General features: G+C 40.6%; 7 protein-coding genes, 3 long non-coding RNA genes and 1 other non-coding gene across 24 annotated transcripts; 6 read left to right on the top strand and 5 right to left on the bottom strand.

Moving 5' to 3' along the window:
* Positions 1-3,728: 3,728 nt before the first annotated feature.
* FRRS1L (ferric chelate reductase 1 like) lies at positions 3,729-32,876 on the top strand. The gene is made up of 5 exons (XM_023629854.2): positions 3,729-4,082; positions 16,594-16,678; positions 18,759-18,897; positions 22,011-22,257; positions 27,363-32,876. Exons 1-5 carry the CDS (start codon positions 3,845-3,847, stop codon positions 27,533-27,535), a joined length of 882 nt encoding a protein of 293 aa, XP_023485622.2. The 5' UTR covers positions 3,729-3,844; the 3' UTR covers positions 27,536-32,876.
* Positions 32,877-36,392: 3,516 nt separating this feature from the next.
* LOC138920776 (uncharacterized) lies at positions 36,393-38,441 on the bottom strand. The gene is made up of 2 exons (XR_011432556.1): positions 38,340-38,441; positions 36,393-36,554 (listed from the first exon to the last, which is right to left on the bottom strand). It is a non-coding gene; the product is annotated as an uncharacterized lncRNA (long non-coding RNA).
* A 1,170-nt stretch (positions 38,442-39,611) lies between these two features.
* TMEM245 (transmembrane protein 245) lies at positions 39,612-131,249 on the top strand. 4 transcript variants are annotated; one of them, XM_023629850.2, is made up of 18 exons: positions 39,612-40,267; positions 50,004-50,121; positions 51,689-51,790; positions 61,020-61,136; positions 63,688-63,906; positions 66,303-66,472; positions 69,358-69,381; positions 74,008-74,112; positions 82,842-82,924; positions 88,430-88,520; positions 95,346-95,444; positions 97,655-97,786; positions 101,547-101,669; positions 101,798-101,943; positions 111,923-112,023; positions 113,664-113,838; positions 116,351-116,545; positions 126,205-131,249. In XM_023629850.2, exons 1-18 carry the CDS (start codon positions 39,668-39,670, stop codon positions 126,248-126,250), a joined length of 2,646 nt encoding a protein of 881 aa, XP_023485618.2. In that variant the 5' UTR covers positions 39,612-39,667; the 3' UTR covers positions 126,251-131,249. The 4 variants fall into 4 exon arrangements, 2 of the variants coding, with proteins under 2 accessions (XP_023485618.2, XP_023485619.2); XM_023629851.2 differs by lacking the exon at positions 69,358-69,381; XR_011432553.1 differs by lacking the exon at positions 111,923-112,023 and having other exon boundaries at positions 39,628-40,267.
* LOC138920775 (uncharacterized) lies at positions 40,261-40,962 on the bottom strand. Its single transcript, XR_011432555.1, has 3 exons — positions 40,773-40,962; positions 40,590-40,661; positions 40,261-40,457 (listed from the first exon to the last, which is right to left on the bottom strand). It is a non-coding gene; the product is annotated as an uncharacterized lncRNA (long non-coding RNA).
* MIR32 (microRNA mir-32) lies at positions 105,575-105,644 on the top strand. The gene has a single exon (NR_033052.1). It is a non-coding gene; the product is annotated as a microRNA mir-32 (primary transcript).
* A 1,868-nt stretch (positions 131,250-133,117) lies between the features above and the next one.
* On the top strand, positions 133,118-192,091 carry CTNNAL1 (catenin alpha like 1). The gene is made up of 19 exons (XM_023629849.2): positions 133,118-133,388; positions 150,053-150,242; positions 156,168-156,355; positions 157,951-158,070; positions 160,485-160,574; positions 161,604-161,774; positions 164,708-164,908; positions 167,308-167,394; positions 170,558-170,716; positions 173,840-173,932; positions 176,796-176,946; positions 182,295-182,332; positions 184,430-184,480; positions 184,574-184,728; positions 187,775-187,823; positions 190,622-190,678; positions 190,820-190,933; positions 191,612-191,695; positions 191,834-192,091. The coding sequence occupies exons 1-19, from the start codon at positions 133,248-133,250 to the stop codon at positions 191,897-191,899; spliced, it is 2,205 nt and encodes a 734-aa protein (XP_023485617.2). The 5' UTR covers positions 133,118-133,247; the 3' UTR covers positions 191,900-192,091.
* LOC138920774 (uncharacterized) lies at positions 186,228-187,115 on the bottom strand. The gene is made up of 2 exons (XR_011432552.1): positions 186,986-187,115; positions 186,228-186,334 (listed from the first exon to the last, which is right to left on the bottom strand). It is a non-coding gene; the product is annotated as an uncharacterized lncRNA (long non-coding RNA).
* A 1,406-nt stretch (positions 192,092-193,497) lies between the features above and the next one.
* Positions 193,498-199,715, bottom strand: ABITRAM (actin binding transcription modulator). Its single transcript, XM_001492457.5, has 6 exons — positions 199,412-199,715; positions 198,248-198,299; positions 197,106-197,235; positions 195,055-195,131; positions 194,906-194,975; positions 193,498-194,809 (listed from the first exon to the last, which is right to left on the bottom strand). Exons 1-6 carry the CDS (start codon positions 199,488-199,490, stop codon positions 194,672-194,674), a joined length of 546 nt encoding a protein of 181 aa, XP_001492507.1. The 5' UTR covers positions 199,491-199,715; the 3' UTR covers positions 193,498-194,671.
* A 33-nt stretch (positions 199,716-199,748) lies between these two features.
* ELP1 (elongator acetyltransferase complex subunit 1) lies at positions 199,749-252,015 on the top strand. 11 transcript variants are annotated; one of them, XR_011432547.1, is made up of 38 exons: positions 199,822-199,960; positions 203,149-203,311; positions 204,134-204,264; positions 204,477-204,558; positions 205,298-205,378; positions 208,717-208,802; positions 210,238-210,334; positions 210,672-210,762; positions 212,108-212,231; positions 213,222-213,315; positions 215,759-215,989; positions 217,321-217,491; positions 218,295-218,394; positions 220,131-220,313; positions 222,387-222,493; positions 222,821-222,924; positions 224,087-224,140; positions 224,225-224,330; positions 225,410-225,525; positions 225,882-225,955; positions 226,704-226,782; positions 226,878-226,957; positions 228,152-228,289; positions 228,399-228,484; positions 228,795-228,943; positions 230,634-230,757; positions 231,677-231,774; positions 233,278-233,479; positions 235,553-235,614; positions 241,051-241,113; positions 241,698-241,758; positions 243,155-243,268; positions 243,791-243,902; positions 245,022-245,149; positions 245,615-245,769; positions 246,788-246,878; positions 247,324-247,399; positions 250,364-252,015. XR_011432547.1 is itself a non-coding variant. In XM_023629846.2 (37 exons), exons 2-37 carry the CDS (start codon positions 203,162-203,164, stop codon positions 250,429-250,431), a joined length of 3,999 nt encoding a protein of 1,332 aa, XP_023485614.1. In that variant the 5' UTR covers positions 199,749-199,960; positions 203,149-203,161; the 3' UTR covers positions 250,432-252,015. The 11 variants fall into 11 exon arrangements, 4 of the variants coding, with proteins under 4 accessions (XP_023485614.1, XP_014591431.2, XP_023485616.1 ...); XR_011432550.1 differs by having other exon boundaries at positions 204,112-204,264; positions 243,155-243,258; XR_011432545.1 differs by having other exon boundaries at positions 204,112-204,264.
* A 4,229-nt stretch (positions 252,016-256,244) lies between these two features.
* Positions 256,245-257,721, bottom strand: ACTL7A (actin like 7A). Its single transcript, XM_001916296.5, has one exon. The coding sequence runs from the start codon at positions 257,719-257,721 to the stop codon at positions 256,375-256,377; it is 1,347 nt and encodes a 448-aa protein (XP_001916331.2). The 3' UTR covers positions 256,245-256,374.
* A 4,994-nt stretch (positions 257,722-262,715) lies between these two features.
* Positions 262,716-264,066, top strand: ACTL7B (actin like 7B). Its single transcript, XM_005605685.4, has one exon. The coding sequence runs from the start codon at positions 262,716-262,718 to the stop codon at positions 263,967-263,969; it is 1,254 nt and encodes a 417-aa protein (XP_005605742.1). The 3' UTR covers positions 263,970-264,066.
* Positions 264,067-272,025: the final 7,959 nt, after the last annotated feature.

The following is a 272,025-nucleotide window of genomic DNA, read 5'->3' as shown; positions in this document are numbered from 1 at the left end:
TGTTCGAAGAGGTTAAAAACTAGGTCCTGGAGCATTCAGCAGATCCCAGCTGAATGCACTCGAAATTTTACATGCCCAAAATAGCATAGGAATGTTCCGATATCATCTTTATCTTTCCTTCACCATCTCAAAGATCATAACTTTTAAGGCAATTGAAATAAAATTCACGTTTTTAATCATTTTAAAGTGTACAATTAAGCGGTTTTTAGTATATTCATAATATTGTGCAAACATCACCACTATCTGATCCCCGAACATTTCCATCATTCCAGAAAGAAACTCCACAGTTACAGTCACTACTGAGCCTCCCCTCCCAGTATCCCCTAGCAACCCCTAATTTACTTTCTGTTTCTGGCTTTTTGTCTATGGATTTGCCTATTCTGGACTTTTCATATAAATGGAATCAGACAATATGTGGTCCTTTGTGACTGGCTTCTTTCACTTAACACAATGTTTTCAAGGTTCATCCGTGTTGTATTATATATCAGCACTTCATTCTTTTTTATGGCTGAATAACAAACAATTGTATGGATATACCGCATTTTGTTTATCCATTCATCAGTTGATAGACATTTGGGTTGCTTCCACTTTGGGGCTATTATGTATAATATGAACATTCGTGTACAAATTTCTGTGTGAACAAATGTTTTCAGTTCTCTTGGGAGCTGGGAATAGCTGGGTCATGTGGCAACTCTAGGTTTAACTTTTTTAAGAGCCGCCAAGATCACAGGTTTTATTTCTTAAGTAATCAAAAGTGAAAAACCACACACACTAGCCAGTTGGAAGCGGGGGCAAATCTGTTACTGGTCAGATATGGAGATCCATCACTGATTCGGGGGAGTTTTTTATAAACAGTAAAAAGTTGTTTAGAGAAATGGTTTTGATGAGAAGAGAAAATAAAAGTGCTGTCTTTCTCTTAAAAATGAAAATGAAATTAAACTCAGGTTCATTTCTAAGTTCTTGTTTGAATAGCCAGCTCTTCTTCAGCCAGTGGTCTCAGAATGTTCAGGGAAAATTCCTCCCCTAAAAATGTACACGAAAGAGGAAACCACAGTATTTCTTGGCCGCTCTGTGTATTCACATCGCTGGGGAGCCGAGGGTGTCTGCAAAACCTGTGATGCAACATAGAGGGAGATATGTGCTGAGGGGGGAACAGGTCTCTCTCTAGGGCTCAAATCTGGTGAGAAAACACAAAGAATACGAAAATCCCAAAAGGTAACTTAAATGGCTGGGAGAGAACCCCATGAAAGGAAGCAGCCAAGTCAGTAGGGAATTGGAAACCAGAGAAGGCTCAGAGGCCCTGGGGAGGCATGCAGACTTTGAGTGACCCAGGAAAGCTGTGGGTATTCTCCCTAGAAAAATCCATGCAACACAACATTATTCCAACACTCACATAGGATCCTCACACCATCCCTGAAGCCCACTATGGCCCCCTTTCAGTCTATGGACCCCAGATCCCTGATCATGGGTAGATCATAGAAATCCACAGATTACCTGCAAGCCTCATTTAGGCTGTGGTTGCAAACCCTCCTCCAACAACCCCGTCCCCCCACACTCCTCTCACATCCTCTGCAGAGGAAAAAAAGCCCACATGGTTTTCTCAGACCAATTTACCTGGGGAAGAATGACTTGGTTTTCCTTTGCCTTCTATTTGGCACCATCACCGTTAATTGTAGTAATTGAAGTGGGAATAAAAAATAAATAGGTGACAGCTTGGATTCCCAAAGCAGAGAATCAACTGAAGTCTGAAGTCCCATGCTTCTCTTTTTTGTCTAAACGTTGGTCCATTTAAAACTGACCATACCTTTCCTGGTGAAGAGGAAGAGAAGAAAAGAATTTAATTTTTAAGAATAAGTGTTTTTTTGTTGAAGGATTACACTATAATCAATCAATTGGCTTTTTGGTATTTTAGAATTTTATGCATTGCAAAGCTATGTTTTTTGGGGCAGAAGTGTCTTTGTTTTTATTTTTAAGTAATTATAGTTCATTTTACCTTCTTCAAGCAATAAATCTGATCTATTTCTTGCAACAACTGGTATATCAGGAGACCTAGTGAAGCCCAAGGTTTTCATGAATTACACTTGATTCAGCTGTCAGGATAAACATGTGTTTTTTTTTTTTTTGAGGAAGATTAGCCCTGAGCTAACATCTGCTGTCAATCCTCCTCTTTTTGCTGAGGAAGACTGGCCCTGAGCTAACATCTGTGCCCATCTTCCTCTACTTTATGTGTGGCCTACCACAGCATGGCTTGCCAAGCGGTGCCATGTCTGCACCTGGGATCCAAACTGGTGAACCCTGGGCCTCTTAAGCTGAATGTGCTAATTTAACTGCTGTACCCTGGCTGGCCCCAAGGATAAACATGTTTAAACTCCAATTGGACAACCCATCATGGGGGTCAGTTGGTACCCAATAGCAAACACGTGACCTCTGGCTGGCACAACACTACTCACTATATGGACAGCAGTATCCTCTCTCATCACCCTGGGCCAAACAGGGTTGAGATACTAGTTTCCTTTTGAATATTTGTATTACATAATCTTATGCATATTCATTCATGACTTTATAGCATTGAACGCTATGGATCCTTCCCTCTATCGTGTTACCTAATTTTCACTGCCATCAGGAAGGTTACTGGTCACCACAATACGCAGTCTGACTTCTGGGCCTGCATTTGGAACCTCTATGCTTTTCTGCCTCTATAATTAATTTTCTTTGTTTATGCAATAAAACAAAATAAAAAGAAATAAAAGAAGGAGGCTAAAATGCTGGCTCTGCAAATCCAGCATAAACAGAATTGTGTCCATGTTTTCTAGTAGCAAACAGCTTAGCAGTTTGAATGTGTTATCACTCCAAAACCGTCATTAGAAAAGAACTACGGGGCCTGGCATGTAGTAAGTGTTTGTTGTGACTAAATGGATGGCTGAGTAAACAACCAAAAGCGAACCGCAAGTGACAGGAATGAATGTGAGAAAGCTGAGGATTCAGCATGGCCATCAGACACGGTCCCGGCCTGCCGAGGCCTGCTGCGTGCTGGCTGTGGGGAAGCAGGGAACCGGTTGCCTGGTTTTGAAGAGGGCGGGTTATGCAAGGGCACTGGCAGCCGCTGCCGATTGCACACTCCAAAAGTCTGGAGAGGAAGCAGATGAATCGAGTCCAAAGAGCTGCGTTCTAGTTTCCCGCTGGCTCTAGGCATCTCAGTTTACCTATCTATATAGTGGGGATCTTGCTATTTCAACTTCCTTCTGTGATGATCCCAAAAAATAACGGGTATAGTAAGTGCTTCCAAAAAGTGCTGGCACAAGGCAGGGGAAGGCAGCAATTCTAACAGGGTGTGTGCAAGGTAAACCCTCCAGGACAGCACTTCTTCAATTTGAACGTGTATTGGGTCTCCCAGGGATCTGGGTAAAATGCAGATCCTGATTTATGTGTCTGCCTGGAGTCCTGAGATTAGTGATGCTAAGAAGCTCTCAGCGGAGGTCGACGCTGCTGGTCCGCGGACCACGTTCTGAGTAGCAAGAGTCTAGGAGAGCCAAAGCTGGGTCTGTCCGAGACTCCAGGAGGGAGGGGGGAGAAATGGGAGAAAGGATGGAGGAAGGGAAGCGGCTCAGAAGGAGAGTCGGGGCCAGGAGGAGAAGATGCTAGGAGGAAGGGGGAGACTTCGGGCCGCAGCGAGGATGCGCAGAGCCAGGCGGGGAGGCGGCGGGCGCGGCGGCTGCGCGGCTGCGCGGGCTGCGGGCGGGGGACCGGCGGGCGCGTGCTGGCGGCGGCGGCGCAGTCCCGGCCCCGCGCCCGCGGCGCCCCCGCTGCGGCCCGAGCGGCCTGGCTGCGGGATCGGTGCGCAGCGATGGCGGGGCCGCCCCGGCAGCGCCCGGGGACCTGGGCGGCGTTGCTCTGCCTGCTGCTGGCCGGGCCCGCCGCCTGCACAGCCAGCCCCGCGGACGACGGCGCGGGCCCGGGGGGCCGGGGACCCCGGGGCCGCGCGCGGGGGGACGCGGCTGCCGACGAGGCGGTGCCGCGCCACGACTCCTCCTACGGCACCTTCGCCGGGGAGTTCTACGACCTGCGCTACCTGTCGGAGGAGGGTGAGGCTGCGGGAGCGGAGACCCGGGTGGGGGACCGAGGCGGCGGCAGGAGCGGGGGCGGGGCGTGGGGAGTCGGTCAGGATGCGAATGGAGGCAACTCTGGCACAGCCGAGGCCGAGGCCGAGACGGACAGCGCCCGGCTCAGACCTCCATCCACCTGGAGAAGGGGCCCGAAGAATTGTCAGCGCCTCCCACCCGCCGCCCGCTTTACAGGTGGGGAGACTGAGGCCAAGTCCGGCGAAACTGCGGACAGATGAGGCTGAGCCTGGGCTCCCCCAGTTTTCAGCATCTGGCTTCCCGTCTCCCGGTCAGCGGTTGGAGTAGGGGGTGGTAGGGGAGGAGGCCGCCATCTGGCCTGGGGTGTGTGAAATCAGAGCGGCTGGTGGGAAGCAGACATCCCAACTTAAAGAGAGATGTTGCCTTATTTCCTCGCTGTCGGACTGACCTAAATTTTCAGTGACTGGCACCCCAGCCTCTTAGCACTTTGCTCTTGCTCTTGCCCTGCCTTCAGAGCTGGATCACGTCTCCCTCCCCGCTTCCGTCCCTCTTCTTTTCTGTTATCACACATGTGATGGTCCCCCACTGTTGTTGGGGCCTGCTGGGCCCAGAGACTGGGGCTTTGTCAGCCGCAGACCTCCCTGTAGGGCTGCTTCAGTGAGCACAAAAGCCAAGCTGGTTCTGTTCAGAAAGAATGGAAACTGGCCTCTTACTTCTACAATTTGGAAAGTAGTGGTTTTCCTTTTCTTCTGCTAAGAGTAATATCCAAGAATCAAATTGGGGTTTGAAATGTTTTGTGTCACAGCAGCTGATGTGATGCTGAGTGTACCTGAATTTAGGATTAAGTTTAGCTGCCTACGACAACCAAACATTAGTAGCTTAAGTAAGATAGAAATTTCTCTGTCATGTAAAGAAATGTAGAAGAAGGTAGGCCAGAACTGGTCATCAGAGACACTGGATCCTGGTCTTCTCCTTCTTCACAATTCTTAGCATGTAACTTTGTGCTCCAAAATGGCTGCATGATCTCCAGCCATTACATTTACTTTCCAAACAGTGGGAAAGAAGTGGGAAGAAGAAGGTCACGGACTACTTTATATGGAGATTACTCAGAAGTCCTATATAACAGTTCCACTTACACTTCATTAGCCACAACCTAGTCACGTGGTCACACATAGGTCCAAAGGATGCTGGAAAATGTAGCCTTTTAGCTGAGAAGTAGTATGCCTAATTAAAAAATTGGAATTATTGTGTAAAGGAAAAACGAGAGAATGGATTTGGGGAAATATGTTAGTTGGGTAGAGGCTTAACTGCTGAAACAGAAACCCTAGCATATAGTGCTTAAATAAGATGGTTTATTTTTCTCCCACATGAGTCTGGCTGGTCTGGGCTGGTAGGACAGCTTTGTTCCACAGGGTCATTTAGGGGATGAGGTTCCTTCCGTCTTATTGCTCCACCATCCCCTAAGGCTTTGTCCTCATCTCTGTGGAAGCTGGTTGCTTGCTTGTCCTTGTTCAAGCTTGAGAAAAGGACAAAGAGAGGAAGTTCCAGACAAGCACCTTTTAGGCTTGTTGTACAGATCGCTGCTGCTCATGTTTCTTTGGCAAGAACAGAATTACATGACCTAGCTGCAAGGGAGGCTAGGAAATGTAGTCTTCTAGCTGAGTGGCCCTGCGGCCCGGGAGAAGGAGAGATTGGGGAGTGAGAGGACAACAAGCAGAAGTAGAATCTGTCACTCTGGAAAAGAATAAATATCCCAAAGCCTGTCTGCTTCTGAAAGCGTCTAATATGTGTTTATTCTGTTCGTAGTCAGCCTAGCACATGGCCAGGTGACTCAGACATGGCACATGAGAGCCTATGTTCTCGCTGGGCACATGGACCTAACAGTTGGAGAAGAAGGGCAGGTTCTGTATGTCTGTCTGTATGCACAGAGAGAATGAAGTTAGTTGTGCAGTCCAGACAGTTTCATGAACATGGACATCGGGTGGGCAGAAGCCATAGGGAGACTCTATAGAGGTGGGGTGGGAAGGATGAAAGACTTTGATGAGACAGAAGACGGGGGCCATTTAGGAGAGGTGACCCCACGGGGGCAGCAGGACATGCGATGTGTGTACAGATCCCTAGTTTATCTGCTCACCACTCTCACCCGTTCTGCACATACAGCCTGAAGCCCGGCTCGCACCCTCAGAAATCTGTGATGGTTCCAACCTGCTCTCTGGATGAAGCTGCAACTCCTTCATCTGGAATTTTCTCTCTTGCCCACCTTCCTTTTACAACCACCTCTCACTCCTCCTCTTCCCTCCCTCTGAGCCTTCCCTGTCCATCCTTTTCGTCTTCTCTGGGACCGTTCACTTGTCTTCAAATGCCGACCCTGGTGCATCTGGTGGGTGCTAGTGGGGGTGTTTGTGGGGTGAGCATCTCAGGGGCAGCGCCTCTGCTAGATCACCCAGGGCCTGGGCCTTAGCTCTGTGGGTCCTCAATGGAGACTTGGCCAAGTTCCTTAGAAATAACCAGTGACGCTGCCTTAAAAGGATCCTGCCAGGGAGGAAGAAGCAGAAGCAGGCAATGTCCCAGAAGGGTCTCCCACTCAGAAGGCGGAGGAGAAGAGGGTGTCAGGAAGTATTGTACCGCCCCGTGGTGAGGCCCCATAGCGTGAAGACTCAGACAGTGGTGGACTGAGGACATGAGAGGTAATGGGTGGGTTTTCTTGGGATGAATTCGGCGGAGAAGGACGGAGGGAGCCTGAATGATTTTGAAGGAAGGAGCAAGTGAAGAGGGGGAAATAGTTCCTTTCAGCTCTTCTTTCTTTCTGTTGGTACAAGCTGGGTTGTCTTTTTCTAGTGGTTGGGCTTCTTGTTTCCTCTATGCAGGGTACTCCCTTCTTCTGGTAGAAGGGAGCCAACAAACTGAATTTCTCACAAAAAGGTGCCTAGTGGTATGAAATCAGAAAAAGGGAAATAGAAATATGGGGGTGGGGATGGAGAATTCGCTTAAACTGTGGGAAACCCCGCTGACCATTCCCCACCCTGTCCAGAGACCGTTTCTCCAGTGTCCAGAAAGCCCACAATCCCCGAAGCCAGAGGCTGGACACTGGCTGATTTGGTGTTTCTAATCACCCCCTAATGTGTTCATTTTTTAAATTTAAATTGTGTTTTTGCTTAATGATGCTAGTTTTCAGAATTTTTGGGAGTTCCCACTGTCTTAGCCTATACTGCTCAGCCTTTCAGTCCCAGCTCAAATGCCACCTCTTTCAGGGAGCCTTCCCTGATTTTCTCCTTCTCCCGTCCTCTGCTGCTGGGCAAGAATATTCTGTCACAGCACACTGTCTAACCTTGCCTTGACCCTTTTTGCTCTCTACCATCAAGAGTTTGGATAGGGTCTTAGTGTCTGAATCCTAACCACTCAGACCTTTTCCCCGTGAGGTTCTCAACCCAGAATGTCTCCAGTCAGAACAACAGTAGAATGTAAGACTGATTACAACATGATTATGGGCAAATGTCCTATTCTGAGGGTTCTCTGGAAAAACCGAGTTGGGTGATGTTGGCTTAGGGTTAAGTTCCAAGTGGAGCGTTCTGCTTCCTGCCGCCAGGATCCGCAGACCCTGAGTCTTACCAGCCAGCCACACGCATGGTGGTCACTGACGTGCCCTTGGGGCCATACCCGGCCTTGCAAGGAAAAGAGGAAACACCATTCCTGCTTGCTTGTCTATAAGGCATAGTGATTTGACCACTTGTAAAGCATGGTCCAGTCAATGGGTGTCTCACTATCGCGCAATTTTCCCTATTTGGGAAAGGACAGGAGAGAGAAGGGCAGAAGTTCCTTCATCTGCCTGTATTCTCTCTACATCTATCACGTATTGTGTGTGGATACATAACTCATCACCCTCCCCATCTGGAAGTTCTTTAAAGATAAATAATCTACATCTAATTTATCTATGTATCCTCCATGGGTCTAGCCCGGTAATGACACTAATTGGAGCTAACTTTTAATAAGCGCTTACTGTGTACCAGGCACTGTTCTAAGCACCTTATTCATATGAACTGTAATCCTTCCAGCAACCTTCTGGCTTAGATGCTACTCTTTAGAGTTAAGGAAACTGACCCACAGAGAATTGAAATATCTTAGCTAAAGCCACACAGCTAGGAGGTGGCAGAGGACTGTGTCAATTGGTTGACTGACTTTATGGATAAGATGGTGCAAGGTGTCCAGCCCGCCTGGGGTGGAGGGTCCCTGTGGACGTGCACTAGGAATGCAGTGGGCCAGGCGGAATGGGGTATTTTTATGGGCGAACTGAGAAGAGGGGTTTGGAGCTGATGGAGTAGGCAGGTGGGAACTGCAGATTCCTCAGCGGGGGAGGGCCACGGTGCAAGCTTTGCTAAACGGGCACGCGCGTGTGTGTGGAGCTTTCCATTTTACCAAGTCGCCTGATGCTTTTACTGCATTCTGTAATTCTGATGAGCAGAAATGATTCAGGCGGTCCAGAAAGAGAAAGGGGCGGATGCGCTAGTTCTCAGAGATTTGAGCCGATGGTTTCTGGCTAAAACTTCAAGGAATCAAGTACTAAATTAATACCTGAGGGCTGCGATCCAAGCAGTTAATTAGGAGCAATAAATAGCAAAGCAGAAGCCATTAACCACTCGGTGGAGTATGGCAAAACAGGCTCAAGGGATTGCAAAAAGGAACAGATAATGTCCGTGAATTAGATGAGAATGGAGACCGCAAAACGATCTTGAGAAGCCAGAATGTCAGCCAAGAAAATAAGTACGTCTTGTGTTACAGGAATATCTGAAGGGAGAAAAAACGGCTTTAATCATTCTCCCGAACAGAACAGAATTGGAAGGGTTTTCAGAGCACATGTGAGAAGAAGGAAAGACAAGGAGGGAGAAAAAAAAAACATTTTTTGGCCCCCAAACCAATATATTTAGTCTCAAGCCAAGTTTTTATTTTAGAGAAAAAGAGAAAAAATAGCACCAAAATGGAAAGCGGAGGGAAAGGAACAAGCCAAACAAAACAAAACATTATGAAAACTGGAGGAATGGACAAGGCTAAGAGCAGAAGCAGAAGCTGGCCGTGTCTTGCTGAGAGTTTAGAGGGGTATTTATACATTTATCAGAAAGTAAAAAAGAGGGAAAACAAATGAGCGAAGCATTCCACTCAAAATGGAAACAAAAAAGGAGAAGATAGTACAGGTCTGGATAGGAATAAATGCGATGGAAAACACACAACTGTGGATGATTCCCCAGACCAAAAGCTGGCTCTTTGGAAGTGTCTTACGCAAATTTCTGGCAAGACTAATCAAGGGAAAGGGTGAAGGTGCAAATAAAATAAATACAGAATAAAGAAGGGGAAATTGGGTAGGGGTGGTGGATGGCTCCCTCAGCGTCTCTCCCAGCCTCTGGTGTGCCTGCCCATCCCACAGAGATTGGAGTGCTACCTTGAATCCTGAATATGGTTTTGATTCCATCAAACAGATGCACGACATGTAAATTTAGAACTGGGTTAAGTGGAGCAAGGGAGTGGTATGCAAGACGTCTATTGTTTTTCTTTTTTTGCACCAGCTTTATTAAGATATAATTCATATACCATACAACTCACCCATTTAAAGTATACAATTCATTGGTTTTTAGTATATTCACAGGGTTGTGCGACTATCACCACAATCAATTTTAGAACATTTTTATTCTCCTAAAACAGATCCTATACCCTTTAGCTGTTACCCTGCAGTCCCCTCTCCCCGTTTCCCCATCCCCCAGCCCCAGGCCACCGCTGATCTTTGTCTCAGCGTTTGCCCATTCTGGACAATTCATATAAATGGGATCATACAACATATGATCTTTTGTGACTCTTTTCTTTCAGTTAGCAAAATGATTTTGAGGTTCATCTATGTTGTAGCAGCTATCAGTACTTTATTCTTTTTTGTGGCTGAATAATAATCCAAATATGGATATGCCATGTTTTGTTAATTCACTCATCGGTTGATGGACATTTGGGTTATTCCCATTTTTGGCTGTTATGAATAATGCTACCATGAACATCTGTGTACAAGTTTTTGTGTGAACGTGTGTTTTTATCTCTTGATATGAGTATTTGCGTAGAAAACCGAAAAGAACCAATAAACAGATATAATTAGGAGAAGGTGGTAAGGTTGCCATAAACGAGATCAGCATATGTAAACCAAAAGCTCTTTTCTTTCTTCTTCTTTTTTTTTTAAAGATTGGCCCTGAGCTATCATCTCTTGCCAATCTTCTTTTTCTTCTTCTCTCCAAAGCCCCCCAGTACATAGTTGTATATTCTAGTTGTGGGTCCTTCTAGTTGTGGCATGTGGGTCGCCACCTCAGCATGGCCTGAGGAGTGGTGCTGAGTCCGCGCCCAGGAGTGAACTGGTGAAACCCTGAGCTCCCGAAGTGGAGTGCGCAAACTTAACCCCTGGTCATGGGGCAGCCCCCAAAAGCTCTTTTCTGCTCTGGCAACAGTAAGCTATAGAATGTAAAAGAAAGCAAGATATAGTTTAAAGTAGCATCAAAAATGTATAGTATCTGGATTTACCTAACAAAGAAGGCACTGGTTTTGTGTAGAGAAAAATTTTAAACTATTAAGGGATATAAAAGATAAGAGTAAGTGAGAGATATACCATGATCTTGGAAGGAAAAACTTGGTCTTATAAACATGTCTGTTCTCTCCCAATTCATCCATAGATTTAATGCAGTTCCAGACAAGAGCCCAGCAGCATTTTGGGAGAGAACTTGACAAATTAGGATCTATACTTTACATGGAAAAATCAAGTTTGATGAATTGCTGATAGATATTAAGATACGGGTTGCAAAACCTAGTAATTAAAATAGTATGGTCGTGGCTCAGGAACAGTCAGATAAATCAAAGCACAAAACAGAAAATCCATAAATAGACCTACGTTTATATGAGAACTAGTAAATTATTGAGGTGTCTTCATAGATCAGTAAGGAAAAAATGAATTATTTAGTCAATGTTGTTGGGAAGAATTGATTCAGTGTATGAAGAAAAATAAAACTGATTTCTTCACACCATGTAAAAAATCAATTCCAAGTGGTTTAGATCTAAATATGAAAGGTAACACTACAAAGTTAATAAACAAACATGTAAAGAAATATCTTCATGTCCTCAGAATAGAGGGTAATCTCTTAGACAAGACTCTAGAATCACGAACCAAAAGAAGAAAAATTATATCCTTGACTACATCAAATTTAAAGATTTTGGTCCAAGAAAGAGCATCATAGAAAAGAGTAAGATTGGTGGCAGAATAGGGGAACAAATTTGCAACATCTAAAACCAAGAGCGGGGCTGGCCCCGTGGCCGAGTGGTTAAGTTCGCGCGCTCCGCTGCAGGCGGCCCAGTGTTTCGTTGGTTTGAATCCTGGGCGTGGACATGACACTGCTCATCAGACCACACTGAGGCAGCGTCCCACATGCCACAACTAGAAGGACCCACAACGAAGAATATACAACTATGTACCCGGGGGGCTTTGGGGAGAAAAAGGAAAAAAAAAATAAAATCTTTAAAACCAAGAGCGAATTTATATCTGGAATATACACAAACTCCCGTGAAAAAGACTGAGAACCAAGTAATCAAAGGAGCAATCGAAAGGAAACCCGGGGGTCAATAGAGATAGGAAGAGATGTTTACCCCGCTAGTACTTAGGGAAATCCAAATGAAAACAATTAGAATGTCAGATATCAGTACAGGAGAGGGTGTGGGGAAACAAGGACCCTCCGACAACACTGATGGATTTTAAACTGGTGTGTTGTTCTGAATGCTAATCTCATCGAGCTTTGAGGGATTAAAGATGTGACCCAGCCATTGCTCTCTGGGGTTTATTAAAACAAAAACCTCTTGCATACATCTACGAGAAACATATGGAAGGATGTTCAGCTCTTCATTATTTGAGAACGCAGACATTGGAGGCAATTTAAGTGTCTAAACCTGGGAGGATATTGTAGGAAATGTGGTTGCACGCACATCATGGAATACTATTCAGTCAGCAGTAATAAGAGGTCTCACATTTACATTTATGGATAGATTTCCAAAGGAAAATAATAAACAGAAGGAGATTTACTGCACAGTGTCATTTATGCAGATTAAAAACATACACAAACAATATGTTTTTCAAGAGCACACACCTATGAAAATAACATGGATGGGGATGGTAAGTTGGGTGGGCCCTCGCTGTCTGCTCTGCTCAGGAGCTTCCAGATCTTGTGTGTGGCTGTGGAATGGCCAGTGCAGTGCAGCTGCGAACAGCGTGGCAAGGCAGCACTGTTGATATAGTGAGAAGTTGTGCCTGGAACCTAACTTTGGATCCAGGTTCTGCTGAAGGCACTTTTTTTTGAGGAAGATTAGCCCTGAGCTAACATCTGCTGCCCGTCCTCCTCTTTTTGCTGAGGAAGACTGGGCCCGAGCTAACATCCATGCCCATTTTCCTCTACTTTATATGTGGGACACCTACCACAGCATGGCTTGCCAAGCAGTACCATGTCCGCACCCAGAATCTGAACCGGCCAGCGAAGCAGAATGTGCGAACTTAACCACTGCGCCACCAGGCCGGCCCCTGAAGGCACTTTTGATGATTATCATATAAGATAATCATGCAAGAGTTTCAGGATGGTGTTCTTGGGAATATGGAAGCTTTTTGCAACAAGGCAGGACCTTGCCCTGGACAGACAAAGTTCCATGCTCCATGAGGAGCTAGTGGAGATGAGAAGCTTACCCCACAACCCCATGTTGTCTGATATCCATTATTACTAATGTGTCCTTTCAGTTTATCATGGTAAAATACTGCTTTTCTAAGATGTATGTGTCAGTGTGCTCATTTTTGTTAAAACCTCCTTCCTTTTCAGAAGAATTTACATGAAATACGCTAGACCAAGTATCTAAAATGATGGGGAGGAAAATGGAGTTAGGGATGAATCAGGGAAAAATATAAATGAGCTTTGCATAGACTGATGTGAAAGTCCCATAAACCAAGAATTATCATCAATTTAATTCTATACACCTGGGGTACTTAAAAATTAAAATTCTACAATCAATAATTTTCCAATAAAATGTACAATTGTACATATAACACAGATCCTATTAAATATCATTATTCTCTTCAAAATGATAACTGCTAATAAACCAGTCTTTATAAATACATTGTATCAATATTTAAGATTTAATCCATTTAGTCTGTATCCATCAAGGTCCAGTCAGAAAGATAGAAATTGTTTTTTAAACTTTTTTTTTGGTGAGGAAGATTGGTGCTGAGCTAACATCTGTTGCCAATCTTCCTCTTTTTGCTTGAGAAAGATTGTCCTTGAGCTACCATCTGTGCCAGTCTTCCTATATATTGTATGTGGGATGCCACCTCGGCATGGCTTGATGAGCGGTGTGTAGGTCTGCACCTGGGATCTGAACCTGTGAACCCTGGGCCACCGAAGCAGATCTTGTGATTAAGCAGAACTTAATCACGACACCACTGGGCTGGCCCCATTTAAGGTTTTTTTTTTTTTAACAGGGTGATCAGCCCAGGGAGCTGTCTAAGTAGGTGTTGGGGACTGGAGCAGCAAAAAGGGAGCACAAAGTAATTGCGAGAGGCAGCCACCGCCCCTGGGATTGGGGGAGCAAAAAGAAGGGCTTGAGGTTGTGAGAACCTAGAAGCTCAGACAAGAAACCCCCCACAGCCCATCCTCTGAGAATAAGGGCCCTCTGGCCAGCTGCTGCTGGTTCCTTTGAGTGAGTGATGAGGCTGTTTCTGGGAGTCTAGAAAAAAGCTAGAAACTTGAACCAGCTGCCACTGCAAAGATAGAGTTGCTGAGGACTTGCTTATTGGACAGCAATCAAACAGGAAGGAATGGTCTTCTTTCCCTCCTCCTGCCTCCCAACCTCCCTCCAATGTTTCCTTGGGTGGAGCCTAGCCAACTCGCAAAGGAGAAATGTGGTTTGCAGTGTATTCAGCCCATCATGGAGCTGGCTATAGAAGGCTGGGTTATAGCTGAGAGACAAGAGCTCCAATACTGGCACGTGGTCCAAACTTATTTTATGCCAAATAGATCATTTAAATTCAGGGGGAAAATTGTCATATTGCTCTGCTTATATTCTGATGCCCACCCCAACTAGTATACTGAAATTCCTTTCTGGCACTAATGACCTGCAGTTAGCACAGACCCCGCAAGTTAAAGGGCATGGTCCACAACAAGACTGCCCTCACTTCAGACCAACTGGCTCCAAATCCAGGGGCTACCCACAACCCCCTCAGCTTCTGTAATTCACTAGAGTGTCTCGCAGAAGTCAAGAAAGTGCTACACTTACAGTTTTATTATAAAGGATACAGCCAATAGAGACACACAATAGGGCGAGGTCCGGAGGGCTCCGGAAGGCAGAGTTTCATGCCCTCTCCTCATGGGATCAGGGTGTGTCACTCTCCCCAGTGTTATCAGTGTGTTCACCAACTGGGATGCTGCACTGGGCTTCAGTGTCCAGAGTTTCTATTGGGGTTTCATTACATAGGCACGATTGATTTAACTGAACTCAATTTCCAGCCCTCCACCCCCTTCCTGGAGGTGAGGCTAGCTCAGAGCCCCAAACCTCTAAACAAATGGTTGGTCTTTCTAGTGATCAGCCCCCATCCTGAGCCATCTTATCTCTTAGTGTAAACTCAGGTGTGATCCCGAGGGGCTTATGAATAACAAAGACAGTTCTATTGGGAAATTCCAAAGATTTAGAGTCTTGTCTCCCAGGAACCAGGGACAAAAATCAATCAAATTCTTTATTAAACAACATCTTACAAAACAAGAGAAAAATGTATTATTTTAAAATGGATGCCCAAATGCATTTGACAGCACAAGTTCTCATTTGAAGTTTTAGAAGCATATAAGGTAGTAGGAAATAGTGCTAGAAAAGCCCTGAGAAGTAACCCATTTGCCAACATTAATAAACTGGTTTGGTACATTATAAGTGAGCTTTGTTCCAAACTTTCTCTTACTTGGAGCTTGGAAACCCATTTTTCTTCTAGAAACGATCTTATCCAATGGTTATTAGTTCTCAGTCCAGTTTACAAAATTTAATAGTAATAATCCAACAGTAATAATAACTGGTATTTATTGAGCTGGAAATCTGCTGTATGCCCATGTATTATTCTAGATTCGAGGAAGCAGTAAGGATAATGAAAGAAGATGGGGAGGCTGAATTACAAAAGATTATCTTTTTCAGTCATCTGTAGAATCTTAAAATGTAGTCAGTCATTCCTGAATAAATATTCTGAGCAAAAAGGGCCTCAGCATTGTGATGAGAAATGAGAAAGAACATATATGAAGATGCTTTATATAGTTTGTAGCATTGAGCAGTTGTTCAATAAATATTAAGAGAAAATCAACTCATCCAAGGCAGGACTCAGTCTACAGTACCAATGTGGATTTAGGACTTAGCAAAAAACTCGAAAAAGTAATGCGTTTGGCCCAATTACTTGAAAGGTGGTGAAAAGATAGGACTGTATTTTAGCATATGATCAAGATCTAAGGCAGGAGATGTGAATAGTCCGAAGTGCACAGATGTGTGCCAGGAATGCGTGGCCTGGTGGCTTTTTTTTTTTTTAAGTATAATCTAATGGAACAAAGTAAACAAGACCTCATTTAAAAAACATTGCAAATCACAAAGAAAAGACTTCAAAATAATGAGAAAAGAAAAACTAATAATTTTTAAAGTTGATATTGACATTGTCTTATATCTATGGGTGATTTTATTTATTCATTTGACGATCATTTATTCAGTGTCCAGTGCCAAGCACTATGCTGGGCAGAGAATACAAGATGAATCACACGTGGTTCCTGTGTGCATGGAGTAAGCCTGAGAGAAAAGTATTTCTGTCACAAACTGGAAGCGTAATGCAGGCTTACCCTTCAGTGTACGGTTTAATGCATTATGATGTTAAGTAATCTTACAAGAAACATACACAGCCGTTGGAAACGATGTGTTTAAAGAATTTAGTGAGATATGAAAATGTTCTATACAGCTTCATGAAAAGTGGAAGTTCAGGGAAATGAAAAAGTCCTATTGTTGTGTATAGATATGGAAAACCTCTACTATCAAATATATAAATGTTCTGTTGTTAATTCTTTTCTCTTAGAGCATGCATATTGCATTAAAACTGTGATTTTAAGACTCCCAGGGGACAGTGATGAGCCAGTGATTATGTGAAACGAGGCCACCTCTCAGTGCCTCAGGTTCCTTGTCTGTAAAATGAGGAAAAAGTCACATATTCTCAGTTACCTTGTAAAGCTGGGTTCAAAGATGTGTACCCTACACCCTCCCCTCATGAAGAGGGTGGTTGGGCTGAAACGAGCCCTTTTCTGAACATTTCTAGATGTGTGTGATGGAAAATGGTCAACACAGTAAAAAGAAAAATTTCTCACGTGTGTGATAAAAAATGGTCAACATAGTAAAAAGAAAAATTTCTCATAGGAAACTTTGTTGCTGGGTTTTCTAACCATTATTTATTTTCCCCACCCAGGTTACCCTTTCCCTACTGCTCCTCCTGTGGATCCGTTTGCCAGAATCAAAGTGGATGACTGTGGAAAAACAAAAGGATGCTTTAGGTTGGTAGATCTGCGGGTTGGATAACGTTAAGGCGAAGTCATTGATTACTTCTCAAGGTAGCATTTAAATTGCATGCAGTTCATTCTAATCAGGGGTCTGTACCCCTTCATGACTTCAGCAGAGAGATGACTTGTTTGTAATAGCCTCCCCAGTGTTCAGACTTAAAGGCCTTAAGCTCTAGCACACCCCTTGGCACCGGAACATTCTTCCCTGGTTCTTCATTTATGACTGACCGCCATTGGCCCAGGTGCCTACTCCTAACCAGCGGGCCATATAAAGATGAATCACGTGACACAGACTGCGTCTGTGCTTATTTAGCAGGAGCTGTGGGTGGGACAGGCCGTGATGGACACGTCTAAGACCCAATTCCTTTTCAAGTAAATAGTCGTGACTTATGGATATCTGTGTGATACTAACTACGTAGACATTAAGCATTGATTATGGTAGCTAGCTTGTTAGCTCAGGTGCAGGGAGCCCCTGCATGATTATGAGCACTATTCTATCAAGACTTGATGGGCTGGAGCTAGAAAACAGTCGTGTAGACAGTGAGCCTCCCCTCTAGACAGCTCTGCTCTGTTGGGAAAGCCTCCTTCTCTCTGAATCCTTTATTTCCTGAAACAAATTGTCCTTGAGTAAAGACTTGGATGGTCACTGCGCTGAAAGTTCTGAGGGTTTTTTTTTTGATTCAGTGCTCAAGGTCTGAGAAAAAAATGAATACAGGGGTTTTGAGTTTTCTTTGGATTACAAGGGTATTTCTAAGGAATTTTTTAAAAATCTAATAATACTATTATTGAGGAAGATGGCCAGCAGTGTATAATTCTGGTGATTGGGGATGTTTTTGAGAAAGGAAGGAATTTTAGTAGCCTGTTGACTCAGGGTGTCTTGTTTTCTGGCCCAGTCACTCCTCTTCTAGCTTTCTTTACTCTTTTTCAACTTTTTCAACTTTTTGACCCCAATTCCATGTTTATTCTTGGCTGCTCAGGGTATCTACCAGCATAGCAGCTCATTCCTTGCCTCCCGCCTCAGTCAATACTTAGCAGCCTTGTGTCTTGTTCTTTCAGGTACCTTCCATCTGACCTTAGATTGTCTCACCTGTTGCTATAATGTTCTGTCATTCTGAAAATGATGTAAAACAGTCTTCCTCAAACTAGAGCTTGCCGATTCTTAAAGGATCCGCAAGTCCTTTGTAAGAAAATTTAAATTTGTGTTTTCATTTCAATGATGCTCCTTAAAAAGATTGATGTATGCATAATCTGATTATCTGGATAACCACCTTATACTGCTCTGTACTTTAGTGTCTGAATTTGTAATTGTATTGGCCCCAAGTAGTAGAACAAAGGCGAATTTTATAAGTAAATGATGCATTCATGTTCAGTGAATACCAGATGAGGTATTCATTTGGTGCATTGTATGTATCAGGGTTTTGCAGCAGTTCAAGTGGATAAAAGTGGAGGAGAGTGGAGTCATGTTTAGTCTAAGAACACGCTCAATCAAAAGACCTTGTATGGTATAGTCACAGCACATGCAGGTAAACAAATTTACTTTCAGTAAAACAATATCATCCATCACATGAGCTGTGAAGTTAAACGTTCCTGGTTTTGTAGTTTAATTTATCTTTAATTTGTAAATTTTTGTGAGTTTACTTGTATGAAAATTTGTCAGTAAAAAGAATTGGCATACATGTAATTAACAAAAACAATTTAAATTATAACTCAGAGAATTTTTTGCTGCCAAAAGGGATTCAGAAATAATTCAGTAATAACTGATATTTGAGAAACTTGAATGTAATATAGAGAACACTGGCTGGGAGCCGAGGCCTGGATTCAAATCCTCTTGCAGCTACGCACTCACTCTGCCAGCACCTTCTCAGCTCTGGACCTCAGTTCATGTGTAAACAGGAGCAGACCATCTCCAGGGGCTCTCCTGAGTGCAGCCGTGGTCTTGAGATCCCAGGTAGCAAAGATCTCATTTATTTTAATAATATTGCTTAGTGTCCTGCCCGATACAGAGATGCTCTCTTAAAGTATGTTGAATAAGTAGCTGAAGAAGCAATAATGTCTGTCTTGATATGTCCTGTAGATATGGCAAACCAGGCTGTAATGCAGAGACCTGTGACTACTTCCTTAGCTACCGGATGATAGGGGCCGATGTGGAATTTGAGCTGAGCGCAGACACTGATGGCTGGGTAGCAGTCGGATTCTCTTCCGACAAGAAAATGGTAAGACGCAAATCATGCGAGAAGCTGATTTTTCTCTTTAATTCGCGGTGCTGTTTTAGAGTTTAGAGAATGGGCATGGGTATGTTTCTCTAAGCTACCATGCCGCTTTTAAATGTGAGAAGTGAATTTCTGGAGTTTGATCTTCTTTTTCAAAACAATGCAAAGATATGGATCAAAGCAGTATAACAATTATGTTAGTTATGGCTCTCTGATTGCAGGTTAAAAAAAAAAAATTCCAGCTAGCTTCAATGGAGAAGGAAGGGTTGGTTATGAGAAAACCAAGTGTCTCGTGGTCCCTATATTCAGTAGTTGTTTCCACAGTGATGCTGCAAGAAGAGCCTCTAAAACTCCATGGCTTATGGCAGTAGGCGTTCATTTCTCACTCACATGTGTGGCTTGGCTGAGGCTCAGCTGGGCTTGGCTCCAGTCCATGGGTTGGATTCAGGTTTTCTGTAATCATTCGGGAACCAGCAGCTACCAAGGCATGTTCTTTTCATGGCAGAGGCAGAAGTACAAGAGCCATCTAAGCTTATTTCAAACCTCTGCTCACATTCTCCCTGCTAACATTCCATGCCATTGCCCAAAGTCAGTAAGCCAGACAAGCTCAGAACGAAGAGGCAGGGAAGTACACCCCACCACCACCACCAACTAAGGGGCTCTGTGAAGGTGTGGATGGGTCCAACGATTCAGTCTTCCACAGTACACCGGAGCACGAACACATCTAGACTTTAGAAGGGACCGTGACCAAGAACAAGTGCGGCATCAGGAACCCAGGCAGCTGGCCATCTCTTACTTCTGCTTCTCTCTGTGCTTCTGCTGCATTCTTTCCTCTTTTCTCTGTAGCCCCATCATTTGCCACTTCACTGTGCCAGGATGCTTCCTAAACAGCCAGACTTTCTCAGGCCTCCGTACCTTTGCACATACTGCTGCTCTGTCTAGAGCACCCTTCTTCTCTTCACCTGGCCTGTTTTGAGGCTCTTGCAATAAGAGGAGGGCAGCTCAGAGCAAGGTTACAGCAGTAGGAGTGGGGAGAAGTGCTCAGACTTCGGATATGTTTTGAAGGTAACGCTAACAGACTTCACTAGTGGGTTGGACTTGGGTTGTGGGTGGGTAGTAAGAAGAGACTGGGGGATCGAGCTAAGCAGTCAAAGCTCCAGTGGCTTAGTTCGTGGAGAGGTCACCAGAAGAGTGAGCTTTCACGAATTCCCAGTCCAGGCAGCAAGAAGATGGGTCCAGCTGGTAAGACCGCATGGGTATGAATCTGCGTCACTTACCTCCAACTGTAGGGCCAGGAGGAGAAACTGCAGGTGTGTACCATCCCAGAAGCTGGCTTGCAATGCAGTTGCCCATTTCCTTCCCTGGAATGCATTTGCATCCCTCATGCAGCTGTTAAGATGAGGGGCTCAGAGGAGGGAGGTTGAGTGAGGAGCGTCCAAATTTTGTTTGACATTTTCCTATCGAAAGGCCGTCAAAATATAGGTCTCTCTTTTCTGCTCCTATTATTTCCAGAAGAAGTACAGATTAAAATTTTTTCAGAACCTGATGCATAGGGAAAGCAATTGGAACCCCTTTTAAATAGCCTTTAACTTTTTTTGAAATGATGCATTGTTGTTGTTTTTAATTAGGCTTTATTTTTTAGAGCAGTTTTAGGTTCACAGCAAAATTGAGTAGAAAATACAGAAAATTTCCATACATCCCCTCACCCCACACATACATAGCCTCCCCCATTATCAGCATCTCCTAGAGAGTGGTACATTTGCTACTGATGAACGCCTTTAACTTTTTTGACTTGTTTTGAAAAAATTTTAAACCTACAGACAAGGTGTAAGGATAGCACAATGAACTCCTGTATATATGTTTCACCTAGATTCACCAAATAACTCTTTTTATTGTGGCAAAATGTATGCAACATAAAGTTTACCATTTTAGGGGCTGGCCCCGTGGCCGAGTGGTTAAGTTCGCGCACTCCGCTGCAGGTGGCCCAGTGTTTCGTTGGTTCAAATCCTGGGCGCGGACATGGCACTGCTCATCAAACCACGCTGAGGCAGCGTCCCACATGCCACAACTAGAAGGACCCACAACGAAGAATATACAACTATGTACCGGGGGGCTTTGGGGAGAAAAAGGAAAAAATAAAATCTTTAAAAAAAAAAGTTTACCATTTTAACCATTTTAAAGTGTATAATTTTGTGGCATCAATTGCATTCACAGTGTGCAACCATCACCACCATCTAGTTCCAGAACTTTTTCACAAACACTAACGTTTTGCCACACTTGCTTTCTCTCTCTACCACTGTTGCTGCTGCTGCTGACACTACTACTCTGAGTGCTATTACTTATTACTATTTTTATTATATTCTGGAAACCTTGGAGATTAAATGAAAGATATCAGGACCCTTTGACACTAAATGTTTAAGTGGGTGTGTCTTAAAATCAAGGACATTCTCTGTCCTTATACAATTTATTAAAGTCAGGAAATTTAACATAGATACAATAGTATTAGCAAATATACTGTCCATTTTCAAATGTTGCCAGTTGTCCAAATACTGTCTTTTATAGAGATTTTTATTCTATGACCCAGGATTCTGTCTAGGGACACCATTAGTTGTCAGGTGTCTGTAGTCTTCCTTATTTTGAAATAGTTGCTTAGCCTTTTTCTTTTTTTTTTCCTCTTACATGACATTGACCCTTTTGAAGATTACAGGCCAGTTTTTTTGTAGAATGACCTTCAATTTGGGTTTGTCTGATTGTTTCCTTATGATTAGGTTTGTTGTTGTGTTTTTGGCAGGAATTCTAGGTGGCTGCTGGCATAGTCTTCTCTGAACATCACATCAGGAGACGCTTGATGTCAGCTATTGTGACGCTAACTTTGATCATTTGGTTAAAGTAGCATTTAAAATATGGCATTTTAAATAATTAAAATATTTAATTTATATATTAAATATATATTTAAATATTAAATAACTTTTTAATGGCATTTAAAATAATTCTTTGGGTGGGATTTCAAATTACAGAGGTAATGGAATGTATGTTTCTGAGTGAAATTTCTTTGTAGCAGAAAAGTTTGCAGAAGACGCACCTTTGACATTTTTCTTCATCATTTTTCATGTTAGGGCGGTGACGATGTCATGGCCTGCGTCCACGATGACAATGGCAGGGTCCGCATACAGCACTTCTATAATGTAGGCCAGTGGGCAAAAGAGATTCAGAGAAATCCTGCCAGAGATGAAGAAGGAGTTTTTGAGAACAATCGGGTCACCTGCAGATTTAAACGCCCAGTCAACGTTCCCAGAGATGAAACAATTGTTGATCTGCATTTGAGTTGGTATTATCTCTTTGCTTGGGGTCCAGCCATTCAGGGTAAGCTGACCTTTTGGCATCTAGATTAAACACCAGACACCGTGTGCTTGTGTTCATTATTTATTGGGCAAGAGAGTGAGTGATAAGCACTTCAGATAATATAAAAGAATAAGGAGATATGATCCTGCCTTCAGAAGGTTATGATAGACTTATTATACACACAGACATACAAAGGGACAGGTTATACACATGCATGGCTAGATCAGTACAAGATTGTATGTGATGAGCTGTGCGCTTAATGGAACAGGTCATATTTCTGCTATATGTGGGGTATGGGCTCTAATTCTCACAACGTTCTCATTTACTCCTCACCCACCCTTGAGAGTTATAGGAGTTGTCATCCTCATTTTAGAGAGATTAAGGAACATGTCAAGGCTATACAACTAATTAATGGAAGAACTAAAATTCAATCCTAGATCTGTCTGACTCCAAAGTCTGTGAGTACTCCTAACTCCTATGCTCTAAATATAAAAATACTCAGCAGGAAAGGTCTTCTGGAGACTTCCCTGGAGATTGATGCCAAGCGTGTCATTAGTGCTCACTTTATGACTATTCTGGTGGTCACAAATCTACCAAATTATCCTACAGTTTAGCCCATCACTCCTCAGATTTTAACATGTGTAGGAATTGCCTGGCTGCATTGTTCAAGTGAGGTTTTCAGTGGATCTGCGCTGAGGTCTGAGATTCTGCGTGTCTAACAAGCTGCCCAGTGACCCTGGTCCATTGATGACCTCATTTTGGGTGTCAAGGCTCTTCAGCGTTTCCCTAATACCTGAGGATATCATGAGACCTTTTAGAGGCCACTAAAATCAAGTTACACTCTGTCTTCACCATCCTCCTGGTTGATCAGTCTAAGGGCCTGGCCAAGGATGGAAGTGAGTTGTTTGCAGTCCTTGTATGAAAATTTGTTCTGGCTCCTGGGAGCTGCATCTTTCTTTATTCTGTGCTCATCAACTCTCTGTTGCCTAATGTTTCTGTTGGGTTTTTTTCTTCAAATTGCTTCCATTGATCAGTCTGGAGATTTCATACCTTTTTTTGCCTGTTTCTGATTGGGAAACCATTTGGATGCCTCCAGATTTGCGACACCTTTCCCACTTGCTTATTTCCCAGGTTACCAACAATGGATCTGCAATTGTATCTTCAAGTACTTTCAGTACCCTGGGAAATAAATTATACCTCAGGCTGGAGAAATAAACTTTTTTTTGTAAGGCAGAATTTAAATTTTTTTTGTGGAAGTATAATTGACATATAACATTAAAGTCGTGTCCCACATAATGACGTTTCAGTCAACAATGGACCGCATATATGACGGTCCCATAAGATTAGCACCATATAGCCTAGGTGTGTACTAGGTTATACCATCTAGGTTTGTGTAAGTGCGCTCTATGATGTTCACACAACAATGAAATCACCTAACCAATGCATTTCTTAGAACATCCCTGTTGTTAAGCGACACATAATTGTATATTAGTTTCAGGTGTAGAAGGTAATGATTTGATATTTGTATACATTGCAAAATGATCACCACAATAAGTCTAGTTACCATCTGTCACCATACAGAGTTACAAATGTTTTTTTCCTTGTGAAGAGAACTTTCAAGATCTACTCTCTTAGCAACTTTCAAACATGCAATACAATATTATTGACTATAGTTACTATGCTATACATTACATTCCCATGACTTACTTATTTTATAACTGGAAATTTGTACCTCTTGATCCCTTTCACTCTTTTTGCCCACTCTCCAACCTCCCTCATCTCTAGCAACCATCAATCTGTTCTCTGTATCTATGAGTTTTGTTTTGTTCATTTGTTTTGTTTTTTATATTCCACATATAAAGGAGATCATACAGTATTTGTCTTTCTCTGTCTGACTTATTTCACTTACCGTGATACCCTCGAGTCCATCCATGTTGTCACAAATGGCAAGATTTTATTCTTTTTTATGGCTGAGTAGTATTCCATATTATATATATGATATATATACATAATATATATGGATATATATAAAATATGGATACCATGTCTAATATACCACATATAATATATATATACCATGTCTTCTTATGCTTTTATATATAGAAAACCCTAAAGACTCCACCAAAATACTGTTAGAACTAATAAATAAATTCAGTAAAGTTTCTGGGTAAAAAATCAATGTACAAAAATCTGTTGCATTTTTTACACTAACAATGAACTATTAAAGAAATTAAGAAGACAGTCACTTTTACAGATGCATCAAAAAGCATAAAATACCTAGGAATAAATGTAACCAAGGAGGTGAAAGACCTGTACACTGAAAACTATAAGATATTGATGAAAGAAATTGGTGAAGACACAAATAAATGGATTGCTCATGGATTGGAAGAATTGATATTGTTAAAATGTCCATATTACCCAAAGCAATCTACAGATTCAATGCAACCCCTATCAAAATTACAATGGCATTGAACAAGCAATCCTAAAATTTGTGTGGAACTGCAAAAGACCCAAAATAGCCAAAACAGTCTTGGGAAAGAACAAAGCTGGAGGCATCATGCTCCCTGATTTCAAACTATGTTACAAAGCTATAGTAATCAAACAGTATGATATTGGCATAAAAACAGATGTGCAGATCAATGAAACAGAATAAAAAGCCCAGAAATAAACTGATGCATATAAGGTCATTTAATTTATGACAAAGAGGACAGTAATATACAATGAGGAATGGACAGTCTCTTCAATAAATGGCGTTGGGAAAACTGGACGGCCACATGCAAAAGAATGAACCTGCTCCACTCTCTTTCATCATACACAAAATCAACTCAAAATGGATTAAAGACTTGAATGTAAGACCTGAAATCATAAAACTCCTAGAAGAAAACATAGGCAGTAAGCTCCTTGGCATTGGTCTTAGTGATCATTTTTTTGGACCTGAGTCCGAAGGTAAGGGCAACAAAAACAAAAATGGGACTACATCAAACTAAAAAGCTTCTGTACAGCGAAGGAAATCATCAACACAATGAAAAGGCAACCTACTGAATAGGAGAAGATATCTGCAAATCATATATCCGATAAGGTGTTAATATCCAAAATGTATAAAGAACTCATGCAACTCAATAACGAAAAAAAATCCAATTAAAAAATGGGCAGAGGATCTGAATAGACATTTTACCCAAGAAGACATACAGATGGGCAACAGACGTGAAGAGATGCTCAGTATCACTAATCGTCAGGGAAATGCAGATCAAAACCACGATGAGATATCACCTCACACCTTTCAGAATGACTATTATCAAAAAGATAAGAAAGAACAATTGTTGGCAAGGATGTGGAGAAAAGGAAACCCTTGTCTGTTGGTGGGAATGTAAGTTGGTGCAGCCACTATGGAAAACTGTATGGAGGTTCCTCAAAAAATTAAAAATAGAGCTTTACCATATGATCCAGCGATTCTACTTCTACTTGCTTATCTGAAGAAAACACTACTTTGAAAAGAAATATGCACCCCTATGTTCATAGCAGCATTATTTATAATAGCCAAGATATGGAAACAACCTCAGTGTCCGTCGATGGATAAATAGATGAACTCATTGTACTTGAAGGAATTTGGAGTCTAAAACTTTGGGTTTGAGTGTTGGTTCTGCCCCTTGGTAGCTGTATCTAGCCTTTATCTAAATTCTGAGCTCCAATTTCTATATATCTAAAATGGGGGTAATAATAATACCAACTTCATAGGGTTATTGTAAGGATTAAATGCAAACAAGCATTGAAATTGCTTTACAAGTTGGAAAGTGCTGTACATCAGAAGGTCATCTTCTTAGATATAGGGCATAATAGGCTAACATTACCAGCCCTCCCCGAGTCTGATCCCGCTTTGCCTGATAAGCCCTCAGGACTTCTGTTGTTCTGCTCACTATCTCCAAAGAAAACAGGCACATTCCTACCCCATATACAGGCTCGTACTTTTCCTGTTTCTTGAACGCTATTCTAATGCCTCTCTATTGATCAAATCCTCTCCATCCTCTTAAAGTCTCTCAAAGGGGATAAACTTTGAGCTAACGCTTGAAGGAGGGTATGGAATTAGATTTCCCTCAAGGGAGGCATGAAATGGAGGTGCATAGCTCAGCCTAGGAGTTCATGTACATGATCAATGAGCGAGGTTAGGTAGGAGAGGTAAGTGGCATCTGTTGAGAGAAAAACTGAGTGTCAACCTGAGAGTTTGTTTTGTGCTAATAGCAGCCAGCATGTCCACTGGAGCAGGGCCTTGACATGTCAAGTTCGGCCTGACTTCCCCAGCAGATGGTACCCTAAAAACCCTCACTCAGAGCCCTGTTTCCAAGGACAACTTTGCTCTGAACTCATATGCCTCAGTCTCCCTAACCCAAGTTTCATATGGATTATTCAGAAGGTCAGGCACTTCTAATCAACTTCAGCTTATTAACCATCCTTTACACATAGCCTTTCCCTCTTTCCTAACCAGGTCAAAAAGTTTCCTGTCCGAAGACTTGTTTGGTATCTTAATCCTCCTACCTTCTGTATTATTGCACACCACTCAGCCAAACAGACATACTGACACACATAACACACTATACCCTCTCTGGACTGGCCTGGGCAGCACTACCACTTTAAATGCCAGAGACAATGAAAGAGGCTTCTGTAAGGGAGTCTAGTGTGGTCAGGAGTTGTCAATGATCCATGTATAAAAGATATATTTGAGGGAAAAAAATGAGTAGCTCTTGCTCTTCGAAATCAAAATATAGTTTTACATTTGGTATCAATAAGATAAAACTCATTAGAGACCTTAAAAGTAGGCCTTTATACAATACTAAGGAGAAATCTTAAAACTGTGCCATGGAAAGACCACTAGCATTGTTCTGGTAGAGGGTGTGCAGATTCATGAGAACCAGTCTTTTTGGATAAATTTAGCTAATTTTTGTGTTCTTCATTATATGTACAAATATAGAGAATGCTGATGATAATTCTAATATCTGGTTCCCGATCTTGATAATCATTGCTTATGTATTCAACACTAGAGACTTTTGTTTAGTTTTTCTGTTGTTTGCATATATCATTTTAAATCTGTGCCCTTTCTCGATTGCCCCTGCCTTTTCCTTTCTTTCTTCAAGGCTCTATCACCCGCCATGATATAGACTCTCCACCGACTTCAGAGCGTGTTGTCAGTATTTACAAGTATGAAGATATTTTTATGCCCTCAGCTGCCTATCAGACCTTCTCTTCTCCGTTTTGTTTGCTTCTCATTGTTGCCCTGACCTTCTACCTATTGATGGGAACCCCTTAACCACAGCTGCAAAGCCAACAGAGTAAATGGATTAGGAAATCTTTAGTGTAAATATATTTTTAAAGAATATGCAGGATAATTTTAGCTTCTGTTATTTAAAAAAGACTCATCTGATTTCAGCTTTTTGGAAGAAAGAGCAAACTTCTTTTCTAATCAAAGAGGATTGTTTAATAATGACCCCACACTTTTGGAAAGTACTTAAAACTTTTCTAAGCACTTTCAAATATGTTTTCTTATTTGAGCTTCGTAACATCTCTGAGTTGACTTGATGAAAATTATTATTGCCGTCTTACCGAATGGGATTTGAGACCCAGGAAGGCTGCCTTTTTATGGCCCACATGCCATGTAGCTTTGGCTACTTGGTCAGATAACACATAGCGAGGTAGAGAAAGCTAGGCATAGAAACCATGTCTCTAAACAACCTTTACTCTTCCAATTACAGTTCAACAGACTTACTTGGAGTATTACTAAAGAGAACTTCACTGGATGGCCCTAGTTCACGGTCAGCCTTTTAGGCAGAAGAACTTTGAAATTTCCATAAAGCATAAATGCTTTCGGATAATTACATAGCTGATGGGGAGAATGGGGGAGATTACAATGGTATTAAAATGATTCATATTTATTTGAAATTTCTTCTCAATTAGTGAGTAGCTGCAAGAAAACGTTTTTATAGCTGTTTGGGACAGTTAGAAATGGAATTGTGAGTGTTCCTGAAAATGTAAAAGGATATTAATAACAAAAAATATGGGCATCCTTAGCAGTTAGAATTTAGACTCTCCTACCACTGTATTTTATATATTAAGGTACTTATCTGTGGTTATAATTCATTCTGTTGTCAGAGTTGGTATACATTGAGTAGAATTAAATATGTAATCACCTTAATAAAAATTTATGGCATTTTGATAATAAATCAACATTTTGAGGGGTTGTGGAGATTTAGAGTAGAAACTTTTTAAAGATGAGTTTTTTTTCTTTTTAATTAGAAAATGGGAAATGACCCATAAAGCGAATTCACCTAGAATGTCCATTCAAAGTGTTCAGACTTGTAAATTGGACTGGCAGTCAGCATAATTATAATAATGCCTTGACTTAATGCATTTTCTTTTTTTCAAAGGAACCCAAATGTTCCTTTGTTCCACATGTCTGTGTTAACAGCCCATTTAGAGAAAAAGAGCCTATGAGCGTACACTGCTGAGGCATTTCCTTTGTGGAGTTCTGGAGTCCTCTGGCTTGCCCCCCAACCCTCATTGCTTTAAAGCTGACTCCAGCTTTGTGGGTTTTGTGATTAAACAACACTGCAGACTCTGATTTCTGATGCCATCCTCGGAATTCATGTCAGTGGTGAACGTCCCACATTTTCACATTCTTCTGGAATTGAATGAAAATAAGGAAAACATCAGGATTCTGTGACATTGCACAGTTTACCAAACTCATCCGAGGACATAGGAGAAATAATCCTTATTGCAGATGGGGAGAGATTAAATAACATCAAGTGAGCAACGGAACAGGGTAAGATTCAAATTCAAGACATCTGGTGGTGGCCCCACCTGACTACCGTCGCCTCCCCTAACCGAGTCCTCCTGTCATGGCTAAGGATGGCCTGTGTATCACCTTCTAAGTTATAGCGGTTGTTTAGTAGTGAGGATCCTGAGTATACAGGTGCCCACGTTGTAAATAAGAAAGCAAATATTTTTATATTTCACTCTCTTATTTGTATCATATTTCAGCTATAAATAGATTAAAACTAAAGAGCAACTTGGCTAGTCTCTGTAGCAGGCAGGGAAGGAATAACTTAATGGATTGTCCTTCTGCTTACATTTCAAGTCAAGCTAATTATTTCACAAATTGTTTTCCTACTTTGATGACCAGTTTTGTGTATTTGTGCTTAGAACTTTCTAGGACTTCTCATTGCCATTAGGGTAAAATGCAAACCATCTGATTACCTCCAATATCCTCTTTGCCACCACTCCTCGCTTGCTATGTCCCAGCAAAACTGAACTGCTCTGAGTTCTTCAGACCTGCTTTCTCACCTCTCAGGATGTTCCCTGGGCCCAAACATTCTCCACTTCCTGTGCTTGCTGAACTCCAACTCATCTTTCACGTCACAGCTTAAATATTCCTTCCTCCAATTCCTGGACTAGGTAGGGTTAGTTTCCCACCAATTGCTCCCATAGCACACTGGGCTTCCCAATCATATTACTCATCACTCTTTATTGTAGTTGCTGGCTTGTCCTCCCTGCTAACTCCCTAATGCAGTGACCATTTCTTGTTACTTGTCATTGTAGCAGACACTACTACATAGTAGGGACTCGGCAAACATTTGTCGAATAGATAAATAAATGAAACTGTGCTTGTATGGCAAGTTCATTTGGTTCAGAAACCTTGTATTTCATGAACATTGCCTGACTGGCTAACGTTTTTATTTTCTTCCACCTGTGATCAAACGATTCCGTTAACAAACACCTAACTTTGTCTTGAAACACAAATAGAAAGATTGTTAGTAACAATGCTGCTTTGCCCCGCAGTGCACCTTAATTGACATTTTTAACAATAATCATTATTCAGAAATAAGAATTCACAGATCAGGGATGCAGAGCAGCATTTGACCATCATCTTAGAGAATCTTCAATTTATAGACATTCTGAAATGAAAACTCTGTACTTCAATTCCATTCATTCTTACCTAATATAAGAGAATAAACTTCTGTTTTATCTCTTTATTCCCATTTTCTGACATAGTACTTGTCACAGGGGAGATGCCTCACCAATGTTTTTTGTAAAATGCCTAAATTGAGTAATGATGCTAGCTAAATATATCTGGTGCTGTTCTAAGCACTTTACATGGATTTACTCATTTAATCCTCACAACAACCAGAGGAAGTAGATTCTGTTATTAATCCCATTTAACAGATGAAGAAATTGAGGCTAGTCATTTGGCATACATTACCAGTGCTGGCAAGGACGTTAGAGACCATTTCATGGGCTAATTTTACAAAGGGGCAGCAGAGGAGGCCTGGGGAGGTGACGTGATTTCCTCCACATTCATGCCTTTATGCACACTCATTAAACGGTTTGTTAAATGGAACCCACCATCTACATTCAACTTAGACAGGTGCTTTTTTCCCCCTTTACTACTTCACAATGACCAGGAGGACTTTTTATAGTTGTATTTGGGGAAAGAGGTACATTTTACTTTCTATGAACTTTCTTCTCTTCTTAAAAACGTTTAAATTCTTTACCAGTCATTTTAGTGCTTTTAATAGTTTTTTGCTTTTTTGTTTTGTTTTTGTTTTCAGTAATACACAGATTGGACAAGACTAGAAGAATGTATTTGTCTTAGTTAATTTTTAGCAGTGACTTCCCTAAAGCCCAGGTCTAACTTGGAGCCCAGTGCCCTTCTGTTGCTCCCTTGTAATCTCAAAGATGAATTTATGAACACAATTTCAGACAAAATGCAGGAGCCATATTTAATTATCTTGAGATGGCTTTTGTCATTAAGGAAATCAGAAAGTTTGGACAACTCATGGATGGATTTCCATCCCAGATGGTTTTTACTATATTTCTGTAATTAAGTTTACTGTCTATATTCAGGATTTTGTGCTTAAGAGATATTACCACTGAGGTGTGTTATTCTTCACTCTAGCCTAGGGGTCAACAAACTTTTTCTCTAAAGGGCCAGCTGGTAAATATTTTAGGCTTTGCGATCTCTGTTTGAGCTGTTCAGCTCTGTCACAGTAAAGTCAGAGCTGGGTAAGCAGCAGTTTCATTTTACCTAAGCTGTGGCAATCATGAGGGACTTTACTGTTGAATTGCTTTTCATGGTGGGGATTACAATGTTTCAGAGTAATTTATTTCCCTGTAGACATTTAAAAAATGGAGACTTTTTAAAAACTGTTATCAAAATCTGTTACACCTACTGGAGTGTTTTACACCTGTTACTATAGTATCTACCTTGTGTATCATAATGAAAAATGTTTGAGAACCACTGCAATAGGCCAAATGCTGAGATGTGTATACTTTGTTGTATATAATTGTATTGTATATCCTTGTTCTCTAAACAGAACTGGTTATGTTTAGTGAACAGTTTGATTATTATCAGTGTGTTTGTATATATTTGTATATACATGACAAGGTATGTGTGTTTTTATACACAAATGCCTATGTATACGTACCATGACCATCTGAGGGTCTTTGTCAGGATTGTTTCTGTTTCTGATCTCTTGAATGCTTTAAAACCCAAGAGATAAAACATATGTGTATTACAGGCAAAACTACCCTTGAGTTTATAGTAATTTAGTTTGTAGAAAGGATTCCTGGATCCTTTAATAAGATTTGCCTCCTCCACTCAACATTATATGAATTGTGAAGAATGTATAAAGTATCATTGTTGAGTTTGACTTTTCCATACTGTTAGTTAAGAAACTAAGACTAGTGTTAACTGAGTAAATGGCATGTTGATGCAACCTTTCCCTGTTTTGTATTTAATTAGATTCCTTATTCAGTTATTCAATTATTTAATTTCAAGTCAGACTTGTTTTTATATTTAACAAGTGACTTAAGTTATAAGTTCTTTTCACAAAAATAATGGCTATGCTAATGTGATCTTAAATATGTCTGGGGACTGAAAAATTGAAGTGAATCATCAAGCTCTTTGGGATTTTTCACTTAAAATAGACTGATGCTTGACTGCTTTCAGTTTTCCACCTGGATATTTGCTAATAGGCGAATAGTGTTCAGTTCCATCTTCTGGAGAGTAAGCAATACCCTAGGGTTACGGGGTGCTGGTGGCTGTGGCATTCACCCAGGTCACGAGGGCGGTAACCATTTCATCACATACAATGTGCTGGCCCCCTGGAAGATGAATGCAGCTTCTCCACATGCCTTAGTCCCACAGACGCACACACATGCTGGGACAATCTGGCTCCAGGAGTATTAATATACTTTTTTGAGACTGTCTACAAAATACATTTTGTAAAAACTATGCCTTTAAATAGACATTGATGGGTTATATTTCTTTTATAATAATTGTGTACCTAATGTTCAATTGTGATTGATTTTGAAATTTATGTATATTTATAAGCCTGTCCTATGTGAATTTTTACTCTGTGTGGTACCTTACTAATAAAGACATGGATTTCTATTTACATAAATTGATTGTAGCAATATTCCTAGATGCTCCTAAACGATTGTTCTGTTTATTTGCCATCACAAATACTTTTATGTTTAGAGGATTATGTTATAGTTAGAATATATTAACTAGATTTAAACTTTAAAATATACATTCTCAACATGGTTTGGAATTCTTCCTCTTGATGTAATTAAAGTTAGTTTATAATTCCTTACTGCTTTGCTCTGGTGCATTTTTGGTTTTGTTTGTTTTACATCCTTGCATTAGTAAAGTCTCCCTGGGTCTGTAGACATTGGAGAAGATGACAGCCTGTCTTGTTTGACAAGGAGGAAAATCACGTTGCAGTCGTTGGGTAAAAATCCTTGTAGACAAACAATTTGCAAAATAAACCTGTATTTCCAGCTTCAGCCTAATACCTTTATCAAATGGTAAATGGAAGCCTATAGTCCCACTTAAAGTGTATTAGCTGGTGAATAGTGCGTAACTAACTCTAAGAATGTCAATTATGAGCTTATTGGTAACTAAATCATATTATGTGTTAAGAATAGTTGAAGTTTAGTTGTAGAGTTTTATGAATCATCAGGGAGCAATGGAAGCTGCAGCAGGTAGTAACTGAGCTGCATGTCCTGCCGGGGCTAGGTTGAGAAACTCAAGGAATGGCATGTTAAGGAGGAATTAGGCATTACCACATTCTCCATTATAGGCTCTAATCCTTACCCTTCCAAAAAACCCCAAACATTTTGTTATTTTGGGGTATTCTATGTTTTCCCCGTGGTACTTATTTTGCAGTATTCTCAGTGGGTAGCCCAGCTGTCAGACCTGACCCCGGCTGATGGCAGGTGCCAGGGCCAGAGGATAAGCTGTAAGAAGAGACAGCTGAAGTGGAGTGGATGTGAAAGTCACCTGCTCCAGGAGGTCAAGAAGTTTAACCACTTGTTTACTCATTCATTCAATAAATATAGAGGACTCATGCCAATCCATATGCTAGGCACTACACACAGAGGACTCCAGGAAGAACAGCTCTTGATTTCTGCCCCTAAGAGCTCACAGCCTAGTTGGGAAGTCAGACACATGAATACCGTGACGGTACCTTCTGGTGAATGCAGTGGTAAGGCAATGCTCAGATGTGGTGCGAACCTGGAGTAGGGATTCTCACCCAGCCTGGGGCAACCAGGAAAGCAGGCGATGCTACTGAAGCTGAACCTCAAGGAAGGGGGAGAACTAAAGCAGGCGCGGGGGGGTGGGGGGGGAGGCATCTCCAAGAAAGGGGACGGGACCTCAGAAGAAGCGACCGGCAGGATGTGTTCTGGAACCACTGTCATTTGACAAGGCTTGTATCAGTTTCCTATTGCTGCTGTAACAGATTACCATAGATTTAGTGGCTTAAAACAACAGAAATGTATTCTCTTGGAGTTCTAGAGGCCAGAAGTCTGAACTGAATCTTATGGAGCTACAATGGAGGTGTTGGCAGGGCTGGTTCCTTCTGGGAGCTCCAGGGAGAGAATCCTTTCTTGCCTCTTCCAGCTTCTGGTAGCTGTGGCATTCCTTGGCCTGTCGCCTCGTCACTCCAATCTCTGCCTCTGGGGTCAGATCCTTCTCCTCTCCTGTAGTCTAATTTCCCTCCCGCCCTCTGATAAAGACACTTGTGATTACATCAGGCCCCATTGGTATAAACGAGGATCACCTCCCCCTCTCAAGAGCCTTAATCTAATTACATCTGCAAAGTGCCTTTTCCGTGTAAGGTAATGTCCTTCACAGATCCCGGGTCTTAGGACCTGGATATCTTTGGAGGCCATTGTTCTTTCCACCACAATGCTGGAGGATAAAGGATAAAATGGGGAGTGGGGAGAGGTGAGGCGGTGTGAGCAGAGGCCAGATCACAGAGGACCTTGCAAGTCGTAGTCAAGAGCTTGGACACTTTCCCACGGAGTAAGGAGGCTTTGAAAAGATCAGATTGTATTTTAGAAAGATCACACTGGCTGCAATGTAGAACTGACTGGAGTGGAGCAAGAGGGTGGGCAGAGAGACCAGCTAGAGGCTGCAGTGACATCAGTGTGGTGCCAAGAGTATAGAAACAAATAACCGCTTAAAATTCAAAACCAGCAGGACTTGAGTCTCAAATAAAGACGGTTTATTTATAAATGAAAAAGGATTAGTCTGGCCAATCTGAAATGATCCACCATCTTCTGGTTTTCAGTCTTGCTCCAATTTGTAGCAGAAGGCTGGCTGTTGATACACCAGGCGGCCTCAGCCTTGGTTTGAGTATATCGTTGGGAGTAGAGTCCAGGAAGGGGTGGGCTAAGAATTCCAAATCCTGATCCCTAACTCTCAAGCTTCAACTGGTCCAGATACAATGGAAATCACTCTAGTGAAGAGGAGGACCTGCCCCCGAACAACACTTAAGGCCAGCCACTTTCTGGAGAGGCAGTTCTGGCTTTCAGCACGTAATTGTTATCACAAAATTCACCTTGCAGATGCCCACCCTCTCTACCATCTTTCCTCCCATTCTACAAGAGGAAGGGGGCGCTGCTTTGGTTGCAAACTTAAAAAAAAGTTTGTATGTTTGTTTCTTCCCAAAAGAGCTGCCCAAGCTTCTTTTTATTTATCTGGCCCTCTCCTGGGTACACGGGTCTCAGTGGGGTTCCTTGAATCAATTTGATAATCTCTTCCCTGACCTTTTACAAACTGATAAAATTGTCTTTGTTGACATGGCATGGAAGGTTAGCTGCAGCTGATCCCACAGACCAGAAGGACAGGAACCTGGAGGCAAGAAAGGCTACAGTGGGCTCAGTGAACTGGCAGGACCTGCACTGTAAGTGGGGTCATGTGTCCCAGTGTGGGAAGAGGAGGAAGGAGGGGGAGGAGTCAGGGAGTCAGGTAGGCGCTGATGGTGTCAGACTGGTTTGCATCATTTGTCCTTCAGCCCCTGAGATTTTTTTTTAAAATCTGTTAGCAATTTCTTACATACGCACTAATTTTGACTTCCCAAACTCTTTTCTTCTAAACCAGGTATCTGTGTTTTTAGTCTACCAATTTTATCTAGTATCAGACACTTGGTTCGTTGCAGTAGGGAAGGCAAATAAGTTTCATCTTGTGTGCTCACTTTGTTCAGTTGGTAGTGGTTCTCTAGAATGTTCAGCTGTGAAGGATTTTGAGGCTGGGTCTAGGCTCAGTGAGAAAGAGTTCGGTGGTTGATTGGCAATGTCTGTCCTGGACTGAGCAAAGGAAAGTGGTAACTCGTATTTGGAATCTGAATGCATGTCTGTTTGATTACATTTCCACGTGGTCTCTCCTCCTGCACTGTACATACCACTTTGTACGTGATCGTAAGTACTGGACTCTGTAGAAAGCAGGCGTTCAGTACAAGTCAGTAAATGTTTGCTGAGACACTTGGAGGACTCTGAGATAGACACAATGTCCTGGAGAATCCTCTTGCTGTCTACGTTTGTTTTATCTCTAGGGCTGTTATCTTGATACCTTGGGAGTCTGTGGACATTAATTGTTCAAGAGGTGCCTCTTGGCATCTCTAGGACAAAATGGAGAGCCACCCTTGAGAGCCACTGTTGGGTTCTCGCCATGTCCTAGGCATTGGGCTGCTGCTTTAGACACTCTCTCATCTTATCCTCACAGCAAACGATGATGTAGGTATTATCACCATATCAGGCAGAGAGCTTTGCAGAAATGTAAAATGTAAATTTCTGTTGCAAGAAATGTAAAACCCAACTAAAACTGGCTTAAATGATTAGGAAATTTATTGATTCATACAATAGGAAGGCCAAAGGCAGTGTGGTCCCAGAGTCAGCTTGATCCACTCCTCTGAGTCCATTTCATCTCCACTGTATCCTGGATGCCCAAGGAGGCTGTTCTTCCATGACGTCGTCGCAGTGAGTTGCTGTGTAGGGCCAAGAAAGAAAATCCAAGTGTTTGCGACAACGTGGATGGACCTTGAGGGTATTATGCGAAACGAAATACGTCAGACAAAGACAAACACCGTATGATTTCACTCATATGTGTAAGACAAGCAAACACTGGATAAGGAGAACAGATTAGTGGTTACTAGAGGGGAAGGGGTCAGAGGAGGGCAAAAGGGGTAAAGAGGCAAGTATGTATTGTGACGGATAAAAACTAGGCTATTGGTGGCGAACACAATGCAGTCTATACAGAAACTGATATATAATAGTGTACCCCCGAAATTTACACAATGTTATAAGTCAATACGACCTCAATAAAATAATTTTTTTTAAAAAGGAAAGAAAACCCAAGTACCCTAGCATTTTGGAGGAGATGCCTAAAAGCACATGCCCTGTGAACTAGAGATTTAAGTGGAATGTGTGTGCCCTTCTCAAATTTAGTTTGTATGTCCTACATCTCAATATTTTAATTTTTCTCTGCTCTCAACCATAAGAATACCTGGCAGAAACATCCCCAGTGTTTCAATACTATTTTTCACAGGAAGCACAAATAGGCTTTTTTGAAATCATACCATTCATTCACTTGCTCAGCAAACACTGAGCTTCCACTCTGTACTGTGAAGATCCTATGCTGTGTCAGGTGCTGGGGACACAGAAATGAAGCAAACCCATGTAAATGATTGTAGTGTGGTGAGTGCAGTCCTAGAGGGATGAGCAAAATCCTGCGGGAACCTAGCCTTGCGTTAGGCTATATAAATGTCAGTCTAGTTAGTTTCTAGTACTTCAGCCTTCATTTCTGTTAGAGTTCCATTTTTGACGAGAAATTCTGTCAGAGACCTGTCAGTTCTATTGCTTTGGCCATGAGAACAGTTTTGAAATGTTCAGCAATTTTGCCTTTCATTGACACTTAGAAGCAGAGCACCATGACAGGGCATTTTCGATTTGCTGAGCTGGGGCCCCAGCACAATTTAGGCACGTTACCTCTGCCTGCTCATGTCCAGGGCATACATATGTCAGTTTCTGTTTGTATCCATTGATAGATGCTTTCGTTATGTAACATGGAGCTTTCCTCTTGTAACTAGAGGAAGAGAGCCGAGTCTTTGGTTGGAGGAGGACAGAGGGGATGGTTTGATCTTTGTCCCCTCACTGACCCTTGGATGGGTTTTGAGCCCCTGTACTTCGAGGCCTGAAGGCCAGACATGAAGGAAATCTTCATGAGAGGAGTTATCATACATTGGGCACAAGTGACCTGGTCTAGGGCTTGAGTGACAAAAGGGCACAGAGTCAGCAAGTCAGGAAGAAGGACTTCCACCCTATCTCTGAGTGGAACCCAGCTCTGCTTTTGCACCCAGAGGATTACAAGTTTGGGAGCATCCAGGATCTGGGAATAATGACACAGGTGCTGGACTCAGTGAGCTGTGTGGGCAGCAGGGTGGACAGAGGTGGTTGGTGGCTGACTCATGTCTCCGGGTGTGTGTGAGGCAACCCCTTTGGAACTCCCTAGAAGCTGCTGAGGACTTTTTGGGAGAGAGACTGAGGCATTGTTGTTATATAAGTGGGAGCCTGAGTCACTGTAAAATGGACACTGAAAGCAGATGTGACCATAGTTTGTAATCATAATCTCAGCAGCCGTAGACAAAGTAGTTAAGAAGCAAAGCAAATGGCAGTACAAGGGAAGCAAAATATTTACAGAGTCCAAGTCCAAAGACCACTTGAAAAACAAGGACCGTGACCTGAAACCTAAAAACAAGGTGGAAAGGAATTACTTTTTCTTTATCCACTGAATCCCCTTGCCTCTAAGTCTTAGTAAGCAGGAGTTTCTTCATCTGAAAACTGTAGATAAGGATACCTGTCACGTCTACTTTAGAAGAGAAACAAAAATTATATTGAAATTAGTAGGAAAGCTTATTGCAAACAGAAAAGGGATCACCTGCAGGATTTCAAAGCACTCACATATTGATATTCAATAAAAGCTTGCTTTCTTTCCCTCTTGTCTTTCCTTCCTTCTTTCTTCTTTTTTAAAAAATAAAAATCTGTTTGAGATATGTTATGAGTAGTAGGCTCGGATCCCGGGATCTTTCCAGCAGGAGAACAGAAGCACCTTGCACTGCTCCAGAGCTTCCTCTTTTTCACACAACGCTGAGACAAGAGCTTCTATTATTATCATTCCCATGTGACAGACGGAAAATTTGGGTTGGGGGCTTAATTGACCTGACTCCAGGTCTCAGAAAGAACTAATGGCAGTTTGAGACTCTGATCTAGAGCTCTTTCAGGAGTTTAGATTGCTCCCACACTGACACCTGCACCAATGGTTGTCAACAGTTGTTGCACATTACACGCCTCTGAGGAGCTTTAAAAAACAGGCCAAAGGATCACCTGTTAGACCAATTAGCATGGTAGGTGAGAGAATAGATTTAGGAGCTAGACTCTGAGTTTGAATCCTGCCTCTGCCACTTACTGGCTGTGCGACCTTGACAAGGTACTTCTCTGTGCCTCAGTTTTCCTCTTCGTAAAGTGGGAATAATAACACCGCCTTCTTTGTAGGGCTGTTCTAAGGATTAAATGAGTTAATGGGAATGAAGCACTTAGAACAGGGTCTGCCATATGGTAATCGCGATTTAAAATCCTGCCAACTACACCAGAGCAAACACTTTAAGTGTTTATTAAATAAATAAATCAATAAAATAGAATCTGGGGATACGTCTTTTGCTAAGTACTCCCCCATGGGATTCTACTGTGCAGCCTGGGTTTTCAATCTGTGACTGCAGTGCCTCTTTCGAGATTCCGCCTCCCGAAAAGTTCATATTAACCAATGGGGTGAAGGGAGCTTTTTTTTTTTTCCTTTCCGGGTGGTAAACTGTCGGCCCAAAAACCTGTTACCTGGATCCTGCAGGGACCAATGAGCCCGGGGGGCGACGGAACTCGCCCTATACTTTCTGGGAGTTGTAGTTCCTCAAAGGTCCAGTAAGCGGTCGGTGGCCAACTAGGAACTACAACTCCCACAATGCCACGCGCCGCGCGCCCTGCCTCTCGCCCGCGGCCCTCGCCCAGCTTCCCAGTACCGCCTCTCGGGGGCGGCAGCGGCAGAAGTGCTATGGCCGACAACGACGGCAGCGGCGGCGGCTCTGACCAAGCGCCGAGTCCGCGGGGCTCCCCGGACTCGGCGCCGCAGGTCCCAAGCGCGGTCGGGCCGGGCAGCGGCGGCGGCGGCTGCGGGGAGACCCCGCGGACGGCGGCGCTGGCGCTGCGCTTCGACAAGCCCATCAAGCAGGCCTTCTACAACACCGGGGCCGTGCTGTTCGTGTGCCTGTGCTGCGCCGCCGCCGTGCTCGTCTACTTCATCCTGGAGGCCTTCCTGCGGCCGCTGCTCTGGGCCGTGCTGTGCGGCACCTTCCTGCACCCCTTCAAGAGCTCGCTCACGCGCCTGGGCCGCCACTGGCTGCAGCGCCTGCACCGCGCGCACACGCCCATCGTGCTGGCCGCGCTCCTGCTGCCGCTCTGCTTCGCCGACTACGGCGTCGAGGCCCTGGGCGAGCAGGCGCTGCGCCGCCGCCGCTTGCTGCTGCTGCTCGGCGCCGGCGGCCCGCTGCTCTACGGCCTCTACAGCCTGGGCAGCTACCTGGGCGTGCAGGTGCTGCTGGCCTACGCCGGCGCGCTCATCTGCCGCGGGCTGGACTACTTCAGCAGTCTGTGGGTGAGTGCGCCCGAGCCCCTCCGTGGTCCCGGCGGGCGCACAGCACCCGTCGCCACACCCCTAGTTCGCCGGGGTGCGGTCCTGGTGCTGGTCCTCCCTGGGCACGGGCGATCAAAGGTCCACACTTGGGCGGCAGTGATTGTCAGTCTCTGCCTTCCTCCTCATGCACTGGAGGAACTTGGCGCACTTCCTTGCAAAGAGAAGAAGGATGTGGTTTGAAACAGCCTCCCTGTCCCCCGCCCCCATCCTATTAGACCCTCTTAGGGGACGTGTCCCCTGTTGGGAATCGCTGTTCCGCATCAGCAGGTGGACTTGAACTTACCCCTGGGCAGAAAGTGGGGGTGCCCCGGCCATCTTCCCTTCTGCTCACCTGGGACTTTTTTGGATGTCAGAGCTGGAAAGGATTTTAGAGATTCTAGTCCAACTTGCCGTCCCATAGATAGGAGAGGTGACTTCTTACGAGGCTAGAGCTAGTTAGGGACAAAGAGGGGACGGGTTGACTCACGTTTCTCAAGTTCTAAAACAAAGCTTTCTTAGTAGTCCGGGGCCGCGTCTCAGTTAGGTGATTTCAGGATGCTTTGTACGAGGCACTGGGAGCTGAGCCACCTGCGCCTGTTCCTCGCCGTGCTTTCCTTCTTGGGAACTACTTACGTTGGACAGTACATCTCCTCCCGCCAGGGTTACTTGAGCAGACTGGGTGAAGGAGAGGAGGGTTTCTGATTCTTGGATCACTCTGAGCTTATTCATAGAAAATCAGGGAGCTTTAGAATTGGAAGGGATTTCAAAGATAATCTACTGACACGTTTCCTAACTCAGAGCAGATTGTAGACCAGTTAATTATACAAATATTTAACTGGGAACTGTTAAAAACAGGTGGATATTTAGTGCACAAGAATGCTAATTCACCACCAACAACTACCATTTAAAAATAACTCAGTTCACTTTTGTCAGAGTTCAATGCACCTTGACATCAGGTTGCAAAGTAATTCCCCTTATCTGTCAGGCAGGGTTTTGACTTGCCCCAAGGTTATCGGTAGAGTGATCATTGGTCACAGAACTCCTGTTTTTGCTTGCTCTATCTTTACCACCTTTCAGTTCAGGTTAAAAGTTGATGATATTGAGGGCCAGCCTGGTTGCACAGCTGGTTAAGTTTGCACGTTCTGCTTCGGTGGCCCAGGGTTCACTGGCTTGGATCCCCCATGCGAACCTACACGCCACTCATCAAGCCATGTTGTGGCAGGTGTCTCACAATATAGTAGAGGAGGATGGTCACAGATGTTTGCTCAGGGCCAGTCTTCCTCAGCAAAAAGAGGAGGATTGGCAGCAGATGTTAGCTCAGGGCTAATCTTCCTCAAAAAAAAAAAAAACTTGATTATATTGTTAGGTACTGGGCTTTGTGAGGTATTTAAAAGGAGTAAGGTGCAGGCTGTCTTCAAGGTGCGTATAGTCATATGTGAGCATATTGTCATGGAGGTGACAGACACAGATAAGTGTTAATTACCCACCAGCGATGGGCCAGCAAAGTATTGCAAGGTATTGGGGAGTGCCTCATCTGTAATTTTGGGATGCTGCCTGTGTGTACAACTGTTCAGTGATCAGGTAGAAGTCTTGGCCCCCAAGAGGCCTGGGCTCTTTCAACTGTAGTGGGAGGGAGGGATGTGGGATCACCTTCTCTCACTCATGGGCTTGCTAGATTGTCAGGGGAAAGTGATCCTAGAATTAGTTTACTCCACTGCCTGATGCTTGCCACTCTTTTTTTTTTTAAAGATTTTATTTTTCCTTTTTCTCCCCAAAGCCCCCTGGTACATAGTTGTGTATTTTTTTTAGTTGTGGGTCCTTCCAGTTGTGGCATGTGGGACGCCGCCTCAGCATGGCCTGATGGAGCAGTGCCATGTCTGCGCCCAGGATGCGAACTGGTGAAACCCTGGGCTGTCGAAGTGGAGTGCGTGAACTTAACCACTTGGCCATGGGGCCGGACCCATTGGCACTCTGGTTTCTCAGGGCCAGAGAATGTGATTGTCCCAAACTCACTCAGATTGTCAGCAAATCCGCATTCACATTTATGGAGTCCCCGTTCAGCGTTATTTCTCCCTTACCTTGTTGTTTCTTAAGTTGGTTGAATGTCTCATATAGAAGACAGAATACTGTATGCTGTTAAGAAATATGAAAACTATTATGACTTGATTCCTATCCTCAAGAAATTCAGTCTTGTTGAAGTCAGACACATTTATAGATTCTGCTAACATTTTTGACTGTTGATACTGCAATCTACTGTAAATTACTGTAGGCGGGACCAAGCAGCATATCCACTAAACTGTAGGAAATTAGAAAAGAAAGGCCTAACATATCTAAATAGTGTATTTTCATGCTAGAGTAAGAAGTTGAATACATGGGTAAATTGGCATGATTAGTGGAAAATGAGGCATTTCTGCCTGTCTCTCTTAAATAGTAGAAAGAGATGAGGAATTGAATACTTGTGAAGAAAGGCCTGCAGCTCAGTGTGTATAGCTTTGAATATCTTCTTACTGAAAATAAACCCTCATCTTGTCTCTTACTTAAATACCCTTGTATGGGTTGTGGATGAGCGGAAAAGAAGTAAGGGCCAAGGTTGAATAAGCTGGAAGGGGAGAGGAAGGTCAAGCCAATCAATGATTTTACAAAGGCTTGAAACTCGGCTGTTTGGGTAAAGTGGTGGGGGCAAGGGAGAAGAGGAAGGGGTGAAAAAGCCATTCTAAAAGAGACAGTATGAGTTAATTAGAAATGAGTAGGGAGTGTTAAAGGGGCTGAATTGAAAGTGGAGCGTCGTGGTTGATGTGAGTTTGAGAGAAACGCGGCCTACAGTTGTGTTTTCTTGAAGCGGCATTTAGGGGTGGGGTTGAGATGGGGGTGAGGTGCGCCTGGGAAGCAGAGACAGGGCGTCCTCAGCTCTCAGCCAGAAGTGCTGATCAAGGCCTGACATGAAGTGAAATCAGGTCATGTGACCGGGCAGGGGGCCCACTCTCCGACTTTCTATCTTGTAGTTCACAGCTGGTTTGGTTTTGTGAGCCCAGGCAGGGCTGCCTGTTATAAAAAAAAAAGTCTTTATGCTTTCTAGACAACTTGTAAATTTGGGCCTACTGCTGAAGAGAGCTATAGGTGGGAGAGGCAGAGAGAAAAGTTACATGGAAGCAGGTCTTTGTTTTGGAGAGCTGACAATTCATGCATTTAAGATCCAACATTTGAGCATCTACTGTGTGCCGGACACTGGATTAGATGCTGTCATGTGTGTTATTTCATTCTCACAACAGTCCTGTGAAGTAGGAGGGAGGAGTTTCATAGGTGAGAAGACTAATTTAGAGATTGATCTGTTTGTTCTATTAGTAAGTAGCATTCAGCAGACCTGTCAGCACTTGAAGTCCCTTTGTCATCAAAACTTCTTCAATAAGGATTTAAAAAAGTTTTCCCCCAAAATGTTGTATTTAAATTTTCTAGTTTAATTTTTTTTTAAGAATAAATTGATTTTAGTTATTAGGAAAAAAATAGAAGAATATCAGGATTGGACTGACCACACAAGTTCCCCCCAAAACCCCCTGGATTCTAGGCATCTAAAAACTTTAGTCATCTTTCTTTTCTTCTCTTTTCTCCTTGTATCTGTTGAGTTGTTTCCAAGACCTGTCCAGTTTTCCTTTGTAATGACTTCAGGACTTGTGTTTTCTTTTACCAGTTTATCCTTCCATTTCAGTTCCTCTTCACTCCACTTTTGGGTGACTTCAGTCTCCTAGCTCTTTTCCTTGCATCTAATCTCCTAACACTCCATCCTGCTTACAAGTGAAAGACTAATCATTCATGGTATGAGTCATTCTTTTTAAACAGTTTGAACTGTGTTAGAATATTGTACAGACTTAGTAAGTGATTTCTAAACACCTAAAAAACATCAGCTGTTGCCCCAAGCTCACATGTGATTGAGTCCTTAGGGTCCTTGGCATCTTCCCATGGTGTAGAGTTGTCAAATCTGAAAAGCTCATTTTCTTTGCTGGGAGTGTTTTGGTCTCTGATAGTTCACACTTGTCAGAAAACTTGAAGACCATTTACAGTTTTTGCAATAGTAATAGATTGTTTTCTCCATGGTCTCTGATCCCGTTGTTTCCATTTTACTTTATAAGGAAGCGTGAGGTGGAAAGAATAGGAGCTGAAAGATGAGAAGTTTGTAAATTCTAAACTGAGTTCTGTCAATAACTTGCTTTGTGACCTTGGACAGACCAAGGTCCTTCTCTGGGCTGCTCAGCCCCAATTGTGGGAAGCATGGGGTTGGCTTGGATGGTTTCTAGGGTTCCTTGCTGTTCCGTTTTACAGATCCCGAGAGTTCGGTACTACTGTCCAAGAGGCTCTTAGGAAGTGTACATTAGCCAGCCAGGCCTACTGCACTCCACTTCTGAACCTTTTCTAGGTGTGTTTTTGCTTGCCTTGCAACAGTATGGAGGAAAGTTTCCAATGCTTAGGTTCTTTCTCAGTTAAAGACTTTGATTGTAAGAGGTTCTTGACTCTAAGTTGACACATCACAAAGAGAACAGTTTCCAAATTAGAATAAAGCTGTTTTTTTTTTTTTTTTAAAGATTTTATTTTTTTCCTTTTTCTCCCCAAAGCCCCCCGGTACATAGTTGTATATTCTTCGTTGTGGGTCCTTCTAGTTGTGGCATGTGGGACGCTGCCTCAGCGTGGTTTGATGAGCAGTGCCATGTCCGCGCCCAGGATTTGAACCAACGAAACACTGGGCCACCTGCAGCGGAGTGCGTGAAGTTAACCACTCGGCCACGGGGCCAGCCCCAGAATAAAGCTGTTTTAAAGGAGAATGAAGTACCTGAAGGGATTGCTGATGGGGGCTGTGGCTCCAGAACTTGGGAAGAAGTCTGTCGTTTTATTGACTTTAAAAGACTTAGGAAACTGTTTTGGAAAAATATGCAACAGAAGAATGCCAAGTTGTTTTTCCAGTTAATGCCCAAATGACGATAAATAAAACAAAGACTTAGTCTAAAAGGCAAAGTCTACTTAGGCTTTAGGCATTTAAGATTTTATTTAATCAGAAATGTATATGTGGTTAATAAGTCAAATGAAAGGAAAATGTGATTGTTTATTAGTTTGCTTTACTTGCAGTGTTAAATAAATGTTGCCCCTTTTATGCAGTCTTATATAGTATCTGGCACACATTGATGCTTTAAAATGTGTTGAATGTATATTTTGAAAAGGACACATTGTTTGAAAGAGCATCAATTTGGGAAACTATGCCACCTCATGTATAAACTGTGGCTCACTGGTTTATGCCTGGAAAAAATTCATACTTGAAGGTTTGCTCAGAGGCTAAACGTATCTTTCTGAGAGACAGAAGTAAAAAAAACTCTCTTAAAGGCGTGCTTTTAGGAATCCATACTAGAAATTAGTGACATTTGAATGTACAAATCCTATTTTCAGTAAGTTATTTTAAAGAATATTTAGCAGTTTAAAAAGTTGACTCGAGTAAAACATGCTTGTTATATAAAAAACCATTTAAGCAGCCTAGAAGTTTCTGTGGTAGAGGTGAATCGTCGTCTCTTTTCTCTGCCACCGTTCCCCCTGTGTAGTTGTCACTATTGTTAACTGATGAATAGCCTTCTAAGTTTATTTCTATGCGTATGTGAACATTTGAAGTATAGGGTTTTTATTTTTTAAAACAAAAATGGGCTAACGTGTGTATAAAACTCCACACCTTGCTCTTCCGTTTATCATTCTATTGTGGACACCTTTCCTTGTTAGCACTTACAGATAGACCTCTTTCTGTTAATGTAGTAGTTCTATAGTATAAAAACTTTTTTTTTCTAGATGCCTTTTAGAAAGTGTTCCTACCAGATTATTTTAGCTCTGAATTTGGATTAGGATAATCTGATAAACATTGGTAATTGTATAATCATAATGGTTTAATAGAAACCGTAAAGTGTTTTTAAATGGCCATACTTTTTGAACTAATGTTCTGTGACTCTTTTCTGAGGAAACACTTCAAACTACTGAGAAAAAAATCCGTAAGCCAAAAGAGGTTTGTGTTTTTTTTAAGTTAAAAACATTTACTGTTTATAAAAACAATAATACTCTTAGGGGAAAATTCAGTATTTGAAGAAAAGTATACGGAAGCGAATTACCCCCTGAAATTCAACCATCTAGACAGAATATTTTTTAACACTTTGGTGAGTATATTTTCACTGTTATCAATTTGCACACGCATAAATTTATACCGTGTCCTTGAATATAGATATTCATCGCGGCTTTGGAAGTCTGAATAGTTATTCCATTTTTGGAGATACCGTTATTAAACAATCCCCTATGAAATGACGCTTAGGTTATTATCAACGTTTTTATATTTGAAACTGCCACAGTGAACATTTTTGTATCTGTCTGCATGCATGTAGTGCTTCTGTAAACCAAATTCCTGGAAGTGGAGTTGGGGAATGTATTTAATAAGCGGTTATTTTAAAGTGAAATGAGGTTATCTATGAGTTTCTGTTTTACTAGGTGGAAACACATGCTTCTCTAGACCATGAATTTTCCTTAAAAAATCTGAAGTATGCAATCTCTTATTTTTTCTCTCCCTGCAAGTGATACTAATTCCTTATAAGTACAGATAAGAAGCACTTCCTGGAGATTGGTTTAAAAGTATCATAGGCTTAAAATCTGAAAGTGTATACCTTTTGTGATTCTGTAGTTCAGCTTCTACTTCAGGGCAGGCTCTCTTACTTTGTCGTCCCTGACTTAAAGGTCAGCTTTTTTGCCCAGACACTTTTAGTGATGACCACTTATTCTGTTGTTAGACTACTGAAGTTTGTTAGAAAAACTTATCCTCGTATTAAGCTGAAATGTTTTGCTTGCTAATTCCCACCTATTCCTTCTGCCCTCAGAACCACAGAAAATTAAGTCTAATGCCTCTCCCGGATGACATTTTCCCAGCTATTTGATGATAGCTTCAAATCTTGATATTGCCTTTTCTTTTCTAAGCTAAATTTTTTTTTTCCAGCCATATCTGTATCTGCTGTATTGTGATTTCCATCTCCTTTCCCAGTCTGAATTTTATTGCTGATGTGTTTGATAGTGCAAATTCATTGAAACACTTTCCCTGCTATGAGTGTTGCGCTTTTATTAGTCGACGCTCACACCAGTGATACTCCTGACTCATACCGAGCTGACGAGTGGCTTAGCTGTCCTCTTCCCATTCTGTACTTCTGCAGCTGAGTTTTGAATTTAAAAGCAGAACTTGGCATTTCTCTCTAGTATATTTAATCTTAGTTGGATTAGCTCATTGTTCTAACTTCAGGATATCTTTTTGAATCATTATAATCATCTCAGTTTTTATTGACTTCCCAATTTTGTGTAATCTACGAGTTCGATTAATATGCCTTCTAGCCTTTTCTCTAAATTACTGACTTAATGTTTTATAGGGCGGGACTAATTACCTCTGTAGTCCCTGAAGACCATCTGTTTGCTGAGGATCATTTTTATTTCAACAATTTGTAGTTTCCCAAATGGATTGTTTTTATTTTCCCTTGTGAATATTGGAGCAGCTTTTCCTCTTTGTTTTTCTAGCACCACCTGTCTTTCGCTTTATGGTTAAGAAGGCAGACTCTGCAACCAGATTCCTGGGTTCTAATTCTGCTCCGTCACTTTTTAGCTGGGTGACCTTGGGCAGGTCACTTCTCTGAAGTCTCAGTTAGTTTCATCTGTAAATTGGGGATGTAAATAGTACTTACTTCTTGGGGTTATGAAGATTAAATGAGTTTGTGTATATCAAGTGTTAGAATGGGGCCTGTCCTATAGTGAGAGTTATGTAGGTGTACTGTTACTACACTCCGATTTTGTTCTGAACTCTACAGTCATGTCTCAAATTCTCTGAATTCCCGGGGTTAAATTCGTGTGGTCCTGTAACCTTAAACTTTTTTGAAGCAGCTTTAGTTTCACTTCCCATGTGCTCACGTATCTGAGGCTTAAGCTCTCTTTAATATTTCATCTAATAGAGTTGCTTGAGGAAGAATATTTTAATATCCTTTTCATTATGAAAGAATTAGTGCTATTAAAGGCAATTTGGAAAATATAGAAAAATAGTAGAAGGAAAAACGACATCTTACCACCCAAGAACAACCACTAACTTCTTAGTACATTTCCTTTTCCCCCCACCATGCAGTAGATATAATCATGTCTTATGATTTTTTTGTATTTTGCTTTTTCTTTAATAATATCGTGGGGATATTTTTAATTATGTGGTCTTTGTTTGAAAAAACCCTATTGTAGTGGTTGCATAGCATTTTATTGAGTGAATCATCCATAGTTAACCACTTCACAGTTTTTGAACTTCTGGATTATCGACTTTTCGCTATTCTAAATTACACTCTGATGAACTTTTTTATTTTTAAACCTTTTTCAGAATCTGTCATTATTTAGTGAGGTTCCAAAGCTGAATTCTCAGGTCAAAAGCTGTAAACATTTTTAAGACCTGAAGACTATTTTTATTGATAGATATGACCAAAATAAAGTAGGAGGTGATTTTTTTCTGTCTTTTGTAATAATCCTATCAGTTCCTTTTTATTCATTCTCTGAGTTATACTTGAAGGTTTTTCTTTGTTTTAATTTGCCTTTTTTCCCCCCAAGGTTCAGGTTATTTTGATAAGTTCTTGGTGCTCACATTTGTTCTGGATTATGTATTCTGTCCATCTTTTGTAAATGTTAAAATATGAGATTATTAGAGAGTTTCTGTGTAGGCCACACTGATGCTCCGTAAGTGCTGGAGTCGTTTAGTTTTAGTGTAGGGAAAACTGAGGAGGGGGCCCTGGCTGGTTCTTCTGTTTCAAGTCCTGCTGTTTCTCCCTTTAGTACTGTTTTTTTCAGCCACGCTTCTTCAACTATGCCTGTAACTTTGGATGAGGTTCTAACCATCTGTTACCTTGATAATTTTAGCAGGGTCACACTTTAGCTGGCTGCCTTCTTTCTAGCTTTTAAAAATTTCTTTTCACAGTTACCAGCATATTTCCCAGGATCCAGTGGAATCTTTTAACCTGATTCTTTTCAGAAAGCTTCCCTTTTCTTTTCTAAACGTTAATCTATAGAGAAGACTTTAAGAATTCCACAAGATTAAACTGTTAAGTCCATGGCTTAAAAATGGAATATTATATCTTAAATGTCTTTATGCATGCAATAGTTTTTGAGCTTTAATGTAAATTAAAACTATATTTATGTAATTTTTGTTAAAAATATTTAAATAATATCACTACATGGGATTCCAAATGCCTGTTTCTTTCTTCTTCTTTTTTTTTGTGAGGAAGATTGGCCTTGAGCTAACATCTATTGCCAATCTTCCTCCTTTTTTGCTTGAGGAAGATTGTCTCTGAGCTAACATCTGTGCCAGTCTTCCTCTATTTTATGTGGGGTGCTACCACAGTGTGGCTTGACAAGCAGTGCTAGGTCTGTGCCTGAGATCCAAACCTGCAAACTTTGGGCCACCGAAGCGGAGAGCGTGAACTTAACCACTACACCACTGGGGCAGCCCCGCCTGTTTATTTCAAAACTTGATTTATCTAATTGGAGGATGAAAACCTATACACACTCCTTCCAGCACCACCAGCTTTCATCTTATCTGTGTTGTATCCATAGCTCTCATGCTAATAGATGCTTGCAAATTTTATATAATTGTATTTTTACTTTCATGTGTATGTATTTTACAACTGTGTCTATATTTCGTTTATTTAAGATCTGGACGTTGGTAGTTGGCTATGTGTTGGCTGTTTCATTCAAGTGGAATGCAAGCACTGAACGCTACTTGAGAGCAGTTTCAATTCCTGTCTGGATTATATTGCTTTTTCATTTAGGTGGGTCTCTTTTTCTAAGAGAGTCTAGCTTAAGGTCAGCAGAGGCTGACCGTGTGAATCAAAGTGAATTTTTGATAGTGTGATATGTTGCATTTAAAATTCTTTAAAATGAATTCCTTAAAATAATCTTTAGAAAATGTTCTGGTTTAATCTTTCATTAATCTTTAATGAAACTGTTATGCTTTAAAATGTGTATGTTTTAATTATATTGAACATTCATTTTCAAAAAGGTCCTTTAAAGATAAACATATCTTAAAAAGCACACACGTGGACTACCATGGCCATTTCTGCGTGTCGTACTTAAGGAGCATAGAGATAAGGAGTCAAGGATGCTGAGAGGTGCTCAGATTCCTGTGTGAGAAACAGTTAAAGGAACCAGAGATGTTTACTCTGGATGCAGGAAGGGGCCGGGACCGCAGGTGTGGGGAGGAAGTGGAGGTGGGAGGATATCAAATAGGGAAGCCTGTTTCAAGTGTTTGAAGGACTGTCCTGTGAAAGAGAGGTTTAGACAGATCTCTGTGACCGTGAGGGAGAGATGTCAGCAACAAGTAGCTTCCAAGAGAGAAATCTCTGTTCAGCACACGGACGATCAGCGTCAGAGCTGCTCTAAGTATTGAGTTCCCTGTTATTTAAGACTCTTCACTGTCCGCTGAGTGGCTGCTAGGATGCTGTAGTGTGTGTTTTTGGGGACTCTTATCTCTAAGTCTCAAGTCTATGGAAATGTTAAGTTCTAACTAAAAAACAAAATTCAGTCATCTAGACAGGAATAGAGCCTATTTAGTTTTTAGAGCTACTTATTGTTAAAAATAAAATATGAACAAAGTTGATTGAAAATATGTCTCTGCTTAGAGTCTGCTGTTGAGCAAAGCAGCCCTCTCTAGCTCTGCTGACTTGGAATGCTAGAGGAGTTTATCAGCGAGGTCCCCTGATGTCTGATGTGACACATTTTGAGTTTGGGGAAGGCAGAGGGGGGAGGCAGGCAGGTATGTCCATGAGATCCTAGACCAATTCAGGGAAATGCAAATGGCTGTGCGTGGACCTGATCTTGGCCCCTTGTTAGCATGTTTGCACTATACACTAAGGAGGATACATTGAAGATTTTGTAGTGCTCTTTTGGGCCATTTCACCCCTTCTTAACAGATAGAGTTCACACCTAGTGGTATTTTCAGGAAATCAAGTCAGTGCCACGACTTTAGGATCTAAGCCTAGTGCAGGTAGTTCTGGGGTTAAATGGAGGGGTTTGAGTTCCAGATGGTCTTAAACCCTGGATGCACTTTAAAATGAACTTGATTCCTCAGGCGATACAAACCCATTAAAGGTAGGGTGGCACATGCCCAGTCGTTTAGACCAGGGACCTCTGAGAGAAGGGCTGGTCCTACTGAGAGAAGTCCTGAATTGAGGTTTTGTCTGTCTGATGGCCTTTTTTTGAAAAAAATTTTTCCCCATAAAACAATTTTGTTATTAACATATATGCCAAATTGTTCTGCCAGTCTACTAAACTGAGTCTTTTAAAGACAACTGCTGAGTTTTTATTTCACTAAAAATGTTAACTCTTAATAATTTGCAGCATCCCTGGCTGGCTCATGGAGAATTCCAGTATTCCTGGTTATTGTTTTCCTGATGTCTGTGGGCACCCTCTATGAAAAACAGAATGGAAAAGAGTCTTCTGGTAAGAAACAGGGCATTCTATTAATATTATTCTTAAGTATTTGGGAGAGTAGCTTTAAAAGAACATGCTATGATGAAATGGCTTTAAATCTGTTTAAAAATGTGCATTTTTTTATGAACAGAAAATAAATTTGTTTAAAATATTTTAGGTTATTAGACCATATCCTACCTCCCCTTTTTTTTTGCATTTTTTAATTGAGGTATAATTCATATACAGTCATGCACCACATAATGACGTTTCGGTGATGACAGACGACATATTTGATGGCGGTCCCATAAGATTAGTACCATACAGCCTAGGTGTATAGTAGGCCATACCATCTAGGTTTGTGTAAATACACTCTGTGATGTTTGCATGACAATAAACTCGCCTGACCCATTTCTGAGAACATAGCCCCATTGTTAAGTGATGCCTGACTGTAATATAAAGTTTACCTTTAACCATTTTAAAGTGACATTTCATACATTCACAGTGTTGTGCAACCATTACTTCCATCTAGTTCCAAGACATTTTTATCACCTCGAAAGGAAACCCTGTACCCATTAAGCAACCAACTGTAAAGTTAGGTTATTTATTTGAGATCTTTCTTTTTTCTTAATGTAGGCATTTGTCGCTATAAACTCCCCTCTTAGAGCTCTTGTAAACTGCTGTGGCATCCCATAAATTTTAATACGTTGTGTTTCCATTTTCTTTGGGTCAAGATACTGTTTCATTTCCCTTTTGATTTCTTCTCTGACACATTGGTTCATCAGAAGTGTTATTTTTTGATTTTCACATATTTGTGCATTTTCCAGTTTTTTATCGCTTGTGCTTTTGGTGTCCTCACAAACCATTGCCAAATCCAAGGTCCTGAATATTGACCCCTGTTGATCTTGTATCCTGCAGCTTTGCTGAATTTATTTATTGGCTTTAATAGATTTTTTGTGGATTCTTTAGGATTTTGTATATATAAGATCATGCTGTCTACGAATAGAGAGAGTTTTACTTCTTCCTTTCTTATATGGATGTCTTTTATTTCTTTTTCTTGCCTGATTGCTCTGGTTAGAATGTCTAGTACAATATTGAATACACCATGTTCTTTGAAAGGTTATTTTTGAGGTACGTTGGTTGCAAGTGGCCTTTATCCAGAAACAGTTTGTTAAAGATACAGGTTTCTAATGAGTTGTGAGGAGTTGGTGGCCAGATACAGTAATGGTTCTCAGGTCATCAGACTGGACTTGTACTTACCCAGCCATGCGGAAGCAGCTGCGAGGCAAATCTGAACAGCATGCAGTTTCTGCAGTGACCGACATTTGTTCCTTGCTCCTTTCTGATGGTGATATGTAAGCTAAACCAGCAAATTGCTAATTGCAGCAGATTTTTAGAAGAAAAAAATTTAGTTTCTCAGATATTAGTTTGTTACAGTTAAGTTAGAAAATACAGAGAAACAAAAAGAAGAAAATAAAAATCACTCAAAATCCCACCGCCCACACATTGTACCAAAATGTTAACTAATGGTTTTTATACCTTCAGACTTTTTTTTAAAACACAAGAAAACTGGATCATAGTGAACCTTCTCTCTTGTAACCCACGTTTTAAACTTAATTATGTCATAACTCTTTTTCTGTGTCGATGAAGATGTTTCTACGTTATTTTTCACATCTGCATTTTATGCTAATCACAAGGCTATTTGTGCCACTCTGGTGTATTTGTACAGCTACTTTATAAAAGTTTTTTTCTTTTTTAAATTAAGTTGCTCTTTTTTTTAAACAGCATTTTGTGTATGTGTGTGTGAGGAATATTGGCCCTGAGCTAACGTCCGTTGCCAATCTTCTTTATGCTGAGGAGGGTTAGCCCTGAGCTAACGTCTGTGCCCATCTTCCTCTATTTTGTATATGGGACGCTGCCACAGCATGGCTTGATGAGGGATGTGTGGGTCCATGCCAGGGATCTGAACCTGTGAACCCCGGGCCAAAGCAGAGCACATAAACTTAACCACTATGCCACCAGGCTGGCCCCTGAAGTTACTCTTTGTTTATTATTTGATTTAGTAAATGAGTAATGTCTGACGACTTTAATACATCTTTTATTCATAAATATTGTTTAGAATTTTAAAATAACTACCTGCAACGAAGAAGCCTTAATTACTTATCTCTCAGACAGTGGAAAATAGGAAAGATTTTATTCTGTATTTTGCTGTCTTTCTAAGTTTTCCTTGCTCAGCCTGTCTTCCTGATCACAATCTGTCAGACTCTGTGGTTATATATCTGACCAGCAGAAGTAAATTTCCTGTTTGGCCATTAATATAGAAATTGGTGGTTTCCTTTTTCTTCTGGTTAGCTTTATTTCCTTTTTTGCCCCTAATAGTAATGAGTCAGACATTTGCTTATTCCTCACCCCTCATCCCAGGACCGTTTTCTCCTTTCGACTGCAAGTATACGAGTAATGTAGGTCTAAACCAGGGGATTCAGGTGGGTTTTCTCTCGGGTGTAAATTCTGGTCTGCTGGTGATGGCAGCCTAGAGAGCTGTGAGGACAAGAATTCTAAGACCAAGTTTTGAAATCAAGAAAAGACAACCGTGTCTGGTTATTATAATCATCCATAAACCCAGGATAGTGGTGTGTTGGCATGCAAGCCAGATTGCTGGTATTTGTTTTCCTGACTGTTAGAAAGAAGGAACTCAGGGACACAGAACAAATCTTGAGACCAGATTTGGAAATGCTGGTTTTCCTTGGTTTGTTTGCTCTCATTCCACCCTGCTTCAGAATAGATTATTCCTGATCTAGAATCCTTGTATGGACTTCTAGTCTAGATAATCCGTATCATAAAATAAATCTTTTAAACATTTTTTCCAAATTGTTTTTTTTCCTGTTGCCCCAGAACCTTGTTTCTCTTAGGCATCAGAACTCAAACTCTCTCTTCCATATTGGGAAAACTTTTCCATTTCATTATAGTCATTTCCCTCCTGTAGATGTCACTATAATATAGTTAGGTACAGGAATGCTTCAATGTACTGCCATGGCAGTGTGTGCTCTTACTCGTTTCTTGTCATTTCCACTGTCCTGTTGTAGGACTTGCTGTTGTCTCCTGGTCACCTGTGTAGGCATCTTTCTCTGTGTCTTCTGAGTTTTGAATCTTTTGCTGCCGTAGGATCTTTTATGATCTCTGGTTCACTGGATTCACCGAATTAATATTTTGGGTTTCATCAGAATTCAAGGCATGAATTTCTTTAGTACGTAGACCCAGAAAACTTGTGGCTCACTGCTGAGTTAGTTTCACTAGTTCCTGCTGAACCCGGGGGCCTTACTTAGTGGTTTTCTTTCTTAGATCTTGGGAGCTCTTTCTTGGTATTTCCAGGAACCCCAAGATAATGTAGGGAAAAAATGTTAGGTGTTTACTATGCTTTTAAATGTACTGTATTTTTTAATCCACAAACAAAACAAAAAAAAAACCCCAAAACCTTATAAAGTCGATATCCCTGTTTTGCTGATGAAGACATTTACTTCCAGAGCTTAACTGACTTGCTCACAGTCCCACAGGTGACTGTTAGAGCTAAGATACAAATCTAGGTCCTTGACCCTAAGCCCAGTGTTCTTCCTCTTCGCCAGGCTCTCTGACCAGGTGTCAGGCACCCTGAAATAGTATTGAGTGCTGATCCCCTCACACCCAGTTGTGGTTATCAGCTCCTTCAGTCTTCCCTGTGGCCTTGTTGGACCCCCACAGCTGCTGGACCCAGCGCCTCTGCCTCTCGGATCCCAGGAGTCTCACTTAGTAGATCCTGGAATCCAGCTTTGGTGTGTCCCTTGGCCTGTGAGAAAAGAGCAAAGCTAGCATTATTGTTAGTAATAACAATATGGGCAAGGCCCTTTTAGGCTCTTTAAACACGCTATCTCATTTAATTTTCTTAGTAATCCAGTGAGACTGGTATTTTACTTACTTTACAGATGAAGAATCTTAGGCTCAGCGAGCCATTTACTCTGAGTATGAGAAGTGCTTCTTCAAAATCTAGGCAAACAAGCATCAAGTGTACTCTTAATAGCCTGGACACCCAGCCTGAGAAGTAGGGGAAGTGCACCTGGATCTGTTCCTCCTGACATTGGTAATTGTTTATGAACAACCAAAAGTATCTTTGCAGGGAACGCTTGGTTGTTGCCTTAATCTTTTTGGGGTAGCATGTAATATGAATGAACAAGTTTGGTCCAGTTAAGCCCAAGTTGGAAAAAGAAAAGGAAAACATTAAATTTCTTATTGCTCGTCTCTACCTCCCGGTTCTGACACTGTCAGTTAAATAGGCCTAGAGACACTCCTCCTGGTCCACGTCTAAGCCCGTGTTACTGACCAGTGGTACAGTGAAGTGAGACTAGAAGTCGAGAGGATGTATTTTCCACATTAGTGATGGGAACAGAAGCCTTCTTCAAAGGGCGCTTTGCACACTGGGGAGGTTTTACTTGATACGCAGGGCCTCCTTCCAGTGAGCATCTTTAGATATGTTTTTGGCAACTGCCACTATCTCTGTGAAAGAGAACAAAGTCGATCAAGTATCTCCTTGTTTAGACTGGTTTCAAAATGTATTTTTCCCTTGATTATGAAAAAAACTGTTTTTTATAGATTTAGCCATATTAATAAGTATTATATGAACATGTGATCTGTTTCTTACGTGCCTGACTGTGAATTTCTGTTCCCTGGTGCTAGGCTGCTAATGTCAGTGGTCTGCTTGTTTGGACTTGTGTAGGTCCCTGTTACTATTTGGGCCTCCACTTAATGCTGGCCCTGTCCCTGGGCGGATTGACACTTGAAACCTTGGATGCTCTTTCCTTTTTTTGTTTATAGTTCTTGGATCCCAAGATTATGTTCTCTTGTCTGTGTGCCTATTTTTAGCTGGGCCTTTTTTTCCAGGACCATGGCTTTGCCTAGATTCTCGGTCCTGGCATTCTTCTGTCTAGTTTATCATCTCTCTGCCCGAACCCTCGGGGTTTTTGAAGTGCAGAAGGATATCAGAAGTCATTAAAGTGCATATCTGTTGGATAAGTAAGAGCAGTTGCCAAATCTTATATCCATGATTCTCAAATACTCTTGGTTGATTTTCTGTGCGTGCTATTCCTTTCATTGCTTCGTGAAGTTTCAGGTGCTATAAAAATTTACTGAATCATTAGTGTATTAACCAGGATGATGTTGCATAGTTTTCATTGATTTAGGTAAGGTTTATTGAATATTTATTGTATATTTTAGTGACATCAGCAAGTTGGAGAAAGAGTTTTAGTCTTTAAGGCATAGTCATGAAGGTTTAATTTATTGGTCTTAACTTTTCCTCAAGTCTTTCAGTGCCTGCTGCATGTAAGATGTTTTGTGTAGTTCTGTGGGGAGATCTAAAAATGTCTACTAAGGGGGATAAGACTTAGGGAAATGGCTATAATATAAAGTAGAAAGGGGGTGAGAGGTATAGAGAAATACTGTAGGAGTGCTTGTGGCGTCTCCTTATAGTTTATGATGATAATAATAGCTAACATTTATTGAGTCCTACATACCAGGCATTGTTCTAACCATTTTAATACATATCGTTTCACTTGATTATCACGTGAGGTAGGAATTTGTATAAGCCCTATTTTAACATGACGAGACTAAGGTCACTGGATTTTAGGTAGCTTGCCCACGGTCCTCCAGCTAGTAAGGACTAGACCTGAGATTTGAACCTGGGCAGTCTTGTTTCCTCACCTGTGCTCCCAGCCACTGGATTGTCCTTCCTCTGTGCACAGTAAATATGAGACCTTCCATTCTCTGGTTCCATTGTCCCTCTGCATCCTCTTATCTCTCCACTCTTCTCATTGTACCTTGTGTTCTGGCCTTCGTGGACTTCTTAGAGTTCTTTGAACAGCACGCTCTGATTTTTCTTGCCTTTGTGTCTTTACGCCTGCTTTTTTGTCTTCCTGGAAAACTTTTCTACCCCTGCCCTCTAAGACACCAGCCTCTCCCCTCCTCCCCAGGATAGGGAGATTGTTAGCAAGATAGACTAACTTGTTTAAAAGGATTTGAAGGATGGCATCTTTTACCGTTCTTGTCAGACAGCGCCTTTGGAAACCCTTCCCTGATCTCCGAGGTGTGGGTTAGGTTTCTGTCCTCTGTGCTCCCCAAATAGTGTACACTTCCCTTTACATTAGCTCTCAACACACTGAGTTGTATCCAAGTGTTTAAGTGTTAGACTGAACTTGAGACTAGGTATACTCTCTTATCTCAGTGTGTAGCCTGGTCACCCGTTTGGTGAATGAATGCTTAGCGGGAGTTTAGGAATGTGTCAAAATGCAGCCAAAGTGAAAGTTCATATTTGGGGAGCTACAAAATGATCTTGTTGTTTTGGAGCTACTTAAAAACCGTCCCGGGACTGACTTTTTGGAGTCTCTCAGAGATGAATCAACACTTCATTAAATTACTTATGAAGAGGTGTGTTTAGTAATTCAGAATCCTTGACTGGTCTTTAATCCTATATGAGACAGAGTACTTTGATTTTTTTGAATTTTGACTGGAATCGTTCCTTTTCTTTTTATACTCTACTGTCCCAGGCTATCATTCATTGTTCCCAACCTTTGCTCTTGAGTGGAGCCTGAGAAATCTCTCTTGCGTGCACAAGAAGCTAAGTCTTGTCTGGTTTCTGGTGTAGTCAATTTGTTTTTGAAACTTGTATCTGGGAGTCTAAAAAGAATTTAAATATGGCCAAAGTCTTTATCCATTTCCCCTGCATGTTTATCTATCTAACCATCATCTGGAAACTTGGGGGTAATCTTTGATACCATCATCTCTTTCATTCCCTTTATTGTTTCATCACCAAGTCTAGTCTGCTTTGACTACTCCACGTCTCTTAAGTGCAGCCACTTTTCCCACTGCAGACCGTGCTATCGTTGTGTCTTGCCTGTGTATTGCAGTAAGTTATCTCCCTGTGCCTACTCCACGTCTCTTAAGTGCAGCCGCTTTTCCCACTGCAGACCATGCTATCGTTGTGTCTTGCCTGTGTATTGCAGTAAGTTATCTCCCTGTGCCTACTCCACGTCTCTTAAGTGCAGCCACTTTTCCCACTGCAGACCGTACTATCGTTGTGTCTTGCCTGTGTATTGCAGTAAGTTATCTCCCTGTGCCTACTCCACGTCTCTTAAGTGCAGCCACTTTTCCCACTGCAGACCGTACTATCGTTGTGTCTTGCCTGTGTATTGCAGTAAGTTATCTCCCTGTGCCTACTCCACGTCTCTTAAGTGCAGCCACTTTTCCCACTGCAGACCGTACTATCGTTGTGTCTTGCCTGTGTATTGCAGTAAGTTATCTCCCTGTGCCTACTCTTGGTCCCCTCCAGTTTGCTCTTGACCAGACAGCAAGAATGGTGTTTTTATATCCCAAAACGGATCATTTATTTACAGAATGGGGAGGTGGGTGTGGTTATGAAAGGGCAACATGAGAGATCTTTGCGGCATGAAACTAAGCTGTTCTGTATCTTGTATCCATGCTGATATCCTGATTATGATATTGTACTACAGTTTTGCAAAATGTTACATTGGCGGAAACTGGATAAAGGATACACAGGATCTCACCGTATTATTTCACGTAACTGCACGTGAAGTTACAGTTATCTCAATAAAATTTAGTAAAAAAGACGTTCTTATCCTGTTTAAAACTCTTCAGTGCTTTCCTGCTTTTAGGATAAAGACTAAAGTCCTTCCTGTGGTCATCTGTGACTTGCATCATCTGGCTTGCTGTCTGCAGCCTTGTTTGTTCAATACCAATGTCCTACCCGCTGTCTGTGTTCCAGACACATGACCTTCTTTTACTGTCTTTAACACACCAGCTTTTTCACTTACAGCCTTCCTGCTTACTTTCTTCTGCCTAAAATACTGTTCTTTACATGCCTTTGGTTAATTCCTTCTCATTCTTTGTATATCAGCTTCATTTTTGCTTCTTAAAGAGAAGCCTTTCCTGGCTTCTCCAGACTGAGATTTCTTCTGTTAGGAGCTCATAAAATACCTCGTAATTTTCCTTTATAGCAGTCATCATAGTTTGTATACATTCATGTTTGTGTGGTTCTTTAATTCATATCTGTCTCTTGTACCAGACTCCATGGGGGCAGGGTCTGTGTCTTCATCCCCAGCATCCAATACAGTGAGAAATAAGAACATGTAAGACATGAAAGACCATGTCTTTCTCTCTCAGCCTTGTTCTCTTCTTGGCATCTAAGAGACACCTTAGATACTTAGCCCAGGAGAATAGGTCCCAATGCAGATATCTTGCTTTCTTCCCAGATCGTGAGTTTGAATTTCTCTCGGATTGCCTAAGAATAAAGCTCTTTCAGGTCACAGAGGCATTTCTTAGAGGAGGGATAGGATACAGTTGAGCAAGATGAGTGCTCTTGATCCTGGAGGCTGAATCTACGCCAGAGCCATCTCGCGCCTTGGCCTGCTTATCTTTGCGAGATGGCCAGCCTTGGATTTGTTGGGTGCATGGAGTCTGTTTGGAGCTGAAATTCATTGACTTTCTGAAGGGTCGATATTGTGTGAGCTAATTTCTGTTTTCTGCCATAGCAGGTCAGAGACTGACCATTACAAACAGACCTCATTGACTGGTAAATGTTTTATTTGAATCTAATGCAAATGATTACTACCTATTGGTGTGCTACCTATTAGAGACTTAACAAGAAACATATAACATGAAACAAGTAATGATGTCCTCTTAGATTTTCAAGTGGTGGATTTTGCCTGTGCCAAATTATGTACTTCCGAGATCTGTGTGGTTTTGCATAATATCCATATGTTTGCATATTCATTCATAGAATGTTATTATTGAGAGCACCAAGGATGGGCTGTCTCATACTGTACTAGGAGCTAGTGATGCAAAGGAAGGTAAGACAGTCTGCATTCAGGAAGCTTACAGACTGGGTGTGGCAGTGTTTTTCAGCAGAGATGTATGTTAAAATTAATCTGTGAAGTTAAAAAATGAAGTGCGGCACTCTGTGTTTTTCTATCCTCTGTCACATGCAGTATCATGAAGTTCCCAAATGAGAGAGAGACAGAGAGTCTAGGAGCCTGCATTTTTAGGAGACTTTCCTGTTGATTCTTAAGCATTCTCCCTTGGCAAAGAACCACTGGTCCAGTGGGTCAGTAATAACTGTTTTGTTTTATTGCTGTTGAAAACGTAGGGTTATGTTTCAATTTGTAAGTTATTTCATACTTTTTTCATTTGCTTTAAGAAGTTTTAAAAATGTCTGCTTGTTTTCCAGGGGCAGAGTTACCAGGGCAGGTTATCTCCATGGCAGCTTCTACTCTAGCGACCTTGGCCATCTCTATCACAGGGTATGAATCGGGCACTGAAGACCAGCCCTCAGCCCAGCCTGCAGGTGACTGACCTTATGAAGGAATGACTTCAAAATCGTTCTGGAAAATGAAATATACATAGATGTAAAATTAAGAAGGACACCAGCATCACAAAATGCTACTTACTGGTTCTTCATTTTTCTCTCTGATCTCTATTTTTACACCTTTTTGCCTTTCATCTTTGTTGTCGTATATCCCTTTTTTCATATGTTTAATTATTTACCTTCTTAGGTTTCATATCCTGATCTTTCATCTTTTCCTTTTTTTTAAATGCTTATTCTTCTTTTGTTATTCTTTTTCACTTTCCTTTCATATTATTTTTCTCTTCTCAGTCCCCAGTTTACCTCTGTCCGTATTTTCCTCCATTGAATCCTTTTCTTACTTTCCATTTCTTCTACTTCTGTCAGTCCTCCTCCAGCGTCCTGTTTGGCTCTCACTCTTCATGTTGCTCTTTCTCCTGTTCCCTTTCTCCATCTCTTTCTCTTGGCTTTTATTTTCCATCTTCAAGTCATCCATTTCTTTGGCATTTCTTGCTCTTCTTCTCACAGTTTCCTTCGCTTGACTCATCGCATGCTCATATTGACTGTTGCCATTAAAACGGAGCCCTCTGGTTGTTTTGGACTCAGTGCTCCTGGGGGATCCAGCTGGTAGATTTATACCAGCTTTAAAGGCACGCCGCGCTCACACAGAGTTCAGGAATGTAAACCGCTGTCCCTGTCTGTGCCACAAGGTCGGTGCCACGAGGTCCATTAGTGCCAGAGGTTTTGGAGTTAGGGAGTATTTTTGGTTAGTTCTTCTCAAAGAATTGACTTTAGAAAAGTCTTGAAGGAAGGGATCAGCTGAGAAGTCATTTGGGACTGTAGGAAAATTTATTTTTCTTTTTTTCCTTTTTTGTTTTTCCTTCTCACCAAAGCCCCCGAGTACATAGTTGTATATTTTAGTTGTGGGTCCTTCTAATTATGGCATGTGGGACACACTTCAGCATGGCCTGATGAGCAGTGCTAGGTCCGTGACCAGGATCCGAACCGGCGAAAGCCTGGGCCGCTGAAGCAGAGCACGCGAACTTAACCACTTGGCCACGGGGCCAGCCCCAAAACGTACTTTTCTTGCACAGTGAATCATGTTTGCAGAATGAAGAGGGTGTGATGTTTTGGTTACGGACTTACTATTCTTCTGCATGTCTGCCACATCCACCAACATGAAGTTTCCAAATTAGAAAGATACTCAGAGATTAAAGTCCAACAGAAGCATATTGTAACTAGCTTGGGCTTTAGCCTCAAACCTGAGGTGAGGTGGGCTGACTTACCAGCGTGCTAGTTATAGCAGTAGTAAAAATTTACTCACGGCTAAGCATTTAACTTTAGAAGAAACACTAAGGAAATGATGATATACTAATCAGAAGGCTGCTATGCACTCACTTATGAAAATTATGAAATAACAGTTAAGTCATTCTTTGAGCATATATTTAGTGAGCTTCTACTGTGTGTCAGGTACTGTTCTATGTGCTAGGAATTCAGTGCAGGGGGAATAAGACAGACGAGGTCTTAGCTGTCCTGGAGCTGACACTCAGCTGGAGGGAGGAAGTGGACAAGGGTAAGTGGAATGTGATGCAACTGTGTAAAACTATGTGAAGACTCTGAGGCAGATGGGGGGGTTGGGATTATGGGTGTTCTTGTTTCTTTTTTTTTCTAGACTTTCTGAAATATGATATACTTTGTCATTAACATTTTTTTGTGGAAAGCAAAAATGCAAGTTTTAGGATCTTACTCATTTCTATCATCATAGGGTATACTGGGTTATATTGCTTTAGGAGTTATATGATTTCTGATATATATAGTATGTTTCGGTAAAACTAGGAAATGTAACATAGTAGTCGCATTGTTAGAGAACAGTGCCTTGTGTGAAATAATTCAGTCTGATTTCCTTTATTTGAAAATTCCTCACCCACAGCAATCTGTCGTTGTTTTATATCTCATTCTAAGAGAAAGACATGTTTCAGAGTCCTGGGTTCTTGTAAGAGCAGTTGGCTCCATTTTGGTAAAATGATACTGAAAAGTCATATTGTGTCAGAAATGTGTATAGGCACATCTAATATAAAGTTACATTAAAAGAGGAGGAACTTTTAAATATAGGAATTCTACTGTATGTTAGTATTTGTTGCTTTATATGGTTTGATTAATTTTCATGGACTAATTATAATTCTCAGCTATTTTGACATGTATTTTCTTTAGTTGTTTGTTTAAATAAATATATATAAATAAATGATATATGACATAAAAAACTTGAACAGTGTAAAGCGTATACAGTAAAAAATTCCCCGTCCCCAGCCCTACCCCCCAACAAACTTAATTTCCCTATTAAGGATTTAAGTACTGTCAGCATTGTAATTCTCCACAGATTTTCCAGTGCATGTGCAAACATACATCTAGATCTTTTTTCTTTTTGAACCCACTGTAATTATACTGTCAGAGTACATTTTGAAGGCTTAAAATAGGGTAGCCTAGTGAATTGCTCTGTATCATTGTTTCTAATGTGAACTAGTATGGTGGGTGACTTTTTTCTTTCCCTCTTCAGAAACCATGGACAGAGGAGAACCCCCTCCAACCCTGTCCTCCTCTTCCTCACCCTCCTCCCCGTCACCCACCCTGGGCAGACAAAGGCCTGAAATCGGAACGTTTCTTAGAAAGAAGAAAACGAGCGACATCTACTTTGTGTCTCTTGTTTGGGCCATCATTGGAGTCCAGATCTGGTTGAACCTGTGGATTGTGCAGCTGCTGCCGGTGCCCATTGCAGGTAATGGGTTAGTTAGGATCTTTCCTGTCTTCGAAGAAGTTTTTTTTTTTTCTTTTAGATTTTAATATTTGAGATAATTTTCCTGTCTTTTTGAATAAAACAATTGTATGTTTGCATTTAGATAATCAACATTATTTTGGAAATTTATTACTTGGATACTTCTTTAATATTTCACTTTTAAGCTTGAAAATGTGTTTAGCCTCTTACAATTTTGTGTGGTATAAGAAACTGGTCATTCCATATGGGGAGTTGACTGTTCTGCCATTCGTGATTCTGTGGAGGAGAATGTTAATCTTGAATTTTGGGGTTTACGATTGAGTTTTGAGAGCTGCTCTTAGTGAAGCGCATTTTACGTTGCATTGTTAATTCAAAGGAAATGTGAGTTTTAAGAAATATATATATGCAAAATCTTGATTCTTCATTTGATAGAAAATTGAATTACGTGTATGTGTATCAAAATGGAATCATGTGGCTTTCCATACGTCATTAAGTTGGGTCTTTGTGCTTGAATACCGTGGTAATTTAAGGCCCACTTCTCTTGTGTTGTTCTCTCTAAAGCTGTCTTCTAAGACTGGCAAGAGCAAGGAGGAGTTTTGTAGGTGCATTGTAGGAGAGTCTCTTATTCTATACTTTGCTGATTGTTCGGGCTTTCCTCTTATTGCAGTCATAGTCTGTGCCACATTTATTAAGGCCTCAGTGAATGCTCTGGATCCTGCCGTCCAGATACCTTCTAATTTGATTAGTCCTTGTCTCCTTTATGAAGGTTTTTCACTATCGATTTAAACACAGTCTGATTTTTAGAAGCCTATTTCCCACCATGGTCCAAAAGTCTAAACTTAGTGGACCATTTACCGTCTAGATCATTCGTTTTCAAACTTCTTATTCTCGTGAAATTGGACAGCTAATTAAATAGTTACCTTTTTTTTTTAAAGATTTGTTATGACCAGAACACTGTGTAGTACCTGTCCTTCAGGAACATGGGATATAAGTGGTTGAAACTTGTATCTGCTTCTTGCATTCTTCAAGCAGAACTTCTGTTTGGCAGTTGGAACAAGATACAGGTGTAATTAAGCAAGTCACACAGAGTACATACCATAGCCATGCTTTCTATTAAGGAATTTATAGAAATGCTTAATTTAAATTGCTCTTCTGGATTGTTCCGTACTTTCTGTTTTGCCAGGTGATTTCTTTTATGCTGGCAAATCATGTGTTAGTTGCTGTTGGAACCTCCCTTTCTTTAAAGTTCATTAATAGGAGTTAAATATTTGTCCTAGTCATTTCTTAACCTACAGGCCATCATAGGAATTTGACATGGCCTTGGGAGAGCAGGCCGGGAACACGGTGGCGCTCAAAAGGTTTCTAGAGCCTATAATTACCCTAGGCTTATTCTAGGGGGTGTAGGAGCTTTCCTAAGACTTCTTTAGAGATTTAAGAAAGCTAATGAAGAAATTGTTGAACCAGTCTGTACCACTGAGCTCTTGGTTCAAAATAGTAATCTGAATTGTTAGGTTACAAGGCCAGAGATAAGGACACAGAAATCCCTGGAGTTAGGGAAATTACAGTGCTTGGCGTCAATTATCTAGAGTCCAAACTTCAAGGCAACCCTCACAGATAAGTAACACTTCCTTCTAGTCCCACCACCTTCTTAGTCGGCCTTTAACAGGGAGCTTAACCCCAGCTTGAAGGGCCACCACCCTGCCCAGCTGTAGGGGGGGACATTCATACTGTGGTCTGTGAATGGTCCCTGCTGAAGTCGTGCAGTGCACAGCCTCAGGCCATTTATAACAGCCCTGCTTGTACCCACCCCACTTCTCCACCAAGCCCTGGAAAGGATTCAGATGTGCAGAGCAGCATCAAGTAGAGAAACAGGAACACAGATGAAAATGTTACCCTGTGGTGGTAGAAAATCGTGATGCAAATGGAATACCTTATCCTTTTCTAGTCACTAAACATCAGACAGCTAAGGAGGAGAACAAAATTTGAAAAGAGCAGCTGTAATAGCCAAGGAGATCGGAACATGTCAGGGGTTAGAATTCTCTACCCTGGAAGGTGAAGGTATGAGAGGCCAAGAGTGCAGTCACTAGAACCTTCAAGATCAGAGTATCTTATGTTTATGTGGGCTGCGAAATAATCCCTGACTTCTTCAGGGATTCAGACTTCACAGAGAAGATAGTATCCAGGCAGGTGGGGATTGTGTGAAAACTTATTTGTCCCAATATCATCAATGTGGAACACCTTGAATTTGTTTCTCTCTCTCCCTCCTATTTTTTTTTTTTTAGTTAATCTTTATTTTAATACTAGCTTTACTGTTTTAGAAAGGTCACATGAAATTCAAGGACCTTTTCGTGTTATAACTTTGTAATCTGTATTTTGTTTCTGTATGTATTTCTTTATAGTCTGGATACTCAAAAAGCTCATCGTTCACTTTGGAGTCGTGAACTTCCTGGAGAAGCGCTGCTCCGCGTGGTGGCGGGTGGTGGAGCGCTTCCTGAAGGAGCGGCAGGAAGCTCTAGCTCCATGGCCGATTATCGGGCTTGGAAAATTCTTGTTAAAAGTCGATAGTAAGGTATTGTATCTTAAGAATTTGGGCTGTTCTAATGGAGTTTATGTATTTCATGGTCTGAAGTATTCTGTTTCATGGTATTTAGTATTTATACTGTAATTTTTGATGACACATTTAATGTCTAATTCCATGATGAAATTTAAAGTTTGAAATTATAGCTTATATAAGGATAGGATGGATTTAGTTAAAGAAGTATTGTGTTAAGTAGTTTTTCCTCTTAAAAATGGGAGAAAAGGATCTTATGGAACACCTCATTCAACTCCCTCATTTTATAAGGACCAAATTGAAATCCAGAAGGGTTAAATGACTTGCCTAAAATTATATAGCTGGGTAGTGGCTCAGTTCAGTGAGTATTTCTGGAGTAATTCCCACGTGTCAGATATTGTGCTAAGTCCTGGTAAAAATCAGGTGAATCACAGAAAAGTAGATGAAGAAGCTCTGTTTAGTGGAGAGACAGCAATCCATTAAAATTCAGAGGGAGTGTTCAGATTCAGAGGCTTAGTGGTTAAGAGCATGGACTCTGAATCCAAACTCTGGTTTCAGATGCTAGTTCTGCTACTCATTAGCTGTGTGACCTTAAATGAGTTTGTTAACCTTTCTGTGCCTTGGTTTCCTTATCAGCGCAATGAGTATAATAGCATATACCTCATAGGGTGGTTGTGAGGGTTAAATGAATTAATATGTGTACAATTCCTAGATCAGGGCCGGGTGTATGTAAACTCTTTGTAAGCGTTAGCTCTTATACTTTGTGGAGGAAAAGTATGTACAGGATACAGTGGTAGTACTGAGCAAGAAATGACTCACTGTTGGTTTTACAGAGGAGGTGATGCCAGGGTAAGTTTTGAAGCCCAAGTAGGAGTTTATTAGGTAGACAGGGCAAGAAGAGCAAGGTGGATGGAGCAGTGCAAAGGCACCGAGCAGGATTCTTAGGGAACACCAAGAAAATGGTTGGCTGGGTTATATGAAATGGTGATTAGTGGGAGTGGAGACTGGAGAGTCAAGGACGAGACTGGATCAAGAAGGTCTTTGTGTACCATGCTGTGCAGGCTGGGCTTCATCGTAGAGGCCAAGAAACATTTCCTTCTACAGCTCCATACGTGACTGAAGGTTGAGAAATGCTGTTAGGTGAAGCAAGTGTAGCTGGAGATGAGAATGTGTGAGTTCATGTTGCGGGGGGAGGAAGTAAACCTTTCAAATTCACAGTGAAATCTCCCAGGTCAAAGGAGATGCAGCGGATGTGTTTTCTTATGTATTACCTTACTGTCTTCCAGAAAGTTTCCCAGTTTTAATTCCCACCAGTGCAACATATAAGAGTGCCCATTTCCTTGAGTTCTTGCCAATACTGGATATGATAAGATAACAAATGTCCTTTTTTTAGTTTCGTAAAAAGAAGTATCTCAGTGTTGTTTTAATTTCACAGTCTTAAAAGTAAAAATGAAGTTGACCATCCTTTTGTATGCTTATTGGTTATTTATATTATTCTTTTGTGATTTGCCTATTTGTATTCATATTAATTTTTTTCAACTTTTTAAAAAAGAAGCTAAGATTTCTTAGAAATTTCAACCTATTTACCACATCTCCTTGGTGCTGGGTGAAGCTTTATCTTACTAGAGCAGATTTAGCACTTCAGGCTGTTTAAGGAGGGTAACTCTTATTTCAGTTAACTTCTTTGTCTTACCATACTATCAGAAGGGATAGAAACTAGATCCTATTTTCAGCATTCTCCTGTGCTTGTATTTGAAACCCTTCGTTTAGGAAAACTCCACAGTTGGGTCATTTGAAGTTCCAGGGGCAATTTTATGCCACTCTGTCCTTCTTAAGGAAGAGAGACAGTAAAATGAATAAAACCAGCGTTTTCTGTTATATATAACAATACATATCAGAATAAATGGCTATCACAAATAATATTTAAATATAATTGATGCTAAAATTATATTCTTTCTAGTGTAATCTATATGGGCTGCTGCTTTGGGGAATAAATCTATTTTTCACGTTTCTATTAAATTTTAATTGATTGGACCAGTGTTTCTGAAATGGTCCATCTACAGGAAATTGAATATGTGTCTGAACATGCATTGGGTGGACTTCTTTAGGGATAACTCTGCGAAGAGATTTATAGTCACTGATGAAATTATGCTTTTTAGCCTTTATACTGTTTATGCCACTAATAATGCCTTAAATCCTACGTCTACTGATTTTCAGATTATGTGTCTACTAACTAGCATTAGTTATTATAGTGATAAATATTGTGAGGTTTAGATGAGGTAATGTTTATGTGAAAAAAAAGTGGGATATTATCTATAGTAGAAAAATGTGTGCCTAAAAATTGGGATGGGAGGAAATGCACCAAATATTAACAGAATCTTAGATATATTTGCTTTTGGCCAGGTGTTCGCTGTTCCAAATGAGCACTGAATTGCTTTACTCTTGAAAAATAATGTGAAATAATTAATACTATGAAGCTGCGACTACAAAGTTCACTGAAAATGTTGTATATGAACATAGATCAGTTTATACAGGGACTAAAAATCTTTTTGGTGCATGATGTGTGAAAGATTCTTAATTATTACCCTCATCTTTGGAATTTGGTGTGACTGTTTAAGCCTCCGAGCTTTCAGGTTACTTTATGAATTTTTAATTGTTGAATTGCCAACAAAGCTTGTGGTTATCATCATTTCGGTCATTGTATATGTTAAAGGAATACTACATTCACTTGATTTTAAAACTTTGTTAATGCATTACAATTTTTTTTTTCTAGTTTTTCCTTTGGCATAATTTCTTCCTCATGCCCTCAGTGACTTCCTTTTCTTTTCATACTATTATTGCATTCTCTAATGATGTTCCGCTGTTCTTATCTTCTCTTTCTCACCTTCCCCCCTGTCCTCAAGCTCTGGCACTGGCTAAATAAGAAGGTAAATGAACACACAGATGTTGGTTTTTACTGTTGAATTCTGTAATTCCCCCCTCCCCTTTTATCTCCCTTTTCACTCTGTGTTTCTGTCCATTTGTCAAACTAAGTTTTTGTTTGTTTTTAAAGTTCTAATTATAAGCTATGGAAGGTCGTGAAGCATTAATACTGTGACAGCACAATTTGCTAAAAACACAAAGGCCTTTAAATCGCCATTAAATCCTAAATGGATATGAATGGTATCTCCTTCCCCAAATGTTTCTAAGAGGTTCCATCCTGTAGTGGTTTTGTTCACTGTAAAAGATTTCCATTCCTCTTCAGCTTTATAATGTGGTTCAGCCTGAGGCTCTGGTCTCCTTTCACGTGTGAAGACATGTTAGGCAATAGTTACTGAAAGGGAAGAGAACTCTTTCTTGCTGCTTTTTCTGTAAATGACAGGACTTTTTCAAAAAGATAAATCTGTGAAGTAATTTTATGATTCCCTCGGCTGGTAATTTTATATATTGTCTTTTTTTGTGAGTAGCATTCTAAAATTTTATTTTTAACTTAAAAAAGGTTATAGTCATAGCCTGTGACATCTAATTTCATGCATTTCCCAAGATATGAGGTTGTATCTTTGATAAGTTCTTCGCTTGATTGGCATGGAATTATAATAGGTACATTTTTAATAACTTCAATAAGGGTGAATCCTGATACATTAGGAGTGCTGTAGCTATGACAGCGTCCACATCTAGTAGTCCCAGACTTAATTTCATTAAATCCTTAGGACAGATAGCAAGAGATGACATCATTTATGTGTGTTTTGTTTAAACACAGTAAGATTCTAAAACTCTTTAGTGGAAATATTATCACAAGCCTTAAGATAGATGTACCTCTTGGAAATAGATCAAAATGACACTTTGAAGTGCAGAGAGGCGTTCATTCTGGTGAAACAGAGGAGAGACTTTCAACAATGCCTAAAGTTTTAAACTTTGGATTGAAAATAAACATTGTATAAAATAAATAAATAGACACAGACACCCCCCAACCCCCACCCCTACCCTCAACCCCCACATGTATAGTTGTGTATATAGTCATGCATCATTTAACCATGAGGATGCGTTCTGAGAAGTGCAACATTAGGCAATTATAGCGTGCACTTACACAAACCTGGATGGTGCAGCCTACTACGCACCTAGGCTGTGTGGTACTAATCTTAGGGGACCGCCATTGTATATGCAGTTGGTTGCTGACTGAAACGTCGTTATGCGGCAAATGACTGTACTTCCATTTCTTACAAAACTTGTATGAGTAAAGGAGTTCAATCCTTGGCAGATGATATTGCTGCAAACATAAGTCACAGTTTCTTATTTTGATCAAAATAGGTGGAAATATGTTTTTCCTTAATTTGTGTGTATTGAAATGAAAGTGTCCTCAAGAGGTGAGAGACAGGAGAGCTAAAGTCGTTAGGTTTAATTCAATTTAACCTTCGGTGACTAAATGAGTTACATTACCTAATTTGTGGGCCTAGTTCACAGCTGACTAGTTAGTTCATTTTAAAGGATTCCTAAGAGATTGGGTAACTTTTTTCTCTGATGATTCTGTGCAGCACAGATAAAGCACTGGTGTAGAGTTGGACTAACTGCTTGAAGTTCTGAGAGAGTGCTCCAGGAAAGCACACAGATAAGTCGGGGACTATTATATTACGTTGCCTCTGAGGCCAGAAAGTGGCAGCATTGGGTATTTGGTCTTCCAAGTTCCAGTGGGGTGAATTAGGGAACCAATTCAAGAGAAGTGAGGACGATAGAGAACACATCTTATGGTTAATTGAAATGTAATCTATTTCTCAAGGCTTGTTTTATTTCTTAGTATATTGATTATTTGCACTAAGACTCAACTAGAATTTGGTTAAAAGACTCAGAGCAAAATGAAAACCTACAGGCCCAGAATAATGAAATAGGAGAGAAAACTCAGCCGTGGAAGGACACTTTCCTAATAGCCTGATGAGTAAGGCCAGGCAGTGTAGAATTTCACTGTCTTTTGGTATAACTCTAACTTTGCCAACATCTCTAAATTTTAAAAAATACATGCCCTTCATTCACATTTGAAACATTTTAATATCATTTTAAAATGACTCCCTTCCCTTTTTATCATCGGAGACTGGGGGAATTCCTAGAGGCTGCGGCTTCTGAAGCAGGACAGTGATGACAGGTGGTGTGGTTTCCTTGACCCCAAGCAGAGCACAGGAGCAGAGGATGGCCTCAGGGGACAGCACCTGTGGTGTTTCTTTAGGAATTCTGCCTCCATCCGTTTCCCCTTCTCCATTCCTTTCTGTTTCTCTTTCTGTGTCCATGAGTTTCTCTTTCCTTGTGAGTCTTGTTCCATTCACTTGTGCACGAGGTTCTCTTCCTCCATGTGAGTTTTGTCTGCTTTGTTTTTTCCTCTCTGTTGGTCCCTAGTTCTGTGCACCACCTACCCTCTTCCCATATTTTTAAGTCTTTCCTGACTCTTTCCCACTCTTTTCTCTCTTTTTTTGTCTCCCTTTTCATCCTGTTCTTTCTCCTTATCTTAGCTGGCCATCATGTGAATAGAAAAAATTCCAACTTTTTAGCTTGTGTATTGAACATCTTAAATGACTTTGTTTTAAATTTTGAATGAAACATCTAACCCTCAGTGTTATCCCTTGAGTATAAATTTTTATTTAGATGACTCTTAGTGTGGATTTTTTCCAACCCTTAGGTATATGACTCGTGATAGGAAACTGCTACCCTGGCTGAAAAATATATGGTTTGATTTTGTAGTGTTGATGCACGTAAGGTGTTTGTGAATATTCTGTGTTTCATACTTTAAAATACCTAGACGTGAACTTAGGTATTCATACTTTCTAAATAGAATGTTATGTTTAAAAATGTATTTCAGAATATGACTTTTCTAAAAAATTTGAGCCTCCCAAGTTATTTTCAGAGATTGTAATTTGTGAATACAGATCTCATCTTAATTCTGAAATTATTCTCACCTATTCAGACATCTATTAGCCGAGCGCTTGCTGTGTGCCAGGCACTGTTAGGGTTTGGGAGGAGGAAGGGGCATCCTCCCACGGTGGTGCTTTCCTCAGGAAGCTGGCTCAAGAGCTAGGTGCAGAGTTGGTTTCTGATTGTAAACCTTCCTGGTTTCATTGATTTTAGAACTTATGTTCAAAATATGAAATCTGACCTTCCATATCTTAGAAAGCCTGTTATTACTTATTTTAATCTCTGCATTGTCTTTGATGCTTTGGTAGCATGCACTGAAAATTAACTCTTCTGTTGGAAGCTGTAATTGTCAAGGTAAAAGATAACATTTTATCTTTGAGTTCATTATAGCTTTGATCTCTTAGTGACAGTATCCTTCATGAAAGATAAGAGGGATGCAAGCTTATAAGCATTGAGTGGAAAACAAATGTTTTAGGAGTTATGTTGTTTTTTAACCAGCATTCTGTGCTCTCGGGTGTTTAACTTACTGTTTGGAGAGCATAATTCAGATTTAAATTGAGAATAATTTATTCAGCAACGCTCTAGCTCATGTTGGGTTAAGTGTTGCAATGTGGCGTTTCAGCCATCATCAGTCTAATTGTACTTTTGAAATGTTATATGGTAACTTTGCATGTCAGGAATTCTAGAAATCTATCACAATTGTTATATATTCTGAAAACAAAAATTTTTTAAGTGTAGGATTGTGATTGTGAAAGATGAGGGAAGTTCTACTCAAAATAGAATTTTAAGTAGCATTTAAGGAGAGCGTAATTTAAATTATTGATTAAAGAGTAACCACTACATTAATGATTATATTTTATTTACAGTCACTTAATAATAATTTGTCATAAAGCTTATGTTTTAAAAAATAGAAATTTCAAGTGGAAAGTCAGATTTTTAAAAGTATTTTACTATGAACTATTTCAAATATAAAAAGATATGAAGAACACCTATGTGCCCACCCTCCAGCTTGATAAGACATTACCTGTATAATTGAAAGCCATTTTATACCTCGCCCTGATTGTGCATCCACCTCTCTGCCCTGTGCCCCCCCAGAGTGACCATTATTCTGAAATTATTTATTGTTACCTTAATGTTAGATTTTTGTTATTACTCTTATTGTAATCCTAATGACATCAAAGGGAAAAAATACTTTGAATGTAATTCCTATTTTAATTTGCTCCTAGTTTATCTGCATAATTTAGGACATACCTATTTTATAAGAGGCATACTTTTTCTAAAGTCATTCGTATTTGCTAATTGACAGTAAAATTTCATGAGCTTTGAGGTCAGCTAATGGATTGTCGTCATTTTGTTTAGAATATTTACCAGGTTATAAATTATAATTTGAAATGTAAATATACCACATTATGTGATTTCACAACTGGATATAGGTTATGTCGAATTGACTGCCTTTTCTTAGATGTGACAATTCAGAAACTCGATATAACAACAAAGTAATTAATACTGTTAATTTTCTAAAGTTGCTTACAGCTTTCACTGCTTTAATCGTTATGCCATAGTCTGCTTTGCAAGCCTGAATATCCTATTTTGTCTTCATGATATTTGAATACATGTGTGTTTTTATTAAGTTGTTTGTACTTGAAAGATAAGTAATTCTCTTTTTCATTTCTGTGCAGATGATCATCTGGTTGGAGAAGATGTTAGACAAAATAATTAGCATTTTCATCATATTTCTGTTAGTGATAGGAACCCTTCTTTTAGCCCTACTCCTGACTGCAAAGGTAGAGTAAAATAATTACTATTACAATTAATAACCTCTTAATTGTTAGAATTGTAGTATGGATAAGATGATAGCAGAAGCAGCGTGGAAAATGTTACTTTGTTTATAAATATGTATAATGTATATGTATAATGTATAAATATGTATAACATATTATGATTTTTGTATTACTAGTTTTGCGATGAACTTGCCAAGTATATGTTTTACATGCATTTTTATTTTATTATCAAAGTTTTCAGAGGTAAATGCAGATGAAGAAATAGAGATACTGAGCCACAATTGGCTTCTTCTGTCAATAGGATAACTGTGATCTGGTCTCATGACTCCTAATCCAGTTAGTACCCCGTTACTAGATCAGAATTTCTTGATTACCTCCTTCCCTTCTTGTCTCATTGGACTTTCTGCTGGTATACCATAGGATCTTTCTTTCTCACTTTCCAGGCCCTGCCAGCTTACATTTCCTCTCCCCCTTCTTGGTTTGGACTGCTATAACAGAATGCTGTAGACGGGGTGGCTTAAACAGCAATATTTATTTCTCACAGTTCTGGGGGCTCAAAGTCCCAGATCAGGTGCCAGCGTGGTTGAGTTCTTGGTAAAGCCCCTCTTCTTGTATCCTCACGTGGTGGAGACAAAGATCATCTCTCTCGTGTCTCTTCTTATAAGGCAACTAATCCCCTTCGTGAAGGCTCCACCCTCATGACCTAATTACCTCTCGGAGACCCTACCTCTTTTTTTTTTAATTTTTATTTTTATAGCAGTAATATTGGATTGTAACATTATATAACTTTCAGATGTACATCATAATATATTTCAAATTCTGTGTAGATTACATCATGTTTACCACCCAAAGACTAACTATAATCCATCACCACACATGTGTGCCTAATTACCCCTTTTGCTCTCCTCCTTCCCCCTTCCCCTCTGGTAACCATCAGTCCAGTCTCTGTTGCTATGTGTTTGTTTGTCGTTGTTTTTTATCTTCTACTTATGAGTGAGATCGTACGGTATTTCACCTTCTCCCTCTGACTTATTTCACTTAGCATAATACCCTCAGGGTCCATCCATGTTGTCACAAATGGCCGGATTTCATCATTTCTTATAACTGAGTAGTATTCCATTGTGTATATATACCACATCTTCTTTGTCTATTCACTCTTACTCGTCACACTGGAGGTTAGGACTTCAACTTGTGAATTTCAGGGGGATATAAACATTCAGTCCATAACACCCCTCTTTCATCTCATCGAGGAAAATCACTCTCCAAAGTGCAGCTAGAAGTTTATCTCTACAGTGATATTTCTTACTGACTTTTGTTTTTCTGACTTTTATGGTGTACTTTAACCTTTAGTTTCTCTGAACTTCACTGACCTCCACGTCCCAGAGTTTGATATGTTGTCTTCAAGGAATCCTGAAGCTTAGGTGAAATCATGGATATGAAAAGTTTTCATACAGTGCTGTAGAGATAAAGTAGTAGCTCTTGTTGATAAATAATCTGACGTGCAGCAATTTGCTGAAGGGTTGCGTTCTTTCTTGCTATGTGACATCTCCACTTGGGAATTCTATTCTTAGTCATTCTCAGCTTCAATATGTCCTCCGTCTTATCATTTGCTTCTAAAGTCCTGCTCTCTCAATACCTCTGTTTCAGTCGCTATACAGTTCCTATGTGTTCCTTGGTTATTGATCATGTGTAGTCCCTTATATACACTCTACAGACTTGTTTAGAGACCTTTCTTTGTTTTCGTCTTATTTCACCCAAACCTGCCACTATACAATCTTATCTTCCATTCTTGTTCTTCGAGAAACCTTTCACCAGTATGGTCTTCCATCTTCCTTTTTTCTCTTTCTCCTCTCTCTCCTACTCTTCTTCTATTCCACTTTCCCTCCTTATCCCTTTGCATAGGGTCTTCTTGCCTGCCCATCTCAATTATGTTCGTGTTTCAAGTCCTTTTTCTTTGTTCATCCCGTGCTTTCAGTGAGCTTTTGCTTCCCTGAACTTTGATAACTTGTATTACTGAACCCCTTCTTTGTGGTCTGGGACCATGCAAACAGAGCTTTTGAAGGAAACTCATTGGTTACCTGTTCATTCTCCCAGCCAATAAAGGGATCATTCTCTAAAACACCATGACAGTAACTACCTGAATGTCTAATAGACATCTCAAAGGCAGCCTGTCAGATACTGTGCTTCAGATCTTCCTTCACTTCTTGTCCATTCTTCTCATACTCTTCCCATTTCAGTAAATGACAACTCTGTTCTTCTTGCTCATGTGAAAAGTCTCAGGGTCATCCTTGACTACTTTCTTTCTTAGTTTGTCAAAGGATCCTTTTTGGCTCCATCTTCCTAATATATCTTAGGATAATAGCAGGGTGAGGATGTCAGGTAATTCCTCGCCACAGAAAGCAGGAATAAAACAGTATAAAATGTTTGAAAACACCACGTCAGGGTGTTGGAAAATGACCATTTAGGCAACAACTTGAGGACTGTTTGCTCATGAAAAACTGCTACTGCATCTGGTAAAAACAGGTAGCTTGTGGCTTTCTTGCTTGGCGTTATTCTCATCCTGCATAGCTTGGGCAGCAAAAACTTGCAACTCTTCCTGTGGGAGGTGGTGGACTTGGTTTGGGGCTGGCAACAGAGCAGCTACAAATTAAAGGGAGAGATTCTACAGCAAGAAAGCTGTAGAAGGGCTGAAATTAATAAACCATACAACCTAGTCTGATTGCTAAACTATGCATGTGTATGGGAGACCCCAAGGAGCCCTGTAAATATTGATAGCCTTCAGAGAGTTGCAAATTTGTGTCTTTGATTGCATTTCTCAACTTACACATCTCAGGCTGTGGAGGGTGAAGCCTTCTAATGAAAAGTGTCTGAGCATACCTTCTGCCAAAATCATTTACTGATGCTAAGCTATGCAGGTGCAGGGAAAATCCTTAGGGAACCAGTCTTTAAAAAGATAAGTAAAAAGCACTGAGCAGAGACATCAGTGACAGGGAAGACACATTTTTTTAGTTTGAGTAGAGATAAGTTAATTGCTTACTGAAATAAAATAACAGCTCTTAGAAGAACAAAACAATCCAGAGTTACTACAACGTATTTATTTTAGTGTCCAATTTTAAACCAAACATTATTAGACATACAAAGAAACAGGAAAATGTGACTCATACTCAGGGGGGGAAAATACAGTCAAAGAGGTGGACACGTAAGTGGCCCAGATGTAGGATTTAACAGACAAAGGCTTCAAAGCAGCTATTATGAATATGTTCAGAGAATTAAAGGAAAGTATGCTAATAATGGGTAAACCAATGCAGCCTCTCAACAGGGAAATGGGGACTATAAAACAAAACCAAATAGAAATCCTAGGGCTGAAAAGAAAATAACAAAAGAAAAATTCTCTAGATAGTCTCAATAGCAGATTTTGAGATCCAGGGAAAAAACAATTAGTGAACTTGAAGAAAGATCAGTAGAAAGTATCCAGTCAGAACAACAAACAGATTTTTAATTATTAACAGATTTTTAAATATTGGATGAGCAGAGCCTCAGGTATCTGTAGGACAATATCGAACATTCTAACAGACATATAATCAGCATCCCAGAAGATGAGAAGAGAGAGAGAAAAAGTGGAAAAAAATATTTGAAGAAACAGTGGTTAAAAACTTCCCAAGTTTGATGAAAAACATTAATAGAACCAAGAAGCTCAAGAAATCCTTAGTAGAATAAATACACACAAACACAAAACCACGCCTAGACGCATCCTAGTCGAACTACTGAAAGCCACAGATAAAGAGAAAATCTTGAAGTGAGACAAAAATTATGCATCACACTGGGGAACAGCAAAACAATTAAGGACTTAATTCTCATAATAAACAGGGAATACCAGAAGACATTGGAATGACATATTCAAAGTCTTGGGGGGAAGAAAGGTCAAGCAAGAATTTTATATTCAGGGAAACTATTCTTTAAAAGTAAAGGCAAAATAAAGACATTTCTAGACAGACTAAAACTGAGAGAATTTGTTAATATCAGATCTGTACTGTAAGGAATGCTAAAGGAATTCCTTTAGACCAGAGAGAAATGACTCCAGAAATAAGTTGTATCCAAAGGGAGAAATGAAGAGCTCTTGGTAAATATGTGTTTTTTTCCTCTCTTCTTTTAATTTATTGAAAAAAAAGACTATTTAAAGAAAAATTGTAATACTGTATTGTAGAATTTATAATATATATAGATGAACTATGTATATGTATAACCATAGCACAAAGAAAACTGGGAAATGGAACTATACTGGTATGAAGTTGCTATAAATATTTTTATTTTACTGGAAGTAAGTGAATATTAACTTGAAGTAGATTGTGATAAATTAAAGGTGTGATAAGTTTAAGATAAATAGGAATTATTAAATAACACAAATTTTAGGGGAACTAAAATGATGTATTAAAAAATAATTGCTTGCCAACAAATTGGACAATCTAGAAGAAATGGATAAATTCTTAGATTCATACAATCTCCCAAAACTGAATCAAGAAGAAATGGAGAATCTGAATAGGCCAATCACAAGTAAAGAGATTGAAACATTAATCAAAAACCTCCCCCAAAATAAAAGTCCAGGACCAGATGGCTTCTCTAGAGAATTCTACCAAACATTCAAAGAAGACTTAGTACCTGTCCTTCTCAAACTATCCCAAAAAATTGAAGACGGAACACTTCCTAACACATTTTATGAGGCCACCATCACCCTGATCCCAAAGCCAGACAATGACAACATGAAGAAGGGAAAATTGTAGGCCAGTATTACTGAAGAACATAGATGCAAACATCCTCAACAAAATATTGGCAAACCAAATACAGCAATACATTAAAAGGGTCATACACCATGATCAAATGGAATTTATACCAGGGACGCAGGAATGGTTCAACATCTGCAAATCAGTCAATATGATACATCATATTATCAAAATGAAGACTAAAAACCTCATGATCATCCTAATAGATGCAGATAAAGCATTTGACAAGATCCAATATCCATTTATGATAAAAACTCAATACAATGGGTATAGAAGGAAAGTATCTCAATATAATAAAGGCCGTATATGGCAAACCCACAGCCAACATCATACTCAATGGGGAAAAAACTGAAAGCCATCCTTTGAGAACAGGATCAAGACAAGGGTGCCCACTCTCACCACTCTTATTCAACATAGTGCTGGAGGTTTTGGGCAAAGCAATTAGGCAAGAGAAAGAAATAAAAAGTGTCCAAATTGGCAAGGAAAAAGTGAAACTCTTGCTGTTTGCAGACAACATGGTTTTTTATATAGAAAATCCTAAAGAGTCCATTGGAAAACTAGTAGAAATAACAACTACAGCAAAATTACAGGGTAGAAAATCAACTTACAAAAATTAGTTGCATTTCTATACTCTAATAACAAAGAGAACTCCAGAATATCCCACTTACAATCACAACAAAAAGAATGAAATATCTAGGAATAAATTTAACCAAGGAGGTGAAAGACCTATACAATAAAAACTATAAGACATTATTGAAAGAAATCGATGGTGACATTAAAAAAATGGAAAAATATTCCATGCACATGAATTGGAAGAATAAACATGGTTAAAATGTCCATATTACCTAAGGCAATCTACAGATACAATGCAATCCCAATCAGGATCCCAATGACATTTTTCACAGAAATAGAATAAAGAATCCTAAAATTCATATGAGGCAAGAAAAGACCCAAAATAGCTAAAGCAATCCTGAGAAAAAAGAACAAAGCTGGAGGCATCATAATCCCTGACTTCAAAATATGCTACAAAGCTATAGTGATCAAAACAGCATGGTACTGGTGCAAAAAAAGACACATGGACCAGTGGAACAGAATTGAAAATCCAGAAGTAAAACCACACATTTACAGACAGCTAATCTTCGACAGAGGAGCTAAGAACATACAGTGGAAAAAGGAAAGGCTCTTGAATAAATGATGTTGAGAAAACTGGACAACCAAATGCAAAAGAATGAAAGTAGACCATTATCTTTCACCATACATGAACATTAACTCAAAATGAATTAGAGACTTGAAGGTAAGATATGAAACCATAAAACTCCCAGAAGAAAATATAGGGAGTACACTCTGACATCGGTCTTAGGAGGATCTTTTTGAATACCATGTCTACTCAGGAAAGGGAAATAAAAGAAAAAACAAACAAATAGGACTTCTTCAGACTAAAGAGCTTCTGCAAGGCAAAGGAGACCATGAATAAAATGAAAAAACAACCCAGCAACTGGGAGAAAATATTTGCAAATCATATATCTGGCAAGGGGTTCATCTCCCAAATATGTAAAGAACTCGTACAACTCAACAACAACAAAAAAAACAACCTGATCAAAAAATGGGCAGAGGTTATGAACAGACATTTTTTGAAAGAAGGTACACTGATGGCCAACAGGTGAGTGAAAAGTTGTTCAATATCACCAATCATCAGGGAAATGCAAATCAAAAGTACAATGAGATATCGCCTTACACCTGTTAGGATGGCTATAATTGCCAAGACAAAAAACATCAAATGTTGGAAAGGATGTGGAGAAAAGGGAACCCCTGTAACTCCTGGTAGGAATGCAAACTGGTGCAGCTACAAGGGAAAACAGTATAAAGATTTCTCAAAAAATTAAAAATAGAAATACCATATGACCCAGCTATCCCACGACTGGGTATTTATCCAAAGAACTTGAAATCAACAACTCAAAGAGACTTATGCACCCTTATGTTCGTTGCAGCACTGTTCACAATAGCCAAGATGTAGAAGCAACCCAAGTGCCCAATGACTGATGACTGGATGGAGAAGATGTGGTGTGTATATATACCATGGAATACTACTCAGCCATAAAAAAGACAAAATCATCCCATTTGCAACAAGATGGATGGACTTTGAGGGTGTTAGGTTAAACAAAATAAACCAGACAGAGAAAGACAAACACCATGTGATTTCACTCATGTGTGGAAGATAAATAAATACATGGACAAAGAGAACAGATTAGTAGTTACCAGGGGGAAGTGGGTGGGGGGATGGGCAAAGAGGTAAAGGTGCACATATATATATATGGTGACTGACAAATAACAATGTACAACTGAAATTTCACAGTGTTATAAATGACTGTGATCTCAATTAAAAAAAAGTTTTCTGCAACTGAAATTTCAAAATGAAAATGTTTTTTTTTTGGTCAGAAAGATTGGCCCTGAGCTAACATCTGTTGCCAGTCTTCCTCTTTTTGCTTGAGAAAGATTGTTACTGAGCTGACATCTGTGCCGATCTCCCTCTGTTTTGTATGTGGGATGCCACCACAGCATGGCTTGATGAGTGGTGTACAGGTCTGCATCCAGGATCTGAAACCGTGAACCCCGGGCCACTGAAGTGGAGCGTGCAAACTTAACCACTATGCCACCAGGCCAGCCCAAAAAGATTTTTAAAAGGGTTTATACTTAAAAAACTGCTTAACATAAAAGGCAATAAAAGAGGAACTATAGAGATGAGACAGATAGAAAGCAAATAGCAAAAAGGCAGACTTGAATTCAGTCATGTCAGTGCTTATATTAAATGGAAGGCAATTAGACAATGAAAAAGCAGAGATTTCCAGACTGGATATAAAGAAGCAAGTTCCATGGTATCTATAAGAGATTCACTTGAAATTCAAAGACATAAAAAGATTGATGGTAAAAGGATGGAAAAAGATAAACCATGCAAACTGTACACAAGAGAGATGTAGAGTGAGTATGTTAATGTGAGGCAACGTAGTTATAACAAGAAATACTACTAGAGACAAATAAGGACTTTTTTTCGTAATGATAAAAGTTTATACTGCAGTAAGGTATAACTATTATAAATGTGTATGTTCTAACAATAGAGCTCTAAAATATATGAAGCAAAATATTCAGAATTAAAAGGAGAAATAGACAAATCAATGATTATAGTTAGGAAGTCAGTAATACTCCTCTTGCAATAATTGAGAGAATAGGTAGATAGAAAATTAGTGAAGATATAAAAGCCTTGAAAACGAGTCAGTTTGGCCTGACTGACAACAGCAGAATCTTGCTCTTTTCAAGTAAATGTGGAATACTCACCAAGATAAACCATATGCTCAATATGTTTAATAAATTTGAACATAGTAAAATTGTATAGAGCATGTTTCCTGACATTGGCTTGTTACTTTTTTATCTCCCTCATTTTGTTGGTTATTGGGCAAGGTAAATTCTAAGCAGTTTCGGTTGGCTTTTTTTACTCAGAAACCTTACTCAGTTGCTTATTTGCTTGTATGTCTTACATTGCCTAATAATTCTATAAGCTCATGTAGTGTTGATGTTGCTTACATATGTATATACATACACAAGATATGTATACATATACTATATAGTATATATACACACACACACTTTTATATGTGAACTAAATATATATGTGTTGTGTGTATATGTATTTGTATGTATCTAGTTACATATATTTTTCCTTAAGTAAATTGTTGAGCTTCTTGAAGCCAGGTACCTATTATGTACGTTTTATTTCCCATTATGTGTGTCATAGAATATTATCTATAGCAGCTGTTCAGTGCAAGTTTTTAAATTAATTGCAACTAAGATGTGAAATTATTTGACTCTAACAGCATTATTCCAGTGATAGTCTAGAAAAATAAATGTTAAATTGGATTTTTTTTAATTGAGATTTTTTTTCTTTCCTTATCTGTAATACAGGTGCATCAAGAGAGTGTACACATGATTGAAGTCACAAGCAATTTGATTAATGAGACTCTAGCAAATCACCCTGAGTGGGCAAAGTAAGAATACTATTTTGATAAAAACAGAGATAAATGACCTAGGTTCAGTATCCGTTTGCGTGAAGTGGTCTTCATTGATGCAGCTACCTTGGAGGAGGAAAGATAGGGTTTACCAAAGCTTTGATGAATGTTGTTGTTTTTCCATAAGAATTGCATGTAATGTGGGAGGCGGGGGAGTGCTTAAGAGTTGGGGAGCAATCTGTGGTAAATGATACCTTGTATTTGAATTGAGATTTGCAGTTTACAACATGTGTATAACGTACAAAGCACTTTCACCTGCAGTGTGACCTGTCTTCCTCACAGTGACTGTGTGTGGTAGGGTGAAGAAATTATCCCTGTTTCACAGCTGAGGAAACAGCATCAAAGGTTGAGGAACTTGAAATCGTAATCCCCCAGGGGCAGAGTCAGCATTCACGCCCAGTGTTTCTGATCAAGTAAAGGGAACTTGCCAACATGCCATGTTGTTCCTCAAGTTTCTGTATAATTCTTGACGTATTCCATGTTGTATCATTTTGGAGTCAGGGTTGGCAAAATGGCCCAGGACCAAATGTAGCCACCTGTTTTTTAAATACAGTTTTATTGGAACACATTCACCCCCATTCATTTACATATTGTTTATAGCTGTTTTGGGGTTGCAAGGGCAGACAGAATTGAGTAGTTGTGACACAGATTATATGACCCCAAAAGCCTAAAATATTTACTCTCTGGCCCTTTACAGAAAAAATTTGCTGATCTCTGTCTTAGAAGATCTCTTTGTGTACTTGTTTAATTTGGCTTCCGTGAGAAGCGTTTTCTGTCCCTGTGGGGAATGTTCGCAGAGCTACGCTGTTCACCTGATTGAGCTTGAGGACAAATTATATAGCTTCCGTTTTTTTACTAATGCAAAGGTAGTCAGTAATTTATGTTAGGAAATACTCTGCCAGTTTTAGGATTGAAAATTGAGATTTAACTTAGTTTTCTCCTTTGACTCAACTTTACTTCATTATATAAAAGCTAGTTAGGACATTTCTTTACTTGAACTTGGTTCAGAATCATATTTGAATATTTTTAAAGGGATTTCTTTCAAAATATTTTTCTGCCCACTTATCTCCTTTAGCCAGAGCATACTCAAAGTGCTTGTCCTCATTATTTCTTGGTAGTTACAAATTGTGATATATCCATACAATGGAATAATACTTAGCATTAAATAAAAGTGAGCTATCAGTACTGGCAGCCACATGAATGAATCTCACAATAATTATGCTGAGTGAAAGAAGACAGGCAAAAAAGAGTCCATGGGATATGATTCCATTTATGTAAAGTTCTAGAAAATGAAAACTGATCTGTAGTGACAGAAAGATCAGCGGTTGTGTGTGGCTAGGGGTGAGCTCCAGGGGAGAGCACAAAGGAGCACAAGGAAACTTGAGAGTAATAAATATGTTCATTATCTTGACTAAGGATGTAAGAAGAGAAGGGGCATAAACAGATTTTATTCTAGAGCAGTCTTTCCCTCTGCACTGAGGAGAAAAGATGGAAGGGGTACAAGAGTTGAGCCTTTTGACCAGTTAAAGGCCAGAATAAACCAGGTGAGAGGTGATGAAGCCCTGCATTGTGGACACTTGTAGTGGGGGTGAACAGGACGGGCCCATTGGTAAGATCTTAGTGGGGTTAGTTGGTGGTTAATTGGATATAGGCTGAAGAAATCTAGCATGACGCATGTTCCAGCTTTGGAAGTTAGTGAAATAATGGTGGATTTACCTATATAGGGAAGAGAGGAGCAGATTTGGAGGGAAAAAATAGTTGATTTACTTTTTTACCTGTTGAGTTTGAAGTGTCTGTGGTAAATCTAAGCAGAAATCCAGTAGGTCATTGGCTATGTTGGTGTGCAGTTCAGGAGAGGGATCTGGAGTGAAGTTAAAAATGGCAGCCTTAATGTCTGAAGACCTCCTTTTCTTTCACGATCATGCTTTAGTGAAACGAGTCCGGAGCCCTTGTGTACTGGTTTTCAGTTGTGGTAGCACTATCTCTGCTAGCGTATTAAAGGCACACACAGTATGAGTAGCCCCAGATCAGGGTAGTTGTAGAAAGGTGGGGGTCTTTCTTTTGTTTTGAATTTTTAAATAATTATAGACTTACAAGGAGTTGCAGGGAAGTGTACAGAGAAACCCCATGGGCTCTTCACTGCACTTCCTCCAATAGCGTCATCTTGCGTAACTGTAGTACAGTAACAAAACCAGGAAATTGACATTGGTTCAATACACAGACCTTCTTCAGATTTCACTAGTTCTACCTGCAGTCGTGTGTGTGTATGTGTGTGTTCTCTGCAGTTTTATCATATGTGTGGCTTCCTGTAAGCTCTCAACACGGTCAAGGTTCAGAAGTCTTCCATCACCACAAGACTCCTCATGCCACCTCTTTACAGCCACACCTACCCTCTACCTCCCCCTTCAGCTTATCCCTAACCCTTCCTTACCAATAATCTGTTCTCCATATCTATGATGGTGTTTCAATAAAGATAGATAAATTGAATCAGAGAGTATGCAGCCTTATGAGATTGGCTTTTTTCACTTCGCATAAGTCCCTTGAAGTCCGTCGAAGATGTGGTATTTATCAATGGTTTGTTCCTTTTTATTGCTGAGTCTTAAATTCCATGTAGGAAGGTTTTCAAAAGCTGTTTAGACTTTGGTGATTCATGGAAGGTCTGATTCTTTTGCAGCAGATTAGTGAGGGTAGCCATGAATTAATAGTAATGGTTTCTTGCAAATCTCAGTACTCAGTGGATTCCCGTCATGAAGATGGCGGTTGACCTAGTGGGAAATTCACGTAGATGCTCCTGGTGGAGGGGATACAGTTAAGAATTGATCAGGTGTGCTTTCTTCCATCATGGTGCATGTTTTATATCCCCTGTGTAGATACCTTGACTTCCCATGGATGTGCTTCATGGGCTGTTGGATGAATTATAAAGACTTAAGGTACAATCATCCTAGCAGAACTTCAAAGAAGATGAAGTTGAAGCACACCTTAATTCTTGTCTTGAACAATTCTAGTAGTCTAGAACCTATTTTCTACTTCCTACTGAGTAGTCTCAAGCCTGTTGATTTTCAGGGCCTTCGTTAGGAGATGGCACTGAGATGGTACTGAATGTGCCCTGCCCTTACTTGGAGGAACCCAGGAAGCTAAGCTAAGTTGTTGTCACTATGGCTTGTTTTCTTGTTAGGTCATACTGTGATAGAGATTAACATTTTCTCAGGAGGCTGAGCGTGGGCCAGTCCAAACTGCAGGAACTTAGTTTCTCCTGGGGGATCCCTCTTGACTGAGGGTAGGGAAGCTAGTGATTGGCTGAGGTAGTGAATATCCTAAGGAAGGAGCTCAGTTAGAGGCGTTGGTTGGTATTAAGATGAAGGCACATCCCAGTTCATCCCAGCCAAGGTTGCTCAGGTGTTTCTGGCCCCGTGTCTCATCGTGAGGAGGTCTGGGCTGAGCCAAGGCCTTTGACTTGGCCTCACGACAGCTCCTCTTATCTAGTGCTGTTAGGACACCTGCATGAGTACGTTGGTGGAGCATTTTCACTGCAGCCAGCAAGACTTCTTGTCAGGCCTGATAGACATTTGTTAGTCATTCAGGATCTATTCAGGTTCTTCTGTGAATCCTCATACTTTTGAATAATGCTACAGGATAGAATTTTCCCCGTAAAAGTGCAGTACCATATAATTGAAAATATCCAGGAGTCCCTTCAAACCACTGATAAATCTATAGATACTGGAGTAATTTAAAAGCTACTTAATTAATTTCTCCCAAATCACATCTCTGTTTAGAGATCCAAATTTCCTGTTCATATCCTTATACTGTAAGATTATTACATTTATAGGCATCTCTAAAATTTTGTTTTACTTGCTGAGAAGAATCTGAACTGGCTGAGAATTTGCAAAAAGCTTCACAAACGTTTTAAGTATGTTTGGAGTGTAGCATGAGCTGGTTAATGTTAAAGATTCAAACCGTTACTGATTTGACATTCCACTTTTTAATTTGTCCACGATGTCTTTTTTTCTGGTTAAAGACCATGACTTTCCTAGGCATCATTACTTCCATGACTATCAGTGGCAGTTGGCTTTCTCTGTAGGATCATTTTACACACACACACACACACACACACACACACACACATGCAAGTTATCACTTCTGATTTACTGTATAAATTACTACAAGTACGTAAAGCTGCTGTGAGTCAAGGAGGTTGCACACTGGGCCTGACTCCCTATCTGATTCTCTGCCATGTGCCAGCTGTGTAGCATGTGTTATATTTGGGCCCCAGGAAAGTAATTGGTTACTGCTTGCCATGGCCTTTTGGCATCACTCATGAATAGTTAAAATCAGGACTGTTAAATTTGTGAATGTCAGCATCTCTAATATACAGCATTGTCAGGAGCAGTTAAGAGAACATATGGGGGCTGGCCTTGTGGCCGAGTGGTTAAGTTCATGTGCTGCACTTTGGCGGCCCAGGACTTTGCCAGTTCAGATCCTGGGCGCGGACATGGCACCACTCATCAGACCATGCTGAGGTGGCGTCCCACATAGCACAATCAGAGGCACTCACAACTAGAATATACAACTCTGTACTTGGGGGCTTTGGGGAGAAGAAGAAGAGAAAAAAAAGATTGGTAACACATGTTAGCTCAGGTGCCAATCTTAAAAAAAAAGAATATATGAAAATATTTTCTCCTTTGGAGAACACTGGGCATATGTAATATATTATTGATTAAGGCAAACGGCTGCTTAGTTAACAGGAAAATGGGGAGGCTGCCTCTCTCTACACCAGGAGTAGAGCCTGTAGACTGCAATTCCTCATACAGCTGAACTCTGCCCAGGAGTCCCTCGCATCTTAAAGAAAAAGGTCTTCAATAGATAAAAAACTGAAAATAGTGATTCACCCTCTTAATTTTCTTGTTTTCTTCCTCAGTTCACTTCCTTAGATCAGTGGTCCTCAAATGTTAGTGTGCATCAGAAGCTCCTGCAGGGCTTGTTAAGGTGCAGGTTGCTGGGCCCTAGCCCCACAGTTTCTTTTTCGGGAGGTCTGGGGTTAGGCCCAAGAATTGACATTTCCAACAGGTTTCCAGGCCATTCTGGTGCTGCTGGTCCATGGACCACACTTTGAGAACCACCATTTGGAATCCCAGATGCTGTCTATCCCAGTGTCTCAGAGCCACGTCTGCTGGTGCTGAATGAGGCATATGACCCAGGAAATGTATGGGCAGAGAAACCAGGTGGAGAAGAATGAAAGGGAGCTTGTGGGAAAAGTGGGTTTAAAAGATAAGGAAAGCTTGAAGAGAAATTCTGGATGTGAGAATTAGGCTACTTAGGCCTGGAAGTCCAGGAGTCCTGCAAGTGATTCATTTGTATCTGTGTTGATGACTGATCAACTGTTTATCAGTTACTGATTGTTTAATACATTGAGTTCAAAGAGTTATTGGTGCAGTACACTAAAAGAGTGCTAGTTTTTTCACTTTTTTCTTTCTTTATTTAAATTAGTTGGCTTCCTGAGGCTCAGGTAGTCCAAAGAGCCCTCAATTCTGCGGCTAACAACGTGTATCAGTATGGACGAGAATGGATAACCCACAAGGTAAGGAAGAGCCTCTCTTTCTGGCTTGCTCTTTGCAAGGTCTTCCTTGGAAGTGATTTCTTGCTTTGATAAAGTATAAGTAGAGATTCTGTTCAGAACAATTTCCGTATCTGAAATAGGCTTATGTCTACAAGTCAACAAGCAACACACAGTGAAATTAAACCTTCTGGATGATCATACTGAATAGTGCTGGTAGCCTGAACAATCTGAGAGGTTGGTCCTTTGCTTCTTGTTCAGGATGGATCTGATTCATTATTTGTGCATTAGGACAGAGTGATCCAAAGCTTGGGTGGTCAAATACGGCTTTGAAGAAGAAAGTATTAGCACATAGAAAATTTTATTATCTGCTGGTAACTGTGCTTGGCAGTTTCCAACAGGTTTCGTTTAATCTTTTCAAGAAACCTGCAGTCGTCTGAAGTGTTTTGCCCACTTTACAGATGAGGAAACAGACTCAGTAAGGCTCAGTAAATGCCCAGTGGTCATGTAGTCAGTTGCAGAGCTTGGTTTCCCATGGAAGACTAACGCCACATCCCTTGCTCGCTCTTCTGTGGTGTGCGAGAAGGGTGTGCCCAGAACTGGGGGGAGTGCTTCACTGTGGCAGGTGAGATAAAGCTTGAAGGAATGATAGGTCTTAGATGACTAAAGAGAAGGATATTTATGTGAGCCAAGATGTAGAAACAGGAGTGTGCTTGAGATTAGCTTGACTAAAGCTTTGTGAAGGGGAAATGAAAGAGAAAAGACAGTTGTCACAGTTAAGGATCAGACTCCATGATTTGAGTTTGGGCTATCTTTTTCCCCCTACTATTGCCTATGAGAATGAAGCTAATTTGAAGTTGTAATATATTGAAGTCATTAGGATCATCTAGGGAATGACAGAATTTGTTGGAGTGAGATCTGTGCCCAGAAAAGTATGTTTGTGATTCTGTGTTCAAAATTCAAAACAAAGTCTCAACAAAAAAAAGGTATCTTGGAAATTATAATGCACAAATGTGTATAGTAATCTATTAACCTAAGGATGGAATTGTGGTCAAGTTAAAAGCTAAGAAAGATGTGGGGCTGGCCCGGTGGTGTAGTGGTTAAGTTTGTGCACTCTGCTTAGGTGGCCTAGGGTTAGCCAGTTGATCCTGGGCACGGACCTAGCACTGCTCATCAAGCCATGCTGAGGCGGCATCCCACATAAGAACTAGAAGGACATACACCTGGGATATACAACTATTTACTGGGGCTTTGAAGAGGTGGAGAAACAAAGGAAAATTGACAACAGATGTTAGCTCAGTGCCAATCTTCCTCACCAAAAAAGGCATACCTTTAAAAAAAAAGAGAGAGAGAGAGAAAGACGTGTTATTGATTTTCTTGGGTCTATACCAGATAACCTAATCAACTGTCACATGGAAGTCTAGAAAATATTTATTGAAAAAATGGAAGATAAGTATATGGATATAGATCTTAGAATTATCACAGAAGGAAGATTCAGCCATTGCAGAAGACTTTTAGCCTTCTAGATATATGTTGGCTGACTTATTCTGCTGAAAACGTAGTGTTCAGTTTGTTTTTCCTATTTGGGATAAATAGGTTTTTATTCTAGAATTCTTACCTATTTGGGAAAAGTGTAAAAAAAGGAATTTGGGTGTGGAAATGTGCCTTAGATTTTAAAGAAGTAAGTTTCAAATTACTTAAGAGAAAAAATAGGTTTGAAACCTTTTGCTCAAGATTCTAAAAGGGAAGACAACTGAAGAGAGATGGTCATTGCTAACAAAGTTGTAAAATATATGTAATCATGACTTAGAAGACATGGGGATAATATCTAAAAGCAACCGTTGAAGGTCCATCAACTGATGCATGGATAAATACAATGGGATATATCCATATAATGGAATATTATTTGGCCATAGAAAGGAATGAAGTACTGATATGTTCTACAACATGGATGGACCTCAAAAACATTATGCTTAGTAAAAGCAGCAGTCATAAAAGACCACGTAAGTATGATCAATTTATATGAATGTCCGGAAGAGAGATATCTATAGACTGTCAAGTAGTGGTTTCCAGGGGTACAGGGGATTGGAGAGAAATGGGGGAGTGATTGCCAGTGAGTGTGGGTTTCCTTTTGGGGTAATGAAAATGTTCCAAAATTGATTGTGGCAGTGGTTGCATAGTTCTGAATATACCAAATAACTATTGATTCTACATTTAAATGAGTAAGTTGGAAGGTGTGTGAATTATATCTCAATAAAGTTATTAAAAAAAGAAAAAGGAGCCGTTATAATTGCAGAGGTAGCTTTCTAATAAGCTCAGATCTTATCCAAATAAGAATCATGTCAGGATTGGGTCCTAAGAGCTAAAGTCCAGAAGGGGCCAAGGCTAGGAAAAAATGTCATGCTCAGAAAACGAAAAGAATTTTTTAGGGTGTGTTTAGAAATGAACAGAGAAGGTTCCTGTATGTCTGCCCCCCAGCCGACTTTGTCAGCCTTCTCTCCTACGTCCTCTAGGCCTTGTTTGAATTCTACTCAGACCTCCCAGTTTGCTGTTTTCTCAGCATCCAATTTACTTTTTTCCTTCGACATCCTTGCTTGAGCTATTCTTTCTGCTTGATACGCTCTTTTTAAAACTAGTACCTGGAGATGCTGCCCTAAGACAGCAAGAGAATAAGTACTGAATGCGTTTCCTCTGTCCCTTCTCCTGTGCCTAGAATGAAGAAAGTGACAGCCAGTCTGCAAAATGGCAGGCACTGTTCTAAGTGCTGGGGAAAAACAGTAAACCAGAAAGAGTTACCACTGTTCTGGAGCTTTCTAGAGCTTACGCTCTGGTGAGAGGAAACAACCACGTAAACAAATAATTTCAGATCTAAAAGTGCTATGACCAGAGTTAACAGGGTAATGTGGTAGAGGGTGTCTCAGGGTGATGCTTTTGCTGAGATGGCCAGAGAATGTCTCTGAGAAGGTGATGTTTACTCTATGACTTGAATGATGAAAAGGAGGCAATTTGTGAAGGTCTGGGAAAAGAATGTTTCAGGCTGAGGGCATAGACAATTCAAAGGCTCTGAGATGGGCACAGTCTTGGCTGATGGAAAGAAGGCCAAGATGGCTGGAATAGGGAATGTGGTGATGAGACAAGCCATAGATCATAACAAGACATTGGGATTTTGTTTTAGTTACAAAGGTAAGCATTATATGGATTTAAAACAGAAAGAGATATCTGACTTAGGATATTGAAAGCTCATTTTGGCTGCTTTATGGAGAAGTGGGCAAGAATGGAGCAGGCCTAGAGACCACTTAAAAGATTATTATTCCAGTAGTCCAAGTGAGATGTTGATGGTTTAGACTAGGATTGTAGAAGTGGAAATTGAGGGAAATGGTCATATTTGAGCTATATTTTTGAGGTTGTTCTGACAGGAATTACTCATAGATTGGACATGGAGTGAAAGGGAAGGATGTTTTTGGTTCGTCTAGCTAGGAGGATAGCTGTGCCGCTTACTGAGATGGAAAGACTTGGAGGTGGTAGTGGGGTGTAGGTGTTACAGATAGATGAGTAATTCTGTCTGGGGCATATTATGTTTAAGATATCTATTTGATATCTAAGTAGAGATACGAAAAAAGGCTATTGGACATACATAGCGGGAGCTCAGGGGAGAGACCTGGGCTGTAGATGGAGGTTTGAGTATCATCATATAGTACCCACAGGATTGGATGAGATGTTATTTTGCTCGTTGAGTGTTAATTTGCTAGGGCTGCCGTAACAAAGTACCACAGACCAAGTGGCTTAAACAACAGAAATTAATTTTCTTACGATTCTAGAGGCTAGAAGTCCAAGATCAAGATGTCAGCAGGAATGGTTTCTTCTGGGGCCTCTCTCCTTGGCTTGGTCCTCCCTCTGTGTATGGCTGTGTCCTCATCTCTTTTTATAAGAATACTAGTCGTTGGATTAGGGCCTACCCTAATGACCTCATTTTACCTTATTTACCTCTTTAAAGATCCTATCTCCAATACAGTCACATGCTGAGGTACTGGGGGTTAGGACTTCAACATACGAATATTGCAGGGGGGGGTGGGGGGGGGGACAGAGTTAAGTCCATAATATGGCCTAAGGAGAGAGTGTAGCTAGAAGAGGATCAAAGATAGACTCGTGGAGCACTTAAGCTTTTGAAGGTCAGCAAAGTCAGCCAGCAGAGAAGACTGAGGAGGAGTAGCCTGTGAGGTAGGAGGAAAACCAAACTTTGTCAGAGGCCTAGAGAAAAAAAAGTTTCAAGAAAGACATCATCCACTATGGCAGACACTGCCAAGATTTCAAGCAAGGTGAGAAGAGAGAATTACCCGCTGACTTAGCATCTCCACTTTATAGATGAGGTTATTTGCCTTAAGTGATAGAGCTTTCAAATGGCATTTTGATTGCTCTTAATGCTTTATTACCTTTCATATACAAAGAGCATCTTATATACCACCAACGGTATGTGTGTTTTAGTGATGATTCTTACAGCAGCGATATGTCCCTCAGACTCCGTGCTCTCTGGCCCACTCTTCCTTGTGACTTGCAATATGTATGTAATGTCACAGGACAGTATTCCGGGTGTGTAGTGTTCTGCTTTGGTTGATAGCACCATGAGTTTGAGAAGAGTGTTTTATAGCGTGCTGTACAATTATGTTGACCTCCCCTTTATTTTAATAGTTGTGATATTTTAGTTCTTCTCTGTTGTTCTGGGAGTGAGACTGCTAAGGAAGATGCCAATTTGAAGTAGTGCTTTATAGCAATAAAGGCCACTCCGCGGCCAACCTGGACCGGGTGCTGTCGGTAACCATTTTAGGCCTCTTCTGGTTAAAGGGAGATCTCAGAAGCTGATAGAGTGACAGAAAGAATTGGTAATGGGAAGTCCTGGAGTATCTGACTGTTATAATATATAAAAGACAAATTTAAAGTAACTGGAGGAAAGTAGACTAGAGGTAATTATGATTTTTAATTACTTTGGGTAATTTGCACTGTTAGGTGTTCTTTGTTCGTGGGTTATATACGCTGTAGTTGAAAGAATATTTGAGAACTTTTAATCCTGACTCTGCCACTTAGCTGCATGACCTTGGGCCTGTCATACATCCTTTCTAAATCTGTTTTCTCATATTAAGAGAGCAAAGGTGATAACAAAACCTTTTCTGTCTAACTCTTAGAGTTGTAAAGATCACATAATGTAGGTGAAAGCCAATTGTAAATTGTATAATGTTATGCAAAGATAAGTGGCCTTTACTCTATTCACTGGTTTATATTTGGTTTATGAATAAATCAAGTAAATGTAAAGGAAGACATTGGGCAGATGTATTTATATTAAACATGTCTACAAACTGGTTCAGGTATCTTTAAGGCCAGCATCAAGTGGGCAAAAGGTATGAATAAGGCCACACAAGAGGAAATACACATTGGAAACTAGCATGAGAAATGGTCACTCTCGTCACTAAAGAAGAAAAGTTTAAATAATTCTTTACCATTTCACACTTATTAAATTATGTAAAATTTATCAGTTAGTCCTTAAGTTTTTGGGAAAATTGGTTCATTCATGCAATGTTGGAAAGTATTAGTTGGTACAGTTCTTAGAGAAGACAGTTTGGCAGTGCATAGCAAGAGCCATTAAAATGCTCATTTCCTTTGATTCCTATACATTTATCTTACTGTTAGTAATAAGAAAAAAATTGTGTATTAGGGTATTCATTGCAGGGTTACTTGTGACAATAAAAATTGGGAATCATCTTTATATCCTATGATTGGGTAATGGTTAAATAATAATATTGAAACTTAATGAACTAATATAGAACCATTAAAAATAAAGATGAGGGGGCCGGCCCGGTGGTACAGTGGTTAAGTGCGTGCATTCCGCTTCGAGGGTCCAGGGTTTGCCGGTTCGGATCCCAGGTGCGGACATGGCACCACTTGGCAAGCCATGCTGTGGCAGGCGTCCCACATACAAAGTAGAGGAAGATGAGCACGGATGTTAGCTCAGGGCCAGTCTTCCTCAGCAAAAAGAGGAGGATTGGCAGCAGATGTTAGCTCAGGGCTAATCTTCCTTTTCCTCAAAAAACAAAAAATAAAGATGAAGGTTAAAGGTGAAATGCTTATGATGCAAAAGAAAATACAAAATTCTAAATTATATCTAGCCATAGGCAGAAAGTTGCAGAGGAACTGGAAAAACGGAAACAGTTGTGTTAAGGAAGTGGGACTACGAATCAGTGTTTGTCTGATGTAATATTACCATCTGGTTTTAATAATAAATAAAATATGGGATAGGATGTTATAATGAATAGCTTTCTTCTGAGTTATCTTGTCTCAGTGCACTTGATTTCCACGAGCCCTGAAGCCAGACTTGATCAGCTATAACTCAGACCTGACATCTCTTAGCAAACAAAGGGAATACTGTGTGTGTGGCTAAGTTTCTAAAATTTTTCTTAAAGTTCTGTGGTAATTCTTATCATAGTGATAAATGTAACGTGAGACTTCTGTATAATAGACGGGCACTTGGGCCACATGCAACAGGTTTTTCTCTGGGCAGATGAGCTTAGAGAAGTCAGTAATCAAGGCTCCATTTATACCAGTCCCTTATAACCTAAAGTGACTCTCTTAGAGAATCAAGAATAGAGGAGAGAAAAAACGCAAAAAGCTAAGAAAGGCAAGGAAATTTACTGGGAATATTGAGGAGTAGAGTTTAAGAAAACATAGTGTGGGCAGAGGCAATTAAATGGTCTGGAACGTTTTAGTTTGGTTTGGAACAAATGTAAAGACCCAGCTTGTATTAATTTTACTGGATTGTTGCCTGAAAAATATTAAAACAGATTATATCTGTATTTCTTCCAGCTTCATAAAATTCTGGGAGATAAGGTGAACAATACTGCTGTAATTGAAAAGCAAGTACTGGAACTTTGGGACAGACTGTATCATTCTTGGTTTGTAAAGGTAAGTTATTTTATGAAAGGATTATAATGAAGTTGTAATAAAAGGATTATAATAAAAGGATTTTAGTAAAATTGTAAACTGATGAAGTCCTTTTATTTTACAGACTCATTGACTAGATAGGATTGTATTAACACTGGGATTTCATTTATTGAAAATTTTAAGCTGCAAGGTCTTAAACCGCAGGTCACTAAAAGTCAGCTTGAGTTGATGGTTCATCTCCATGGTAGAACCCGCTCCTCCCTCTGGTGTATCCGTATTCCATCCTTTGTTCATCATTGTCATCAGCAGCATCGCACCCTCTAGACTAGCTCTGTGCAGTAGAAATGCTAATTTATCTAGCGGCCACATTAAAAAAAACTCAGGGGCCGGCCTGGTGGCACAGGGGTTAGGTTTGCATGTTCTGCTTCTCGGCGGCCTGGAATTTGCTGGTTTGGATCCCGGGTGTGGACATGGCACCGCTTGGCAAAAGCCATGCTGTGGTAGGCGTCCCACATATAAAGCAGAGGAGGATGGGCATGGATGTTAGCTCAGGGCCAGTCTTCCTCAGCAAAAAGAGGAGGATTGGCAGTAGTTAGCTCAGGGCTAATCTTCCTCAAAAAAATAAATAAAATAAAAAGTCAGGTGAAATTAATTTTAATACTATATTTTAATTAACCCAATATATTATTATTTCAATATGTGATCAATGGAAAAAATTTTAATGAGATATTTTACATCCTCTTTTTTTTTTTTAAGTAAGTCTTGGAAATCTGGTGTGTATTTTACACTAACAGAACATTTCAGTTTTTGGACTAGCCACATTTCAAGTGCTCAGTAGCCATACATGGCTAGAGGCTACTGTTTTGGACAATACAGCTCTAGACGTTTTCTCTTTGAGAAAGTGAAAATAGAGCCAAAAGTTTAGAGATCTTTATTTTAAGTCAACCTGGTATACTACTTGGGCCGATGTACTCTTACTTCAGAATTTGTGATGGAAAATAATAGCATTTTTCACTAAATGTAGAAATGCGGTTTTGAAAGCAGCTGGTTGTGCCGGGCCATGCTGTACACTGGGCTGGCAGGGCCCGTGGGCCGTGAGGAGCTGTGCTGTGGAGGATGCCTGTCTCGTGGGGAAGAAGGAGAGTGGGGCAGAGTTGATGACGATTTTTCCCGGGGTTGATCCACGGAGAGGAGGAGCATATCTAAATCTCCTAACTTGGGGTGGAGGGGAGGAGGGCGCCATTTTAAATTCAGATTTGCTGCCTAGTGACCTGTTTGGGGTTTTGTACTCTTGTCCTGTGAGGAATTGAGGGAACAGTGTTGGTTTTTATGGGTTTCAGAGACTAGGAGTTAAAATTACTTGGGGAATCTCTAGGTAGGTAATCTACTGAAGAGTCGGACAGTTGGAAAAGTTCTCTCTATTCCTTCTGCTAACTCTTGGGGCTTCTGCTTACAAACGAACAGCTTTTGCTATCCCTCATCCCCTTTGAGCTTCATTTTATGGTCCAGGGAGGTCAGTGTTTTAAAAGCATCGGTTTGTAAGGGTAAGTAAATTGCTTTCTTCAGCTCTTTCACTGGGACCTAATGTCCATCGTGTAATAAAGATTGACATCACTGTTCTCTTAGCAAAAGTTGGAGAATGGGACACATGCAGAATGTTAAGAGCCTACCTCTGTTTCTGAATTTTAACCTCCCCACTGTGTTTATTCACATCTCTTTCAAGTTTAACTATTCCTGCATTCTCGCCAGGGTAGTTCTCTTCCAGATGGGCAAGTTAGATTCCCCCCATTCTTGTTTGTTTTTCATATTCTTGTCTCCCCCTTGCTCTCTTTCTCTTGTATGGAAGATTAATAAAGGCGATGAGGAAAGGAGGAAGAAGCAAAAGTGGGAGACCGAGAAAAAGGTAGAGGGGCTACACAGGAGGAAAAAAACAGCTGCAAGTCAGTGCTGTGTTGGTGCACAGCTGAGTATATTGAGGAATAAAGTGTGTGCACAAATGTACTTAGGAGGGAAACACTTGAGCTAATCTGAGACACAGTAGCTAGAATGTAAACAGAAACATTATATTTCAGCTGTTTAGGTGGAGTTCTTAGTTTCTTAAATAATGCAGTTTTTTACCTTTGAGTAACTACTAAAGCGTTCAAGTGGACCTAAAACAAAATAGGCTATTTACACGTTTTAATCTGTAGATTAAGATGGAGATTTCATGTCTGAACTGTTTTATGCCGTAGAACGTAACGCATTCTGGAAGGCACAAAGGACACAAGATGCATATAAATCGTCAGAACAGCTGGCTCGGAGACATTCTGGACTGGCAGGATATCGCCTCCTTTGTTCATGAGAACATCGAGACATTTCTTTCGGTGAGAAATGGTATTTATATTTGAATTGGACTTAGGAAAAAACGCAAACTAATTCCCAGTTTTCTTTATACACTTAGAGGCCTTGGGTTTTTAATGCCGTGACATTTACAGTTTTGAGGATTCTAAGTGCGCTAGAAAGATGTCCAAAAGCCATAGGCCCCGGGTGTAGCTTACCTGATGCCCCCTCTGTGGTTGAAGAGTAACCGAGAGATGCTGAGTCAGGAAGCATGTGTGCGGTGCTAGTGCGCTCAGATTCCGAGACAGGCGCCCTCGTTCCCTTAGGCTGACTAGACTGTCTCCAGCTGGACCACTGGAGAGGGTTAAAGCTGCCTTTCTGGTGGGCGACGCCCTTTGGCAGATGGAAATATGGCTCCAGTTACATCAGAGAGACTGGACGTTTAAAGGCTTAGCTTGTTATTGTCCCACCTACTCTCCCCCCATGCACCATCCACCTCTGCCTTGTTTTCCAAAAGATCCAAGGCAGCAAGGAACAGTTAGCAGTGTTGCTAAGTTTTAATGACCGCTCTTCATTCCATAGCGTGCTTGGTGAGGTGTCTCAGCCTGTGACTCATCAGGTTAACTGAAGTTGAAGTTTGCAATGCTAGTTTTTTTTAAATTTAATTTTATCAAGCTAATAGATGGCCATAGTTGATAAGTCAAAAATGCTTTGAGATTTTTAATAAAAAAAATAGTAGTGCCCTACTCTGTGCTTCCTCACTTCCGTCTCATTCTCCAGAACCAGTTGTCAATTCTTTTAGCTTTCTCTGGGTATCTATCTCTAAATTTCTAAAATAACGTTTTTGCTGCTCTGTCTTCATTTTGCAATTTTAGATATTGTCTTTTGGCTTCCTAATATGGAAGAGGAAGATAAAGATGTGACTTTTTTACAAGTCCCTCAGTGCTTTCTTATACTTCCCTTGGGGTTTTTTTTTCAGCTCCTTTTGTTCCTACCCCCATCCCTGCACTCACATGTTCTCTTCCTCCCATGCACCGAATATAGCTATAACAGTTTGAAATTAAGTTTAGAAATTCATATCCTTCGGTTCTAAGAATTTTTAATAATCCCTTCCATCTGTTTTCTCTAGTCCAGTGGCTCGCAAACATTTTGGTCTGAGGACTCCAAAGAGCTTTAGCTTACATGGATTCTGTTGATGTTTATTGTATTAACAGTTAAAATTGAGAACTTTTAAAATATTTATCAGTTCACTAAAAAGTAACATTGCATGTTAACATAAAGAACATGCTTTTTGTTTTCCAAAACAAAAAATATGTGTGTAGGGATGTTCCTTGCAGTGTTACTTGTGACATTAAAAATTGGGAACCATCTCTATATCCTATGATTGGGTAATGATTAAATACTAATATCAAAACTCAATGAACTAATGTGGGTCATTAAAAATAAAGATGAAGGTTAGTGATGAAAGATAAAGATGAAATGCTTATGATGCAAAAGAAAACATAGAATTCTAATTATATCTGTAAATAAGCAGAAAGTTGCAGAAAAAAAGGAAAAATGGAGACAGTTGTGTTAAGGGTGGGACTGCAAATCAGTGTTTGTCTGATTTTCCAAAACAAAAAATGATTTAGTGAGAAGAGTGGCTTTCTTTTATATTTTTGCAAATCTGTTTAATGCCTGGATTCTCATATCTACTTCTGCATTCAGTTTATTGAAATACTTTTAGGTGAAGTGTATGAGGAGAATTCAGCCTCACACAGATATATAGTTGGAAAAGAGGGGAGTCTTTTAATAACGTTTTCAGATAAATTGTGGTGGTGTTTCTTTGATACTACACCAAAACTCAACAAATGGATTTCTTAAAGGTTTGTTGCAGTGTGGAATTTGAAACCATGTCAGTGAACTTTTTGTGCTCTTATGTTAAAGTCTGTTGCTGTGTTTTGGCTAGGAATGGATCTTTTACCCGTACATGGTTTTGTAATATGCACTGGTCATTTGGAATACTGGTTCACTGATTTCTGTACATTATCTAAATATTGACACATTTTATACAGTATAAAAGGTCACATTGTTTAATAGCACTGCTGATCTCATCAGACAAAAATTTTAAGCTGTCAAGGTCACCCCTTGATTGAACTTTTTATTTCTGCCCTCAAACTTGTAATACCCAACAGCTCTTTTGTATATTCTGAACCTTCCTGCCTAATCCCCGTGACTACACGGAAAGGTTACTTGATGTTGTTGGCAACTACCAGTCTACAATTAATATATGCAGTTAATTTCTTAAGAATTAGCATGGACTATTTCCTATCAGCATGACCCAGAAACTATTTAAAAATTTTTTGGATGAAAAATTCCAAAATGAATGAAGCCTCCAAAAGAATGCTTGTCAAAATCACAAGTAAGGGCATTGTTGGTTTGTTTCTCGGAATCAGTGGCATTATTCATTCATTCTTTATCCCACAAGGTCAAACAGTCAATCGTGCATATTTTTGTAGGCATAGTGAAGCGTTTTCAAGATTTTATGTAAGGAGTTATTATTGTAAATGAAACCAGACTGCCAGAGTTCTCTTATGAAGAGCGAGCTGAGGTTTGCAAGAAATGCCGAGGACAACAAAATATGCCTTGATAAAGGGTACATTTGAGATAGGAAAGGAATGGATGGGCTTTTTACTGAACAGATGGTATAACTTGACCATATGACAAAAAACAGAGCTTCTGTTTTGGAAAGGGCACCAAAATAAAATCAGACGTTAGGAGTTCTGGTTCCAGCTCTCTTTCCACTTATTAGCTCCATGCCCTTGGGCAAGTCTTTAAAAATCTCTGAGCTTCTTTTTGTATATATGTAACATAAAGATGGTATCATCTGCATTGCTTGCCTCACAGCATTGCCGTGAGGTTGGTGGCAGCATTTCGAAAACTGTAACGGAAGGTGTTTTTCTGATCATTTTGCTTCCATGTTTTTCATTAGGAGGAAGGATAATTCTCTTGGGAAGAATAGAGCAGACATTATCATGAGGGAATTTAAGTTCATGAAGAGATAAAACATGTAGGAAATAAAAACATGTAGGTGTGCTATAGATATTGTACATCTTCTTTTAGTAATTAACATATGTTAATAACCATTTTAATTCTGGTTCTAGTGGATAACCACTTGTAGGTGATGGATCGAATGAACTCAGTAGGTCTTGATGTAAGGGTCATGTCCTTCTGAGGAAAGATTTTCAGCTGCAGCGCTCTGCTCTTGACCCTATCTGTTCAATTCTTTTATTATGACTTTATTGAAGTCATTGAAGTGATGCTTTTGTGTTTGTAGATGAATCTGAGTTAGAGGTGGCAAGGAGGGAGGCAAGACAAATGCTGGAATTTCATGGCCTGTGCTTGTGATCCTACAGGCTACCTAGAACCATAGGTTGCATTATGGCATGTTCTTCTGTAGGTATTTTTTCTATGATGCCATTTTTAGATAGTTGTAATCATGCTATCTATAAAATTTTTGTATCCTGATTTTTAAACTTACCATTATATGGTAAAATATTTTTCTATGTTATAACAGATGTTTTTAATGGCTGCCTAATATTATTTGGAGTAGATTCACCATAATTTACTTAACCATTTTCCTTACTAATCAACATTCAGATGTTTTCAGATGATTTTCTTTTTTCATTTAAAATAATAATACTCAGTTCTTATCTTTTCAGTTTTTGGTACTAAAACACATTATTATTATTATTATTAAAAGCATATGTTAGACACTTCTTTCCTCAGGATCAGTTCTGATATTGAGCTTTCCCTCCTGGTCAGATCTTAGAGTCTCTGTGGATTGTTATGAGCCGGAATGTCAGCCTGCTTTTCACTACTGTCACTACGCTCCTGACCATCCTCTTCTACAGCGGGACTGCCCTTCTCAATTTTGTGCTGTCTCTGGTATGTACCCAAGATAAGTACACATCACATTTCTTTTCGCAGTAAAGCGTATTCTTGGTTCCATTTGTGTTTCCTTCCTGTCGTTTCCAAATGTGATTTTTTAGGAGATACTGTCCTTTGTTTTGCAGATAATTTTCCTGACCACACTATTTTATCTGTTAAGTTCCAGTGATGAGTACTACAAGCCAGTGAAGTGGGTGATAAGCCTGACACCACTGTCTCAGCCAGGTCCTTCTTCTAATATTATTGGCCAGTCTGTGGAAGAAGCTATCAGGTAGGGATAAGATTTATGTTATCCTTATTTCCTTTGGAAAGTGCTTTCCATGAGAAGCCCATTTTCTGTCCTGAGCCTTCTTAGTAATAATCAGTGCTAAACTAGTGATGGACAATGGTATTTAAAAAAATTTATGTCTTTTTGAGAGGATAATATGAGCAGTGCAAATGTTGGCAAGAAAAAACTTCAGCAGTTTCAATATCCTACCTCTCAAGCCTGTGATTTACAAAGACTTAATGGTCTCTCCCCATCAGCCTTCTGTCCGCAGGCTCTTTCTCTAGCTCCTAATCATTGCTTGGGAGACACCCTCTTGCACCACATGCCTCACCTTCTCTCAGAACCCTCCTTCTGTGCTCAGGAGTTCTGGCTTGGCTTTGGGAGGAGAGTAGATGGCCTTCCTATTTCTTCCTTTCTTTCTGCATCTGAGCTGTGCCCTTGGCAGGGAGTGGTTTAGATACTGGAAAGGCAAAGTCTTTGGTCATCTCCAGGTCATAGCCTCTATGTGCATCACAGGTTCTGTTCAGAAACTTCCATCATGTCATCTGCAGTCTGTGTATTGCAGGCTGGGTTTCTGAATGAGGTGATTCTTCAACTTTTATTCTCTATACACTCTTTCCAAGTCAGTGGCTCCTGCCCCCTTTTCTTTTTCCTTTTAGCATTTTGGGTACGGAGAGGCCTTTTGCAGCCCAGGCCTGTCTCAGCTCCTTCCCCAACCCTTTTCCCTTATTGCCCTTAACTCGTTAATAAGCCTCTACTACATTTTTACTTGTTATGGATAGCTACTCAAATTGAATCCTCATGTTATCCATTAGAGCTCCTTTTTCTAAGAAGTTGTTAGCCAGGCAGTCTTAAGCTTGTCTTGAATAATGAATCTTTGGCTTACATTTTTGTTTTTACATATTTTGTAAAAATACCATTGCTTGGAACTAGTCTTCTGCAGAAATCTTGATTTGACCTGATAATCTTGTCTGACTGAGCTTGGCTTATTTTTTCACTGTATTCGTGTCACAGCTGAAGATACTTCTTTGATCTTTGAAAAACCCTCCGTTACATTCAGATAGGATGAATGCTCCTAAAATAAACTCTTTCTGAAAACTTGGGTAGGTTTTCTCCCCTTTTCCTACTAGCAAGGCCTGAGTAAAGACTTGATCGATTTTTTTCCTTCCTTGATTAGACATCAAGTGGGATAAAAAAAAAAATCCGTTATACCCTGTAGTGCCCTCGGGTATCCACATGGGTCCATCCATGGAAAGATTGCAAGTTTGGGAGTCTGTTATCTAATGTAACAGCTCTTAGGGTGAAGCTGTCCTTCAGGAGGAACTTACTAAGCCGCCTAAGTCTATGTAACTGTTGGCTATCACCTTTATTGAGTCACCAAAATGATGGGAATTCTAGCAATAGGTTAACTTTTTCTCTCTTTTTTTTGAGAAAGATTAGCCCTGAGCTAACATCTGCCACCAATCCTCCTCTTTTTGCTGAGGAAGACTGGCCCTGAGCTAACATCTGTGCCCATCTTCCTCTACTTTATATGTGGCATGCCTGCCACAGCATGGCTTGATAAGCAGTGCCTAGGTCGATGCCTGGGATCCAAACCATGAACCCAGGGCTGCTGAAGTAGAGTACACGAACTTAACTGCCGCACCACTGGGCCAGTGCCTAACTTTTTCTAAGTGACATCTATCTGACTCAAACAAGTTTATGCAAATGCTCTACCAGAAAGGAAAAATCACCTTCAACCTTCTCAATAGGATAAAGCTATTGAATCAACCATGTCAAAGGCTGGCAAAATCCTCCTGTCAGTGTGACTTAAGCTAAGCTTTACAGAAAAATATTTACCTCGTCCATGAAGAACTTCAAGAAAGATGATACTTCATTTTCCTAAAGTAACCTTAATTAGCACTGACTCTTATTCTCACAAAAGCTTTTCTATCTTCAAATCACAGTTCTTGAATTTTCTCTGTTTCTGCTTTCTTAGATCATTTTCCAGATGTCTGTCATTGAGTCACTTTTTTTTCCATGGTGTATATGGTATGAAATCAAATTGTCCCCCCTCCTTTTTTTTTTTTTTTTTTTGATGAGGAAGATTGGCCCTGAGCTAACATCTGTTGCCAATCTTCCTCTTTTTGCTTGAGGAAGATTGTCGCTGAGCTAACATCTGTGCCAATCCTCCTCTATTTTCTATTTATATGTGGGACACTGCCACAGCGTGGCTTGATGAGCAGTGTGTGGGTCCATGCTGGGTATCTGAACCTGTGAACCTTGGGCTGCTGAAGCAGAGTGTGCAAACTTAATCACTACGCCACCAGGCCAGCCCTACCAAATTATCCCTTGTTTTAAACTTAATTCTCTAATGTCATGATTGCTCGAAGTTGGTAAGCAGAGCTGTGATTTGCACCTTGGCCCAGTGCTTGAAAGCACGCGTGCTTCTGATACATCACGATGCCTTCTTCCAGGAGGAGCTGGCTGGGGAGAAGCTCATGAGTTACATTTGTGGTACTGTTAAGACCGTTCAGATGGATACATGAGGCTGGTGGCTAAAAATTCAGTTCTTTGGCTCAGGAGGGAATATGAGATTAGAAAGAGTGTGGTCATCTACAGAGATATGAGGAAATATCTGTCTTTTTACAAATTAGATTTGTCTTATCTTCTTCAGATTGCGCACACTAATTATGCATTACAGTAGTACCCCATGTCTTGGTTGCAAAGTATACTGGAACAAAAGCCATTCACTTTATCATCTTATTTTTAATACAGAAAAAATTTTAACAACCTTCAGTACCATAACTGTAGTCCTAATGGTTCTCAAACTGATCGATTTTTCTGAGTTGGAAAAATATGATACAGACTAGAGAACTTGTTATATAGCCTGCGCTGTTCTTCTAACCACAGCTACATCAAGTTAGATAAATTAAAGATTGTAATTCAAGGTGATTTTTAGCAGTCTAAGTGCTTTTGGTCTATTTCTTTACTCAGTTAAATTCAGGACTTCAATAAAAATGTACAGGTTTTCCATAGATGCCTCTAAGGAACCTTCTCATATATATGAGAGCAGTGAGTTCTAGTTCTAAGAGCTCTTGTCGGATCTTTCATTCTGAAGGATTGTGTTCAAGATGAAATGTTTCTTCATGGAGAAAGATTTTAAGAGGAAAAATATTATACACTTGATTATGAAAATGTTATAATGTCCTGAGGGTGCAGTTTAGTCTGCAAATCAGTGATACAGACTTTATAAGCATCAGTTATTAGTCACCTTCAGTGTTGCGGTTAAGTGGAAATCATTAAACTCATTTTATATGACCCATCAGTAAGTTAAAAGTGGTATTGAAATTGGGAGTTAACTGCATGCCCAGACAGTGAAAATGTCTTTGTTCTTTAAGCTTGGCCTTTTGAAATATGTGGTTACTTTATAGTCACTGTCTCATTGAATTTTTGAACCTTAATTATTATTCTCAATCCTGAGTAAGTATTCTTCTAAATTGAATACATTTGTGATGGAGTTGTCATTTCGTGAACTTTTGAGAGAGTGGCATGCATCCTTTATCCCCAGACCATTTTCCCCCCAGAGCATGTTGCGTCCTGAATGTTTGCATCGCACCCTTCCTTCCTGATGCTCCCTTCTGCTTGCTCTGGTGGAGATATTGCACATTACTAAGTTGCACGTTGTCACGGCCTCAGTGCAATTTAGTGTGTGTGATATTTTCACATGAGTGCATGCACACGGGTATGGCTCTTGCTTGTGGGATTACAGCTTTTCAGTGCTGGCGGGTGGGAGTCCTACTAATGAATTAGGTGGGGAAATGTATGTACTGCGAGATTTTCATTTGGAAAGTGAACATGCTTCCCACCTTTACCCTCCAGTTTTGGAGAATTAAAAGTATTTGCGTTAAAAAAAATCAGCGTCGATCATTTGGTAAATCAGTATTTCCATTTTTGACTTTTAGCAAATTAAATATTCCTTGGAAAGAAATTCTCATGGATTTAAGATTATACTTTATAACCGTATTTGTTTAAATTAAAATGATAAGGAAGAGTTTAAAGCTGTTGGAAAATATATTTTCACTTATTTGAAGAGATATCTCACCTAACACTGGAATAGAGAGGCAAAATGTCTTTTTTGTAATTGTGAAAATTAAATTAGCTAGAGTTCTTAAGTAATAATTGTCAGTAAATACAATGCCTTTTTAACTACTTGATTAAAGATCAGTCTAATAAACCTAAACCTCTGTTTCTTTAAGTTTCCAAGAAAAATGACCTGAAAAAACTTTGTCTTGTATTTAGTTTCTCATTGTGTTGCTTTAAAAATTGCTGAATTCACTTTAATAGGCTTATAATAGTAGTGTTGAGATACAAATGTTTGCTATTTGTCTATATAAGTGAGACAACCCCTTGTTAACTTTTTAGTTGGCGTTAGAGTAATCTTCATAATAACCCTATGAGGTGAATCCTATTATCTCTATTTTACAATCAAGGAAAGTGAGGCTCAGAGAAGTTTTATGGTTTTCAAGATCGTGCCACTAATAAGTGACAGAACTGGAATTCCAAAGCAGTTGGCGACAGAGCCAGGATTATTTCAGGTCTTAGGACTCTCATTTCCCTGTTCTTTCTACTGAATCCATGTCCTTTTGTTTCTCCTCCTTAACATTTCTCATTTTCCGCGTTCTTTTCTCGTTTTCTTCCTCCCCGCCACTCTGTTAGTTCCTTCTGTTGTTCTCTCTCTTATTAGTCTTCTAACTACTGGGCCCTTGGCCTCCAGTCTCATCCCTTCTCTCAGTCCGTCCTCCACCCTAACATTTGCTGTCAAGCACCGAGTTACATGCTTTGCGTATGTTATTTTACTGATTCCCTGTTAGGTCCCCTTGTTCATCCAGAAAAAGAGACCTTTGGTCAGAAATCAACTAAATTTATTAAACTGGGAGTGTAGCTCAGTTAAGAGGAAAAAAAATCCCTCAGAATGAGGGCCTGAGTTTTTCCAGGTAAAAAGACAAGAACAGCCCTCTCGAAACTGTAGGATCTGTGTACTCGATCACTCTGGTGTACTACCTCCCAATCCAGGCACCCAGCTCACTGAAGGCCAAGACGCTGGGTGTCAGAACGGGATACGGCAGTTCCATATCTAGTTGTACCAACAAGGCGTGGACGCTCACACTGTGAGCACCTGGCTTGTCTGGTCTCTTGTTGCTCTTCCGTTTCTCTGCCCCTGTCCCCATGTTCTATTTCTGTTTTCCAGAACACTTTAATAGGATGACTAGGATCCCAGTTTGTCTCAAGATGGGTATACTGAGCCCCTATCCCCTTTTGGAAGTGGTCAGCTAGGATAGCCATTTTATCAAATCAGGGCCCTGGCCAGGACCAGACTCACGCTGTAATGCAGCTGCCCGGGCTTCTGTTGGGTGGTCTCTTGGCTTTGAGGACCATTAAGTACCTGGTTGACCTGAGTGAGAATATCTTAGTAATGTATAATAGAAATCTGGATACGAAAAACGAATATTCACCCAGTGTCTTGGCTTTTGGTGACTGGGTGTCTAGATTGGGAGTTAGGACACAGAATGATCTAGTACCTAGATCCAATAATTTCCAGAAGGGTTTTTTCTTGCCTTTTAACTTTGACTACCTCAGGCCTGCCCTGCTGTCATTTTGAGTTTTTTTCTTATTTCTTTTCTTTTTTAAAAAACCATACTAGACTTCTAGTTTAACAGATTTACCTGATTTCTGACCAGGAGTCTCTTTTCTGTGTGGATGAGGGGACCCAACAGGGAATCCATGAAATAAGCAGATGCAAAGCATATAACACAGTGCTTGGCACATAGTGGGTTATATTATTTTTCCTATTTCCTGTAATAGTTTCCTATTGCTGCTGTAACAAATTACCATACACTTAGAGGCTTAAACAAGACAGATTTTTTGTTTTACGGTTCTGGAGGTCAGAAGTCCTGAAATCAAGGTATCAGCAGGGCTGCATTTTTTTGATGTCTATAATAGGGATACATCTGTTTTCTTGCCTTCTCTAGCTTCTGGAGGTTGCCTGCATTCCTTGGCTTGTGGCCCTTTTATCTCCATGGCCAGCAGCATAGCATCTTCACTTTTCTTTCTCTCTGACCTCTGCTTCTGTCCTCATGTCTCCTCCCCTGTCTCTGACTCTCCTACCTCCTTTTTATAAAAATTTTTTTATTCAGATAAAATTCACATACATAAACGCACCATTTTAAAGTATACAGTTCAGTAGTTTTTAGTATATCTGCAATTTGTGCAACCATCACCACTATCTAATATCAGAACTACTCCCTCTTAGAAGGACTTTTGTGATTACATTGAGCCCACCCAGTAATCCAGGATACTCTCCCCATCTCAAGATTCTTAATCACATCTGCAAAGTTCCTTTTGTCCTGTAAGGTAACATATTCACAGGTTCTGGGCATTAGGATATAGACATTATTGTGGGGGCATTATTCAGCCTACCACGTGGGTACTTAGCAAATGTTAGTTTCTCTTGACCTGACCATCTCAATTCAGATATACTAAGCTCTTGAGGTGCTATAAACTTCTAGAGTCTTCATCATCATCAGAATCCTCTGAGCGCTGATCGACTGTACTGATCTCAGGAAATCTGATGACAACAGTAGCTCCAGTGACAGCTGTTGTTTATTGAGCACCTAGTGTGCGCCGGGTCGGTTACCAGCAGCTTCAGGTGCATTGTCATTTAGCTTTTCGTGAGCTGACTTGCTCTTTCTATCGGTATCCATCCACATAATACCATGAGTATGGAGTTTAGCCTCATACCTTGGGGGATGGGGTATGATGTAGCAGGCAGCGACTTCTGGCTGGGTGTTCATGGGCTATAGACATTTTCTCTAAATTGGGAGATCGAAACAATTGTTAGTGATTCTTAAAAAGTTGAGCAGATACCATATGACCCAGCGTCTCCACTCCTAGGCATTTACTGAAGAGCAGTGAAAGCACATGTCCACACAAAGCCTTGTGCTGAAATGTTCATAGCAGCAGTATTCACAACAGCCCCAAAGTGGAAACAGCCCAATGCCCATCAACTGGCAAATGGATAAACAAATTGTGCTATATCTGTATAATGGAATGCTACTCAGCAATTAAAAAGGAACAAACTACCAGTATACTCAACAATGGGAAGGAATCTCAAAAGCGTTGTACTAGGTGAAAGGAACCAAACACAAAAAGCTACATAATGACAGTGTGGATGTACTTGATGCCACTGAACTATACACTGAAAAATGGGTAAATGGTAAATGTCACGTTGTGTATATTTTACCACAATTTTGTTAAAAAGCTACGTAATGTATGATGTCCTGTTAACATGAATTCTAGAAAAGGCAAAACTGTAATGATAGTGACAAAGCATATTTAGTGGCTTGTCAGAGACCAGGGTTCGGGGGCATAGACTATAAAAGGGCATGAGGGAACTTTTTGGGGTGATGGAATTGTTCTGTATCTCGACTGTAGCGGTGGTTATGCAACTGTATACATTTGTCAGGACTTACTGAATTGTACACGAAAAGTTGGTGAATTTTGTTCTTTGTAAATTATAATTCAATAAAGTGGTAAAAAGAGAGGAGGAAAAATGGCTAGGATTTTGAGGGAGTTAAGAAATTCTATCTCCCAGTGAATCGTTAGAGGGTCGTTCTCTGGTGTTTTGTAAAGCTTGTGTACCAGATCGTAAGTCATAAGGTAGAGGAGAATATCTTGTCTTTTCCTCCCTCCTTGGGTTACATGAATGTATTTAGTAACTGCAAACAATATGTAATGCACTTACGGTCCACAAAATTACTTAAAAGTTGCCTAAGTGAGAATATCACAAACAAGCACTATTCCTAGAGGAAGGAGAAAGAAGACCATGTGTGTTTCCTGTAAGTGGTCCCTTTTGGATTGAGCTTTGCTTGCTTGCCACCCAAAGGGGTGACTCAGTTGAGATATTCTGTTGCACCTTTGATGTCAGCTTATTTTTGGCTTGAAGATTTTTAAATGACATAAAGTTGATGAAAGTACCACCTCTGTATCTTTTTTGATTGACACCCCGCCCCCCAGTTCTAGTCAAATTCTGTGCTTTTTTTCTTAGACTTTATTCTCATTAATCTCTCTGTGGGCATTTGATATTATTCTCTCCTCTCAAAAGCTTCCTTCTCCCTTGATCTCTGGGAATGGTATACTCAAGTGATTTTCTTTCTCCTACGAAATGATTTCAGTATCTCTCTGGCTGGTCTATCTTTGTCCTTCGGTCCCCTGTGAGAACACGGCCCATTGCTCCATTTTCTCTGTGCTTGCCTCTTGGGACGTCTTATCCTTTCCCGTGGTTAATCCATTCTGATGCATCTCAAATCTGTTATCTCTGGTTCTCTACTAAGCCTTGTCTCTTATTTCCAGCTACCTCATCATCCTTTTTTCTTACAATCGCCCAAGCTAAATGTATTCCCTTTTCTTCCACGTCCTCTCACATTCTGGGCTTTTCTGTCTTTGAGACACTGCTGTTCTTTTCCCCTCAGGTTTAAAACCTGAAGCTCTGCCATTTTCATTTTCCTCTGTCTCCTCTATCCAGTTACTGTTTAGATTTTTTTTTTTTTGAGGAAGATTAGCCCTGAGCTAACATCTGCTGCCAATCCTCCTCTTTCTGCTGAGGAAGACTGGCCCTGAGCTAACATCTGTGCCCATCTTCCTCTACTTTATATGTGGGACGCCTACCACAGTGTGGCTCGCCAAGCAGTGCCACGTCCGCACCCAGGATCCAAACCAGTGAACCCCAGGCCGCTAGATTTTTTATATTTCCTGTGGGCTATCTCCTTTCGTTTCAGTCTTTTTGATACCACTTTCATCTGTGTCCTTCTTGTCAGAGATCACATGGTACCTTTAAGACATTCTTGAGTGAAAGCTGTTGGTCAGGATGACAGAGAAGGCACAATTTAGGGAGCCGCTCTGTCACCAAATCCATGTCTCCGAACCCTATTAAGTGACTGAATCACCAGACTCCAGAGCTTGGCTTTGCGACAGTACACCTCTTGCGATGCTTTGGAAAAGCTTGGTGTTTGCTCTTGTTTGTACAGTGTCACCTTTGCTGCCATGGTCTCTGCTTTTTCCATTGCAGATGGCTTTTCCTTCTCTCGTGAGTATGAGTATGCCTCCCCCGTGCCCCGCAGATTCCTGGGTGTTTGTAACTTTGGGGTAACTTAAGGTTTGCTGCCTTTGGGGTCTCTCTGAGAAGTTCCTTATTTCTCCTCCATACACAATACTACCCTAATAATCTTCCAACTGAAAGCAAAAATGTAGTGCCTGAGATTGCAGATTTTCATGTACTTTATTCCTGTTAGTCACTGATTATGTGTGTCTGTTTTTACCCCTCTTGTATTTTCCTCTCTGATTTTACTTTGGAGTTAGTAAGATTTTTCTTTCCATAAATTCTCTCCCAATGACCTACATTCTTTGATAGCATTTGTAGAAGTTACTTTGTAGGCTTGGTTGCATAGTTGAAGAAATGTGGCAAAATTTTGTTAACAAGAGAAGAAAGATGGAGGAAGTTGAAGTTATATTATCCCTCACTTGCTCTTTCCAGAGGGGAGGGCTGGCTGCAGCCTGGATTTCTTACAGTTTAGCTACATCCTCAGAAACATGATCTTCAATCTCAATTTTCTTTCCGTTTATTTTGACGGTGAAAAGTCTGCTTTGGAAGTGAAAAGTGGATGAGTTATTTCAGTGAGTAGGGTATTTTAAGGTATTTTATTTCAGTTATCTTTTTATCAGAGAGAAATTTAAAGAACAGTTTAGTAAACCCATTTCAGGGTTTTAAAATACAGTCTTTATGTGTCTTTGAAACGAAATGAAAACACCATTCTCAGGCCATTGGAGAATTGGAAGCTATTATCAGATTTGGACTGCAGTAGCCAGAAACCTAGACATATTGATGTTTCTGAATCACAAGATGATCCCGTGTGTGTTTACTTTCCCTTTGTCTTGGGCCTTCTAGAGGGGTGTTTGATGCTTCCCTCAAAATGGCTGGTTTCTACGGACTGTACACCTGGCTGACTCACACTATATTTGGCATCAATATTGTCTTCATACCCTCAGGTAACAACTGTATCATGACTTCCTCTGTCCTCTATTTAAAGTTAAGCCATTTTACGTACGTTGGGAAATGTCATCTTTCTCAAATTTTAAAATAGTGAATTTTGAAATCTAATCTAGTCCAGATTAGGAGCAGAGATATGACTTGTAATGTTTATTTATTGCTGTGTCCCAGTAGCTAGAACAGTACCCAGCACATAGAAAGCGCTGTATCAGTATTGTTAAATGGACGAATGACCTAGCACTTAACACAGCACCTAGCACGTACTTGGTGTTCAACAAGTGTTTAATTCGAACTGATTGGCAGGGAACGGTGAGTCGTCAGATAGCTTTGTGCCGTGACGGGTATGGCCCCGGGGTGAGATGAATGCCTCTGAGGACCCTAAGCTGTCTGCATACCTCCTAAGATCTATTCTGATTATACCCCCATTCCATAAGCATCAAGGAGGGTTTAATGACCATCTTTTGCTTTTCCTCTGTGTTATCTCTGCTCCTTTCCTTCTGCTTTTTCTTCTTTTATTTCTGTGGCCGCTTGTCTTCCTAAATATATCTGCCTTCCATGTTTACCGTTTTCCCCCCTTTTGTCTGTGCACCCTTCTTTACATTCCCACGTTCGTTCAAGTTCTCTCCTACTTCACTGTTCACTGAGCGACCCCCTGACATGCAAGCAGCCTGAGAGCACATGGAGGTGGTGGTTTCATAACCGCCCTGGGAGGCAGGCAGGGTAGGTCGTGTCCTTGTTGTGTAGAGGAGAAACCACAGTTTTCCAAAGTCACATACCTGCTTAATGGTAGAGCCAGAACCAGAGTCCATGTCTGCTTGTCTCTTAGTCTGGAGGGGAGCCAGACTCTCTCCAGAGTGCTCGAACCTGCACACTGCTCTAGAAGAGGGCAAGCGTGAAGTAAGGTCTTTCAGCTAGCAGGGTTTTTCTTTTTCTTTTTTAATTACATTTTATTTTTATTAGAAAGAAGCAAGGTAAAGAATATACATTTGTATCTGAGATTTAGAAACTAATTTCTGATTTGGCTTTGGACTCCGTACAAATTTTGACCAATGCTCTATAGTTATAGGACTGTATAGTAACTAACCGTTGATTCAGAATGACAACTGCAGGCCACTAAAGTTTTGTTGCTTAAAAACAGATTCATGGGGGCCGGCCCAGTGGTGTGGTGGTTAGGTTCATGAGCTCCACTTCGGCGTCCCGGGGTTCATGGGCGCGGACCTACACGCTGGTCATCAAGCCATGCTATGGCAGCATCACATGTACAAAATAGAGGAAGATTGGCACAGATGTTAGCTCAGCCACAATCTTCTTCAAGCAAAAGGTGGAAGAGTGGCAACAGATGTTACCTCAGGGCCAATCTTCCTCACCAAAAAAAAAAGCAAAAAGAGAAAACAGATTTCTGAGGTAGACACACACTTTAGAAAGGTTTCTAGTATCAAGTTTTAAGATACTGGACCTTCTTTAACTAGCAGATTCAGTTAAACAGGGCATATCATTCCCCTAAAATTTAAGTTTGTATCTGTTTAACTTGTTTTGGTGGACATTTTTAAATAGGAGGAGCTAGTGCTTGGGTTCTGCTGTTTTGTCGTTGTTTTGATGATGATGTTAAGTTGCTTTTCCTCTTTTAATCCTTTCTCAGCTTTAGCAGCAATCCTCGGGGCAGTGCCGTTTCTGGGAACGTACTGGGCAGCGATACCTGCAGTGCTAGACCTGTGGCTTACACAGGGCTTAGGATGCAAAGCCATCCTACTGTTGGTTTTTCATCTCTTGCCAACCTACTTTGTAGATACTGCTATCTACTCTGATATCTCAGGGTAAGTATTCCACGGAACTTCTGAAGTTGCTGCTGAATCATATCCATGGATTTCTGTGGCCTTTTTTAAAGAGATTTTTTTTTTTTTTTCGAAGAGGGGAGAAACAACAGCTGGTGGGATTTTTAAGTGAAGTAGTCTTTTGTGATCCCACCGATTTAATCAAAGTTTAATTTAATATGATTAATATCGTTTACAAGGTGTATACTCATTTGTTATTATATAAATATTATTTACAATAATTGAGACCCTGGGTTAAAACAAAATTCTGAATAATCTTCTGATTTAGTGACATTTAACCTAGGAAAGAAACATTGCATAAAATATTTCAAGTACAGTAACGAGTTAGAGTTTATTTTCAGAACTTCTTTGCTTTTGGAGAAAAACATCATTGGGTTGTACGTCTAAGGATTTCCATGTGAAACCAGATCTTATCAAGTTAATGTCTGACAAGCAGAGCTCTCTTACCTGAGGTCGTCAAGTATGGTTCTATGATGAATGCAGGTTAAATTTAAGGCAGAAGCCAGACTTTGGCCATATAATAGAATAAATAAATATCTGTTTTTGTAGGTTTTACTATCTCTTTTAGAAATTGCATTAGGTAAATCAAGCCAGTTCTCACTTAGTCATGTATCCAGAGTAACATTGCTTATTTGAATCTAGGATGTGACCAAATGTTGAATTTTGATTAGCTACTCAAATTCAGAATATTAGGACAGTCCTACTGAAGCTGTCATAATAATTAATATATTAAATTTTCTTTAAGTAAAACTCACTTTCACAATAAGGGTAGACGGGGTCTGTTTTTATAGAAAGAGTAGCCTTCAGTTAATTTGAAATTTTGTGGAGACAAAGCGTATACCACCTTGTTTTCTCTCTAGTAAGTTAAAGTAGAAAATTAATGGTGTAGAACTCTGAAGCCCTGAAATTCCAGAGCAAAAAAGAAACAACTCATTAAGCAAGCCCTAGGGGAACTATTATGCCTAAAACATGAGGGAGAAAATTAAAGATAAAAGGAGAACGGCAGAGTGTGGTTTACGTGTTTATCGGCTGAGATTTTAACAGTAACAGCAGTTACATGATTTATGGTTAAGTGTTTTCATTTCTTTAAACTTTGCTATAAATTTTATATTAAGGTTTCTAGCTAGAATTTAAGACTTATGTGTGGTTTTATCTTAATAAAGTAATACCTTATTTAACCAGCATCATTAGGAAAAGAAAGATTTTGCATAAATTGTTTTATTTGTTTAAATGAAGCTTTTATTTAAAAGCTCCTACACTTTTTCTTTTAAGCTTTAAGCATTTTTTGATAAAAATTTTCCTTAAAATGTTTTGTTTAGGGAAAAAGCTTGCTTACATGGCATACGTGGAATACTGCCCTAAATCCTTTTTTGGAATGAGGAAGTCATATAAATTATGAATATAATGTATTGGTGTCCTGAAAACTGGCTCACCTTAAATATTACTTACTGAACTGTAAGATAATACAAGACATCCTTCCAGGCTCTTTAGTTAGTTGCCCCTCACTACATTGTTCTGATCATCCGTGTTTAAAAATTAGAAACAAACAGGGGCTGGCCCCATGGCCGAGTGGTTACATTCGCGCGCTCCGCTGCAGGCGGCCCAGTGTTTCGTTAGTTCGAATCCTGGGCGCGGACATGGCACTGCTCATCAGACCACGCTGAGGCAGCATCCCACATGCCACAACTAGAAGAACCCACAACGAAGAATACACAACTATGTACCGGGGGGCTTTGGGGAGAAAAAGGAAAAAATAAAATCTTAAAAAAAAAAAAAAAATTAGAAACAAACAGAAATACCTCATTTCCAAGTCCCTCTATGTCAGTGGTCATTTGTGATCATTGTCACTGTGCTGTGCTGCTGTCGTCTGTCTTACTTCATTCCATTTATGTAAGTGATATTGTGATAAGCTGGAGGACAGTTATGACTCTCCCGTGAATTAAAAAGCTTGGGTTTTGTGACAGATATTTTCCTCATGAGGCCTTTTTTTTTTAAATCACTACCTGTGTTAAAAACTATATTGCCAGAAATCTAAGCTGTGAATAACAGGGATGCTGTTGTATTGTTGTCATCTTATGAAAAGCATAATTAACTGAATTACATAGTAAATTGTGCTCATTTAATTATCCCTGATGGGGGTAAACTTCACAGGTAGACTTAGGTAACCAGTCCTAAGCCAGCATTAACCCACCTCAGACAGCCACCTAACGGGTACAAGGTACCTGTTAACAATCTGACTTTACTCCTTCGGATGCTGGACCTATAAAAAGGCAGATGTCACACATGTTATGTAGGCTGGAAAATTCTTGCATCTTGATATTATTACAATCAATGTTCAGTTATCCACATTGAGATGATCTAAAGAAAACTGATAATGCATCAAAAGCCTGGTATATTAGAGCATGAACATGGTGGCAGAGAATGTGTTTCAGATTTACTCTGAGATTTATGTTTCTTCAAAGTCATGAGCTAAGCAATGTGCTCTTCATTCCAGAGGTGGCCATCCTTACTTGACGGGCTTGGCAGTGGCTGGCGGGGCATACTACCTAGGCCTGGAGGGAGCGATCATCGGGCCCATCCTTCTCTGCATCCTTGTGGTGGCTTCCAATATCTACAGTGCCATGCTAGTGAGTCCCACGAACTCAGTGCCCACGCCACACCAGACCCCGTGGCCTGCTCAGACCCAGCGGTGAGTTAAAGCAGAAGGATCATAAACCGTGTGTGAATTTGAATCTCTGTTATTTCTTTTTTTGCTTTCTCCTCAAAGCCCCCCGGTACGTAGTTGTATATTTTAGTTGTGGATCCTTCTAATTGTGACATGTGGGATGCCGCCTCAGCATGGCCTGATGAATGGTGCCATGTCCATGCCCAGGATCCAAACCGGTGAAACCCTGGGCCACCAAAGCAGAGCGCGCAGACTTAACCACTCGGCCATGGGGCTGGCCTCCTGAATCTCTGTATTTTTGACCTGAGCAGTGTTGTCAAGATACAGGTATTTCAGTGCCTGCGCTCTGCTAAAGATTGTAGAAGACACTAAATTAATAGAAGTGATTGGTTTGCAGACTTTGGGGCTTCATATACTAGGAACATTTAAAAGCTAAATTGGGTCAGAATTGTTAATGTCCTGAAAGACTAAAAATAAATGAAAAATGGAAAAGACTGTGTTGGGATGTGGAATACTGGATTAAAGGAGAGTAAACAAATAGGACAGCCGAATGCAATGCATGAATTCATGACAGGATCCTGGGTTAGGAGTGGGAAGAGTTTATAAAGAACGTTTCTGGAACAATTAGAGAAATTTGAATATGGACCAGATATTGAATAATAATATGTGAATGTTCAATTTGTTAGGTGTGATAATGGTACTTTGGTTATGTAGCAGACTATCCTTTAGGGCTGAGATGTCATGATGTCTGCAGCATATTTTCAAATAGTTCACCCAAAGCTGAGAGAGGGAGAAAGTGACTGTAGCAGAATGTCAGCAATTGGTGACTCTAGATGAAGGACATATGGTTGGTAGTTGTACTAGTCTTGTGATTTTCTGTGGGTTTATACTTGTTCCAAATAAAAACTTGGGAAAAAATTATTTGAGTGTACCAGTATTGAGCTACAACTTGTTATTTTTCAAGTACAGACATTGAAATCATAATTGTTGTCATCTATCACACACATTTCATAAAATAAATTATAATGTAATATAAATTGTAATTTAAAAGATGTTCCTGATTGTGTCATAATTTTAAAAAAACTTTATTCACGTATATCTTACATGTGGTGAAATGCACATCTTAAATATACAACATGATGATTTTCTTCATATACTTATACCCATGTAAGCATCACCCATATCAAGATATAGAATATTTCTGTTTCTCTAGAAGGCTTCCCCATAGCCCCTCTCAGTCAGAGCCCTTCTCTACCAATAATCTGACCACCATCACCTTAGGTTTGTTTGGCCAGTTTTTGAACTTGTCATGTAAAAGGAATCATATAGTATGTACTCTTGAATCCGGCCTCTTTTGCTCAATGTCCTGTCTGTGAGAGTCACCCCTGCTTGTTGCATATAGCAGTGGTTCATTCTTTTTTCATTGCTGCCTAGTATTCCAGTGTGTGAATTTATTTGGTCATTGTAGAGATGGACATTTGGTGATTTCCAGTTTCTCACTGTTATGAATCATGCTGCTTGAACTTTGTTGTGCGTGTCTTTTGGTGGACATGGTTACTTACTTCAGTTGAATATATACCCAGATGTGGAGTGGCTGGTGATACATCTGGTTTAACTTTCTTGGATACTTGCAAAACAGGTTTTCTGTGTGGTTGTGCCAGAAATTACATTTTAACAAAAGAAACGTAAGAAGGACTTTTAACAACAAAAAAGCAAGAAGTCTCAGAATAAAGGATTTTAACTTTCCAGAGACTATACTGCATTGGCCTTATTATTCCCAGTTGGTAAACAGTTTTGCCTGCCATTGGGTATTCTAGTGTAATTGAGGAGTCATTAACAAGTTGATTCTGAAAATGTGTTTAATGAAACTATTTTTTATTTAAAACTTTTTTTAAATGTGGTTCTTACTTTAAGTGTGATGTTTTGTGAAGAAAGACATGGTCCTTCAACTCAGAACACGTAGAATAAAGTTTCTGAGTCAGAGCTGGTTGGTTAGAGGGCCATTTTAGCTAATGCGAGGTGCTCACTTGGTGGCAGGGAAAAATCAAGTCCTTAGAATAAAAGGAGACGAGGTACTGAGAGGGTTTTCACCAAGCCTTCACCATTTTGGGGGTGGTGACACTATGATATCCTTTTCTGCCTTTGCCTCTTAAAGGCAGGTACGTGGGTACCTGAGAAGCCAGTGGACAGTTACTTGAAAGCCATAGAGTGTGCTTGCTAACTGCATATACTACTACTTGGGCATGCCAAACAAGCAAAAAGAAAAGTGGCTGATCAATATTTTGCAGTTATTTTAGAAGAAACTTTTTTCTTCTTCTTCTCCCCAAAGCCCCTGAGTACATAGTTGTATATTCTAGTTGTGGGTCCTTTGAGTTCTGCTATGTGGGACGCTGCCTCAGCATGGCCTGATGAGCAGTGCTAGGTCTGTGCCCAGGATCCAAATCGGTGAAACCCTGGGCAGCTGAAGTGGAGCGCATGAATTTAACCGCTGGGCCGTGGGGCCAGCCCCTAGAAGAAACTTCTAATGATTCCATGTTAGTGAACCAAGAGTTAATTTTTAAGGGGAAACAAAAGAAACTAATATGAATTCTTCTAGATGCAAATGACCTGTTCCCCCTCCTGAAGGTAGAAGGTTGTTAATCAGGTAGTATGGGCATTGAAAAAATAATGTGAGGAGGTATAGCCGTCATCTTTTTCTCCTTCAGTTGTTTATGCATGCAATTTAAAGAGTCAGAAATGTCTGCAAAGCTCGTTGTGAAGAGTAGCCGTCCTTTGCCTTCTCCCTGCCCCCTCTTCCCTCTAAGAGGAACCACTTTTCGACTCTACCTGATAATGACCTCCATATCTTATTTATTTATTTATTTATTTATTGAGGAAGATCAGCCCTGAGCTAACATCTGCTGCCAATCCTCCTCTTTTTGCTGAGGAAGACTGGCCTTGAGCTGACATCCGTGCCCGTCTTCCTCTACTTTATATGTGGGACGCCTACCACAGCATGGCTTGCCAAGCGGTGCCATGTCTGCACCTGGGATCCGGACCGGCGAACCCTGGGCCACCAGAACGGAATGTGTGAACTTAACCACTGTGCCACTGGGCCAGCCCCCTGACCTCCATATCTTGAAATAATGTTTACTTCTTGATTTTTTTCATGTATACGTGTTATCTATTTACTTCCCACTGGGAAGGTGAGAAATTATCTCTCTTACTATGCATCCTCCCAATATTACTAAGCTGTGATATTGGTTAGATCAACATTCAGTGTTTGCATTATTATGACTCTCAATTGTATTTGTATTTGAGCCTTCATGTATATTATGTCTATATTTCCTTGCCTATACAACTTTTTGCTTTCCTTTGAGTTATAAAGATACTGTTTTTTATTTGCTTTGTTTTCTGCCTGTTTATAATTAGTCCAACTCCAAGCTTTGGGCCCGCCCGTGTTTACATCTCCTCTCGCTCAGTACATTCAGTTGCATCTGGTATGTTGCAAGTTTTGGCTTGCTGAAGAAGCTGCTCCTGGAGACTTCTGATCTGCTGCAGCAGAGTGCTGCCCTCTTGCCTGCTGTGCAGCTGGACCCTGGGGATTCCCTCAGCACCCCTGTGTTGGAATCTTTATTTTCCATAGGATTTCTCATATCATTTTCCTTCTTGATTTTCCCCCCTCTTTTTGGTGGAGCACATCCTCCTGTAGATTTTTGGGAAAGAATGTATCTCAGCTTTTTGTTTTGTCTTTGCTGTTTTTCTATTTGGCTCCATTTTCTGGGTGATTTATTCAACTTTACCTTCTAACCCCTCCATAGAGGTTTCCATTTCTGCTCTCATATTTTTTCAGTCTGGTTTATTGAGGCATTATTTACATAAATAAAATTAATCTTTTTAGTATACAGGTATTTATTAGTTTTCTAAGCTATGTAACAAATCATTGCTAACTTAGTGGTTTAAAACAAAATACATTTATTATATTAAAATTTCCGTGGCCTGGGAGTCCAGGCACAGTTTAGCTGGGGCTTCTGCTTAGGGTCTGACAAGGCTGCAGGCAAGGTGTCAGCAGGCGCTGGGGTTTTGTCTGTGGATTGGGATTCACTTCCAGGTTCTCCTGTTGCTGGCAGAATTTGTTTGCTTGCAGTGTAGAGCCAAGGCTGGCAATTCCTGGAGCTGCCTCTCTCCATAGGCAGTTCATAACATGACTGCTTCTTCAAGGCTATCAGGAGAGTGTTTTTCTGACTTCTGTTTCTGACTGCTAAAATCCTTTTTTAAAGGGCTTGCCTGATTCATCTTGGCCCACACACCATCCTCTCCTTTTTGGTTAAATTTGACTGATTAGGGACCTTAATTACATCTGCAAAATCCCTTCACCTTTACCATGTTAATACAACAGAATCATGACATCAGATGCTTTTGGCTCTTGGCTCATATTAAGAGTGAGACACTCAGGAGCTGTGGGTGGGTTATTGTGTGTGTTACTATTATATAATCTGGCAGGGCCATTGTCTTGTGTAACCTTTGATGTCAGTGCTTCTTTATCCTTTTTTTGGGCTGGTAAATTCCTCAGAGAAAGATCTAACCTCCTGCCTAGAGTTTGACGGCTTGGCTGCCATCATTCTGGGAGCCAAGGGGGGAAACGGACCGGACAGCATTCAAGATATAAACATTCGCGTACTCTCCCAGTGTCAGTATGTACCCCAGCCCCCTCTCTGCCTGTCGTCCCCCAGTGCAGAGACTCTTTGTTTTACCTTCTCCAGAGGGAGAACAGCTCTACTTTTCTGCTAGTGATAGGGGCAGTCGCTCGGCCAGGTGGAGGTGGGTGAGGATGTTGGAGCGCTGGAGTCTTATTGCTGTTTAATCCGACTTTAAAGCATTCCTCCAGTGTTTAGCCCCACCTTAACCCCAGTCCAGAGTTACTTGATATCACCAGTTCCTGAGCCTCATGGGGGATTTTGCTGAATAAATCAGATTGCTTCTTGACTCTTCCCACTGTTGGCTTAGGATCGGGTTTTGGCATATGCTGGGTCATAGCACTTGTCCATCTGCTTTCCACCTTCTAAATGTTTGTTGCTCTTACCTCTTAGATTCTCTTTTTCGCCTTTTTTCAAGTAAGTTTATACCTTAAAAAAATACTTTTACTGTCATTCTAACGGGGTTTTGAGAGGAACTGAAGGAAATGTGTGTTCAGTGCATCACTTTTTAGTGGGAAGTCTAAATGACCTCTTAAATATAACAAACACAACCCCTGCTGACATTTATTGGTACTTAGTGTGTGCCAAGTTCTGTGATAAAACTTTGCATGTGTTATTTAATCTGTCCAGTGTTTTCATACGAGGTTAGGAACGATTGTTTTCCATGTTTTATAGATGAGGAAACAAGGCTCAGAGAGGTTAACTTCCCCATAGTCACATGGCTAAAAAGCAGCTGAGCTGGTGTGCTTCAACCACTGATCTTTCTTTGCCTTCTCTAACCATCCTCTGCCCTTCCACAGTAAAAAACATTCTCTCTGTTTCCTGCCTCAGTGAATGTTATTCTCCCTTACATATGCCAGTGTGTACTCATCCTTATTACTTCCTGTCTCCTCATTCACCATCTTTACCACGTCCTGTCAGTTTTACCCCATATCTGTCCTTGCCTGTTTCTCTCCCTGGTACCGCCCCCCTGGTCTAAGCTGGGCCCAGCCGCTGCATTTCTCACCTGGACTGCTGTGGTCATCTTAGTCTTCTAACTAGTCTCCCAGCCTCCGCTCTTACTGTTCTCCAGTCCATTCTCCAGGCTGCAGCTGATGTGTTCTTTTCAAAATGCAAGCCTGGCTGATAGTGATGCTCTCTTCCCGAAAATGGCCACCTGTTGCTGTTAGGAGGAGGATCAAAATCCTTAATGTGGCTTGCAAGGCCCTACACGATCTGACCTGTGCCTTCCTCCCTAATCCTCAGACATTTCCCCTTGCTCTCTGAGCCGCAGCCATACTGGTTTTCTGTCAGGGCCTCGGATACTCCAGGCTCCATTCAAACTCTGGCCTGTACACACGCTGCTTTCTCCATCTGGAGACTCTCCCATTCCCCCATCTTGCCTTGCTTAATGAACTGCTAATCATTCTTCAGATCTCAACTCAAATGTCAGGTCATGAGAGAAGCTTTCCCTTGCCTCCCACTGAGGTTACGTCCCTCCTGCTAGTTAATGCTTTTCTAGACACCATCTTGTGCCTTTCCTTTGCAGTACAGTTTTCATGTATACACTTGAATATTCGTCTTTTGTCTTCCCTCTTGACTGTGGTTGCTGTTACTCCAGGGGCCATGTCAATTTTAGTTAATTGGTGTATCCACAGCACCTGTCGACAATGTTTTGCACTTGAAAGGCACTCAATTCCTAGTTGAAGGAAAGAATGGGCTGTGAAGGAATAGTCAATACAGAGGCTGAGGTGTGGAAGGGCTTGGCTTATTTTAGGAACTCTGTTATGTTGTTACAGTGTGATAACAGAGGGTGTGTGGTCGCATTTCATTAGGCAAATGTACCTTCTTATTGCAGATGCAGGCACTGGGGTCTAAAAAGACATTCGCAAGACTATTTTTGTGTACTACTCTCCATCCTGAAGGACGGAGGACTCCTTTTCTCTGATTTTCACTGTTACTAGTCGTGAATGCAGTATCTGATGGGGGTGAATGTCTTGGACACAGCACAGCACTGGGTTCCCAACTATTTTGACCTCAACTCAATAAACAGAACATAGCACTTCCTCTGTTCTGTTAACACCGTGGGGAGGGGCAAAAACACTCCTGCAATCACGCATGTTAGAGTACCATCTTAATTTTTTAGGTTGTGGAGTTTGTTTTCTAGGAGATAATTAGAGGTTTGTTTAAGATCAATGTTACTTCGATAGCGTTTTACACACCCGCCCTCCCCCGTCTCCACCCTGAACATCTAGAGAATACGTAATGTTGAGATGGAAAACTCTTAGTAACTGTTGTCTCAGCTTGCGTTACTTTGTTGTCTTCCTTAGTCCTTCTGGAGGCTTTCTTGGCCTGGAGGCAGAGTTGAATAGTAGGTATGAATTTCAAGGTTGCAGCTAAGCTTGCTTGTCAACAAAAAGCAGTCACTAGGCCAACCACAGACTTAATCTTATTTCATGCATCTTTGCCTCGAGGCAGAAATTTTCCTTCATAATTTAGAAGCATTGAAGCGCGCTAGCGATTCAAACTTAGAGCTATCTTAGAAATTTGAAAAGATGTCAAAGGGTGAATTTAAAAACCTGTTGGGTGTTAGAAAATGCTTTGTAACATGGGCCAGTTTTTGGTTATTGTTTGTAAAGAGTTTCCAGGGCTTCCCAGAATTGAGTGCTGCCTGAAATTCATAGCATCTGAGATAGCTTGTAGCCAGTTTTGCATGTATACAAACATAAAAGCACAAATTTAGGTGAGTGTGAAAAATAGATTTATAAATAAATAGGTAGATAGATAAATATCTAGATCAGTGGTTTGAGGGGAGAGTGTGTTTTTGCTCTGCTCCTGGGGACAGTTGGCTGTGTCTAGAGACATTTTGATTGTCACAACTCTAAAGGGTGGAGGCAGGGATGCTGCTGAACATCTTATAATGCACAAAAACATCAATAGTGTTGCTACTGAGAAACCCTGATTTGACAGGTATATAGACAGATGGATATTAATACATATAAAACGTGTGTGTGTATATAAATCTTCGTTTTGGGGAATTTTTTTCAGAGTATAACAAATATTTAAGGAAACAAAATTTATTCCAATTCTTTGACCTATCAGCTTATATTCAACATGGTGGGTCCGGCCACGTCACACACAAACCCTTTCATGGCCACAAGAGCTGTAGCCAAGAGCCTTACCCATTCATTCCGGAAAGCTGTTCCTTTTGAAGTAGAGCTCTGCTAGTTCCAGGCAGGCTTCAGAGGTACAGGAGGTGCCTTGAAGGTCCTTCAGGGCACCATCCAGTGAAAGAAGCTTGAGATAACTGACCATCCTTGAATGTAATCTCTTTTCTGTAACATGTTACCTGTGCCCCTCTTAACATTGAAGTACTTCCAGCATTGTGCTAGAAGGTAAGTCTTTAGTTTACCTCTGCCCTGCCTATCTAACTCTCCCAAATATTTGTATGACCTGAAAATGGAGAAGACAAAACGAGTAAGACAAAAGGAGAAAGAGAAGTAGCATGAGTGTGGAATTACCTCTGAAGGTCAGATTTTTTGCTGTATAAATTTTTAGATGATTTGTACCTAATGACAACTTTTTGTTAATCTTTTGTTTATGCAACTGTGAGCTGTTCCTGAAGTTTTGAAACATTTCCTTATATTTTAGGTCTATTTCTAATAAAAAAGTTGAGTAATCTGTTTACATTAACCATCACTTGGTTGTAGACATAAAAATAAAATGGGCTTTATTTGAGTGATAAATAATCCAAGAATGACGTGGCTACAAATTAATGTAACTTGAAGACTTTCAAATTATTTTGAAAAAGGCAAGTGTTTTGAGCTCAGATATTTTTGTGTTCCTCATTGGTGCTATTGTTGTAAAGGAGCGGTAACCTCTATCTGAAAGATTGGTGATCAACTTGTGCTTCATATCTGATTCTTTTAAGGTAGATTTGACTGTATATAAACAAAAAACAAACAAAAAACTGCAAAAGCCCCACCGTCCACAGAACGCAGGATAACAGTGACTTAAATGAGCTAGAAGTTTATTTCTGTCCTGGGTGAAAGAAGTCCAGAGGTGGGCAATCCAGGGCTGGTATGACTGTTCCACAAACATCCATGCCCAGCCTCCCTGCATCGTGCTATTCTGCCAGCCTGGCGTGAGGCCTTTTAGTCTAAGATGGGTGCTTGAGCTCGTGTTTGTTGATAGACTCTGACCTGGCCATTTGGCTACCAACCCAGACGCAGACCTGATCGGGTGACGTCATCCTAGCTCAGGCATATAAATTATGTAGCAAAGGCAAGCTAGCTACTATAGTGCTGAGGTAGGCCCCTCAGATATGCAGCAGACCACCTCCATCAAGCACAGATATCACCTGCCAGTTCGCAACATTCACTTGGCTTGCCTGATGTGGTCAGAGACAGTACAAGCACAAGGTCATTTGATGAAAAGACCTACTGCATTTCTGCTGCCCTGAACCGTATCCCTCAGAGCTTGGCCTCTGCAGGATCTGGTTTCCTGTTTTGCAATAAAACTCATCCACTTAGCATTTAATCTTTGGTCTCTTTGTTTTTTTCTCTTTAACGTCGTTGTTTCCACTTTCCAGCCAGTGAGGAGGGTGAGGGGTCGAAGAAGATCACCCTTGTCTTTTAAGGACACTGCCCAGAAATCACACATAGCATCCACTTACGTCTCATTGGCCAGAACTTAGTCACATGGTTTTAGTTTCAAGGGAGTCTGGGGAAGTAGTCTTTTGGACAGGAGACAGTGGATTCAGCAGAAAACTGGAGTTCTTGTTTATAAAGAATGAGAAACAGCTAGCAGGCTTTGAAACAATACTCAGTGAAAATACCAGGAAAAAATAATGACTATATAACCTCATCAAGGCTCTCAGGTTATAAAAATAAGGCATTGTTCTATGACAATTAATTACTGGTTGATGCTCTTTTTCTTTTCTTTCTTTTTCTAGTATCTTTGTGGTTTTATTTTTTTCCCCCTCCTTTCCAAAGGCAAAACTAATTATTCTATCTTTTCTTCTTATAGGACTTTCCGTGACATTTCTGAAGATCTGAAATCTTCGGTAGACTGACATGGCTTCCACTGCAGTGGTTTCTTTAGGAAGTTCAACCTTGACCATGAATACAGCTCAGCTGTGGCCTTCTGTCCTTTCAGCTGTGCCTGGCAAGCAGAGCCCAGGAAGAGCAGCAGCAGCAGCCTCCTGGCCTTCCATACAGAATGCCTGGACACGAGAGAGCTTGCTGTGGGCTGCTTTGCATTTTAAAGCACCGCTTTAGAGCTCAGAAATGTGGTTTGTTCACTGAACTGTTGCTAAGATGGCTTGAAAAGTTTCAGTTTATACACTGGTACCATGGCTTGAAATTTTCCCACTTTGGTTATCTATATTATTATATTGTGTATTTATAAAGTTATTTTAAGAGCCTAAACTACCTGCTGTTAAAATTGTATAGATGTCATTTTCTCCTGCTTTAAGAAATCTATTTTTAAAGTTTTCTATGATGGTCGCTTTTCGATGAAGAGGGCTTTCACTTTTGAGTATATAGTTGCTTGAGCAGGAAAAATGAGTCTTGTCCCCTTCTCACACAGTGTATGGTCCTCCCTGTAAGAAAGAGCAGATCTTAAGTGTAAGGGCGGGGTGGCTTATGTGAAGTTGTTAGTTGTATGTAGCAACCATGGGACACACAGAAAGACTGACTCTCTTCCTCCCCTTTCTTCTCCCTCCATCCCCCATTACACTATTGCCAAATTTCTAAAACTTGACCCACCACATTGAAGTTAACTACTTATTAAGCTGCTATTAATGGTAACAGTATGATAGAATTCATGTTGTGATGTTTTTCTTTCCAAATGTTTTAATTGAAAAAAACCTCAGGTGCAGCAATACTCTGATCTGTTAAATGTGTCCCTGTTTCATTATTTGGAATTCTTCCGATTAGTACTTATTAGCAGTAGAATTTTATATTCATGTGGTATTTTTCCATCACTTAGCACAGTGCCTTGCACATAACACTCTAGACAAATGGTTGTTGAGTTCAGATGTGACTTTTTAAATATCTCAGATGTCACAGTAACCAGCATAGTGCTTCACATTTTACAAAGTCTTTTTGCACATATCATTTCACAGCCACTTCCCATCAGCTTTCATATAGCTTTGTATTATTTTCCAACAGTTTCACACAGATGGGGAAGCTAGGGTTCAGAAAAGTGACCAACTCAAAGACAAAGTTTAGTGAGATTTGACTTCAAATCTTTCTGACTCCATACTGTGCAAACTCTGCTATACTGTAGTGCTCCTTCCAGTATTTTATGCAGTTTTTCCAGTGCTATGAGACAGAATAGGACACCTCGAACCCAGCTCTTAGTTCTGTGCCCTCTCCACTGTACAAAATGATCATCAGGCTCTTTCTCTGCCCCCAAGGGAATATGGAGGAGAAAGCGTTCTTAAGTATCAAAGATTTCCCTTTTGGAAAACATCTAAAAGTATAAATCATCTTTTCTAAAGCATCTTCTCACCAAGAAGCATAGTTAATGATAATTACCTTAAATTTATTCTGATATTACACATAAGAAAAACTCCATCTAGAAAAGAGGCTGCCATGACGTCTTCGTTTGTACAGTAGACTACATGCAGAGCTCTTATTTTTACTATGAGTCCTTCAAAAATTATAGCCTGATATTCCACCAAGTGTTACATTTGGCCACTAAGGAACTCATTCTCTTCTTTAGTCCGTTGTTCTATCATTCATTCAGTAAAACATTTGTTGAGACTTTGCCAAACTCTAGGTTCCATGCCAGGCACTGTCCAGGGTGCTGTAGGGGATAACTCAGAAGAAGGTCTTCTCTCACCTTAAATCTTAGCCAGATCATGTGTATTGCTAAAATTAAGAATTTTGCATTAAAAGACTTAAGAAAGAAAGCAGGTTTGTTTTTGGTAATGGTATACTGGTAAGTTTATAGATGTAATTAGCACATATTTATAAGAGGCAAACAGTATACACAATGACTTAGTGTGCATATACAAATTTTGTTCCTCCAAAGTGCTTTTAGCTGTATAAAGTGATGTTGCAAAACACTAGACTTGAGCTAATGTATGGCTGTTGCTGGTCATAATTACTAGTATGAATACCAGGTTCTTAGAGGGGAAGTCTGAGCTCTAAGAGAGTAGTTTAGAGCTGCCAAAAGTAGCACTGGGGCAATAGCACAGGAGCAGAGGTGCCCCAGAGTGCCAGACAGTCCTCACCAGGACCCTTGAACCTCCCCAGTCCTTCAGCAGCAGCATAAGGACTTGAAAGTCATCTAGCTGGGGGTGGTCTTCCTGGAACCCTCAAAGATGGAGAGAAACATGCCCGTCAGATATAGTGAGGAGGTTTTACAGGATTGTCACAGGGCATAGAGATCAAATGGTATGAAAAGGTAGGAAGCTCAAGCTCATGTCTCACAGATGGCTTACCCTCAGATTCTCAGGATTTGACCAGGAGTTTCTCTAGGAACAGACAGTGCATTGGTGAAGTAGAAGGAGCCTCAGTAAAAACCACGTGCGGAATCCTCTCACTGTCTGGCATGGTATGGCTTTGTTAGAGATTAGTTTGGAGTGCACATTCACTATTCAGCTGTAAACTAATGGGGGAATGGGAGAAGGAGATGCAAGCTCTCCACACAGTGTGCTCCGCTCTTTTCTGAGAGAACAAGGTTTGGGATTTTCAGCATCGACTCCATGTGACCCAAGTCCTGCTTCAGTTCCAAAGTTCCTGTCACACTCTGTTCCTGGAAGTGCTCTCTGTCAGACTGCCTTAGGTACCAGTCTTACTTATTTTTAAATTTGCAAGGATTCTAACACCCTCTTCCATTAGAGGTGGTTAGCTGGCAGAGTCCTTCCGTTAGAGGTGGTTAGCTGGCAGAGTTTTCCCTTGACTTCTGAGACTGGTGTCGATTGATTGTTGACGATGGGAGGATACCCAAGAAGTGTTATGGAGATGCTGTATTTAAACAAACTCAGTAGCTTTGGGAATAGCAGCTATATATTCCAGTTAAAGGGCAGCTAAAGGGCTTGCAGATAAGGTGCTCTTGCTAACCTTGGTCTTCACACAAACCCATCGTGACCCATCAGGACTTTCCAGGACCTCCAGTTCCCACTTTGGTTGTGTTTAGCACTTCAGGATGCGTCACTGCTGGACAAGAAATACTCAGAAATTTAGGCTGTGAGGGGTTAGATTAGAGCCAAGTAATTTTAGGTGAGCTATCCAGAGCTTTCAACCTCAAGGTTTATAGGAAGAACCCCTTCACAACTTGCCATGCTCTGGTCCTGACTGGCAGTCTCCTCTAAGGGTCTGCGAAGACCCTTCCAAGAGGATGACAGTAGGCATTTCACAGTGGAAACAGCCTCTGGGAACGTCCTTCTAAATGCGGATTCCAGATACCAGCTAAGAACAAGTACTTTTTGTTTTTATTAATTTCTCATCTTTACACATTTTGTCATCAAAATATATCCATTTCATTAACTTATTGAGGACTTGAGAAAATACACATGCTATCTGAAACCACTGAGCAGTTATTTTTTGATAGTTTAAAAATAAGAGAATTGTAAATCAAGATATTCCATCTACTAGAGTCATAGAAATTCTCTGTTAGAATGGGCCTTATTTTAATTAGGTGATCCTGGCATTTTTTAGAGAAGGAAACAAATCCACAGGTTAAAGTGGCTTTTCTAAGACACACACAGCCAGTTAGTAACAGAAGTCAGAATAAAAGACACTTCTTTTTCCCCCACAGTCCCTTGTTGTACTTCTCTTCCCTTTCCCTCATAGTTGAGTAGCTTTTGGAAAAATGTGTTCCTTATAGCAGTAGTTCCGAGGGATGTTATTAGACGTTATAAGAGAACAAAAGTGTGTGTGGAGGGAGGGAACTCCACGGTCAACTAAAACTGAGGAATGCTGAGTTTGTTTCCTTTCTCTGGGATTTCTAAGAGTTTTTAGTGTGCTATTATATATGGTGAATTTATAAGAGGGGACAAAGACTGTTTACTAGACTAATTTGACCTTAAACCACACTCCCATCCTCCTCTTCTCAGAGCATCACATAGGACTGCTGGTCCTTTGGGAAACATGGCTCTCGAGTAAGTTTACAGCTCTCCTAGAAGACATCCCTAATGGAAATTCTGAGTGGTGAATCTGCTACCATGGTACCATGTAAACTGTAATGAATCTCAAAGCTTAGAGAGGTACTAGAAAGAAAACATATTTGCCGTTCAGAGCTATACATAAAGTATAGAGATTCTTTTCCACCTATGGTGTATAAAATCAGTATTTGTGTTTAGTTTTGCAGGTTTTTCAAGGATCACTTAATGTGAAAATACGGTGGTGATATACTGATACTCCATTTTAATAATGCTTTTGTACGGCACTTTATAGTTTTCAGACTGCTTTCACAACAACCCTGTGAGATAGGCAGGTGTTAAGTATTATCAAATGAGGCACCGGAGGCTCAGAAAGGTTTCTTTTGTGACTTCCCTTTAATTTATACCACAAAATGATGGAGCCAGAATTCGCGTGTAGAACTTCTGACTCCAGGTCCAGAGTTCTTTGCTCCACACCTGGTTTCCTCTTCTTCCTCTAGCTTTCTATTTTATAATGAAAGATGTGGAAGCAAATCTTAAAGTAAAATCATTTGGCTTACTATCAAATACTATACATTTTTTTTTTTATTGCAGTGACCCAGAAAATGTAACTCTTATTAACGCTATCCCAAAGAAAACCCTTCTTTTGTGTTTTGTTGTGCTACTTGTTTAGGTGACTGGAGTGTATTTTGAATATCATTTGATTTTGAAACCAAGATTGGATATATAGTTGTAATTGCTTATGTGACTTTCGGAAAATGTATCATCTCTGCATTCTCAGGCAAAGTAGAGATGGTTTGAAAATAAAAAAGATTATTCAAATACAACAACACGTGTTCCTTATTCTCACACAAATGCTGTTTCTTAGCTTTAACTTGCTTTGACAACCTACTGATGTAACTTCTTTGTAAATGTAAAATATTTATATTTTGAAATAAAATTACTGGTGTTGAAAGAGTCAGGTTGTAAACTTTGTCTCATTTCTGTTGAGAAATTTGATCTTTAGCGAAGCCGAAACTTTCATGAATATATCTATCTGACTCTTAGGCCTTGTATCTTCCCTTTTCCACTGGCACCAATACCTACACAGAATTTTTATGAAATGTGGGTAACTTACATAAGGGACGGTGCGTCTGGGGAGTGGATGCCGGGTACTTTAAGACGTGAAAAGGTCCACAGCTGAGGCGGGAGCCCTCAGTGCAAAGGGAAAGGTGGCCTTGTAGCAGATAAGGAAGTGGTGAGGTGGGTGGCCTGGGAAATTAGGAATCAAAGGAAAAGAAAGTTGGATACAAGAACTGCACATTTTGAAGGAAGAAAATCCTAAGTTAGGGCTATCTTCAATAGCACAGATATCTGTGGAGCACTGGCTGCCAGAGCCAAACCCCCATGTGGAAGTACTTAAACCACATTTCAACAGTGCTTGGGAAAGAACTTCCTGACACCTCGAAGTGGTGGTATTCAGCTCATCAATCCGACATTATGGATGGAGAAACGACCCTGGTAGAGGTGTAAGGGTGGACTAGCCAGCCTCAGATTCTTTTCTACTCTGATAGTTTCTTCTCAGCAAGTATGCTGTTCAGAAAATATTTCTTCATGTTGCTCAGTCTGTCTCTTAAGCCTGGGACTCTTTCACAGGGTGTGTGTTTCTGACAACCTCCCTTTAGCTTTGCTCCTGGAACCCTTAGGGTAAGGGGTGTTCAGTTTCCCTCCCATGTCAATCACGCCTGGGCTCCGTGATTTTAGCATTACCCTTGGTTTAGTCAGCAATATATACTAATGATCTTTTCAGTCCATGAACAGCTGTTAAGGAACTGCTCTGTGCTAGGCACCAGGGGAAGACAATCTTGGAAAGTAGTTTTAAAAAGTAATAGTGTTGAACAGTAGGTGAAGCTTTTCCATATGCTCTATTTAATTTCCTTTGGAAGAGTAATTCTGAGCAGTAGCCTGAAAGATACCCAAATAACTGTTTTCTTGCCGAATACCCGGACACTCCTTAAACGACTGCATTACCAAATATTTCATCTTAGGTCCAGCTGAAATTGTGAGAAAGATACCTTCAGAAAAGGAGCAGGGTGGAGGGGAAATGGGACCTTCCGGAGAAGCTCCAGAAAGCATGCCCCTGCAGACTGGACTCGGGTCCTGCTCTACCAGTTAGTTTCAACGCCAGTGCAGCTTCCAGAAATCGTCGAGGGAATTCATAGGTAGGACGAATTACCTATCGAGGGGACGGGAAACTTTGCTGGGGACGATTGTCCCTGCCCTGGTAAGAGGCCACGTGGCCGTGCGAGGCCCTCAGGTATCTTAGTTTCTCTGGTGCGAGCAGGCCGTGCGTGGAACCCGCTGAAGAGTGGTCTGAAGAGAGAGAGACTGGGCGGAGAAGCGGGAGAGAGGTGGGGGAGTGGGCGGGGCCGCCCTGGGGGGCGGGGCTCGGCGGTGGCCTCCAGGCCGGAGGCGGGGTCGTGCCAGGGGCGGGAACAGGTTGGGGCGGGGAAAAGGGGGGGAGTGGGCGGGGCCACGCCGGGGCGGGGGTGGTGGTTGCGGTGCGGCCCAGTTAGGGGCGGAGAGTGGGCGGGGCCGTTCCGGGGGCGGGGTCCAGCAAGGACCTAGCAGGCTGGGGGAGGGGCCGTGCCTTGGGTGGGCCGGGTTAGGGGCGGGGAGTGGGCGGGGCCGTTCCGGGGGCGGGGTCCGGCAAGGGCCTAGCAGGCTGGGGGAGGGGCCGTGCCTTGGTGGGCCCGGTTAGGGGCGGGGAAGAGGCGGTGAGTGGGCGGGGCCATTCCGGGGGCGGGGCCGGACTGCGGGCTAGCAGGCCGGGAGCGGGGCCGTGCCAGGGGCGGGGCCCGACTGGGGGCCGGGCCCCGGGCGGTGCTAGTGCATTGCCGCCGCCGCGCGCGGGCTAGCTGGCAGGCGGCGGGCCCGCAGTGGCGCGGCGTCCCCGCTGCGCGACGCGCGGAGGGCCATGGCCGCCTCTCCTGGCCCCGCCGGCGTTGGCGGCGCCGGAGCAGTGCAGGGCTCCGGCCCGTCGGGCTTCGCCTTCGACTCGGGACTCGAGATCAAAACTCGCTCTGTGGAGCAGACTCTGCTCCCGCTGGTTTCTCAGGTAAAGTGGCGCCCGGCGCGGCCCCTCGTCTCCCTCCGGCCGCGGCCCGCGATGGCGGCGGCCGTGCGCACAGCCGGGGCCGGGCCGGGCCCGGCGAGAGGCAGCCGATGCCCGACATTCCGCACCCAGATTCTGGTGTCGGTGTCGGATGGCCTGTCTGGGGCTTGAGCACGGGGCTCGGCTGAGGCGGCGGGAGTCTGCACCATCCGAAATCCGGCGGCGAGTCGGCTGCGGGGCGGGGGCCCCGTGCGGACCCGAGTGTCCGGCCGGCAGGTGCGCCGCCCGATCTGCCCCACGGGCCCCGCCTTGGGGCTGCGGCGGCCCCTGGCCCAGCGAGGCCCCCTCAGAGGGCAGGCGGCGAGCCCAGTTCCCGGGAGGCAGAGGGGACCCCAGCGGGGGCTCCGCTGGCATTAGGGACCCTCCTCGGTGCCGCTCTTACCCGGCTGCTGGCACGCGCTTGCATCCCCGGTGCAAACCCGGACTTCGGGCATTCCCAGCCTCCGGTCCAGCGTGCTCTCCCGGGGCCTTTGTCCTCTGCCCTGCGTGTCGGCTCGCCAGTCTCCCGTTTCCCCCGGGCCACGCTGCCCCTGCCCCTTCACCTGCCTGCTCGCTCCAGTTGCCTTTTGTCCGGCCTCGGAAGAGCGAAGTGAAGGACTGTCTGATAGTTAATCTGGATCCTCGTCGTTTTGCTAAATCCCATTTGGGATGTACGCTTTACTGTACTTGTTGGTCATAACGGACGTCTGCAATCAGCTAATCGACGCGCTTAGTTTGAGAAGTTTTTCTGTGAGCCGAGTTCTCCGCAGCCTGAGGGCTAGAATTCCTCACCTAGATCTGTGGTAATGTGCCAAACACTGTGGGGAGTGAAGAATTCTGTGCCTTCGGGAGCGCGCTGGCGAGGTGTGACTCACAACTGGATTGTAACGTCTTCATGATTCACGCTTGTGTTGCCAAGATTTTAGAGGTGGAAGGAATCTTAGAGGTTATCTGGCTCTAAGTGAAAAAATTCTTCCTTACAGCATCCTTGACACCTGGTCACCATCCCCTGCTTGAACATGTTCAGTGATGGGGAGCCTGGAGCTGTTCTATAGAATTTTTAATGTTATCTCTTCACCCCAGCCCCGCAAATATTTGAAAACAGCAGTCACACGTGTCCCTAGCTCCCTTTTCTTCACCTGTGCTCTTGTTGGCCTGGCTAACACAGCAGTGAAGGAATACACCTCACAGCCCCTCCCCTTCCCTTCCGTGTCTGATAGAGGCACTGACCAGGAGGAGGGAGCGCTCAACCAGTTAGTCACGTCTGCGCCTCTCCTGCCCCCCAAAAGAATACCAGCACCACCCATACAACCACAACCAAAAATGAGAAGTACTGGGGTAGTTTTAAGAGAATGGTGGATTTCAAGCTGGCAGAGTTTTATCCATTTATTTAACATGCGTATATCATGCTTACTATGCACTAGGCCGTATTCGAAGCGCTTTATAAGTATTAACTCCTTTAATTCTCATAGCGGTCCTGTGAGGCAGATCTGTTTATTCTCATTATGTGGATGAGGAAACAGGAATAGTGAGGTTGAGTAACTCGTCATGGGACTTTCAACTGTAAATGTCAAGCTGGGGTTTGAACCCACGCTGCCTGGCTCCCGAGTTTATGCTCTTACCTCCACCATATGCTGTGTTCTCTCTAGCGTAGAAGCAGTGATGAGGTCAGCTAATAGCAGGTACAGAGCAGAGAGGCCACAGTGGAAAAACAAGCTGGAAGGTTGTTGTAATCTGGAGAAATGGTAATTTTTCACAGTATCACCACTAAAAATGTATCAGTCCTACAGCTCTGCATTGTGTAATTCTGGGCTAAAAGAGGGTGGAGAGAGTGGGAAAGTGGAGGAGGAGACGTGTGAATAGCTGCTGAGAGTTAACAAGAGGTCAGTGCCAAAGGGGGAAGATGCTAGGGGTTTTTTTTCTTCTTCTTTCTTAAAGACTCATTCAGGGCCATAGCTGAGGTTCTGAATCCCACACGTTATGTATCCACAGTTGTACCATGACTGATATTCCTAATGATTGACTGCACTCAACAATAAAAAGTTAAATTGTGCTTAAGATCAAGAAATGTATAAAGCATGGCCAGAGTACTAAGAAAGCAAGAAAGCGTGGAATACAATTTAGAATGGTTTTAAAGTTTCAGTGAGTATCCGTGGATTTAAAACTGCAGCTGTATAGAAAACTCAAGTCCAAGAGTCTTATTTTTTAAGGATGCTGCATTGTTTCCAACTCCTCTTTCACCATCTTATCCACAAGAATATGTTTTTTTTAAAAAAGATTGGCACCTGAGCTAACGTCTGTTGCCAGTCTTTTTTTTTTCTTCTTCTCCCCGAAGCACCCTCAGTACACAGTTGTGTATTTTTAGTTGTGGGTCCTTCTAGTGGTGGGATGTGGGACGCCGCCTCAACATGGGCCTGACGAGCAGTGCCATGTCCACGCCCGGATCCGAACCAGCAAAACCCTGCGCTGCCGAAGCGGAGCACGCGAACGTAACCACTCGGCCACTGGGCCAGCCCTCCACGAGAATGTTTTAAGCAAGCTTTTGTTGTATGCTTACTGGTTGCCACTCTTTGAAGGCCTTGCATTCTGGTTGGGAGACAGGACATGTACAAAATAGCACATGCCAAGTGTCAAATGAACAGCATCAATGGTAAGTGCTCTAAGAGCCCGAAAAGGCACGCCTGGGTTAGGAACGATGCTGTAGAGGAGACAGGGTCTGGAGGTGAACAAGTAGGACTAGCATTGTATAATTTAGTGAGTTTTAAATAGTTTCTACTCTGATAGCTTCTAACCACTTCTGACTTCAAGTAAAAAGTTGTAAGTTACTACCCTTATTCTAGGAATGCAAGGTTGAGTCAATATTAGACAAATGTATACCATTTTCTGCATTCACATATTAGAAAAGCTTTGTGTTCTTAACCATAGGTGAAGAAAAAGCATTCATTTAAATTCAACTTCTAATTGTGATAAAAAGACTTAGCAAACTAGTAATAGAAGAAACTTCCTTAACCTGTTAAAGAGTAACTACAGAAAACCTACAGTCAATATCATAGCAACAAGTCAAATTTATTATTATTTTTATATTTATTTTTAAAATATTTTTATTTGTTTTATAGTACATTTTCCTTTTTTTTTGCTTGAGGAAGATTGGCCTGGAGCTAACATCTGTGCCAGTCTCCCTCTATTTTGTATGAGGAATGCCCCCACAGTGTGGCTTGATGAGCGGTGTGTAGGTCCATACCTGGGATCTGAACTGCAAAGCCCGGGCTGCTGAAGTGGAGCATGAGAATTTACCCACTACACCACTGGGCCAGCCTGCAGCAAGTCAAATTTAAAACAAACATTTCCTTTAAAACCAGAAACAAGAGGAGGGATGCCTGCTATCATAGTTTCTATTCAGTGCTGTGCTAGAAATCCTAACCAGTACAACAGGACAAGGAGAAGTGGAAGGTGTAAAGTCAGGAAAGTCAAAACTGTCATTGTGATATAACTATCTACATAGAAAACTCAAGAGTCTACAAATAAATTATAAAAATTAGGAGATTTAGTAAGTTCACTGAAAGTAGGATACTGAAGTCAACTGCATTTTCCCACTTTAATAACAAATAGAAAAAGTAATTCTAAAAGAAAAGACCAGCTAGAATAAAAATGACAGCAAAAAATGAAGTTCCTAGGAATATATGTACAGCAAAAGAGATGCCAGACTTCATGGAGAAAAATTAAAAATTTTATTGAAAACCGAAGTAGATCCATATAAATGGGAGAGAAGTGCCATGTTCATGGCAGATTGACTTGATATTATAGACATAGCAAGTTTCCCTATTGATCTGTAAATGTAATGAAATTCCAATGAAAATTTCAACAGGATTTTTTGGTAGAATTTGATAAAAGCAATTCTAAAATTTATGTGAAAAAGCAAAGAGCCAAGAATAGTTAGAAGAGAAACAAGGTGGGTGGACTTGCCCTGCCAGATTTCAAGACTTTTTATAAAGCTATAATAATGAAGACAATGTGGATATAAGAGCAGATGGGTAAGTAGACCAGTGAAACAAAATAGAGAACCTAGAAACAGACTCACACATATATGGAAACTTGGTAAATCACAGAATTGGCATTGCTGGTCAGTGGGGAAAGGAAGAACGTTTTTAAAAATGGGGCTGGAACAATTTGTTCTCTAAATAGAAACACATGAAATTGGATCCCTGTCTCACACCATATCCAAAAATCAGTTCCAGATGGATTAAGGACATCAATATGAAAGTGAAAACTTTGACACTTTTAGGAAAAAAAAAAATAGGGCACTATCTTCACCACCTCATGATGGGAAAGGATTTCTTAGTACACCAGAAGTACAAACTCTAAGCAAAGACTGATAAATTTGACTCCATTAAAATAAAGAATCTTTGGGGGCTGACCTCGTGGCCGAATGGTTAAATTCGCACACTCCGCTGCAGGCGGCCCAGTATTTCGTCGGTTCGAATCCTGGGCGCGGACATGGCATTGAGCTACGCTGAGGCGGGGTCCCACATGCCACAACTGGAAGGACCCACAACTAAGAATATATAACTATGTACTGGGGGGCTTCGGGGAGAAAAAGGAAAAGAAAGAAAATCTTTGAGGAAAAAAATGTAAAATAAAGAATCTTTGTTCATCAAAATTGAAAGGAGAAGCCATAAAGGGAGAATATGATTACAACACAAATAACCAACAAATGATTGGCAGTACGCAAAATAATTAAATGACTCCAATGAATTAAAAATAAGATTACCCATTAAAAATTGGTAAAATAAATAGTCGTCTTGCAGAAGAGGAAACAGATATCTAAAAGATGTTCAACTTCATTAGAAACAATCAAGTACAAGTTCAAACCACAATGAGGACAAGTGTTGGTGGGGAATGTGGAGCCAATGGAAATGTCAGTAGTATAGCCATTTTGGAAAACAGTTTGATGTAATCTATTGAAGTTGAAGGCGAGTATTACCTATGGCCCAGCAAATCCACTCCAAAATCCGTACCCCTGGAGAAACTCCTGCACGTGTGTTGGAGACATGGATTGGAATACTGATTGTCTTTTTACTTCTAATGGTCCCAAACAGGGAACTACCCAAATGTCTTTTAATAGTAGGATGTTTAAATAAATTGCACTATGTTCATACAATGAGCTGCTATACAGAAGTGAAATGGATGAGCCACAGCTGTAATTATCAACATGGATAAATTTCAAAAGCATAATGTTGAGTGAAAAAAATTAAAGGTTCAAAACCAGGCAAAACAAAAATCGTATATCATTTAGGGATATAACATATATGCAATAGTTATAATAAAGGAGTGATAAGCACAAAATCAGGACAGTAGTTCCTTCTGGGGGAAGGGAGCAGGGTGATATAGAAAGGGAGGGGCCCACAGGGCACATGGGCTGTCAGAGGTGCTGGCAGTGTTCTCTTAAGCTTGGTGGTGGGTGCATTTGTCTCTTTTTCATTTCTTTAAAACCGAACGTGTGCATATTATATACATTCATTTGTTATATATTTTCTAATTCAGGTAGTTTTTTTAAAAGCCCTAGGTTAATTCTCAAACACATTTTCTGCGGAGCAACTCCCCACATTCTTTAATAATCACTTTATTCTTCCTGTCAAAACTCCCACTCCCAGTCTTATGTTTTTATCCAAGGAAGGGAAGAGAGAGATCTGCCACATAGCTCCACCCTAATGTGGAATGTTTTTCTACCACCCACTAGTCTTTTCCTGTCCATGATAGATTTAGTTCAGACCCTTTACATTTCTGAGGTAGCTCATTTCGTCTTCCCATTTCTCTCTGTATTGTCCTGGAAGATTTTCAGGATCCTTGTCTCACTAAGTTGGAGATGAATACGGTACAGATGGGGCCTTCTTTGCTGATGTGTGTATGTGAATATATGGGTATGTGTGTGTGTGTTTATTGAGGTCATACTGGCTTGTAACATTGTGTAGATTTTAGGTGTACATTATTATATTTCAGCTTCTGTATAGACTGCGTGTTCACCACCAATAGTCTAGTTTTTGTCATCAGTATACATGTGTTCCCCTTTATCCCTTTTGCCTTCCCCCTACCCACTTCTACTCTGGTAATCACTCATCTGTTCTCCTTATCTATGTGTTTATCTTCCACATATGAGTGAAATCATACAGATTTTGTCTTTCTCTGTCTGACTTATTTCGCTTAGTACAATACCCTCAATGTCCATCCATGTTGTTGCAGATGGCACGATTTTGTCTTGTTTTTATGACTGAGCAGTATTCCACTGTGTATAGCAACCACCTCTTCTTCATCCGTTCATCCGCTGATGGGCACTTGGGTTACTTCCACGTCTTGGCTATTGTGAATAATGCTGCGGTGATCATAGGGTTGCATAAATCTCTTTGAATTGTTGATTTCATGTTCTTTGGCTAAATACCCAGTAGTGGGATAGCTGGGTCATGTGGTATTTTATTTTTAATTTTTTGAGAAATTTCCATACCGTTTTCCATAGTGGCTGTATATGTGTGTGTGTTTTTGTTGTTGTTGTTGTTGAGGAAGACTGGCCCTGAGCTAACATCTGTTGCCAGTCTTTCTCTTTTTGCTTGAGGAAGATTCACCCTGAGCTAACAGCTGCGCTAATCTTCCTCTATTTTGTATGTGGGTTGCCTTCACAGCATGGCTTACAAGTGGTGTAGGTCTGCACCCAAGATCCAAACCGGTGAACCCTGGGCCACTGAAGCGGAGCATGCCAAACTTAACCACTATGCCATGGGGCTGGCACCTATATATATGAGTGTTTTTAACTGCAAAGATAAAACACATAAAACTCAAACAATAAAATGGTATATAAAGTGAGTGAAAGGCCTCTTTTTTCTGCCTCTTTTAAAGCACATCCCATGATTTACTGTGTTTTCTTCCATATTGGTTTCCATAGCTGATTAGCTGATTTTTATGTCTAATAATTTTGAGAACTTACTGATGGGTTAAGCCCAGAGATGAGCTTCTCCATCCTGGGCTGGCTCCTTTATTCTTCACCTCAGGGGAAATCAGGCTTTGTTCTTTTCTCTGGGCTACAACCATTTCTTTTTTTCTTCCTGGTCTTCTGTTGCTTTCTTGCCTCCCCACAAAATAAGTAAATAAGCTAAGAAAATCCATTTCAATCAAGAGATTACTGTCATTTATTCTAGAAAATAAGAATAACATCACAAACATGAGGGAAGAACAGAGATTTTAGAAATGTAGACAGTGTAACAATATCTTACAATTAGGTAGTGCTAACTGTATACCAGATGCTATTCTAAAGTACTTTATTTACATTTACTAATTTATTCCCCACAGTGATTTTATGAGATGGGTACTGTTATTCATGTTTTTACAGATGAGAACACTGAACCACAGAAAGGTTGGATAACTTGCCACACAGTCACGTGGTGGAGTCAGAATTCAAACCTGCCAGAGTTCATGTTCTTGACTACTAGGATATACTTTGTTGGCGATTGGTACTTCTTGACACTCTTTGTTAGAAGGTGTAAAGTAAGCCCTAGTTCTTATTCTTTTATCCTGAAACAGTGTACTTAAATACATCAGATCCTCTTTCTTCCCCCTGGGATGCCTTCTCTGCCCTCTTTTCTGCTTCATTCAGGCTTTCTCTAGACTCCGGTGTCTGGGCAACTCCAGGTTGTGACTCCCAATTTAGTATGCCTCCTATTTTTGCAGAATAATGCTAAAATTAGATTTGGCACATTATAATTTACAAGGTATTTTCACCAGCTGTCTTTCCCTTGATCCTTGACATAATCCTGGGAGGTAACAGGCATTACAGTGAGTAAGGGTGTAGGCAGTTTACTGACTGTGACCTTGGGCAAATTCTTGACCTTTTCAAATTTCTGGTTACCTGTAAAATGAGAGTAATCATAGTATCTATTTCATAGAGATGTAAACATTAAATGGATTAATGGCCTTAAAACACGTAGAATAGTGCTTGCTACTGTTGTGCTTAATGTTAAATGTTAACTAGTCTTATTTTTTGTGTGATAAGGGAATTGAAATTTGATCTCACTTTTGTAAAACTGTGTGTTTAAGTATGTATGTGTATAAAACAAGACTGAAAAGAATTATGCCAGAATGCTCACCGGCCACTGGGATGATTTTTATTTCTTTAGGCTTTCCTATATTTCCGATGGTTTTGGGGTTTTTTTGTTTGTTTTTTGTTTTTAAACAATTAATGTGTAGAACTTTTGAACCTCTCTTTTAAAAAGTTTGAAAATAATTTTAGGACATAAGTAGAGCTCTTAGTAGGACTTTTATAAATGGACTTGGCTTCACTAAATGTTAGTTTTAAAGGCATGACCCGTATTTGGATTGAATATTTTCCAGACTGCTTCAAGTAAGAGGAAGACAGCCACACCTAGTTATGCACTGGGGAGGATGCTTGTAGTGAAAGCAAAATGTGTGTTTTGGAACTGAACAGCAGTTGGTATTTTATCCTAATTGCAGGATCTTTTCTTTATAATTGAAATTTTAAAACTTTCTGTAAATAAGGGATTTAACAAACACAACTTAAACTTCCTTTACTCCAGAGTCTCTACCAACGTGGTCGTTTGGAATAGTCAGCAGTGGTCAAGCCTTCTGTTCTCCAGGTGGTATAAGAGTCCCCTCGTCTATCAGGTGTGGGGAACGACTAAGCCGGTGCTAATAGGATTCATTTTTGTTTCTCTGCTTCCCGGCATCATGACCCACAGTCATCCTCAAAATTCAACCATAGAAACTCTTCTTTGATGTAATTACCTAATGGGCTTTTAGATAATATTTTATTTTGAAGAAAGTGTTCTGCACGCCTTCAAAAAACAATTGGAAAGATTGAAAACCTCCGCTAAAGGAAAAGAGTACTGGGTGGGTTTTGGTGTCACATAAACCTGGGTTCAAATTCTAAACTAGGCTACTTCTTAGCTCTGCGAGTCAAGTACTTAATTTCACTCAGCCTCAGTTTTCTTATATTTAATGATAATTAAGGATTAAATAAGAGAGCTAATTATAATATACCTTTGAATGCTTACCATAAACTAGGTACTGAGTTAAACACAGTCCTGGCATCATTTCATTTAATTCTCCTATCAGCACATGAGGCAGAGAAAGCAGTGTGGCTAAGTGGTTAAGAGGTTAGGCTCTGGAGTCAGACTGTCTGGATTTCAATCCTAATTCTCCTATTCTTCTTCATCTCCAGTTTCCTCATTTATAAAATGGGGATGATATTAGTACATATTTTATTGGGACTTGGTAAGATGTAATAGGGTAGTATTTTAAAGTGTGGACTCTGCATCATTATCCTGACACCAAAGCCAGATGAGGACACTACAAGGAAAGAAACCTACAGGCCAATATCCCTGATAAATGTAGATGAAAAATTCTCAACAAAATACTAGCCAACCAAATTCAATAGCACTTTAAAATGGTCATACACCATAAACAAGTAGGTTTTATTCCTGGGATGCAAGGATGATACAACATATGTGAATCAATAAATGTGATAAACCACATTAATAGAATGAAAGATAAAAGTCATATGAACATTTCAATAGATGCAGAAAAAAGTGTTTGACAAAATTCAACATCCTTGCATGATAAAATCTCTCAACAAATTGGGTACAGAAGGAATGTACCTCAACATAATAAAGCAGTATATGACAAGCCCACAGCTAACATCATCCCCAATGGTGAAATGTTGAAAGCTTTTCCTCTCAGATCAGGAACAAGAGAAGGAGGCCCACTCTCACCACTCCTATCCAACACAGTACTGGAAGCCCTGGCTAGGGCAGTCAGGCACGCAAGAGGAATAAAAGGCATCCAGGTCAGAAGGGGAGAAGCAAAATTGTCTATTTGCAGATGATGTGATCTTATATATAGAAAGTGCTAAAGGCGCCACCAAAAAACTGTTAGAGCTAATAAATGAATTCCGTGAAGTTGCAGGATAAAAAATCAACATGCAGAAATCAATTGTGTTTCTATATGCTAACAATGAAATATCTGAAAAAGATATAAAACAATCACATTTACAATAGCATGAAAAACAATAAAATACTTAAGAATAAATTTAACCAAGAAGGTGAAAAATCTTACACTGAACACTGTAAGACTTTGATGAAAGAAATTGAAGAGCACATATAAATGGAAAGATATTGTGTGCTCATAGATTGGAAGAATTAATATTATTAAAATGTCTGTACTACCCAAAGCTGTCTATAGATTCAATGCAATCCCTATCAAAATAACAATGGCATTTTTCACAGAAATGGAAAAAGAATTTTAAAATGAGTAGGGAAGCACGAAAGACCCTGAATAGCCAAAGCAATCCTGAGACAGAACAAAGCCGGAGGCATCACACTTCCTGATTTCAAACTATATAACAAAGCTATATAATCAAAGCAGTATGCTATGGCATAAAAATAGACACATAGTCCAATGGAACAAATCAAGAGCCCAAAAATAAATCCATGCATGTATGGTCAAATAATACTTGACAGGGGAGCCAAGAATACTTAATAGGGAAAGGATAGTTTCTTCAATAAATGGTGTTGGGAAAACTGGATAATCACATGCAGAGGAATGAAATTGGAGCCCTGTCTTACACACTAACAGAAATTAACTTGAATTGGATTAAAGACTTAAATGTAAGACCTGAACCCATAAAATTCCTAAAAGAAAACATAGGGAAACATCTCGACATTGGTCTTGGCAATGATTTTTTGGATAAAGCACAAGTAACAAAAGCAAAATAAACAAGCAGGACTACATCAAACTAAAAAGCTTCTGCATAGCAAAAGAAGCAATCTACACAATGAAAAGACAACCTATGGAATGGGAGAAAGTATTTGCAAACCATCTATTTGGTGAGGGGTTAATATATAAGGAACTCATACAACTCAATAGCAAAAGAACCACAATCTGATTGAAAAATGAGCAGAGGAAGTGAATAGACATTTTCCTAAAGAAGACAGACAAATGGCCAATAGGTACATGAAAAGATGCTCAGCATCACTAATTATGAGGGGAATACAGATCAAAATCACGAGATATTACCTCACACCCCTTACAATTGGCTATTAAAAAAGATAAGATAGCAAGTGTTGGCAAGGATGTGGAGAAAAGGGAACCTTTGTGTGCTGTTGGTGGGAACGTAAATTGTTACAGCCACTATGAAAAACAGTTTGGAGGCTCCTCAAAAAATTAAAAATAGAACTAACATATGATCCAGCAATCCTGCTTCTCGGTGTTTATCCAAAGGAAATGAAATCAGGATCTTGAAGAGATGGCTGCACTCCCATTTTCTATGCAGCATTATTCACAGTAGTCAAGCTGTGGAAACAACCTAAGTGTCTGCCTGTGGATGAATGGATAAAGAGGGTGTGGTATAAATATACAATGGAATATTATTCAGCCATGAGAAAGAAGGAAATCCTGCCATTTGTGACAATGTGGATGGACCTTGAGGGCATTATGCTAAGTGAAACAAGTCAGATAGAGAGGGCAAATACTGTATGATCTCACATATATGTGGAATCTGAAAAAGCTGAACTTACAGAAATGGAGAGTAGGATGGTGGTTGCCAGGGGCTGGGTGCTGGGGAAAATGGAAAGGAGCTTAGTCAAAGGGTACAAGTTTCTAGTTATAAGATGAATAAGTTTTGGGGATCTCATGTAAGGCATGGTGACTGTAGTTAATAATACTGTATTATATGCTTGAAAGTTGCTAAGAGAGTAGATCTTAAATGTTCTCACCACCACCAGAAAACAACAACAAAAAGATAGTTATGTGAGGTGATGGAGGTTATTAACTAATCCTGTTATGGTAATCATTTGCAATATATGTGTGTATCAAATCATCATGTTGTACACCTTAAATTTACACAATGTTACGTGTCAATCATATCTCAGTAAAGCTTGAAAAATAAAGTATGGCCTTGGAGTCAGTTGTCTGACTCTGAATCTTGTCCAATGGAACAGAGCCTAGAAATAAATCCACATGTATATGGTCAACTATTTAACAAGGGAGACAAGAATACTCAATAGGGAAAGGATAGTTTCTTCAATAAATGGTGTTAGGAAAGCACTTCATAGCTGTGCAACCTTAAATAAGCATCTTTTAATGCTGGTTTTCTTATCTGTAAAAAGGAGATAAAGTAGTGCCTACATACTAAGATTATTGTAGGGCTTAAATTAGGTTATTTACGTAAAATATTTTTCTGTGCCTGCCACATAGAGATGTTAGTGTCATGCCAGTGCACCCCATTTTTCATGCCACAAGTTTAGGGGTCATCTTTGACAGCACCAGTCTAATCTATCAAGCAAGTCATATTCAAGACTTTGCCCAATTCGTCCATTTTTCTCCATCTTGACTGTTGCTGCCTTATTTTAAGCCACATCGTCATCTTTTACCTGGACTATTGCAACAGCTTCCTAACTGGTCTCCCTCCTTCCACTTTTGCCACTTTAGCAATCTACTTTTCTCCCAGAAGAGAGTATTCTTTTAAAAAACATACATTTGAGATTGCATTCGTTATTTACTGCTGCAAAACAAATTACCACCAAACTTAATGGTTTAAAACAGCAAACATGTATTATTTAGTTTCTGTGTGTCAGGAATTTGGGAGGGGCTTACCTAGGTGGTTCTAGATCATTCACATGTCTATCTGTTAGCAGGAGACCTCAGATCCTTGCTAGCTGGTGGTCAGACGCCTTAGTTCCTCATATCAGCCTCTGCATCCGGCTGGTCAAGTGTCTTCGTGATATGGCAACTGGCTTCCCCTAGAGTGAATAATCCCAGAGAGTAAGGTGGAAACTGGAGTGTCTTTATGACCTTCCCTCAAAAGTCGCATACTGTTGCTTCTGCTTTATTCTGTTAGTTAGAAGTGATTCACTAAGTTCAGTCCATCCTCAAGGAGAGGGGAATGAGCCTCCATCTCTTGAAGGGATGAATAGCAAAGAATTTGTGGAAATATTTTTAAACCACTATGGTTTACCTTCTGACCACAAAATTGTTTACATTCTTTCCACCTATAAACAAATCCCCCTAACCCTCCCCAAACTCTTATCCCTTTATGACATCAGCTGGAAATCCAAGACATTGGCATCTAAATCTGATTCAGATGAGCCTTCTTGTATGTGGTAATTCCTTAGGTTTAGCTCCTTGAGTGTAGTTCCTCTTGATCTGAAGACCTGTGAACTAAAGAGACAAGTTATCTGCTTCCCAAGCACCCAACTTACAGTGGTAGGACAGGCATAGGATAACCACTATAGTCATTTTTCTTAAGGAAAAATTTAAAACCCCAGAAAAATAGGAGGCATAGGATAACTGCTATATAATTCTGTTTGAAAATGGGGGAAATAGGAGCCACTGCTTCATAGCATTCTGAAATCCACCCAGGCACAGGTTAGCAGTTCCTGGATTCAGACTCAAGGACTGGGAATAATTCTTCATGGCTCTTAGCACTGTCCTGAGTCATCCTTTTTCATGAAAGGTAGCCTATGTTTGCAACTGCATAGTTTTCTCAGCCTGCTCCCCACCTAGGGAAGTTGAGGAGTACAAAACCCTCCTTTTATTTTGTAATGATCTGTCTCTTTCAGTCCAAGCTGGTGGTGTTTCTCCTGACATACTTATCTTAAAAATTTTTTGGGTCTCCTGTGAATCTTATTGGGCTCACTCCATTAGACAAACCATACCCACAAGTCTCTCTGCGATAAGCCCTTCTCTAACTTGGGCTTCTGCTGGGTCTCCTGAGGAACAACCTTCTTATAAGACCTGTTGTTTGACTGAAGGGATCTGTGGAATACCACCTTGAATCTTTCTGAGACACTAATATAAGATTTTATAGTCATACTCAGCTTCATCTTTAGACCTTGCTTTCCTGACAGTGCCCTGGATTTTATTTTTGCCTGGAAGCCATTCTTAATTTTAGCATCATTTGCCCTCTGGAGAAGCTAGGAATTTTCAAATCCAATAAACCCTGGCTTCTTTTTATTTAATAGCTACTGTCTCTCCTCTTACATTTTACTGTAAGCAAAAAGAAACCAAGTGGCACCTACAAAATCTGCCTTGAAATCTCCTTAGCTAGATCACCCAGTTCATTTAGGTATATTTTCTAATTTCCATGTTACTGAGGGTGACTTTCTGCCACCACATAACAAGGATCCTCTTTTCTCCAGTTTCCAATAAGATTTTTTCACCTGTAGCCTCCTCAATGGTCATCATGCTTCTACAAAGTTTTTTCACCTCTCTTCTAGCTTTTCTTAACTGCTCAAAATCTTTTCAGCTCCCACTGCTCAACTGCAAAGCTCCTCCCACATTCTACATTTTGTTACAGCACTGCCCCAGTTCCAGGTACCAAAATATGTATTAATTATCTATTAATAACAAATTACCCCAAATTTAGTGCCGTAAAACAATAAACGTTTATCATCTCATGGTTTCTTTGGGTCAAGAATTCTGGAGTGGTTTCACTGGTGATTCTGGATTAAGCTCTTTCATAAGATTGAAATCCAGATGTTAGCTGAGCCCATAGTAATCCAAAGGCTTGGCTGGGGCTGGAGAATCTGTTCTCAGGTTCACTTATCTGGCTGTTTGCAGGAAGCCTTGGTTCTTCACTTTCTTTTGGCCAGAGGCCTCAGTTTCTTGCCATGTGGGACTCTCCATAGGGTTGCTTGAGTGCCCTCCACAATATGGTACCTGGTTTTCTCCCACAGGGATTGATCCCAGAGGGAGAGAGTGAGATGGAAGTCACAATATGTCTTATGACCTACCCTCAGAAGTACACCATTGCTTCCACTTTCTTCTGTTTATTAGAAATGAATCACTAAGTTTAGCCCACACTTAAGGGGAGAGAAATGAGGCTCCACCTCTTGAAAGGAGAAATATCAAAGAATTTGGAGGCACGTTTTAAAACCACTACAGAGATTATACCACTTTCCTGCTTAAAAACCCTTCGGTGGCTTCCTGACACACTTAGAATAAAATACAAACTCTTTACTCCAATTCGCAGCCTTACATGGCTGGTTCCTGCCCACCTGTTGGGTATCGGTGTTGCACTTGCCCTCTTATCCACTGTTGTTTAGCCATTTCTGGCCTTACCTCATTCCTTGAACAGGACAGGCTCATCCCTAAGGGACCCTCCACCCCAACCCCCTCTTTTTTTTTTTTTAACAGTTATTTCTTCTCCCCAGAATGCTTTATCCCCTGATGTTGGCCATCCTGGCTACTTGATATCATTTAGATTTCAGCTTAAATATGATTTCCTCATAGAAGGAAGATCAACTAATCTCAGGTCTCTACACATACTGTCTATCACATTACCCTATTTTAATACTTTGCATAGCATTTATGTTAAAAATTTTCTACTTACCTATTTTTGTGATTATTGTATCTCCCTTCTACTAGAGTGTAATCTCCATGAGAGCGTGGGCCTTTTCTTTCTTGTGCATTGCTGTTTCATCATCGCCTAGAATTCTATTTGGCGTGTGATAGGTGTGCAACAAATATATTTTGTGTAATCGAGTTATTGTTATTCTACTAGACTGTGAACCAAATGGGGTCAGGATTGTGTTAGTCTCATTCACTGATGCATACTCAGGATGTGGCATCTAGGAAATATTCAGAATTTGAGAAGCAATACTATAGATGAGGGAATTGAGAGAGAGAAAGTAAATTTCCTCGGTCATTTAGCTAGTAATGGCAGAGCCAAGACTCAAACCCAGGCCTTCCTGATTCTAAACTATTAATACCATAACATATAAAGTGCTGGCACTTCGAGTTGCTCAGAGTGATTCCTTTGCTCTTAAGTCTCTATTTTAGTCTTTGTTAATATACTCATATAAATAATTTCAAAGTTATACTCAGTGGACATGTACTATTTGAGATCTGTATTTTTGATGTAACATTCTTTAAATAGTTTTTTATGTCAGCAAACTTTATGTACTAATTTTCTAAGTTATTTTGAAGATTTATGTTTGTTTCAACCAGCTTAACTTGTCACCTTTTGTATTTTATTTCAGGGCCTGGAACCAAGTGTTAAAACTGTTGGTATTTCATTTACTTTGAGTGTACAAAACTTAGAGAGATATAGAACAGATTAAAACGGTCATTCTGAAGGATCTAGTTAATTCAGTAAACATGTATGGCACACGTACCGTTCTGTGCAGCCCATGCACTGTGCTAGGCAATGGAGTGGAATGCAAGGTGAAGAAGATGCTGTCTCTGCTCTCACAGCTGCTCGAGTCATAGTAGAGGAAATTAGACCCAAAGTGCTTTGGTTTTCTGCGGATTCTGTGAATGTAATAATCCATCCAGTCCTGCTTTTCTCCTGTCTTTAAGATTTATTGAAATATCTGGAGGGCGTCTGGAACTGTATGCCCCAGATAACTGCCCTCAGGTACGCTTGGAATTGTTACCATGGAAACATTGTCCTGAGGAGGGATGCAGGGTGCTTTGCTGCTTGTCTCTGGGTTGAAGCCTTAGAACTATCAATTTAGTCTGTTAGGCTGGTTCAGTGTGCCAGGCTTAATTTCTTCGGCTTTTCTGATAGTTTCTTTTTTAAAGGTATTAAGATAAAATTTAAGCAAGTTGTTTTTATCTTTTATTTTCAGATCACCACACTTATTAATCATAAAGATAATACCAAAAAGTCTGATAAAACTCTGCAAGCCATTCAGCGTGTGGGACAAGCCGTCAACTTGGCAGTTGGAAGATTTGTTAAAGTAGGGGAAGCTATAGCCAATGAAAACTGGGATTTGAAAGAAGAAATAAATATTGCCTGTATTGAAGCTAAGCAAGCAGGTATGTGGATATTGAGATTGAAGCCTATTTATACTAATTTTGTTGCTTTGGATATGATGAAAAATTATTATTTTAAGTAGAGATGTGTACTGTGCTTTAGCCTTGTGATTAAAGATGTCTGGGACATGAAAGGCCAGGATTAGCTTCTAGGAATATTGAACTTCTCTCTGCTCAAGTCCTAAACCTGAAACATCGAACTCTGTCACCGGGCAGGGTGGTATATTACCATTTTTCCCATTTGCCATTGAAATGTGAGAGAGACAGAGGAGTGTGAGGGTTGGACTCTGCCGTTGGGGTGCACATTAGCCTATGTTGCCACCATGTTGGAAATGGAAATAAAAATTAGCATGCGCCTGTACTCTACTGCAGACAAATCATAGTGACCGCAAATTTCATGATGTTCCACAATTCTCTGTAGCACACAAGCCTGAGAGAACCTGGGGTGTTTTAATGGATACAAATAGTTCAGCTTTGTGGAACTATCATTTATCCATTTATTCTTTAAATAAATATTTAGAGTGCTAGCTCTAAGCCATGGGGATATAGCCATGTACAAGTCAGTGGAAGTCTGCCCTCAGGGAGCTTGCATTCTAGTGAGGGAGCTATAACCCACTCTAGTGAGTGAGATCATAAACAATGAATAAATAAATATACAATGTCAGCTAGTGATAGTTGTCATGGAGAAAATAACAAAGTAGAGAAGGGTTAAGAGACCAGTGGAGGTATAGTTTAGAGAGGGCAGGGTTTCTCAACTGCAATGCCATTGACATTTTGAGCTGGATAATTGTTTGTTGATAATTCTTTGTTGGGGGTGGGCGCTGTCCTGTGCATGGTAGAGTGTTTAGCAGAATCCCTAGCTTCTACCTATTAGATGCCAGTGGATCCCTTCTTCCCCATTGTGACAACCAAAATTGTCTCCATATATTGCTAAATGTCCTTTGAAGGGTCAAAAAAGGCCCCTAGTTGAGAACTACTGAGATAGAGGGTAAGGAAGTCCCTCTAAGGAAGTAACATTGGAGCAGAGACTGCAGTGAAATGAGAGCCATGTGAATGTTGAGGGGAGGGGCATTCCTGGCAAGGAGAAGAGTGAGAACAGGTCTGGCCTTCTGGGCAATGGCAGGACTTTGCTCTGTGTTCTAAGCGTAGTGTGGGGCTAGTGGAAGGTTTTTTTGCAGGGTGGTAATGTAATCTCATTTATGTTTTGAAAGGATCGCTGGTGGCTCCTGTGTGGAGACTAGATTTTAGGAGGTGTAGGGGTGAAATCAGAGAGACCAGTTAGGAGGTTGTTGCAGTGGCCCAGGTGATAGATGATGGTGACTTAGACTAGGTGATAGCATTTGAGGTGGTGAAAAGCACGTGCGTGTGGATATATTGTCAAGGTGGAGCTGGCAGAATTTGCTGATAGTTTGGATGCGGCATGTGACAGAAAGAAGAGTCGTGGGTAATTCCAGGGTTATTGGAGTATGAACAGCTGGGTAAATCGTGGTGCTATTTACTGAGATAGGCGACGCTGAGAGAGGAGCAGGTGTTTTTGGAGAGTCATCGCGGGAGGAAGGGAGTGGGTAAGATAAGGCCAAGTAAATACAGAGGGGCCAACCAGATCACTTGCGGTCCTGTAGGTTATATGAATGACCTCAGTGTTATTCTATAGGTGATAGATTGAGGAATTCTGAGCCGGATGAAAGAAATATAGTTTTGTGTTAGAAATCTTTCTGGCAGTATGGAGGAAATGAATGAATGAGGGTTGATTGAGAGAGAGTTGAAACTAAAGGCAGGGAGATTAGTATGTAAGCTTTTACAATAAGCCAGGCTAAACCAAGCCAGTGTCATAGTGATATAAAGAGTAGGCAGAGGACATAAAATACTCATTAAGGTGGTTAAATAGATAGAAATGGGTTATTGATTAAAGGAAAGGGAGCATTCTGGATTGACTCTTGGGTTTTAGCCGCTCACTGGGATAGAGAACGGATTTGATGTGGGGAGCTGGGGGATGGCCTTATTCTATTCATAATTTATATTTTGCCTACATTTTTAAAAGGATTTGAAACAGCTTACAATAGAAGATATGTTCAAGAAACCCATTAAAATAGGAGATGAAAATAGATACACTGGAAACTTCAGCCAACATTGTTACTCTAATTAATCATAAAATTTATCTTTGTATTTCCTGGAAGGCAAGACAAAAATGTGGGAAAGAAAGGGTTATGTAATTCTCATTGTTTGTTGAAAGGAAACAAGCCAGCTTGTCAAAAGGAGAGTGACTTTTTTCCTGGCGCTAAATTATTGTGTGGGCACTTATACAACAGACATTACATAATGCAGTGGACAACTCAACAGAAAATGTAGAGATGTTCTTCACATTATTGTTTCTTATAGCAGCCCTTAATTAAAGCAAGAGTAGAGGTTTATAAATGAAAGGGCAACCTGAGTCCTACTCACCTTATTGGCTTTGTAGCACGCACCGTGCTGGGGTTGGGTGAGAGAAGAGGCTGTGGTCTGCGGAGCTGAGCTCCAGTAACTGTGGTGCCGTGAGCCCAGGCAGCTCCACGGAGGAGTCTTTCTGAAGCCTGATGTCATGGGCTCCACATGTTGTCTCTTCCCACGTGAAGTGCCCTGTCCCTTCTTGAGAACGGCTCCTTATAATCGCTCAGGGAAGAGAATGAGAATGGTGCCTCCTGGCATTGTATGATCTAGAAGCCCTATTTTCTCTTAATATGTGCAAATTTAAGAATTAACTTAAATCACTGCTGAAATGTTTCTAGCCCTCTGAACCCACAGCAATCGTTTTCTCCTCTGGACAGCTTAGAATTCACTGGAGGAAAACAACATAAAATAGTGATCGTGAACTGGGGCTTTGGAGTCACACTGCCTGGATTTCAGGCCCAACTCTGCCATTCTCTGGCAGTGTGATACTGAGCAAGCTATTAAACTTTTCAAACCTCAGTTTTCTCATCTATAAAATGGGGATAATGTTAGTGTTTATAGAAGTGTTTTGATGTAATGCATGTGTGCATTTGGCATATAGAAAGTGCTCAGTAAATATTAATTGTCATTATAATTATTAGTTTTTTACATATCTTTCCCTGTGTTGAACTCTACATTGTCTTTTTACTTTCTTTTGTTTTTTTTTGAGGTATAATTGACACACTACATTATGTTAGTTTCAGGTGTACAACATAATGATTGGATATTTGTATATATTGCAAAATTATCGCCACAATAAATGTAGTTAACATTATCATACATAGTTATAATTTTTTTTTCTTGTGATGAGGACTTTTAAAATGTACTCTCAGCAACTTTCAAATATGCAATACAGTAGTATTAACTATAGTTACCGTGTTGTATGTTACATTCCCAGGACTTATTTATTTTATAATCGAAAGTTTGTACCTTTTGACTTCACTCATTTCATCTACCCCTCACTGTGTTTTTACTTTTTACTTGGCTACTAGTCAGGTTTTATATTTTATATGGGAGCTCAGTACTCAATAAATATTTGTTTTTGAATGATTTTGGGTTTTTGCATTAAGACACAACACTAACTAGTTACATATAACAAGTTAAAAATGACAAGAAATGCTATAAATGACAGGAAGCTATAAAACAGCTTTGTGACTTTTTCAGAGAGCTAATTTCTGAACAGTCTATACTTTGAACAAGTTTATAATGTTAAGGAACCATTTGACCATGTTGGTGGAGCCAACCAAATGTTACCATCCCACGTACTTATGAGTTTAGTTCTTGGGGTTTAGTCGGAAAAAAGGAAGGTTAAATAATGCCGTATGTGCAGGCTCATATGTAATAGCTTTGGTGATTGAGAGCTACAGGAAAAAGTAACATTTTCCAGAGGTACAGAGGAAACATTTCTATCCTTTCAGCTGTTGCAAACTGATACTTTTCTTACTGCCCCTTTCTGTGTGCATTAAGGTTTAAATCTAAACTCTTTTTGTCTCTGTATATTTTGCTGTATAAACTTTGTATTAGTTACCTATTGCTGTGTGACAAATAAGCCCAAACTTAACAACTTAAAATCATAAACATTTATTACCTCACCGAGTTTCTGAGGGTCAGGAATCAGGATGTGGCTTAACTGGCTGGTTCTGGGTCAGTGTCTCTCATGAGATGGCACTCAGAGTATTGACTGGGCCTGCATTCATCTGAAGCCTTGACCAGACTACAGGATCTGCTTTCAAGCTCACTTTCTTGGTTGTTGGCAGGCTTCACTTCTTTGCTGGCTGTTGGCCAGAGGCCTCAGTTTCTCCCCATGCATGCCTCTCTGTAGTAATGGCTGCTTACAACGTAGCTGGCTTCCCTCAGAGAGAGAGAGCAACCAAACCGGCTACCTCAGTGTCTTTAATAACCTAATTTCAGAAGTGACATACTATCACTTCTGCCATACCAACCCTGGTATGATGAGGAAACAACACAAGGGTGTAAATACCGGGAAGGAGGGATCGTTGGAAGCCATCTTGGAGGCTGGCTAACACCGACTTCATCTGTTAGTAAAGCTGCTATTGCCGTGATACGTAACCGGTCCATATCTAGTGGCTTATCTTTTGGGTTTTCCTGTGTGGTTTCAAATTCCTGTTGTCAGAAACCAAATTTATCATCTGTCTCTCCATGCCCTTCTGATTTTTTTAAGTGACTTAGGTTCACAATCTCGAAGCCATTTTTTTTACTTTTCCTTTCCTTCTAATCACTATTCAGGTACTGATTTTGTGTTTTCTTTCCTCAGTATCTCTCAAATCATCTTTTTTATATTCCTATGGCTACCATCCTTACTAGGATTTTACTTAGCAAGATCCTTACTACCTCATACCCACAATTGAAATAGCTGCCTGATTAGTAGCCTGGCTTTTTGTCTCTCCTTTCCAGTCCGTTTTCTATGCTTCCGCCAGACTGATCTTCCTAAGTTTTGACTTCATTATGTTACACCCTGTGGTCTGTCTGTTAATATTCAGATCCTTTCACTCTATGGCCTCACACACTGTTGGGTATATGTAATAGTATTGACTAGAGGGCTTTTATGAGAAAATCAGTCCATTATGCACCCAGGTTTATTTAGGACTTAAAAAATGATCTTGAGCATTACAAGATGATGAAACGTTTATTTTCTTAATCTTGTTAAGTTAAACAGTAAGGTTGGGAAAGAATTACAGCCTGGTTTCATTTTCGTGGAGAACAAATATTTATGTTGCTTCATTGATGGGTAATTGCTGTTACCGAAATCAGAAGGTTTGGATAGCCACAGTGAAGAAAGACCTTTTCTAGAGGGTGGGGAGTCCATTCGGTTCATGCTGGCATCACTCGAAGTCAAGCCTCTCAGCAGGCAGGCTTTGCTTTTCTTCTGTTTTCCCGCCAGAACCAGGCTGACCAGCAGATGAAACTGCTTCCCTTCACCTACGACTTATTCTTTGAGGCCCCCTTTTCACTGAGGGTGCCTCCCACTCGGTTTTCTCTCCCTGGGTGTCTATAAAACCCTAACCAATATCCCCCATCTTTCCCCTCTTCCCTCCACCCCCTCCCCCTTAGCCAAAGCCTTAGCAGCTGCTTACTACTCTGCTTTTAGATTCTTCTTTGCTTATTGGCTCCTGAGATTTCTCTTACTTTCCTGTGGAGCAGGAGGCTTTTTAGATCACATGCTTAACCATTCCACTGGAGACAAAAGTTAGAATGTTTTTTGAACTTGGTGAACACAAAAATTTGTCACAGCTCTTAAGCATATGCTATTATTTTCTCACTAGAGAGCCTCATGTGATAATCCTCGCCCTCATCAAGGATAATCTGTTTCTTGTTCCTGAAGGAAGACTCTGAAGCCGAGTTTCCACTCACTGAGCACGTAACCTTGAAGATTAGAGACAAGTCTGGATTAGAATTTGTGGCTTCCTCCCAATTTAACTTTTCCCTCTTGCCTTTCTTTAGGAGAAACAATTGCGGCGCTGACAGATGTCAGCAGCTTGAACCATCCAGAATCTGATGGCCAGATCACAATTTTTACGGACAAGACAGGAGTTATAAAGGCTGCAAGATTACTTCTTTCCTCGGTGACGAAAGTGTTGTTGCTGGCAGACCGAGTGGTCATTAAGCAAATAATAACATCAAGAAATAAGGTACTTGCCTTTCTGGTGTTTCTATACTTGTGTCTTTCAGGCTTGTTTTAAAAGTGTTTTTTTAAGTTAATTGTAGGCAATTTGGCAGTGCTTGTTTTTAGCGTTTATAACTTTGTAGCTTAAAATGATATTTCTTCTGTACCTGTAATTCCTAAATAGTGTGTGTACTGGGCCTAAACTTTTGAATGCAAAAAGTTTTCTCAGAAAACCGTTTTCTACTTGTTGAGGCTTATTGGTGAAAGCTTTTCATGTGTACAAATTTGGGAAGAAAAGCCAAGTGCCACGACAATGTATGTAGTAGAAACCTACTTGATAAAAATATGGAATTCCTCAGTATCTTATTTTTCCTAAGTCAGAGAGTAATACTTTATAAGCTTAAGAAAAAATTCAATCTTCTGAAACCACGGTTATCCATGCCACAAAATTTCTGCACGCGGAGTCCCTAAATATTACTGAATAATCACAGAACTTAGAGATTGGAATTAAACTCTCCCAGTCTAGAACTCTTATAGTCTCTCAGACAACGTTATGCTCCTCAGTCATCTGGGAAGCCAGGGCGTGAACAATCACTTCTCTCCCTGGAGAATATCCTAGGCAAGGAAGGGGGCCACCAGCCAGGGAAGGATTGTCCCAGTAGGGCTTGAGGAAAAACCTACCTGACGAGTGTTGAGTGAATTGCAAAGTGTAAGTTTTGAGAAAGAAATTGGAGAGGTGGATCGCACAGTGCTAGAGGAATAGGGGAAAGCTTCCTCTCTGAAAGAAGGACCTTCTGCTCGGTGGTGGCAGTCTGCCTTCTCTCTCTTCGTTGCCTGGACTTCCTGAGCTGCCAGGGCAGATTAACACGCCAAATATCCATCATATCCTCATTAAAAATAAGTAAACACAGGATATCTGTGTTTTCTTTACCTGTCTTGGTCTGACTAAAACTAATCCCGTGCTGTTATTTTAGAGAAAAGTATTTGAAAATATGTTTCACATCTATTTACTTTATTTCTAATGTCAAGAAAACACATAACGTTGCCTATTGGCTCTGCTACTGGGTCACACTCTCTCTTCACCCCTGGCTGCCCAAAGCTGCTTGGCAACTCCTGACTGACCCAGACTGTTTTCCTGCTCTTGAAGTCCCAGACCTCCCTTTCCACTCCTCACTCTGCGGGTGACCTTCCTTCCCCTTTCCTGAGAAGAATGGAGTTCCCCCAATTCTGGTTCACTGAACCTTAAAGCTTTCATCTTTTGTCCTTACCCCCTTCCTAGTTCTCTGAAGATTTTATTACTTTAGTCTTGCCCATTCCCACCTTCTCCAGACTTTGCTACGTAAATGACCTCTTGTGTATTTAGTCCTTTCTTTGACTCTTTTTCCTGTTAATTTTCAGCTAAGCCCAAGTCTGCTGTCTGAAAGCAGTTATTCCCTAGAGGATTCAAACCTCTGAATCTGCTTCTCCTTCTCTGAGCCCCTCCTTCTCTGTCTTCTCTGACTCTTCCTCAACTTTCTCCTAGAATTGAGAATTTCTCTTTTTTCCCGCTCTCTACTTAGCCTTGACATCTCAGTCTCTTTCATATCTACACCTGATAATAAAATATTCTCTGTTTTGCAGGTTCTTGCAACTATGGAAAGACTAGAGAAAGTGAATAGCTTTCAAGAGTTTGTCCAAATATTCAGTCAGTTCGGAAATGAAATGGTGGAGTTTGCACATCTAACTGGAGATAGACAAAACGTATGTATTGACCACATTTAAAAATCTTCAGATACATGCACTTTTCAATTTGGATGGAGGCGTGATCTTTGTGATTGTTTGAGTTGATTTCTTTGCTTATTAAATCTATAGGCTTGGTCTTGAAAGCCTTTCATAAATAAGCCAGGATAAAGTCAGTAAATCTGTATGTCTTTTTTGAACACACACATAATAGTTAAATATGTTCCCACCTCATACACTGGGAAAGGCCATATTTTGCCTTCAAGGGTCAACTCAAGTTCTTCCTTTTCTATGAAACTTTTCATTTGACTCTTCTACCAGGGCTTGGGCAAATAAATTGAGTCATCATATGTATTCTTGTAGTATTTTGTTGTGTATCTCTGTTATTAGTCTTTCTGTAATTTGTTATAATTATTTTGTTATATGTTCCTGTAATTATTCTACATTAGATTAATAGCAATAACTCAAACCATTATTTATTTGCATTGGCTATGTGTCAGGTACTTAATATACATGATCTCATTTAATTCTTAAAACATCCCTATAAAGGAGGTATTGTTATTACTGTTTCACTCATGAGGAAACTGACCCTGAGAGGATAATAAACTTTCCCAAGGTCACTCTTCTAGCGGATTGAACTCAGTTATGTCTGATTCTAAAGCCTATAGATTTCAAACTACACCATGATATTAGTTCTTTTTAGGTTTGTTCCCCAATTCAGACTCTAAGCTCCTAAATGTAGGGAGGTGTAACACCATATTTTATCCATGATTGACTTTTTCTTGTTGGGGTACTTCTGTATGAGTCCATCTTGTCAGCAGTTTAGATATATAATAATTGACATTTTCTTGAGATGATTTGGTATAGTCCCATAGACTATAATTTTGGGCATAAACTTTCCTGGTTGCAGCTGGAGTTGGAAGATGGGTATTGGCCTGGGAAGTGGCAGGCTAGATTGTGATGCTTCTTGGTACTTGGTACTTAGTCCTTCTTGGACCATCTGGGTTTTATGGAGGCCTCTGTTTTGTCCTCTGGACCAGCCCTCTAACAGATTGCCATCTTTTTCAATCACTTGCTATCACCATATAATATATGGTGTCATGTATGGCTTGTAAGTATTATGTATGGCGTATACACTTGATGTGTTGTCAGTAAGACTCACAGGTTGTTTTGCAAGAAGTCCTGTCCAGTACATTAAAGATGAGAAGAATGGGTGGAAATTTTAGAAGTGACCTCAACCTTTATTTTGATAGGTATTCGTGGTGGGTGATATTCACTGGTAGAATACAGTCCCGTGGGATATGATCTTGTGACCTGAATTAGCTTTTGGGTTCTATGCAGTGTCCCACGTACTGGATGTAACTGTTTTTTTCTTTCCTACTAAAGAAAGCAATATTGGGATGCCAGTGAGTGAGAGCGGTATTATTTTAAGGATAACTTTGAATTGACTCTAATTTACTAAAACAAATAAAAGGCAAATCGTTCTCAAACTTTAGATGTTTGTTATTTGTTAGAAAGGGCTTTTCACTCAACTCACAAATGAAAAAAGACTAATGTGACAGGTAAAAATTTGATGTAATTCAAATTTCAGCGGCCGAAAGTAAACTTTTATTGGAACTCAGCCATGTTCATTTGTCTATGTATTGTCTAGGGCGGCTCTCACACTGCAGTGGCAGAATTAAGCAGTTTTGACAGAGACTGTATGGCCAAGAAGACCTAAAAAATTTATTTTCTGGATTTTTATTGAAAATGTTTGTTGACCTCTGGTTTAGGTAGTCATAACCAAATTATTATGAGAGCATTTGATTCTGGATAGGTCAGCACTATTCAGGCACCTTCTGTGATCGTACACATTCTGTCAAGGGCTCTGTTAAGAACAACCAAAAGAAAAAAAATGCAAAACACAGCGTGTGCCTCAGAGTGCATAATCTAGTTGGGGAAAATTGTATACCCAAGACACATCTCAGGAACATTACAGAGCAGCATATTGGTTAAGTTTAGGACAGACTTCACATTGAGATGAATAAGCTGAATAATTAGATGGGCTTAATCAGACACGGTGCCGGAAAGAGTTGACTTCTAATCATCTATTTTGAAGGAAATAATAGCCCATAGATGCTCAACAAATAAGTCACTTTTAATTAAGTAAAGTGTAGGATGGTGGTTCCTGTTTAGGAGTGGAGTGTCTCCACGGGGGCACAAGAATGTAGGTCTCATTTCCTGGCTCTACTGCCCTTAATAAGGGCAGCTGTTTCTTTCTACTGTATTGTGTTGATGTATTTAAATTGAACCAGTGACGTTTTATAAAACTTTATTCCGTTTTTTTTTGTTTTGTCACTTTTTTAACGTTACCTAATTGTCGAGTAAATGATTTTTCAAGAAATTGGATTGTTTACATGATCCTAGACTGCTCAGTGATTTTATTTCATTTTTAGGATTTGAAAGATGAAAAGAAAAAGGCAAAAATGGCAGCGGCTAGGGCAGTTCTTGAAAAGTGTACAATGATGCTTCTCACAGCTTCCAAGGTAAAAAAAGTTTTTGCTATTATAAATTAATTTTAAATACATCTAACTTAGATATTTTACATTCTTTAAAAGACCAAAGTGATAAATTGAAATCTAGACTACAATAGTCAAATCTTAGTTATTCTTTAATAAGAGTGCTAATAACTTCCTTCCCCAACTCCAAACAGCAATTTACCTACGAGTCAGCTTTGATCGAGCAGCTAAGCAAAAGATGGCTTATTAGGTGTTATGACTCGAGGCCTGTCGCTCATGGTCACTGTCTGCAGAGCTTTGCCAGTCTTGCTGGGAAGCCAGCACATGTGCTCTAGAAAAAGCTAGGCAAGTTAGAATCTATTAAGTAACAGTGGAGTATTAAGCTAGCCCTTAGTTTGTTTATTCTGTAAATTCATACCTCTAATTCCTTATTCTACTTCTAACAAATTGTCAGTCAAGAGCCTATAATTCCAAACAGCAGTTTGCTAGCAAATTGGTACAATTCGAGAATGAACTAGTAAACATCTCATTAGCAGTGTGTTTAGAATTGCCTGTTCATAATATTTACTCTGTGCTAAGATCAGGGAAGCCACAAAAACAGAGTTCTCTGGAGCCCACTAGGAAGGCTCTGTTCGTATCTAGGCCCTTGAGTAGTTTTTCATTTACATCATTTTTTAAAAGTCAAAGATGCATCTATGGTCATATATCATCTGTTCATTTTTCCTCATTCTTTTTTAATTCTTGCACATGTAAGGCAACATTTTAAAATAGTTTTAATCGTGGTGAAGTAAAGGGTTTTTTCCCCCAATATTTTAAGTAAACTTATTATTGAAGTATAAAGATACAGTTTTGCACTCTGCCTTTTTCACTTAACCTTGCTATCGCTTTTTACTCATCCTGCTTCCACTTGTAGTGAGGAGAAGCAGCTGGGTGAGCCAGGGACCCAGGAGATTTTGGTAAAGAACCATTTTTATTAGCATGACATGTTCTCTGTAAGATTTTGTGTATTATGATATGGGTCAAATCTTAAAATAAAGAGTTTCAATGGTTTCGAAGACATGTCTCAGGCATCCCCACTGCGAATCAGCCCATAAAAATAAAGGAGGAGTGTTTGACCGAATGAAAGTGGCATTGGATAAGGTAATTGAAATTGTGACCGACAGCAAACCAAATGGAGAGACTGACAATTCATCTATCAGTATTTTCGCTGGAATTAAAGAATTCAAGGTAAGAATAAAGAGAATATATTTTGATTTTTTCTTTCCATTTCAAAGGAGCATCATTATATGTAGTATCCATATTTTTGTGTAATATTTTAGAATAGGTGCTTCACAAAAGCAGGTATTTCTCTTTAAAACAATGCCACTATGTACAAACTTAATGTTCACTAACATTTGGCTTAGTGTCGTTTGTACAAAGAACACTGGTCTTGGGTGACAGTAGCTGCTGTGGCCCTGTTTAGCTGTATGGTTTAGCTGTAGCCTCCTGTCCTCTGTTTAGAAAGGTGTTCCCTTCACAGTCTTTTGAGCAGTGCATGCCATCCATGGGTGATGACAGACAGCAAACCATTTCTGTTGGCATTCTTGCTCTTCCCTGTGTTATGGGGCTGATACTTTGAGACTATAGTAATAGTATTAATGATAATTAAAATTTAAAAATAAGCAATAATGCATGCTAACATTTATTTAGCGGTTTCTCAGTGCCAGCCCTGTTCTGAGTGCTTTAAATGTATGTATAGGTATAATCCTCACAAGGACTATTGTTATATTATCCCCATTATATAGCTGAGGATACTGAGAAACAGAAGTCAAGTAACTTGCCAGCTACGAAGTGCCAAAGTTGAGATTTGAAACTAGGCAGGCTGACTCAGAATCCTCACCATTTTAGGGAAGACCTTCTCATCAGAAGTCAGAGAGATGGTGAAGCTGCTTTTTGGGTAAGAGTGGTGTATGAATCAGGAGGGCTAAGGAAATGTTCTGGCACAACCCCCTCATCTGACAGATGGGAAAACCAGAGCCCTGAGAAGTTATCCAATATGCTGAGGGTTACCCGCCTCTCAGACAGGGCTACGACAGGGATGGTGTTCTTTTCATCTTACTACACTTCAACTTTTAATTGTGTCAAGGTCTAAGGAACATTAGGTCAAACAAAGTAATGGAAAGAACATTTATTTTTAGGGACTGTGCTCTTAATACGTATTATCTCATTTAATCTCGAATTCCCCTTTTAGGTGGCTAATATATCCATGTTTTTGAGGAGGAAAGCTGATAAGTGGTAAAACCCTTCTTGAGAACCAGGACTCTCTAATCCCAAAGTCCCTGACCTTTCAGTTTACACCTCTGGGTTTGTTTATATGCTGCGGGACCTAGCTCTTCCTGAGGGGAAAGAAGCTACAAGGGCCAGTCATTCTCTTAGAGTTTTTATTGCTGAAAGGGATCTTAGAGATTATTTTTCTAATCCTCTCTTTTTATAAAGGCAAAGGGAGATGATGTCTTGTCAAAGGATAATTAGGGAAACAGGGTTAGAGCCAGGCCTTTTGCCTCTTGACCCTGCATTTCTGGTTCCAGGCTGACTAGGGGCAGTGCTATACCTGTGGCCACTGCCGGCTGCGCTCGCTGCTGACCCTTTCACAGTCAGTTGTTCTGGAGCGCAGAGCTGTCACGAATAGCCTCAGTCTTACTGTCAGTGGTTACTTTTTGGCATCTTACCTTTTTTCTGATGGAAAGTATAATCCGTAGAGGGAAACTGGATACTTTACTGCATTCAATACTGTGAATATGTGGACAAATCTTATAAACCATATAAATTAATGACCTTCAAAAGAAAAAAAAACTCTACTAAGTTGTTGTTTAAAAACATATGTATGTTCTTTCCGAAGGGAAAATCAAAAACCTTAACATAAACGGTGTGTGGTCAACATGACTGATTTTTATGTTGTAATTCTATTTAAATTCTCAAATTCTCAGATCTTCATTGATAATTCCATACCTCGCTTTTATTCATTTTCTTTCCTAACTTAAAAAATAATTCTGTCTACTTAGGATGATTACTGGAGACAGCTTGGGCCGAGAGCAGAAGGGGAAGCTAGCACCCCCTACAGCTTCTTGACCTTCCCAAATCTTAGTATTTTCCAGGGCATGATAAAGTGGTTATATGTAAGGATTAACTTGAAATATTGTTTGTAAAAGGACTTTAAAGTGCTAAACAAATGTATCCTTGTCATCACATTCATTGTGACCACAATTATGATCATCACTGCTTATTGCCTCTTGGCCCAAGTTGTTTCTGTGACCTATTTCAAGGGCTAGAAGTTAAAGAAGGTTGCAGTGACATGGCATATCTTAGAAAGCTGAGAGAAGGAGAGATTGCAGCAGTGAACGTGTGTCCATCACATATTCAGGGAACTCGAAGCACAGGGTGGCTGACGGGGAAGGTTGTCCTGGTATTGGGTGGGGCTGAGATAGACTGTTGGAAAGAGATGCAAAGATAAGACCCTAGAGGATGTTGTGCCATGTAGTAGAAGTTTGGGCTTGATTTTATAGGTGGCAAGGAGCCAATTAGAGGTGGCAATATCAAAAGGTTTAGATTTTAGAAAGATTATACAGGCCCACTGGTGGAGGACATTTTGGTCATGTAGGTGCTATTGGGGACATAAGAGAAAATGTAGGGAAATGAGTTAGGTGACTAGGAGAGTTTTGTTGAATTAATGAAGGAAAAATTGATGCCTTTCTCACTCCAATCCACACTCCACACCCTCTGCACCCTTCTGCCCGGGCTCAACACATTCATATTTGTTTATAACAGCTTCCAGGACTTTGCGTTGGCATTTTCTCAGATACAGATCCTTTACCTGGAGGCTGGTTCATTTTTCCTACCAGTTGCTACATGATAATGCTCTTTCTGCCTTAGTATTCACTGATCTTATAGGAATGTTGTATTAACAACTATAGGAACGAAACTCTGCCTGGCCCTTGGTGGCTCTTGAGTAATGTGTCCTTCTGGGTTAGAGGAGAATATAGTCTTGACTGGACGCTGTATTTCCCCTCAGCCCTTCGGGAAAGAAATGGCTAGTGTCTTCTGTAGCACTATTAGAAATTATAGCCCGTTTTGGTTAGGTGGGAATATTGATTCATATGGATGTGTGTCCTTTTTGTTCTTAGATGAATATTGAAACTCTTCGGGAGAATCTTTATTTTCAGTCAAAGGAGAATCTTTCGGCTATGTTGGAGGTTATCTTGGAGCGTACAGAGGACTTCACAGATTCTGCCTATACCAGCCACGAGCACAGGGAACGCATCTTGGAACTGTCAACTCAGGCGAGGAGGGAGCTGCAGCAGTTAATTTCTGTGTGGATTCAAGCTGTAAGGACTGTTTTTCATCGAAGTAAATCTTCTCTAATAGCTTTTTCCCAAAGTTTTGAGACATGTGGAAGCTAACATAAGCACCGGGAGTATGAATGTGGTCCAGAATGAGACAAAGATGCCTCATCCCTGTTTTCGCTCCTACTCGGCCGAGGTGCCTTTCCCATCCAGCACTCACGGTACTCAGCATTTCTAGGCCTGTCGTTTCTCATCCAGGCCAGTCTGGGTTCTGTGCCACTGTTACCATCACTAGGTCACCCTGTTGTCCCCACTCTTCCGCCAAAGTCACCTCTGGAAAATTCCTCCCCAGAATGCTTCTTCAGAGTGAAGAGCAGAGGAGTAGACCCCTACCTAGAGGTTCTTGGGACCTGAGTCTTACTGTTGGAACCATTGAGATGTACACACTTCTTAATTCTGAGGACAGCTGATTTACAGACTTACCAATTTAGAAAACTTATTGAGGTCTAGATGCAGTGAGGACAAGGGTAGACCCAGCTGGCAGGTAAAAGATTTTTCACCCTCGCATGGATTCCTGGTCTAAGATTGGTGGGCAGCCACTTACAGAGCCTTAAATAGGCTGCTGGGTTGCTTAAAACACGGGAGATTATTTGGGCGAGAGTGGTAAAGACTGTCAGAAGCTGGACAACATAGGAAGCGTGTGCCCAGTCTCTTATAGAGCGTGGATTACGAAATTGGGAGACAGAGCCCTGATACATATTTCTGGCACCATTTATTTATTTCTTAGAACTAGGGTATGTCAAAAAAGTAGTTGACATGGTTTACAACATATAGCATGGATGGAACAAATCTGGACATCATGAACAAGAACTTTGGCAGTAAAGATGAAGGAGAAGGATGAGTGTGGCCAAGAGTGTAGCAAACGAGGCAGCAGTTTACTCTCTTGTAAACAGATTGACTTACGAAGAGCAGATTTGAATCACAGATTTTTCTGGTGTTTTCTTGGTATCACAACGGTGCAAATGCTCATATTAACAGGGAAACAATGCAGAGTAGAGTGGCATCAGGGATATAAGCAATATTTTGTATTTAGTTTGAATTGTCTGTGATATCTAATCTGAAGTATAGATTGCCTCAGTGTTGAATTTTAAGTCCGTGATTCAGTATAAAGAGTTTCTGTGAGGAAGTGCTCTCTGTGTTGGGAATCCGATTCTATCAATACTTAAATGTGAAATTAGCCCCTTTCACATTATTCACAACACTCAGATCTCTGATTCTGCAGTCCAAATGTACTGGTCATTCATTTATTTCAGCAGCCATTACTGAATGCTTTCTATATGCCAGGCACTGGAAATCTAAAGATGAATAAGATAAAATCTTTGCCTGCAAGAATTTTGCAGTATAGAAAAATGTGGGAAGGAGTGAGGCAAGTACAGAAAGTTTTGCAAGTGTCCTGAGAGAAGATGCATTCCATGTGTTGAGAGGATTGGAAGGAGGATGGATTTATGTTTAGGGAGAGGAATAGAGAAGGCTTCATGAAGATGTTGATATGTAACTTTGATTTCTGCATTCAAAGAGCTGAATACCTTCTACCTGCCGTTTGCTGTGCCAGGTGTTGTGGATTCAGTGGTGAGCAAAATAAATGTTATCTCAGCTTCATGGAGCTTTCCAAGGCCTAATGGGGAAGATAGACTTTTTTTTTTTTTTGGAGAAAGATTAGCCCTGAGCTAACATCTGCCGCCAATCCTCCTCTTTTTGCTGAGGAAGACTGGCCCTGAGCTAACATCCATGTCCATCTTCCTCTACTTTATATGTGGGACGCCTACCACAGCATGGCTTGCCAAGCGGTGCCATGTCCGCACCCGGGATTCGAACTGGTGAACCCGGGGCCGCGGAAGCAGAACATGCAAACTTAACCGCTGCGCCACCAGGCTGGCCCGGAAGATAGATTTTAAACAAGAAAATAAAAAAATAAATGTGTAATTGCAAGCTAGGATGATTATTTAGAAAAAAGATTAGAGTGGGTAAGAAGGGAGTCTAATTTAGATTGTGTGACCTGAGACAGCCTTTTTGAGAAAGAGACATTTATGTAAGAACTTGAAGATGAATAGGATTTTAATTTTTAACTAGGTTAAGCGTGAAGGGATGGAGCATTCCAAATAGATTAGATAAAGTAGATTCATTTTAGATATGATAACTTTATTAAAGAAAATTAGATTTTAAAGGACTCACCTGTTTATAGTTAGAGTAGAAAAATATAACTAAACAATTAAAATTCTATTTTTCACTCTAACCATAAACAGGTGAATTTTTAAAATCTGCTTTTCATATAGCTCACAGAATGATATTATGCATTTGTTATAATTTATAGTTCAAATAAAATTGGAATAACCAGATGAAAAAATGAGGTAACATTCATGTATACTTTTTAAAATTTTTAGCAAAGCAAGAAAACGAAAAGCATCGCTGAAGAACTGGAACTCAGTGTCCTGAAAATCAGTCACAGCCTCAATGAACTCAAGAAAGAAGTAAGTATAGTTTGAAATCTGGCCTTTTTTAATCCTTTACTAATTTTCATGTTGTGTGGTATGTACGATATACATTAGTATTAATATGTCCATGTACCTGGAAAATGGTTTTAGACGTTTTCCTTTGACCTAGTTATTTTGAAACCACCATTTTATTAGTGCCATTATCCTCAAAGCTTGTATGAGAATGTTCCTAGCAACTTTATTTATAGTAGCCCCAAACTGGAAACAACCTAAATTTCCGTCAACAAGGGTCTAGATAAATGAATTTTGGTATAACTATACCAAATACTATTCAGCCATAAAAAGGAACAGTATCAGTACAGGTAACAATAGAGATGAATTGCCAAAATGTTACACTGAGTGAAAGAAGTCAGACACAAAAGAGTGTGTGTATGTATAATTCCATTTAGAAAAAATTCCGGAAAAGGCAAAACTAATTTATAGTGACAGAAACTAGGTCAGTGGCTGCCTGGGGTCAGAAGTTGGGGGCTATTTACTACAAAGGGGCATGGGGGAACTTTTTGGGATAAAGGAAATGTAAATATTGATTGTGGTGGTGGTTACATGGGTGTAAATGTCTGCCAGAACTCATCAAATTGTACCTTTGGTACATTTTGTTGTATATAAATTACACCTTAATAAAGCTGGTTTTTAAAAATATTCTTTCGGTTGAGAAGATTTCCCTGTTTCCTGAATGAAAACTTGGTCATCTCGTGACTTATTTGGTCATTCTCAGGTAATTGGTCTTTAAGTCTGGGGTTTGCAAACTATGACCAGGCTGTCTGTTTTTGTAAAGTTTTTGGGGACACGGTCCTGCCCGTTTGTTTAAATGTTGTCTGCTGTTTTTTCACTGCAACAGCAGAGTTGGGTATTTGCAGTAGTGACTGTGCGACCTGAAAAGCCTAAAATAGGTACTCTCTGACCTTTCACAGAAAAAATTTGCCAATCTCTGCTTTAGGTCATAAGAAACAATCTCAGTTCAAAAATGAGAATGTTCATTCCGATATATTAGTATTTAAATTCATCCCATTGTAGGACTTCTCCCCTGTTTCCCACTTCCCCAGCCCCACCTGGGGCTTTTGCGAAAGGTGTCCTGTCTCTTTTTCAGGCCCTTCTTCCCCTGTTGTCTGGCTTCTGTTCCAGATCTTTGCCAGGTTGTGGCACAGGGAAAGAAGAGAGGAAGCGGGGAGGCGGGAAGTTCTTGGTGGCTGGCGCCCTTACAAGATGCACTCGGCTCAGTAGATGTTTCAAGTTGACTCTGTCTCTCATGGGTACTTGGGCGTGTTCTTCAGAGGCTCTCTTGTTGCCTCGCCTCCCCCAACCCCCCCACTACAACTCCCATGTCATGTTGTTCCCTCCACTTTGGGGTGTGTCTGCAGGTGGGACTCAGGGTAAACGCCATCAGCTCTCCAAACAGATCCTCCTCACAAAAACCTCTCCTCCCTCATCTCTAATTTCTTTATTCTTTTATATTTTTGAAGCGGGTCAAGGGCTCAGGAGAATGAAATTGGTTTGGCACGTTTCTTTTGTAAATTATATGTAGGGTGATCTGTTTCATATCTTACTTGGTATTGACCTCTATTGAAACCTTCATTTTAACATCCTGTCAAATATGGAAGGATATGGTTTTCTATGGTTTATAAAAAGCCTACCCATTTTTTTTCAGCCTATTCAATTTTAACTAAACTGTTGTTAAAACTATGACTATCAATAGGGCATAAAATCCTCTGGCGAAAGGCTGAGTGGCTCTCCACAGCTTCATTCCCCTTACCTTTGCAATGGGTACAACAACATCAGCCTAGAAGAATTTTTATAAGGATTAAGGGAGATAATGTCTATAAAGCTGCTGTTGGTACACTGCACAGAGCAGGAACTTGGGGTTTATTCACCCTTCTTCCTTTACGGTTGTTAATAAGTTGTCTCCAGAACCATTTGTAAGATGTACGTGATCTTGGACAGGTCACTCAGTCTCTAACGACCTCTTTCCTCGTCTGTAAAATAAAGGACTGGCGTTAGGCATTCTCTAGGGCCCTGATGGTTAAACAAAACCTTTTAAAACTCTTACGTACATTTTATTTCCAAAGGAAAATGCATTTTAATGTCTTTGTTTCTGACTCTAATTGTTCGCACTTGATTGCACGAATGTGGACTACCCTATTGTTGATTTTGTAGAAAGTCCTGTAATTTGAACTGACATTGGATTACTTCCAGGAAAAATAGAATCACTTCATTCGAATAGGCTTAATTCAAAGTTAGATTTTCCTTAGGACAGTGTTATTAAAAATGATCTCTTTTCTGGAGAACCCCAAAATAACCTGTCACATGATTAAAAAAACAACAAAAAAAGGCAAGATAAGGAGAAGAATAGATTTTGGAGTTAATAGTACCCAAAGATGCCCAGAGAGAATGAGCTGTGCTTAAAATCCGTTCCACCCAAAGTCAAGTAAAACTCTGGGGTTTTTGTTACTCTTTTCTCGATCATTTTTCTTGTGGCCCAAGAGTTAGAGAGTACAGCTCTGGATGGCAGCTATAGATACACTGTAACTCCGCGAAGGGAAGCGGTTGTGTCCTACTTGTCGTGGGTGTCCAGCCTTGAGTACAGTGCCTGCCATGATGTAGGTGTTTAACAAACTGTGTTGAATGCCTGATTGACTGAATCTCACAGAGGCTTTTTCAAAAGTCTGTTAAAAAACATATTAGTGATCGTGAACTGCCATTTGATTTTCCTCTTACGTACTCTGATACCATACTCTTAACACTGTTCTACTCCTCACTGACTTTAAGAGTTATTTCTTTAAGAAGCATTTATTTAAGAGAGAAGTTGTATGGAAGGGGCTGGTTGATAGTAGGATGGAAAAGGGACCAGGCTGCTCTGGCACTGGGTGACCAGTTCGTCTTCTACAAACAGCATTGCTGCTCCCAGCAGGGGACTCAAAGATGTCAGTATCCCTCCGGCTTTTGGGAGAACTGGCAAGCTCCCCAGTGCCACACAACGGCTGCTGTTACCACAGGGACCTTTCCATTTTCCCCTCAACAGATCTAGTGGGCTGCGTTGAGGTTTGCTACTCTTTCGTTTTAAAAGTGCTGGCAAGGTGCTTGGTCACAAAGCCTTATTGTTTGTTGTCTTTCTTTCACGGCTCTTCACCCCCGACATCTGCAGCTTCATAGTACAGCAACTCAGCTGGTAGCAGATCTGTTAAGATACCATGCTGATCATGTGGTTCTAAAAGCATTAAAACTTACTGGAGTAGAAGGAAATTTAGAAGGTTTGGCTGAATATGCCTGCAAACTCTCTGAACAGAAAGAGCAGCTCGTTGAGGTGAGTAAGAGGTTTGCTTGTTAAAGAAATTGTAGTTTAATGACAGCTGTGCTAGCATCAGAGCATCTTCATGCAAATGCAGTTTTTGGTTCACTTCTATGAGCATTTTTTTCTCTCTCCTTTGGAATTTTAAAGATAAAATGTTTATCTGTTTTGTTCTTACAACAATCTGGCCTCTCAAACAAAACCACAACAAATGCTGGAACCCACAAATGCACTTCTTAATCTTCTTGCCCTTATTGTCTCAGAGAGATTAGACATTGGAGTAAACCAATGGCGATCCATTGTATGACCTTGTTTCTATCTGAATCTGTCTCAGGAGGAAAGAGATGGCACACTCATTGGGATAATTTAAAGAGGTTTTAGTAAAGGACCTATTGACAATTGCATAGATGGGGTGTGGGGGAAACCATGGGTATGCAGTAATTGGCGTTAGTGATAGCAAAGCTGGTACCACTCCTAGGCCCAAATTAACAGAGGGAGTGAGTGGTTAGTGAAAACTGGAAGGGCATAGAGTCTTTGAGAGAGCCACCTTGAGAGGTGATTTTAGGACTAGACACAGAGAGTCCAAAGCGACCTTGCAGGGAAAGAGCGTGAGAAGAAAGGCCCTTACTTTCTTCATCCCCGTTGGTCTATTGGTGGGGCTTCGCATTGGCCAAACATAGCTGTAGACCTCATTCAGTCAGTCTCCCACGGCAAAAAGCAGGTTTGAGAAGGGAGGAGAGTGGATATGGAGGGACAAAGAGAAGATACTCAGCAAAGATTCCTTTTCTGAACCTCTCCTGCCCAAATCCCTCTTATGTGTTACTGGTGCTGCACCTTCCACTTTTGTTATAATTCCAATTATTATTTGATATTATAAGCCTTCTACCTGTTGAAAATGTCAGACATCTTTTAGAAAAAAAGACATATACTTGGGGCTGGCCCTGTGGCCTAGTGTTTAAGTCTGGCATGCTCCACTTCGGTGGCCTGGATTTGGTTCCCAGGCGCAGACTTACACCACTTGTTGGTGGCCATGCTGAGGCAGCAACCCACATACAAAATAGAGGTAGACCGGCATAGATGTTAGCTCAGGGCGAATCTTCCTCAAGCAAAAAGAGGAAGATTGGCAACAGCTTGTTAGCTCAGGGCAAATCTTCCTCAGCAAAAAATAAATAAATAAATAAATATACTTAAGCTAGGTATACCTTATACACATGAGGTATGTCCAACACGTACAGTCGTGCATCACTTAACAATGGGAATACTTTCTGAGAAACGTGTCGTTAGGCAATTTCGTCATTGTGCCAACATTGTAGAGTGTACTTACACAAACCTAGATAGTATAGCCTGTTACACACCTAGGCTATATGGTACTAATCTTATGGGACCACTCTTGTATATGTGGTCCATTGTTGACCAAAATGTCATCATGTGGCGCATGACTGTATATAAATGCACAGATGTGAACCATCTAGCAGTCTTCATGATATCTAATATACCCTGCTCACTGAATCTCACAGACTAAGGGTGAGAAGGAACCTTTAGACTAACTAGACTAGCTTCCTCTCCTTTACTTGTTTACCTCTGAAAACTGCTAGAGAACATTCTTTTTTTTTTTTTTAAATTTAATTTTTTTCCTCTTTATCCCCAAAGCCCCCCAGTACGTAGTTGTATATTCTTTAGTTGTGGGTCCTTCTAGTTGTGGCATGTGGGATGCCACCTCAGCGTGGCCTGATGAGCAGTGCCATGTTTGTGCCCAGGATGCGAACCAGTGAAACCCTGGGCCGCTGCAGTGGAACGCGCAAACTTAACCACTCTGCCACAGGGCCGGCCCTGAGAATATGCTTAAAATGACTGTAGATGCATCCCCATTTTAAAGTAGATTTGATGCTTATGTTTTTTTAAATAGTTTTTTTTTAAGATATAATTGACACTGGGGCCAGCCCAGTGGCACAGCGGTTGAGTGTGCACGTTCCTCTTGGGCACTGGGGTTTGCTGGTTCGGATCCCGGGTGTGGACATGGCACCACTTGGCAAGCCATGCTGTGGTAGGCGTCCCACATGTAAAATAGAGGAAGATGGGCATGGATGTTAGCTCAGGGCCAGTCTTCCTTAGCAAAAAGGGAGGATTGGCAGCAGACGTTAGCTCAGGGCTAATTCCTCAAGAAAAAAAAGATATAATTGACATATAAACTTGTGTTCGTTTAAGGTGTACAACATAATGATTTGATATATGTATATATTATGAAATAATTACCACAATAAGTTTAGTTAACATCTATCATCTCACATAGTTACAGAAATTTTTTTCCTTGTGATGAGAACATTTAAGATCTACTCTCTTAGCAACTTTCAAATATACGAAACAGTATTGTGAGCCATAGTCATACTACATATTACAGCCCCAGAACGTGTTTATCTTATAACTGGAGATTTGTACCTTTTGACCATCTTTACTCAACCCCCCCACCCCCAGTGCTGTTATGTTTATAAACCAAATATAACTGTAGACAAACTCTTGCTCATTATAGGAATCCTGCAGCAAATATTTTTAAAAAGTGAAAATTTTTTTTTCAAACTTTGTCTCAAGATTTTCAATAATTTTCTCTGATATAGGCTCTCTATTCATTACATCAGTCATGCTTAATTCAGCGTTAGCTCCTGTGAAAGGTGTTTTAGTTAATTGACCATAAGGGGAAGTGTTGTTTGTTGATAGAAAGAATGTGTAACTGGTAGTAACTGTGACATAGTTTAGGTGAGAACCTTGGGCGAGTCACTTCTCTGAGCTAAGTTTCTTCATATATAAAATGTGTGGGCACTGGTAGATCCTTTTAAAGATTCCTCCTGCTTCTAATATTCTGTGACTGCCTTACCACGATCAGGTGGGAAGTAGAAACAATTTGCTATACCCTTATTTATTCGTGCTTCATTCCTAGAGAATCTGTTGGTAACTAGTATAAGATTATAATAATCTTCTCAGTAATGTACAAATTTATTTTTAATAAGGTTTAATGAGTAAGGTAATTTAATAAGGTTTTAGTAAGTTTTATGTGTAGTTTTTTCTTTATTAATTATAAAATGATACTATGAATTGTGAAGAATGAGAATGTGAAAGTTGAACTATAGAAATGTTTTCTCGTAGACCTGTCGATTGTTACGACATGTATGTGGGACAGAACCTCTTGAAATAACCTGTATACACGCAGAGGAGACATTTCAGGTGACTGGGCAGCAGGTATGATCAATAGCAGATTGTTCTTTCTTTATTGTGTCTTGTCTGAGTATCGTAACAAATTGTGTGGAAGGAAGATGTAAATGGTTCTGCTTAACTAGACACCAAATCTACAGAGAGAAACAAACATAATGGAATTTTCATAGGTAGTGTGACAGAACATAGCTGACATTCCGTTGGGTTATCTGGTCATCTGCCAAACTGAAGATTGGCCATTTAATCGATGTCCTAGTTTACATCTATTTTAAATGGAGCTGTTTACAATGCAGGTTGTTATAACACGTTTGAAAAGTAAGTTATAATTATGTAACAAGCCATAAAAATATTCACACGTTTTCACTCAGTAATTTCTAAGGACATAAAGAAATTAAAAAAAAGAAAAAAACTAAACTAAAACGATGTTTGTTATATTACTTGTAATAAGATTCAATTGGAAGCAAAATAACTATCTTAATTTAGGCAAATAATACATTATGACTTTAAAATAATAATTATGGTAACTAGAGTTAGCAACATTGAAAGATGTTTGGTCAAAATTTTGGGTGATAAAAGCAGGATACAGATTTGTATATAAACTATAATTGCTACTATATAAAATGTACATATATAAGAAAATGTAAGGAAATCTGCAGAAATGAAAATTGTGCTTTTTTTGGGAGAACTGTGAGTTTTTTTCTGAGTTTTCTGTAATATTATTTTGTATTTATAATTTTCAAAAGCTTTTAAGAATGAATATCCCATTTAATACTGTCCCTGTCAAATTAATCTAAGGAAAAAAGTGAGGGACAGAACTTCTTTTCCTTTTTAGGTCTAAGCTCCAAACTACAATTTACCTGATGTTCTTGTTTCTTTTATCATCATCAGCCAAAAGGACTTACTCCTACTTGCAGTATTGCATGATAGATGTCGGAACCCTGGATTTATAGTTGAGGACAGTGAGAGTGACTTGAGACAGTGGTGGTGTGTATGCCCTGTAGCAGAACCGTGTTGGATGTTGGAGGGAGTCAGAGAATAGTATCAAAGGCTTATCATGGAAGCAGGAACTGTATGAGTGATCATCTGCTGAACATTTTATTATAACCAGAGGATCTCTGTTTATTGGGAGAAACTTAGGCTTCGGTATTTGCTTGCCCACTTGGGAGTCATCGTACTTGCTTTGGCTATAGATATATTTCAGTAGAACTGAAAGCTTTGACTCTCCCGCCATATGCCATCAGCTCTTATTAGTCTCAGGCCCTACTTGCTATTTGGTCGCAATTCTCTGCTTCCTGTTTTTATTGCAGCAGGGATATAAGGAAAAGCCAGATTTTCTTCCCCAGGATGGTGGTAGAGCCTGTTATCAACTTCTATAATTTGAGAAGTTTTTTCTGTTTCCATAGCCTCAGCTTTTACGCCTCGTCTTTGCCATCTGTCTCACAGAAGGATCATTTAAGGAAATAGAGCATGCCTCTGGGATAATTTATATTTATTTCTGAGCATCTCTGTTTTAGCAGTGTCATTTTTATATTTCCTTTAAAGTGTTAGATCATTTCCAGGGCACAATTGAACAGTTTGTACACTGTCCAATGGCTCCTGGTTGAGGGGACAGCAGTCCTGAAACCTAGCCCGTAGTCTGCTGGCAAGCCATGTGCCTACCCTCCCTGAAGATGGGGAATCTTGTTCCTCTCATAAAGCTGCCACCTGCTTGTCAAGCCCTGTGCCTGTGGGACTGTGCCCACCCGGGAGGAGCACCTAGCTGTAATTCCCTCGAAGGTAGCATGACTCTGATTATATCAGTCTTCTGAAAGCTCTCCCATGACTTCCTGTCTCGCTCAGAGTAAAGTCCTGTCCTTACTGTGCATCTTTCTCTATTACATGGCCACTGGCGACCTTCGTTTTTCTCATGTCAGTCCAGTCACACTGGCCTACTGGCTGTTCCTCGAACACACCGGAAATGCTCCCACCTCATCCCAGATGACTTTCCCGAGATTTTCCTGTGGCTCCCTCACCTTCTTCAGTTCTTTGCTGACGTGCCACCTTTTCAGTGACCACCTAACTTAAAATACTCTGAACCACCTAACGCCCTCCATCCTCCCTACCCTTTATTTTTCTACATATCACTTATCATCTTCTAAAAATTCTACATTTTTAATTGTTTGGCTCCCCTATTATATTGTGAGTCCCATGAAGACAGGGACATTTATCTGTTTCATTCACACCTGTTTCCCCAGCACCTGGAACATGGGTACAGTGCCTGGCACATAGTAGCTGAATGAACAGCCATATATTAGTTGCTCAGTATCTCTGAACCTCAGCTTCTCTAGCTGTAAAATGGGAATAATGCTTATTTGGGAAGGGTAGTATTTTGTTTCTGTGTTTTGGGGATTAGTACTAATGTATTCAAGCACCTAACACAGTATCTCAAGAATGTATCTACCATGTACTCATAGGTGTGTGTATATGTTACTACTACTACCACTGCCACCACTGCTACTACCACTCTTCCTGCTACTGCAGTAATCTCAGTACTCTCTTCTACTGCTGTGTGCAGGGTACTCTTTGAAGTTTGAGCCTAACTCTTTGAATTATGCTATAGAAATAACTTTGTTGAAACAGAGTTTTCCTTGAATAAATATAATTGCTTCCTGAATAAAGGTTTGTATATAATAATGCATACTATTTATTTGTAGATCAGGTTATAGGGAACAGAGAGCTTTGTTCTACTGTGTATCTCCACGCCGCCCAACATGGGGCTTATGTGTGGAAATTACTTCACAGTTGTTTATTTAGTTGATTTGAACAGTACAGACTTAGAAGTTTGGTCTCAAGGTTGATTCTGAGAGCTAAGATTTTGAAGTTCACACCTGTGAAAATTGTGTTTCACTAGATAATTTCTGCTGCTGAAACATTGACATTGCATCCATCTAGTAAAATTGCTAAAGAAAACCTAGATGTATTTTGTGAAGCCTGGGAATCCCAAATTAGTGACATGTCAACACTCCTAAGAGAGATCAATGATGTGTTTGAAGGAAGACGAGGTGAGAAATTGTCCACATGTTGAAATATATTATTATTTAATGTAACGCTAGTAGTTTTTAATGTCAAACCTCAGATGCAAAATGAATTATCTTGTAATAACCTAATTCGGTTATTTTTATAGTAAAATATCTTGCACAAAACAATCATGAAAGTATTATCTGTCCTTCTTCATTTTAGTATCTAAGCTGTAAAATTTGTTCTACAGCAATATAGTAGATTTCTTTGAATTAATATTAACATTCTAGTTTTCCTATTGAAATTAAGTCATTTTATATATCTTCAAAATTATTTTTTAGTCTTAGTGCAAAAGCTCTTCTGTAATACAGTAATTCTCTGATTTAATTCTACTAACTTTGTAATGAAATGAATGTAGTTATTTGATTTTTGAATTGCTTTCCTTCCGCTTGGATGGAATCTCTTTCCTTGATGACTACATAGTCTTGGAATATTTCCTGTGGTGGGTAAGTTCATTGGTATTTCTACAACATGTAGAATAGCACCTTACAATGTACAGGAAGGCATCATTTTTATTGTTTATTTTAATATCAACTGGGGGTTTTGTTTATTTCCCATTGTACTGTGTGTCTTGTTATTTATGTTTATGTGTTTTTATGTATTTTTTTTTCCTTCAAATGGCTTCTGTTAATGTCAAGCATGCTTTTTTAAAAAATAAAATGTCAAAGTCATTATAACATCAAATTACATATTTATTTTTACTGAATATGAACATTTAAACATTTCATATTTAAAAAAATAGCCATTTAAGATAATTGCTGATTTACTTAAAAATCAGGGAATGATAGAGTTTGTAGATATAATTTGTGAAGTATAGTAAATGTTTACCATGCTTCTACATTTAAAGATTTCTGTGATAGCTAATCTGAATGCCATATCATTTTGATGCTTTGATAAAATATTCATAGTTACATGGATCATTATGTGAGGCAAGTTTCATATATTAAAATGTAAAGTGGTAGAATTAATCTACATTTAAAGAAGAATGATCACTTAACCATAGGACTCATTTAGGAAATTAAGAGAAGTGGCCTCCCACTCTTTCTTAGCACTAGCATCCATTACAGATAGACTGGAGTTGAAATAGGAAAATCTCGTACTTATTTTTGGACTACATGGTCATTGTGGTTTCTTTTACTTTCAAGCTGGATATTACATAAAATATCTCTTCTTTAAGTTTGGGTAACCCAGCCTGAAAAAATCAAGGTTGCCTTAGCTTCCTTAGGGCTGAACAGAAATTCCTCCTTAGGTGGGAAACTCTGCTGCCTTCAATCAATGGGACTCCCATTGTTTAACTGGTAAAGTATCTTGCTGTCCAGAAGGCATCCTTACGTGGGGTTAATTGAGATAGGGTTGGTTGATGTCTTGTACTGCCTTTCTTTGTCCTGGCTTTCATCATGAAGCTCATAGAATAGCTTTTTCCACCAAGAAGTTCAACTCTGGACTGGCCATTATTGACCGGACTGAGTCCAGTGTCACAGTGTTGCTCTTCCTGTTCTGTATGGTTATTATGACAAGGCTGCCTGTTACTTGCATCTGCCCACTGCTTTCCACACAAAGGACAGAGTGCATTCTTCAGATTCTGATTTCTCTTTGCTACTGTTATAACTCAGGTTATAACTATTATTGAAAAGCCTTTGCTGTATTCTACCTACCTTAGTTCTGCTCTCCATAGCTTGACTCTTTTGACTGGGAAAATTATCAGATATGTTTGCAAGTATCATTTAATTAAACAATTAAGTAGCAAACAGCATGCTAAGCAATGAGAGGGAGGCTTTAGTGTTCTCACACTTGAAGTCAGTCTGAGAGCTAGGTCATTGTCCCCTTTCTCTGAGACCCTCATATTTCATAATTGGGCGTCCTGGGATTGCTTCAAGAACTCAAAAATCAACTATTTTCCTGCCTTCCTGCCTTCATCCAATTCTGCCTTCTTACCCAAACCTCCAGGGCGGTCATGGTCCTTGTATTGGAAGGGATCAGATCAAAAAGACTCCACTTTCCCTTAGTGATGACTATGTATCAACATTTAGAATTTGAGATTATTTTAGACAAATAAATGTCAAAAACAAGCCTTCTCTCATGGCTTGCAGACTCTATCCCTCCTTTCAGGAAGCTGAATTTCCCTTGTTCTGTTTGAAACATCTTACAGTTAATTCGTCTAGGCTTCGGTTTATAGTGATGCCCAGGGTGGCCCTGTTCCATAGTTGTGCATCTATTTTGTCACTTGGCAGATTGGATGCATGAGGTGCTGTCCACTAAAATGGGAAGTACAGGAAGAGGAACGTGCTTGTGGATAAATAGGAGTTTATTTGCGGGATGTATGGGTCTGGAACAGGAAGTGACCCATCTAGACAAGAGATGATGGGGTGAGGATAGTACAAACGGAGATAAGAGGACTGATTTAAAACGAGTTTTACAAGTAATAGTGCTAGGATTTGGTGACTAATTGAAGGTAGAGGTAAGGGAGAGTTTGTGGATGACAGCTGGGTTTGGATTAGAATACCTCACCCTTACTCCTGAGGTTAGCTCATACTCTGCCTGTCCCCAGTAGTAGGGGATTCACTTTAAGTGGGTCTGGGGACATGATTTTTTTTTTTTTTTTTGATAGATCATGCTATTCAGAGACCCTTCCAGAACCAGAAAAAGCTAATTGTAAAAACTTGTAGTCGGGAAAAATATAGCATATCTTCAGTAAAATAATAAGGCTTTTCTGGCCTTGGGGAATTAGCTTTATTCCCTGGAGATGCAGAAAAGCACTGGATGTAAATGAGAGCAGCACTTTTCAGTTAGGTTTTCATCAGAAATAATTTTGGTACCCCCATAAGATGAGAGGGACTTTTGAACTTAATTGTGAACTTAATTTATCTCAAGGTGTAAACTTGGAAGTAAAGATGGCACAATTGTGGTGTTGATTTAAGGAGTATTAAACAAAGGATTTAGGGAGTATTAAATTTATGATACCCCTGTGAAGACAGTGCTTTGAAAACAATTCTATAAATCAAATATCTGTACCAAGTATGTTTTCTCCAAATATTCTGTTTTTTCCAATTAAATTCTAGCGTTTATAACATGTTTTCATCAGAGAGAAATTATTTATTTATGCTACCTCTTTGATTTGGTATAAGAGCTAAACATAATTGAGTCAATATATTCTTGCTCTGCTTAGAATCAATGGCAATAATTAGACTTGTATGGAAAAAACAATTATAAAATGACTCAGATTCATCATTTTTATCAGCTTATTTAAGTTGGGGTGGTTTTTTTTTTTTTGTATTATTATCAACTTATTTGGTTTATATTAGAATTGAGGGAAAGAGGAACAACCTTACTGGCATAGCATTCGGAGGAGACCTATCTGAAGAATGACCAATTTTTCAGTTGTCCTCAAATTTGTAAACTATTGTGAGTCTAACCGAAGGGTGGGAATAGGGAGCAAAACAAAGTCCCTGTAAAAGCACCATGGGGATTGGAACTGCCAGGTGATCAATAATTGGTGGATGGTGATGGGAGCAAACCAGAGTGTGTAAAGGCTCTCTTTTCATTGCATGTATTTCTCCCTGCCTTCTGGTTTCTTTAACTCTGTTGTGTCTTGGAGAAATAAGAGATACTGAAACAGTTGGGTTTTTTTCCCCTCTTTGGATAGTCAATGTGAACATTTCAGGGTCATGGGCAATAGGAAGGACCACAGGGTTAGATGATACAGGATCGCTCACCTAAGCTAACGATCTTTAAATAATGATTATGCCCTCTTCTGTAGCTTAAGTAGAAGCTTAAGTAGTAGCTTAAGACTACTTTTTAGGGATATTAGGGACAGGATTCAGACTTTGAATTAAGATATATGATGAATTTTGAGCTTCCGAGTGACCTGAAGACCATTTTCTGTTAATCTCACAGCTAAATCAGACACTTATTACATCAGAGCTAGGAAACAAAGCATGGAAATAACTTTTTCCTCTTTAAGTTTTATTCCACTCTTGCAATTCTGAGATCAGAGAACCGCTAATAAAATTCCCTTACAATTCTGACATTACAAAGAAATGATTTGAATCATAAACCTATTACCATTAGCTGACTCTTAATGACATTTCATCTTCTGAATCAGCACTGTCCAATAGAAATATAATGCAAGCCACATATGTAACTTAAAATTTTCTAGGAAGCACAAGGAAAATTTAGAAAGAAACAGGTGAAATTCAATTTTAATAATATTTTTAATTTAACCCAATATATCTAAAATATTATTTGTTTATAATCAATATTTAAAAATTATTAATGAGATCTTTTACATTTTTTTCTTTATATTAAGTCTTCAAAATCTAGTATGTATTTTACACTTAGAGCACATCTCAATTCAGATTGGCCATGTTTCAATTGCTCAGTCGTCACATGTGGCTAGTGGAGTACAGATTCAACAGCATAGTTCTAGATGAAATTTTAAATATGATACGAGCAAATTTGCTCCATTCATGTAATAGTCATTTTATAAGAAAGGCATGATTTAGTGCTCTTACATTTTATTTTCTTTTATTAAGTGGAGCCATATGAAATTGCTGTTTTTCTGTTGCAAAGTGGTTGAATATCAGCAATTTCTTATGGTTCTACCTAATATAACTGAACACATGTCCTTTCCTTGAAATCAAGAACCAATTACTGTTCAAATATTATTTTGAAATCTTACCCAAGATATAACAAACTAGCTTAAAAAAAAAGTCTGTCATCCATTGTAACCTGACTTTATACATGATCCAGAAGCTGGAAAGATGAAAGTGCAGGAATGAAGTGGGAGTGACACATCTCCTTCCTTTCTTTAGTTATTGTGCTTCTTGCCATGTGTTAATTTGCAGCCAACAGACTGTTATTTGCTTTTTTTCATCTTCCTCTCTTTACACTAGAGTTGTCCTCTTCCCTGAGTGGGAGAGTACAGTACGAGGTTAGCTGTGAATGATTCGGTCTAGTACTTGCAGAAAAGGAAGCCAGCACTGATAACTGGTCCTGATAAAAGAGAATCTGCTTTCATCAGAGGCAGCTGTTGTAAGAGAATTCTCTACAAACAAAGCTGGTTATAAATATAGTAAATGTCAGTGAGATTTTTTGCCTTTCTGCCATTATGTTGGGAGAGGTAGAGATTGGCCACCATAGATGCCTTAGAGATACAACTGTTGAAAGTCTTCATGTTCAACAATCAAATTACAGTTTTATTTCTCAGTCACATGTAATTCATAGACTAAATTATCACAACTAATATACTAACATTCCTGTTTATTTAATAATATTCTAAAACTTAAATGTGAATAATAGAAAATGTGTTGTAAGTTATGTATCTTATTTGTAGGAGAGAAGTATGGCTACCTTTCACTTCCAAAGCCAATGGTAAGTAGAAGAGTTTTGTACATTTCAGAATGTTTTTATTCAGAAATTGAATTTATGCTCTTAATGCCTATTTCTACTCCCCCCTACCCCCCAATAATTGACATTACGAAAGAAAGGATATCAAATGTTGATTGTTCAGAGTTGTTATTCTGACCAGCAATCTCGATGTAGCCCACACTCTGATTATTTGTGCTGGGTTTGGGGAGTTGAGGGAACAGGTGACAGATTTTATGATTAATAAGAGGTCATAATTGGAAGTTGGAGGTATTTTTGGTCTTCCTATCTTCAGTCTAATGCACAAGGTCATGTTGGAACCATTTTCTACAAGCTAATAACTTTTTTAATGCTTTCTACTTTGATGAAAATATGTCCTGCTATTTATATTTAGAGACTTGAAATGTTTGGCTTTACGTAACCGAAACTCACTCATCTGACTGCATTCCAAAATAGTGTCCACTAGATGGCAAGCTTGGTTACATTATTAAGATAGTTTCTGTACCTTTTTAGGCAATTCTCTTTCAGTCTCCATTAAACAATTTAATAATAATAATTTGTAAAAGTAAAAATAAAAATAATGAAAACACAACTAAATGTAAAAGAATAAGATGGGGTGTAAAATTATAAATAAAATAAAACCTAAAAGCCTCTAGGGTATTCTTAACTTTCGTAAAGGCTGTATCAATTGCTTTATAGACTCCTAGGCTAGGGAAGAAGATAGAGATGATGTGGCTATACAGGAGGGAGCAAAGAGATCAGTGGTCATCTCCATTTATTTTCAAATGGACATAAGAAGCAGCTTGTGTGTGTGTGTGTGGAACCTTATAGTTTCCTTTATTTATTTTCTGCCCGTTAACTTCTCCTATTTCTTCTATAGTAAACAGCATTAGGAAATCTGTATGTTAAACGAGCACTTATAAACTATGGGATAGCAAAAAGGGAAAAATTGAGACTGTTCTGTGCTGCAGTGAAACTGGTAACAGAACAGCTGGTCAGAAGTAATAAGTCATGGTAATAATAAGGGAAACAAAAACAGAGAGGTACATGTATATCTCAAAAATATTGGTGACGATGTTTCTTAAGCTAAGCAGACACGAGTGTTATGTTTTTATACATAGTATACACAGTATTTTATACACAGTAATTTATACTGTGTGGATATGTGTGAATATATACTCAATGTGTGTGTGTAGTTTAAATAAATGTTTCCTTAAAAATAAAATGGCTTCCTGCATCTCCTGGCCTCTTTATCTCCACCAGCCCAGCTGTTCTGGAACTCCTGCCCCAACCCTGGGAGTTCCCACCAGATCCCAGAATGAAAGGAATGCCCAACCTGGGCCGCCATCTCCAGAGAACTTCTGAATATATTTTTCAGAGAAACGCTGATATTGGTAGTGGTTTCTATTCTTCAAGTAAATAGGCATCTGTGGGCCAGCCTTCTAACCTAACCAGTGTACAATGTTTTCTCTTCTCCTGGGGAAATATATTCCGAGTTCCATATAGCCTACGTAAAAACAAACGTGCTGTTTCAAAAATAGGGGCCCATCAAACATCCAGGTTCAAATATTAAATCCTAAATTCTATGTATAATGTTCTCTACAACCTGAAATATAGGATGAGGAATCAGGATGTCAGTGAAACTAGGATGCTGAAATTTAGCCCTCAAAAGGGCAAACTGGTTAAAGGAATTGAATTCCTGAGTCATCACATTAAGAACATACGGACAACCACATATGGTGGCTAATTTTATTACATCATTTCATAAGAATAATTTAACAGAGGAGCCAGGGAGGTCTTGGAGTATACTAACTGGACTCTGAGAAGACTGCGGAAGTCTTTAAGTCCTTCTGAGACTCTGATCTGCTTTCCCCGGCCCCAGGTTTCTAACTACCCCTTCAAAGCTGAACTCACATACTAGTAGAGTATTGACAATTAGTTGTTTGTTTTAACTTAAACAATTGAATATAGTTTAAGTATGTACTGAAAATGTTTAAATTAAAATTTTATTACAGGTACTTTGCTGTGCTTTCTATTACTACTGTATTTCCTCCCAATTAACTGTGCTGCTTTTAATATGTCTTAATCTGTTTATTGTTACAGAAGAATAATGCAAACCTGAAATCGTTAAAGCCAGACAAGGCTGACTCTGAGGTAAGACCTTTTCCTTTGTAGTAGTCTTACCTCTAATCTTCCTTTTACATCAATAATGACTAAATTGTTGTGATTAAAATGGGTGTTTTGTAGGAGCAAGCCAAGATAGCAAAGCTTGGACTTAAGCTGGGTTTGCTCACCTCTGATGCCAACTGCGAGATTGAGAAGTGGGGGGATCAGGAGAGTGAGATCATTCGATGTGGACGGAACATGGCCCGTGTGGCCTATTCTCTTTATTTATTTACCAGGTAAATGTAGTTACGTTCTGATCTTTTTAAATGAATTTAATAATATCTGGTGTAAAGAGAAAGTGCCATGTTAAATCATTGATAAGTTAAAGTCAGTGTCAAATATATGGTAGAAAGTCTCTAAGAAGTTCTTATGACAATTAAGTGAATGCAACAAGAAGACATTTATTTAATTAGGATTTAGATTTAGAAGAGATCCTTTTCTAAGTTTGTGTCCCATTCTTTTCATAATTTTGAAATAATTCTGCATTCTGCTTTTTATCATCCTGTATATCAAACGAGTCTTTCTCCCAGCCAGCATCAGTAATTTAGAAAACATGCCTTTCAAATATTTATGCAAGTGATTGATTAGATACAGATCAAAGAATAGAACCATGAGGCCAACTGCCTCAATAGGGAAATCTCAAGAGTCTCCATGAATCAGCATTTATTATGTAGCAGAGAATTTCCCCAGCTTTACTTTTACCTGACCTACATTCTCTGTCTTGTCTTCCTTACAAGACTCTTTGATCAAATGCCTTGTTGAAGTCAATGTTGATCACATTGCACAGTCTTTCGTTATAATAATCTATACCTATGGTAGAGTAATTCCATGTTGCTAAAAACTTATCAATTACCTGCTTGATGATCTGTTCCAGAATTTTCTCAAGGAATGATTTTAAACCTTTCATTCATTTTCTAATATCTATCTTTTTCATTTTTGGAAACCTGGAGAATACTTGATATTTCTAGTGTTGTGGCCCGTCTCCTACTCATTTGGATTTTGAAAATTTCAGCAGTGGTTCACACCTGCAAGTTGTTTCAGTATTCTGGAATGCAATCCATTTGGTCTGGAGATGTAAGCTCAGTTAAAGTACTTAGGATCTCTACATCTATGTTGGCTTTGGGACTCAATAAATAGCAGTCCTTTTCCTGCCCAAGTTCTGAACAAAATGAAAAAGAAGCAAAAGAATAGGCAGATGGGGCCAGTAACATTTAAATTGATAAAGCTGATATTGGATAATGTAGTTTTATAGCCACAGGCAAGTAGCTTTTTAAAAATGATCCCTAGAATTAAGAATCTTACCCTGTAAGGGCACAACCTATTTCTTAAAACACATGGAAAAGCAGGTAAATCCCAAAGGCAGCTTTACTTCCAAGAGCAAAAGGAGAAAAAGGGTTACAGTGTCCAATTTATTTTTGTGAAGGCACCAAAAAGACTGAAAAGGTAAATAAATGTCCATCCTCTTCTATGGGGTGGAATAAGTGAGAGAGCAGAGAGAAGTGAGGGATGTTGTGCTGGTGAAGATTCCTTCATATGGAAAGAAGATGAGGAGTTGGGAAAAAGCATTCATTTCCATCTTGATAATGTCTTCTACCTTTTCAAGATCATTCTCTGGACGGTGAAGGAGAAATGATAGGAGTTGAGTAATTTTGCCTCTCTTTAGCAGTCATTCGTTAATGCCTTTCCATATTTTCCATCACCACTGGAGAACTTTCTTCTTTGGTGGTTTTCTTCCTTTGTTCTTAATCGTTCTTAGCAAGCTTCTCCTGGGATTGAGTCTTCCCAACACTAACTTTGACTTCCTTTCTTAGTTCATACTTTAAAAAATCTGATGAGTCAAGTCTGCAAAAGAAAGTAAAATGGAACTCCTTTGTTTACCCACACTAAACATGCACAGATTAACTGAAATAACAAAGATCTTTATTTTTGGCTGGAATTATGCTAGTGATCTCATGGTAATAAAAATCAGATCTTTTTTAAAAAAATGTTTTGACTGATAAAAACTGGAGAAATAAATTATTACTTAATGAATGTAGTTGGCTATATAAAATCTTCCCAAACACAGGATTCATCAGTAGAATTTTTTTTTAAGTCTGTAACTGCCCCTTTTATTTCTTGTTTCTTAATTCAGAATATTTCAGGATGATATGGTCAGCATTTTTTGTTTCAGAGTCAAAAAGTCTTGGTAATATAAAATCTCAAGTCGGCTTTGTTTCCTACCCTCACTGTCCGCATACCTATTTTCCCCCCAGCAATTTTTTGTTTCCTCTGAAGAGCTGTGGTTTACCAGCCTCATTTGGTTGCTTCTTTTGAGTCCCACCTGTTGGCCTTCAGAGTACCCAGTTTTGTAGTTTTCCTGGGCAATTTGATAGCTCTTCCTCAGGCTGTTTTTTAAGGTTGTCTTAAAACTTTTATATAATTTCTTAAATATGTCTTAATAATTCATATATTCATTTTCTAGTGCCTTTTAGTTTAAAAAAATTTCAAACTTACCAGTGCCTTATGGTTTTTAAAGTGGTTTCTGCTTCATGATTTCATTTGATCCTCACAACAGTTTATCAGAAAACTGGTATAATTTGTTCACATCTCAAGGCTGCTAACGGGCAGAACTAGTAGCTACTAGATGTCAGATCTTCTGGTTCATGTCTAGTCCATGGCTCCTCTTAATGCATTCTGTTGCTCTTTGCTGTAATTTAGCTTTCATTTGTAGAGGTCTTAATGCTCCTTGGTGGTTCTCCATCTGATACTCCCTAATCTTCTGATGAGAGTGGTAGCACAAATGTTATGGTTATTTTATATTTTATAGACTCATAATTGAAACTTGAATGACATGGCTCCTCAAAGTTAGACATCTGAGTTCCTACTAGAATTGAAGTTAGAATTAGAAATGTGAATTTTCCTGACTTTTGGTCTGATCCCCTTTCCATTATGCAGCAAAGGACTTTTGGTTAAGACATAATATCAGATCTCACATATTTAATTTATGAAGCAAAATGAAAAAGGTTAAACAGAAAAAAATAAAACAAATATAACTTGTCAGTTTTAAATTTCTTTACATTATAAAATTAATGTATAGAATGTTTGCTTGAAATTTTTAGAAGTACCCTCAGAAGTAATAAACAAATACTAAAGTTGCTTCAAGAATAAAGTCACGATATTAATAGTCTATTCAATATTCTTCAAAATTTGGGATCTGCTAATTCACAAAGTGCTCTAAAGCTTTAATATTATAAAACCAATTTCCAGGCAATGACTTTTTACCTCCTTAACAATTTATTTCAGAGGAGAGGGGCCACTGAAAACTTCCCAGGATTTAATTCATCAACTAGAGGTATGTTTTATTTGCATTTTTATGCTACTACTTTAATTCTGGGCTAAAAGTAGGAAATAACTGGTTTTCTAAGTGATTTACTATATTGTGTTTTGTGTGCTTACCTGTGCACACACATGTGTACTATACAGAATGGTAGAAAAGTGGAAAAGTAGAGGGTTTGCAGTAGCATTTTGTGGAGATTTTTTGGTTATCTTGTTGGAAAAAAAACAAATATTTATAGGGTTAAAGCAGAATGGGCTTTGTTGACAATCAATAGATGCAATAATAGGTTTAGGAAAATATCCTCTCAGCAGATGCATACCCTTATACTTTCCTGAATGCTAGAAAGGCTTTTGGCCTCTTCATCATTGAATTGGATGAATGATATTGATTAAATGAGAATAACACGTACGAAAGCATCTGTCATAGGCTTGAGACCATGAGAGAGTACTCAGTACATGTTCATTTCCTTCCTTCCTTCCATATTCCTGCTGATTCAGGGCACTCAGGGAGAGACAGATAGACCAACACCCACCCTTGTGCCCCTGGGTCTAATGGAACGTCACATAGGCCAGTCTCTAATTCTCCTCCCGTAGTTGGAGGCTTTAGATTGGCAAGTGGGTTGTAAGATTACTTCCTTATTTTCCCTAACTCTCATGTTAGTCTGTTTGCTTGTCTAGAACCAGGGCATTCTTGCATTTGAAATTTGAAATTTCTGTCACTTTTTCACCTTTATATAGTTTCCTTTGACATTCCCACATGCTTCCACCTGAGCCTTGCTTCAGGAAAGGGATTTCAGCTTGAGAGGATGATTGTCAGCAGAGTCAGAAGAATTATAGAAAATATTTCATTTGGATTTTTTTGCCAAGTTGACTATAAGTGAACTATTTACCTTAAAACAATTGGAAAAAATTCTAGATTCCTTCTGTTTGGCTCATAGCCATTCTAAGTCACACCACACTATAGGGGGTATTTCACTGCAAATGATCCACTGTCACCTTCTTCCAGTGTGAGCTTATTCATTAAACCGGTGTCTGTTGAATTGTCTACAAACTGTGATGAACATAAGATGTTCATCAAATATTTACTGAGCTTGTACTGTGTGTCAGACCCTGGGGATAAGAGCTCTGTGGAGGAAAGTGAACAAAACAAAGCCCTTGCTGCCCTGAAGCTTACATTCTACTGGGAGGAGACTGACAGTAAAAAGTTAAATATATAATGCCTATATATAAGTATTTAGAGAGAAAACCTTGTAGGATAAGAAGGGAGTGGTGATGGACGGGTGGTCAGAAAGGACCTCTCTACGGAGGTAACATTTGAGTGGAGATATTAATGAAGTGAGAGAGTGGGTATCTGGCATGGCACACAGAACACGTGCAAAGGCCCTGAGGTGCAGGGGCAGGCTGGAGGTATCTGAAGGACAAGAAGGAGGCAAGTGTGCATGGACTGGAGTGAGTCAGAAGGGAAGTGGTAAGACAGGACATCTCTGTAGCCATGAGAAGAACTCTGACTTTTTCAAGTAGGATGAAAACCCATTGAGGGTTTTGAGGGCCCGTGGCATGATCTGACCCATGTTTTAAAAGGTTTTGACTTGACCAACAGGGTAAATGGTAGTGCAATTTACTGAGAAAGGGAACATTGCGGGAGAACACCAGATTTAGAGGGTGGAAATCAAGCATTTTGTTTTGCTCAAGTAGGATATAAAACACTGGTGTCAGGATGGTTCAGAAATGGAGAGAGAGATTTGGGAGACAGCAGCTTTAAGGTGCTTTTAAACCCTGATCCTCTATGAAATAGACATGGGTCTTGCCCCCAAGGGGTTGACAGGCTAGAAGGGAAGAGATGTGTAAAACAGGAAGTGGTAACGTGGAAGGATGAAGAACATATGGGCAAGTGAGTCATTCCGTTTGGTTAGAATCTAGGTGTTACACTCATTGGTTTCCCTCCTAAAGGATCAGGAAGGATACAAAGGACTATTTGCCTTTGAGATCAGTTAATCCAATGACAGCCAGCTGCTAAGTCTGTTGGCTAGAGGGTTAAAGTTAACCCTGAACTTATTGCCTCCCTCTTCTTCATATTCTTTATCTAATTTATTACCAATACCTGTTATTTTTCTTCACAAATTACTCTCAAAATTTGCCCTTTTCTCTTCATTTTTACTGCTGCCACCTAAAGCTTAGTCTTCATCCCTTTACTCCCCTGCTCTCTCTCTCTCTAGAATATTCTACATACTATTTAAAAGAATCATCTGGAATATTTTTATGTGTCCAGCCTTATTTTTCACTGTTTTTCCCCACCATCCTGTTCTCCTTACTGAATTGTGAAATGCATGGTGAACTGTCACAAACAGTCTGAGCTGGTTAACCACTCTCAAATGCGTGATTAAGCAATGTGTATGGGTGACAAATGTTTTCTTGCTTAGCTGGAAGCTAACCCTTTTGACCTCCTGCTCTCAGATTCATCACCCTTTTATAAGTGGGGCAATTAAGAGATGAGCTCTGGATCCTTCCAGAAGCGCAGACATACTTTGTATGGTTAAGTATCATAGGGCTCTGTGATCCTCCAGAGCACCTGGAGGGGTCCAGGTGTGGAGGAGCCTCTGCAGGGGTTGATTCTTCATCGGGTCTGGAAAATCTCCTTCTGAATATGGTTAAACTCATGTTTTCCTGGGTACAAGAAACACTTTAGGAGTTCCATGGCAGACCTTTTACGTTTAAGTTTCAGGTTTAAAATTCTCTATGAAATTAGCCATGAGTAGATTTCTTACCAACTATTCATAAAACATCTAAAGTAGTAATGTTTTTCCTTTCCACCAGGTTTTTGCTGACGAGGGCTTACAGCTTGCTTCAAGTGTACAAGCTTTCTCAAAACAGGTAAGACAGGTCTACTGCCTGCTGCTGGTGGTATGTCACAAGGACCCACTTTGGGGGTATATTATTAAGGTATAAAGGTATTTAATGTTTAAAAGATGGAGTTTTGTTGGAATTGTTATAACTTCCTAAATTACATTTCAGCTAAAAGATGATGACAAACTTATGCTTCTCCTGGAAATTAACAAGCTGATTCCTCTGTGCCACCAGCTGCAGACAATAACTAAGACACCTTTGCAGAATCAAGTGTTTCTAAAGGTAAAAGGGCGGGTGGGTTATTCAGGTAGACATTTTAGAAACTTTCACACTTCTTGGTTTATCAGATTAGCTTCCTGCCCCTTTTTCTTCAAAGTGTTAATACCCACAGAAGGGCAATTTGTTTCCCTTTTTCATCCCATGACTGCAAGAATCACTTATTACCTGCAGTTATAACTGACGCCAGGGAGCAGTAGGTTCACCAAGTAAATTAGCTTTTTGGACATGATTAATTCCACAGCACTGAGCAGCTACCCGTAAATCCTGATGTCATCACATGTCTAACTAGGGCACAAACTCCTCAGAGTATGGGCCCCCATTTTTTGTGTTAGGGAATTGGACTTATGCCAACAAGGCAGAGTGCAAGGAATTGCAAAGTCGGGGCTTCACTCCACTATTTGGAGTACTTTGAGAAGCTCCTAAACAGCCTGAAGTAGAACAGGTTGATTTTCCGTCCATTCTTCCTGGGGTTCCATGAAGTCGGCATGACACCTGGGCAGCAATCCCTGCACCTGTGTTCCAGGGCCTCAGGTCAGCTCACCTGCCCTAATCTATAGACTTTTCAAGATCACTTAGGTTTCCATAATGGAGAAATTTTATCATTTTAAAACTAAATAGATGATAGTCTTTTGAAGTACCCTTTGTAAAGGAATTTGATTTGCTTGCTTTCTGTCACTATAGGTTGATAAGTGTATTACAAAGACAAGATCCATGATGGCTATCTTGGTCCAACTTCTTTCACTTTGCTATAAACTGCTGAAAAAGGTGAGATAGTTTTTCTATCTTCAACTGACATTACAAAAGCTACCTTAAAGGAAAATGCAAAAGAAAATAGTTACTATTTAATTTTGCAATCTTTATTTTTAGAGTAAAGCAGAAACTAATTGTCTTAACTCTTTCCAGCTTCAGATGGAAAACAACAGATGGGTCTCAGTTACAAATAAAGACTCTGTGGATGGTAAAACTTGAGAAGCTTTTGGGGTCAGATCTCTGGAACATCACGTGACAAAGCTGACATTTTTAGAAAGCAAATGATACTTTATATTTTCAGAAATTCAACAATTTTATAAAGAAAACAATACTGAAATCTTGCTTTATTTTCTGATCATGAAACTGATTGTAAAGCTTTTTGACAACTAATAAATGCCATGATAGCTGCTAGATGCTAATTGCAGTATGATTTTAAAATGGGACATTGCCACTGATAATGTTCTTTAAAAGTCAAACCAAATATTCGAACTGTCTTAATGACAGTTTAATCCAAAGAAGCTGTTTTGAATATGTGCTCACCTTTGACATATTTTACCTTAACTTCCTATTTTCTTTTTTTGTTTAAGCTTATCATCCAGAACACTGATTTTCAGCACAGGTTTTCCTTAAACCTGTGGACTCTTCTTCAATCCCTCTGTCCACCAGTTGTGACCAGCCCTCTTTGCTGTCCCCTCTGTCACAGAGCATCCATGCTGGTAGCACGCATTTGTTCTCTGACACACGTTTCACACAGCACAGGCTGTCTGTTGTGAGGCATGGCCCTCTCCCATTCCCAAAAGCAAGGTCATGGAGCCGACTCCGTGGAGTCCTGGAGCTTACTAGGAGATGGTTTTTGGTTCTCATTCTAGCATAGCTGGCCTCTCTGCCCTGAATGTTAGCTCGAACTCCAAGCCTATTTTACTGGCTTAAAAAATATTTTTTGAACTCTCCTTCTCAGTAGTGACTGATGGAATGGAAGACATAAGACACAGAATGATGGAACTAAGAAGCTGTTTGAAATAAATTCTGAATAATCATACATTTTAAAAATGTGCCTTTGGAATGTTCATTATAAAACAAACATCTTTCTTTAGTCTTTTTAATCTTAGGGTTTAAAGCCTTGTGTTTGCTTTGAGGTGGGGTTTTGATTGCAGGATCCTGTTTATAGGTTCTGTCCTTATGATACAGTATGGTAAACTTTTCTGAACTCTCGATAGTGCTGGTATCCCAATGCTTTGAAAGGCATTTTGAAATCTAACAGGACATGCCAGTTGCCAAATGGCAGTAGTTACAGCAGCTTATCTGATGATCATTATCTGGGTTAGCCATCACAATCAATATTCACAAGATACTGAAGAGCCACAGTACTACCAATTAGCTAAGTCAGTATTATATTGAAGGAAACCTGAACTTTTACCATAGGCCTCAGGGAGAAAATGGGATGCACTCAGCTTGGTTAACGACCTTTATAAAATATTCTTTTATAGAAATTATCCAGCGTGATTTTTATTCCCTGAAACCAAAGTTTTCTTTTAAATTACAATAGAAATAATGGGAGAATGTAAGGTAATGTTATATGTAAAACAGATGTAAATTCTTTTACTATCTTTAGTGTCTTTGTTTTATGACGTCTTCAGGAATCACTGTTTGTGTTACTTGAAATGGGGACCTGCTGGTTTGTGCTGACATTTTCAGCTCATAGCACTGCCGGTGTAGATGTTTGCAGACTTACTGCCTGTATCACGTCTGGTGGGTATATTTAGGGGGCAGTCACGCTAGCACTCAAGTTACAATAAGTTTTTCTTGTAAGTCAAAAATAATTTTAAAATTTTATTTACAAAATACTTTTACATACCTGAAAAGAGAATATTCTCTTATTTAAGTGCAAGTAGGGGTGGGGAAGGGATAACATAATTATTGACTTCAACAGCATAAGAGTATGATAGAGAACCAAAGAATTTACATGTCAAGTGATTTCTTCTGTATTAAATAATTGTTTTATTTAAAGACAGAGATATTTAAATATATGTATGTGTTGCAGCCCTTAAGGAAAAATAACAATTTTTAAAGTCCTTTCATTTAAAATTCAATGTAAAGAACTATACAATCTTAAACCATAAATTCATAGTTTTTTTTAGTTTAAATGTGAGAGCTTTTGTTCCATTCAAAGGCATCTGTCTATGAATTACAGTAACTTCTTTGCTTGTCTCTCTGTCACTAGCGTGTGAGACTGAGAGACTACAATGTACGTATTGGCAATAACCAGCTTAACACTGCATATGTTAGGAAAGCCCTTTGTATTTTTCAGTCTTTTCACGTGTCGCTCATTTAAGAAGCCACAGTGTTAACAGTTCTACTTTGCTCCAGAGAGGAAGGCCGCCCCAGCCCATAAGGAGTAGAGAAGGTACACTTAGACACTGCCTCTCCCTTGCCACCTAAAAGGAGAGGAGCTGGGGCAGAAGGGATGGGCCTAGACGTTTTGGTAGCGTCCCACTGAAGCAGACTGCGTAAGAAAGGCTAGCTGGGCTTTTTAAAACTTCACACTCATGAAAAATTGAAGCAAAAACAATAACCATACCCTCACATTCAAACAGCAGTATGTCAAAATGTAGTATTTACTTTCAGTTTGCAGGATGATGGGTAAATTATTTTTACTTTGCTACTTAAAACTTTTCTGTCTTTTCCAAATTTTCCTCAAAGTGCTTTGTTTGTTAGTTTTTAATCAGAAAAACATCCCTTGCCTGCCAGTTGTTAGAGAGAAGGAAGAGAAGAACAGAGTGAGTGTGTGGGCAGGGCAGATCTGGGAGGTTGAAGACGAAATGGGAACCAAGGCCTGTGACACAAGACAGAGGGAAGACTAGGTTAAGTTTTAAGCTCAGGCCTCCTTGCAGATGGCTTTGTATCTTCACATACGCCGGTCCTTCTTTAGTGCACGGATTTAGGCCAAGTAGGAATGAGAATCCTGCGGTGTGTTTTATTCCATCTGAATCCTCAAGAAGTAGCTGTTGTGGCATTAATGCGTTTTACCACAACTTCTTCATATTGCTTTTGTGTTAGTAACCCTTCTGTTATGCTTTTACTTTCTTCAAATTTGGGCAACACTACTGCAATGTAGCCTTCAGTGGATGGCTAGGAAGGAAAGAGAATGTTTAGTACTGTCAAATGATAAAAAAAAATCAGATAAAAAGAATGTGGATGGAATCATAGTTTTTTTCTCTCTTTTACCTTCTCTTGAAGAATAGATGGCTTATGGAGAATGTTTTCATTCACTTCCATCAATCGTCCTCTAACACAGCTATTAAAAAGAAGAACTCTTTTGAAGCAAAATACTACCTCTTTTGTTTCTCCAAAATTATGGTTAAAAAGTAACTCACCTAGATATGGTGTATTCTTCTCCATCTGAGCAGTAAATCTTACATAGAGGTGCAAGTTCTGTTAGAAACTGCGCCCCCTGATAATAAAAAGGAAGAAGTAATTAATTGATGTACATTTTCACTTTCCTTTGAGAGGCAGCCCTCAGTGTTATAACAGGATATATTCCTGGAACTGGTGTTTTAAATAAAAATGACTTAAGTATAGAAAAACCATTCATTTGTTCAAACATGCATATGACAGGTACTGCTGGGCACAGCCAGCTACCATCCTAGGCTCTTGGGGAAAAGCAGACTAAGACACGTGATAAAAGGTAGTTTAGTTACAGATTAAGAGTGTATTTTATCAAATGTAAATGAGAAAGCTACATGTATCCCAGTGTAAAGATTTCAAAATTGCAGGGAAATCCATCAATGGGCAATTATAGAAAGTTCAGCATGACAGAGTGACAGCAATATTGTACAAAGTTAGTTTCAGTAAGCTTCCTACCTTACTTTTATATTAGAACTTAATAGATAAAAGAACTTCTTTCTTAGGGTCAATCACTGAGACTTTTTAAAGGGGTATTTTTCTAATTAAGAAAAATGCACTTTGAGGAAAATTTGGAAAACAGAAAAGTTTTAAGTAGCATATAAGAAGAATTTGCCCATTATCCTATAGTCTAGAAGTAAATACTACATTTTGACATACATCTGATTGAATATTATGGCATGGTTATTGTTTCACGTACTCCACTCTCATGTGTTGCTCTCTTTTTTCCCTGGAGTTTTTCCTGTAGTGAACATTGGCATTTGAGGTCAAGATGCTATTCTTTATGACCTCTTTATCATTCAAAAGATTATCAGACCACATTCAGATGTTACCACATTGACTTCACTCCTCTGCTTGTGGGTACTTCCTTTCAAAATATTCATCAGTGCAACACCCCACTTTTGGGAGGAGGGGCTGGGGATTCACCTCAGAGGGTTTGTCTACCACTGGGTCTGTGTCAAGACAGCAGAAGTGTTGTGACCCTTTTTCTTAACCTCCCTTGGGAGAATAAATGATTGGCAGTGCTGAGATCCAGGCGAAACTTAGCTGTGGTGGGTTCCACGTGCAGGTCCCTCTCTGTTCTTCAGTAGTAATAACAGTGTTACTGTTTCAGAAAAAGATTTATCGTAGGAACTTCACAAGCACCAACTGCTGTAATTTGTAGACTTTATCTTTTAAGAAAGTTTCATGCTTTTCTAAGTCCCTTTGTTTCCTGACCAAGGAAAAATCAGTAATTATAAGGCATGTTATCAGGGGATTTCAGGCCTACAAAGGGGAGTATAAACAAGGGTCTCTTGGATCTGTGAGGATAATGAGCAGAAACTCTGAGTATGAACGCAGTAAATGAAGGACCTAAATCACCCACTGAAACTTTCCTATCCAGCTGGTATGTCAGGATACTTTAGTATGGTACCGAATTACCCTTGGTGGATCCCCTCTTTTAATAAAATGTGTCCATCTTGCCTAGAGTTGTAGAGGGAAGAGAAAACATTTTGTACAACTGAGCTTTGTATGGAGGTAGAGGGTGTGGCTAAACATGCATTAAATGGGCAACAGTTAAAGAATGGAAAATGCTAAGGAGCAAATACTGTATTTTTTCTCAGATTGATTTTTGTTCCACTACCTCAGGATATTTTTTTTTCTTTTTTAATTTACTTGTGAAAAATATATGGTAAAGAAGAGTTGGTCACTTAAATTTTACAGAACTCAAAATACTGGTTTAATAAAACTACAAGGGAGAAAATAGCTCATTATATTGGTATTAGAATTGTTTCTTCAAAGGCCTGCCTTCCCCATCCTCAATCCTGGGCGTGATAGGGATGGTGGTACAGCACTTAATATGAGAGATACTATACCTCCTGAAATACCTCATTTTTTAGAAGGGAGAATTTCTTTAGAGTTAAAGTATTCTTAAAATCAGCACCTCAAACGGCCAGGAAGTATGCGGAGTGGATTCTAAGACTGACTGGATCTATCATTACTATGATAGAGAGGATTTAAGTAGAGAATTATAGGAACATACCCGCTTAAATTTCCCAGAGACCTTGTTCTGAAGTCTGCTACAGTTGGTACTGATTTGATAGGAAATGCTTTCAATTGTTTTTCCACTTTGAAGAACTGGATGAGATTCTGCCAATGTGATGACACATACTCTACAAGGAGCAAAAATTGATCCTGTATTATTGCTTGGTATAATTCTTCCTCCTCTAACAGTATTCCTACTAGCACAAGAATATCTGAACTGACATTTGTTTAGTCAAACTATCCTCTCCCCCCAGTCTCCTCTGGCTGCTATTGGAGCATAACTGTAGAAGGGAATACAATAATAAAAGAGGAGAAAATGGGATTGAATATCCTTCTCAGAAGAGGGAAGAGTACCAGAGGTCCTTAAGTAGCACTGAGGTAGAGGAGAGAGAAGTAAGGCATGCCTCCATGTACAGGATACCTGTGCCTCTACCCAGCCCTCTCTATGGGCTCTGGCAACTCAGTGCTTAGGCACAGACCAGTATTTCAGATAGCGGCTGACTGAGAGCCAGCCCTGGTGGTCCAGTGGTTAAGATTTGGCACTCTCACCGCTGTGACCGGGTTTTGTTTCCTGGTCAGGAAACCACATTGCCTGCCTATCTGTTGTCATACTGTGGCGGCTTGTATATTGCTGTGATGGTGAAAGCTGTGCCACCAGTATTTCAAACACCAGCAGGGCCACCCATGGTGGACAGGTTTCAGTGGAGCTTCCAGACTAAGACAGACTAGGAAGGACCTGGCCACCCACTTCTGAAAAAATTGGCCATGAAAACACTATGAATAGCCATGAAGCAGTGTCTGATATATATCACTGATATAGCCCCGGAAGGTGAGAGGATGGCAGGGTTCCGCGTTGCTGTCCACAGGGTGGCTAGGAGTCGGAAATGGGAATGTACTCGAGAGCATTAATAACAAGCTGACTGAGGGGTGTGGTCCTTCATGTGGATGTTTGGGTCATCAAGTTTAGGGTGAATAGGCACTGAAAAGGCTCATCCTTGTCAACCAAACTCCTCTAATAATACCATTTCAACACAGTGGAAGATAACCATTTAGTAAACATTTGTTCAGTCCAAGACCATATCAGCCTACAATACTAGAAAAAAGGGTTTTTTGATGATTTAAAATTTCCCATTTACTCACCGGTTAGAGTGCTGTAGTACACAGTGGTCCTCACAGGGTTTTCCTTTGACATCTAGAAGAAGAAATGAGTCTGTTGGTTGTTGGGTCAATATTTACTACCACTGTGCGGTACTTTCTTTGGTTTGTAGAGATAATTATGAAGACTGGACACATACTGATCCGTGGTATCTGTTCATTACTCAAAAAGATACATCTGCAGGCTTCCTATAAAGTATTTAAGGGGACCTTGCTCAGATGGAGTCATTCACTCAATGTTATCACACAAATGTGATAATTAACTCTTTGCTGCATCTTGCTTTATCCTCTTTAAAATGAGTACACTCATTTCTATTAGGAAAATGAGATTGCAATGCATTCTTTATATAGTAGGATATGCTTTACTGGTCAGTTTTAGAGTGACTAGCATCCTGGTTTGTGTAGGGCTGTCCTGATGTTAGCGCTGAATGTCTCAGATTCCAGGAAACCCCCTAGTCCTGGGTAAACTGGAATGGTTGGTCACCCTAAATATGGCTAATAAAACATGTTACAGCATTTTTTTAAAGTACACCTCTTATCTCTGAATGAAACGGAGCACGTAGGGGTTAGAGGAGGCTCCCCAACGATGCTCCCACCACTGATATTTACTAGGTACGCAAAGTAGTAAAAGAGGATACCTACTTCTAAGTGGCAAATATATAACACCAGCGGCTTCTCTTTGAGTAAAACTGTTAGATTCTGCTTTCTAGTGCCTCTATTGTAACTCACCCTCTTTTCTCCATCGCTACTGGCTCTACCTTAGTTTCGACCTGATCATTTAAACCGTTTTATCTATCGGCACTTCCTATAGGATTGAGCGCCTCAAATCCCTTTAGGCTCTCGAGGAGATAGCAATGCAGCCCTGACTACCTCGGGGGCCTCACCTTAGACCACCACCTTCCCGCAAGCAGCCCACCCTCGAACTCGCACTGCCCTCGCCGGCCCTAGAAAGCGCCCTGCTGTATTTCAGGCCTCCGAGCCTTTGCAAATGCCATTCCTTGGGCCTAGAAGGCAACAGAGAGGTCCAGTACCTTCTGACGTGGAGGTGAAGCGCCAGGGAGAGCACGCGTGGTTTACGATCTGTCACCATAGTCCCCACAGCATCAGGCCAACGTGGCCGAAGAGAGATCGACATCATTCTTCACTTACCTGCTTTGTACCAGCGAGTGAAGTAACGATCTACGAGCGACGGTACCGCGGGCTCTGCGGCCAACTGCTCGGTAGCCATGGCGACCCCGGGCGCCGCTAACCCCGCCTTCCGGGTCTGGAGCGCTTCCTGTCTGCAGGCCCGGGAGGAGGGTGTCCTTCCGGCGCGCAGCCCGCAGCGTGCGCATGCGCGATGCTCTCTTGGCCTCGCAGGCTCCTCCCACCGGCGCCAATTAGTGCGCCGTGCTGTGATGTCGACGTCAAACCGGGATCAAATACAATAGGCGGAGCAAGAGGGCGGGGGGACAGTGGGCGGTGGCCAGCGCAGCACCTCCCCTCTACCTTGCAGGGGCCGCGGAGAAGGCCGGCCACGCCCCCTCAGCCTCGTGACGTCAATCGCGCGCCGCGCCACGCGTGTGCGGCGTAGCTCGCTAGCGTGTCACCCTCTTGCCCGTCGGCCCCCAGGCCCGCTGCAGCCGCTACCCCCGGGGGTCGAGTGGCCGCGTGGCCCGGTGCGCGCCGCGAAAGTCCGCGATCAGCGGACAGAGAGAGGTGCGTGCGCAACCCGGGGCGGGCTCCGGGAGGCCGGCTGCGCGTGGCCGGGGAGGCGAGGGCGGACGCATCGCGGTTGGAGGGGCCTCAGGGCGCGGCGCAGGTGAGCGTTCGAGCGACCCACGCAGGGTGGGAGGCGCGGAACAGGCCCAGTCCGCCAGGCGGTGTCCTGATGAAGGGGACCTCTGCGCGCCCACCCTGCCTGCTGCAGGCCCAGGAGTGGAGCGCGGTGTGACCATCTCTGCCCTCGAGCCTCAAGTTCTCTTTCTGCGGACTTGCCGCCTGCTCCATCCACAGCCTCCGAGGGGCTCTGCGGGGCGCGGCAGGCCGGGGATGACGTGCTGCTCCCTCAGCTGCAGCCTACTCAGCCTCTGGGTTCCATGCAGGAGTGGACCAGACCGCTGAACCAGTTAACGCGCCAATTAAAGCGAACCAATGAATGCATAATAGAAGGCGACGGTCATTAGAGGTTCGGATCTTTCTCTTTTTGCTGAGGAAGACTGACCCTGAGCTAACAGCCATGCCCATCTTCCTCTACTTTATATGTGGGACGCCTACCATAGCATGGGTTTATAAGCAGTGTGTGGGTCCACACCCAGGATCCAAACTGGTCAAACCCGGGCCACCAAAGCGGAACTTGCCAGTTTAACCACTGTCCCACCAGGCCAGCCCCACATGTTCACTTTGACTGCGGGTCCCTACTCGCGTCCGCGACTTTTTCGTGGAGATGTCCCTTGTGCTTCTCCATGTAGTGTATATCGTGTGGCCCTCTGCCTCCTTAAACTGTGAGCTCCATGGAGGCAGTGACAGACAGAGTCGTCTCTGGTCCTCAGATGTAGCACTTAGCAAGTCCTCAGTCGTTGTTTGATGTAGGTTACAAACCCGATGGTAGGATTAGATACTGTGTAAAGGATTCAGACTGTATGTTGACAGCCATGGAGGTGACCAGTGAATAGTTTAATATGAAAATGTAAGCAAAAGGGAGGCAGACACGATTTTCAGCTTGGGGGACAGAGAGTAGAAATGCCATGTCCCCAAATGGGGAGGGTTGGGGCTAGACATTTAGATCTAATCAGTGTATTAGTGATCTGCCTGGTCCTTGTAGTAAAGGGCCAAGAGGTGGATGGATGAAGGAGCAGGGGAAGAAAATGATGAGCTCATCATGAAGAAAGGGAGATGAATGATGAGCTCACCTTGGCAGGTGATTTTGAAAGCTCCGTGATTTGAGAGCTCAGGTTGTTTGCTGTGTTTGTCAGTTAGGGAAGTAGAAACCACACATTATTTCAACAGAATTTGATATGAAGAATTGATTAAATACCTATTGGAGGAACAAAAAGCAAAAGGGGGCAATGAAGTAAGATAAAAGGTAAACTGATAGAAGCAGCTACAACACTTAGCTAGGGCTTGGGTTCAAAACAAGGGAAGATGTTGGGGTTATCAGAACCTAACCTTGGAGGAGAGGCACTGTCAAGATGGGACTCAGACTTCTGGTGTTGATACCTCCAGAATTCAGAGAAGCCCCTTGTTACTGGATTTCAGATGGCTGGAGAGGGGCCTGCCTGGTTAGTGCTGGTATCTCTGGGGAACAGTAAGATAACAGAAAAAAGTGAGTCCTTCTCAAGTCCTTCTGCCTTTAACGTCCAGATTCTTATCCTTGGGTCTGTGGATGCCAGGGCTTCACAGGTTGTCAGTGAATAGAATCCAAGTTCAGAGGGAGGGATATGAAGGCATTTGAATGATCTGATCAGGGCAACAATAGTAGCATGATTATTATTAGATAAACTAGCGTGAAAGACGGACAGGAAACTACACATCTGGCCCCGTCTGTTCTCATCTCTTGCTGCTCTGTCCCTTGCTTACTCTCCTATAACCAGACACGCCAGTCATTCTTTCATCTCAGATCTACCCATCCTTTCAGATACTACATCAGTGGTTATCTCTAGGATGTTAGAAGTTGAAATATATATAATTTTTATATGCTTGGAAAAACCTAAACTTTTTAATAGAATTAGATCTAAATTAAAAACCTGCATAGTATAATACAGGTTCAAATAATTTCCAAAAGTTCTTGAATATAAATGTCACCAAAGCTTACAAAACCGTTGTCTGCCTTGATTTTCTTCCTCACTCCCACCATATATGGTCTTGCCTTCCTCTTAACCCACATTATATGTTGTATCATTCATATTACACTTAACATTCTCTGCTGTGTAGCATAAGGATTAATGTCTTTATTCTTTCATTGTCATGTATGAAATGCAAGGCAAGAGAATTTACCTTGGATTAAGGTGACAAGGCCAGTGTGGTCTGTGTAATTTCCACCCCTAACATAAGTTAGGGACTTCCAATTATACGCTTTAAAGGGATCTGAATGTGAATATCCAGCACATTAACATTTATTTTTTTCCTCACAGATAATGTTATGCATTAGAACAAGTTTGATTTTGCCTGACCAAAATAGGTTTCCTGTTTATCATTCTTTTCTCACCTTTTCTATTGCGCTGGTAAAACCAGGCCAGGAAGGCAGAGTTATGTGAAATAGTGTTATCAAATCATCAAGCTCCTCAAATGTTGGTCATCATTTTGAAGTAAATTGTTGTAATTTCACTGTCTTCTTTTCCCACGGAGAACAGTATTTTTCTTTATTTCTATATTTGATTTCAACTTTTATTTTTTTAATGAAGATATAAAGTCAGTTTATAAATAAATGTACGTGGTGATATTAATTTTATTCCAGATTTTCTTCAACTGCCAGGGTATATATATTGTTTTTTATATGATTTTATAAATCTGTCAGGTTGTAAAGATATCCTCATATGCAAAAATAAAACATTTTCCCATCCATTTTGTTCATTTCATCTTACCTGAGGAATAACCAATGTTAAATCTTTTTGAAGGAAAAACTCTGAGGTTTGAATCTTGCGTCTCTCACAGAGTAAGAATGTAAAATGTATTTCAGAACCTCAATTTGTAGACCATAGATATACACAGTTGGTCAGGTTGCTACCAAACATCCCTGTGTGGATTCAGATTAGGTCGGGGTTTTTTTCCCCTTGATTATTCTTACTACCACTTCCCTGCCCTCTGAATCATTTTGCTTATATGAGTGTTGTTTATCACCATTATGCTGTTTCCTTCTCTCAGAGAAATTAAAGCTTCATCAAGGGATATTTGTACTTTTCTCTTAGGAATCACTTCATCATGAGAAATCTAAAGTTACTTCGGACCCTGGAGTTTGGGGATATTCAGGCTCCGGGGAAACCTCAGTGCCTCTCTCTCCGAACTGAACAGGGGACAGTGCTCATTGGCTCAGAACATGGCCTGATAGAAGTAGACCCTGTCACGAGAGAAGTAAGTTATTGATAGCGCTAGCACTTGGCATAACCTTGACTTGTCTTCTTCCAGACTTCCTTCCCCCTGATAGTCTTTACTGCAGATCTTACTGAATTCACATCCTCCTGAATGAACATTCTCTTTCCTTTGTATAGATGTCAGATTACACATAACTTATATAGTAACCTACATTTAACTCTGCTTCTATTTTAAATTTAAGTTGACAAAACTCTGACATGCTTAGTGTGGGTGCCCCTGCTGTTTACCCTTTCTGCCATGTAAATGCTACTTAGAACAGTGGTTCTCAACTGTGAATGCAAATGAAAATTCCCCGTAGAGCTTTTAAAACCGTTTCAGCCTCCATCCCTTAGCAGCTAAATCAGAATCTTTACTGCTGGGTCCTGAGCATATGCATATTTAAAAGCTCTTTGGATTGCTTCTGATATCTTTTGTTAATTTTATTTTGCTACTCATATGTTTTAGGTGATTACATTCTTAGTCCCTTTTCCCCATGCTATGGAAATCTTAGAAACCCATAGTTATTAGCCTCATGTTTTATTGGACTTTTTTTAAGAGACTAGGCTTCTTGCTTTTGTTTAGTGTTTGCTTGGCAAAAAGGTCACATTAACTATTTTTCTTGTTAAAGATAGTAAAGTTGTGATATTTCTCAAATGAAAGTTTGGCTTTTAATTTGTAAAACATTTTTCAAAGCTTTTGTATTATAAAAAGCATTAAAAATATTTTATTTCTGGAAATGTTATGACGGGTTCTTGGAAGTAGATTCGCTTTATTTGCTTTTGTGTTTGTTTTGGTGAAAGGTGAAAAATGAAATTTCTTTAGTGGCAGAAGGCTTTCTCCCAGAGGACGGAAGTGGCAGCATTGTTGGTATTCAGGACTTGCTGGATCAGGAGTCTGTGTGTGTGGCCACAGCCCCCGGGGATGTTATACTCTGCAATCTCAGCACACACCAGGTAAGTGGAAAAGTCCAGTGAGGAGGAAATTTCAAGCATCCTCAAACACATCACTTGTTTTGTGTAGAAATTTAAAATGTCAGGAGCCATAATATTTAAGTGTTTCGTGGATTAGAGGCTTTGCATTATGTATTTCTTTACAAAAGGTTACTGATATGACTTTAGCTGTATTTCAGGATTCTTCTAAAACTTAGTCTTGTCTGTTGACATAGCTGGAATGTGTTGGGAGTGTAGCCAGTGGTATCTCTGTCATGAGTTGGAGTCCTGACCAAGAGCTGGTGCTTCTTGCTACAGGTAAGCTTGTCACTGGTTCCTAACTCTGACTTTTATAAGACATGGCTCCTAATATCTTAGAAGCTTAAGTTTTGGGATGCTTTGATTTCAAAAAATTTCCTTGAACAACGATACCAGCATTATAATCTAGAGGGAATGTGTTCTTTTTGACTTAAATTTTACCTCTGAATGTATTGTTTTAAAAAATGGTTTCATGTAACTGTTTCAGTCTTTGGAAATGGCAAACAAAGTCGTAAAACCTAGAGAGATTACTAAGTCCCCAATTGTAGTTAAAAATGTCAGCAAAATTTATTTTATCCTACTCAAAGAGGAAGAGTTGCTATATAAGCAGATTCTGAAAATTGTTCTTACAGCTCTTTTAAGGGCTCTTACAAGTGCTTAAAAACTGCTCTCTTTCCTCTCAGTCTCTCTGAGTTCCTGTAAACTAGCACCCCTGCTGAGGTATACATTTGAAGAGGTATGTTGGTGACTAAAGTGTTGAAGTTCGTGGAGGAGGGCTGTGTGGACTCTTATGTTGGCTTTGCATAAATACATAAATAACTGAGAATAAATACCAGGTGACTTATGCACTCAAGGCTTTTTTTTGGATGAGTCACAGCATTTTGAATGAATTCTGTCTGCCCTGTTCTGACTACAAACTCCTCCACTCCAGCTCTGTAGCTTCCAGTGCCATAGATACTTATGGAATGGCAAAGTTGTTACATGAAAACAAAATCGTTCTTGTTTGTGCCCTTCCAAGGTCAACAGACCCTAATTATGATGACAAAAGACTTTGAACCAATCATGGAACAGCAAATCCACCAGGATGATTTTGGTGAAAGTGAGTATAGCTTTGTTTGAAACATTTTGTGACCTGAAGTTCCACTCAATTTTGATCGTTTTCTTGCACACTAATCGCCACATCATAAACCCAATGAGCTGTGAAGCGTAAACCCCCATTCGTTCAATGTCTGATAGCCCGGTTCCTTTAGCCCATCCCAGATCTTAAAAGGCATACCTCTGGTGCCTCTCCAGGTCTGAGAGTTGGTTTCGTCAGTAACCTGGGGAATAGAAATCGGTGATTAAGGTCACCTAGATAGTTGTTGCCCAAACTCCAGGACAGGCTTAGGCTGGGGTTTCAATGCAAGCGACTATACCAGCTAGAAAAGGAGGTACAGTTTTGGGGAGAAAACAAGATAGGTGGGATAGAAGGCTGATTTTTGTTCCTACTGATTAGACCTGAATGTACGTTTTCTTGGGAACTATCAGATTGTTTTCCTGCTAAGATCTAGCTGGGGTGAGTTGGGCCTTGAGGCTGTGGGGGTGTTGAAGGGGGAGAAGAGAGGAGATGCTTGTTGAGTATAAGAAGCTCTGGCCAACTTGAGGGCACCAAATAGCTGGCCTGATGGAGGAGAGAGAGGGGGAGGAGGTATTTTAACTTTTGCTGAGGTCTAACCTCATGCCTTCTTTCTCCACCTCTGAGAAAGTATTTAGAAAACTGCTACTCATTTATTCATTCAAAAATAATTTATTTGTTCAGAAATAGTTTTGAATAGGTACCTGGCAGTGTGTTTGGTGCTATATAATTTGGCTCTTTCCTTGAGTGGTCCCGTTAGTACAGAAATAACATGATGTGCAGGTGTTAGGGTCACATAAAGGGAAGAAGGGAGTGATGGAGAAGGAAGACCTCCCAGAAGAGGCCAACTTGAGCTGAGTCTTGGCTGAATTGTTATTGGGTAGATGAGAGTTGAGGGTAGGGGAGTGGTCCTGTCAAGTAAATTAGTCCATTCCAAGGCAGGGATGTTTCCTAGAAGACTTCAGTACGTCGTGGCTTATTCAGGCAACTGTCAGAGTACTGCTTCAGTATTGTTGGCTGGCAGGACATGAGTGTGGAATGAAGTAAGTGGGATAGATTTTCATTAAGTTTGGTAAGGGATTTGGACATTGAGTTATAGGTGATCAGCCATTGAAGGTTTTAATGATGCAAGATTGATTGGTGGAGAGGGAAGAGACTGGAGGCAGGATGATCGGGTAGGAGGTTGCTACGGGAATCCAGGTGATAGATAAGGAAGGTGGATGTGGGGCTAAAAGAGGGAATGAATTCAGGAAAAAAATGGATTCTCAGTGAGGATAGGGTTACATTTTTGGAATTATTGGAGAGTTTTTTTTTTTTTTTAAGATTGCACCTGAGCTAACATCTGTTGCCCATCTTTTTTTTTTTCTTTTTCTCCACAAAGCCCCCCAGTACATAGTTGTATATTCTGATTGTGGGTCCCTCTGGTTGTGGCATGCGGGACACCACCTCAACACGACTTGATGAGTGGTGCCATGTCTGCACCCAGGGTCTGAACTGGGGGAACCCAGAGCCACCGAAGTGGAGCACGCGAACTCAACCACTTGGCCATGGGGCTTGCCCCTAAATTTTTTTAGAATATATGTGCATGGTTCCCCTCCTGCCCTAGCCAGTTTGAGAAATACCAGTTTAGAAAGTGAAATAAACAGGCTTTGGGTATGTAAGGTGAGGAAGAGTTTAGTGGAACTGCAGCCAAAAGCTCAGGTGATGGAAATAAAGATGCCAGTAATGAGAGGGAAGGTGGGCAGTGCTGGCTTGCAGGGGGTATGTGGTGAGTTCTGTTTTGAATTTGTTTAAGAGCCATATGGCATCACCACATGGCGTAGGCAAATATTAGGGGCTGAAGCTCAGGAGAAGCCAAAGCTGTGGACTGGGAGTCGTTGGCATGTAGGGAATCTTTACAGTCTTGGGAGTAGATGAACTTGCTCAGGGGGCTGATAGGGCGCTGGAAGAGTCTAGGATCCAGGGTGGAACTCTGGGGCATCCAGCTTGGAGGACAGTCATAGAAGTAGTAACCAGCACACCATTGGGTAGGAAAGTGCACAGGCTAATCCCACTGGCTCTTCCCTAAGACGCTTAATAAAGTAAATCAAGGGAGAGGGAGTCCAAGTTAGGGTCGTAGATCTTAGAAATGTATTCTTCAGTATGAAAAGATCACTCTGTGGAGTGGTGCATAGATATTTTACCTCTAACCCAGGGGTTGACAGATTTGTTCTATAACAGGCTAGATAGTAAATATTTTCAGCTTCTCTGTTGGCAACTACTCAAGTCTGCTGTTGTAGCGTGAAAGCAGTTATAGACAGTACATAAAGGAATGGGTATGTCTGTGTTCCAGTAGAAGTTTATTTGTAAAAGCAGACACAGGCTGTAGTTTGCTGATCCTCTTTCACGCCATCACCTGTTGTCTGATCCCATTGAGAAAGTTTTCTTGCTTCACTCCCTGCGCCTTTACCTCTCTGTGGAAACTTTCAGATGGAAGCCCACGGGTGTGCACCAGGATAGGCATTGCTATTTGTGAACAGCAGCAGGGTGTGCTTTGAGGTCCTACAGTACTGGGATGTACCCATGCAAAGCAGTCTGGAAATGGTCGTGCTCACCCATAATTGATAGAAATTATGAACAGCTCTGCTTCATCAGAATCCAAGTTAATGGCAGGAGGGAAGTATTGGGTCCTGGATCTGGCTGATGCTTTCAGGGTCATCTGTGTAGTACCTGTTGCAGGTAGATGCCGGATCCTCCAGGAACAGAGGACTGCGTTGTTCAGCAGCTCTAACTTCATATTTTACGTAAGAGAAGCAGCATGATTTGGGAAAGAACCTTAGCCTGAAAGGCAGACGTCCTGTGTTCTAATTTTGGCCTCTGCCACTAGAGGGGCTCGGTCTCTGTCTGTGTGAGGGGTGGAATTCCACAATCTTCAGTTGGATACATTTAGTCAATTGAATGCTTATGATCAGAATTTTATTCCCAGCTCTTGTCTTGAGTTTTAAGTTTTGTTATCCATGGGCATATGTTATTTCTTCATGTTTCATTCTTCTTACTTGTAAAATGGGGCTTGCTGACTGTCGTGAAGGGAATTCAGAATATATAAGACAGCAGTAAAGTGCTTTCTAAAATAAGAGCATTTAAAATTCTTCAAAATCACTGCTGCATATAATATGGAACATAGGATTTTCAAATATTGACGGCGGTCAATTTATTGAGAGGTCTCAGAGGACCCAAGTAATTGCCAGTGGCTAACTTAATGAAGAATAGCAACAAAACTGCTTTTATTTCATTTCCTTTAGCTTATTGGTTGTCTTGCATGTTTTCAATCAATTGTTCTCTAGGCAAGTTTATCACTGTTGGATGGGGCAGGAAGGAGACGCAGTTCCATGGATCAGAAGGCAGGCAAGCGGCCTTTCAGGTGCAAATGGTAAGGTTGGCGTGATGGAGAAAGAACCTTGATTGGAACAATAGAAGTTGTGCCCCCCCCCCCCCACTCTTAGGTGTCCAGTTATAGATCTCTTCTGCTTTGGTAAAACTGAAACTGTTTAGAGCCCTCAGGGAATGAGTCCTGCTAGAAAGATCTTTTTTTTTTATTGCTAAGTTCCTTTGTCTTTTTTTTTTTTCAGTGTAGAGAGTAATTATAACCAATATTCAGTTTAAAAAAGAAATCGCCACAGGTGAAAATGACACGGTGTATCCCTTCCTGATACCCTTCCCTTCCTCCCCAGCAGGAGCTGCTGTTCTGCATTCACTGTTGATCATTCACATGCATGTTTTTATATTTTCGGACATGTGTATATGTTAGATACTAATTCTCATTTTTCCTTTTGGATGAAGCTCTTTGTTTTCTTTCTTTCTGACATACATTTTGAACATAGAGCTATAGGATTTATTGATAATAAATCAAATGTGGGATGTGAGACACAAGAATTGAGGATGATCCCACAATTTGGACCTGAGGAAATGGAAGCATTTTATTTATATTTTATGTAGAAATGTCCATTAGCTGCCTTTCTAAGATAGATGAATCAATAACACACTCCCATTTACATTTTGCCTCCTTAATTGTTTCTAGCTATATTCCATGTGACTTGTATTTCATCTCTTAAACCTTCACTAGAGGACGTTTGTGTTCTCTACCACAGGGCAGTTTCGTTGAGAATAAATCTTGTTAGGCTGCCTGTGTACTCCCTACTGTGCAGACTGTGGCACTGGCACCATTCTGACATAGCCTATGACTGGAATGTGATGATGGATGCTCAGGTGGTCATTTGTCCCTCTCCCTGCTAAGTTGGCTTCTGTCTTCAAGGCCTTCGGGATTGAGATGCAAGTGGCACTGGAGAGTTTCTTTCTCCTGTACTGCGGAACGCAGGACTCTTCCATGTTTTCATCACTGCTGCTGGCTTTATCACCTCTGGCTCTTCTCTGCCCTCTTTCCTCTTATCTCCTTAACTCTTCTGTGCACTGTTGTGAAGCTTACACAATAATCAAATAAACAGAACTCTACCCTCTTAGATTTAGGCAAACAGAACATTTATTTCCTTATCATAGTTACCTGATAGAGTCCTCAGATCGTTATTTTGAATATCTAGATCTGCAGCTATTTTCCTCTGTTGCTATGCTTTGAGGCCACTTTTTTAACACCCAAAGAAGGATTTTGTTTAGTTTTAAGTTCTTTTCTCTTTTCTTGATGGTTTCTGAGTCTAAGAGGCCTTCTGGAAGGGTTCCTGAAGATTCTATGAAGCTGTTTTTCTAGATGGCTTAAATCTCATAGAAAAGATTTAACTTTAATAGCCTGAGGCTTGTTTTGTTCTGGGCCATTTAAATCCCCCAGTAATATTTGTGTTACCTCCTCTCTTTAGCACGAATCTGCTTTGCCCTGGGATGACCATAGACCACGAGTTACCTGGCGTGGTGATGGACAGTTTTTTGCTGTGAGTGTTGTTTGCCCAGACACAGGTATGGAAATAAATTGCACGAAAACAAAACAATTTTTATCTTACTAAGTCCGGGAGAGTTTTCTTCCTTTTACTTTGAGGGTTTTTTGAAATTACACATATGAGGTAAAGATGTTCTGCTTTAGGTGTTAAATGAATTTAGAGCTAAGAGCTAGAAGAGTTCTTTGAGGCCATCTGGTCCAGCCTCCTACCTGTTGGATGCAATTTTTTAACAAGATAATCTGAGTGGCTTTGTAAGACCATGACAGTTTTTCTTAGTAAGAAAGGCGTTTGAACAGTTAGGACTTGACAGCATTTATAACGTTTTAAGTTTGCTTTTAACTCTGCCTGTTGCACAGGAGCTCGGAAGGTCCGAGTGTGGAATCGAGAGTTTGCTTTACAGTCAACCAGTGAACCGGTGGCAGGCCTGGGACCAGCTCTGGCTTGGAAGTGAGTGGGAGAAGAAACTTGTAACTTCCTCCTCCAAGAGTTTCTTGGAACTGGGATGGGGCTGGTGGTACCTGTTGAATATTGGTGTTTATATAACACAAAAGGATATTTACTTTTCCTCATTTGGCTATAAGCCTGAATCCTTTCCTTTTTTTTATTTTCTGAAGTCTAGATTTTGAATAGTAGATTCTGAGCTGCTTCACAGATCTCAGCATTCCGAGGCCCACACATTTTGCAGGTTTCAGGTAGGGCCTGTATGAAGCCACTGTGTAAAACAGAAACTGGTGCTTAGAAGGGAAGTCACTGTATGCAGGGCTCTGTGAGGCAGTGAAGCTTTGGGGAAAACTTGGGAAAGGGCTTTCTTCCTCTGTGCAGACTCACACTAGGATCTGCTTGCTGAGAAACACGCAGGCTGGATTCATGCCCTGTTCACCTCTTGGCCCACTACCCTTACGTAGGTCACAGCCTGCCTGTGATACGCAGTTGCCCTGATTATAGATACAAGAGAGATCTCCTCTGTGTCAGTAGCATCTGTTATATGCAAAACCGTGAGGTCTCTAGGTTTTAGACATCCTCTTTCATGCCGGTATTTGAGTGGCAATTGGATGACAGAGCAAAGAGAGAAAAGTATTTGAATTAAATCTCTAGAGACATGGGGCCGGCCCATGGCCAAGTGGTTAAGTTCATGCGCTCCGCTTCAGCAGCCCAGGGTTTCGCTGGTTCAGATCCTGGGCGCGGACATGGCACCACTCATCAGGCCACGGTGAGGTGGCGTCCCACATGCTACAACTAGAAGGACCCACAACTAAAATATACAACTATGTACTGGGGGGACTTGGGGAGAAAAAGCAGGAAAAAAAAATGAAGGTTGGCAACAGTTGTTAGCTCATGTGCCAATCTTTACAAAAGGAAAAAAAATAAAAACGAGACAAATATAAAAAAGATGAGACGATTGAGATGTTTTCAGTAGATTGAGAAGTCTTAAAAAATACCTACCTGAGCATAGAATATTTGCTGAAGTCATGTAATTGAAGGAGAAAGGTTATGGTTCTATAGGACATTATATTAGGAATGTTTTAAATAATTAATTTGTTTTTTAAAAAGTCACCCAGTGCAGTCTGAATCTGTAAGGTTGTGAGGGCAAATTAGGAAGAGGTACTCTTTCCTCTGGGCAGGTATAGTCACACACTAGGGTGACTGCTTCCCAAGAGACACATGGGATTTAAAACTTCCTTGGATGGAGATTTTTTGTTTTCGCTGGAAAAGTCGTTTCTCTGGATTTCAACCTATTCTTAGCCCGCTGGGTGTGCTGTCAGATGCTCTAACACTCTGCGTTTGCTTCAAGGCCCTCAGGCAGTTTGATTGCGTCTACACAAGATAAACCAAATCAGCATGATGTTGTGTTTTTTGAGAAAAATGGACTTCTCCATGGACATTTTACACTTCCTTTCCTCAAAGATCAGGTTAAGGTAGGTACCTGTGTTATTTCACCATCAAATTTGAAGGGCTTTCCATAGCTAGAGAGGTTTGTATTTGATGTGGGTATGTAGATAGAAGCTCCAGAGTAGATACTAATGAAAATAGTGGCTTCTTATAATTGATTTGTGTGTGTGTGAGAGAGAAATTGTCTTTCTTAAGGAGATTTTGCAAAGAAGAAATCACATTTCTTCTCCACCCTAGATAAACACAGACCAGAAACAGAAATGCTAATTTTTATTGTTTATTTTGACAAAAACATAATTTTTCTAGTGATAAAAATACTTTTCTTTTATAACATTTAAACCTTAAGCAGTTTGTGTACCATTAGGATCTTTACTGGCTTGGAAATACATCAAATGGTAATCTTTAATTATGTAAAAATTTAAATGTAAGTCTAAATTAAATTAAAAGTTTAAACTGAAAGTTAAAATTTAAAAGTTGAGAGAAGAGTGTAATGATTTCCCATTTATCTATTATTTACTTTCAAGAGATACCAGCATTTGGCAAAGTTGTTTTTCTGTATCTACCACTCTTTGGCCTATACACACACACACACACGTTTTCATTTCCTGGGGTTTTTAATTCTAGAAATCTCATTTTCAGTATTCATTTCTAATAGTTAAGAACATTTTCCTTTGCATACCCACAATTCTATTATCACACCTTACAAAACTAGTAATAATTCCTTAGTATTGTCTAATACTTAGCCTATATTCGAATTTTCTTGATTGTCTAAAAATGTCAACTTGCATTAGGTTGTTAAGTCTCTTAAGTCTTTAAGCATAATGTGTTTTTCTGAAGTCCTCTATATGTAATGAGATACTACGCAGATTTGTTTAATGACTGTAGGTTAGTAATTTGCAGCTAAGGATCACCTCAAGTATGGGATTATTTGGTTTGTGAAAGCAGGGAATTCAGCTATAGTAAAGATTTTGAAGTAAATGCATAAAGGCCAGTGACAGGTCTTTTTTCCCTCCTAGGTAAATGATCTGCTCTGGAATGCAGATTCTACTGTGCTTGCAGTTTGGCTGGAAGACCTTCAGAGGGAAGAAAATTCCACTCTAAAAGCCTATGGTAAAACAGCTGTGGTATCTCAGCCTTATGCCCCGTAAAATGTCGATAATAGTAGGCTGTGGGGTTGCCTGTATCCCTTCTACTTAGTTCTGTAGAGTAATCAAAGATAGCTGAGGGGGTAGGTGGAGATGAGGCAGTGGTTAGGTTTTGATTATTTGTGGATTTCAGTCATGTGTCAGGGTTCTCTAGAGACGTGGAATCAGGGCAGGTTGACAGGTTGGAAAATCAATTGAGTTGGTGTTGCAGTCTTGAGTCCAAAATCTGTAGGCTAGCCTGCAGTCTGGAAACTCAGACAGGATTCTGTGTTATGGTCTTGGGGCAGAATTTCTTCTTCTCTGGGAAACCTCAATTTTTGCTCCTTAGGTCATAAACTCTTTCGATGAGACCCACCTACGTTATGGGGGGTAATCTGCTATAGTTAAAGTCAGCTGACTGTAAAGGTTAATCACATCTACAAGATACCTTCCCAGCAACATGTAGACTAGTGTTTGATCAAACAACTAGACGTTACAGCTTGGCCAAGTTGACATAAAAAATTAACTATCGCAAGCCATCAGTGCTTTCTCTTCGTGGGTGGTATTACTGCAGGAGATGAAAACATTAGCGACGGGATTATTGTGGAAGTGAAGGAGAAATGGGATTGGATATAAGTAAGAATCTTTTCTCTGTAGCTTTTAAGTTGTAAACCAGATTGTAACTATGTATCTTTCAGTGTTTATGTAATATGTGAAAACGTCGGAAAATAAAGATAAGGAAAAGCAAGTTATTCTGTAATTCTATCACTCAGTAATAATCACTATTAAAATTTTGTCTTCCGCATTTTATGTGTACATAGCTATGATCTCATTTTTGTTAGGTATGATATAGCAGTTTTGTAACTTGCTTTTACACTATGTTGCGAATATTTCCACTTCAGACATCCATCTGCATCATTTTAAATTGCTGTATAATATTGATTTGTGCCACAGTTTATTAAACCCCATGCTATTAGACATTTAAAGTTTTGTAATTTTTCGCTGTCATCAACAGCAATGCACTGAACATTTTTGTTTATAAGTCTTCTTACCTGCTTTTTTTCTAAGTGGCTTTCAAACTTTTTAGTCAATAGAACTTTTTCTTTAACTGAAATGTTAAGGAACTCATTCATTCATTCAACACAATAGTCCTCAACCCTGGCTGCACCTTTAGGGAAAAAAATGCTGTCCAGACCTCATCTCAGAGTTAGATTCAGTGTGTTGGAATGGGGGAATTATACATCAGTATTTAATTTAAAAAAAAAAAGGCTTCCAGGTGATTTTTAGTGTGCAGCGAGAGTTGAGAACCACTCGTTAATGAGGCTGTCAAGGGCTGGCGTAGTGATAGGCTCAGGATAGAAGTGTTGCATGAGAACAGCCATGGCATCGTTCCTCAAGAACATAAATATGTGGTCTAACTTAACCAGCTCACAGCTAGGTAGAAGTAATAGCCTGGTTAGAAAACTAGATTAGGTTTGCTGTGTTTGCTGAGTTAAGCATTATGAGCAGGGAGATGTTTAAAGAAAAGAAATTCCTTTATATAATTAAAAGTTTCATTTATGTGTGTCATCTGTTTAATAAAGGTTGGTTTTGATGTGATTAGGTGTTTTTTTTTTACCAATTTTATTGAGATATAATTGAGATTTAACATTGTGTACATTTAAGATGTACAATGTGATGATTTGATACATGTTTATATTTTGTGAAATATAATCAGGTTGGTTAGGGCATCCTTAACTTCACATAATTTCCATTTCCGTTGTTATGGCGAGAACATTTAGGATTTACTCTTTTAGTAACTTTTAGATATTAACTGTAATCATCATGGTGTACGTTAGATCTCCAGAACTTATTCATCTTATAACTGAAAGTTTGTACCCTTTGACCAACGTCTTCTCAGTTCCCCCATCCCTCAAGATTAAGTCTTGTTCTTTTAATAGATGTTGGAAAGGGTAATTGCCTGCTAATCTCCTTTGGACAACTAAGTCATAGTTAATACCAGATAGTCTTGGACATAATTGCACACAAAGCACTTGGAAGAAAATCAACATCTTAAGCCCAGTACAGCCTAGTGATGCTGGTCTCGTACTCTTGGATTAAGTGTTAATACTTTAATTGCTAAATTTTTATGAAAAAATAATGTTCACTAAAACACTGTCTTATCGTAGTAGCTTTCCATCCTCATGATCATAAAGTTTGAAGGTAGAGGGAAGAAAAACTATGTGTGCTTGTGACTTTGTTGATGCTTGACGTTTTATCCCCTGGAAAACTACCTTTTAACAATTATTGTTAATATTGCTATTTTAGTGAAGAGGCTGACCAGGAACGGTCATTTGAGAAAGAAAAGATTGCTTCCATCCTCCTCTAGCAAGTGGTATGAAGTTTGGTCCCTTGGCCTCTGATGGTCTTCCTTTCATTTGCCCTTGCAGTTCAGCTCTGGACTGTTGGAAACTATCACTGGTATCTCAAGCAAAGTCTGCCCTTCAGCACCTCTGGGAAGAGCAAGATTGTGTCTCTGATGTGGGACCCAGTGATCCCATACCGGCTGCATGTGCTCTGTCAGGGCTGGCATTACCTCTGCTATGACTGGCACTGGACGACTGACCGGAGCTTGGGAGATAATTCAAGTGACATGGCAAATGTGGCAGTCATTGATGGAAGTAAGCAGCTGGAAAACGTGTCCATGAGGCCACAAGGGGTCCTGAGCCCGGTGCCTGCAGACCTAGTGGTTTCACTGAAACAGTGGGGAATTTTTGTTTGATTGGTTGTTTTGGTGGTTTGGTTTCTTTTTATTTATTTGTTGTTTTGTGTTCGATTGGATAGGGTGCCCTTTGGTGGGACTTCCACTCTCTTGAGAACGATAGTTCCTCCTCTCCTCCCCAATTCCCTACTGAACACATTGACAATTTTCACCTTGAGTAGAGAAGAAGACAGCAGTCGTCTTGCATTTTTGGGCGTGTTGGCCTTGTCTTTTTGCCCTGACGTAGATGTACATTGACCCTTGCACCACTCCGCTTGTGTTCCTTTGTTTTCTGATAAAATACTTGTCAATTACATACCTCTCCAATATGTTCAGTTTAAGTCTGTCTAGTGTGAGAACTGGGTTGGTGTTTTATAATTATGTTGAGGGGGGTTTTTTTGGTGAGGGGGAGGAAATTGGGGAGAGGAATAGTCAGTTGAATAGACAGTTTACTTACTGCTGATAACATAAAGGAAGACTCACTTCTGAGATTGTAATGTGAGTTATGCTAATTTATGTTCTATGAGGGTGTAATACTAGTTTTACAATCATATGTTCTGTATAGAGAACTTAGTCAGAGATAGCTTATTACCAAAGCCGTGCATAGGGAAGTGCTTTAAGGATTTTGAAGGGAATCATTCCCATGGTTTAGTCTGGCTTGATTGCAGGCCCAGGTTTAAAGCTAGAACTCTGACCTCTTGCCATTTTTCTCTAGTCCCTGGCACTTGAAACCTCTAAGCCCAGAATGAACTGTTCTAGGCCTGGAGGTGACAATAGCCAGATATAGACAGAGCCCTGACACTTACTTTTCTCCCTGTACTGTGTTTAAGCTTATTCGTGATAAAAACACCAAAAATTATTTTTAAGAAATACTGTATATTTTCCACCACCATCATTAGTTAGTGGTACCGTGCTGTTCAGATGCCTTATTTATTTATTTATTTTTTGGTGAGGAAGATTGGCCCTGAGCTCACATCTATTGCCAGTATTCCTCTTTGCTTGAGGAAGATTGTCACTGAGGTAACATCTGTCCTACTCTTCCTCTATTTTGTCTGTGGGCTGCAGCCTCAGCATGGCTTGATGAGTGGTGTGTAGGTCTGTGCTTGGGATCCAAACCTGTGAACCCTGGGCCACCAAAGCAGAGCACATGAACTTAACCACTACGCCGCCAACCGGCCCCTCAGATGCCTTATTTTTGCAAATTGAACATCCATGTGTCTAATCCTCCTTCTCTTTCTCTCTCACTTGCAGATAGGGTATTGGTAACTGTCTTCCGGCAGAGTATAGTTCCACCACCCATGTGCTCCTACCGACTGCTGCTCCCACACTCCGTGAATCAAGTCGTGTTCTCTGTGCACCCAGAAAAGAGTAATGACCTCGCTATCCTAGATGCCAGTAACCAGATTTCTGTTTATAAATGTGGTATGTTGAAAAACCAAGATGTTATCAAGATGTTCTGAATCAAGTTCCTCCTACAAAGGGAAATTATAGTTTGGTGTTGCCTTAGCTCTAGTTACTAGAAATTTTGAAGTTTGTAATTAGTCATTATCTTTATGATATTTAATTGGCTTTTGGGTTTTTTGGGGGAGTTTCAATCCTACTCTGGCTTATAAGAACAATTCCTTTCTCTTTATTGAATTGAAAACTCAGTTATTTAAGAGTAACATTCAGTCCCGGAAATAACTGCATCCATTGTGTCTCTAACTTGTTTTATGCTTGTCATTGCCTTTGCATATATTTTCAGTTGATCTCACAGTTTTGCTAGGAGCTGTGTCAGAGATGGAGTTTTCCTGTTTTATAGATGAGGGAACAAAATACCAGAGGATTTGCAGTTTGCATGAGCAAGAATGGACAAGGACCTCAACTTAGGTGTTCTAGTTTCTAATCCAGTTGTCCTATACTCCAATTGCTGTCAGTTTCTAGTTGCTTTCCTGATATATTGGAAGAATCTGAAATTTGTTTTTGTTTGTAAATTCTGTGGTCATGTTGTAAAGTATACTAGCACATGACACTGGTAGCCTTTTTTTTCAAATACGTTTTGAATTCTCAGCCTGAAAGGCAGGGAAAGATTGAAGAAAGAGGTTAAGATGTGATTATTTTCTAGATTCCTTTATTTGTAAAGTTGATTACCTTCTAGAAGTCATTAAATGCAGGACCGCCCCATCCCCTTAGTATTGGGAAAAATGTTTGTAGTTTACTATTGTATTTGCATTTTTGTTTTCTAGGTGATAGTCAAAGTGTGGACCCTACAGTGAAACTGGGAGCTGTGGGTGGAAATGGATTTAAAGTTTCCCTTAGAACACCTCATCTAGAAAAGAGATACAAGTAGGTTGTTCTTAATTATCTTGATCTCTTGGAACGGAAACAGCCAGCATTTAGTCCTAAATTCAGCCAACTGTTATTATTCTGTGCCTGTTGCTGTGTGGAACAAGAAGTAGATAGAACACTTGGGCCCTGGTTTTTCAGCCTGGTTGGGAAAGCCAATTACTTGTATATCTGAATGCCATATATACTGATAGGTGGCAGTGGAGCACAAGCCATAAGCTGGCCTAGAACCATTCCCCTGTCAGCTCTTGGTTCTCCAGGGAAAATCACATGGGAAAGATGGAGATGAAGATGATCGGGCGGAGTAGCATTTGCTTACGTAATGAGGATGCATACATTTGTTAACATATGGCTCACCTAATGCACTGTCTGTCTTTGCATCATCCCATACTCCAGAACTTACGGTTGCTGGGCTTTGAGGCTCCCAGGTTGGAAATCAGAATGCATTTTCCCACCGTAAAACCGTAAAACAATATTATAGATGACTTGGTATAATTGAATACTTCAGGTACATACAGGTATTGTAAAATGACCCAGAAGCCAAGTTGTTAATTATAATGCCACTTCTGTAAGAATGCAGGATTTGATTCTATTCTATTTGATAAGCCCTATGTCCTTAATTATTGCGCTACTCTACCTCCTGGGAGCATGTATTCATAAATTAATAGGAGTAATGAACTGAAGAGAACAAATAACCAAATTAATAAATAATGTTTCTTAAATATATGCAATATATTTAATAACTGTATGTAAGTTTCCAACTTGCATATGATTTGGGGGCTGTCTGTATGATGCTTAGTAGTTTTCAAAGAACGTTTACATGAATTATTTCATTTCGTAGACTTGAAACCACTAGAGGACAAATTTAAGGCAAACTAGAAAGTGTGAGGCAATTTAGAATATAGTTTCATTTCTAAAAAATTGAGAGAAGGATAACTCTGAGTTGTTGAGAGAAGATTTCATGAAGGTCATGAATATTTATCTTGATCATTGAAGAAGAGAGAAGTTTAGGATTGGCAAAGAAGGATTGGGAACATTGGGTACCATGAACAGAAGGGTGTCGGCGAGAACCAGAGGTAGGAATGCTCCTGCATGGGGCCACATGCAGTGGAGAGACAGTCCAGGGAGAGCTGCTTGAGGAGGAAGATCAGGCTAGTGACCCAGCTCCTTCAGTGCGTGCTGAGGATTTGCTGTTTGAGCTAAAAGTCAGGTAGTAGCCATTATGAGTTCCTGCATGAGTTGGCAAAAACGTTCCCTCCTCTGGTGTGTAAATGCTACAGAAGGAAGGCATTAGAAGCAGAGAAACCATCTCTCAAGCTAATTAGTTATTTCGATCTGAGATGCCTGGGAGAGGACCCATTCTTCTGAGACCCAAATATCAGCTGGAGCCTGATTTGAATGCTGATAAGTGGTGACATTGGACAGCCTCTGGGGTTTATTAGTGTAGGACCTGGGGCAAGTAATTTTCTTGTGTAATCAGTTTCTTAAAGTGTTCTCTTCAAATCTAAAGATCTCAGAGTGTAAGAAACTTAATTTTAAATAAATAGAAAAATATATGTTTAAGCCAGGCAAACATTATTTTTGGATTTTCTAGTATTTGGCATTACCTCAGGTTTTATCCCTCCAAATAATTAGGAGTTGACCGTCTACAAGGTGGTTCATTCTTTTGTTCAGGAAAATCTCAGTGATACTAAAGTTTTATTCATGTCTTGGATATTCTTCAATGTTTAAAACAGAATTCAATTCGAGAATAGTGAAGAGCAAGAAGTAAACCCACTAAAGCTCAGCCTTCTCACCTGGATTCAAGAAGACGTTTTCCTAGCTGTAAGCTACAGTCAGTCCAGCCCACAGTTTGTCATTCACCATCTGACTGTGGCCCCTTCCGAGACAGATGGCGAACAAGGACAGCTCAACATTAGGTATTGCAACATGTGCCTCTATTCCACGTGTTAATAAGCAGATGGAGTTAGGCTTTGTCTTTTATGAACATAGAACTTCTCTGGCTTCTAGTGAGCAAGGTTGAGGGGCAGTAGCTTCCTTGTTAGACACACTTAGCAAAACGGTGAAGGCTAGTTTTGTCATGTCAAAATACAGACTAAAAATGTTTCAAGAAGTGTAAGATGCGTTAAAAACTTTAGTTCAGCTTATATTTACATTCCAGCAGGGTAATTGTTAGCCCATGAAAATTAGCCACTCTGATCACCCTTGTTAGTTATTAAAATCAATTATAAGATCTATCTATCTATCTATCTATCTATCTATCTATATATGTGCTTCGTTTTTATGTGGCGACTTCACAATACTTCTTTCGACTTCCTTTTCTATTCATTCTATTTTGCACTTGACTACATTTACTAGTGGAAAGTCTCTTCTATTTTTCTTTGCTAAAATTTCCCTGCTCCCTGGCTCTGAGTTTCATTTTGATTCCTGACTGCATCTTTGTCACATAACCGGTTTTAGTTAATGAGTGCTGTTTGCTATAATGCAAGCCTGTCGTGCAGTAGTGTTGTTTAGACATCTTCAAGAAATCCTCAAGTTTCCGGTGTTAAAACTGGGCACCTTAGGCATAACACGAATATTAATCCCTACATTGATTTGTGATTAAAGATCTACTAGTTAGATTTAAATTCTGAAAGCCCTTGTTAGGAAGGAACCTTTCCATATTGTATACATGAAACATATTCTAATGTAGGCATTAACTCCTAATCTTTGACTCATAATGCTTCATATTTTTAAAAAGCTTTTTGTGAATATGTCTGGATGCAGAATATGTTCTAGCTGCGTGCAGCACTTTAAGTTAACCAGGGGCTTGCTTTTCAAAAACAATAATTTACATTAGAAATGTCTAAATTATGCAAGTTTCTACTTCTCCAGGTTTGAAATTTTTTATCATTAGCTTATAGAAGGAAAAGCTAGGTGCTGTCATCTCATTTGTTGTAAAGAAATGAGAAGTCATTTAAAATAGATTTCTGCTGCCTTGATGTTTGTTTTTCAAAGAGTATTTTGTTCATAGAAATTATTAATGTCTTTGAGGGATATAAAGTATCTCAATAGCTTACATTTACTACAGCTTGTGCTTTGTGAAAGGCACTCTTCTGAGTGCTTTGCCTCCATGAAGTCGCTTCCTTCTCACAATGCCTCTTTGAAGTATGTACTATAAACACCCTCGTTTTACAGTTGAGACAGCTAAGGCACAGATCAGTTAAGTAATTTGCCTGAGATCATGCGGGTGGAGCCAGGATCCAATTCCAGCCAGACTAGCTCCAGTTTCTTTACCTGCTTGTGGATAATTTATCCTCACAAAATTTGGGACATTTGGGTTTTTTGTAGATTGGTTAAAAACTCTGAATAAATGCTAGCCTTGGCACCATTTGCTTTTATTGCTACCTCTTCCACTTCCCTTAATACATTTCTCTTTATTTATTGACTCAGGTAAAAATATAATGGCAATAACAGATTTCCCTCTTCCTATTAATGATGACCCACAGATTTCCATGAATACAGATTTTGAGCATGCTCAATTTCCTATCAATTCACTGCTTCATTTGATACAGTTTATCTTTTAAGAAGACAGAAATTACGTTGGTACTATGCATGTCTAGTGAAGGCAATAAATTATAATAAGTTGCAATAAGTTGTATTAGGTTGCTGCCAGAATAGGAGTGATGACTTTACAATGTAGACACCTAGCTTATTGGCGTTGTGAGAAATAGTGTCATGTGACAGGTAATTGCTTTATCTGGGCTTGCCCTTGCAATAGTTTTTCTATCTGTCTATATCTGTTGGTGTGTATATATATGTGTGTGTTATGTATAGTATTGTGTGTGTATATTATATCTATATATGTATTATGTATATTGTGTTGAAATAGGCAGTGTAACACCAAAGGGAAATTGCACATTTCTTTTTCTGTTTTGCAAAGTCGGTGAAATGTCACTGCTTTTGAGAAAAATGATCTGTTCACACCCAGCCTCCTTTTTCACTTTTTTCAGTTCGTCAGTAGCAGTAGAGGGCGTCATAATCAGTCTGTGTTGCAATTCCAAGACCAAGTCAGTAGCATTGCAGCTGGCTGATGGCCAGATACTAAAGTACCTTTGGGGTGAGTATCATAATGTTAGGAAAGTATATTTATGCTTATATAGATGTTTAATTCTAGAAAACATGTCCCTATGAATATCTTGTCAGTGCCATATTGATTGTTAGGTCTTTTAAGTACCCTGGAAAACGCTAAGCTGTAATGTGGAATTGACAGGTGTGTTCTACTTCTGTTTTCTCTTGTAATGAACTGGAGTACCCTAATAAGTTTCCAAAACACATTCGGAATGTGATCCAGATTCCATGTTAAATGTTTTAGCAAGTATCGATGTGACAGTTTTTTACAAAAAGCAGATCAGCTCTTTGTGAACCTCCTCTGCCAATCCTGCAGAATCACCCTCTCTGGCTGTTGAACCATGGAAGAACCCTGGTGGATTTCCTGTTCGACTTCCTTATCCCTGCACACAGACTGAATTGGCCATGATTGGAGGAGAGGTAAGTGAACACAGGGCAGAAAAATTTACCATTAGAGCAGTGACCCAGGAACTGATAGTATTAAATAGAAAAAGTGGGCTTTGGGGGTGAGCCTGAGTCTCTGCCAAATCTCAAGGCAACAGTGAGAAGTTATCCACTTTCCTGAGCCTCAGCTGCTTCACCTGTGAAATGGGATTAAGAGACTGCCTGGCATGTAGTGGTTGATTCCTTTCTTTGGAGGTATAAATTCAAAAATAGAAAAATACAGTTGACAGACTTTTATCCCCAGTTGTAGAAAACGTTCAAAATTAGTTTTATTAATACCATTTGGGAACAACAGAAATGTAATCTCAAAAATAGTGTACGGTAGGTTATTATTCATCAAATATTAGAATGCCTATAATTGTGGTGGGTGGTAGGATACAAAGCAAAATAGCTAATTCCTGTTCTTCTGGATTTGCAATCTGTCACTGTAGGTGTGGTTATCCCTCTGATAGGAGAATGAAGGAAATGAAAAGAGTATAATGGTAGAGACAGGTGTTTGGAGGTGATTTAAGGATGGTAGCTATGAGATGAGCAGACCTACTTTTGGTGGTCAGAGAAAGCCTCTGTGAGGTGCTGGTGTGTGTACTGAGATGTGAAGAAAAAGAAAGCTCTGTGCCCGAGAAAGAGAGTGTGTTTCAGGGAGGAGGAGCTGTAGACACCTTGAGCTTGGAAAGAGCTCAGCTTATTCAAGAAACTGAAAGGAAGCAGTGTGGCTGGAGCTTAGTGATAGGCCATAGGAAGAAGTGTTGATTTGTTTATTTAACAAATACTGGAAAATTATTGATGATTTTAATCAGGGAGTAATGTCATCTGCTTCCTGGTTTCAAAGGTTATTCTGGCTGCCCAGTGGAGAGTTGGTTGGAAAGGAACAGGAGTGAAAGTGACTGTTGGAGTGGAGGCAGTGAGGGGCAGAAAGGTGATATATTTGAGACATACATAGGAGATAGAAATGACAGGGCCTACTGATGGATTGGATGGCATCAGGCTCCATTTTCCACTGGACCACATCTTAGGTATTCAGTCCTGATTACAAGGACTTCACTGTGAAATCACAGGGCAAGAGAAGTATGTAATAGAAAAGTTGGATTTAAATAGTTGGGTTAGAATTGTTTGTAATTTCAATTTTATGTCTTTGCAGGAATGTGTTCTTGGTCTGACTGACAGGTGTCGCTTTTTCATCAATGACACTGAGGTATCAAGGTTTGGTTTGGTGCTAGATCCTTTTTACTGTTGGCTCCAAGTAATAAAGCTAACTTTCCCCCTTGCCTTGTTGTAGGTTGCTTCAAATGTCACATCATTTGCAGTATATGATGAGTTTTTATTATTGACGACCCATTCGCATACCTGCCAGTGTTTTTGCCTGAGAGATACGTCATTTAAAAGTAAGTTTTCAGTGTTTAAAATAGAAAATTGTCCTCTCCTAATATCTTGTATCCTTTGAAGTCTTCTTTTTTTTTTAAGATTTTATTTTTCCTCTTTCTCCCCAAAGCCCCCCAGTACATAGTTGTGTATTTTTAGTTGAGGGTCCTTCTAGTTGTGGCATGTGGCATGCTGCCTCAGCATGGCTTCACAAGTGGTGCCATGTCTGCGCACAGGATTCGAACTGGCGAAACCCTGGGCCGCTGAAGCAGAGCGTGCGAACTTAACCACTTGGCCGGCCCCTATGAAGTCTTGATGAGTGTTAAGTTTGTCTCTTACTTTGGCTTTTTATCATGGAGTCCTAGACTGGAGAAAACTTTTAGAGTGAGTTTACTTAGCCCCTAATCTCAACATAATATCTCAGTTAAATCATCTATACCAGTTAGCAAAGAGAAGTAGGTCCTTCTGTAAGTAGCACATCCTAAAGTTAAACAAAAGTTTTTCAGAAAATTTTATTGTATAACTAATCTACTGTTTTACTTTGAGTTACCATGTAGATACCAAACTGGCAGTATGCTCTAACTTCTTTGTCATCTTCCTTTGCTCCCCGTGGCCACCCTCCATTGTACATCTGGAGGACTCCATCTTGTGGTTTGTAGGAAATTGGCTCCATTTTTTCTTTCATTCCATGTTCTCCCTCCCCCTGTGTATGTGTGTGTGTGTTTTCCTTATTTTTTTTAACGAGCCCACTTATTCTCTTTGCTTCTAACTTGAGAGCATGGAATCTTTTCACTGATATGATCATGGCATACTGATAACACTAAGAAATAGAGAAGCTGCCCAATCCTCCCTGTGTTTTCCAAACTAGTTGAGAAGTTGTCTATGTGTATATGCATGATGGCTCTGTGAGAGAGAGCAGGATCCAGGGGTGAGATTGTTTATCAGAAAAGCTAGTGGTCTTGAGGCTGAGTGGGAGAGCAAAGAGGCCCTGTTGTTAATTGCTTTCTTCTATTTCAGATAATATGTGCAGTTTCACCTGCAGTTAAAGGAGGGTGGTTTGTCATGACAGTGATTCTTGAGGCTTAGCCAATGGTGTCTTTAGCATTGCAGGCAGCTCTGAGCAGCAACCACATGTCTAACGGGGAATCTCTGCGGAAGGTGGAGAGGGGTTCACGCATTGTCACTGTTGTGCCCCAGGACACAAAGCTTATATTACAGGTAAGCCGATTTTTCAGGCTGCGTTTCTGATTGTCATTAGGCAGTCAATGCCAAACAGAATTCTTGCAGATTGTATTTTAGGCTCTCTTATCATTTCTAGTAATTTGTTATAAGCCTTTCCTTGCTAAGTTCTCTGTTAGCTTTATCCAGAGTGTCAATACAGGCTCTGCCCAGTGAGGCTGAAAGGAAAGCTTCTCGTAAAAGTCAAAGTAAATACTGAGCACAATAAAAAGTGTGCTCATTTTCCAGTGTTGTGGTAGTTCTCTATGAAGAGTTAGGTAAAGTTGTATATCCTGGGTAATTAAATTTTTTCTATTTAATTGAAAAGGTTATTGATTTGATTTATTTATTTTAAGATGCCAAGGGGAAATTTAGAAGTTGTTCATCATCGAGCCCTGGTTTTAGCTCAGATTCGGAAGTGGTTGGACAAGTAAGTATTATATATATGACTAGTTAACTTGTTATGACTTACGTGTGAAGACAATAAGTATTCCATTAAAATTTTTAAAACTTAGAAGTCTGAAAATCCGTCATTACAGTTGTACTCAAACAGATTCTCAGAGGCTTCTTTTTTTTTCCACACTTTGATTTTAATACCGTTTGGTGTAATAGACATTCCTCGTAGAAAGAATCCTGAAGTTCATCATATAAAACAGGGCTTCCTGCCTGTGGGCATCCATATGGGCTTTAGATGGCCCGTGAACCCAGGGAAATTGTGCATCAAACTGTGTCTCTGTGTATTTACCTTGGTAGAAGGCCCAAGGCTTTTAGCAGATTAACGGAGGGGCCTAAGACCCCAAAATGCCTGAGCCAGTGTTGTGAAGGATATGATCCATTGTCTGAAACTATTGGCGGGAAACTTGGCATTAATAAAGAAAGATCTTTATTAACATTTTGTTAAGAAAGAAAGTAGTCCTAAATTCTGTGATGATTTCTGTCGTGTGTATGTGGAGATGTAGTCCTCAGCCTGCCATGATGATTAAATCACACTTCTTAAGAAGGTAAATGAACCTGGTGTCTGATTTTCGTCATTCTGTGATTTCAGAGTGCAAGTCCAGTTGTAGTTGTTTGGCATTTGGGCTGTAATCTAATTATAACTGGTTTATATCATAACGGAAATGTGCTGGGTCCAGGGAGCTTAGTTTTTGTGAAATGCTTCGTTTTTTGTCTTTTCACAGACTTATGTTTAAAGAAGCATTCGAATGCATGAGAAAACTGAGAATTAATCTCAATCTGATTCATGATCATAACCCTAAGGTAACGTTCTAAATCTGATATTTACCATATTTTACTTTAGACTTGAACTAATATGATCTCAACTAAAGTATTTTGTCTTCTTTTTTGGGGGGTAGGTGTTTCTTGAAAATGTGGAAACCTTCATAAGACAGGTAGATTCTGTAAATCACATTAATTTGTTCTTCACAGAATTAAAGTAAGTGTTTTAAGTAACTCATGAGTATCATATTCATAATTTTCTCTCTTCTGTTAAGGATTTCAAACAGATAAATAGCTAGATGAGAAAAATTACTTACTGTTCAGTATTTTTTTTAAATCACTGAAGCTCTTAGATGTCACATGTACTGGATTTTTGCTTTTTTCCCTCCTTTTAAAATAGCCTTATGTTATTCAGAATTATTACTTAACTTTATTTTTAGATGTACTCGTAAAACTATTGTTCTTATGAAATTGAAATCAAATGGTGTCTTTTTCTGCAATGACTTTTTTCTAATTTTTTAATGAAAAATTTAAAACGTATAGAAAAGTTGACATAATTGTCCAGTGTGCATCCTGTACCACCACCTAGATTTTATAGTTCATATTTTCCTGTATTTGCTTTATCACTATTTGCTGTCTGTCCATTTATCATTCGTCTTTCTTTAAGACAAGTTTCAAGGTAATTGTAGACATCAGTCTCCCTTACTTGTCACTGCTTCACCTTGCATGGCATTAACTAGAGAGTATTTTTTGTGTATGAGGTCCCCCTGCAGGTCCAACTTTAGTGAAATGCACAGATCGTAAGTGTACCATTCAGTGAATTTTGACAAATGTATACTTCTGTCTACCCCAAACCCCTGTCAAGATAGAGGACATTTCCTTGATCTCAGGAATTTCCCCCAAGTTTCTTCTCGGTCAATCCCTAACCCCTAGGCAACTACTTTTTTCAGTTTTTCTTCATAGATTAGTTTTGCCTGTTTAAGAAATTTATATAAATGGAACCATACAGTAATTACTCTTCTGTGTCAGTAAAGCTTTTTTCACTCAGTATGTTATCTTGAGATTCATCCATGTTTTTGTATGTACCAGTTTATTCTTTTTTGTTGCTCAGTAGTATGTCATAGTGTAAACATACTGCAGTTCATTCCCCTGTGGATGGACACCTGGACCGTGCCCAGTTGGGGCTCTATGAATAAAACATCTAAAAACATTACAAGTCTTTTGTGGACATGTTTTCATTTCTCAGTAAGTTTCTCTGTTTTTCACCTTATATAAATATTTTTATAATTAAACTGTTTTCTAAAAGCCATTTTTATTTATTATCTCGTCAGCACTCCTGGGTATGTGTTAGTAGTTTGATAGCTGGGACATGTGTTCGGTTAGTGACCTTTTAATACACACTTGTTCTTAGGGAAGAAGATGTCACAAAGACCATGTATCCTCCACCAGTTACCAACACTGTCCAGCTGTCCAGGGGTCCTGATGGGAAAAAAGTAGACCTTGTCTGCGACGCTATGAGAGCAGCCATGGAGAACATAAATCCTCACAAGTATGCGCGCTTTCTGTAGTTGGCATCTTTTGAGTAAGAGAAGTGTATGGTTGTCCTTACTCATCTTATTCATCCTTCTCATTCTGGTGTTCTTCACTTACTACCTCAGGTACTGCCTGTCAATACTCACCTCTCACGTGAAGAAAACAACCCCAGAACTGGAAATTGTGCTGCAGAAGGTACACGAGCTCCAAGGTAGAGACCCGTTGATAGGGACAGTGTTTAATGGGCCCTCGACTAACATCTGGTCTTTCGGTCTTCTGGAGATCGTACTAATAGGACCAGTACCTCATCAGAGATTTAACGTGTGGCCTTTTGGTCTCCAGTTTAAGACCTGTGCCAGTTTTTTTGAGTGCTTTCCTACAAAAGAGTCAAAAGTATATATTCATCTGTTGTCCAATTCCCTCAGGAAAATGTGTTGCTTTGTCTTTTAAGTTATGTTGCTAGTGTGTGGGTTTGCTCCCCAAATGGTTTCATTCTGCTTTGTTTTCTTACGTACTGACAGGACATGCTCCATCTGTTCCTGATGCTGTGACTGCTGAGGAGGCCCTGAAGCATCTGCTGCTTCTGGTAGATGTTAATGAGTTATATGATCATTCGCTTGGGACCTATGACTTTGATTTAGTCCTCATGGTAGCTGAGAAGTCACAGAAGGTGTGTGGAGTTACTACTTTGACATCCTTTTGGTTCATGTTCATGTGATTGTGGTAGTATGAAACCCTCCTCCTGAAAGAACAGCATTTTGTCTGATGTTAATGCTGTGAGTACAGGCCTGTGAGTTTCCAGAGGCTTCTGAGCCTCATTCTCTGTCATAGTTCTGGGCTAATCACAGTATTTTGATTGCTAGGTTGAACAAGTGAAATAAAATTACTTGGTTATTTTTAAGATTATAAGCGTATGTGTGAACAAATTTTCCTCTTATAAAGGAAATATAGCAAATGATTCGTATTCCGGTGCAGTTCTTTATCACATAGCTTTTTTTCCAGTAGAAGGAGGGATCATGGAGAATAGAAGGGTTTGGGGCCTCTTGTCCCACCTCAGCATGCCACGTCAAAGCGTGTGAGCACCACTGGTCTATACATTTTTCATCTTTTTTCTGCAGCCTCAATTTCATCCCCTGTCATTCCTTTGTTTGCTCTTGGCAGAGTGATCCTCTCCAAAAGGAAAACCTGATGTTTCATTCCTCTGCTTAAAATCCTTCGTGGGCTCCCCATTGCCACTAGGATAAAGTTTAGAAGCCATAATGCTTAAAAACCCTTCCGTGATTCTGGGGTTTGTGCATCCTTCTGTTCCCGTGTCTTGATGTCTGTTTTTCTCTGCAGAGGAGGAAAGGCAGTCCTTTTGTCCCCCCAGCCACCATGTATCTTTGTAGGTAGAATTACTTCTTTCTCCCGTGGACTTAAGGGCTTCCACCATTTTCACCCTCCCCCTTCACTTGGCTAATTCTCACTCATCTAGGTTGAAGGATGCCAAGGTGACATCTTCCCAGTAGGCCGTTCTTGCCTCCTTGCCCACCACACTGGCACTGGATGAGATGGCCCTCATATGTGCTTCCATTGCACCCATTGCCTACTCATGCATACTAGTCTGTCTCCTCTACTAGATTGTAAGTTTCCTGAGGATAAGGGTTATATGTTGCTTTCTCTGTACATAACGAATTCTTACTAGATGTTGATCGATTAAAAGTTTTGGCTTGTAGTTATCCCCTACATCACATGCATGAGCACTTGGTTATTTACTCTCTTGGGTTTTTTTGGTTTTGTTCTTATATATAGTCATCCTGCCCAATGAAATAGGAAGCATTTCTTTTTTAGGAAGAAAACAGTTTTATTACGGGGCATGGCACAGAGCTAGAGCTGATCAGTGCCAGTAAAAACTTAGTTGTCAGGGCTTCAGAGTTTTGCGTCCAACTCAGTATAATTTTACCTTTAACACTTGCTTATTGCAAATGGAGGGCATGAAATGCCATGAAAACAGCTCCAGTTGCAATGCCTGGCACTTCTAGGAGAAACTTGGGTGCATTTGTTGAATATCTTCTAGATTGCAACCTTGTTTTTCTTATTAGCTATGAAATAATTGTCTCTTGTGAGACATAGGTGAGAGTTAGCCACGATTATTCTGAATGAAAGCTAATAATGCCCATATGTTACAGCATTTTTTCCAAAACTTGTTTTAGGTAGTTTGATCTTTATGTGTTATATAATATGTAATTAATATATTGATATAGTAGATATTTTAAAAATCATGTAGCTTTGGGTTTATTTCTATAATATATATTTATTTTTATAAGTAAATATGATCACAAGCAATAAAGCAATAAAGTTGTCCTGTTTTTTTTTTTTAGGATCCCAAAGAATATCTTCCCTTTCTTAATACACTTAAGAAAATGGAAACTAATTATCAGCGGTTCACCATAGACAAATACTTGAAACGGTATGAAAAAGCCATTGGCCACCTCAGCAAATGTGGTAAGTGTGAGGATTAGTATGTTTATTTCTGCTTCAAATCTTTTTTGGAACTAGGCAGCATGTAAGTTAAAATAAAATGTTACTTTTGATATAGACTGATTTCAATTTCCACTCCTGAAAACTTTAACAATTATGTGTGTGCACCTTATTTTATCATATGTTCTGAAAAGCTGAGCATAAGGCAGATGTCTTTGTGGACTGGAGGAGCTCCATAGCTGAGAAAATAGAGCAGATCCTTTTTAGGTTAAGAATGACCATCTCCTAAATTCACTGCAGTCTCTCAAAATCAAAATTGGTTGATAATTCACTCTTCTCAGGGTGTTTGCAAACACCTGAGGGAAACCCAGCTTGCCTGGGGTGACTGACAGTGCCCACCTGCTGTGCCCTGAAAGACGCAATTTTGATTGGCAGTGATGGAGTGGGAGGAGCACAGTGCCACTTCTGCTTCACCCCTGGGCTGGAGCCTCCGGCCTCAGCAGCTGTGATTCTTTCCTGAGCGCCGAGACAGGCACAGGGTGTCAGCTGGGGTGCTTGTTAAGCATTCAGCTTCTGGCTTCCTTGGAGAATCTGATTGAGCTGGGCTGGGATAGGACTCAGGCATGTGTATGTTTAATAAGCTCCCCAGGTGATTCTCATTAAGAAGGTTGAGCAAACACTGGGCTGGATAGTCATTTTCCAGGGGTAGTGTAAAATTTCCTTTTAAGTAAAACTCTGATCCCAATCAGTGCTTCTCATACCTCAGAATCTGCAGTGGTGCTTATTAAAATTCAAAATTTCTGGATTCTGTTTTCCAGTTACTCGGACTTTGCAGATCTTAAAAGGTCCCTTGTTGATTTTGTGTAGGGACCATTGGTAGAGATAAAATACATTATGTTTCCAAAGTCTTAAGTTTGCATGTGTGTGAATCTTATTCTTGCAGGACCTGAGTACTTCCCAGAATGCTTAAATTTAATAAAAGATAAAAACTTGTATAACGAAGCCCTGAAGTTATATCCATCGGACTCGCAGCAGTACAAGGTGTGTGGTGTGTGAAATGAGGCTATCCTGATTTTGCTTTGTGTGTTAGTTGGAAAGGGGTGAGGATCCTGAGTCCATAGCCCCATCCTTGGTTTAAGGTTTATCTTCAAACTCATTAGCCTCATCTTGAACTTCTTGTCTGGGAGAATGGCCCTGACCTGTTCCTCTTCTGAAGAAACTACCCATGCCAGAAGCCTAGCAGTTGTCCCTGATTCCTCGTCAGGGACACCCCAGCAGCTCCCACCTGTGGTTTCCTGCTTCCATCCTGCCCTGTCCTCCAGCCCAGCCTCACTGCTGCATGACTGATCATCCTGAAAAGTGCAGATCTTTCCCATATATTTCAGAATAGAGCGATAGTTTGGTTTGTTTCTTTAAACAAATATTTATTTAGCTTTTCTTATATTCTAGATACTTTGCTTATAAGCTAAACATCTTTGAGTCTCATAACATCCTAATAGGTGTTGTGCACAATTTACAAATGAGGAAACAACGTGCCTAAGGACCTGGAGCTATAAAGTGGCCGATGTGGGATACAGAGCCCGGGCCAGCGTCACCACCATTTTCAATTTCGTCCACAAATTGCACGTCTTTCTCTGATCTGGCCCCTGCCTGCTTCTTCAGCATCTGCTGCCTCTTCCAGCCCTCCACCTTCCCCTTCCTTTAGCCCTACTTGTCCTTCCAAACTCTCAGCTTGTCTCTGCCAAAAAGCCCTTCCTGGACAGGGTACCAAATGCTGAACTCCCAGAGCACCTTGTTCTAACCTTGGTGATGGCATTTATCAAACTGCTAATTTCCTGATTTGTCTCCCCCACCAGGCCGTGGGTTCTTAAGGGCAGGGACTCCGTGTTATATTCCTCTCTATGTCCCTGCCTAACACTGATTCTGGGGAATAGGGAGTTTGGCCAATGGCTGCCTCTCTGTTCTCATTTTCATTTTCTATTCCTCTCTCCTATGCTCTCTCCGCTCCAGTCACACCAGCCTTCTTGTTATTCCTTCCTATGTTTTCCATACACATTCTTGCCAGGTGGCGATGGTGCCGTCTGTGCTCTTGGCCTTGAATACTCTGCCCTAACTCTTCAAATGATGTATTCTCCTTGTAGCCCTCTGAAATAGCAGTCCCATTGCTCTCTGTCCCTTTACCGCAACTGCCATTATGTCATGGGCCATGTTGTGTTTATGAGTCATTCTCTGTCACCACAAGAGGAGGAACTTGGTGGTGGGTCTTGTTATTGTTTGGTTTTTGCTGGTTTGGTTTTATTTTTTGCATTGTTATATTATTCCCACTGACCTGAATAGTATTCAGTAATTATTTGTTGAGTGAATAAATGGCACATCCTTAGTACAGTTTTGAATTGAAAAATGACTGAATTCACTGATCAACTACAGGATTTTGCTAAGTGATTCAGGAGAGTTTCAAGCATAGTGACTGAGGCAGCCTACTTTGGAAATTTAAAAAATGATTGTCTCTTTTCCTCACCAAGCCTACATCTTCTCTTGTCATAGGATGTCAGCATTGCTTATGGTGAACACCTGATGGAGGAGCACCTCTGTGAGCCAGCGGGCCTTGTGTTTGCCCGCTGTGGTGCCTACGAGAAAGCTCTCAGTGCCTTTCTGGCTTGTGGCAGCTGGCAACAAGCTCTCTGCATGGCAGCCCAGCTTCACTTGACCAAAGACCAGCTGGCTGGCCTCGGCAGAACTCTGGCGGGTAAACACGGTCATTTAGGTTCTTCACAGTGAGAAGTCTCCAGAGGTGTTTTGTTTGTTTGTTTCTTTCTTTCTTTGGCAATTTTGGAAATAAATTTAGGGCAGCATACCTTGAGGCAGTCTCATATTCCATGATAAAAATTAGTTTAGAATGGTTTATTAAGTAAATGTTAAACTGCTACAAGAATCCGAAAGTGCAATGGCATAGTAAAGAAAGCAGTTTATTTCTGTGTCATCTTAGGACTGATGAGTCCTTCCACCGTGTTGCTCTGCCATCTCTTAGGCAGTTGGTGGTAGCGGGATTCTCTTCATATCTGCATTCCATTCCTTGGGAAGGGGAAAAGCCAGAGTCATGGGAGAACACTTAGCTTTAAACTGGGAATGACCTAGAAGTTACACTATCACTGCTCCATCTCATTTGCTGAAACTTACATCATATGGCCACACCTAGTGCAGTGTAGCTAGGTGGCCGTGTACCCTATAAAAAGGTAAAGATGAATTTTGGGGTGGGGCCATTCAGGTGTAGACAACAGCTTGTTGGAAACCATAATAGCAATTTTCAGAAATGTGAAAGAAAAAGTCAAATGTATAAGCATTCTGAAAGCAAAGGCAATTTAGCTGTTTCAGGGTCTAGGGTTTGCCTAGACCAGAGGCAAAAGTTATACCAGAGTCTGACTTCTTAGAATGGTTAAGGACTGCCTGGGAAAAGAGATGAATGGGGGCTCTGGCCCTCCCAACTGTGCTTGAAGTAAGTGATTGGCTGGTATATTTTCCCCTTACTCTTTCAAGAGTATTCTAAATTATATCCTGTTAAATGTATGTACATATCTTCCTTAGTTATTTGCATTATTCTTTTTTCCTTGGGATTATAAAAATGTGTAAGATTATCACTTTTGTTTTTCTGTCATTCTCTGGTTGTTAGATCTCTAGGTTCTTCTCTTAAAGCCCTCTCAGTTTCCAAGCTGGACTCTTTTTACAAGTGTTGAGAATTCCTAACTTTAGGCCTTTTAGTTATTCATTCTGGCTCCATTGTTACTTCTGCTTTAGAAACTTACATTATTGGTAGTTTATACCTTCTAGCTCTGTTCTTAGGATCTATGATCTTCTCTTACAGTCTTTACAACTCTTTAGCTTGCTGTCTGCCATGCCTTATGATGGAGTACACCTAGCTCTTTTAGATGTTTAGCAAAAAAGGTGGGGAAGGCAGTGGTCAAAGATTTTTGAGCAATGCTCTATGGTGGAGTCACTTCATGTGCACTTTTAACTTCATCAATTTACACACGCCAGCAAAAGAAAGAAAAGATCGCTCTTTAAATAATGGAAGTGACTCTAGTTGTTTATGTCAGTGATAATATGCCCTGGAGTTAGCGTGAGATGGGAGGCGTGAATCTGCCAGCCCCTTAGTCAGCCCCGGGTTCTGTGTGTCTCTCATGATGATTATCTCATCTGGGCTGAGAGTGATTCTAGGATTTAAAGACACTGCATGGCCCTCAACAGAAGCCAACTACCGCCATCTAGTGCTCAACCAAAGAGACAGCAGTCTCTTCCGTAGAGGAAAAAATGGATTTAGTGAAAGGTGTTAGGTCAGTTTCCCATATGCATGCCTTTGTAAGCATTTTTCCTGCCTAATTTTGACTATACATGATTTTCACATCCTTGCTAAATTTATATTGTAACTGCCATTCAAAATAGGACTTTATGGAATTCCAGCCTCTTTCCCTCGAAAAAATTCACAGGGTATATCGTTTGATACATAATAAAGACATTATTAATGAAACACTTCGGCAAAATAACCTGTTTAATTATGTTACCCAGTGCCTCCTCACACACTTACTTGATCTGAGAATTTTTTTTGGTACTTCCTTTTATTATCCTATGGAATAGTCATAGGAAGTACTTTTGAAAATGCTGTTTTAAAGCAATTTGATTTGAATGTATGCTCTTTAGGGCTTATCTCCAATTTGGTTTTGATTTTGATTTAAATAGTACCACCGAAAACCATTTCAACTTGAGTTTTGGTAATACTGTTCTTAGCAAGCCAACTGTGGTCAAATGCTTGTTGTTACCTTTGCAGGAAAGCTCGTTGAGCAGAGGAGGCACAGTGCCGCGGCCACGGTTTTGGAACAGTATGCCCAGGTAAACGCAGCTCCTCCCTCTAAAACCCTCAGTCAGTAAGCAAGGGCTTCCTAGTTGTACCTCATGGATCATTAAAATTAAAGGAGTTGTGGATAATTAGGAAGTCCAGAGATACTGTTTGCCCTGCAGGTCTTCCGTCTTGCTGACTAGACTTGGAAATCTAAACTTGAGGTAACTCTAACTAATTTTAAGTTCTGTGAGGTAGAATACCAAAGAGCTCTGCTATAATATGTAGTAGTGGTTTGACCTTGGTACGAAGTAGTTAATTAAATCTCAAGGTAGTTGTAGTTTTTAATGTTAACTTGGCAAAGTAGAAACAGTGAGGAAGGACCATTCTAAAACAAAATGAGTGAACTGTAGATGCTGTTTTGGCTTTTACTCTCACTCTCTCTATTGGAAATGTCTCTTTTACCTCAGGTAGCTTGATGAGTTCCAATTTTCTAGCAGATTATAAAGATAAGTACCTATACCAGCTTTAGATAGAATTATAGGATTTATTATGAAAATAACAAAACCGTGCATTGACACTGGCCACAGACTAACAGGACACACATACACAGTTGACAGCAGGGATTACTGCCTTCTAGAGTTTTAGCCTTTGACGAGAGAGTGTATTTTACAGTTGTTACTTGTGGGCACATTTCCATAACATAGTTGTGCTTTTGAAATACTTCAGTGTCTTTCATGTAATACGAGCGAGTGAAAGAAGGTAATTAAAATTTGATATCAGTAGATCCTGGAAAGAAAATATGTTGGGTGACTGGCTGAAAACATCAATGAATAAAATATACGTAATAGAGTAAAGAAGTTGAAATAGAAAGATATACCACTTAAGATGGCTAATTAAATGTGTAAGATGCCACCATGTTTTTTTCTTTGTAAATGAAGATTAATCCATATATGTATATATTTAAGTGTTATATATTTAATTGGGGTGAAATTTACATACAGTAAAATTTACCAATTTAAAATTAGCAATTGGATGAGTTGTGAGAAATGTTTACGGTTGTGTAGCCACCACTACAATCGTGACGTAGAACATGTCGAACATCCCGAAAGTTCCCTCTTTCCCCTTGCAGTCAGTCTCCTCCCTCCACTCCCAGCCCCCGTCAACCACTGATCTGCTTTCTGTCACATTGCAGTTTCGCTTTTTCTAGAATTCCATGTAAATGGAACCATCTGATATGTGGTCTTTTTAGTGTGGCTTTTTACACTCATGTAATGCTTTTGATTTCTAACATTTCTTTTTGATTCCTTTTCAGAATTTTCATCTCTCTGCTTATATTACCCATCTGTTCTTGGATTTTGTCTACTTTTTCCCTTAGAGTCATTAGCATATTAATCATACTTACTTTAAATTCCTGGCCTCATAATTCCAACATCCCTGCCATATCTGAGTCTGGTTCTGTTGCTTGCTGTGTCTCTTTGAACTCTTTTCTGTCCTTTTTGTATGCCTTGTAATTTTTTGTTGCAAGCCTGATGTGATGTACTGGGTAAACAGAAATTTGATAAATAGGCCTTTAGTGGGCTGGCCCCATGGCCGAGTGGTTAAGTTCACACACACTGCTTTGGTGGCCCAGGGTTTCACTGGTTCAGATCCTGGGCGTGGACACGGCACCACTCATCAAGCCGTGCTGAGGCAGCATCCCACATGCCACAACTAGAAGGACCCACAGCTAAAATATACAACTATATACTGGGGGGATTTGGGGAGAAAAAGCAGGGAAAAAAAAAAAGAAGATTGGCAACAGTTGTTACCTCAGGTGCCAATCTTTAAAACGAAAAAAAAATAGGCCTTTAGTGATAAGGTGTGGGGGAGGAGAAGCATTCTATAGTCTATGGTCAGGTCTCAGTCTTTTAGTGAGCCTGTGCCCCTAGACTGTGAACTTCACCAGCGCTTCTCAGCTTTTTCACCCGTTAGGCGGGACAGGAAGGCCAAAGGGAGGTGGAGTTGGGTATTTCTCTTCCCCGCGTAGGTTAATCCCTTGTAAAACCCATTTTGGTTAGGTTCTAGCAAAATAGTCTCTTGAGAGCAGGGCTTATTAAGAACAGCTTGCTCTGGGTGTGTTTTAAAGTGTCCCCCCTCTCCCCTCCACCCCGCTGCTGGAAGCGCAAGGAGGTTTCCCTCTGATGTTAAATGTGAGAACCTGGTAAGGCTCCTGGGGGTAAAAACTCACCAAAGCAAGGGAGCCTGCCTAAGTCTGGGCCCCCAGAGAGTTTTTAACTCTTAGCCTTGTCCACAGTGAGCCTCCGGGCATTTGTCCGTTACAGTTTAGATTTTTCCTGCCCTACTACTGATTCTGGTGGAGATTTCTGCTTGTGGGTTTCTGCACTGGTGAGTAGTAATTGTCTGTATCTGCCTGTCTCTCTCTCCAATTTTGGGGGCAGCAGTTTGCCCTGTGATCTCAAATCTCTGACGGCTCTAAGAAGAGTTGTTGGTTTTCAGTTTGTTCAGCTTTTTACTTATTGTTAGGCTACAGTGACAACTTCCAAGTTTCCTATGTGCTGGACCAGAAACTGGAAGTCAGATAATGTTTTTGAGGTTCATCCATATTGTAGCATTTATCAATTTATTCCTTTTTATTTTGTTGAATAGTATTCCTTTGTATGAATATATCAGAATGAATCAAAAAAATGAAAAATAAGTGTTGTCAAGGACATGGAGAAATAGGAACCCTTGTACATTGCTGGTAGGAATGTAAAATGGTGCAGCCACTGCAAAACAATTTGGTGGTTCCTCCAAAAGTTAAACATAAAATTACCACATGACCCAGCAATTCCACTGCTAGGTATATACTCAAGGGAAATGGAAACATTCACAAAGAAACTTGTCCATAAATGTTTATAGCAGCATTATTTATGATAGCCAAAAGGTAGAAACAACTCAAATGTCCATCAGTGGTGGCTAAATGGATAAATGAATTGTGATACACACACACAGAGGAATATTATTCAGTCATGAAAAGGAATGAAAAACTGATATGTGCTACAACCTGCGTGAACCTTGAAAACATGGTGAGCGAAATAAGCCAGATATAAAAGGACAAATATTGTATGATTCTACTTATGTGTGGTACCTAGATTAGTCAGATTCATAGAGACAGAAAGTAGAATGGTGGTTGCCAGAGGCTGGGGGTAGGGAACATGGGCAGTAATTATTTAATGGGTATAGAGTTTCAGTTTTGCAAGATGATAAGTGTTCTGGTAGTGGATGTTCGTGATGTTTTCACAGTAGTGTGAATTTACTTAATGCCACTGAACTATACACTAGAAAGTGGTTAAAGTGGTAAATTTTTTATTAGGTATATTTTACTACAATCAAAAAATGTAAGGGAAAAAAAGGAACAAAGAACTGATACATGCTACAACTTGGATGAATCTTGAAAACATTATTCTAAGTGAAAGAAGCCAGACACAATAGGTCACCTATTATATGGTTCCTTTTATATGATAGATCCAGACTAAGCCAATCCAGAGAGACAGAAAGCAGATTAGAGGTTACCAGGAGCTGAGGGGAGTGGGAAATGGGGAGGATTACTTAATGGGTATAGAGGGTTTTTAATGGAGTGATAAAAAAAACTTTCGTGGTTATACAACATTGTGAATACAGTAATATCATCAAATTATACACTTTCAAATGATTAATTGTATATGTTATATGATTTTCACTTTGATAAAACACACACACACACACACACACTGTCTGCCCGTGAAGTAAAACACATCATACTATGTCCCTTTGTGGACCTGTGGTATGGGCCTGTTAGTGTGGCATATGCAAGATGATCTGTTGGGGTCTGGGAAGAAAATACTTTTATTTAGTCTTTTTAATTAAAATTAACTTATGTAAGGTAGTATATATATGTATGATAGATGGTTTAAAATGCTGAAAGCAAATACAAGAAAATCAGAACACCTCCTTCCTACCACTCAGAGATTGCTGTTATTAGCACCTCCTATTCGTTCTAGAGTTCTCTATCTACACAAACACACATACTTTTTTAACCAAAATGAGATTACACTGTTTGTGCTGTACTGTTTGTAAATTTGCTTTGTTTGGTTATGATCTTCATCTTTCCATGTTAATAACATTTTAATTTATCTAATAATTCAGGTTCCCTCAATGGTTCCAAAATTGTTTACGGTAGATTGATCCAAATTAGGTTCCAATTTGGGCCATGTATTGCATTTTGTATCTTCTGTCCTTTAAATCTCTCTTAATCTAATGTAATCCCTTGCCCTCCCTTTTCATGACAGTGACTACTTGAAAAACTTAGCCAGTTGTCTTAGATAGTTCAACTTTTAAAAATGTGTTGTGTTTTATATGCTTTATAAGTACATTAAGTAATTATGTATTGGGGTACAGGATCACAATTTTTTTTTTTTTGGAGGAAGATTAGCCCTGAGCTAACTACTGCCAATCCTCCTCTTTTTGCTGAGGAAGACTGGCCCTGAGCTAACATCCATGCCCATCTTCCTCTACTTTATACATTGGACGCCTGCCACAACATGGCTTTTGCCAAGCAGTGCCATGTTCGCACCCAGGATCCAAACCGGTGAACCCCGGGCCGCTGAGAAGCGGAATGTGCAATCTTAACCGCTGCGCCACCGGGCCGGCCCAGGATCACAAATTTTTACTGGAAGGGGTATAAACATCAAAAACACTTGAGGACTGGGGCTGGCCCGGTGGCCGAGTGGTTAAGTTCGCGCGCTCCGCTGCAGGCGGCCCAGTGTTTCGTTGGTTCGAATCCTGGGTGCGGACGTGGCACTGCTCATCAGACCACGCTGAGGCAGCGTCCCACATGCCACAACTAGAAGGACCCACAATGAAGAATATACAACTATGTACCGGGGGGCTTTGGGGAGAAAAAGGAAAAAATAAAATCTTTAAAAAAAAAAAAAAAAAACACTTGAGGACTGTAGGGTATGCAAGTTTTTATTACACTTATTTATTATATGCATTCTTCAGTTTTCTGTAGGTTTGAAGTTTTTTTGAAATAAAAAGTTGGAGAAAAACATTAAAAGAGCAAAAAAAAAAGTCTAGAAGATCACTGCTCTAGTCTACCATTTTTTCTAAGTATGGGCTTGTTAGCTTAGGAGCCCATCTAAATCTACTGAATCAAACTTGGTGGTGAAGCTGGGGAAATGGGGTTTTTAACAGACCTCTCTGGTGGTTTTGATGCTGAGGAATGTAGAGAGATGATACTTAGCGTGTGTTTTTTGATTACCTTCAGAATCTATACCCTCCCTTGTCTTTTGTATCAGTATTTATTGAGCATGTACTCTAGGCCAGGCACTATGCTGAGAACTAGGAGTCTAACGGATAGCCTGGAAAGGCGGATAGAGGCAGCTCTGTAGGCAGTTTTGCAGTTTGTTACAGTGGCATCTAACACGCTCACTCCATTACTCTTGCCTTCCTTGATGTTCCCTCCTTAGGATTATGAAGAAGCTGTGCTCTTACTGTTAGAAGGAGCTGCCTGGGAAGAAGCTCTGAGAGTGGTAAGAGAACTTTAAAAATCCTCCCAGTGCTAGGGGCTAAGCAGAGCGAGAGCGCGGGGGTGACAGGGTGAGCTGGAGCTGCTTGTCTTCTGAGGCTAGTGCACTTAAGCAGAAATAGCTCAGGTTCCCCATCTAAGGACAAGCAGTGGTTTTTAAACCATTTTAAAAAGTTATTCCTGGGGCCGGCTGGGTGTCACAGCAGTTAAGTGTGCACGTTCCCCTTCAGCAGCCCAGGGTTCACGGTTTCGGATCCCAGGTTCGGACGTGACACTGCTTGTCAAGCCACGCTGTGGTAGGCGTCCCACAAATAAAGCAGAGGAACATGGGCACGGATGTTAGCTCAGGGCCAGTCTTCCTCAAAAAAAAAGTTATTCTTGATGTTTGGAATTAGTTGGTCCTCTAAATGTGGAGTATAACTATTTTTTACTGAAGTGAGTTGAATTTTCATTGGTTGCCCTATGCCAGGTCTGTTCCTCTGGAAGATATCCTGGTCACTTCTAAAGTGATCCATTTCTTTCCAAGTATCTTAACTCTCCAGGGCTTGAAGTTTTCCTGCCTAAAATTGTTGTATTTTTTCCTTTTAGGTATACAAATACAACAGACTGGATATTATAGAAACCAACGTAAAGCCTTCCATTTTAGAAGGTGAGGGTTACAATTTTAGGTAATATTCCTCATTTGGAGTTATAGAGATGGGGAGAGGGAGATGGGAGCATTCCCTTCCTTGTTATATCTTTTAATCATGTGTTATATGGATTCGGTCAAAATTCTCCACTAGTTGTAATATTTAATTCTGACCAGGGTTTTTAAACATGCTAAATTATTAAATAGTAGCACATAAAATATGTGTTAAAGACCTATGAGAAGGTATGGTTGAGAATCTTTCTATTTAAGAATAGCTGGTAAACTTGAATGTGAACTATATATTAGATAATAGTATTGTATCAATGGTCACTTTTCTGCACTTAATAATTGCATTGTGGTTAGATAATATCCTATTCTTAAGGGAGATAAGCTGAAATATTTAGGAGGGAAGGATCATATCTGCAACTTACTCTCCAAAAGATTCCACAAAAATAATAGAGAGAGAGAGAGAGAGAGTGTGTGTGTGGAGAGAGAAAACAGGAAGCCAGAAATATGGCAGAATGTTAACAATTGATAAGTCTGGGTGAAGGGCATAGATGTGTACATTGAACTTTTGGGACTTTTATGTGGGTTTGAAATTTTTTCGAAGTGAATATCGACAAAATAAAAGGAAGACGCTTTACAAATCAAGTTGATGGTTCCTAGAGAACAGATGAGTGTTATCAGTTCTAGAATATACTAGTGGTCACTATGACGCTTAAAGCAAAAGTGAAAAAAGGACATCAGTTTGACTTCTAGAGAAATCTTTTGAGAGTAGGGTTGGTTTTAAGCTCTGCCTTTTTTAGCACAGTCTACCTTGTAAATAATGTCTGCCCTTTGTGACGTTAACACACATTCACATGCTTACCCTCTCTGCTCCTTTCTCCCCCATCCTCATTAAAACTGCGGGAGGGTTCTGCATGTATCGTGCACTTTAGGTGCCCCGACTGGATACTGAAAGCATCTGGCCCTGCAATCCATATAGTCTGCTCTTGGATTTTCTCCACTACTGAGAACCTGGGAAAATGCCGACAGTTCATCTGCACAGGCTTAATACCTCTGTTTAGGGAGTGTGTCAGTGACTTTCCTCCCATTTTTATTAACAGCTTCCTGTGAGCTCCTTTTATTTGCCTGTCTTCTCTTGGGTTAGATACCAAGTCTTTGTTCAGGTGATTTTATAAGTTTAGTGGTAGAGAGTATTCTAGAATGATGTTGGTGAACTCTGAGGTCTGGAATGTCAATCTCTAGTTTATTTTCCTAAAACAATGTAGATTAATTCTCATTAAGGAAAAAATCTTGCTTGGAAAACCTAGTAACTGTTTCTTTTTGTTAAATTCCAACTCCCTCACTGCCCTCCTCTAGTTTTTTCTCTTTGATTAAACATCATACCCAAGTTATTTTCCATCTATACCTTCAGCCCAGAAAAATTATATGGCATTTCTGGACTCTCAGACAGCCACATTCATTCGTCATAAAAAACGTTTATTGGTGGTTCGAGAGCTCAAGGAGCAAGCACAGCAGGTGAATCTGGGTGAGTGTCTGCATGAAGATGTTGCCGCGTGGTGGGGAACAACATCACACATTGTCAGGGATGCTTACTGTGCCTCCTGCAATGTGATTACCGTGCCGGGGTTGGGGGGGATGTCTGAGGGCTCTGAAAGCCCTCAGGGCCTGTGTATGTATGGATGTCTGTGTTTGTGGGTGTTGGGAAGGGCTTGGGGGCAGGACCACGCAGACGGGGGAAGAGCTCTGCCTAACAGTCCCCCGCCCCTTAACCGGAGCAGCTGACTCCTGTGTTTTACAAAAGGATTCTTCTTGTTTCTGAAAGTTTCTTTGCTTGGAAAACATGAAAGAAAAGAAAAAAGTTTTGTAAAGTACTAGTTTACAGTAATAAAACTGTATTTAATATAATCTCATTTCATTTTGAGATTAACTTTGTAATAATTTTCATCCATCCTTAAATATGCCCTGGTTAACTATAATCCACTTACATCACTGAAGGTAAACCCACATAGCAGGGATGTTCATTCTGCATCTGGTTCTTCTTTTCTAGATGAGGATGAGCCCCATGGTCAAGACTCAGATCTATTCTCTGAAACCAGCAGTGTCGTGAGTGGCAGTGACATGAGTGGCAAATATTCCCATAGTAACTCCAGGATATCAGCGTATGTATCACGTTTATTCAGCACATTGACCATGCCCTGGGTATATGGGGAAAGTACAAGTAAATGGGTCAGTTTTCAAACAGGACAGTGCAGTGGGAGGGAGAGGGCATTCTTTAAGGCCGTGTGAAAGCTGGACTTTCCTAGCACGTCTAAGAGATTAGACTCAGCATTAAAATGTTTTCTGCTGCAGCTTCGTGGCCTGTGTGTTTGCTCAGTGCCCATGTAGCACTTACACTGGGTACTCAATTTATATAACATCTGATTTTATTCATTTAACAAATGTTAAGTGACTATAATGTGTAGGCACTGAAAAAATAAAAATATTATGAAGAAAAAAAGATTTCAGGCTTCTTCAAGATCGGGATTGGAAGAAGTCATAATATAAAGTGAGTCGTTGCACTTTGACCCAGTGTAACCATTGGTCAGAAGTATTTGTTGAACATCCGTGTGCTAGTTGTAGTGGAGGTTACCAAAAAGCTTTAAGGAGATATGAGCTTATGGTCTTGCTTGGAAAACAGAAACTGCAAGATTATATTTTTAAACTGAATTTGCTTTAGGAATTCAGAATAGAGATCTATGAGGTTGTATGGGGCGATCAGAAACTATAAGAAAGGCAGCTAGACCTGGGCTTTTAAGAGCTGAGGTGAGAGAACCTCTGACAAAACAAATGGCTTATTTAAAGACCTCTGAGACAGGAAAGAATGTGAGATTCATTAATGTTTTATTGTATTCAAATTCCTGTCTGGTTTTTCTGTATCTCCTTATTTTTATTTTGTTGGCTTTAAATTTGTTTTTTATTACAAAATTCAAGTTGGTTGTTCTCTTCATTGTTCGAGCTCTTATTATCAGATGTAACCTATTTTACTCTGATATTAATCAAAACTTCCAGGCCAGACATTACTTTTTAGGGTTTTCCTTACTACTTCCTGCCTGTGAGTCTTGCTTCTCCCAGTTTTGTTTTAGGTGTCGCTTTAACACCTTGTCACCATTTTTCCCAAAATATAAATACCATCTGTATACTCTCTGGTTTCCCAGAAACTTAGTGGCCAACAGTTACACTCATTTTAATCTGTTCAGCACAAGGAGAGTCCCTTTTTCAACATCTCTAATTTCTAATAGGCGATCATCTAAGAACCGTCGCAAAGCAGAGCGGAAGAAGCACAGCCTCAAAGAGGGGAGTCCCCTGGAGGACCTGGCCCTTATGGAGGCGTTGAAGGAAGTGGCACAGGGCACTGAAAAATTGAAAGGTATGTTCTCAGTGCTGATGATTCTTGCCCACAAAAAAATAGTAAATGCACAGCACAGACAGACACAGTCTAGTAAATAATTGATAGAATTTTCCCAACTTGAGGAAAGACAAAAACTTTCAGCAGGAAGTGTCATTTCAGGGCATATTCATGAACAACACTTTTCAGCTGGTAACCTATAGGGCTTCCTCCATTGGCATCCACCTCCCTGAGCTCTGAGCCATTCGCACTGAAACCGGGATAAAGGATTGTGGAGACACTGCTTCTGCTTGGGCCCCAGTGTGTTTGTTTTTCTTTTAGTAGTAGATATGTTGAATTATTCCAGCATTTGGGAAAAACGAAAGTGTAGGAGATGGCAACTGTAGTGTGATACTAGATATTTTTTGCTAGGAAAGAAGCTATGTTATGATTCAGGCAGTGAAACTGGGATGCACCTTACTACTCTCTCAAATTTCTTCTCTCTAGATGAAGTATACCATATTTTAAAGGTGCTCTTTCTGTTTGAGTTTGATGAGCAAGGAAGGGAATTACAGACGGCCTTTGAAGATACTCTGCAGCTAATGGAAAGGTCACTTCCAGAAATTTGGACTCTCACCCACGAGCAGAGTTCAGCTACACCTGTAAGTTTTCCTCAGACACAGAATGTGCATTTTTTTCATCATTTTCACAGGTTATTACACTCACACAATCTCTTAAAAGTCAAAGCAAAAGACTTTCCTGTTCTTGAAACATAATATCCCATGGTTAAGTTATTTTAGGCTTAGGTTTAAGTTGTCAGTAAGAGTATTTTAATTTGACCGCACAGTGACTAGTACCCCCTGGCCTAGTAAGCGGGCTTTTATGTCTCCTTTCCCATGAAGCAGCGCCATGGAGAAGATGGGAAAGTTGGATGGTTGCCCCCAGCTTCAGTGACAGTGGGTTGCGGAGTCCGGGAGCCAGTACTAGAGCTGGCTTCTCACTTTGCTGCTCAGACTTATGGGTGGGATCAGACTTTTTTAAAGTCTTTATGGAAAATCTGACTTGACACTTCTATGTTGTTGTGACAAGCTTTGCTAATTAGGTTTAAGCATGTTGTGTCTTATCAAGAATTCTAACGTATTATCTTCTATTTATACCTCTGCTCAGTCTCTCACACCTCAGCTCTATTGTTAAGAGTTTCGATTTTGATTCAGAAAGGCTGGTGTATCAGTCAGGGTCCATTAAGGAAAAGAAAACCCACAGCTAATATTTTATTGGAGAGAATTTAATATGTGGAACTGCTTAACCAAGTGTGGGAACACTGCAAAGGCAAAGGGGAACACGGGAGGAGCACTGAGGGCATAACTGTGCGCAGCGGCTTCTTCCCCGAAGGCTGAGGGAGCAAGACGAAGAGTTGGGGTTATTGGCATTTAGAAGCTTGGAGCTAGGGCCCTGCTGAGCTGCTTCTTGACCCTCTGAGAAGGGGGTACCAGCCAGCTGGTGCTGATATTTCTGAGGGGCATGTTGAGGCTGGTTCGAAGTATATGGAAATAAACGGAAACTGGAGTGAACAGCTGCTTCTGGGGTAAAGAGCTACTGTTGAGTGAAAGGAAGCAAACGAAGGAGCGAATTCCTTCCTCTTGCTTTCTCCCTCTGGTGTCTGCTGTGGGCGGAGCATAGCCGAGCCAGCTGAGAAAGGAGTGTTTCCTCAGGCTCTGGGACCAGCATCACAAGCAGCGTACAGAAGGCTGTCTTTGGAGCTGAGAGGGAGGTTGGTAATGAGCTCACTGATTCGAAACACATAGCTTTACTGGGCCTTGATTTCCTGTTATAAATGAGGATAATACTTCCCCTGTACACTTTACTGGAATCTTCTGAAGGTTAGGTAACAGGGTACATGTAGAAGCATTTTACAAACCTTAAAAATAAACGCAACTAAGAATCATTACCCCCACAAATACTTGAATTTACTGTAATAGGTATTTCCTAGAAGAAATGTGATCATCTTCAAAACTATAGTGATTTGAAACTAAGAATTTATAATGCCTTCCCGTGCCCTCCCCTCCCCTCCCCTCTTCTGTTCAGATCATGTTAACTTCTCAGTCTTCTGGGGCAAATGACCAGAAAATTACATTTTTGCTTTTGTTGGTAGAGTATGATAATGGCGTGTGTGCAGGATACCATTTCTTTGCTGATACAGTCTGCTTTCTACTTAGGTTCTAGGTCCTGATTCTACTGCAAATAGTATCATGGCCTCTTATCAACAACAGAAGACTTCTGTTCCTCTTCTTGGTTAGTACTTTTTCCCTGTAAATCGTTACAGTGCTAAGCAGAAGGCATATCTTTCTCTGCGTGAGAAGGTCAGCAGTATAAGGAGAGATTGGCTGTTGACTACAGTATGCCCTCAATTCTAAGACTCTGTCTTTAGTAAAATCAGTTTGATGTTTCTAGTGTTAGGAACTTGGCAGGCGGGGAATCCAATGTGACATTAAACGTGTAATTTTTTTAAAAGTTGTCCTGACATACACTTGTCACAACAAGGGCATACGCTCACCCGTACAGGCACATCACAGCTGAAGTTTGAGTCTAAACAGTCTAATTTACATACACATTTTAAAGATTCTTCTGAATCATCCTTTTTTGCTATTGGCAGTTACGCATTGCATCTTAGGGACATTTTCATAATCCTTGCTTAAGAGCTGAACCTTTAAATCATCTTTAGGATTGACAGTATAATTTGAAAGCAAATCCAAAGGCTGTTAGCTTTTTATCTGCATTTCGTATTTAATTCTACCCAAAATGTTTTGTTTGTTTGTTGGGGGAGATGATTCTCAGTTAGATTGCATATCCCTCAAAGTTAAAAGCCCTAAAGGCTTTCTTTTGAAAGTTGGCTAGAAGCTTTTGACAGATCACTTTGGTGCCTGAGTATTTGTGCTTCGGGTGGATCAATCAAGCATACCAACCTCACAGCTCTGAAAAGTTAGTGGTATGTTCTAAAATAATTGGCAGTTTTCTCCTATTGTTATTTGTAGTTTCTAGCATGTGACAGGCAGTGTTTTGAAATTTTTTCATTTAAATGCTGTACTATAATAGCATTTTGATGACATTTGAAGTAGCCTTTGGGTGTTCAAATTAAATTTAACTTTAACAGTTTATGTTTCTACCAGGAATAAACAACTACCTCCCTTTCATCCCAGCTAAGCTCATACATCTGAACAGTAACTACTATATCGCTAGCTTCCCTTCTTCCTGGAGGCTGGCACACACGATGCTTTTGATATCGGTCCCAAAACACACAGTTATTTCTGAGGTGCTGAAATTCAGCTTAGACCCAGGGCAAGTTTGGTAATTGTCTAGTTTGTACTTTGTTCAATTCAGTTGTGATTTTTACCCCCTTTTCCTTGTTGCTGGCTTGATGCTGACCTTTCCCTGGGGTAATCTAGAGGGCTTTATTAAAGAGCACTTTCATTGTCCAGCTGAACCTTCAAGACTGTTTGAAGCTCATTACCTGAGGATGTAATGTCAGTGTCTTCGTGAGTGCAAGGTTGTGTAGAAGGAAGTTCTTATAATCCAAAAGTAGGCAGATGAACTACTCACAACATTAGTCCCACTCAAATATTCCTCAGCTGACCCCCCCACAGCTGCCAGGAGCAGCTAAGTGCACTCACACATCCCCACAGTGGGATCAGTGACTTATTGGGGCATTTTCTCTGATTGTTTCATGTTTGTGATGCAATGCAGCAGCATGCAGATCAATTGCAAGTCTTGCAAAAATGTAGCATTTCATAAAATGGATTAGAGAGTTATCAGAGAAGTGTTTGAATCATAGCCATTAGACTTGTTACAATTGATAACAAAATAAGTGCTTCAAATGAAAATTATTTGACTGTCAGAGGATTAAGAGAAGTCCCTGGAAAAATTGATAAAGCCCTCAAAGTATCTTTGTAAAAATGACTGTGTTTGTGCTGTGAAATTCAAACATAGAGATTGAAAGATGTTGTCTCCTGCTGCTGTACAGTTTGTCAGAACACTTACTTTCCTGCCAAAAAGGCAGTACTTGCTCTTTATTGTTACTTAAGTCAAGGAATCAAATATCATTGTAGTTATGCCTAATTTTTAAAAATAAGATAGACTATTTTCATAACTTTTCTTTTTTTAAAAAATATAAAGTTTTATTCAAAGTTTAATCTTTATTTAATATGAAATTATGAGTCTTGTTAACAATGAATTTCTTTAAGTAGGGTTTTTCAGGGTCAGTATTTTTAAATAACCAAAACCTCCTGGGGCCTTTTTGTGTATATAGTTTTTGTTTGAGGGATTAGAGAGCAGTAATTGTATGTGAAATTATAAAACTGATAAGATTGGTAGAGAAAATCTAGATTGTACAGAAAAGTATGTCAAAGAAAATGAAAATTCAATAATTTCTGGTCATACCATATGTATGTACCTGCATGTATTTATGTATGAATATCATGTTTTTAAGAACTTTTTATCTTGAACATTTTTTCTCACATTGTTAAATATTCTTGAAAATAATTTTTAATGTCTGTATGGCTCATATGTACAGGTGTATTAGAAGTTTATCATGAATAATGCTGGGAAAGAACATCCTTATATATACATGTCTTCTCATATCTCTGCTTCCTGTATATGATTCCTTGTTAGATGAGAGACTCCACAAATCTAACTGAAAGAGGGAGGACCGGGAGTTTTAGGTAACAGTGACAGAATTTTCCCCCAGCCATCCCCTGCTCCTTCACTTTTTTTTTAAAGTAGGGACATTTTTATTGATCATTGTGTTTATGGAATTTTTTATCATTAAGTAGTTTTTGTCTGTTAACTTTATTTAATCCATGCCACCACAATTTTTTACTCTTATAATAATTAAGGTGAATTTTACATACAGTGAAATGCACAGACCTTAGGTGTACAGCTTGAGAGATTTAATAAATGTATATGGCTTTGTAACCACCACCCCCATTTGAAATATACAACATTCTTCCACTCTGAATCACTCAGTGGGCATTTTTTCTTCTACCTTCCCACATGGCTGAAGTTGAAATGCAATCCGTGTTCTCAGGGCGGGGCCTCCGGGCTGTATTGCCCTGACTGAAGGTTGCAAGGGTAACAGACACGTTAACTCTGGTTCTGAGGTCATCTGGTAGCTGCAAAGCCCGCTCCCTTAGTGTTAGTTACTGCCTCGGCTCCCGCCAGCAAGAGAGAGTGTCTGTCACAGTTCCCTTTCCTTTCTTTTAGATGCTGAGCTTTTCATACCGCCAAAGATCAACAAAAGAACCCAGTGGAAACTGAGTCTTCTAGAGTGACTCTGACCCCAGTTAGAGGGCTCTGGCAGACAAGACCATTTTCCTTCCACTCCTCGCTCCACGGGCCTTGGCTGTTGAGAACTGGCAAGAGTGAGACGGAGATCTACCTTAGCATTCTGGAGAGCTGCTCTGTATAGCAGACCTCAGCAGACACCAAGCAATTTTATTTTATTTTGCATATAATTTTAATCATTAGCAAAACTTTAAGGTTTAACCAATGTAACATCATTTCTTCAGTGCTGTTTGAGAGCATATTTCTGGTATTTATGATAATCAGGAGATTAGGTTTCAGTCCCACTACAGGTCTGATTTATACTGAGACCTTAAGTCACATAATTAATTTGTGCCTCAGTTAAGTGGGATTAATGTTTCACGGTTGCTACCTCAAAAGTGTAAAGAAAAGTAAAATGTTCCTGAATTGTTTTATGTTCCTGGAAGAGAGCATTATATGTAAACAACATGGCTTATTAGTGCTACCAAAATTTGGTCAAATCAAATCACTTAAAAGGCTTCTTCACCTTGAACTAAAGCAGAATAAAAAGGTTTCCTATGCTAATGGCCACTATTTTTTAACATTTTACCAAGTCCTGTGCCTCCAGTTATAACTGAGTTGAGCCTCCTATCCCTATAATGTCCATAGGGACTATTTATACTGCCTGTGAATTTTCTGCTAGAGAGTTAGCCGTGTTAGAGCTAGAACAGATTAGAATTTCTGAAGCAGTATCATGCACATTTGGTATGGTAAGCACTGTGCATCATATGGCATGCAGAGTTATAATTTATTCTTTTTTCTCCAAGTATTGCTGCTTTTTTTTTCTTTTCTTTTTTTGAGGAAGATTAGCCCTGAGCTAACATCTGCCACCAATCCTCCTCTTTTTGCTGAGGAAGACTGGCCCTGAGCTAACATCCATGCCCACCTTCCTCTACTTTATGTGTGGGACGCCTACCACAGCATGGCTTGCCAAGCGGTGCCATGTCCACACCTGGGATTCGAACCGGTGAACCCCGGGCAGCTGAGAAGTGGAACGTGCGAACTTAACCACTGTGCCACCGGGCCAGCCCCTAAGTGTTGCTACTTTTAACTAAAATATTTTGTCAGCGTCTAGGCTATTTCATTTCTTTATCATGCTTAACTGACCTCTGTACCTCTGTCTTTCAGTTATTTTCTTTGAAAGAAATGAGAATGTTTTATCTTTTTGGTAAGTCTAGAAAAAGTTCAGTTCATTTTGACAACAGTTTCGTGGCTGATTCTTGGGTAAGGTCTGTTCCACGTGTTTAATACAAGAATCAGACCTTTGTTATTGTACATAAACTAACAGGAAATGCTGCTTTTAATCATCGGAGTATAGATAATACCCAGAATTGTGATTTAAGAAACTTTCTCTAACATAGAAAAATGTTAACTATAGAATCTGGGTGTGTTCGCTTTATGATTCAACTTTTCTGTATGTCTGGAAATTTTCACAAAATAATAGGAAAAAAAGAAGAAGAAGATGATATATCCTGCTTTGGAGAAATCTGCTTTTTGACTCATACCCATCATGGATTTGCTATAATGAAGTGCCCAATGTTGAAATGCTAAAAGTGCGTCGTGACTCCTCTTTGGCGTAGGTAAATGAACATGGTAACTTCTGTGACATCTTACTATATTATAGTGATCCTGCTGTGGAGCACAGTAAAGGGATCGACGTGGATGGGTTGGAAATAGAAGCAAATGTGTCTGTTGAGAAAAGTGCGACTTTTCATGGATGTTCAGTTTCCTTAAAATAATGTATTGAAGCAGTGAGAACGAATTTGTGTGGATACAAATTACTATCAGTCACTATCTCTCTCACCTGAGCAAGGTGGAATTTTGGTCATTTGGAGAAGTAAGCATGGGCAGACCCTCCAAATTAAAGGCAGAGTCAAGGAAGAATTCATGGGGAAAGATGTAGTGTATGGGAAAAGGAGAAATTCCTGGGAGTGATGAATGCTTCATTTGGGGGAAAGAGTCTGGCAAGTTCTAGAAAAGGGTATGTAACTCTTTCCCAAAATTTGAACTGTGTCCCAAGGAAAGTTCGTGCTGCAATAAGCTAAAAGCCTCAATTATTTTGTTGGTTCCATTGTTTTAGCTTTGCTCCGATGCTCCAGACGTCAAAAGGAAACTTGCAAAGGACTGCCTGCTACAATCCAAGTACATTTGAAATTTACCTTTTAAAAAACTGAGGCAGGAGTTAATGTTTTTATGATGTCTTTCTAAGAATAGCTTGATGTAATTTCTTAGCACTGCCGCATATTTTAAAATAAATTTTACATATCTACCTCCATATACACACATAATATTTGTGTGTGTATACACATAGGCACACATTTGAGAGATTTTCCATGGCCATAACTGAAGAGGGTGTTTTTAAAAATAAATAAAATTGACAATTCTTAGTAATTTAAAGTGACTGCAAGTTTAGGAAGCAAAATTAGTTTTTTCTTCCTGTGCTGGCCCGTAAACTTCTGTGCCTCACTAGAAGCACCACCTAGACGAGCCCTTGGGAGTGTTTAGTTGTCCTTCCTTGTCTGTCATGTTTATTAGTAACTGGGGTGAGGATGGAAATCTGAAAAACTTGATAACCGTAAATATCCAAGATGCTGTAGACAAGCCAAAGCTCATATGGTGACATTTGGTGACACTGAAGGCCTGCTCTTGATTCCTGAGGTTCTGTGTGCTCCGTGAGCTTGCCTGTGCCTCATGCCCACAGTAGGCCGCTCCACCGTTACTCGTACTGGATCTGAAGTCCCAGGAACTTTAAGACCAACAGATGTCCTCCTGATATTCAGGAAAGGACTAGGCTGTGGGTCCATCCATCTTAATGTCCTTGGAGAAAGTCATTTAATCTCAATGAATCTTGTTTTCCTCCACCCTCGTGTCCCCATTGGGCTAAAGCTGCGTTTCTCAACCTTGATACTAATGACATTTGGGGGTGTATCATTTTTTGTTGTGGGGGCTGTCCCGTGCATTGTAGGATGTTTAGCAACATCTCTGGCCTCTACCCACCAGATGCCAGTACTACCTACCCCCTGCTCCTGTTATGACAACCAAAAATATCTTTAGACATTGTCAGATGTCATCGGGGGGTCAAAATTACCCCCAATTGAGAACCACTGAGCTAAGATAACTTCCACATGCTTAATAAAACTAATCTTTTTTGTGTGTGAGGAGGATTCTCTTTTTCTACAAGGGCAATTGTATAAGGATCATGTGAGAGAATTCATAAAAGTGCTTTGAAAAAGACTAAAGACTAGGCAGTTGTTCAGCCTGTATTTGCATTCTTCATTTTAAAATGCAGTATAACATGTAGGCTTAGGATGGCCTGGAGAGTCCCATCCTCCAGAACCACCTCCCATGCCTCCTCTTCGTCAAGACCCTCACCTTTTTGGGGGTTTTTGACTTGGGGTTCATAGACCCTTGAAGGATCTGAAGATACTGTATTTCTGTATGATTTCTTTCCTCTGTAATCCTGTATATTTTATTTTATGCATTTTAAAATGTTGTTCTGAGGAGGAGTCTGTAAGCTTTACCACTCTGCCAAAGAGGTTCAAAGGTTAAGAACTAACCAAACTTCAGCCTCCCCTGTCAGTGATGTTCGTGGGGTGTTGACGGTAGAGTGGTTTGTGCAGAAACTGAGGGGAACAAGACAGTCCTCTCCCTCGAGTCAGTGTATCCAGCTCCCAGCTGATTCCTGATGCTCCAGGGTAAAGCTTAGTCATCCTTGCTGAACTGTAGGAATGCCAGATGCCCTTTGTGATTATCTTTGCTTCCCTGCTCCAGCGTGCTGGTGCCAGGCCTGGATCCAGGGTCAGGCATATAGGTCTTTCAGGGCTATCTAGACAAACCTGGAGGCTGTGAGGGTGACTCCGTAGGGCTTCTCCTGGGGGCGGTAGAGATGCTGTAGCTCCCCTGTGAGTGCTTGAATGTGTGCCTTTGAGGGTACGTGTGGCTTGGGACCACAGTAAGACTTTTGGCCTCCTGTATAAAGGAGAGAAGTCTACAAGATAATACTAGCTAGCTCTTATGATCACCTCCTGGAGGCCAGGCACTGGTATTGAAGTGTTTATCTCTGGTTTTTACATCAGCTGTGTGAGGTAGGTATTTGAATTCAATTTCACAGGTAAGCAGACTCAGGTCGCACAGCTAGGTGGTAAACTAAGGTTTCAAACCACAGAATCCAGAGCCCATGTTCTTTCCATTATTTTGTGCTGCCTGCCGGTCTTGTTCAAATGTGAGCTTTAGAGACGGCAGAGAATGTCCTGGGATCTGTTCTAAAAACCTATGTGCCAATTACAAACTGCCCCCGCAGGAATACCACAGAACATGCTGTGCCCTGGAAGGGCCTCCCTGGCCATGAGGGTCTGTATGTTCCCTTGGACTCCTCATTTGGGTTAGAATTACCATCATGGGGCAGCCTCCCACAGACCCACACCATCAGCCCCAGAACCAGCAGCCTCTATCCTGAGCCCATCCCATACCCCAGCCGTATACGCTTCAGGCTGATGGAAAATCCAATCTGGTGGGAGATGAGCAGCTGCTTCTTGAAGTGTCTGGAGAAGATCATGGCTTGCATCCTCATGACCTCAGTGTTGATAACCTAAGATAATTCTGACCTCTATATATTTTTTTTAATCTTTTCCCATGCCTTTATTGTCAATTTTTGTGCACCTGTTTTTTTGGTGAGGAAGACTGGCCCTGAGCTAACATCTGTTGCCAACCTTCCTCTTTTTGCTTGAGGAAGATTGTCACTGAGCTAACATCTGTGCCAGTCTTCCTCCATTTTGTACGTGGGATGCCGCCACGGCATGTCTTGATGACTGGTGTGTTGGTCTACACCCAGGATTCAAACCTGCAAACCCCAGGCTGCCAAAGTGGAGTGCATGAACTTAACCACTATGGTTAGGGGCAGCCCCTGACCCCTGTTTTTAAAAAGGGGGAATCTATTTGGCACTTGTTCTCTGAAGAATTGCCCCTGTAAGACGTATACACATACCTTCTCATAATGTACCAGGTTTCAGCAGCCAGTCACCGTGATGGCTTGATAAGAACTGGTATTGAGACATAAGTGACTGTTGGAACTAAAAGAAAGTACAGTTAAAGCAGGAATCAGACATCTTTGTCAGCTCTTTCCAAGCCTTCAGAATTGCTGATGAAGTATGAAAATACTCTGCTGATTTGTGGGAGATCAAACCATCACTGCATACTACTTGGTGTGTATCGAAAGGGATCCTCTTAATATGCCCCAGCAGCATTTACTCTGTAATCTATCTGCGTCACAGTCCTCTTCCTGAGCGTATTTTAATAATACAATAGTTCCTAAAATGGGGAATACACAAAATAAGGGACAACATAATTTTAGAGCTAGATTCTCCCAAGAATGTGTAAGCAGTCAATATGTAATGCATGTCTTTTTCATCCATCGTCCACACTCGTCCCTGCCTCACTTTTTTTTTTTTTTTTTTTTTTTGAGGAAGATTAGCCCTGAGCTAACTACTGCCAATCCACCTCTTTTTTTCTGAGGAAGACTGGCCCCGAGCTAACATCCATGCCCATCTTCCTCTACTTTATATGTGGGACGCCTACCCACAACATGGCTTGCCAAGCGGTGCCATGTCAGCACCTGGGATCCAAACCAGTGAACCCCAGGCCGCCGAAGTGGAACCTGAGCACTTAACCGCTGCGCCACTGGGCCGACCCCTACCCCACCTTTTGTTTTGGCAGTTGTATATTTTAAGGCAGCTGCTGCACATATGAAGTTGTTCTCATTAAGTTAGGAAATAGAGAAACACTGTGGAGGGGAACATGAGGATCGTTTAATAGTACAGGAGTGTCTGTGCTGGCTCAGCTCCCTATATGTAGGATGGGTGCTCACCCAGCATAGCTGATGCATGGCAACCACAGCGACCATGCCTCATCAGAGTTCAGAAGCACCTTCTGTGGAGGAAGAAAGGCCCGTGTTCCTCGTAGTCAGAGCGGTGGACCCACAGTGGTTGGAAGCCCTGAAGTGATGCCAGGATGGACCCGCCCGTCCACACTGCAGTGTCTCTTTCAGGCAACACGTTTACCTGGGGGGTGTCATTTGGACACATGCTGCTCAGCTCCTTCTGCAGACGGTTAGGGAAGCCTCTGAGCATAGTGCTTCCCCCACAGAGCAGGATGTTCCCCATGAGGTCTCGTTTGAGGGCGATATCACACTTGTTAAGGCAGGACACTGTCTGGGTGTGGAGTCCCAGCTGCATGGACTTGATCAGAGAAGGCTTGAAGAACATCTCTGAGCAGAGGAACCTTTCCTGGCACAGGTGTATCTCCTGCCCGTCTGGCAGCGTGTACTGGATCATATGCTCAGTAGCTGGGACTTTCTTCTCTTCAATGGGGTCCAGGGCCACAAAGCAGCATTTCTTCTTGATGTCCTCCACAATGCCCATCTGGTCCTCAGTGAAGTATTTCCCCGAGTTGTTCATCAGGCCCATCAAGTAGGCTGTCATGTCAGATCCCGCATAGTCTAGCCGTCCAGTGATGCTGGGCAAAGGATAACCCTCGTAGATGGGGACTACGTAGGAGACACCGTGGCCAACCTCCACAACCAGGCCGGAGGTCCTTCCATAGGAGTACATGGATAGGCGGGACTGGTAGGCGATGTGCATTGCAGGAGTGCTGAAGGTTTCAAACAGCATTTCAGCATACTTCTCTCTGTTGGTGTGTGGGCTCAGGGGTGGGTCTGAAACCAAGACTGCATGCTGCTCTGGGGCAATCTTCATCTCTTGATGGAAGAGATATTCCCAGATATCCTGCACTGTATCCCAGTCCACGATAATGCCATGTCGCAGAGGATTAATTAGCTTGAGACGAACCCCTGGATTGATGAGCTCCTGCCCCACGTATGTCTCCTTGCGATTGTCCCCGGTTTTGGCAGTCTCCATGTAGGGCTTGCCCACTGTCGATGAGACATTGTGGGTGGGCTTTGGCAGCCCAGCAAAGCCACATTTACAGTAGCCAGTGCCAAGGTCCACAACCACTGCTTTGGTCACCCCTAGCTTGGGCTTCTCCTTGACCACTGTTGATTTGGTAGGTTCTTCTGGCTCCGAATGGTTAGAGCGAACCCACACTGCTCGCTTTGCCGGGCCGTCCTTTAGGGAGGCAGTCTGGAGGATTTGTGTCTGCAGGGACACCTGTTCACGCACTCTCTTGGCAGGCCCATCCCCTGTGATTGCTGTCTGTGGAGCCCACACACTATTAAGAGCCCTCGTGCTCTCAGAAAGCCCCTCCATCCCACTGGCTGCAAGGCCTGAAAGGCTTAAATCAGAGGGCAACTTGAGAACTTCCCCAATGATGACATCACTGATTATGACATAATCCAGTGACCTGGGGCTTTCTAGATACTGGGAACTTTTGTCCCATGTTGGGGTAAATTTGGGGTAGTTTTTGAAGTGGCTTAACTTTTGAATCTTGTATTAAACCTGATTTATCCAATCTGTTAATATGTATTGAGTGCTTGCTAGGTGCAAGGCAGCTGGGAATACAAGGCAGCAGTGAACAAAAAAGACAAAAATTTCTGCCCTTGTAGAGTTTACATTCTAGTCAATGGGGGTTGGGGAGAGACAGACAATATCCAACATAAATATATGTTAGAAGATGTTAAGGGCAAAAGAAAAAGAGCAGGGGAGGGCGGCTGTGTTAGTGTGCCTGGCCTGGGCTCTGAGATGGTGACACCTGAGTGAAGACGTGAAGGAGAGTGCCACATGTATATTGGGAGCAGCAGGTACAGACTACTGGAAGCGGACGTGTGACTGATGAGTTAGAGGAGGGGTCCACAGACTGGTCGCTTGCCTGTTTTTGTAAACAATTTTATTGGAACACTCATTCGTGTACATTGGCTGTTTTCGTTCTACAACTGCAGAATTGAGTCATTACAACAAAGACTGTATGGCCCACAGAGCTGAAAATACATGTTGACTATCTGGCCCTTTACAGAAAATGGTTGTCAATCTTCAGGTTAGAGGATCCCAAGAAGATCAGTGTGGCTGGAGTGGAGGGAGCAGTGGAGATGGGAGAAGTTAGGGTGTGGGGAGGGCGAGCAGCTCACATCAGGCCTCATGACCATTGCTAGGACTTTGGGTCTGACTCTGTGGGAGGTCAGAAAGCACTAGAGAATTTTGAGCAGAGAGTTGACACCATCTGATTTAGATTTTAGCAGGACCAATTGCTGCTATGGTGACTGCCAAGTACTTCTGTCTCACTTGTTCCTTAGGACAATCTGCAGAGGAATTATTTTTGGACACAAATTTGGACATACACTCCTCCTTCATCCAGGGTCATTGGCTTGGCAACAAAACTAGATCAGAAGTCCCACTGATGAGAACATTGAAACTCTTAGCTGCATAGCTCACCCAAGGAGATTTAGCTAGCAGTGGCCAAGTTCTCCTAACTATGACTTCTTCCTAGGGATGTGCTGTGGACACAACTTGATGAGACCTGATGTGTCTCTGAGGTTGCTTGACCACCATCTCACTTGCCATCTCTGAAGGTGGGCATGTTGGTGTTGGCACCAGCCATCCTCAAGGCACCCAGAATCCAATCTTTTTTTTTTTTTTTAAAGATTTTATTTTTTTCCTTTTTCTCCCCAAGGCCCCCCGGTACATAGTTGTATATTCTTCGTTGTGGGTCCTTCTAGTTGTGGCATGTGGGACGCTGCCTCAGCGTGGTTTGATGAGCAGTGCCATGTCCGCGCCCAGGATTTCAACCAACAAAACACTGGGCCCCCTGCAGTGGAGCGTGCGAACTTAACCACTTGGCCACGGGGCCAGCCCCCCAGAATCCAATCTTATGGACTCCTGTGCTCTTCATAAAACAAACAGTTACTACAGTGCTGGACTTTCTCCCTTGAGGAGGTTACTGTGGATGCTCTTGGCTCCTTGTGGGGTGTGAGAAGAAAAGGACCATGTCCAGTCTCATGAGCCTTGTGACTATCTGATGGGGGCAGCGAAGCTGTCATCTCAAAAACAAAATCTCAGCTTCTTGGTTCAATGGGTAGAGGATGAGATGGCATTGGATTTGAAAGAATAGGAAAGTACTTTTTTCATGCCTGGCTGCCTGAAAAAGTTTACTTGCCTCTGCTACTCAGGGGTTTGCATGGCCAACTTGGATTGTTTGACTCTATTTCAAAAGAGCTTCTGTGATAAACAGAGGCATATTTAATTTAGAGTCATCTATTTTCCTTAACCCTGCCTCTTGAATTCTGAGAAATCTGCCGCTGCTTAGTACATTTTCACTGCCCTGGATTCCTCTAAGAGCTTGTATTAGTTTCTTTTTGCTGCTGTAACAAATTACCACAAATTTAATGGCTTAAAACATCAATTTATTATCTTACCATTGTGGAGGTCAGAAGTCTACAGTCAGTCTTAGTGGGCTAAAATCAAGGTGTTGGCAGGGCCGCTTTCCTTCTGGAGGCTCTAGGGGATAATGCTTTTCCTTGCCTTTTCTGGCCTCTAGAGGCCGCCTACATTCCTTGGCTTGTGGCCCCTTCCTTCATCTTCAAAGACCTCTCAGACTTCTGCTTCTGTTGTCACATCTCCTTCTCTGACCTTGACCCTTCTGTCTCTCTCCTAGTAATACCCTTGTGATTACTTTGAGCCTGCCAAGTAATCCAGGGTAGTTAATCTCCCTATCTCAAACTCTGTAACGCTCACCTGCAAAGTCCCTTTTGCTATGAAAGGTAACATATTCACAAATTCCAGGGTTTAGGATTTAGACATCTTTGGGGGCCATTATTCACCCTGTCATTTGACCTGTGCATCCCACTTCACTAAGTCACTCAAAGCCTGGGTCCGGCCCCGTGGCCGAGTGGTTAAGTTCACATGCTCTGCTTTGGCGGCCCAGGATTTCGCTGGTTCAAGTCCTGGGCGCAGACATGGCACCGCTCATCAGGCCATGCTGAGGCGGCTTCCCATATGCCACAACTAGAAGGACACAACTAAAATATACAACTATGTACTGGGGGGATTTGGGGAGAAAAAAATCAGGAAAAAAAAAACCCCAACCAATTAGTGTCTTCTTCAGAGAGGTATAGATGTCAATCCAGTGTGAGGAAGTTTATTCCTCACAGCTGCCCGTGCCACACTGCTGGGTCAGACGTTCTAGAAGGGATTCAAGTGTACAGTCCTCAGGTTCTGTGATCTTGTGACACCACCAATGGAGCTTCTAGGTGATGCTCATAACTGTAATCCTTATAAATCCTTAAAAATCCTACCCAATACAGTTTCGTGGTGCTACATTCCAAGAAACAATTCAGCATACAAAAATTCCCACGAGTTGTTTGTTTTTTTTTTTTTAAGATTTTATTTTTCCTTTCTCTCCCAAAACCCCCTGATACATAGTTGTGTATTTTTAGTTGTGGGTCCTTCTAGTTGTGGCATGTGGGATGCCACCTCAGCGTGGCATGATGAGGGGTGCCATGTCCCCACCCAGGATCCAAACCAGCAAAACCCCCGGCTGCCGAAGCAGAGCGCGCGAACTTAACCACTTGGCCACAGGGCGGCCACCACCCACACGAGTTCTTCATTAGCATTCGTCCGTGCTCCACAGCAGTATTTCATAATTACATCTTAAAATCCCTCTTTCCTATCCATATCACCTAATTTCCCAGGTACTTCTGCTGTTCTTAATTCTCCAGAAAACTTCCTCAGCCCCAGTTGGTTCTCTTCCCCCTTTTCTCCTGTTTCTTTACCACCAAAGCCCTAATCTGTCTTGTCTTTTTTTGAGGGGGCTGCAGTTTGGGATGGAGGTCCTTATGGGTACCTAATGAATTTGTCCATTCTGGATGACAGGCCATCTTTCTTTGCTTGGACAGAGGTAAAGGATTCATCTTTCCCTCTCGCTCATGCCCCACATCTAATCTACTCATCTAATAGAAACACAGTGCTTGAGGCTAGAGAGGTCACAGGAACCAAGGAGAGAGGGCCTCAAATGCTAGACTAAGAGCCTGGATTGAATTGAGGATAGTTGGAGAACCAACCAATTAGATTAGATTCTACCTTCTACCTTCTCTAGAACCTGGTCTTTGCGCTTTTCCACACTGTCACAGTCCAGCCTCAGGCCACCTTCAAGTCTCACAAGGACTCCTTCAATGGCCTCCTTTCAGGCCTCAGATTGTGGTCTTGCCCCTCTACATTATTGCCAAATGCAAATTTTCCTACAAGGCAAATCTGAGCATTCTCCTGCTTAAAAATTGTTTCCCCAGGTGTCCTCAACCCAAGCTCTTACCCCTAGCATTTGAGGCCCTCCCTAGTTGGCTCCCTCTAGCCTCGTCTGTTTTTCCAAACACCGTAACTACCGTGGAAATTGCCCACCATGCCCGCTCTGAACCTTTGCTCAGGCTGTGCGCTCTGCTTGGGATGCCTTTCCCTCATCTTAGCTACTTGACACATACCCACATATCTTTCAATACTCGACTTAAGCTTCACCTCCTTTCTAGAGAACCTTCTGACGCCCTCCCTCCAAAAAGCTCTTCCTCCTTTATGCATCTTTGTTTTTCAAATAGACTTCCACCTGCAAACTCCTTTGCATCCATTCTATCTTCTTCCCACCTAGCTTGGCAGTGCTTATGGCTGGGGTTTCTGTCATCTATCACTGGCAGGCTGCAGTGGGCTGGACTCACTGCAAACCCCAGTAAATGTTGAATAAAGGGATGAAAGTACTGTTGGGGCCCTCACGCTCTTTAAGGAGACCTGGTACATTGGAGTTGGATGAACATGGATTAGAGTACAAACACTCCAAGAACTGTTTGCTCATGGGCAAGTCATTTGAATTCTGAGCCTTGATTTCCTGTTCTGCCTACCTCTCAGGATTCTTTGAAATAACGTATATGAGGTGCCTGGCTTACTGTAGAGACTCAAATATTTATCACCCTCTTGGCCAAGAAGCAGAGGGGTAAAAGGTAAACGGGATGAGGAGCATGGATGTAAGGGGAGGGAGCTGAAACCTCTGAACCCCAGTATGCTTGCATTTCTAAAGCTGTGCTAGCCACCTGCTCTGTCCTGGAGCAAAGTCGAGTTAGGTGGATGGGGTGGGGGTGACAAGTCGGGTACGCGTGACAGATCAAGTGCCTGCCAAGGCCAAGCCCTCCCCCAGGCTGCCAGAATGGACCAGCCCCAAGTGACATCACAATCCTGGGGGGGTTGCCAAGGCACTGCTGGAGGTGGACCCTCTTATTTCTCCCCATGGAGCTCTAGGATGTGGATGTGAGAAAGGTGAGCAAGGAAGGTAGATGGCAACGAGAAACTGCTCTAGCCCCATGCCCATGGGCACGGCTCAGGGTGACCCTGGAGAGATGGGAACACTGCCAAGTCCTGACGTTGGCATTCTGGACACAGGTTCAGCCACTCAGCTGAAGATGAAGCCCAAGAAGGTGCGTAAGATCAAGGCACTCATCTTAGACCTGGGTTCCCAGTACTGTAAGTGTGGCTATGCAGGGGAGCCAAGGCCCACCTACTTCATCTCCTCTACTGTGGGCAAGCACTACTCCGAGGCCGCTGATGCTGGCGACAACCGCAAGGAGACCTATGTGGGCCACGAGCTGCTCAACATGGAGGCGCCTCTGAAGCTGGTTAACCCGCTAAAATATGGTGTCGTGGTGGATTGGGACTGTGTCCAGAACATCTTGGAGTACGTATTCCACACAGCCATGAAGATCCTCCCTGAGGATCATGCTGTGCTGCTCTCCGACGCCCCGCTCAGCCCCATCAGCAATCGGGAGAAATACGCCGAGCTCATGTTTGAAACCTTTGGCATCCCTGCCATGCATGTGACGTCCCAGTCGCTGCTGTCCATCTATTCCTATGGCAAGACCTCAGGGCTGGTGGTGGAGAGTGGGCATGGTGTCTCGCATGTGGTGCCTATCTCAGAGGGCAACGTGCTGCCGGGCCTGACGAGCCGCACCGACTATGCCGGGAGCGACCTCACCAACTACCTGCTGCAGCTGCTCAACGGGGCCGGCCACCAGTTCACGGACGACCACCTGCACATCATCGAGCACATCAAGAAGGAGTGCTGCTACTCGGCACTCGTGCCCGAGGAGGAGCTCCGCCTGGGTCTGGAGGAGCTGCATGTGGTCTACGAGCTCCCTGATGGCAAGCTCATCACCATCGGTCACGAGCGCTTCCAGTGTGCCGAGATGCTCTTCAAACCCACCTTGGTGGGCAGCAGCGATCCCGGCCTTCATGCGGTCACGGCTGCCTGCCTGGGCCGCTGCCAGGAGGCGGGCTTCAAGGAGGAGATGGCGGCCAATGTGCTGCTGTGTGGTGGTTGTACCATGCTGGAGGGCTTCCCCCAGCGCTTCCAGAGGGAGCTGAGCCTCCTCTGTCCTGGGGACAGCCTTTCAGTGGCTGCTGCTCCCGAGAGGAAGACCTCCGTGTGGACCGGCGGCTCCATCCTGGCCTCCCTACAGGCCTTCCAGCAGCTCTGGGTCAGCAAGGAAGAGTTTCGGGAGCGGGGCAGCGCAGCCATCTACAGCAAGTGCTGAGCGGCGGTGCCCCGATAGGCAAGGCCTTGTGGGCAGGCGGCCCCGTGCCATTCTATACACATTTACAGAATTTCATATAAAACTTTAACATGCAGTGGCTCTCGTCTAGTCTGAATTTCTTGCTCTAGTGTGATAGCAGAAGGTGGTGGGGAGTTGGGCCTAGAAGCATCAGCACCTTTTGCTCTGCTGGCTCAGGAGCAGCAGGTGGGGGTGGGGTTGGGGGTGCTCACTGACTCCCCCATCCCCGTCAGGAGGGTGACATCATCTCAGAGCCCAGAGTGAGGCTTCCTGTTCTATTAGCTCCTCGGGTTCAAAACCTAATTCACCAGACACACTGCTTGTTCACGCAAGGACCAAGGGGAAAAAAAAGGCTCAGACTAAGGGAACAGCTGGGGTCACATAGTTGAGTGGTGGGTGGGAGACTTACAACCAGGTGTCTGACTTCAGTCTCCTCTTTCTGCCCCTGAAGGTTGCCTGCCCACAACTTTGTCATTGCTTGATTGCCACAGGCTTCCCACTAACCTCTCCTCATTGCCTGCCCCTTTCAAAGGGGCAGCCCCTGTGTGGTGTGTCCACCCATTAGTGGCCCTTCCTCTTTGGACCTCAGCCAAAATTGCAGCTCTATTTGCAGTCATAACGCAGAACCACTGAATCCAGAGGATGTTAGAGGAATGCCCTTTAGAAATCATGTTGTTCTCTCCCTTCTGCAGAGTTGGGGAAACTGAGGACCAGAGAGGGAGGGGGCCGCGTCGGTGGTTGAGCCCAGGTCTCCTGACTCAGGTCATGATTATTTCCAGAAGGGCAGACAGGTATGCTTTAGTTTGGGCTGCTATAACAAAATACCACAGACCGGGGGGCTTATAAACAACAGCAGTTTCTGGAGGCTGGAAGTACAAGATCAGTGCCAACATGGTGGAGGCCCTCTTCTGGGTTGCAGACTGCTGACATCTCACTGTGTCCTTACATGGCGGAAAGGATAAGGGATACCTCTGGGGCCTCTTTTATAAAGTTACTAATCCCTTTCATGAGGACTCTGCTCTCATGACCTAATCACCTCCCAAGGCCCCAGCTAATACCATTACCTTGGGTGTTAAGTTTTCAACATATGAATTTGGGGGGCTGGGAGGAACAAATATTCTAAAACAATGATTCTTCATGGTTAGTAACCATTAAGCACTTACTTGGGTGAGGCCCAGAGCTGGAGACAGAAATGACCAGAATGTGGCTCTTCCCTCGAGATCACACACAGCTAGTGGGAGATTCAGTGGTCAGCCACATTGGTAAGGAGATGAGGCCTGAGCTCAGTGTTCTTGGGGGTGGAAAGGAAAGTGGAGGAGGTGTATTGGAAAGCTGTAAATGGAGAAGTGCTAGGCTTGGTGGCCACTTAGTGACTTTGGGGCTGAGGGAGAAGCTGTTGAGTCTTGTGAGATTTCAGTTGGCGAATGACTGTGCCTAGAAGTCGGTGGTTCCTGCCTTTCCCACTCCACCTCCTGGTGGAGCCCATGACCAGGTGTTTGTGGGATCAGACATTGTGAGCTGTATAATCTGATGAGCTATCAAATGTCCCTGAGCCACCTCACCTTAGTCAGAGTCCTGATTTGGGGCATTCTGTGAGGCTGACTCTGTCCTGGGTCCTGTGCTGGGGGCTGCAGCCTTGGGAAAGAACCAGACACAGACTTTACCTTTCACAAAAATTAACTCAAAATGAATCACAGGCCTAAATGTAGAATGGAAACCAATAAAACATCTAGAATAACATAGGAGAAAATCTAGGTGACCTTGGGTTTGGTGGTGAAATTTCAGATACAACATCAAAAGCACAATCTGTGAAAGAAAAAATTGAATTGATAAGTTAGACTGTATTAAAATGAAAAACTTCTGCCCTGTGAAAGATACTGTTATGAGAATGAAAAGACAGGCCACAGGATGGAGAAAATATTTGCAAAACACATATCTGATAAAGGATTTGTCTCCAAAGAACTCTTAAAAGTCAACGATAGGGGCCGGCCCAGTGGCGCAGCAGTTAAGTTTGCACGCTCCTCTGTGGCGGCTGGTTCGGATCCTGGGTGTGGACATGGCTTATCAAGCCATGCTGTGGCAGGCATCCCAAATATAAAATAGAGGAAGATGGGCACAGATGTTAGCTCAAGGCTAATCCCCCCCTCCAAAAAAAATGTCAATAATAAGAAGACAACCCAATTTAAAAATGGGCAAAAGATCTGAAGACACACTTCACCAAACAAGATATATGGATGGCAAATAAGCATATGAAAAGATGCTCATCCTGTATAAAAGATGCAAGATGGCACACGCACTTTGAAAGGCAATTTGGCAGTGGATTTTTTTTTTTTTTTTTTACTAAGCTAAATCTATTCTTACCTATGATCCAACAATCACATTCTTAGGTAGTTACCTAATTGATTTGAAAACTTATGTTCACCTAAAAACCTACACATGAATGTTTATAGCAGCTCTATTCATAATTGCCAAAAACTGGAAGCAACTGAGATGTCCTTAAATAGGTTGATAGATAAATGCTGGTACATCTATACAATAGAACATTATTCAGCAATGAAAACTATAATTTAGTTAATAGTAATGTCAGTAATGGTTCATTAATTGTAACAAATGTGCCACACTAATGCAAGGTGTCAATAATAGGGAAAATATGTATGGGTGGGAGGATGGTATATGGAAACTTCCTGTATTATCTGCCCAATTTTTCTGTAAATCTGGAACTATTTAAAAAACAAAATCTATTTAAAAATAAACAGAAACCAATCTGTAGACTGGGAGAAAATTTGCAAACCACGTAGGCAGCAAAGGATTAGTATCTAGAATATATAAAGAATTCTCAAACTGAACACTTAAAAGCAAACAATTCAATTTAAAAAATGAACATAAGACATGAGGGGCCGGCCCCATGCCTGAGTGGTTAAGTTCACATGCTCCACTTTGGCGGCCCAGGGTTTTGATGGTTCGGATCCTGGGCGCGGACATGGCACCGCTCATCAAGCCATGCTGAGGTGGTGTCCCACATAGCACAACCAGAGGCACTCTCAACTTGAATATACAACTATGTACTAGGGGGCTTTGGGGAGGAGAAGGGGGGAAAAAAAAAAGAAGATTGGCAGCAGATGTTAGCTCAGGTGCCAATCCTTAAAAAAAAAAGACATGAAAAGACATTTCACTAAAAACGATATACAGTTGGCAGATAAGCACATGAAAAAATATTCAACATTACTAACCATTAGGGAAATAAATGCAAATTGAGATCATGCATCTCTAGTCCTCCGATCTACCAACCGAGCCATCAAAGGATTTTTGGTAAATGCAAATTAAAACCTCAGCAAGAACTGTTACATGTCTATCAGAATGGCTTTTAAGAAAAAGTAGTGATGACACCAAAACTGGTGAGGATGAGAAACTATCTCACTAAGAAAACAGTTTGGCTTTTCTTATAAAACTAAACATGTAACTACCATACCAGCCAGCAATCGCAGTCAGGCATTTCTCCCAGAGAAATGAAAACTTATCTTCACACAAAAACGTGTACACAAATGTTCATAACAGCTTTATTCACAATAACCAGAAACTGGAGACAACTCAGATGTCCTTCAGCGGTTAAATAAACTGGAATATCCAGACCATGGAATACGACTCAACAATAAAAAGGAATGAACTATTGAAAGACACGACAACTTGCGTAAATCTCCAGGGGATTATACTGAGTGCATATACTGCATGATTCCCAAAAGGGCACATGCTGCATGATTCCGTTTATATAACATTCTTGAAATGGCAAAATTGTAGAAATGGAGAACAGATTAGTGGTTACCACGGGTTAGGGATGGGTGTGTAGGGGGAGCTGGGTGTGGCTATAAAAGGAAAATTCAAGAGATCCTTGTGGTGAAACTGTTCTGTATCTTGACTGTATGAATTCAATATCATGGTTATGATATTATACTATAGTTTTGCAAGGCGTTACTATTGGGGGAACTGGGTAAAAGGTGCACAGGATATCTGTAATTTCTTAGAACTGCGTGTGAATCTACAATTATCTCACAATGAAGAGTTTAGTAGAAAATGAAGAGAGAGACTGAGAAAAAATATATCCTACTATCCAGGCTGCCCTTTAGACCAGTTAAATCAGAATCTCTGGGAGTGGAGATTAGGTCTCTGATATTTTTATTAGAGTATGAGTATTTATTTTTAAGTTTTCCATGTGGTCCCAGTGTGCAGCAAAATTTGAGAACCAATACTTCAGCCAAGTGTGGAGCGTGGGGTTTCAGCGTGAGGGCAGTAGAGAGCTTAGGGGTTACATGGATCAGCTCAGACCAGCTGTGTGGTCTTGGGAACGCCAGTTAACCTAAGGCTCTTCATTTGTAAAATGGCGACTACCTGTCTTTACTTCCCAGTGCTGTTCTGAAGATCAAAGAGAAAAAAAGGTAGGTATTTCATTAATTGTAAAGTGCAGTATAAATATTCTGATCAATGTACAATGTATATTGTATGTATGTACAAATGTGTGTGTTTTTAAATATGCACAGAACACCTACTGCATACAGAAATCTTCATATTTATCTCATTTAATCTCATCAACAACCAGGCATTGTAGGAATTGTGATTCTTATTTTACAGAGAGGAGGAGCATGAGGCTCATAGAAATAAATAATAACACTCCTGGTGTCAGGAGTGTAAATAGATTCTCCACAGGCTGTGTGTTTGCTCAACAGAAGCGGTTGTCAAGGTCATTTAGGTTAAAAAGTAAGCCCCTACTTTCGCTTCTATGAGACAGAAGCAAACAAAATTCCTGTAAGGGCAATTTTGGTTGAATTTTCAGGGTAATAGTCTGAATTCTTCACTTCATCTGCCAACACAGATGAAGCTAAGTGTTAAGAGAGAAAAACGAAAGTTGAGAATAAGAAAGAACCTGGTTCCTAAATGATTTACAGCCAGCGTGAAGCCAGAAGACGAGGCCACCTGGGATAGGAACAAGCTAGGACTTGTGGCATCCCATTATCGAATTTTAAATCCCTCTTAATGCCTCTGTCTGATTACAAAAGTAGTTAGAAACACATTAAGTACAGAAAAGCAGTTCTGGCATCAGACTTCCACAAAATGAAAAGAATGCCAATGGAAAGGAGAAGGAAGCTATCACCTTTTTATGTGCTTCTGTTATAAATTAAATTAATTAAACTACTGGAACATTTGTAAAAATAAAGCCTAAGAGGGATTAGTTCAAAATATATCAGAGAACTGAGACAATTATATGTTAAAAAGTTACCTAGATCACTGGTATGCTTTAGGATTAAGACAATTACTTGATTGACCAGCTGTGTGTGTGTAAACAGACCAAGTAATTCAAGGTCTTCTACCACCCAGATGGATTTGGAACAAGGGATCAACCTCAATGTTGGCCATCTGGCAAAGTTTTTCTAATAATCTTCCAAGAATTTGGAGCTGTGCACGAATTGGCCACCATCTTTCCACCTCTGAAGGACGTTTTTCCATCTACTTTAATCTTTGATTGTGTGTGCTGGTTCCTAAGTAAATTAAAACCTTAAATTTCTGGTTCAATGAATTTTAGAGGCAACTCACCAGATGAATATTGAGATTGGGGAAGGGGAAGATAAAGACATCAATAGAATATTTTTTGCTGCCTGTTCCCTTTTTCCCTTTTGAAACCAAGAAGGAACCTTCCTACTAACCCAGGTCTTGGGGGAAATGGCTGGATTCAGTCCTACTTGAAGATGTCTAAGCCATAAAGAAGTTGGACATGGTATTTCACCATTCTTGGTCTTCTTTTCCTAAACTGGTGAAATGGTAATAAGAAAAATGATATGGAAAACCATTTGGCAATCTTGGGTGAGCTTCCTGGCATCGGCCAGGGTTGCTGTGGATTGGGCTTTCTGCAGGGGCACCTATCAGGGCAGTGTCTGGGCAGCATCTGCTCCTGTCTCTTCCTGGCTATCAGGGAACACCTGGCCTTTCTCACCTTCTCAAGTCCTTCTCCGTCTTTGTTTGAACTTCCATGACACCTGGGTTCTTAGATTACCAAATGCCGTGTTATTCCTTAGCAAGCAATTAGCAGCTTTCAATATTTAAAACTATTGAAAAATCAAGTTAGATACAGGTTGTGTATTTGCGATCACTAATTTAGAAATGCTAATGTTGGTAATAGTAGTCATCTTTTGCAACTGTGCAGTCTTTCGGTTACAAAGCACTGTTGCACCTCCCTCATGGCATTCGGTCCTCACAGGTAGCCTAGAAGGAAGAGTCGGGAGTGGGTGTCGAGCAGTATTCTCATTTTACAGAGGAGAAAGTGAGCTCAGAGAGATGTTGAGTTTAGTTATTGTGCACAGTGCACTGTGTCTGGTGCATTGCGGGGACGTAAGGGACATATTCCTCCTGGGAGGGATGGTAAAACTCACATGGCAGACAGTCACCCTTCTCTGTGGACCTGACTTCAATTCAGTACAGTGAACTGGATTAACTGCACTGGTGGGGGGGGGGGGGATGGCGGGAGTGGCGTGGCAGGGGAGGGGGACATGAAGATGAATATGCTCTGCTGTCAAGTGGCTTATAGTTTTGTGGGGTACAGTTGTCAGATTTAGCAAATAATGATAAGGATGCCCAGTTAAATTTCAATAAACAGGGAGTGATTTTTCAGTATAAATGTGTCTCACACAATTCTATCTGACAATATTTTACATGGAGGAAGAGAGACTAAAAGTCTGAAACTATTGTGACAATGGTGGGGACTCTGGGAAGATTTTCTGGAGGAAGTAACAGCTGAGTTTGGTCTTGAAGGTAGAAGAGGCCATAGAAAATCTAGTCAAAGGAGGCACAATAGAGTCTTGTGAGCTTAGGGAATGGAGTATTTATCATTTTGGTCTCAGTTTCCTCATCTGTAAAATGGGAATAATAATAGCATGTCCCCTGTAGGGTTGTTGTGAGGGTAAAGTGATTTTACGTGTGTAAGTACTTAGGACAGTGCCTGGTACAGAGTAAGTGCTATATATCTGCTCCAGTGAGAGGTGATGACGAAATTCACTAGGGCAGTGGAAAAGGTGGGGAAGAGGAAGGGACTTTCCACAGTTACTGGACTCAACTAATGGGAGAAGCAGAGCAGTGAGGCAGAAGGTGGAGTAAAAGAGAAGTGACGTACATCCTAACAGGGGTGAGTGGGAAAAGCTGGAGCCTGGGATGAGGTGAAGAGGAGTAGGTTTGGGGAAAAGTGACCAATTCCTTCTGCATCTGAGTTGGGGGTGCCACTCCAGGTGGAGAGATGTGGCTGGAATTCAAGTGCAGTCTCACAAGAAAAGAGCAGGGCCAGGGGTAGAGCCCAGGAGGCTTTAGATCAGAGGTACAAAAAGCCAAGGGCAAGGATGAAATCACCAAAGGACTGAAAGAGAGGTGAAAAAGAACGCTAAGGTCACACCGCACCAATGTTCTACTAGCAACTCACAGATATTCTTAATATTTAATGTAATTTACACTCCGTAAAGCAATTCCATAAAAACCAAGGCGACCATCCCATTTACATTTCCTTCTTTAGTCATCCTGGAAAGGGTTTTGTGGAAATCTATGGTTTCAGTCATTTTTACCCCTAGAAACAAGGATTTATACCTCAGGACGTCTCGTGCCTTGGCTGTGTCCTAGTCTTAGCTTAAGGAGCAAAGATTGCTCCAACCATTGCACACCTTTTTCATTTCTCTCAGTGCCTGCTGTCTACCTCAGTCTCTCTGTAGATTTGGGCTTGGGGGACCAGTCATCAACTCTATATTAAAATCCCTTTGACTCTGAGACTGGCCCAGAATGCCAGCCCAGGCTCCTGGTCCCCAGGAGGTGCAGAAGGGTGAGTCATTTTGGAGAGAGACCTTGGATTTTCCTAAATCTGGTAATGGACACAGGAGAAACAAATGAGCAGGAAAGAGCTGTCTTTTCCCTTTAGTTACTGTTAAAGTGTTCCAGATGAGAAACAGATAGGAAGAGGTCATAGACAACTGGGGAATTAGAACAGGGAGTCTAGAAATGATCTGATTAAATTTTT

Source organism: Equus caballus, chromosome 25 (assembly GCF_041296265.1).
Source record: "Equus caballus isolate H_3958 breed thoroughbred chromosome 25, TB-T2T, whole genome shotgun sequence".
In the NCBI taxonomy this organism is placed as follows: domain Eukaryota; kingdom Metazoa; phylum Chordata; class Mammalia; order Perissodactyla; family Equidae; genus Equus; species Equus caballus.
The sequence above is the reverse complement of the archived record's forward strand: the minus strand, read 5'-3'. Positions and strand labels throughout refer to the sequence as shown.

Coding starts and splice junctions, on each gene's coding strand:
- ABITRAM (XM_001492457.5), bottom strand. CDS start 199,490: ATGGCTACCGAGCAGTTGGCCGCAGAGCCCGCGGTACCGTCGCTCGTA. Junction 194,976..195,054: donor GAAGAATACACCATATCTAG/GTGAGTTACTTT, acceptor TCTTTTTAATAG/CTGTGTTAGAGGACGATTGA. Junction 194,810..194,905: donor CATCTATTCTTCAAGAGAAG/GTAAAAGAGAGA, acceptor TTTCCTTCCTAG/CCATCCACTGAAGGCTACAT.
- ACTL7A (XM_001916296.5), bottom strand. CDS start 257,721: ATGGAGGGGCTTTCTGAGAGCACGAGGGCTCTTAATAGTGTGTGGGCT.
- TMEM245 (XM_023629850.2), top strand. CDS start 39,668: ATGGCCGACAACGACGGCAGCGGCGGCGGCTCTGACCAAGCGCCGAGT. Junction 50,122..51,688: donor TATATTGCTTTTTCATTTAG/GTGGGTCTCTTT, acceptor AATAATTTGCAG/CATCCCTGGCTGGCTCATGG. Junction 82,925..88,429: donor AATCACCCTGAGTGGGCAAA/GTAAGAATACTA, acceptor TATTTAAATTAG/TTGGCTTCCTGAGGCTCAGG.
- ELP1 (XM_023629846.2), top strand. CDS start 203,162: ATGAGAAATCTAAAGTTACTTCGGACCCTGGAGTTTGGGGATATTCAG. Junction 220,314..222,386: donor CAAGGACAGCTCAACATTAG/GTATTGCAACAT, acceptor CACTTTTTTCAG/TTCGTCAGTAGCAGTAGAGG. Junction 222,494..222,820: donor GATACTAAAGTACCTTTGGG/GTGAGTATCATA, acceptor CCAATCCTGCAG/AATCACCCTCTCTGGCTGTT.
- ACTL7B (XM_005605685.4), top strand. CDS start 262,716: ATGGCAACGAGAAACTGCTCTAGCCCCATGCCCATGGGCACGGCTCAG.
- CTNNAL1 (XM_023629849.2), top strand. CDS start 133,248: ATGGCCGCCTCTCCTGGCCCCGCCGGCGTTGGCGGCGCCGGAGCAGTG. Junction 161,775..164,707: donor CTGGAATTAAAGAATTCAAG/GTAAGAATAAAG, acceptor TTTTGTTCTTAG/ATGAATATTGAAACTCTTCG. Junction 191,696..191,833: donor GCTATAAACTGCTGAAAAAG/GTGAGATAGTTT, acceptor AACTCTTTCCAG/CTTCAGATGGAAAACAACAG.
- FRRS1L (XM_023629854.2), top strand. CDS start 3,845: ATGGCGGGGCCGCCCCGGCAGCGCCCGGGGACCTGGGCGGCGTTGCTC. Junction 16,679..18,758: donor AAAACAAAAGGATGCTTTAG/GTTGGTAGATCT, acceptor TATGTCCTGTAG/ATATGGCAAACCAGGCTGTA. Junction 18,898..22,010: donor TCTCTTCCGACAAGAAAATG/GTAAGACGCAAA, acceptor TTTTCATGTTAG/GGCGGTGACGATGTCATGGC.